Here is a 288,358-nt window from a genome sequence, read left to right on the forward strand (position 1 = left end):
ATGTATCTGTTATACTTCATAAGCCTACACTGCCTCTTGCTGGCTGTTCTAAATAACTCTTCTCATGTCTCTAGTAATAGGTCCACAGGTCATTTTATTTTAACTTATTTTGTATAGGAGTATAGCCAATTAACAAACAATGTTGTGACAGTTTCAGGTGAACAGCAAAGGGACTTACCATACATATACATGGATCACAGGTGATTTTTTTAAAGCCAAGTGTGTTGCCCCCATGTTCTTCTCACTATTTGGATTGTTTTGATTCCCAGTCTTCCCACTGAAGGTCACTTTTTGAAAATAACCAAACGTTAGCAAATAAACCAGTCCATCCAAAAGGAAATCAGTCCTGGATATTCATTGGAAGGACTGATGTTGAAGCTGAAACTCCAATACTGTGGCCACCTGATGCGAAGAGCTGACTCATTGGAAAAGACCCTGATGGTGGGAAAGACTGAGGGCAGGAGGAGAAGGGGATGACAGAGGATCAGATGGTTGGATGGCATCATTGACTCAATGGACATGAGTTTGAGTAAACTCCGGGAGTTGGTGATGGACAGGGAGTCCTGGGGTGCTGCCGTCCATGGGGTTGCAAAGAGCTGGACGTGACTGAGTGACTGAACTGAATTGAACAAATAACATTTCTCCTCTATCCCTACTTCTCTTTCTTCCTCTACACAGACTCTGTTCTTGTGCATCTCTTTATTTCTAAAAAATTTTGTTGAAGTGCAGTTGATTTAGCATATTGTGTTAGTTTCAGGTGTACAGCAAAGTGAATCAATCAAATATATATACATATATCCACACGCTTTAAAATATTCTTTTCCCACACAGCTCATTACAGGGTATTGAGTGGAATTTTCTGTGTTACACAGTAGGTCTTTTTTAGTTATTCCTTTTATATATGGGAGTGTGTATATGTCAATCCCAATCTCCCACTTTATCCTTTCCTACTGCTCCTACTTAACCCCTGGTAACCAGGGGTTTTCTTCATATGTAACTCTATTTCCGTTTTGCAGATAAGTTCACTTGTACCCCTTTTTTAGATTCCATATATAAGCAATATCATACAATATTTATCTTTCTGACTTACTTCACTCAGTATGACCATCTCTAAGTCCATCCATGTGACTGCATTATTTTATTATTTTTATGGCCTAGTAATATTCCATGGTATATATGTACCATATCTTCTTTATCCATGCTTCTGTTGATGGTCATTTAGGTTGATTCCATGTCATGGCTATTGTAATAGTGCTGCAGTGAACACTGAGGTGCATGCATCTCTTTGAATTATGATTTTCTCTGGATATATGCCCAGGAGTGGGATTGCTAAATCACATGGTAGCTCTATTTTTAGTATTTGTTGAGGAACCTCCATACTGTTTGGCATAGTAGCAGCACCAATTTACATTCTCAGTAACAGTGTAGGAGGGTTCCCTTTTCTCTACATCCTCTCTAGTATTTGTTATTTGTAGACTTTTTAATGATGCCCGCTCTGACTGGTGTGAGGTATACCTCTTATAGTTTTGATTTGCATTTCTCTAATAATTAGTGATGTTGAGCATCTTTTCATGTCCTATTGGTCATCTGTATGTCTTCTTTGGAGAAAAGTCAATTTAGGTCTTCTGCCCATTTTTTGAGTTTTTTATTTTATAAATTGAGTTGCAAGAGCTGCTTCCCACGTGGTGCTAGTGGTAAAGAACCTGCCTGCCAATGCAGGAGACGTAAGAGACATGCGAATGATCCTTGGGTCAGGAAGATCCCCTGGAGAAGGGCATGGCAACCCACTCCAGTATGCCTGACTGGAGAATCCCATGGACAGAGGAGCCTGGCAGGCTACAATCCATAGAGTCACAAAGAGCTGGACATGACTGAAGTGACTTAACACTCCTGAATGCAGAGCTGTTTGTATATTTTGGAGATTAATCCCTTGTTGGTTGCTTTGTTTGGAAATACTTTCTCCAATTCTGTGGGTTATCTTTTTGTTTTTTTTATGGTTTCCTTTGCTGTGCAAAAGCTTTTAAGTTTAATTAGGCCTCATTTGTTTACTTTTGTTTTTACTTTCATTACTCTAAGAGGTGGGTTGAAAAAGATCTTGCTGTGATTTATGTCAAAGAGTGTTTTCCTCCAAGAGTTTTTATAGAATTTAGCCTTACATTTAAGTCTTTAATCCATTTGGAGTTTATTTTTGTGTATGGTGTTAGGGAGTATTCTAATTTCATTCGTTTATGTTTAACTGTCCAGTTTTCCCAGTGCTAATTATAGAAAAGACTCCATTGTATATTCTTGCCTCCTTTGTTATAGATTAGGTGACCAAAGGTACATGGATTTATCTCAGGGGCTATTCCTGACATACTTATACCTCTGCACGTGCAGCACTTTCCTTGGCGCTCTAGTTTGACTCTTGCCATAGCAACATAGCTCTGAAAATAGCCGCAGAAAGGAAATATGATCCATATATGCTGTATAAATATGTTTACTCCAGTATTCTTGACTGGAAAAATCCCATGGAAAGAGGAGCCTGTGGGCTACTGTCCATGGGGTTGCTAAGAGTCGGACACAAATGAGCAACTAATTCTATATGAGTTTATATTAATATAAATACACACACACACACACACACGTATCTGTCCAAATATCAGTGCTGGAAGCCAATTGTCTCACTTGGACTATTTCAATAACCAACTTATTTTCCTGCTTCCATAGTTGGCCTCCTACAATCCGTTATCCACAAAGCAGCCTTGATGAGCCTTTGAATATGTAAGCCAAATCATGTTCTCCTCTCCTTAAAACTTTCTAATGCTTTCTATGTCATTCAGAAAAAATTCACTGCCTTCATCATAGCTTATAGGAGATTTGGTTCCTTCTCTGCATCTTCAATCTCATCCTTGTATTCATCCTTTTCTCAAGGTATCTCAATCTAAGGGGCTTTCATGCTGGTCTTCAAACACACCACGAACATCCCTGCCTCATGGCTCTTGTACATGCTGCAACCCACTGCCTGGAACTCTGTTTCCTCAAGTATTCACATGGTCTACATTTCTTCTTTGAATACTCTTGCTTAAATGTCAGCTTAATAAGGAATGTCTTTTCTGACTACTTATCAAACTCTTCCTTGCCTCCTTCTTTTTCTGCTTATGGCCTCTGCTTGTCACTGTCTGTTTTCCTCCATCACATCAGAGAATTTGCCTAAATGGCTTAATTATCCACTCCTCCAGGGCATAGAGGGATCTTCCCAGGTGGTGGTAGTGGTAAAGACCCTGCCTGCCAATGCAGGAGACGTAAAAGTCTCAGGTTCGAGTCCCACGTTGGGAAGATCCCCTGGAGAAGGAAAAGGCAAGCTTACTCTACTATTGTTGCCTGGAGAATTCTATGGACAGAGGAGCCTGGTGGGTTACAGTCTATGGGGCTGCGACGAGTCAGACAAGACCGAAGCAACTTAACATACATATTGCATAGAACAATACCTGTCATGTGGTAAGTCATTAATAAGTATTTAACACATTAAAATAATTAAATACTTTGCTAGTTAAAAGTATTTCCTGAAAGAAATGTTCTCAGTCCATAAACCAGTGTTAGACATTGATTAAAGGCTTAAATAACTATTAAAATAGAATTTGCCTTTGCCTTAATTATTAACATTTATTTAGTATCCATTGTGGTATTGGTGATTTAGAGAAGAATAGAGTGCATTTCTATCCTCTAGTAAGGGCAGCACATAAAATTTGTACATTATTATGTTACTCAACTTGGTTGTATAAACAGAGATGCTATTATTGTACCCATTTTACAAATGGGAAACTTAAGGTTAGAGTGCTTAAATGACTTGCCCAAATAATGCAACAAGTTAGTGAGAAGTCCAAGCTTTGCTGCTGATTAGTTTGCATTGCTTTGGACAACATGCAGATCCCCAAGCATTGTCCTCTTTCCATACCACTATTCTGCACATTCATTGTAGAAGGAAGGTAGCTCACAGGAGAGTGCAGAGGCTTGTTCTTCTAGACATGGGTAGTTAAAGGTACACTACTTTTGAAAATAGAGTACTTATAATTTCATCCCCTGAACCAGTTAGAATTGACTAGGTTAGACATTTAATCTCCAAATCTCAGTAGTTAATAAAATAGTTATTTTTCATTTTGGCTATAAGCTCAATGTAGGTTATAGGAGGATTTTGTCCACCAGAGTCATTTGGGGCCCTGGGTTGATGGAAACTGGACACTTGCTTCCACGACCACCAAGGCAGCCAGAAAGTAGGGATGTAGAGCCAATTACCAGCAAGTAAATGTTTCAAACTCCTTTACTTCTCTGTGCCAAAGTTAGTTCCATGGCAATGCCTAACTTCAAGTGTCTGAACTATAAGAGACTGGAATATGAATGAAAATGGTGAGCATTGGTAATGATTCCCACACTCATCCATTGCCAAATACACACACAGACATAGATACACATATGTATGTAAGTTACTTTTTTGTCTGGGAAGATTACTTGCTTTACAAATCTTTGAAGCAAGTTCAGTGTTTCCAACTTGGACTTATTTGTTGACCTTTTTGGATGAAAATTTCTAAAATCCAGAGGAACAAAGCCAGATAATGATGACAAAGGAATAGTTTATCTTTTCCTAGGAGACTTCACGTAATGGTGGCAATATTATCCTCTTATTACACATTGAAATTTGTGCTTACTTCTCAGTTTTTATATTAATCACTTCTAACTTTTATTTGTATGTAGAGCATTTGTTGGTAAAATATTTGATAGAGGGGGAAAAGGAACTGGGTTGTTTTTTGCTATTGCAAATTATTCAAATCATGATCAGTTAAATATTACTCATTCTCTTCAAAATTATAGTCAGAAATATGAGAAATGAATGTAATGCCAAAAAGAGGAACTAAATCATGGTTTATATAGCTTGACCTCCCATAGAAGTAGAACAAGTAGAGAAGTAAGAGTGAACAGAAAGACAATGCTTATAGTACATAGAAAGCAGATGGAGAGATTGACTCTCACAGACTATGTTCCTGAGACATTACAAAGGTAATTTTTTCCTCTAAATAATTTAATTAGAACTATAAAATATAGAATTACATATATCTAGGGATTTAAAAGCACATAACTATAAATTTCAACTTAATTTTAAAGTCATGTGTTAAAAACATTTAAATTACATTTTGCTCTATAAGTTAGAAATAGATAAAATTTTAGTGCTATTTTAAAAATTATTGGTAACATTTGATTATAATGTTTCAGTGATGAATTTGATAAAAGCAAAAGGAAACTATGAATTGAAGAAATGATATTTGAGATTTCTAAATAGTTTTCTCTTTCGGCTGTACAAAAGTGGCTTCAAAGTTTGTCAAAGTTTATGGAGAATTGACATGAGTTTGTTTATCTCATTTTATGCAATACATGTGTTTAGAAAAAGGTGGTTGAACATACAAGTATTATTTGTAATGTAAGGAATATAATCTATCATCTATCAATCATTTATCTAATTTAAAGAAAGAGCATCAGATAAAAAAGTTATTTTACAGAGTACATTTTTGATAAAGATGTATATACATTATAAGTTTGAAATTTTGAAAATTTTATTTCCTTCAAATGAGGCTAAATAGATTTGAATTTCATAATTTAAATGTATGAAATTTATTTCTCATTATTTATTGCAGTCAATACACCTGTAACTTAAGTGCTCATTCATTTATCACACTGAATCTTAGTTCAGATAGCCCTTAAATGGAGAGAAATGAGTTATTTAAATGTAAAAACTACTAAAATAAAATAAATAAATTATTTGAATTATATATGTATGCTCTGAAACACGATTGTTCATATTCATATTTATAATGATAAATTGTATAATAAATTAGCACATTTTATAATCTTTTAAGGTCAAACATTTAATAACATTTGATTATACCTTTTTGTTACTTCATATATTTAATATGAGCAAATATCAAAAATAATAAAAGCAAGTACAATTAAGCAAAGGCCCTCTTCAATTCATAATATTAATCATGATTTGTGGAATATTATAAGATAGAATTTGCATTGTTATAGTATGGCATTAGTACTATATATTTATAGCTGTATATAATCATAAAAGAAAGGAGAAATAGCTGTTTATCCATTATGGTTTAAGCAAAGCCAACACAGGTCTTTATAAAATACTTTATAGCTCGGACTTACTTTTTTTCTCCTTTGGATGTCATTTAAATTTCCCTTAGTGTTTCTTTCACCTTAGGAGGGAATTTTTTAGAAATAGAAAATAAATTTCTTTGAGAACATAATTAAGATGTGAAATTGTTAAATTTGTCTAGAAATATATTCAGTTGCTTAAATTACATAAGGCCAACAGGAAAAGGGAATACACACTTCAGAGGTTCGCATACTTTTTCACATAGCTAAATAGTTTGACTTAGTTTAGATATGGCTTCTCTTGTCCATAATGCTCATTTAAAGCTAAGATCTTTAGTTGATATTTCTTGTTGAAAATGAAGGAGAACATAAAGAAATAATCACTAAAAAATACTCAAAAGGCTGTGAAACAAGCCAGAAATATCTTTTAATAGCATTCTATTGGAGAAGCTTATGTGACAGATATAGGATTGAATTTCAGAAATAGTTTCTGTTTGCTTACTACCTTTACCCATTCATAGACTTTGTAAAACATTTAAAAAATATTTGTACTTAAATCTGTGAAATTTGAATGGTACTGTTGTTATTTCTTAAAAGACTCTTGTGAGACAAGAAAAATTATTGAGGGAAAATAGTGATGGGTGTGAACCACATTCATTAATAGAAAAAAAAATGAATGTGTAAAACAGAGAAAGGATTTTAAATGTATATGGAAAAGCATCAGTTATGGAAAGGTGAAATAATTTAAGTATTTGAGTAGTAAGGATTTTCTGAGATCTTCTATGGGTGGCCTAACACAGAGATTGCGACTTTCAGAGAATATGCTTCAAAAATCTTCGGAAATAATTTCTAAAATGTCAGCTGTTGACTAAAATCCTCCCCAGACTTTCTGCTGGTGAGATTAGTGTAATCTTCTCTGGCTCAGAGTAAAAATCACAAAGCTTCTATTAATAGCTAGGAAAAAGCCCCTCCCATTCAGCTTCCTCCAAACAATTAACGGTTCTCTGTACTGTAGTGCCCAAGCTTACACTGACCAGAAACCTCAGGTTTATCATAGGAACTGCTTGAAAATGATGAAGAGACAAAAGTCGTCATATTTCTTCATAGTGCAAAATAAAATAAAATTTCAGTTCCCCAGTCACCAAATCTAGTTATTTTGTGGTTCGTTCTTCATCCTTTGGGTTCTTATTGGATTTACATGGTTCAGGGAAGACACTCTGAGACTTTGTGAGTCTACAGTGGTCCATTCGAAGGTCCTTGCTGTCAGTGCTCTGCTGTTTCCACGCGCTGTGGGAGACCTGTCATGTCAGGGAGCCAGGTCTACTGCACTGTAGAACTTGCCACCAAACCTCAGGAATCCAGCTACCAGGCATTAGACAATTTGCTTTTTTCATCAACCTTCAGAGGCATTACCTTCTCACAGAATCCAGTTTAATGTCATTAAAAGTTTGAGGCTTTTAAAAATAAAAGTTTGATAATTCCCCCGTGCTTAAGGAAAGCTCAACCCTAGCTGTTTAATTTTAATCCTGAGGTAGTAGATTCCTGGGCTCCCCTGATAGCTCAGTTGGTAAAGAATCCACCTGCAATACAGGAAACCCCAGTTTGATTCCTAGGTTGGGAAGATCTGCTGGAGAAGGGATAGGCTACCCACTCCAGTATTCTTGGGCGTCCCTTGTGGCTCAGCTGGTAAAAGAATCTGCCTGCGTGGGAGACCTGGGTTCGATCTCCTGGAAAAGGGAAAGGTTACCCACTCTAGTATTCTGGCCTGGAGAATTCCATGGACTGTATAGTTCATGGGGTCACAAAGAGTGGGACACGACTGAGTGACTTTGGGACTTCCCTGTAGCTCGGATGGTAAAGAATCTGCCTGCAATTCAGGAGTCCTGGGTTCAATCCCTGGGTCAGGAAGATCCTCTGGAGAAGGAAATGGCAACCCACTCCAGTATTCTCGCCTGGAGAATCCAGTGGACAGAGGAGCCTGGTGGGCTACAGTCCATGGGGTCGCTAAGAGTCAGACACGACTGAGCGACTAACACACACACACACACACAGTAGTTTCCTAATGTTCTAAAAGAGGAGGTTGTGGCTCAGAAAAATCTTAAAAACTAGTGTATGTTTACATGAATAGTAAATAGGGGACATAGAATTTGAAACAAGCTACCTCATATGTGTCAGATGAAGAATTTAAAGTTGAAAACTATACAGTGAGTCCTCAAGGAAACTCATGTTTAGTGGAAAGCAGGACAATGGATAGGCACATAAATAAATGCCTTTCTGTGTGATAGAATTTAAAGTGTGTAATAATATTAGAATACAAGTGAGAAAAAGCAGAGAATAGATAATTCAATATGGGGTGCTCAGGTAAGGCTTCTGAGAAGAAGCAAGAGTTTTGAAAGTTGAGAGGAGACAAAGCTTCCAAAAGAGGGGAGAAGTATTTTCAGTATTTTTGCAGCTGTCATCTATCCCCACCTCCACACTTATCTTTATTTTCCCCCATCTGTTTCCTGGTTTCTCTCCCCCTAAACCCTGTTCATTCCTTACTAAATGTATTTTGTCATCACATATTATTTATAATAACTAACCCAGTTGAGTTATGGCTTATATTTTCATTACTATGTTATTCCAAATGCACTGAATATAGTATGCATTGTATCTATACCATCAAATTAAAATTTGATTTGTAATGCTGTTTTACTTGCTTTTATGTTCTGAACTGAACATTTAGGATCTTCCCAACTGTCATAAGGGAAGTTAATGGGAGATATGGGGAGAAAATTAGGAAAAGCAAGTGAAGGCAGAAAAAAGAAGAGAATGGAGAGAGAGAAGACAGAGGAGGGAGGGAAAGAGTGAGATGGAGAGAAAGGAAAAAGAAAAGTTTCTTAAGAAATATAAACAGTGCTAACCTAGTTCTTTTCATGTGCTTGTGAATCTTCTGCATGTGAAAGGAAGGTGTTCTGAGACAGGACATTTTAGGGAATATGATCCAAGGACACAATTTAACGGTAGAACATGAGAAAGTGTAGGAAAGATCATCTGAGACATGATGGAGGCCTAAGGTATGATATCAAAACTCTTGCTACTATTGGAAATCCCCAAACTACTTTCTAATTGACAAATTTTAATTGAAGATACTCCAAAATTGGGCTCCCCAGGTGGCTCAATGGTAAAGAATCTGCCTGCAGGGGCCACAGGAGATGTGGGTTTGATCCTTGGGTTGGGAAGATTCCCCTGGAGAAATGGCAACACACTCCAGTATTCTTGCTGCGAAAATCCCATGGACAGAGGAGCTTAAAGAGTTGGACATGACTGAGCACTGTGAAGTATAAATAAGTATTGAATAGCCTAGTGGTTTTCCCTACTGCTACTCCAAAATAAAGGTTAGTATTTACATACAAAACCAGAGATGAAGATAGAGTGCCAGTAAGTCCAACTTACACTAAGTCTCCCATATGGTCTACAATGCATGTATATAACGGAATTACCTGGTCATAGGCTATGAATATAACAAAGTATGTTAATAATTTTTTCGTCCAAATCCTTTTTTAGGTACGAATAAGGAGCATTAGGAGTCCTGCCTAGATTTCATAGCCTGGGTTCTCTTCCTTTTAAATTGAGGCTTAATTAACATTAACATGGAAAATGTCAGATTTGTGAGCTACACTCAGGAAACATAAAAAGTAAACCCTTGAGAAACCAAGCAGAAATTCTAGAGAATCACAAGAAAGAGAGGGCTACAATTACATGTGACCCATTTCTACACGGCCAAACTGTTTTAGAGATTCATGGCTGAGGATGGGTAGAGTTATGGGGAAGCCCACATGAAAAGAAGTATTTCTCTGGTTTTTAATATCTTGTTTTCCTATGTTTGAAATGTATTTTGCTAATTGTAATCTTAGAAGTAGTACTGAACAAAGCAAAACAACTCTTTGTTTTAGCCCTCTAAGTAGACCCTGGCAGGCTTGCTGTAGGTTTCAGTAACACAGTAAGAAGTCCACCATGGAACTATGTCAACTGTATAGCAGGGAAGTGCCTTTTGCAGAATAGTCCTTTGATATCTTAAATAATGTGATATTTGATCATCTGACTTCCCTTTACCTGGCTAACTTCTATTCATACTCTATTTCTTAGTTTAAACATTAATTCTTCAAGGAAACTCTCTCTGACTCCCCAGTAGAGATTAGATCTCCCATTATATATGTTCTTTGGCCCGTGTACTTAACATTAATCAAAATGATAAATGTATCAGTCAGGGAAACAGAAATCACACTAGATCGTTCAAGGAAGGTGAATTTGATAGGACAAATTAGTTATACAAGTGATAAAAGCATTGGTTCCATACTCTGGGTTCTTTTTGAACTAGACTGGGGCCAGTTGACAGTGATACGGAAAAAGGGGGATTTGCGGGCTATACTTAGGAACTGTAGAAGTAAAGTGAGGTAACCTGGATTGGGAGTGTGTTTTTGACTTCTTTGGTGCCTACCAGAGTGCTAGAACTGCCAGAGGGGACATTTTAGCATGGACTACTATAGCTGAGTTAGGGAAATCAAGAGCCAATTATGGGACCTCAGAAGTGTCACAGCCACCTTCAGAGACACCACCACAAAGAAAGCAAAGAGGAATAAATGCCCAATAGGGAGGAAGACCCAAGACTTTCCCTTTCCTGTCACCTTCCAATATTATATCAATTCCTCTTATCAGCCAAATCTAACTGGAAGTCAGTTAGCAAGGAATTCTGGGAAATATATTTTCTGGGGGTCTCTGGTCCCCTGTAGATACAGCACAGAGCATGGAAGAAAGTGATTGACCTCAGACAAATAATTAATGCTGGTATATGCCTGGAGCCGGTGTGAGGAGCTCCACCCATGGCAAAGGTCATGAGGAAGGAGGCTCGGCATACGCAAAGGTGGGATCGAGCCTCAGGAGTCCCCCTGGATATCCTCGAGCATCTGTCCCCCAAAACCAGAGTCTACCTACTTTACTGCTTTGTGCTCTCACCTCTGACTTTACTGGGGGCTATCCCCCACCACCATCTCTCTCTCTCTGATAAAGAGTTAATTTACAGCTCCAGTTAATAAGTTCCTGGGCATTAGGAGTGTTTAAATCCAAACCCCTTAGATAGCTCTCTAACTCGCCTGACAAGTTTACCCAGACTCCTACAGCTATGCATACGATTGTTTACAGTCTCCCAGCCTTGAGAGGCAGGGGAAGCTTAAGATATTCAAATAGCTTAGAGCCTCTCAAAGAGTTAGAAACTGTCAGAATAAAACCAGTAAAAGATTTCATTGATGAGCCAATGCTTGCTGCCAAGTTTCCACATCCCCTGTTTTGTATCCTTGAATGTGTATTAATTAATATAGTTGGTATGTAGAAAAAATAAGTAGTGGCCTTGGTGTTAGCAGCTTTAGACCCTTAAGGTAATAAATTCTTTCCTTTGTTGTAAACCCACTGCACTTCTGCCCTATAGGAATGCAACTTTATCTAACACCTTCGGAGGATGGCGCCAAACCTTAAGATAATTACTCTTAGAGAAAATAAGTTTTACGGATTCACAAACCTTTGTCAAGAGTCATAAAATGTTAATAGGCCTTCTGGCCAGAAGATGATGTAAATCACCTAAACCATTTGTATAAGATAAATTTGCAGGAAAGAAACCCTGGTTTCGATAAGGATCAAAGACTGCTGACTTTGCATGATTTCACATCCCCTATTATCCTGTATGTGCAACTTAGGGTATAAAAGTCCCTGTTGAAAATAAAGCTACGGGCCTTGCTCACCGAAGCTTGGTCTCCACGTGTCATTCTTTCTTGTTTCCTTTTCCTCCTTTTCTCTTCTGTTCTTCCTTCATGCCAAAATAATTTGGAACGTGGGGGTCCTCTGCGACCACTTATTTGCCTGGGCTTCTAAGACCCACTTGAGAAGGTGCCTAAGGTGGGGCACCTTCCGCTATTCGAGAGGGCGCCTGTGGCCTCCGTGGTCAGAGCAAGTTTGGTGTCACGAACTTTATTGATTTCCCACGTAAACCTGTTATTATTGAGCATCTAATAAATCTCTCAGCCTTTGCTATCCCTTAATCGCCGACGCCGTCATCCTGAGGGAATCCCTGGATCCAACCGGGGCTGGACCCTGGCAAGTATACTAAACAAGTATATATTAATTAATGCTATTATCAGGGTAATGTTAATCTCTCCAGGTATTGTCATTTCCATGGGTTAAGAATGTATCTGCCTTATTCACTAATATATTACCAACACATTTCATAGTGCTTGGCCCATAAAAGATTTTGAATAAATAAAAAAATACATGGATGAATATTGTTATTGCCTCCATACGTTCAAGAGTCATGATCTCCACTGAGAGTTATGTGCTCCTTCCAATGCCACTGTGAATAAGAGCTCTGTGATGTACCAAGAGATAATAAGGCCTCCATCTGAACAAAGCAGGGTCATAGAGGTGTGAGAGAGGAAGGAAAGGAAGGATATTAGTAAGTGACAGACTTTCAGGTTATAAATTTCAGTTTATAAAATTTTCTTCAGCCTGTCTTAACTGCTTTATCCGTCTCACCCTCGCACCTTGTAGGCCATTCAAGGACATGTATCTACTTGGGAAGATTTTTGTCAGAAATGGGAAGATAGGCACCATATAAAGAATGGTCACTGTAGATCAAAACTATTAACTAGAATTAAATGATGATCTTCCTAATGTCAACTGTTGGACAGTGTTTAGTGAACACTGTGTTGTTTAATATTATGCTAGGGCAGAATCACTCTTCTCTCCTTATGGTTTCATCTAATCCTCTGCTTCAAGGGATGGGCCACAGATGAAAGCTTTTAAAACCTAGAAAACTTTTTTATTTCCCTTTTCCTTCTGTGACTCTAATTACATGTATATTAGTCCACTTGAAGTTGTCTCATAGCTCACTGGTAATCCCTTAATTTTTTCAGACTTGTTCTGTTAGTTTAATTTTGAATAGTTTCTGCTATTACATTTTAAATTCACTGATCTTTCCTTATGTAGTGTCAAATCTGCTTTTAATCCTGTTTTTTTTTTTTTAAACTTCAATATATATTTTGTTTGGTTTGCTAAAACAGTAAAGGAACAGAGAGCATTTTTTCCCTTTTTCTAAATATTGCTAATCACTATGGGTAAGGCAAATGATCATAGGTAGAATGAAAAACACAAAACAAGCAACTACAACTATAAAAACTATAACACCACAGGAATAGAATATAGCCAGTTTATCATTGTTACTTAATTTGCTCAAAGGATAGGAATATGAGGGCTATTTGTCCAACCTGTTTGTGTTTTCTGGTTGCAAGCTTCTCCACTTGTCAGGCTTGGATTTTTATTATCCAGAGTAAATTTTATTTTAGACATTATATTTTCCTTTTCTAGAATTTAGAGTTAGATCTTTGGTGTTAATAATATCTCTCAGGCCTCTCTCTCCTTAATAGGCTCATTCGTTCTTCCACCTTCTTAAACTTACAGAGTATGGTTATAGCAGTTGCTTTAACACGCTTTTTTACTGTTGCTGTCATTTGCATCATTCATTGGTCTGCTTCTATTAAATTAGTTTTCCCACACTGTTGTTCATATTTAACTACTTGTTTGTAATTTTTGATTGGATACCAAGCATTGTGAGTATTGGCATTTTTAGTAATTTTTAGAAACATTCTTGAGGTTTTCTCTAGGATGAACTTAAGCTGCTTGGGAATATATTGATTCTTTCACAACTAGCTTTAATTTTTGCCAGATGGAATCAAAGCTGTCTTTAGTCTAGGGCTGTGTATGTGTGTGTGAGTCGTTCAGTTGTGTATAGCTCTTTGCGACCACATGGACTGTAGCCCTCCAGACTCCTCTGTCCATGGAATTCTCCAGGCAAAAAGACTGGAGTGGGTTGCCATTCTCTTCTCTAGGGAATCTTCCCAATCCAGAAATCCAACCTGGGTCTTCTATATTGCAGGCAGATTCTTTACCAACCGAGCCAAGTCTAGGGCTAATTTGTCCCAAATTACTAAGGCAATACCCTTCTAGTACCCTTCCTGATGCTCTTGTGCATTTTCTACCCTGGCTTTTGGGATCATGAACCATTCCTAGCTTTGTGTGATCTCTGGACATTATTCCTACTGCTTCTTTACAACAGTGTGTTGCCCCGCCAAAAGGTAGTTTGCTTATACTCTGATCAGTACTCAGCAGGTCTCTAGGGCAACTCTGTACCTCAGGAGCTCTCTCTATTTGTAGCTCTTTTTGCTGTGGTGGCTCTTCTCTGCCATGCAAATTCTAACTGCCTTGGCCTCTCCAGATTCTTGTCTCTGTCTCTTCAATTCAGAAAGAACTCTGGGCTCTGTTTGGATTCTCTCTCCTTGTGTTGTGGTTTGGAAACTCTCTCCAGGAAGTAAGCTGAAACAACCATAGAACTTAAATAATTTATATCCCTTCTCTCAGGGATCACTGCTTTCTTCTGCCCTTTGTTCAGTGTCTGAAAATCATTGTTTGGTATATTTTGTTTTACTTTTTAGTTATTTAAGATACATGTGTAAATCTGGTCCTTGTTCTTCTATATTAGCTGGCAGTGAAAGTCCTTGACATTTTTTCCAAACTAAAGCTCATGAATACATTGTTCATAAATGCTATATTTTAAATTCAAAGTTTAACCTAGGTACACTTGGAGAGATTGGAGTATTACTTTGCACCATCACTTGAAAAGGTTTTAATACATATTTTTGACAAAATTACCAGAAAGGCCTATATTTATGTTTGAATTATTCTATTTCTTATATTGGGAACTAATAAAAACATTTTCTAGGAATTTAATCCTTGCTGAAGTCTAGTGCTTACTGAATTATCATGGATGTCTTGGTGAAAAAAATACTAAAATTCAGTGAAACAAATCAATTCAGATTTTGTTATGAACTAACTAAATTGGTGACTGTATAGTATCTTGCACTACAGGTGTTCATACACTATTTCATCCATCAAAAATGCAAATCTTCCAATTATGAAAATTTGTATAATGATATAAAGAGACAAGAACATTTGTCCTGCTGAATAAAAGAAAATTTCATTGTAACAAGTTTTCATTCTTGTTGAAAAAAACAAACCGTGCTAAGGAGAAAAATTCAATTAGAGAGTAAAAATTTCAAAAGCTAATAACAAATGAAAATATTTTATGTTCAGATAAATGTTAGAAAAAATCTATTTTGAATTTAAATAAGATTCATCAGCCACTCTTTCAAAAGAAATTCAGACTTTGTCACACATTTATTCATTTTCATGTGCTAATAATGGTGTATTTGGAATGCTGCACAAAACTTGCATTATTTTCAAAGGAAATAAATGAAAATATTGTAGTTTGAATAAAATAGTGTTTAGAAGTTGTAATTTTAAAACCTCAAATGTTGATTTTATATTATTAATTATACTCACTTTTAAAAGAGATGCATATCAAAATTAATGTTTAGCAAATTAAGCTTTGAGCCAAGAAATCATATATCATAGGGGCTTTATTTCTATATGAAAAAATATAATTTGAGTTTGAGTCAAACCCACATGTTTTCCAATCATCCTTACTCTACCTCTGAATGCTAATATGAGAACACAAAAACTCTTCTCATGAATTTTTAATGTTAGTTTCACTTCCAGTTAACATAGTATTAAAATAGTATTCCCCTAAATATACACTCTACAAGAAAGTAAGGTGACAGCAATAAAAATGCAAACATATAGACATATAGACATATAGACACCAAGGTAGTTGTTGTTGTTTTTATTGTTGTTGTTTTAATATTATCTTTAACCATTTGTATATCACCATGTGACTGCAGTGGTGTAGCTTTTGAGCAGAAAGGTGAGCTGTGAATTTTTTTTCTCTTTAAGACCATTGAATCATAGTTCTAATGACTCTAAAATAAAATTTAAAGACAAGGAAGTTCATTGTATTCAGTATTGTAATGGAGGCCTCAGAAGATATAATTTATCCCTTGACTTCAAATTTAAAACCAGATTTAATTATTTTTATTATAAAACTGATTCATGTGTATCATTGAAAAATTTAAAACCAAAAAGAAGTTGGGAGTTGGAAAGTCATAGTTTCACTACCCACAGAAGAGGAGCTTTAACAGAAGCAATTTTAAGTAAGAGACAGAGATTAGTAGTAAACTATAAAAATTAAACAAGGTATAACAAAAAAGAAACTTTAGACTAAGTGTGACAAATGTTTTGGTCTGTTGGAATGTGTAATTATTTGGATTTTAAAAGTCAACTTAATGTCTAAAGTCTGGAATTAATTTACTTGGTGGGGAATCAAGACAGGGAGGAGGAAGTTTTTTGAGTTAGTCTGATTTCCATCTGGTTGCACATTGGCTGTTGTAAAGGAATTACAGTGTGAATGCGCCATTACTTAGAGGCAAGACATAATATTTGAGGAGTTAATGGTGAATTCCTGAGTTCAGTACCTCTTAATGTCTTTTTTCCAGTTCTTTATTGTCCCAAGACTGAAAAAGTTATATAAATTTTTGTTGAGTGTAGAATGTGGGAATTGGGAGAATGAGAGAAAAGCATGAATTTTTCTGTTGAAATTTGAAGATATCCCCAAATATAACATCAAATGTATTATTATTTGGAAATAACTCTGAAAGACTCTATTGATCCTTGCAACTTGAGAAATGATGATGCTTGAATTTGTACATACATACATACACCAGTCATATACTCTTTTACTTGTGTGCTATTCTTTACACAGTATAATAGTTGGTATTAATTATTTATAATCCTCAAAATTGGATATTATTATTGATTTATTTCCATAATTTCTTCTTTGATTGTAGTTGATCATAGTCTCTTTTATTTATTTAATGGTAACAAGTAAACTCATTTTGTAGGCTTCTGATCATTATGAGATTAACCATCTTTGAGAGTCTGAGTTGGCAGTTTCTTGATTTATATCTTAGTTCTCATTTATAGTTGCTTGATTCTTTAGTGTTTGATGGCTTTTCACTGTGAGCCAACCTTGAAGCATTAACTGTGAGACTTTTTGAGATATGTTAAGGTGAGTTTACCTATATATATGCTTTTGCTAGGAACTTGTGTTTCCTACCAAACCTGGATCACTTTAATTGACATTTCCAGATATGGGTATTTTGGACCGTAGAGATAGCCTGATTTTTCTGAGACAGGCTTGCGGTTAGGAAGGGAAGACCATTACATTTCTCTAACCTCTCTCTGCTCTCCACTCAGAGATAAAGCTGTGGCATACAAGTGTCTCTACAGGCTCTATAAACAGGGCAGCTTCTTTCAGGGACTGACCACAGTGTCCTTTCTTCAGGGGTTCTGACTTTGGTGGACGTTTTTTGATTGAATTAGGTCCTAGACCTTTGTCTCTCTCCCCCAACTGTGAGCCTTTCAAATTTTGATCGTTAGTTTGTCAGGGATTGGCAAATAGTCCTGGACAGACTCCTACTCTGGAGTTTATTTCCTCCGAGTATGCAGTTTTTTTGTGTTTCTGGTGGTTGAGGAATTTCTTAATTGTCTCCTCTTGCTCAGATAGACATTAAAGTGATTTCTAAAAATGCTATTCACTTGTATTAGGTATATTACACTGAAAGATTTTTCACTTGATTTCTTGTCCTTCATAGTGCCAGAAACAATTCAAACTTCAGTGTTTTATCTTGTTTATAATTTTAAATTTGTTTTTCTCCATTTTATTTTGAATTTGAATATGTAAAAAAATGGATAATGATTGATTTTTATCATGTATTATACTTGAATCTTGAAATATTGCTTTTTGAAATGTCACAGAAATTAAGGTACTTCAATTTGTAAGCAACTTGAGAAGTTTTGCCTACTCTAGAATTATTAATACCTTGTTTTAGTGGGTGTTATGGGTATTTCTAAGACAAAGTTACTGAGGAATACTGTGTGTGGACCTAAATTAATCCAAAATAACTTTATTTCCTGTAAGTATTTATGAAACTGAAACTACTTGAGACCTGATTATAGCTCCTGCCTCTAATAAATAAAAACTTCATTTTTGGCTTTGGAGTCTTAGTACTTAGTTGGAAATTCCCTATTTCTAAGAATTGCCTGTAATCATTGAGTCCAGAGCATTTACAGGATGTGAGTCTAGCAATTATGATATTCTATATACATGTAGAAAAGGAAGTGGGCTCTGTGGTGTTATTTTTTGGGTGATGCCTGCTGACCAAATGATTCCCTCCTCTTTTTAACTGTGGTTCAGCAATGACAGTTTTAGCCACTTTACATATACAGCAAAAGCAGGAGTGACTATCTTCAGATAGTTCAGGGAAAGGGCAGGATTTATAGATATCAGCCTGCTCTCTCCTTAGCATGGATTTGATTGTAAGATAAAGTAAATGTCATTTCCCAAGGTTGAGAGCCTAGGGGGAAGAGATTTCAGACAGATATATTTCTAGGGAAAGAAGAGGAACCAATTTTACCTTGTTTGGACAATTTACTGTTGTGAAAGAATAAGCAGCCAGAATTTTCTAAGATCGGAGGAAAATGGGTAATTAGTAGTAGTTTGTATTTTTTTGGTAGTTATTTTTACTTTTTTTGCCAAAGTAAACCAGGATTGCAGTTTTTCCTAGCAATACAATTTTTTAATTAAACTTTTTATTTTGTTTTAGGGAATAGTCAGTTAACAATGTTATGATAGTTTTAGGTGAACAGGGAAGGGACTCAGCCATATATATACATGTATCCATTCTCCCCTAAACTCCCCTCCCATCCAGGCTGCCATGTAACAGTAAGCAGAGTTCCACGTGCAAAACAGTAGTAGCTCCTTACTGGTTATCCATTTTAAATATAGTCACGTAAACATGTCCAACTCCCTAACCATCACTTCCCTCCAACTTTCCTCCCAGCAACCGTGAGTTCATCCTCCAAATTGTTTTGTATCATTTCTTTTTGGATTCCACAGAGATGTCATACGATATTTCTCTTTCTCTGTCTGACTTACTTCACTCAGTATGACAATCTCTAGGCCCATCCCCGTTGCTGCAAATGGCATTATTTCATTCTTTTCAATGGCTGAGGAAATTCCATTGGGTATATCTTCTTTACGCATTCATTCCTCTGTTGATGGACATTTAGGTTGCTTCCGTGTCTTGGCTATTGTGAATAGTACTGCAGTGAGCATTGGGGTGCATGCCTAGCAATACAATTTTTATTAGGCAAAAAGTCCTCCACAAAATCAGTTAGGCAGGTTAGGCAAAAAAATTGGTTAGGCAGGTGGAGACAGTAGCAGAATCTTTTTCCTAAAGGTCAACCAGGTACATTGGTTGATGAGTCGGCTCTGTCATCTCAAATGTGTTTCTGTTTCTGGTCCAAGACAGTTGTTCCAGTGGTCACCATTTTCCAGTCAATGAGAAAAGAGGAAAATTCAGGATAGGCTGCTTGTCTGAAGGAGATAATGCTAAAGTTGCATGCATCCATTTCATGTACATCATATTAGTCTGAACTCAGTCATATAGTCACGCATAGCTGCAAAAGAAGCTAAGAAGTGAAAGCTTGAGCTTGACAACCATGTACTTATCCAAAACCCAGACGCTACTGTAAAAGAAGGGAGAAGAAAGAATACTGGGTTACAATCAGTGGTCTGTGCTACATTTACGCTTGGCATTAAAGTGTTTATTACTGTTAGATAAGAGACGTTTTTAAAAAATTAAAATAATAGAAACATGCTTGGCTGGCCAAAACAAAAATGGAGAATGTATTATAAAGACACAGAGAGCTCAAGTGTAAGAATGCAGCTGGACCTCAGGAAGAGACTAGAAACAGGAACTGGAAATTGTCACAATCCTCCCATATCTGCATCTCTGCTTCTTTCTGCAGTTTTGATTTGTTCTGTTGCCATAGCTTGCCTTTTTGTGATTGTCAGGCCACATAAAGAAAAGAGCATACAGAGTCCCAGAGGTAACCTGCGAAAATTCCAGCAGCATGCAGAACTCATTTGGCTTCTCTGAATCCCAATTCCAGGTTTGGATTCTAGGTGGGGGAATTTGGTCTAACTAGGGTCAAGTCTCTACCTCTGTCCACTTAACTGTGGCAAAGAGGTATTGAATGATGCAATTGCAGCTGGTAGAGCCCCACGATGTGTGGGGATGCATTCTGAAAAATAAGATGGTGCTCCTTAGAATGTGTCCACAATGCCAGCCTTATTAGTCTTCATAAAAATCCAGCACTTCAAAGAGAGCCCTTATCTTTTGTGCCTAGCTCTTCCAGTTTACTGATAAAGTGAGTGCTCCTAGGGACAAGCAGAATTCATAGCAAATTCTCATCAGTTGGGAGTTGTGAAGAAAAGGAAGAATTACTTCTGAAGATGTACATTTTCTTACTGTATGGTCAATCTTTGCATCACAGAAAATTGTGCTTCAGGAAAAAGAGCAGCTCTGCAGCTGTCAGTTGGTAGCTGACCTGATTCTAACCTGCTTCTAACAGCTAAGGCATGGTGTTCTGTTTATCCTAAACAGCACCAGCACGTGCTGAGGTCACTCTGGGATCAAATAGAACGAAACAAAAACCAAACCCACAACAATGGCCAAACAACTCCCTCTAATGGCTAACAGGAATGACTACATTTGTTAACCAATTTAAGGTTTAGATAATCCGTGTTTTCCCTGATTCCTATACTGGTATCCAACCACTGAATTATCCTGATAACATTCAATCTAAAACTAAGAATGCGTCTTTGAACTGTTCTTAAAAATCACCTAACACAAGGCCAACCCCTGTAACCAGCTCCCTGTAGCACCCTTGAACTGAGGTGTTTCCTAGTTCCCCAGGGAACATGGTCTCTCTGGATGCAGCAAGTAATTAATCTAACTTTGTTTGACTGTAGCATAGTCCTTGGTTGGTGATGCATCTCTAAGGCATCTGACTGAAAGAAAACCAACAAAACGAAACAAAACACTATAAAAGCACAAGTGCATACAGAGACTCTTTGTCCCTTTGAACTTCTGTACAGATGCACTGCGCATGTTTTTAGGCTGGTGAGTTGGTTTGTTTGGAAGATGATTGCTTGTGTCCGTGCTCATTCGCTTCAGTCCTGTCCAACTTTTTGCCACTCTGTGGACTGTAGCCTGCCAGACTCCTCTGTCCAGGCAAGAGTACTGGAGTGGGTTGCCATTTCCTTCTCCAGGGAATCTTCCCGACCCAGGGATCGAACTCGGGTCTCCTGCATTGCAGACAGACGCTTTACCCTCTAAGCCACCAGGGAAGCCAAATACCACTTTTTTCACAGTTCCAGATATTTAAAATTACTCAAGTACTTTAAGTTTGGAAATGACAATTAGTCTTTAAATTTTTACTTTTATTCACTGCATCATGACTAACTGATATACCCCTCCTGTGAATTCCTGGAACAACTGCAGCACTTGCTTATCCTGCAGTATTAATTAGCATCTAACAGGTATGATTCTGTTTATGTACTTGTGTAATTTGTTGACTGTAAATTTCAGAGAGTATTGACCACATAAGAGGGTTTCTCCTAAGTGTCTCACAGGGCTTGATACTTTACGCAGAGTAATTTTTTGAATAAATATGTTGCTGATATCTGGATGCTGGGAAAATTCAGTGCCAGGCTGGAAAGGACACTAGATTACAAGTGCCTTGAAGGCATTAGTTCAGTTCAGTTCAGTTCAGTCTCTCAGTTGTGTCCCACTCTTTGCGACCCCATGGACTCCAGCACGCCAGGCCTCCCTGTCCATCACCAACTTCCGGAGCCTACTCAAACTCATGTTCATTGCATCGGTGATGCCATCCAATCATCTCATCCTCTGTCGTCCCCTTCCCCTTCTGCCTTCGATCTTTCCCAGCATCAGGGTCTTTTCCAGTGAGTCAGTTCTTTGCATCAGGTGGCCAAACTATTGGAGTTTCAGCTTCAGCATCAGTCCTTCCAATGAATATTCAGGAGTGATTTCCTTTAGGATGGACTGGTTGGATCTCCTTGCAGTCCAAGGGACTCTCAAGAGTCTTCTCCAGCACCACAGTTCAAAAGCATCAGTTCTTCAGCACTCAGCTTTCTTTATAGTCCAATTCTCACATCCATACCTGACTACTGGAAAAACCAAAACTTTGACTAGATGGACCTTTGTTGGCAAAGTAATGTCTCTGCTATTTAATATGCTGTCTAGGTTGGTCATAACTTTTCTTCCAAGGAGCAAGTGCCTTTTAATTTCATGGCTGCAGTCACCATCTGCATTGATTCTGGAGCCCCCCAAAATAAAGTCTGTCACTGTTTCCATTGTTTCCACATCTATTTGCCATGAAGTGATGGGACTGGATGCCATGATCTTAGTTTTTTGAATGATGAGTTTTAAGCCAGCTTTTTCACTATCCTCTTCTGCTTTCATCAAGAGGCTCTTTAGTTCTTCTTCGCTTTCTTCCATAAATGTGGTGTCATCTCCATATCTGAGGTTATATATAGGTCTACCAGCAATCTTGATTCCAGCTTGTGCCTCATCCAGTCCAGCACTTCTCATGACATATTCTGCACATAAGTTAAATAAGCAGAGTGACAATATGCAGCCTTGACGTACTCCTTTCCCGATTTGGAACCAGTCTGTTGTTCCATGTCCAGTTCTAACTGTTACTTCTTGACCTGCGTACGGATTTCTCAGGAGGTAGGTCAGGTGGTCTGGTATTCATATCTCTTTAAGAATTTTCCACAGTTTGTTGTGATCCACACAGTCAAAGGCTTTGGCATAGTCAATAAAGCAGAGGGCATAGATTGTGTCGTATTCAACATTATGAGACTGCTTTCTAAATATTGGCTAAATGATGGAAAGACTGCAATGGTATTATCTCTAGAGTGTATATAGTCTGGTGAGGGGCACAAATGGGAAGCGGAAATTGAAAACAGTTTTCACCTGATATATCATTTGCCTCTAAGTCTAGGTATGTGGACTACCATATCCGTTTAAGTAATACATTTAAAATAGTCATTGCTATTCATGTCCTGTAAGACACTGCCAATATGTCACTGCTTTAGTTTATATTGCATATAGCTTCTTTCATTATTGTTTGTTTTAATGATATAATACCTGCTGTGACTATATTTTCAGAACATTCCTTCTATTGCCTCATGTCCCCAGCATAAATATTGTACTGGCTCTCCTTTGCTTTTTAAACCAGTGGACCTTTTCCTCTTAAACCCCCACAATCCAGTCTACTGGAGGCTATGTCCATTCTGTCCAAGTGCTTCTGAATTCCTGGTCCAGCTGGCTTCTTTCTGTCTTTGGCTTATTCAATGGTCATTTTTGTATCTGTGCCCTTTCACTTGATGATTTCTCATCTGGTCTCTCCCTTTGCCTCCTATTTTCCCTCCCAGTTTGATGAATGCTTTAAGATTTAGTTCAAGCCTCCACTTCTTTCTAATCCCTTCTTTTCTAGGACACAAATATAGTCTCCTGTGAAATTACCATAGTAATTCTTCCCAGGATCCCATAGGTTATTACTAAATTGTTTTCTAGTTGTTTCTTATGATTGAATTGACATTCCTAACCCTGATAATTAACTAAATAAATTCAGGGCTCAACGGTTTAAACTCTTCTTTATGACATTACCTCTATTCTTGGCATGCTTCTAAATAATAACAAAATGCTATAGTGATGAAAAGTGAGCTTTAATCAAAGAAAGCATGATCAAGAAGTGGCTCTTGAATGGAGAAGGTTTGTTGAAAGGCTGGCGACACGTTGGGAAGCGGTGAGAATGGTCCATTGTTCCAACACCATGCGGGAAGAAGTGCTGGGCAGTGAATGGAGCTGTCAACTCTGGTTAGACTTGGTCATTGTTCCTGAGAAGCTGGTGTTAGCTCCGAGTAAGAGATAATTCATCAGAATGCTCTTGTACTTTTTCTCTCTCTTGCTCTGGGGCAGAAACTATTCTACTTCACAAGCTGAACTTTTTACCTCTTGCCCTGCGAGGCAGAAACACGCTGCCTGAGTGCTTCCATTTGGAGACACCTTGTAGGAATCCTTATTGAATTGCTTTAGAAGAGTAGATTCTCAGTCCTCTAGAGCAGCCATCTGCCACAGCAACCCCAGAGGGTGTTATTTTTCAGTCAGAGGCAGAAGCCTCCTGTAATATGGGCTCACTGGGCTTTGGGGGAGAAAAAGACTGCATTTTGCAAGCCTAGTTCTAATTGAACATCCCCACATTGCAATTATTACTGTATTTCAGTCTTGTAGCCTTTGTTATCGAGGTTTTTGTGTGAGTTAGGAGGGAACGCTTTGGGTGACTGTTCAGGCTTTTACATTTTTTCTTTAATTTATTAAAGTTCAAATTAAACAAGGCTCCTGCTGTTACCACAGTTTTCTGAACTATTTTGTGTAAATGTTATTCACCCTTTGAAACCAATACAATTAAAAGTTGTGTTAAGAGTTGTTCTCTTCAAGGCTATGAACTTTTTCTCTAAGGATTTTGAATTTGTTTCAAGTCTTTGATTTCTTCAATGCGTTTCAGAAAAGAAGATATACATGTTCTTTAATTGCTTCTCAAATTGGCAAAGTTATATTCTGTCTCTTAGACAAAGATCTTTAAATGATTGCATTTCTCTGTAGATTAGCAGCTTGTTAATTTTCAGGATGAAATGCACTCAGGAATAAAAATCACTTGACAAAGTATCTCAGGAACTCACTTCAAAAGGAAACAGTAGATGCAGATTCTAACAAGGCCCCATCTGAGATCAGAGCTTCTGTATGACGCACTGGGGACATCTAGTGGACAAAAAGTCAGAATTAAACATGAAATTACATCCAAGGATGAGCCTCACTTTCAAATAGCATACTTAAAAAAAAAAAATCAGGAAAAATGTCCCTCCTATACCAAAATCAGTAACTTGCTCTGAAGATAAGATGTTAGGTTAATTTGAAGTGTTTTAAACTTTGTATATTATTTTGACCTATTTATGAATATAATGGCTTATCTTGTTTGATTAATCTGCTATAGTGTATTGTGGCACTGTTAGATGCTAATTTAATACAGTTTACATGTAGAAGGAGATATCTTACAATCAACCTGAGAAAAGAAGATTTACATAGAACAGATGAACCATTGATTAACTATTTGGCTAGTTATGTAATTTTTGGAAAGCCTGTCTGGATCTCTTTTCTTTCAAGATAGGGGCTTAAAAAAATGTTTTCTTCTGGTTTGGAATCTGGGATCTTATTTTTATAATATTACTTTTGTTTTCTATTCTAATGAATACGTTCCAATGGTTTTTCACAACTATTATATAAATTTATAAAATAATAGTATTATTTATATATAATACTTAGTAAAGATGTCCTGTTATTTAATTCAAATCTTATTCATTGATGCTCAGGAAGGTGAGGGGACTTGTGAACTGAAGAAAGAATCCAGGTTTCATGGCACTTAATCTGACACCCTTCTAGGAGATGTCACTCTTGGTGCAATGCCAGTAAATTTCTTAATGTTTGGGGGGCCCAGCTAAACAGGCAATTAGAAACTATCAGCTAGCATCTACCATTATCATATCCTTTAAAAATCATTGCATCCATCTTAATAACCTTGCAGAAAAGGATTGTTTAAACCCTGTTTAAAGTTAAGAAAGTTAAGACTCAAAATGAAATAACTTGCTCAAGCTCATCTGAAGGTCTGTGACTGGTCCTGTGTTCACATCCAGGTCTCTGACTTTGTTATACTAAACTGAAAAGCATCCCTTAACCAAGCCAGGGAACCCCAGAAAGCTGGTGCCTCATGTGTTTTATTTCATCTGACATTTTAGAATCATGTGGGTAGATATTCCTGAAGTTCAAACTAGACCTCTGGAAACATAAAAACATAGGCACATAAATACAACTTAGAGCTGAATATCTCAGAAGATCTTTTAAAAAATTATTTTTAAAAGATAAATTAAAACAACCTGGTGAGTCTTCTACTGAGGGAAAAGACCAAGAAAATTTATGACAATTGCTGGTCCCTGTAAACTCTATATTAATAAAAAATGATATTTAAGATATGATAGAAACACAATAGGACATGTAAGTATATTTCAAGATTAAAATAATCAAGGACAAATTTATGGAAGAAGCAATTCTAAATAGCAAAATTGATTAAATTTGAAGGAATAGTACATTGATTAGCAACTTTTACACATTCTCATTTGCTTTCAAAATGTATAAGGCAACAAAAATTATTCATTAAGAAGCAATATGGAACAGAGAAAAGGATCACTTAAGTAGATGGGGTGACTTAAAAAGTCACATAATTTATTTTGATAACATTGATTTGACTAATTTTACTTGGATAAAAATATTTTTAAAATATCACCAGCATTAATATTGGTCATATCATTAGAAACAACACCTTTTTGGTATTTCATTTATTTTCATACAAATGCTTAATTTTACAAATAAATTGAGAAACTATTTGGATGAATTGCATATTTATATAAAACAGTGCTTAAGAATCAACTGTCTTTCGAGAACTTGAAAGTCAATGAGTTAATATTTTAAATAATATTAGCATTTAAATTTCTATTGTTTTTGAAGACATACTGTGATTTACATTAATGGTGAAATATTTACATTATTATCTTTGATTATGTTAAGAGAAATTTATTGTTTTCAGTAATTACATTTTGAAAGAGTAAATCTTTCAAACTGGAGAAAGAATCCACTTGCTGCTGCTGCTGCTGCTGATGCTGCTAAGTCGCTTCAGTCCTGTCCGACTCTGTGCGACCCCATAGACGGCAGCCCACCAGGCCCCGCCGTCCCTGGGATTCTCCAGGCAAGAACACTGGAGTGGGTTGCCATTTCCTCCTCCAATGCATGAAAGTGCAAAGTGAAAGTGAAGTCGCTCAGTCGTGTCCGACTCTTAGCGACCCCATGGACTGCAGCCTACCAGGCTCCTCGGTCCATGGGATTTTCCAGGCAAGAGTACTAGAGTGGGGTGCCATTGCCTTCTCCCAAGAATCCACTTATTAGTGTGTAATTATAGATTTCACCTTAACTAGATCTATAATCCTTGAAGTATGTCTTATTTACAACTTATAATTGGCTTGATAAAATTTACCAAAAATTAATAAGTTGTTAGCATTTAGCCATATGTGAGTTTTTATGCAACTCCAATTAATATAAATTAATATACATTTTAAAGCAATACTTTTAAATCATTAAGTGTTTTGGAGTTATTTTCATTAATATAGTTCAAAATATTACTACTTACAAATCATATCCATTAACAATGTCATATTATGGTTTCCCCCAGCCCTTCTGTTTTCTTGAGTAAATTAAATGCATGGCTTAAAACCAATTTCCTGTGTAATGCACACAATAATCTCAACATCTTCTCTGTAATATAGAAAAATACATAGAAAAGATTTATGTCACTGAATCAAAGAAACAGTAAGGGTAATCAAAATAAACAAATGAATCACATACATACTAATAAGCTTCAAGTAAAGCTTTCTTTTTTCACAGTGAGGAACCAATCTGTCTTTGCAGAGAACTCTAAAAGCTAATTTTCTAAAGCTATATTTTTTCCACATAGTTTTAGTGATCATGCACATTATAGGAAGGTAGTAACTAAATACATATCATTTTAGTTTAATTGGATTAGAAATTAGAAATGCAAATTCTCCTTGTACTGTATCTACAAGCCCTCATCTCTGTTTTTATGGTAATACCCTTTTAATGGTTTAAGCCTATGAAGAAAAAACACTGAAGATTTTTAACTAGCCGCTTTGCAGGGGGCAGAAAGGAGCAAAGAAGATTTAGTGGTGAAAAGAGCAAATAAATAGGTGCTCCAAGATTAAAAAGAGGGTAGAAGTGCATGCTGAGCTGTTGAAAGACCTCTCTGTGTTTAAAGAAAAATATTGTTTGGTGCTTTCACCAGTGCATGATCAAAATAAGAGGTACAAATTAGTTCATGGCTGCTGAAGCTACAAAACATCATGCAGAGCGCTGTCTTTGGGAACGTTTTAATGAGGAGAAGAGGTCATCAGACTGTGACATTGCTTTTCAGAATTCTTCAAGAACAACACAGACTTCCTGTTCCAAATGTGGTAGAGAATAAAACAACCTTAGTAGTAATCGTACAACTTTTGAACCATGTTCCTTGGAAATGCCGTACAGTGCTCATTTTGTAGCTTTAGTTAGCCATCTCAAAGGAAACGCTTCCATATTTTCCATGTGCCCTTAATTCAAAAGTACAGTGAAACGGTGGAGCTTTAACATGGATTATATTTATAAAATAAAGTTTTATTCAGGCTTCTGAAGAGATTTTAATGTTTTCATTGCTCCAGGTGAAATGGTACACGGTGGCTCTGTTCATTAACATTTAGCATCAGTGTAAAAAATCAAGGATTACCACATACAGTGTAAAAGCAGGGAGAGTATGACTTTGAAATTAAATTCAGTACAATCTTAGTTTTGCTGCATTTCAAAACGTGATTTTAAAATGTATAAGTTGTTAATGACATTCTAGGTCAAATATTCATAGTCTAATATCAGTCCTACAGAGACTGGCATTATTCAAATGTTGCAACATATTTGAACAGAAGCTGAAGAGGCTTTCCTGACTCTTAATAAATAAGGCATTTATTTTGGTTTCAAAGACGAGTATTATAAAATTGTCTGATACTTCAAATATAGGTTAGTACATTTTTGCCACTCTGCTTTGTAGCTAAAACATACCTTTTGTTTTCCATTAGTATGACCACATTTGTAAGATTTCTATAGATAGAGAAGTATTTGTGCCCTATGTTTAATTCAGATATCCAAATAAAAGACACAAAAGCAGGACTTCTAATTTTTCATATAGTAATGCTTATAATCTTATTAATCTCAAAGTTTTCTAACAAAATTTTTCTTCCTCCCAAAATAAGAGATTCACAAATAATCACATTTCCTCTTGATGTGTAAAATTAATTGTCAAAAGCATGAAAATAATGTCAGAGACCTACAGAGAAGAATTTGAACTGAAGTTGAGAGGGAAGACAGGTCATTGCTGTACGCGGTAACATTTCTGATAAACTTCTAAGAAGTAATGCAGTTTGTGTACAATTCACTGATTGAAAGGGTGCATCTTTTTGTTCCCTCTTCTTTTTTTTAATGTCATTTTCTGTTTTATTTTTAGCATAGAATGGAAGTCAAGCATAGACTCCCTGTTTAACGTGTGATAAAGGATAAAAGCTGTAACAGCTTTTATCTAGTTTAACAGCTTTACAACTATTTAATTGAAAAGTTTCTGAACTTACATAGATCACTTACCTGACTCAGTCTTTTATATTAATTTTATTTGTTTTAACGTATGCAGTCTTTGTTCTTAAATAGTCTTATTCATAAACCAGACACATTTACGTTGACATGTTTAGTATGCAGACTTTTTCTACAAAGACTAGTGAGGTAGTTATTTTTAGCCTCAGCTTTCAGATTGGTTTGCCTGGACTGCTGTCTTTTGCCTTGATTTGCAGGCTTTTCCTGTCAGTGATTACATGTTAGAAGCTTGTGTCAATCTTGAGTTTTTTGGTTTGCTTTTTGCGTTATTATCTTTCATGACCCATTCTCTTTTATCTGCTCGATGAATTCAAATGTTCTACTTCATCAGCATTGTTTTAAATCTTTAAAAAGTCTTAGGCATCTAATAAGCTGCTACACATTAGGCTTCAATTAGCACTTACTACAATAGCATAGGTTAAACCTTGGAAAATAACGTGAGGAAATGAAAAATAGAGGTAGAAATTTAAAATTTTCTTATAACTTTTTCAAAGTACACTTCAGTCAGGATAGTAAAGGCTGAATTTTTTGGAAAACAACAAGGTTAGCATGAAAAACCTTTAAATGATTAAGTTATGTTATAGTTTCCAAAACACATTTATCAGTAAAGAAACTTTTCTAATAAAGAAAGGAATTACTTTTTGGTTGCTAAAAAAGGAATTTTTGCACTTTTTTTTATCACCAGAAATCTTAACATAAGGCATTGTTATTTAAACAAATATTAAAGTACTATTTATCACTATATAAATAACTATATAACTTTTGAAAATCAACAGAAACCTAAAATATTATAAGCACTAAAATTTATAAGCATAAAGATTTATGACAGCTTGTATTGCATATATTTATTTCACTTTTAGTTACTGTAATAATGGCTTTCTTCATCTCCTAGTCTAGAAAAAAACTATTTTGAAGAAAAAATTAAACAGTAACTGGCACAGCTTTAAAATTGACGTTGTTATCAAAAAAGGACAAATAAATGGGATAAAGCAAGAATAAAAGTGATTTCAAAGTATTACCTATTATATTGCTTAAATTTTATATGTTTATCACATAAACATTCACAATAAAATTACTTTTTTCAGCTACTAATATTCTATAGTTTGTTAAAATTTTGATTAAATGCTGTAGTTCTCAAAGAGTGTTCCATAATTCCCAGTGAATCTCCAAGACCCTTTTAGGAGGATGACATTGTCAAAAGTACTTTCATATTAATTGTAAGATGTTCTTTGCCATTTTCACTCTTGATACGTTCACTGATGATGGTTCAAGAGCAATAGTGAGTGAAATGTCTGATACATGTTCATGAATCAAGGCAGTGGCACCAAACTGCTAGTAATTACTAGGTTATTTACTGCCATTTACTCACAGTTAAAGAAAAATATTGCCAGTTTTACTTAAGAATGTCCTTGATGAGGCAGTAAATATTAACTTTATTAAATTTTGATCCTTGAGCATATTCATTTTTTGAATTGTAATTCGTTGATAATACTCCAAGTGACTCCTGGATAATAACTTTGATCTCTTTTGCACTTGTAGTTTTCATTCAATGTAGACTTAGATGGCCAAATATTTCATCTGATGTCCAAAGAAGTAGAAATTCTCTCAAATCCTTGAGAAAACATTGAGAAATAGTATTTTTGAACAATGTTGTATGGACAACACTAAAGTATACAGATTATGGTTGATTGAAGGGATTTCCATGAGTAATTTTTTGGATTTATGGGTCAACTGTACATTTTTTTTTGTTTTTGGATTTATGGGTCAACTTTAGGCACTAACTCCAAAAAATGATGCTACTGGCTGCTCCACAGTATTTCCCATCACCTGCTGTTCATGTGGTGATGGAACATCATCTAGAACTAGTTTATTATTTAAAAAAAGCAATTATTCCTACCTCTCCATCAAATGCTCTACAGATTTTTGGAGCATAAAGTGAAGTATAATGATCTAATAAGATTACAGGCAAGAGTAAAACTTAAAAGGAACGTTTTTAGGAGTGCTGAAACTGGCAACCATAATTGACTACCTGTTTCCTACCATCTTATTGTGCCATGTAGAGAAAAGCTCCTCTCAGGCAATTTTATATTTAATATGTGTTAACTTCTCAAGGGCACGAAATACTGCATCATCACTGGCAGTGAGTGCTTCTAAGGCAAAGACGCATCCTAATTGTTATTATTGCTTAGAGATCTCCTTCTTTATGATAATGGAAATTATATAAAAGCCAGAGGAAACAAAATATTTGAGGAAACAATTTTTTTCAAGAACTGTCATGTTTTCTAGAAAAATATGTTTAAATATAAACAATCAGTTCAGTCGCTCAGTCGTGTCCAACTCTTTGTGACCCCATGAATCGCAGCACGCCAGGCCTCCCTGTCCATCACCAACTCCCGAAATTCACTCAAACTCACGTCCATCGAGTCAGCGATGCCATCCAGCCATCTCATCCTCTGTCGTCCCCTTCTCTTCTTGCCCCCAATCCCTCCCAGCATCAGAGTCTTTTCCAATGAGTCAGCTCTTCTCATGAAGTGGCCAAAGTACTGGAGTTTCAGCTTTAGCATCATTCCTTCCAAAGCAATCCCAGGGCTGATCTCCTTCAGAATGGACTGGTTGGATCTCCTTGCAGTCCAAGGGACTCTCAAGAGTCTTCTCCAACACCACAGTTCAAAAGCATCAGTTCTTCGGTGCTCAGCTTTCTTCACAGTCCAACTCTCACATCCATACACGACCACTGGAAAAACCATAGCCTTGACTAGACGCACCTTTGTTGGCAAAGTAATGTCTCTGCTTTTGAATATGCTATCTAGGTTGGTCATAACTTTCCTTCCAAGGAGTAAGCGTCTTTTAATTTCATGGCTGCAGTCACCATCTGCAGTGATTTTGGAGCCCAGAAAAATAAAGTCTGACACTGTTTCCATTGTTTCCCCATCTATTTCCCATGAAGTGATGGGACCAGATGCCACGATCTTCGTTTTCTGAATGTTGAGCTTTAAGCCAGCTTTTTCACTCTCCACTTTCACTTTCATCAAGAGGCTTTTTAGTTCTTCACTTTCTGCCATAAGGGTGGTGTCATTTGTATATCTGAGGTTATTGATATTTCTCCTGGCAATCTTGATTCCAGCTTGTGCTTCTTCAGTCCAGCGTTTCTCATGATGTACTCTGCATATAAGGTAAATAAGCAGGGAGACAATATGCAGCCTTGAAGTACTCCTTTTCCTATTTGGAACCAGCCTGTTGTTCCATGTCCAGTTCTAACTGTTGCTTCCTGACCTGCATATAGGTTTCTCAAGAGGTAGGTCAGGTGGTCTGGTATTCCCATCTCTTTCAGAACTTTCCACAATTTATTTTGATCCATACAGTCAAAGGCTTTGACATAGTCAATAAAGCAGAAATAGATGTTTTTCTGGAACTCTCTTGCTTTTTTGATGATCCAGCAGATGTTGGCAATTTGATCTCTGGTTCCTTTGCATTTTCTAAAACCAGCTTGAAAACCTGGAAGTTCATGGTTCACGTATTGCTGAAGCCTGGCTAGGAGAATTTTGAGCATTACTTTACTAGCGTGTGAGATGAGTGCAATTGTGTAGTAGTTTGAGCATTGTTTGGCTTTGCCTTTCTTTGGGATTAAAATCATTCTTTTCACCTTTATTTATTTTAGATTATTCTTTCTATGAGGTAATATTTTATCTGGATTTAGTAAAAATAATATGAAATAATTTGATTACACTTGTTTTTACAATAAGTATAATGTTGTTAGACTGACAAATAAGAATCTTTTCTCTATATGTATTTTCATGGTATCTTTGTGGCCAAAGTTGAAAATATATGTTCTGAATGATGGTATTGTTAATTCATTTTAGCTAGTAACAGATTAATCTTGATTAGTGGATCCATAGTACCCAAGAAAAAAGTCTGTGGTGGCTGATTTGCCAAGCCCAAGTGTGTGTGTATGTTCTTGCATTTGTGGTAGCAGGAATGTGGTGCCATAAAGAAGAATGGAGAAAAAATGTACTGAATCCTTAACATCATGTTGGGAGGACAAGGAGAGCACTGGGAGTTGAAGGTGGTAGGGAACCACCATCTGGGGAAAAAGTACCTCAGGAAAAGACATCTGAGGGAATGACAATACCTTTCCCCTTCTCAATTTGGCTAAGAATTGGCCTCAGAAATTATAAAAATGTAAAAATACAAGGAACCACAAAGGTAACTCCAAAGCATCATACAAAGAGGATTGTGTTCTAGACCTTGTTCTTTCACCACCATGTTATCTTTTAAAAGCAGGCAAGAATACACATTGGAGAAAAGATAGTCTCTTCAATAAGAGGTGCTGGGAAAACTGAACAGCTACATGTAAAAGAATGAAACTAGAACACCTCCTAACACCATGCACAAAAAAATAAACTCAAAATGGTTTAAAGACTTAAATATAAGGCCAGAAACTATAAAGCTCTTAGAAGAAAACATAGGCAGTGCACTCTAACATAAATGACAATAAGATCTATTACTCACCTCCTAGAGTAATGGAAATAAAAACAAAAATAAACAAATGGGACTTAATTAAACTTAAAAACTTTTGCATAGCAAAGGAAACTATAAACAAGGTAAAAAGACAACCCTCCAAATGGGAGAAAATAATAGCAAATGAAACAATGTGACAAAGGATTAATCTCCAAAATACACAAGCAACTCATGCAGCTCAATATTAGAAAAACAAACAACCTGATCAAAATGTGGACAGAAGACCTAAACAGACATTTCTCCAAAGAAGATATAAGATGGCTAATAAACACATGAAAAGATGCTCAACATTGCTCATAATTAGACAAATGCAAATCAAAACTATGATGGGATCACCTCATACCAGTCAGAATGGCCATCATCAAAAATCTACAAACAATAAATGCTGGAGAGAGTATGGGGGAAAAGGAACACTCTTGCATTGTTGGTGGGAATATAAATTGACAGAACCACTATGGAGAATGTTATGGATATTCCTTAAAAAACTAGGAATAAAACTATCATTAGTTCAGTTTAGTCGCTCATTTGTGTCCGACTCTTTGTGACCCCATGAATCGCAGCACGCCAGGCCTCCCTATCCATCACCAACTCCCGGAGTTCGTTCAAATTCATGTCCATCGAGTCAGTGATGCCATCCAGCCATCTCATAAAACTACCATATAACCCAACAATCGCACTACTGGGCATATACCCTGAGGAAACTATAATTTAAAAAGACACATGTACCTAAATGTTCACTGAAGCACTATTTACAATAGCCAGGACATGGGAGCAGCCTAGATGTTCATTGACAGATGAATAGATAAAGAACATGTGGTACATATAAACAATGGAATATTAGTCATAAAACGGGACTCATGTAAGCCAGTTCTAATGAGGTGGATGAACCTAGAGCCTATTATACAGAGTAAAGTAAGCCAGAAAGAGAAAAACAAATATCATATATTAGCGCACATATATGGGATCTAGAAAGATGGTACTGCCAAACCTTTTGCAGGGTGGCAATGGAGACAAAAATAGAAAACAGTCTTGTGCATACAGTGGGTGAAACAAATTGAAAGAGTAGCATGAAAACATATATATTACCATATGTAAAATAGATAGCCAGTGCGAATTTGCTGTATTACCCAGGGAGCTCAAAACCAGTGCTCTGTGACAACCTAGAGGGGCGGGAGGTGGGATGGAGGTTCAAGAGGGAGGGGACGTATGTATGTGTGTGGCTGATTCATGTTGATGCATGGCAGAAACCAACACAATATTATAATGCAATTATCCTCCAATTAAAAATAAATTTAAAACAGACCACACACACACAAAAGGAAGTTATAGAAATGTAAAAATACTAGGAAGCGCAATAGTGTGAAAGTGTTGGTTGCTCAGTCGTGTCTGACTCTCTGCATCGACCCTGTGGACTTTAGCCCACCAGGCTCCTCTGTCCCTGGAATTTTCTGGGCAAGAATACTGGAGTGGGTTGCATTGTCCTTGAACCACAAAGTAACTAACAAGTGGTTACATACAAAACACCATACAAAGAGGGTTGTGTTCTAACCTTGTTCTTTCACCACTTTATTGGTTAGTCTTAGTAATCAATTATATTACCTTCAATACACAGATTACATTTGATAGTCTCTGTATGCTTAGTGAAATATGGTGTGCCAGTCTAAAGGCAACATATGCAAAAGAAAATGTAAATTTGTGTTTGTTTCCCTTACATCTCTCAGTTAACGACTCTTACTCCACATTATACAGGTTGCCTTCTCAAGCCCAGTCATCCACATACCACTTTTATATTAATCTTTACTCACTTGCATTTTTTTTTTTTTTTTGGTCAAAATAGACTTTTTTTTTTTTTTTTACCGTATTCTTTGGGTTTATAAGGCCTTTCTAAATAAACAACCAAAGCTAGAAACCACAGAAAAGATAAGAAGGTAAACTATTAAAAAAGAGGTAACTCAAAAGGGATTATATATATAGCTTTTTGAAAACAAAATAAACATACTCTGAAGCAACATTCAAAATGGCCAATAAAACTGAGGCTGTGAGCATACTAGTTTGGAGCCATATAACCCATATTCAGGAAGTTAAACCAATCTAAATGGATACCCAGCAGAACATCATATATGAAGCAGAAATATTTAAAACTAGTAGAGAGAAAAGAATAATTACCTTTTTAAAAGAGTGAGAATTAGAATAATTCTAATTATTGAAGATTTCTTATCAGAATAATTGAAGATTTCTTATCAGCAACAATAGAGACCAGAAGACAATAGAGTAGTGGATGGAAAATAACTATAATGTAAAATTTATATACCTACCTAAATTATGACTCTAGGGTTGGAGCCCCAGCTTTTGTTTATTTTTTTCAACTTTTAGTTTTGAATCCCACTTTCCTCTTTTTCTTGATTTACTTCCACAATTGACTAAAGTGGCTTATTCAGTAGTAGTCAGAAGAGTATACAAGGGAAATGAAATTTCATGATCTCACATGTTTGTAAGATTTTTTTTTTTTTTTGAGCCTAAAACCTAGGCCTAGTAACTAACCTGGTAAAGATTTCTAGACCAAAAGTCATTTTCCCTCACATTTTAAGGAATCATACTTCCATTATGTTCTAGCTTCTTAGGTTACTGATACCAATTCCATCTGGCCTTCTGGAGTTCTAACTCTTTTTCACTGAAATTTCTCAATAGTGTGGTTTTGTCATTCCATTTGATAGGTTCATGAGAGCCTTTTTAATCTGGAAATTAATGAGCTTAAGTTCTGTGGAATTTTATTTATTAATTTACTAATTCTTTGATTATTTTAACAGCTCCCTCTTTTTTCATTCCAGAATTCCTTGTTGTTTATCTAATGTAGTTCTTATTTTTCCCTCTCCTATTTTGATCACTTTTTTATTTTTGCATTTTGGGTGGCCTCATATTTATTTGTTTAGTTAGTTGAAATGGATTTTTTCCATTCTAGTGCATTCTGATTATCATTTCATAAAATATATTCTTTTATCACTCTGAGGCTAATTTCAAGTCTTTTTTTTTTTTTTTTTACCTTTTACCCGCATGTACATTATCTCATTTACTTTAAGTCTTTTTTTGTTTGTTTGTTTTCCTGTGATGTTCTTACTAGGAAGTACTTTTGTACTGCTTGGTTTAATTTCTCTAGAGTGAATTTCGCACCTCCTACCATGTTGGAAGAGTACTAAAAGTAGAACAAGGACATGGGGAGCTAACTGATAACTGATTCTATTTACCCTTTCTCATGATCTCCCTATTTTTACTACTAGGCTTCTTGGGTATCAAATTGCCTTTTCTTGCTGTCCTTTGTATAAGGTCTGAGATTCCAGTTTGTTCAGTTCTTTTATACTCATTGTGGATGTTTTCCAAATCAACAACTTTAATCTCTGATCTCAATTGTCCTACATTGTAATTCCTATCTGGATATTTCATTCTGAAAGGCACTTTAAGCTGAAAATATGTCTGAATAAAGTCATCGACTCCTCATAGATACCAAGCTGACCCTTCTTCTGTTCTTAGTTCCTAAGTGGCATCATCTTTGAGATGATTCTCTTGGTTCATATTTCATATAATCAGTCATGTTTGACTCTTTGTGACTCTATGGACTATAGCCCACCAGGCCCCTCTGTCCATGTGATTCTCCAAGCAAGAATACTGGAATGGGTTGCCATGCCCTCCTCCAGAGGAGTTTCCTGAGCCTGGGATCAACTTGCATCTCTTATGTACCGCTAGTGCCATCTGGGACGCCCTCTATAAGCCATAACTGGGCTTCCCAGGTCACACTGGTGGTAAAGAACCTAACTACCAATATAGAAGACATAAGAGAAATGGGCTTGATTCCTGGGTTGGGAAGATCGCCTGGAGGAGGGGTTGGCAACCCCCTCCAGTATTCTTGCCTGGAGAATCCCATGGACAGAGGAGCCTGGCGGACTACTGTCTATAGGGTCGCATAGAGTTGACAGGATTGAAGCGACTTAGCATGCACATGAGTACATGAAGGTGAATCACAAATTTTTCTTCTTCTATCAAGTCCTCTCTTGTCTTAGTTAACATATCTGCCATGTGTTTTGTGTTAGGAATACTGCTTTTGAGGGTCAGTTGTGTAATTGATTTACTTCTTATTCCCAAATACCTAATATAGCATCTTGCTAATTGTGACCTTCTAATATTCGTCCCTTGGACTGCAAGGAGATCCAACCAGTCCATTCTAAAGGAGATCAGCCCTGGGTGTTCTTTGGAAGGAATGATGCTAAAGCTGAAACTCCAGTATTTTGGCTACCTCATGCGAAGAGTTGACTCACTGGAAAAGACTCTGATGCTGGGAGGGATTGGGGGCAGGAGGAAAAGGGGACGACAGAGAATGAGATGGCTGGATAGCATCACCAACTTGATGGACATGAGTTTGAGTGAACTCCGGGAGTTGGTGATGGACAGGGAGGCCTGGCATGCTGCGATTCATGGGGTCGCAAAGAGTCAGACATGACTGAGAGATTGAACTGAACTGAACTGAATATTTGTTGAGGTGTAAAAATATAGATTACCTGTGTAAGATGCAGTATATTTAAAAGTTGCCATGGGATTTTTTACTATCTGTTAAATTTTAAATTGCATAGGCCTTCTTGCCCCAGTAAGATACTTGAGGACAGGGTCTCTGTCCTTTATATTCTTTGTTTCCCTCTGCAGTATTGTGCAAAGCCTTGTATATATATCACTCTTTTGTGGTGAAATAGCAATATATATACAGATATAAGTAGTTGTTCTTTTTTAATCCCTTTGAAAATGTCAGTTTGAAGAATTGGCGGGGGGGTGGTGGTGGTGGTGGTGATTTACATTGGAGAAGCATTTTTTTTTTCTCTCTCTCTCCTCAAAATAGAATCAGCTCCTACTCCTTAAAATAGTCTAATTATTTTCCTGGAGGCCTAGTTATAAAACTACTTGCAGTTGCACTAGAAATAGAATTCTGGTGTCACTTAATGAGATTATTCAAGTTCACATTACTTATTCTGCAGGCTTCTTCATTTGAGTAGATTATTTAATATTTTATTTGTTTTATTATTCACATTTTGGGGGTAAAATATTTCTGTTCACATTTGAAGTTGGTTGAATTGTATGTCAGAGTTTGAGTGCAGAAGACTTTCTCTTGGTCCTGTTACTTCCAACTGTGCAGCTGCCTAATCTGTCTGTAATTCACATCCCTGGAGCAGACTTTCTCCTGCTGCCCAAGAATTAAAACTTTGTCTTACCTTAGAATGCAAGTTAACATTCCATTACCTTTGAAATAACAATTTGTTTTTCCTGTTTTTCCTCCTCTTTTTATCTGTAAAGTGAGCTTCTCTCACTGTTTGTACCCAAAGCAACTATATTAACCATATTCTTCTGAAATGTTCATGAATAAATTGTACTACATATTTTGAAATATTAGTTTAAATGTATCCTGGAATTTTGAGGGATACTTTTCTGTTTAATTTGTCACTGCTCTTTTATATGATAAAGGAGGATAGAATTAACATTTTTCAGTTCATAAGGTATAATTACAGCAATCTTTCCCCGTCCCACTTTTCCCCTCCTTTTCTCTTGTCCCTCTCCATCAGACCACTAAAAGCACTTTAACTACAGAAATTCTTTTCTATCCCTTTCTAAATAAATAACTTATTTATTGCATTCTGTTATGTTCAATACCACGCTGAGATTTGTGGGAGATACAGGTATACTTAAGCTACGGAACATTTTTTGCAGACATAATATACATAAAGCAATTAGAAAATAGTTAAATAGTGAACTCAGTGGTAGTAACCATGTAAGTAGGAAGTTAGAGAAGAAAGAAGTAGCCCTAGCAGGGGTGGCAGGTGAAAAACTGATGTAAAAAGTGTAGTTTGAATTGGATCTGAGTACTCAGAGATAGGTAAAAGGGTGGTTGTATCTGAGATTGAAGACTGAAGCAACAGTGGGGAAAGTAGCTTATAGGGCAGGCAACATTTGAGTTCTGTGGGTTAGATCAGGCTTGTTAAAGATCACAACAGGACCTACTTAAGAATTTAAGCTTTTAATAGGGGAGTGGTATGACAAAATGATGCTTCAAGAAGCCGACTTCAGTTAAGACTCATAGGGGCTTATGGCATATAATAAAAGAAGAGGACTCAAAATGTGACAAAGTAGACAGCTAATTGTAAAGATTAAATAAAGATAATTGTAAATAGAAGGCTTTAGAGACTATTTAGGATAGTCTAACTAGGAAAGACCATGACAGAAAGGAAAATAAGAAGTTGGAATCTGAGGGACAAAAGGAGAAGCTTCAATGTTACGTTACATTCTTGGAGGAAAGCCCAATACTTCGAATTTCAATGCGCTTTGTTTAAGTGCAGTTACCCTGCTGGGGCCGCTAGGTGGTGATCTCTGTTAGTTCCTAACTCTTGATTCCTTAATGATACGAGATCAACAGTTGCAGGAAAACTCAATTTTTTGCTTCACACCATTTCTAATGTACATTGAAACCTATGGATATACTTCTAGAAATGTTTTTCCTTCTCCTTTATTCTTTTATGTCTGTGCTCTCAGGTAAGGGAAATAGGAAGGAAATAAATATTTAGATCTCAGTCCTTATACCTATTTGGCTTTCAACATTATTCCTGGCATTTCTGTCTCCTGGTCACTTCTCTATGGGAGAGTGAATCAGGAAAAGGCATCTTTTGTCTTACTGGCCTTTATTGTATTACCTTTATTGGTATCACCTCCTAGGGCTTTCCTCTTGTAAAGCCAGTGTGGCCATAGTATGATGAGTGGGGAGAGGGGAACAGGCAGCTTGGCAGATGGATGGTTCCTATGCCATCACCTTGTTTTACTTGTTCCCAACCCTTATTATGTCTCCTTGCTCTAGAGCCTCATCTTTGCCCCTAGAGGAACCCTACCTGATGGAGTTTATAAGCTAGGGCACAGGGTACTTATTCCAAGCTGAAGAAAGTTTCCGACATGTCAAATGGAAAGGGAGACAACGTGTCAAATGGGCCTGGCCCATAGCAGGTGTTACCAGTACTTGTTAAATGAGTGACGGAATGATGAATGAATGAATGAGCATCAGTAATGCAGTGGAGGGAAAAGGTGGTCTTGGTCTCAGAACGCTGAATGAACGTTTCCATGGAAATTATTTTACACATGTGTTGTGCTCTTTAGTACTGTTGAGTATCGATTACCTGGTCCTTAGTACCCCATGGACACAACCACCATGCTAACACTGATCTGTGGGAAAATGTTTTCTGAGCTCCAAACATTTAACTTACTAGTGAACTTTGGTTAACTTGTGACTTTATTCAAAGTTATTATTAAATTAAATAATAGCACAGTTAATAAAAGTCATTTTGAAGTGCTTAGTCACAGCAATATGTAATTAAGAGTAAAGCTTTAAAGTGCAAACAGGGGTCTTATCTATCCAAATACTTTTTTAATGCTAAGCTTCCTGATGATCTTTAATAAACCCTAGCAATTGTAACAACAATTACAACTTCAGTGACTTCAGTAGGTCTGAAGGCTCCTCCTAAATTTATTTCCAACATTTCTCAGTAGAGAAGAAATTCTGGGCACCTTGCTATAGCCATAGTACATCTGTTACCTGTTCTGAAAATTAGGTTGTCAATTTTCTCTTTAGCAGAAGAAAGGAAGGTTATTTCCTTTTCCCCCAATAGCTAAATTTTAATGAATTTTTTATTTTACTGATTTATTCTTGACTGCTTTTTTCCTTCCATTTGACCTTTTGGGCCAATCAGAGCTTTTAGCCAAGAATCAAAGAAATCTGAGTCCTGGCTTAGGCAAATCCCAGACTCATTTCTTTTACCTCATTTCCCTGCTTTATCTCTGTCTAGTAGAGATAATCATCACATATTATTCATCATCTGGAACTTTGACCCCTGAAATAAGTGAGTCTGTAGCACAAAGTTTCTTTCTAGCAAGTCAGTACATTTATGCTACTATATATTAAATTAGTAATTTACTTTTATTTATAAAATTCCCACAACATAAAATTCACCATTTTAAACTGTAGAATTCAGTGACTTACAGTAAATTCACAGGAATATGCAACCATCATCAATATCTAATTCTAAAAGAAACCCCATACCCATTAAGCTGGCTCATCTTTACTCCTTCCCTCTAGCCCCTGACAACTACTAATCTGCTTTTTCTCTCTATGGATTTGCCTATTCTGGACATTTCATATAAATGGAATTAAGCAGTATGTATCTTTTTAATTTTTGTATCTTCTTTCACTTAACATAGTAATTTCAAAGTTCATCCATGTTGTAACATGTATCAGTACTTCATTTCCTTTTATGGCTGCATAATATTCCTTCATATGTATAAAGTACATTTTGCTTATCCATTCATCCATTGATGGCCTTTTGAATTGTTTCCACTTTTTGGCTATTATGAACAATGATGTTAACATTCACGTCCAAATTTTTGTCTGAACAGCCGTTTTCCAATTCTCTTGAGTACTTACCTAGGAGTGGAATTACTAGGTCATATGGTAATTCTAGTTGTAACTTTTAGAAACCTTTTTTTTATTTTATACATGCTAATATTGGTTATTCTTCAGAAAGTTATTAGAAAAGATTTATTACACACCATGAAATATTATTTTCACATGATGTCTTTTGGGTTAGAATATTTATCCATTAGCTTTTGTCTCTATAAACAATAGGAAAGCTTGAAAGACAGAGTAATTTAGATAGTTAAGGAAACATGCAATAGTATTTCTTCAGTCAAAATCACTGAGGTTTTGCTCTCTCTATCCTGTGCTTTCACTCAACATTCACTGGATTCCATTTGTGTATCGAGAATGATTTTGAGAACTAAGGACACAGGCAAAAAGACAAAAAGATTTTTGCCTTAATGGAACTACATGCCAGAATGGAGAAAGAATTTTAGAGATGAATAAGAACTATGAAGAAAATGATGAAAGAGATTGGTGTGGGTTATCTATTATAGACTATAAAGTCAGTGGTTCTCAAATGTTAGTGTGCATGAGAATCACCTGGGGATGATGTTAAACTAGATTTGAATTCAGTAGGTCTTTGGTGGACCATGAGATTCTGTCTTTCCAACAAATTCCCAGGTGATGACCAGGATGCTTTGGGTGGGCAGAAAAGACCCTGCAGTTTAAAGTGATTTTCTTCAGTGGAATATATGGAATGTGCATCAGGAGCCAGTCAGGTTAAAAACTAGAAGAAGAAATTTCTAGGAAGAGAAAATAGCCCTTGCAAAAGCTCCATGGGGAAAGGAGGCTTGGTACCTGAGGGAAAGTGATGTAGAGTAGCAATCCATTTTTTCCCCTACCATATAGGAGGGAAAAATACACTACACTGAATAAGCGGGAATTCCTTGTCCCCTCTTACACTGGTGTCTCCACCAACCTATTTCCCACCAACAAATGAACTAATTCTTTCTTAGACCCTAGTGTGCCTTTGTATCAGCTTCTTTTATCTTGTCCAAAATATTTTTGCAAAAATATCCTCTTCTCTTATACTGTTTATTACAGCTCTAATTCTTTTTAACCTTTAGTTTATTTGTATCTTTCCATTTTCACTTAACATTGAGAGCATTTCCAATGTAATTAACTACTCTGAAGCATGATTGTTTTTTTTTTATGGATATGTTGAAGTGTATTTTAGAGTTCCTGGATTTGTGTGGCTTCCATTGTTTTAATTCTTTTGGGAGGGGACCTATTACAAACAATACTATGAATATTATTGGGTTTAAATCTAATGGCTTATCTCCAATTAGTTTCCAAGAATACATTTTTAGACATTTGTTGATAAGAACTAGACTTTTGACAAACAAAGTTTAATTATGCTCTAGAAAAAATGTTCTAATTTACATTTATACCATCAGTAAATATTAACTGGTAGTATAATCATTTACTTTTTAACTTTTTATTGACATGCAATTTATATGCTATAAAATTCATTCTCTGAAAGTAAACAATTCAGTAGTTTTTAAGTACTTTGATAAGTTTGTGCATATAGTTAACATTTTTCTAATTTATTATATTAAACTGGTTATTTAAATTTTTGATTGTTGATTTTTCTTAGGTTTTCTATATAGCTATTTGTATCATTTACAAAAATAATCATGTATCCTTTTAGCAGTCTTAATTCATTTCTCTTTCCTGATCTATTGCAGTAGCTGGATTCAAGTTTTACTCAATTATTGCTAAGACTATTTTGCTATATAATACAGGAGTTTGGAACATATGTTTTGAAGTCAAACTGATATGAATTTAATATTCAGTTTACTAAATATGTAGCATGGGGCAAATTACTTGTGATTATTGTGTTTCAGTTTTTCCATTTGATAACAATAAAGAACATTTATAAATAGGCTTATTGAAAATGTTGAAGGAGATGGTAGATACAAAGTGCTTAACAAATTTTCTGTATAAGATGATACTGATATCTTTTTAAAATGAATTTCTAAAGATTCATTCTGCCCAGGAAAAAAAGAAAACTATGTGAAGATGATATTACAGCAGACTTGTGCTACTATTAAATTATGTTCATATAAGCTCCAGTGTTCTTGCCTGGAGAATCCCAGGGACGGGGAAGCCTGGTGGGCTGCCGTCTATGGGGTCACACAGAGTTGGACACGACTGAAGCGGCTTAGCAGCAACAGCAGCAGCAAGCATACACAGTTGTTGAACAGTTTCTTCTAGACATCCTTGAGCTAGATTATATCTACCTTTTCTACACAGTTATTTTATTTTATTATGCTGCTTGCCTGTAACTAGGATAGTATTTATGCCAGCTCAGAAATATAACTGTTTATATCATTAAAAACTTCCAAAGAATCTGCATTCTCCCCTAGATAACTCACAGAGGTGCCTCACAGTCCTTATTGATATAAATTTTTAATCCCTAAATTAGATATTTCCTACTGTACTTTTGGACTTTTTTCTTTGGTATCTCAATCTTTTATGATATGCAACTATTGAGTTTGTTTTTGTTAGAGAAGGACTGTTAGACTATACTAATCATGTCTAAATCCTTTAAATATACCTCATTTATTACTTTCAAAATAATAGGATAGATCTGAACAATTGTGTATAGGTACAGGACTTAACTAGGGAGTAAAAGAGGCACTAGAATGCCTTGAAATTAATTTCTCCATTAGGAAGAGATGCCAGTAGGCAGCCACTTGATCAAAAGAAACTGTTACAACTTTTAAAAAATGCAGACACAATCAGTTGGTTATTTTTAATATATAATTGAGCACAAACATTTTAGTGACGAGCTTAATAATAACTGAATAATGTAGATTATTTTGGAATTTAAAAATAGTTTACAGTTTTGAATGTATTTGAAATGGAGGAAATACATAATTGAGTAGAAAATTTTAGTGTTCTTTAAATGATGAGAAATGTTTTTTCTTTGTTAGACTGACCATCAGCACTGGTATGAAACAATGATTCAGAGGCAGGAATGTCTATTCTTGTCCCAAGTCAAGGCATTCACTGAAAAAATTGCTTCAGGCCATAACTTTGGCATGCCATGGGTTAAATAAAGGTCAACTCCAAGTGAAAAATAAAAATCAGTTGATCTTTTGGTGTTAAAGGGGCAAAATAGTTATCATTTTAGATTCTTTTAGTCCTCTTATAATTCAAGGATTTTGGATTTCTTTTTCCCTCAACTGAGAATTTTCAGGCCAGTGGTGTCCATAATGTATATGAGTGCCTTGGGGCATTTTGAAGGGGAAGAGAAGAAAATTTACCATATTTTAAAAAAGTTCTTACCTATACAGGCTCTTGCATGATATTTAATAACTCGCTAGCCCACAGGGGCTGACAGTGCTTTTTATATTTAAATTAGTCAATAGTCATTTGGAACACTGTTATCTGGAGAATTAGGTCCTAACCCCATCTTTGGCACACTGTTTATTTTTATAAAGGACATCTAAATACACACTTGTAATTACGTTTCAATATTTCTTCTAACTTATTGGTCTTTGTTAGGGAGGTGGTTAAAGACTGGTTTATCAGTCAATGGGAGCTCAAGAGCATGTCACTTTGCATTTTAATCTTGATTTCATCGCATTCATTAGACAAGAATAAGGGTAACATTTGCTCAACAGGGTGTTGAAAAGATTGCCTATGACGGTTCACATGACGTGACCATCACATAGTAAGACCTCATTAAAGGTCAACTTGTATCAGGGTTATTACTATCTCTGCTTTGTGTCTTCTACAAAGAAAATATCGTGAGCAGAAAAAAATCAAATAGAGGGCTATCCTATTATCTGGTTAATTCTGACACATACTGGCAGTTGTATAATAAATGTCAATGGGTGCCGTGTGATTAAATGTCATATGGGTGGTACACACACTGGGCACATTTTGCACAGTGGTTGGAGACTTTCTTAGATTACCTGTGTAATTTTGGGTCATTCTCCAAAACAGTCTTCCTTGGCCAGAGAGATTAGGTGAGAGGTAGGTAGACAGCTTCTTAATAATTCCCAGGACAAATTGGACTTAGTAGAGTCTTACCATAATTAATTTGTTTGTGAATCCACAAGAGTGAGTAAAGCCTTTGCATAGCTTTGCCAAAGACAATGGCAAAGCACACTCTTCAGAAATGGCATGTGCTTCAGATCAAATGAGAAGGATTCCATTTTTCCCCTTCTTGCCTTAAAAGGTGTTATCATTATACTTGTTTGCCTAGGCTGAAAGGAATATAAACTAACTATTGAGGAATAAAATTCTCTTCTCTCCTTTAAAGAAAAGCCCCTGCTATCAGAATGCAAAATGAGTGATTTTTACCTATAAAAAACTGACTCTTTATTGTAGAAAAAGTCTCCCTGTGATTAGTGATTGTGAAAATAAAAGCTTCTGTAGATTACACCAGACCAGAGAGCCTGGAAGCTGAAGAATCAGTAAACTCGTTGAGAGTCAGCCTGAAATTGTGCCCATTTTTGTAACATGTGTTATTTGTTTATTGATTGAATAGTAGTTTCCATTATTTTCAGAGTTTTAAGGGGCCTTACAGGCATGGAACACAGAAGATATTCAGTAAATATTTGCTGAATAAATGCATGAATGTATTTTAATATTCCTTTCATGGTTGAAATCCTTTCCATATTTTATATACTACAGAAAGTCACTTAGCCTGTGCTTGAACATTCCAATGGACTAAAAGCTTACAAAATTCTCAAGCAGCCTTTTCCATTGGTAGATCACTCTAATTATTAGATCTTTCTGTTTTTTTGAGGCAGATTTTATCACCATATAATTTCTACCCTTAGGTTTTAGTTTGGTTTTATGGAGAGACATTAAAATAAATCTACTTCCTATTTCACATGAAAGTTCGTCACATATTTCAAGACAGCTATCATGTCCCCATAATTCTTCTCCAAGCTAAACTATCATTTTCCAGATGATAGCATTTCCAATCCTTAACTATGCTTATTCTTCTTTTCTTATTTTGGGTTAGTCTTTATTTTGGTCAATGCCTCTGATATATTTATTTATTTTACCATTTACAGTGTAATGAGTACATTTTGAATGAACAACACTGATAACTATTTTATATACATTATTTTATTTAACCCTTTTCAACAATCATATAAAATAGAATTTTAGCAGTGAAAACACTGTATGAAGGCCACCACGTTAAGAGGCATGATTTGGATTTATACTGCCTCTAAAAACCCACAAAACTGTCTGCAAGTAATTTATCCTTTCTGTGACTCAGTTTGCTCATAAGTGAAGTAGGGATTATAATAATTCCTACCTCCCAGGACTCTCATAACTCTCATGTGTGCTCAGTCATGCCTGTCTCTTTGTGACCCCATGGACTGCAGCCCTATGGTTCCTCTTTCCATGGGAATTTCCAGGCAAGAATACTAGAGAATGTTGCCATTCCCTTCTCCAGGGGATCTTCCTGACCCAGGGATTGAACCCACATCTGTGTCTCCTATGTTGGCAGGTGGATTCCTTGTAACTGAGCCACCTGGGAAGCCCATCTCCTAGGGACTAATATAAAGATTAAACATGTTAATATTTGTAAAGCATTTAGGAAAGCATCTGGGCAATTAAAAAGCATTAGAAGTGTTTGTGAAGCAAGCAAAACTAAATAGTTTATGCTTTCATGAACCTTGCAGATGTGATTAAGGATCTTGAGATGGGAATATCATTCTGGATTATCAGGATGAGCCCAATGTAGTCACCATAGTACTTATAAGAGGGATGCAGAAGTCGGAGTCAGGGAGAAGGACATATGACCACAGAAGGAGATTGGAGTGCCCAATGTGAAGATGGAGGAAGGGGCCACAAGGCAAGGAATGTGGGCAACCTCAGAATCTGAAAAAGCAAGAAAATGGATTCTCTAGTGACTCTAAAAGGAGGCTCTGATGACCAACATTTGACTTAAGCCCAGGGAAACCAATTTCAGATGTCCTATAAGAGAAAAATAAATTAAAATTATGTTCTTTAAGCCACCAAAGTTTTGGTAATTATTTTATAGCATCCATAGAAACTAGTTCAGTGAATAACTAAAACCATTTGAAACCTGTTATTGAAAAGAACTCAAGTATAAAGAACCCGAGTCACTTTTTGTGATCATTATCACAGGCATTGTGTCCCAGTCAGCATCTAGGAAGGTTGAATACATTCAGCATACATTCAGAAGGTTCCCCATTGCATGTGATATTCCTAACAGCCTTGAAATAGAGGTTTAATTGACAAAAAGCCACACTAACAGCACTAGATCTGCCCTGCTTTGTCCCATTTTCTTGGCCATCACCAAAGTTCATAACAGTGTGAGCTTCTCTTTGCCTGCCTTTGTCTTTATCCTCTGGCAAATGTCCTGCCTTCCTCTTTACTTTTGGGATTTCCTTTGGATATTGGAGAGTGATGTGCTCCAAAGTCTCTTCCTAGCTGGTGTTTTTCTATTAACCCGTCATATGCCTGTGGCCATGTTTTGCATACTTCTATCTTAGTTGAAGGAGACTCTGATGTTTCTTAAAACTGCTGTATTTCTTGGGTGCTGCTATTATGAGCTTCAATTGCTTCCATTGCTTCAAGTGAAGCAATCTAGCCTTCACCCAAATCTTCCTGTGACATTGATTTGCATGGCTTGAGAGCCTACCTTTTTTATTTTCCTGAAGTTTGGATGGGAATGTACAGAAAACCCCCATCTCCTTTGAAAGTCTCTCTTCTTTTTCCGTCACGTAGACTATTGTCAAATGTAAAGAGGAGAATTGCTGCTTTTAGGAAAAAAAGACCTCTTAGCCTCCCTTTCATTGGATTATCACAGGCTTACTTACACCTATTAATTCATACCAAATTCTCGCTTTTGTTGTTTGTTCTGTTTTTGTTTTAGAGGCTACAAAAACTGGACACTGAGACTTTGCTCAACTGCAATCTCCAGATATACTATATATGCATTTATGGTGAACTTAGATATTTTCCACTTTACATACTTTAATAATTTTGAACCCAAATGAAATACTATGTATTTTCCACTTAAGTGAGTTTGACCCATTATTTAGGCTATTATACTATTAATAATAATAATAATTTACTATCTATTATGTATCAAGTACTAGTAGGTGTACTGTTAGGGGTTTAAATTTTTAATTGTTTACAATAGTGATTACTAAATTATACTATAATATAAAATAATAATAAATAGTTATTAAGATAATAATAGGAATTTTATTTTCAAATGTTAAGTTTGTGTTCAATTTTTTTTTCTCCCAACTTATTTTTTCCTTATATTTGAGTAGCATTCATTCTGTGTATTTCTTTAAGTCTTTTTAAATGTGTTAAAAGCAACAGGTGAATGAAAGTCCTGTGTCCACCATTACAAGTGTTTCTCAAGATCAGTTTCCCAACTTCTGTCCATTTGTCTGCAAGGGCCCTAGAATACAGCTATCCAAGGCCTGAAAGCTATTTTCAACATATCGATAGGTAGATTTTTGGAAAATTTAACATTTATGTTGAATTATTAATCACCTGCCTTGGGAATGACAGTTTGAACAACTTTGAACCTAACTCATAATTGAGCTCACATAGATTTATTTTATTAGTGAGTGCATTACAAGAAACTTTGTGAAATGCTTTGCTGAAATTAAGAATTGCTAATGAACCAGTCTATTCTAAAGGAGATCAGTCCTGGGTGTTCATTGGAAGAACTGATGTTGAAGCTGAAACTCCAATACTTTGGCCACCTCATGCGAAGAGTTGACTCATTGGAAAAGACCCTGATTCTGGGAGGGATTGGGGGCAGGAGGAGAAGGGGACGACAGAGAATGAGATGGTTGGATGGCATCACCGACTCAATGGACATGGATTTGGGTAAACTCCGAGAGTTGGTGATGGACAGGGAAGCCTGGCGAGCTGCAGTTCATGAGGTCGCAGAGTCGGACATGACTGAGCTACTGAACTCAACTGAACTGAACTGATGTCGGTCTGACAATCACCTCAGAAAGATATATCACTAATCTCATTTTATATACTAGTGGGTTAGTTTTGTAGATGTGTCATAACAAAATACCAAAAACTTGGTCACTTAAAACAATAGAAATGTATTTTCTCCCAGTTCTGGAGGCTAGATGTCCAAAATCAAGGTGTTGTCAGGAGTGTTTCCTTTTTGAGAATGGAGAGGGAGATTTTCATGCTCCTCTCCTGGCACGATTTCAGTGTCTGCCTCTGTCATCAGAAAGTATTCTTCCATCTGTGTCTGTCTTTTCTGTGTCTTTTCTCCTCTTCGTTTCAGGGCACTAGACACAGACTAAGGGCCCACTTGCCTCCAGTATATGCTGTGCTGTGCTAAGTCTCTTCAGTCGTGTCCAGCTCTTTGTGATACTATGGACTGGACCGTGCCGGTTTCCATGGTCCATGGAATTCTCCAGGCAAGAATACTGGAGCAGGTTGCCATTCCCTTTTCCAGGGGATCTTCCTGACCCAGAGATTGAACTTGTGTCTTGTACGTCTCCTGCACTGGCAGGTGGGCTCTTTACCACTAGCACCACCTAGGAAGCCTCCAGTATGACCTCGTCTTAATTTGCAACTTAATTACATCTGAAAAGAATGTGTTTCCAAATAAGGTCATATTTACAGGTACCAGGGCTTAGGACTTCAACAGATTCTTGAGGGGAACACAGTTCATCCCACAACAAATAGGGGGAAAGAGAAATCATTAAAGTAACTGGGGTACACATATATAACAGGAATCCAAGACTTCTGTCTTCATGCAATGTTCTTTTGACTTCATGCAATACTACTTCCTAATGATTTCTGCTTTATTTTTCATGGCTTCCTAGAGTATATGTTTAATAAATCTGCTTTGAATTTCATGGGGGCTAAAAATCAAGATCACTAGTTCTTGGTATCCAAATATATGATTTCCCATTTTTAATAAGTTATTCTTATCACTAACTTTGGTTCCTCATATAATTTCCTTGTTCTAAGCTTACACAGTTATTCTGGGCCTGGACAGGAATTTAATTTTTTTAGATTGGTTTGCTGATCCCTTATTATCTTTCCCCCTATACTAGTCTTCAATTTCATTTTAATCATGGTTCTGTACATTTGAGTTCAAAGCATTGTTCAGAGTTGAGTCGTTCTGCTCTTCTGTGTGTATATCCATTGTTTCTGTGTGTATATCCATTGGGCTGTAATTTTTCACAGAAGTTGTTGATGTCTTCCTAGATCCACCTCCCCTTTATAATTCTTCTGTCTTCCAGGAAAAGATTGGTAGTTCAAAGGGGAATATGAAGTCTCTTTCAATTCCTATTATGATCCAGATGCGGGTTCCAACTACATTAAAAAATAACAAGAAATCTTGCTCTCGAGCAACTTGCATCCTAGTATGGGGGACACAATAGAGCAAATAGGCAATTATAATAATGCCCAGTAATTGCTACAAAAATAGTTGAGGAAAGATGTCCCTGTACACAAGAAGAGGACCGTACCTAGCTTTGAAAAAATAATACCATGTTGTAATTAGCTATACTTTCTGCAATATTATTCCCTTATTTTTCCAGATTATTATCTAATTTTTAAAGGCATATGCTTTTAAAAATATATCGTGCTATGCTGAGGACTGGAGCTATCACACTGAGCATCTAATTTTTATTTTTGCCTTACAGTAATATGGACATAGTAAGCAAATAAAAACAGTATTTTTAGAGCTGAACATTAACCTCTCTCTCTTTTTTTTTTTTTTTTTTGCAGATTCGTATCAATGATATAGTCCTCTAGAGAAAAATCAGAAAAGCAAAGGTTGGTATGATATCTTATAAATGCTTAAGCCAGAGTTTATCTAAAAGGGGTTATTTAAAGATATGTTAGAGCATTAATTCTGAATTCACGGCGGGTGCATTTGTTTAATCCAGTCACTTCTCATTATTACAGTGTCTTATGTGATGAGAGATTTTAAAGAGACTAGAGAGTAAAAGATGTTTTTTCCCAGAAATACATTGAACAGAAATAATAGTTTTTTCCCAGAAATGATATGAATAGGTATTAGCTACACATTCAGTTCCTCTAGCAGCTTCCTTGTTTTATTTTCATGGCTTTTTAAGAAGTGACTTCTAGGACAGTGTTGCTCTTCAGTCTGTGATAGCTCAAGTCAGAAATGGCCAGCGGAAAACATAGCATCTATTGTGGTCTGTTTTTCTATGTGACAATTGTTCCTGTTTTGTGTTTGTTTCTCCTTTAATGAGGATACAACTTTCATCCAGGGAGATGTATGGGTCACTTGTTAGTGCACTTAAATGCACTTAAGGCACTCCAGCAGCTGGAAATTGGGACTTGTAGTTGAATTATTTTTGTACAGCGAATGGTTTTCCTTTTGACATATTTTAATATACTTGCACACTGAGAGCAAGAGTGGGTGAACAGAAAACAGACTGTTTTATTAACCCAGCAGTCACCTTTGAGGTTTGTACATGTCCACTTTTTTTCTTGCCTTTGTACATAATCCCAAGAGACTGGTACCTGGCTTTGCTCAGAATAACAAAGTCAGGCGCAAATCTCCAAACACAATTGTTAGCTGAATGCCAACTGTTTCTTCTCTTCTTTTTTTTTTAACTTGAGCATTAAGAATTGCGTCTTTGTGGGTGAACCATAGCCATTAAAGAATGTGTTTGTTTTTCTATTTCAGATGCTTCCCCTATCATTTACTAGATTAAGGATATGTAATCTCAGGTGATAAAAGAAAATATTTTTGTGCATGTTTCTGGCAGAGCTTCTTTTTTTTTCTTTTTGGTTGCAAATCATTAATAGTGAAAAGAAGAGAAAAATATGTTACAAACTTTGAGCAGACTCCAATTTTAAGTGTAAGAGCAGTTAGGAGAAAAGGAGAGGAGACTTCAGTTCAGCCAGGAAGCTAGGGCCGAACACAAAATCCCACATACCATTTTCATACAAACCAATGCTTCCAAGACTTTTCCCAATAAGACCAGAAATTTCTTCAAGTCAGTTACCATCCTTTTTCAAGCTATATATCTTAATACATATATAGCCATGATTTCTAAGTAAATGTAGTAGGTAATCACCTACTTTTAAATTCCTACATTTAAATTGTACTCAAAAATTGAAGAGAAAATAAGGATAAAAATCCAGAGCCTCCTCTCAATTCCCAGTAATGGTTCATTTAACAGCATGTAAATAGTATGGCAAAAAACATTACAAGTACATAATTTTCTATTTCCTATCATCATCATTATAATCAACATTATCATTAAGATAATGCTCAGTTCAGTTCAGTTGCTCAGTCGTGTCCACTTCTTTGCAACCCGCTGGACTACAGGAGCCAGGCCTCCCTGTCCATTACCAACTCTCGGAGTTTACTCAAACTCATGTCTATTGAGTCAGTGATGCCATCCAACCATCTCAATCTCTGTCTTCTTGTCCCCTTCTCCTCCCACCTTCAATTTTTCCCAGCATCAGGGTCTTTTTGAATGAGTCAGTTCTTTGCATCACATGGCCAAAGAATTGGAGTTTCAGCTTCAGCATCAGTCCTTCCAATGAATATTCAGGGCTGATTTCCTTTAGGATGGACTGGTTGGATCTCCTTTCTGTCCAAGGTACTCTCAAATCTTCTTCAACACCACAGTTCAAAAGCATCAATTCTTTGGTGTTCAGCTTTCTTTATAGTCCAACTCTTACATACATACATGACTACTGGAAAACCATAGCTTTGACTAGATGGACCTTTGTTGGAAAAGTGATGTCTCTGCTTTTTAATATGCTGTCTAGGTTGGTCATAGCTTTTCTTCCAAGAAGCAAGTGTCTTTTAATTTCATGCTGCAGTCACCATCTGCAGTGATTTTGGAGACCCCCAAAATAAAGCCTGTCACTGTTTCCACTCTTTTCCCATCTATTTGCCATGAAGTGATGGGACAAGATACCATGATATTAGTTTTCTGAATGTTGAGTTTTAAGCCAACTTTTTCACTCTCCTCTTTCACCTTCATCAAGAGGCTCTTTAGTTCTTCTTTGCTTTCTTCCATAAGTGTGGTGTCATCTGCATATCTGAGGTTATTGTTATTTCTCCTGGCAATCTTAATTCCAGCTTGTGCTTCATCCAGTCCAGCATTTCTCATGATGTACTCTGCATATAAGTTAAATAAGCAGAGTGACAAGATACAGCCTTGAGGTACTCCTTTCCCGATTTGGAACCAGTCTGTTGTTCCATGTCCAGTTCTAACTGTTGCTTCTTGGCCTGCATACAGATTTCTCAGAAGGCAGGTCAGGTGGTCTGGTATTAATATTTCTAAGAATTTTCCAGTTTGTTGTGATTCACACAGTCAAAGGCTTTGGCATAGTCAGTAAAGCAGAAATAGAGGTTTTTCTGGATAATGTTACTACTTCATATTTTGGAGCATTTTATACTATACAAAGAAGTTGTGATATCATCTTATTTGACAATGTAAACCAATTGGTGAGCTGTGCCGTGTGAATAGGAAGTTTATTAAGAAGTGATAAGCTTTCTCAAGTCATTTGAAGACTTTATAACACAAGTAAGTGCTAAAGTGTAAAGAAAGGATGCCATCTTTGAGTTGAAATTCTGGGTCTCTATTGCTGACTATGATATTGGGTCTTTTAGAGTATTGCTTTGTTGAATTGTTCAATTTGAAATAATAATTATGTGAAAAAGTGGTTATGAATTTTGAAAATTACTTTTTGTAGAGGGTCTATCTTAGTGTGCAAACCTAGCAAATGCATTTTAGATGGAATTTTTGCACTGAAGTAAGAGGTTAGAGTACCTAACTTTGAAGTACCTAACTTTGAGTGTATGACTGTAAGGCTAGTGACTTTTAAAAAAGGAAACCACTGAATCAATGGCAGAGGCAAAATAGAAAACCATTTCTTCTGACTCCCAGTAAATTTCTAGAGTTCAGTTTAATATGTGAGCAGCTACTTTTGACCAAGTTCTTGAGCTATAGTTATAGTGTACAAATATGAAAAAGAGAGACCTTGCTGCTATGTAGATTTTATACATGTAGAAGGTAAATAAATAAATACAATGCAAAGCTAAAGAACCATAGGTGTGGTGTCTTATAATTGTACAAAGATTTGGTGACATCATGAAAGGCTTTATTATTGTGGAGGCATTTGCGTTGGGTCTAAAAGGATTGCTCCATTCTCAGGGAATAACTATATCAATCACATTTGCTTGTTTTTATGTTAAATCTATTAAAAGTAAGACTATTTCATTAACTTCTAGGGAAAGTTTGACCATAAATGCTTATTTGTTTCAAATTAAGCTTTTAAAAATCATTGCTTCTTAATGTAATGGAGATGTTTTGCTTATAATTATTGCTGGCTATATTATGCTTTTCTTTTTAGTCCGTGTAACTTTCTTTTCTGAAATATGTGTAATTGGGCATCTTTTAATATAAAAATTACACAAGATTCTGAGTTCTATAATCTTTTTTTTTTTTGAGTCCTATTATCTTTATCTTTTCAGGTAATCGTCATCATTATCCTCAAATCCTCTTTCATAAATCTAAAATTTTAGCACTTTTTAAGAAGCACCTGCTAATACTTTCCAACATTATTCTTAATTTTTTAATAATCCAGTCGAGTAGCTATGAGCCTTATTTTTCAGGTAATAAACTGAGGCTCGAGATTTTAAGAAATTAGCTCAAGATTGTACATTTAGAAAAAATGTTATTGTTCTATGACCATTAGAGTGTTGGCAGTTATTATTTGTCCATCTGGTTGAGGTTTACCACTTTCTCACTAGCTTTATTTGGAGAAGGCAATGGCACCCCACTCCAGTACTCTTGCCTGGAAAATCCCATGGACAGAGGAGCTCCCATCTTGAGTTTAGATGTCAGGCCTCCAGAACTGTGGGAGAGTACATTTCTGTCATTCTAGGCCGGCTTGTCTGTGGTAATTTGTCACAGCAGCCACAGGATAAGGATAAGCCACAGGATAAAGAGATGTACTCCATGCAGGCACATCCACACACACAGGTAGGCTGCAGTCCATGGGGTCACTGAGGGTCGGACACGACTGAGCGACTTCACTTTCACTTTTCACTTTCATGCATTGGAGAAGGAAATGGCAACCCACTCCAGTGTTCTTGCCTGGAGAATCCCAGGGATGGGGGAGCCTGGTGGGCTGCCGTCTATGGGGTCGCACAGAGTTGGACACGACTGAGTGACTTAGCAGCTGCACTAGCTTTATTAGTGAGGACTCAGGTGATGTCCAGTAGGAACAACCCAGTTGGAAGTAGATTAAGTCACAAAGAGAATAATGTTGACCCCTATTACTAGGAAGGATAGCTGATATCAGAGGTGACTGTAACAGAATACTATTGAAAGAAAAAGTGAAAGTATTTGTTGCTCAGTCATGTCCGACCCTTTGCGACCCCATGGACTGTAGCTCTCCAGGCTCCTCTGTCCATGAAATTCTCTTAAGAAACTTCAAATACTGGTAAGGAGTGCTGATTTCTCATCTGTATTTTTCTCTGCATGTTGCCAACTCCTCCTTGCAGCACACTGTGTGGGTTTCATTCTGTTTAGGCCCACATCCTCACAACTTGTCACATAGGAAAAGAGAGGCTTATATGAATTACTCAGCTCCAGTGTGAAAAATTTCAGATAAAAATTTGCTGGGATCTCATTTCCAGCACTTGACCTGGTTATTAAGGTGATGGTGATGATATGATCAGTTTTCATTAGTCAGGTATTCACTTTTGTGGCTATAGGGAGAGATGGAAGGAACAATATGTTATTAGAATAAGGAAGACAGCACTTTGCAAACATGGGTCCAGAAATTACTACGAGTCAGGCAGTCATTCCAGTTTGTGGCTATTAACACAGGCCATTATGATACTCATTCTTGTTACCAAAGTTAATTTTCTACCCGTAAAAACATTCAGTTCTGTTCAGTTCAGTTCAGTCGCTCAGTCATGTCTGACTCTTTGCGACCCCATGAATCACAGCCCACCAGGCCTCCCTGTCCATCACCATCTCCTGGAGTTCACTCAGACTAACGTCCATCGAGTCGGTGATGCCATCCAGCCATCTCATTCTCTGTCGTCCCCTTCTCCTCCTGTCCCCAATCCCTCCCAGCATCAGAGTCTTTTCCAATGAGTCAACTCTTTGCATGAGGTGGCCAAAGTACTGGAGTTTCAGCTTTAGCATCATTCCTTCCAAAGAACACCCAGGGCTGATCTCCTTTAGAATGGACTGGTTGGATCTCCTTGCAGTCCAAGGGACTCTCAAGAGTCTTCTCCAACACCACAGTTCAAAAGCATCAATAACTGATTATATTTGTTAAATCACATCTTCAGCGTAGGGGGCTTTGTCTAATTTGTCTATTAAGCTGAGGTCTGTCAAATTTGTTTTGAATATATGAGGCTGGTTTGAGCCAGATATATTTTATATTTCTTAAACATTTGTTATTTATCTAAGGTAGAAAATTCTGTTTCTGACTTAAAATAGGACCAACTTCTAAAATAAAAAGAGCTAAAGATAAAAATGTAATGGATAGTTTTTAGATTTTGTATAAATAATATAGGGACAGGCACACCCTATACAATGAGCCCATTTTGTCAACTCCGGCTTTTGTTAGCATGTGCTAGTGTCTCAGAAACTGATCAGTGCTCCGTGATGTGATAAAAATTTAATTTCTGGGTTTAAATAGCTGAGGATCAGATCTTTGTCTGACTATGAAGTCCTTCCCACTTTGAAGCTCTGTTTGACGTCATCAGTCAGAGCACACTTTTGACTTTTTAAATGTTGAAGCACACTACTCTAAAAGAGGCTAAACTTTAGTGACTCACACTATGCTAAATGCATTTTAAATACTGTGAAGCTTCTTAATATATTTAATATAAGTTTCAAGAAATATTTATAATTTATTTTAAAGAATGAAATTTAGCTCTTTTAAAGTACGTGAAACAGAGTCCTCTTTAGAGTAGAACAATTATTTCTTTCTAAGCACTGTCATGAGCCAATCCTGTGCTGAATGTGAGTGTAGAGAGTCTAAGTGAAAAGCTCTATCCTCTTTGTCATTGTTTTTCAGTTGCTAAATCATGTCCAACTCTTCAACTCCATGGACTACAGCATGCCAGGCTTCCCTATCCTATACTGTCTACCGGAGTTTGCTCAAATTTATGTCCAATGAGTCAGTGATGCTATCAAACTGTCTCATCCTCTGTTGCCCTCTTCACCTTTTGCCTTCAATCTTTCTCAGCATCTGTCCTCTTAGATTGTCTAATTTTACTTTGTTGATAACTTGTAGAGAGAATAAAAACTACGAGAAAACCATACTCTTTTGTTTTCTATAATGATTTAACATTTTCCTTGAATTTCTTACTCCCAATATTGTATTTTACTGGGTAGTTGTGAATGTTAATAGATGGAGAGGATGAAATGGCTAATTACTGAGAAAAAATTTAACTCTTTGACCTGGGTAACTTCCTCCCTGAAGCTCTTTGCTTGGCATGGCTAGTAGGCTTCCTGTTAGCTCCCACTACCAAGTTGACTGGGGGCTTCCCTGGTGGCTCAGACGCTAAAGCGTCTGCCTGCAATGTGGGAGACCTGGGTTCAATTCCTGGGTCGGGAAGGTCCCCTGGAGAAGGAAATAGCAATCCACGCCAGCACTCTTGCCTGGAAAATCCCATGGACGGAGGAGCCTGATAGGCTACAGTCCATGGGGTTGCAGAGTCGGACACGACTGAGCGACTTCACTTTCACTTTCACCAAGTTGGAGCTAATTAGATTCATGATCTGCCTCCATCAGAGGTAGCATCAATGGTCAATGCCAGTGGACCTTGGACATCAGTTACAGAGCCTAGGGATCTGCTGGAATATTTGTCAAGTCATCATTTCTGATCGGCTGTGGTGACTTAACACTATCATAAATGGAAAATGGAGCTAAATCCCTCTTGTTTATGTCTCTTCTCTCTAACGTTTCACTGCATGCACAAAAATGGTTTTGTCCCAGAATAGGGAATTATTACCCTCATATCTGTCATCTTGTCTCCTTTTGTCCTCTTACTATATATATTTTTTTCTTTTGGTGAAAACATATTACTTCTAGCTTGATCTGCCAAGAACTTCCTATGTCTTCATTTTTCTGGTGTTGGCATTTGTCTTTACTTTTCTCTGGAGTCATAGGGCAGGAGGGCTGCAGGGAAAGAAGCTGGGATACAAACAATGAAAAATCCACAAGAGGTGTGTATCAAGGATATTAATTCTGTTGGCTGCGCTGTGCTGTATTCAGTCGTGTCCAACTCTGAGACCCCATAGACTGTAGCCTGCCAGGCTCTTCTGTCCATGAGATTTCCCAGGCAAGAATATTGGAATGGGTTGCCATGCCCTCCTCCGGGGGTCTTCCTGACCCAGGGATTGAACACACATCTTTTGTATCTCCTGAATTGACAGGAAGATTCTTTACCACTAGTGCCACTTGGGAAGCTCTATATTAACTCTGATGCAGAGGTAAAACTTAAAGAAAAAAAGAAAAGGCTAAAAAACCAAAAATCCAATCACAGAATCAGTTGCTAAATCTTTCATGCTTAGATCATTTTCTCCAGTTTTACTTTGGATGTTCTAAATTTGTTAAATAATCAATAGGATTTAGCCATTTCCTCCAGACATAGATTTCATTTACATTTATGCTGAAGAAATTATTGAAGTTATCTATTTCAGAAACTTCTTAAAACCCTTCTCTTTTTTCCTAATAAAACTCAGACTTAAAAAAGAAATGATATCAAGTGGCCTGTGTATTATACCTAACATACTCTAAAGGCCCCTCCGCCTCTAGTGTTGATGAAAGGGATAGAAATTACAGAAGCTGAAGAGCTGCAAACATAAAGGGAGAACTATACACTGTTTACTTGGACAGTGAGTTTGAGCAGGCTCTGGGAGTTGGTGATAGACACAGAAGCCTGGAGTGCTGCAGTCCATGGGCTCGCAAAGAGTCAGACACAACTGATCGACTAAACTGAACTGATGCACTGTTTATAAAAATATGTTTTTGACCAGAGTGGGGAGATGTTTTCCACAAAGTTCCCTTTTGTTTAAAAGTGAGGAATGAATGGTTGGATCTGAGCAATAGGAGCTACTACTATCTGATTATGAGTAATGGATGAACTGAAATGGTAGCTGTGGCTTCACTAAGTTCATCCAAGTTATGATCAACTTCATAAGTCTCAAGAAGACACCCAATCCCCATGGTATTTTCTGAATAACACTTAGTATATACCTGAGACTAGTAGCATCTAATACCCTGTGAAATATCTTCATAGCTCGAAAGCTTACCAACGGAGTAGAATGGCTCACTGAAGCCAAAGGGCACAAGAATGGGAGACATTTGTTCTCTTGGAGACCTCAGGTATAAGATAGTCTGGCACTATGATCCTTACTAATCCTCCTTTTCAGGGCCTCTCTTGATTTAGGTAATGAAACAGAGAATTTTGGGTAATAATTGTGGCATCTACAGAAATTATAATATTAATGTTTTTATTCACTTTGATTGGCCTGTAGGTTTAGCCTAATTTCCTTTTACCTATCTTGAAACATAGAAGATAGGTCACCTTTAACTTTACAGTCTTCCTCCATAAAGGTGAATACTGTTGTCCATTTTCAACTTTTCCTTGTATGTCTCCTTTTGAAGCTTTTAATAAATTATTATGATTTCAAATTCCAAGGAATCTTCAAATTTCTCATAGCTACTTGAGATTGCATCATGGGGATTAACCAAAAACTTTTGTTAGAGTTTTAAAATAATATGTGTTCAACCTATAAATTTGTTTTGCTAATTCTAATGGCAACACAGCTATCATCATTAAAAATTACTTCTTAAATATGTAAGTCCAGATATACAGAGGCTAATTATTTCAGTAGCTTCCAATAGATAAATCATGGTGTCTAGATGTGGTAACTAATCCTGTGAGCGAAATATCAAACATGAATAATTGAGAAAAGCAGGAATAGTGTGCATTTCCATTCCAAATTACACTTTTAATATTAATATATAACTATATTAAGGAAAGGTCTCACCTTGGTGTTTTGTTAATTGTTTTAGCTCACTAGATTCAACAGTTCCCAATTCCTCTTTAGCTTCCTTTTAACTTTCTAGAGTTTAGATTTAAGGCACTTTTTTTCTACAACTTTATTGAGACATGTCCAGCTTGACTGCACGCTGTGTAAGCAGCAGTATGGGCAGAGAAACGTTTTTACTTTCTGGTGGTTTTATTGGAGAGAAACCTATCTGTTTTCTGCATCTTGTTTGGCTTGTGAATTGCAGCAGCTTCTCTCTGTCCATAAAGAAGCTATTCCTATTCCTGCTGCATTTCCCTGGAGTCCCAGCCCTTCTCTCCTGCTTTCCTTTGTGTGCTGCATTTTCTCACCTCTCCTTTAAAGTGTTCCACTATCTTTCGGGCACTTGTTATCATCATGTGCTATTGTATTTTCTATACAAATCCTCAGAGTATCTATCATGTTGGAGATTTTTGCTCTTATTTATTTACTGTTTAACTGGCTCAATCCCTGAAAATGTATGTTACATGAGTGAATGGACCTTATTTGTGTTATAGATGGGGATTAGAACAGAGTAAGTGCTTACAAAATATTTGTTTAATAAATTGTTTCCCTTGAAAATGTTTTTGAGATTCATTGCTTCTGTCTTTTCACATCGTCCTGAGGCAAATGTAACTGCTACCATGGTTTCAATAAAGTAAATGCTGCTTACCTAAAAATATTTGTCTTCAATTTACAGCCCTCCTCTGAGCTACCCATCCAAATATCCAACTGCTTTTATCTAGATACCTCTTCAAATTTAATCCAACTGGATTAGTAGTCTATCCCAATGCGTTCACAAAAAACCAAAACAAAGACCCTGCTCCATCTTCAGAATTTTGTATTTCATAACTGGAATACTTTTTCATGCCCTTGCTCAAGCCTTAAACAGAGATCATCCTTACATCCTCTCTCTCTTTCATCTCTGTTATTGCAAATTACTGCCTGAGTCTTCCTTATACTGTTGAGTCTCCCTCATAAATAGTTTTCAAACCGCTCCACTCCTCTGTTGCTATAGCCACAGTCCTAGTAAGGTCATCATCATTTCTCATCTATGTTACTCCAGTGCTCCACATTTGTGTCCTTGCTTCCTGTCATGTCACTCCCCAGTCTTTCCCTAGCATGTATTCCCAGGGATTTATCATGTTGTAAGGGTGACTGTGATACCCTTCTCCCAAGCACACGCCCAATGAAAGCTTTTCAGTGACTTCTCATTCTTTTTAAGTTAAACTCTAAACTCTTTAAGTGGCCTGGAGATGATGGCCTATCTTTATTCCTCTTACCTTTCTGGCTTTGAGTCCTCAGAAGAGTGTATGATTGATCCTTAGGCAATTTCCCCTACATTCCCCTACATTATTGTCAACTGGACTATAGCTAAAATAAAATTTTGAGATTATAGTCTCAAATAAGGACTTTGTATCCTGTTTTTCCATATAGACAATTATGGATGGATGATTAAACTTTGAAAACAGATGAACATGGTAGGATTAATATCTTATGATAAAATTATATTTCTAAAGGTTAAATTACATACAAAGGGATACCAGCAAGCAAACCTTAGAATTTTCTTTAAGAATCATCTTTGGATCTGCTCTAACACATGAACAAATGTTGACTCAGAGTTTTCAGACAATATTGAATGGCCAATTACTTTTGTCCCAAAATTTTCTAAGTACTTATTACTTGTGTCTAATTATACTCATAGAAATATATCTGTAACATCCTGAAGCATTTTGTAATTCTGAAATTTCACTTGATTCCTGTTAATAATTTATACTATATTTATTATGGTTCCCCACTCCAGCCCCAAGTTCAAACTAGGGTCTCCTGTATATCAGGCAGATTCTTTATCTCTGAGCCATCAGGGAAGCCCCTTTTTTCTGCAGTCAATGCTATTTTAAAAGTAAAAATTCCTTTTCTGGTTCTTGTGAACAAAAACATTTCTCCTCTTTCTCCAACCAATTATTTAGATAGTCAATTAGGTCTGCTATTGAGGCAAATAGTTTAAATAATTTTAAAACTTTAATCCTTGAAATGTGAAAGCTACATATATGTTAAATTTATTTAAAATGGTTACTTTCTGATTCTACCTTCATCTTCTTTTCTTCCATTACAGTTGGAGCATACTGCAATTGCCTTCTTTCTTCACTGTTATTAACTTTTCCCCTTTTATCAGAAAAAGGATCTTGATTTCTTTGATTCTCTTATTGATATTTTAAAAGAACTTTTTTCCCTCTCTTGCTGTCTCTCTCAGGCAAGTCTCATCTCAATTGTACTTTGTCATTCATTGTTAGTCTTTGTGTCCCTCCTCTTATCCCAGCGTAGTTTTTTCCTCTTTTTTTTTGGGAGGAGGGCGGAAAGGAGGGGGCACTGGTGTTGGCACATCAGTTTCAGGCCTACAGCAAAATGCATTCATTTCAAATGGAAATTTCAGTTTATATAAAAAAGGCAAAGTTTCTTGATTTCAATAAATTGAAGTCTTATGTAATACATTTTCATCTAAAGAAATTTTAGAATAGAACTTCTAAATAACTAATAGCTGGAAAATTTGGATCTTGGGCTTTAGTTGCTGCAGATAAGGAAAGACATCTGCTTCAGTACCCCCATCTGGCTTTTACACATGCATTTCAGACTCAGTATGCTCTTGTTCTTCCTTTTATATTTGCCCATCTGCTTGTATGGTGTGTTCCCACCCTAACATATTTTCAGACCCTTGCCATAGGGCAGAAGTGCCAAGCAATTATTTGTTGAGATAGATAGTCCACATAATACTGTAAGTGACATCTGTTCTGTAGGAAATCCCTCCCTTGTGGCAGCAATGTCATATTGGCAGCTCATAGGAATATCGGAATTGACATACACAGGAACAATTGAATGTTTCATCTTGTCCTGAATTCTCACTCAGAAAGCATCCAATACCAGATGCTTTAGAGGGTCATGTAACCCCCTGACTCTTTCTCTTGTTCTCTCTACACCTATGATAATTGGCAATACTATACTATGGGGAAAATTTCTTCCTGACCCCAGCTGGTAACCAAATTATGCCCTAAAGCATGAAGATTGGCATATTTTAATGTTTATTGTAGCAAAGATGGTGAAAAGGAGATTTTTTTCACATTAATGTTCTTATTAGATTGACCTAAATAATAGCTTGAATAATAAATTCCACAAATTACTCTTAATAACATTATTTGGCACAATTACAATGACAGATGAACATTTTAATCTTTTTAGTGTTGACCTCCATGTCTGGCAGTTAGTTCTTGTTCTTTAAACTATTTCAGAAGATGATAAGAAAGACAGTCGAAGTCCACAGTGCTTTGAGACTTGAATGTTCGTATTAAGGTATAGTTGGTTAAACTTATATTAATTGGTTCTGAGTAAACTCTGCCAATTTATTGATCTTTAGCCATTTGATATACAGAAAGCAGGCAGAATTTGAAGCCAAAATCAGTAGTGGCAAATTAAAAATATGTTATATAAGGTGGGTCCCGAATAAATTCACACTTAATTCAATTTCCCAAATCATCTACATTGATATTGTTACTCTCTTTGGTGATCCTCATAACACTATGAACAACTTCAAATTTAAAAAGGTTAGACTGTATAACTATGAAGTGCTTTCAAAATTAAAGTCAAAAGTACTCAAGTACATAATTAAATCAACTCATTTACTTAAATTTAAATAAGATTTAATTATTTAGTAATAATAAGCTATATCAATTTTGTGTGTTGCAACACCTACTGCTGTGAAAATTAGTGGCCAAACCAACTATTTTACTTCTTTATGATTCTCTGGGTCAACAATATGGGCAGTTCATTTAGTGATTCCTTTGCTGCTAATTACTAATCCTGGGGATTGATGTCTAAGACAGCCTCACTCAAAAGTCTGGTTGTTGGTATTGGTTGTCTTTAGTAGGATAACTTGGCTTCTTCGTACCTAGCAGGGTTCTTAAAGTAGGAAGAGACGGGGCCAGCCTTAACGTAAAAATTATTTTAAACTTCTGTTCTGCATGATGTCTCATTGGCCAATCCAACATGGCTAAGCCCAGGATCTCTCCTTCCTTCCTTCTTTCCTTCCTTCGTTTCCCTCTCTCTTTCTTTCTCTATTGTTTTTGTCTGACTTCGATATCAGGATAATACCGACTTTGTAATAAGAATTTGAAAATATTACTTTCTCATCTGTTATCCAGAAGAGATTATGTAGCTGGTTGTTGTATGGTGATAAATGCTCAGTCATGTTTGACTCTTTGCAACCCCGTGGACTATATAGCCCACCAGTCTCCTCTGCCCATGGGATTTCCCAGTCAAGGCTACTGGAGTGGGTTGCCATTTTCTACTCCAAGGGATCCTCCTGACCTGGAGATCGAACCTGCATCTTCTGCATCTTTTGCATTGGCAGGTGGAATCTTTACCACTATGCCACAATTCTTACTTATTGTTTGGGGATTTCTCCATTGAAGCATCCGGGTTTAGAGATTATTTTTTGTTAAGTTTTTAATTCACAAATTCAATTTTATAACAGATATGGAGTGTTGAAATCACTAGTTAAATTGATTTGCCTTCTCTTCTTTTTGGTTCTGTTACTTTTTGTTTCATGTATTTTGATCCTCGTGTAAGACTACTATGTCTCGTTGGTATGTGACCCTTGCATTTTCTAGGACATCTGGGAAGATGCTGTAAAGCATTTGTAAAAAGGAAAATCCTTGGCTTATTTATGATCTTAGTGAGAAAGCTTTGAGTTTCTCACCATTAAGTATGATATTAGCTGCAGATTTTGTGTAGATTTTTTTTTTTAATCAAGTTAAGGCAATTTCTCTTTATTCTTAGTTTGCTAAAACTTTTGTCATGCAAGGGTGTTGTATCAAATGCCTTTTGCACCCATTGATATGCTTATCTGATTTTTCTTCTTCAATTTTAAAATGGTGGGCTACATTAATTGATTTTCAAATGTTGAACCAGCTTTGTGTAAGTGGGTTAAATTGCACTTGGTCACAAAGTATAATTATTTGTATGCACTGTTGGATTTAATTTGCTAATATTTTGTTGAAAAATTTTTCATTTATGTTCATAAGAGATATTTGTCTATAGTTTTCTTTTCTTGAATTGTCTTCTCTGGGTAATGCCATCCTTATACAATGAGTTAGGAAATAGTCCTCTGCTTTTGTCTTCTGGATGAAATTGTAGAGAATTGGTATAATTTCTTTCTTAAATATTTGGTAGAATTTACCAGTGAGCACATCTAGGCCTCATGCTTTCTATTTTGGAAGGTTATTAATTATCAATTCAATTCATTTAATAGATATGGGTCTATCAGATTGTCTATTTCTTCTTATGCAAGTTTTTGCAAATTATGTCTTTCAAGAAATCAGTCCATTTAATCTAGGTTATCAAATTTGCTTATAGAGTTTTTATAGTATTCATTGTCTTTTTATGTCTATCAGCCCTCTAGTAATGTCTCTCTTTTTCTTACAGAAGCTTATTGCTTTTATTCATATCTTCAAAGAATCAGCTGTTGTTTTTATTGATTTTTTTTCCTCTGTTGAGTTCCTATTCTCAATTTCACTGATTTTAGCTCTAACTTATTACTTATTTTCTTTTCGTTACTTTGGATTTAATTTGCTCTTCTTTTTCAAATTTCCCTTAGCTTATTGATTTTAGATTTTTTTTTAGTCTCCTCATTCAATGCTATGTATTTCCCTCTAAGCACTGCTTGGAGAAGGAAATGGCAACCCACTCCAGTATACTTGCCTGGAGAATCCCACAGACAGAAAAGCCTGGTGGGCTGCAGTCCGAGGGGTAGCAAAGATTCGGACACAACTCAAGAAACTTGCTGCTAAGTCACTTTAGTTGTGTCCAACTCTGTGTGACCCCATAGACGGCAGCCCACCAGGCTTCCCGTCCCTGGGATTCTCCAGACAAGAACACTGGAGTGGGTTTCCATTTCCTTCTCCAATGCATGAAAGTGAAAAGTGAAAGTGAAGTCGCTCAGTCGTGTCTGACTCTTAGCGATCCCATGGACTGCAGCCTACTAGGCTCCTCCATCCATGGGATTTTCCAGGCAAGAGTACTGGAGTGGGGTGCCATTGCCTTCTCCATAAAGCAACTTAGTATAGCATAATCACTGCTTTCATGGCATCCCATAAATTTTGATAAACTGTATGCTTATTTTCATTTAGCTTAAAATATTTTTTACTTGCTCTTGAATTTTCCTCTCTGATTCATGTATTATTTAGAAGTATGTTGCTTTATCTCCAAGTTTTTTGGGATTTCACACTATCTTTCTTTTGTTGATTTCTAGTTTAAATTCACTGTGATCTGAGGAAATACAGTGTATGATTTCTATTCTGTTAAACTTGTTAAGATGTGTTTTATGGTCCAGATATTGGTAAATGTCCCATGTGAGCCTGAGAAAAATGAACATTCTGCTATTGTTGATGGGGTACCCTACAGATGTCCATTATATCCAGGCAATGGGTAGTATTATTGAGTTCAACTATGTCCTTAGTGATTTTCTGCTTGCCTGGATCTTTCCACTCTGATTGTGGGATGTTAAAATCTGCAACTATAATAGTGGATTCATCTGTTACTCCTTGAAACATCAGTTTTTGCCTCATGTATTCTATTTTAAGGATTGCTATGTCTTCTTGGAAAATTGACTCCTTTCTCATTGTGTAACACCTCTCTTCTTCACTGTTAACTTTCCTTGACTGAAGTTTACTCTGATGAAAATTAGTATCAGTTCAGTTCAGTTCAGTCGCTCAGTCGTGTCCGACTCTTTGTGACCCCATGAATCGCAGCACGCCAGGCCTCCCTGTCCATCACCAACTCCCATTTTCTATTGATTACTGTTAGTATGGTATATCTTTCTTCCTTGATTTACTTTTGATATATGTTAAGTGAAGTGAAAGTGTTAGCCACTCAGTTGTGTCTGACCCTTTGCGATCCCATGGACTGTAGCCCACCAGACTCCTCTATCCATGGAATTCTCCAGGCAAGAATATTGAAGTGGGTTGCCATTCCCTTCTCCAGAGGATCTTCCCAACCTGGGGATTGAACCTGGGTCTGCTGCATTGCAGGCAGATTCTTTACCATCTGAGCCACTGGAGAAGCTCAGGTGGTAATAAATATATATGTTTATTTATTTGTATGTTTATTATAAAAATATAAATTTATTTATTATATATTATATTTATATAATATTTATATTTAAAGTGAGTTTCTTATAGACAGCCTAGAGTTGGGTCTTCTTTTTGATCCACTTTGGCAATCTTTTAATTGATGCATATAAACAATTGTTGGGCAAAGTAATTATTGATATAGTTGGATTAATATCTACCATATTTGCTACTGTTTTCTCTTTGTCATCCAGTTCTTTGTTTCTGTTTTTCCCTTTCACACTTTTCCTACCATTTGTGGTTTTCACTGAGCATTTTATATGATTATAATTCATCTCCTTTTTAAACATATTCATTATACTTAAATTTTTTTTAATATTTGACCTAGAGTTTGCAATATATATTTGCAAATAATCCAAGTCCATTTTCAAATAACACTGTATCACTTCAAGAGCAAGTACCTTATAATAACAAAATAGTTCTAATTCTTCTTGCTCTTTATATCTTTGCTATCATCCATTTCACTTACACATAAACATACACACAAATATACAAAATTTATAAAACATTGTTGTTGTTATTATTTTGAATAAACTCTTTTCTGTTAGATCAATTAAGAATCAGAAAAGCAAAAGATTTATTTTACCTTCACTTAGTTCTTCTCTGATGCTTTTTCTTTATATAGATCTGAGTTTTTTTCTTTATATAGATCTGAGTTTTTGACCTATATAATTTTTCTTCTCTCTTAAGAACTTCTTTTAGCATTTCTTGCAAGGTAGGTCAACTGGCCACAAACTTTCTCAATATTTGCTTGTCTGAGAAAATCTTTATTTTGTCTTCACTTTAAAGGATAATTTCACAGGATATAGGATTCTGGGTTGGTGGGTTTTTTTTTTTTTTTGCCTCTCAACACTTTGAATGTTTCACTATTGTTTGTTTGCATGTTTTCTAAAGAGAAGTTGATGTTAATCTTATTTTGCTCCTTTGTAGGTAAGGTTTTTCTATCCTATGACTTCTTTCAAGATTTTTTCTTTGTCTTTGATTTTCTAAAGTTTAAACATGATATGCCTAGGTATAGTCTTTTAAGCATTTATCCTGCTTGATATTCTGTAAGCTTCCTGGATACATATTTTGGTGTCTAACTTTGGGAACGTCTCAGTCATTATTGCTGCAAATATTTCTTCTGTTCCTCTTTCTCTTCATTCTCCTGGTATTCCCATTACCATGTACATTATACCTTTTGTAGTTGTCCCATAATTCTTGAATAGTCTTTTCTGGCTTTTCAGCCTTTGTCTGCTTTCCTTTTCAACTTTGGAAGTTTACATGGTCGTATCCTTAAATGCAGAGATTCTTTTCTAAGTTATGTCCAGTATGGTAATGATTCTGTCAGTGGCCTTCTTTATTTTTGATACAGTTTTTGATTTCAAACATTTCCTTTTTTTTTTTTTTTTACTATTTCTACCTCTCTGTTTATATTATCTACCTGTTCTTACATGTTGCTTACTTTTTCTACTAAAGCCCTTTTTCTACTAAAGCATGTTAATCACAGTTTAAAAAAAAAGTTTTGGCTTTATATAACAAATCCCTGCCATATTTTATTGTGGATCTGACACATTTAATCTCCTCAAACTGTTTTTTTTTTTCACCTTTTAGTATTCCTTATAATTTTTTGTTTTTGTTTTAAAGTGGACATTATGTATTGCATGAAAGAATCTTCTATAAAAATGTCTTCAGCAATATAGTGGTAAGCTGTAGGAGTAAGGGAAACATTTTAAAGTCTGTGATTCAATCCCAGTCTTTTGGTGAACCTAAGTTTCTGTACTGCACTTCACACATTCTTAATCTCCACTTCTACATACCCTGGTGGGACAGGATGGGTTGGTGAGGCTGAAGTTGTATGTTTCCTTCTCTTCAGTAGGTTAGGATCTGGTAAAGCAGTGTCTTGTGAGGGAAGGTCTTGTTAAGAATGATAGAATGCTCTAGTTTATTTTAAAATTGCTGCTGTCCCCTTCCTTTTGCCAGAAGCAGGAGGGAATTTGTCTCTGGTTATTCACTATGAGAACCTGGTAGGACTCCTGGGGGTAAAATTCATGAAAGTGGGAAACCCCTTTATGTCTAGGTTCCCTCAGAGCTTGTAACCACAGTCCCGTACTCCCTGAGCTTCCAGTGATTCACCAGTTACAGTTCAGGTGTTTCTACCACGCTTCTGGTGCCCAAGGAGGTTTCTGCTTGTGGATATCCGCTTGAGTAAGTTGTGATTCTTTGTATTCTGCTTATCTATCCCTCCACTTTGGGTGGCGGGCAAGAGTTTCCCTGTGACTTCATGTTTTAAACATATCTAAGAAGAATTGTTGATTTTTTAAAATTTGTTCAGCTTTTTACTTATTTTTAGGAAGTACGTCTAAGCTTCTTATATTTGGACTAAAACCCAGAAGTTGGGCACTTGTTTTGTTTTGTTTTTGCAGTTGGTATAGTGGCATTAGTGAAATATTTTTTTCATTTCAATGAAACAGAAATACTTCACAGAAATAAATAGATTTTGAGGTGAGCTAAGGCAACAGAGTTTTGAAAATTCAGTGGTTTTATGGTTAAATATTAAACTGCATTTTGAAAAGGTCAACCTTTAAAAGGAATATTAAGTAACCAACTTTGTATAATAAATTCTATAAATCTTGGATACAATTTAATGATATCTTTGCAAGTGGGTATTACACCTGTTAATTAAAGTTGAAAAAAAATAACCAACAGCCTCATTATTAGTAACTATAAGTAGCAATTCATCTGCTAGATATCCCAGGCATATATATTTAAAGCACAATGTGCTACACAAAGTCAGTGATAGTCAGTTTAATTAGCATCTGATGGGAGTTAGCAATTTAACTTCAATTTACAGCATAAAGGTTAGGTATGGTGAGCTCATTCTATAATACTGGTGTTATTATAATAATGAACAGTAAATTGACCACTGAATAAAAAATAAGAGTAGAGAAAAACCATACATAAGTTTGGTAATCTGTAAAGCTACTACATTCCAATAAAAAAGCATTCTGATTTTTAATTTTAAAATACGTTTGTCATTACATGGTAGTGCTTATGGGAAGCTAAAACCTGAAAGCTAGGCTGCTGCTGCTGCTGCTAAGTTGCTTCAGTCGTGTCCGACTCTTCGTGACCCCATAGACTGCAGCCTACCAGGCTCCTCCGCCCATGGGATTTTCCAGGCAAGAGTACTGGAGTGGGTTGTCTTTGCCTTCTCTGGAAAGCTAGGCTAGTCCTAGACAAAAAAAAAGTAATCTCATTAATGGAAGTTGGTCTTAGCCATCTGACTTCAAACTAATTCTGATTTTTATAAAATTGTCCAGGTTACCAGATGTTGAGGCAAATTCTCTGTAGTATTTATAATCTCATATTCAGAAATCAAGATAATTTGTTCCTTTTTACCTCCTTAATGTAAAACTACTTCATATATTATTTTGTTGATCTCCAAACTATCTCAGCAGTTTTAAAATGTGTTCTTTATCCTTTTAAATACCTCTTGTGATATTTGTTTTTGTAAACTTACCTCACTTTTATAATAAATTCTGTCAACTTGTACAGTTTGGGGAAAAAAAGGAAAATGAAACAAAATAACAACAAAACCCTATGTTTTCCAACTATCTTAAAAATTCCGGTATCTCATGTTAAGTGAACGTAGCTCAATTTCTGATATTGACCTTTTTCTGGGTGGGGCTATGTCTATAACAAACTTAGAGCTAATTTATATCTACCTATGCATGTATTTCTTCAATTTAAGTCTGAATTTGGCAATAAGGAGTTCATGATCTGAGCCACAGTCAGCTCCCGATCTTGTTTTTGTTGATTGTATAGAGCTTCTCCATCGTTGGCTGCAAAGAATATAATCAATCTGATTTCAGTGTTGACCATCTGGTGATGTCCATGTGGAGAGTCTTCTCTTGTGTTGTTGGAAGAGGGTGTTTGCTCTGACCAGTGCGTTCTTTTGGCAAAACTCTATTAGCCTTTGCCCTGCTTCATTCTGTATTCCAAGGCCAAATTTGCCTGTTACACCAGGTGTTTCTTGACTTCCTACTTTTGCATGGCAGTCCCCTATAATGAAAAGGACATCTTTTTTGGGTGTTAGTTCTAAAAGGTCTTGTAGGCCTTCATAGAACCATTCAACTTCAGCTTCTTCAGCATTACTGGTCAGGACATAGACTTGGATTACTGTGATATTTAATGGTTTGCCTCGGAAACGAACAGAGATCATTCTGTCATTTTTGAGATTGCATCCAAGTACTGCATTTCGGACTCTTTCGTTGACCATGATGGCTACTCCATTTCTTCTGAGGGATTTCTTCCTGCAGTAGTAGATATGGTCATCTGAGTTAAATTCACCCATTCCAGTCCATTTTAGTTCGCTGATTCCTAGAATGTCAACGTTCACTCTTACCATCTCCTGTTTGACTACTTCCAATTTGCCTTGATTCGTGGACCTAACATACCAAGTTTCTATGCAATATTGTTCTTTACAGCATTGGACATTGCTTCTATCACCAGTCACATCCACAACTGGGTATTGTTTTTGTTTTGGCTCCATCCCTTCATTCTCTCTGGAGTTATTTCTCCACTGATCTCCAGTAGCATATTGGGCACCTACCAACCTGGGGAGTTCCTCTTTCAGTGTCCTATCATTTTGCCTTTTCATACTGTTCATGGGGTTCTCAAGGCAAAAATACTGAAGTGGTTTACTAGTCCCTTCTTCAGTGGACCACATTCTGTCAGACCTCTCCACCATGACCTGCCTGTCTTGGGTGGCCCCACACGGCATGGCTTAATTTCATTGTTAGACAAGGCTGTGGTCAGTGTGATTAGATTGACTAGTTTTCTGTGACTATGGTTCATGTGTCTGCCCTCTGATGCCTCTCCCAACATCTACTGTCTTACTTGGGTTTCTCTTACCTTGGACATAGGGTATCTCTTCACAGCTGCTCCAGCAAAGCACAGCTGCTCCTCCTTACCTTGGACAAGGGGCATCTCCTCACAGCAGCCCCTCCTGACCTTGAAGGTGGAGTAGCTTCTCTTGGCCCCACTTCATGGGAAATAGACGGGGAAACAGTGAAAACAGTGAGACTTTATTTTTGGGGGCTCTAAAATCACTGCAGATGGTGATTGCAGCCACGAAATTAAAAGACGCTTACTCCTTGGAAGGAAAGTTATGACCAACCTAGATAGCATATTCAAAAGCAGAGACATTACTTTGCCAACAAGGGTCCATCTAGTCAAGGCTATGGTTTTTCCAGTGGTCATGTATGGATGTGAAAGTTGGACTGTGAAGAAAGCTGAGCGCTGAAGAATTGATGCTTTTGAACTGTGGTGTTGGAGAAGACTCTTGAGAGTCCCTTGGACTGCAAGGAGATCCAAACAGTCCATTCTAAAGGAGAACAGCCCTGGGTGTTCTTTGGAAGGACTGATGCTAAAGCTGAAACTCCAATACTTTGGCCACCTCATGTGAAGAGTTGACTCACTGGAAAAGACTCTGATGCTGGGAGGGATTGAGGGCAGGAGGAGAAGGGGACGACAGATGATGAGATGGTTGGATGACATCACCGACTCGATGGACATGTTTGGGTGAACTCCGGGAGTTGGTGATGGACAGGGAGGCCTGGCGTGCTGTGATTCATGGGGTCGCAAAGAGTCGGACACAACTGAGCAACTGAACTGAACTGAACTGAACTGATGCATGTATTTTCCTAACAACTGCTTAGATATTGTTTCACTATTAAAGCTTCATAAATCAATGAAGTTTTAATAGTTAGAAAAAAGGTAGAATCTCTTTTTTAAATAGGTGTCAGGAAGATCCCCTGGAGAAGGGAATGGCAACTCTATATTCTTGCCTGGAGAATTCCATGAGCAGAGGAGCCTAGCAGGCTGAGCAACAGGACAAAGTGATAAAATTAAACAGAAACAAAAAACAAAAGCAAAACGGCTCTAAAACCATGTAGCAGGATAAGTCATGTATTTAATTGTAGATTAGGTAAATTTAATCTTTGGAATTCAAAATATCCGATTCCACATTCTTTATTTTTCTTGCTAGTGCCCATTTTTGCTTGTTTTATTGCCTTGTGACTTTAGGATCTCTCTTGCTCACATGTGTGTCCTTGAGAAATTTTGCTTTAAAAAAACAAAAATGAGGTCTCTTGTATAAACTGTAACTGTAGATTTTTCTTTTACTTTCCATTTTTTAAAGCATGTGTTTTCTGAAGACCACACTACAGAGTTCATGTGCCCTCTTAACCGTGGTTTCATGGCTGTCATATATTGGCTCTTAATAGGAAAGTTTCCTTTGAGGACAAGATCCAAATCTACTGCTTTCTTGAAACTTCACAGTATTCATTTTCTGATATATTAACTCAATAGGTACTCAGTAAATGTTAATTGGTTGAATAAATGAACCAATGAAAGGGATGCAAATTCTTTCACCTTTGTTAAGACTGGTTAATCTGTTCTTGCTCAGGACTGGCTTAAATTGCTGAAAGGGCTTTTGGTGGAACTGTTTCTTAATTTAACTTGCTTTCTACTTGTAGAACCTGTGGGAAGTTGGCTAGTTATCTAATGTTGATCATATTCACTTTGCATATATTTTTGGACAAGGATTAGAGATCCAATTTGGCAATTATTCAGTGACTATTCAAGTAACCTATATTTTTTACATCAAAAAAATATGGGTAAAGAAAGCAGTAGTGACCATCAGGAAAATATGTCTTGTTTACTTGGTGGAGACTGCCCAATTCAAATTAATTAAAATTATTAATGTGGTGAGTATCTCCTTTAGCCATGTCTCTGATTTTAAGTCAAAAGAAAACTACCAAGCAAGAGTGCATATTGAGTAAAACTTACACAGAGACACATCAAGCTTTCCTTTTAAACTTTGTTTTAAAATTTTAATAATAGGAAAAAATACTTTTAGCTAAAAAGCAAAATGCTGAAATATCTGATTATGCTTATTTTGCCTCAGGTAGCATATTTATTTTAGAATTCATGGGATACATGAAAGATGTATTTGCCAAGATTCTTGTCTATTAAAATTTGCAGTTCCAAGGCAGTGTTTTAATCCTATTAAAGCTAATTGAATGGATTCTACAGGCTTTGTCAGTTAGGTGAAGTTCAAATTGTAACTAGTATTAAAGGAAGAAAAATATTGTGTAAGAACCAAATAGTAACGTCTAACTTCTGCCATTTATTCTTTCCACTTGAACCTAGGGCAATGTGAAAGAGTGCTTTCTGAGTTCACAGGGCAATTCATTGGAGACATTGGGATGAGATCTGGTTTCCAAAAGGACAATTAGTACGTAAAAAAGGCCTCGGTGTTTGGAAGTTAAATTATGTCTTTATGGGTCCAGTAGCTCTACTGGAGACAAAGGTCTGACAGTGTTTCCATTAAAACACCACTTTCCAGAGCAAACACTGTCAGTGTAAAAATTTGCTCCAGGCTAAAGTTGGCATCAAGATTCTAGCCTAGAAGCTATTTTGTTTCAGAAATTCATTTGGGCCAGTTTAGCTTAATGGTTAAAGGGGATGGATATATATGTGTCCTGTTACTTTTTTTTTTTTTTTAGTGAAGTTATGAAATTCTTTTTTCAATGGAATGTGCACTGGATAGTTTTTTTCCATACAGCAAAATAGACGTGTTTATAAAAAGAGCAGTTTGGAACAAAACACATTTTCAGTCTTGGATAATTTTGTATATTGGGCTAAAGGATTAGTGTTCTTGTTTATTTTTATTTTCATTAAAAAAAATTCACATTGAAGGTGTTTCTTCATTTAAATGCAACTCAGCCAAAGTTGGCATCAATTTGAAAGCCAAATATTTGTTTATATATGGAAAGATTTTATATGTAAATAGTACTGATTTTCTAAAGGAAGAAATTACAAATATTTATAAACTGTTTTATATTAAAAGTCTCCTGTTAGTGATGACTTAACTGAGAGAAAAATTAGCTGGGAAGAAACGCAATTCCAAACTTTTATGTAACAGGCAGGACTGATAATTTATTTCACCATTTGCACAGTGTTTTTATTTAGGATCTTACATCATTTAATAGGGTTTATAACAACTGGAAGCTCTGTATAGTCTAAACTATAAGATTTTATAAAGACCATTTTTCATGATAAGACTATCTCCCACTGTATTATTCAATATTCTTCACATAATTCTGATCTGTATAATGAATTTTCCTAGAGGATTTTTTATGCATGAAGTCTTGGAAAAAAGAGTATTTTCTGTGTATTCTCTTTTAAGTCCACAGTTCAAATCTCTAGAATAACCTCTGATCTTTTAACATTGCATGACTATTGGTAAAACACTTTTGAGCATCTATAAGTTATGTATTATTACATTTAAAAATATATACTGATAATATCATACTAATATAGTTTCAAATAAAAATAGTTTTATATTTTTGTCTTTGAGAACAACAAAAAAAAATAGGAGTAAGAATTCTAGTGCTCTCTGCTACCACCCCGGTTGTTAAGACCTTATGTTGAAGACCCACATCCTTGATATCTGGGAGAAGTTGTGCTGATTCTCTGAGGTTAGGGACTTCGTCCCAGAGGACTGGATTTATGTGATCCAAAATATATGAAATATCCAGAGATACTAATTAGTAGAACAGAGAGAAGGACTTACCTTCTTTGTTTTAAAATCAGCTTCTTATTTGTGTGCATCCTTCTACCATAGCTAGTGGTTGACATCCACCTACCTCAAGACCCAGCTTTAATAATCCTTCTTCAGAGATATTTTCCTTAGTCTTTTTCACCCTCAGTGGGAATTAATATCTCTTCTCCTAAATCATCATTTGAATTTCTATTTTAAGAGTAGCCATAGCTGCCTTCCATTAGAATTTTGAAAATGTATATATATATATATATATATATATATATATATAATCTATATTCCTCAGTTTACTTGATTAGTTTTTTTAACCTATAAGGCTAATGTATATTTAAACATTATATGTCAATGTTTGTGATTTGTACCTGATGGAGTTTCAAGAAACACTTTTGGCTAATCTCTTGCTCAGACCACTACAAAAACTTTTAAATGGCCTCCTTGCTTAAGAGTCCACCCTCTCCCATCATCTTGCGTATTGTGACACATTACATTCCGGAAGTAGAGATCCAGTTGTGTCAATCTTCCACTAAAAATTTTCACTGGCTACTCTTCCAAATATTATTCATCCTTGTATTGTAGGCCTTAAATAATCTGTCCCTTTCTCATCTTTCCAATGTTACTGCTTTACTACTTTTTATATACCATATTTTCAGGACCAAGTATGACACTAACTGTTCATCAAATATACTTCAGGTTTCTCTGTGATAAATTCTATAGAGTAACTGTAGGTTCAGAGGATAGAGATTGTTTCTAGTTACTATAGATTTAAGCAAATGCATGCCAAAATCATAATGAAATATTGATCTGGTGATAATTCACTGCCCTGTGGTAAATTTATAGTTGGTTAAACATCTACAGCAAAGAGATTAATAATGGAAGCAAGCAAGCAACTTTTTCAACTTTGTACAATCATTGGGTGCAAGAACTGAGACTTAGACCTGTGGTTGATTATGTCCAAAATCCTTGTACTTAACTAATAAATTTCCCTCTCTACCTGTCCCATTTTCTCTTTCTCTTCTCACTTCCTTCTCTCTGTCTTTGCTTCTATGTGTATGTGTATATATATATACACACACACATATATATATATATATATAAAACATACAAATAGTATATAGTATGTATGGACTTCCCGGGTGGCGCTAGTGGGAAAGAACCACCTGCCAGTGCCTGAGATATATAAGAGACATGGGTTCAATCCCTGGGTCTGAAAGATCTCCTGGAGGAAGGCATGACAATCTACTGCAGTATTCTTGCCTGGAGAATCCCATGGAGCCTGGCAGGCTACCGTCCTCAGAGTTGCAGAGTTGGACGTGACTGAAGTGATTTAGCATGCATGTACTCATATATATATATATATATATATATATATATATTTCTTTATTAGTATTTTAAGTGAAAATACTTAACAAATACATATTTCAATTACCTCGAGCAATTGGGTAAGATGACAAGTAACTAATATAAATGTTAAGCTTTTCACTTATTTTTAAAAAGTCAACACTAAAAGTACAAAATTGTTTAGTCATGGTTTGATATTATGTGAAAAAGAAAGGGGTTTTAGTTGACCACACACACACAAAATAACCATTTATCAAAACTTTCCTATGTATTAGGGACTTTTCTAAGATTTTTTATATAGTGACCCACTTGATCTTTTCAACAATCTCAGTGAATGGATACTGGTCTGATTTCACTTTATGTATAAAGAAACCGAGGAACACCATGTTCACTATTCCACCTCATTCATTAGTTTTCCAGTTATTTCACAAATGTTTAGCTGATTTCTACCATGTGCTCAGTTTTGGAGATGTGTCAGTGATTAAGGCAATTGCTTTCATCAGAGAGCTGGCTGTCTATTTGGAAAATAGAGGAAAACAGAAGAATTATAGGACAGTATGAAAAGTTCCATAATGGGTCAGCACACAGTTCTATAGTAATATTATGGGTGAGGGTGTGAGTGGTTATCCAATCCAGTTTTTGAGACTAGGAGAGACAGCATCCCAAAGAAATTTATCCCTAGGTTAAAATCTGGTGAATGAGAGAGAGGTGGCCTGGAACAATAGGGGGTGAGGAAATAGTGCTCCTGGCAGAGGGAACAGCAGGTACAAAAGTTCTGAGGTGAGAAAAATCATGAAGAACTTGACAATAAAGTCATACAAAGAATCATGAAAGAATAAGTGCAGTATCTCAGAGATCAAATTTAAGATTGGATTGATGTGATAGCAAGTATTTTTTGAAATATTTGTGTATGGGGAAAATAATCTTTCACATTCATCTGAATGAAGAATGAGAAACAGAAATTAACATGTTTATCACTATGTTAACTTGTTAGAATGTGGTGATTTACAGTTTAAACATAAACATTTAAACTATTAGATTGATCCAACAGCAGAATGGGTTTGGTGTCTTTGTTACTGGAGGCACTTAATTGCAGTTTGGAAAATTTTCCAAATTTTTCTTGTTACACGAATAATTGAAAAACATGTTTTTCTTTCTCTCATTAGGAAGTAACTTAAAATGTTCTCAAAGGTACTTTCTACCTCATTCACCCCTGAAAACATTACTAGATTGGAGATAGTGTTGTTAAGAAAAATGACAGTGGTGTGTAGCAGTCTAGAGTTGCTGACTATAGAATCCATGGAAAAGGACATATAATAATTGAAGTTCAGTTTGTAAGCAGTCTTACAGCTCATGGACCCCTATTTTGAAAAAATAGTGAATGAATATAAAATTATGGTCTTCTATTGTATACAATTTCAGTTTAGATATGAAGAGTAGGATATTCTCACAGGCAATAGTGAAAGTGAAGTTGGTCAGTCTGTCTGGCTCTTTGCGACCCTGTGGACTGTAGCCTGCTTGGTTCATCCCTCCATGGGATTTTCCAGGCAAGAATACTGGAGTGGGTTGCCATTTCCTTCTCCAGTGCTAGTCAGTATATTTTAGTATTCTAGACATTCTATCTTGAGAGGGCATTTGTTTTGGAAGGACCTAACATTAACATTCCTAAAGGAGATCAGTCCTGGGTGTTCACTGGAAGGACTGGTGCTAAAGCTGAAACTCCAATACTTTGGCCACCTCATGTGAAGAGTTGACTCATTGGAAAAGACCCTGATGCTGGGAGAGATTGGGGGCAGGAGGAGAAGGGGACAACAGAGGATGAGATGGCTGGATGGCATCACGGACTTGATGCACATGAGTTTGAGTGAACTCCAGGAGTTGGTGATGGACAGGGATGCCTGGCATGCTGCAATTCATGGGGTTGCAAAGAATCGGACGCAACTGAGTGACTGAACTGAACTGAACATTAACATGCAGTGATTTTTATTTTTTAATTTATATCTGAAATTGTCCCTTAAAAGAGAAATAGTTTAATATATTTTAATAATTTAAAATTACCGTACGGAATGATTTGGTACAATGTTTAAATACCCTTTTAAATATAGCTTATGCTGAAAAAATGTATTTTAAAGATAATTTTATTGGTATAAAATTCAGGACCCAAAGGTTTGAGTTGGAGGTATGGAAGTTTTTAACATTAACTGAAATGCCTTCTCTTCTTTGACCTTTGACTGATTGCAGATCATGTACCAAAGAGTTTTGCCATAAAATTCCCAGTAATGGTTCAAACAGTGGCAGATTAAGTCAGATAGATAATAAAATTACCAATGGAAAATAACTCAAATATTATTGCTGCTGCAGTAAGGATGTCATTTCACTTCTTTTTATGCATTTGGCAGATTCAGAACTATCTCACTCATACATCCAGGAGGGAATATGTCAGAACGATATCTTGTGAGATATTAGGAAGCAAATGTGGAGGCAGAAGTTACCTAATTATATAGTTTCCAATCTATTTTAGTACAAGCAGTTTACTAGTAGCTTATAAATAGAGGAGGGAAGTTTAGAATCATGAGTTGGCAGAACATTCTGCTTTCTCTTTTTCCTGTGGATTGCTGAATTATTCTTCTGGAATCTTATACTTAACGATAAAATCCACCTTTCTTGAAGTATTGGTATTGTTACCCTGCATTTGCTAGCAATTCATTGAAGGACAGTGAATTTATTGTGTGTTATAAGATTACAACTTGGGAAACAGTGGAGAGGGTAATCATAAAAGAAACAGTCAAGATCTTAAAAAATGAGGACAACAATTGAATGGTCCTTTGGAGTTGGTCTTTTTTCAATTTCCCTGGTCCTAAATGTAGCCTCACTATTTTAGAATAGCACCTATAACATAACTAGCCAGAAATAGAGAAAGAGAAATATTTAGTGTGACAAACTGGGCCAGGGGAGATGAAGGGGTTTGGAATGAAGCAAATAAGTTCTTTGAATTCTGCAGGGGGCAAGAGGGAGTTGGGGAGGGGAGTGCTAACATCAATCTAGAGCACATCTCTTTACTTCAAGTATGGAACTTTGAGTTAAGAGATGAAATCATTAGAATGAAACCACATTTTAAAACTATCATTTACCTTTCACTAATATTAAGAAAAATGGCTTAATATCTTAATCACGAGTGAAAGAAGTTAAATTTAAAAGAGAATACTGCATTCTAAAGATGAGAAATAGGCAAGCCACAAGTCCTGAAAAATGTATTTTTACAGATGTTATGTAAGATTCAATTAATTCATGGAACTATTTTTGCCATCCTAGTGTTAATGTTAGAGCATCTTATGAAAGAGAGGTTAAAAGGATACATTTAATAACTTTGGAATCATGGTTGGTTATTTTTGTGTTAGCTTTATCAAAAGGTCAATCTGAAAAGTTCTGTCATGGATAGCACTGTGAATGAACTAACCAAACACATTTAATACAGGGTTGCAGTCAAAGGTGACATCTATGTAACTTTGAATGAATGATTGGTATAACTTCACTGGCACTAATCATTTCATTTTGGCTTCATCTTGGGCTTATTTTATTCTTCTGACATTTAATAAAATCTATAAACCAACTTAAAAAACAAATTCAACAATTATGTACTTTGGGCTTTTAAACATATTTTATTTAAGCCAAGAAGTTATTGGCCTGTTCTTTTGACACAGTTGCTTTGTGGACTGTAGGATTCTATTTATCATCTGTTTAATGGAGATTAACAAATAAAATCTATGCGGTCAAATTGGTTTTGTAAAGTAGAATCAAGTAAGTTTTATGTGTATGTGCAAAGAATGCTGTCTACCACAACAGTAATTAGAAGATTTATGAAACTTCTGTTTAAATACTGATCTCTGGCTTTGCTTCTCTTTTAGTTTAAAAAATGTTTTGATGTATTATTCTTCTCAACAATGTAAAAATAATCATAAAAATAAATAATGTAAAAATAATAGGCATGTTCCTTAAATAAAACAAATTTGTATCATAGTCTAAAACACCCTGCATGATCTGGTTCCTATTTTCCTCATCTAGTCTCCAGTCATTCTTCTTTCCCTCACTATACTGCAAACTGGCTTAACAGTTTTTCAAAGTCAGCTTGCTTGCCTCTAATGGGGAGCTTTTTCATATGTTGTTCCATCTGTCCTGCTCTTGCATGCCTGCCTCCTTTTCATTCCCGAGGTTAGTGGTTCTGTTTGCTAATGGGCCTCCTTCTTCAAGGGAGCTTGTTTGTTAGTATTTATGTTAGCATTTGTTTATCTGCTGAAATTTTGACAGCTCCATTAACCTAAAGTTCTGTGAGAGTAAAGACTCTTTTAAACTCTTTCACCCTTTGTCCATAGACACCAACAAATGCTGGATATGTAGTAGCTCCTATTCAATGAAAACGATTGCATTAACTGAAAATAGAGTACTGAATTAATGAGCTTCCCTGATGTCTCAGATGGTAAATAATTCACTTGCAATACAGGAGACCTGGGTTTGGTTCCTGGATCAGGTAGATGCCCTGGAGAAGGGAAGGGCAACCCACTCCAGTATTCTTGCCTGGAGAATTCCATGGACAGAGGAGTATGGCAGGCTACAGTTCATGGGGTTGCAAAGAGTCAGACGTGGCTGAGCAACTAACACTTTCTTAACTTTCTTTCAATTAATGCATAACTCTGAAACAGATGCCTTCAAACAGTTGCCAGATACTTACTGAAACTGATAACATGAAATGCAATGAATTCTTGAAGATTTTGAAAAAATATAAAGACATATAAGGCAAACTCAGGAAGTGTTACAAGATAGGATTATTTACTTTTGGAATTCTTTAAATATCCTGATAATATTGGGATTAGTTCATATATTATGTTGCTGTTGTTTAGTTGCTAAGTCATGTCTGACTCTTTTGCAATTCTATGGACTATAGCCTGCCAGGTTCCTCTGTCTATGTGACTTCCCAGGCAAGAAAACTGGAATGAGTTGCCATTTCCTTCTCCAGGGGATATTCCTGATCCAGGGATTGAATGCACATCTCCTGTGTCTCCTGCATTTCAGGCAATATTTTACCTGCTGAGCCATATAGAAACCTCAATATGATGTATAAAAACTAAATCTCATTCAGATCTTGGTTGACAAATGTGCAAAAAGTCATTTATATTAGAATGGGCTGTGACTCAGTGTAAGAAGATAGAATGAATAATTTAAAATTGCTAAATGTTTAGCAATTTGTGAAAGTATTTTTGTTACAAATAATGTGTTTATGACAATGAGTACAGAAGAAAATGTAATTGTATCATTGGAAGTTTATGAAAGATGATATCATAAAGTAAGTTTTAATCAAATTTTAAAGTTGCTTGATGTATTTTGTAGGTAACCCAGCGAAAATATTTTAGGCAAAGCTCGAAAAGATGCTGGAAGTCCAAGCAAAAATGCCAAGAATTGGGTTAATTGGCATAATACAAGGTGGCTGGGCACAGTTGGGGAAAGTGTCAGAGTAGGGAGAATCCCTACCAAGAAAGACGGTTTGTGCAATTAGCTCTCTGAACTTTAACCCTTCAAGAATAATTAATGAGTAACAGAGGGGATCAAGACAAAGACACAAAGTGATATGGTGGGTGCTAGCAAGTAATACATCAAAGAATGCTCATAATTGGCCCTGTGGCTTTCATTCTTTGCCCTATTTCTTTCAATTCATTGACTCAAAATAATGGGTTCAGGTTCATTATCAACAGGTTTTTAGCTGTAAGAGTACAACATTACAACAAAGCTTGGATTGTGGCAGTGTTGATGTCTAAGAAGTTGTAGTTGGTAACCACACTTTGAGGAGGGAAAATAACAGATTCCTTCTAAATGAATCAACAGCTTTTACAGACATATTCAGGATCTTGGGAACCTTATATTCTCCAACTCTACAATGCTGGAATTTGGTTGGTGTGGGCAGGTATGTGTATTTCTATTTGAATGATTGATGTTTGAGACTGTGGGGAAAGGTTTATCCTCCCTATATTATTTTAAATGAAATGGAATTATTGACATATGATGCACAAAGATACCAAGTGTTTTGTCAATCTATGCATGTAACTATAGATTATTTCTTATATTTTTGCATTATAAGTTTGTAGAAGTTTTGGTTTCCTTTGATTATTTACTTTAGGTCATTATGGGAGAAAAAGTAGAAAGTTTTCTGAGAAATTGCTCAGTGTTCTGAATTCTTTTAATTTAGTAAGCTAAATTTAATAAGAACTTATATTGTTATGTACAGATATATATACATTTTCAAGATTTATGCTTTTCATTTTATTTAATTTTGTGTGGTCATTATGTAAGACAGTAAATCTTATTTTTGTACTTGAATATTAAAAAATATCTTTCTTGATTAATAACTCCAGAGCTTTTGGAAGTTATCATTGCAGCTATTAATTTATATTACCATATTAGTACAGCTAATTTCAATTTTAAAAATTATTATTATTATGTAATTGTAAATATCAGAGCCTATTAATGCATCTAATGTTTATCATTTAAAATTTCAAATATTTTCATAGTGCTTAATATTAGCATTTTATTCAACTAAAAGCTTAGCTATGTCTTTTGAAATAGAATTTTATTAAAAGCTTCTATATTTTCAGTTACTTGTTATATTGTCTTTCTCAAAATGGTACCGTTTACTGGTAAATAAGCCATTTATTTATCATTAATGTTTCAATCAATTTCTCTCAAACTTGAAATACGAACTGGAGCCAAATACTGAATATGTGATTGATTGAGTTAGACATTTAGCTCTGGGATTCCCATTAATTAAACATCCATTAAAATGTATTGAAAATGCTTGATGGAGATAAAATTGACCAGAAACATATATATACATGTGTGTGCATATATATATATATATGTATTTCATTATTGTATGCATTATATATATTATATATGTATTATATACATATATGTATTGTATACATTATATGTATTTCATATATATATGTTTTTGGTCAATTTTGTCTCCATCAATCATTTATATATATATATATATATATATATATCATTATCTCATAGTAATGAAATCAGTACTAATTACCTAGCATGTATCTACTGAGAATATAATTTGTGCCAATAAAAACTGTATGACATTATCACTAATTCATATGAACATACTGTTGGAAATCATAGTGCCTATGATCATTATGATTCACTCTAATAAATCCATGAATTTACAAATTTAGCTTGCATATTTTCTGGTGGACAGTGTTTAACAATGTATTTTCTTTTGTTTTCAGTCATAATGGTACATTCGGTTTTAAATGAGGAATGTAACAGAAGTTTTGTATCAGTTAACAGAAAGCATCTGTCATTTTGGTTAGTAAATAGTTCACTAATATATAATATTGGCCAAATATTTCCTGTAGTGAATTAAAATTTTCTTGGACTTAAAATTTAAGAGTTTTAAAGATTCTAGAGAGTGTCTTTTGACTTTAGGTTATCAAGCTAATCTAGCAAAGATCCTCCTAGCTCTGATGTACTGTGCTAAATCTGGGTGAAGTAGTAAATTTAGGACTGAGGCTTTTGGAGGATTTATCTCCCAGTTTTAAATTCTCCACTTACCCTGAAGCAAATGTGTATGCATACACATTCATTACTTCTGTATACATTTCATAGTTAAGTATTAACTAAGCATTTCCTGATATAACAAGCATTCTAGTTGATGGATTGGAAAATCAAAGATGAATAAAAGTGTCATCATTAAGCTCACAGTCTACTGGGGGAGACAGATATATAAACAAATAATAACAATACACCAGTATTCAGTACTATAATGAAGATATGAAAAGATTCTTTCCAATCAGAAGAAAGGAGCCACTAAATATGACTGAGGAGTCTCCTGTAAGACTTCATTAAGAAGGTGGCCTTTAAACTTGCATCTTGATTGATAAATAACCCTTAGTCTAATCAGACAGAAAAGGTGAGAGTGGAGACAATGTATTATACAAAGTTATTAAGTCATAAAGAGCACTGCTGGCTCAGATGGTAAAGAATCTGCCTACAATGTGGGAGACCTATGTTTGATCCCTGGGTTGAGAATATATCCTGGAGAAGGGAATGGCTACCCACTCCACTATTCTTGCCTGGAGAATTCCATGGACAGAGGAGCCTGGCAGGCTACAGTCCATAGGATTTCAAAGAGTTGGACATGGGTGAAGTGACTTAGCACAGCACAAATTCAAATAGTAGCGAATTGTTTGAAAGATTACTTTGAGTACTGAGTACTGGTTGGAAAGTTGTAGGGACATTAGGCTAGTTTGTTGTATGGGGTCAGGTTGAAAAGTACCTTGAATCTATGCTAAAAATTTTGGACTTAATTCTGGGAGCTATAGGGTAACTCTGGAATATTTCTAAGAACACGTTTAGAAAGACAAGTGTATAGGCAGTGAATAGCTGGTCTAGAGAGAGCAGAGACTGGTGGCTGACAGCAAGGACTTCTGGGAGTCTACTGTGATTGTTCAGATAGTAAACTATGACCTGCTTAACTGAGGCAAGGGCAATGAGTCTGGAAAAGAGTAGGGCAGATTTAAAGACTATTGAATGAGTTGCACAGGATTTAGATACTGCAATGTAAAGAAGCTGGTATAGCTGAGAGAAAGCTCCAAGATTTTTTTGTGTGTGTGTGTGTGTGTTTGAGATATTGTAGGTATAGTGTTTCTTGTGGGAAAATAATGAGATAGACATTATGTTTTAATAAAAAGCATCTTTGAGATATAATTCATAAAATATACCATTCAGTTCACCCACTTAAAATGTGCCATTTAATATTTTTTTCTAGAGCATAGTCACAGAGTTATATAAACATCACCACAATCTAATTTTAGAATATTTTCATCATCTTCCCCACAAAACACCATAGCCATTAACAGTCACTCATTACCCCTGTTTTCCCAACTCTGGGGAACTACTACTATGCTTTCTGTTTTTGATCTATTCTCATCATTTCATATACATGAACACACAGTATGTAGTCTCTTGTCCCTGGCTTCTTTGACTTACCATAATGTTTTCAGGGTTCAGCCATATTGTAGCATGCATGAGAACTTTGTTCTTCATTCTCTTTTATTGGAAAATAATATTTTATTGTATAAACATATTTCACTTTATTCATCCCTTAATTGGTTTATGAACATTTGGGTTGCTTCTACTTTTTGGCTATTTTGAGTAATGCTGCTGCTATAATGTATAAGTTTTTATGTGGAGGTATTCCTTCATTTTCAATTCACCAAGGTGTTAACTATGTCTTATAGTAACTCTATATTTAACATTTAAAGAACTGCCAAATTGTTTTCCAAAATGACTGCACAAATTTGCATTCCTACTAGAAATGCATGAAGGTTCCAATTTCTCCATATCCTTATCAACATTTTTTATTATCTTTTTGCTGTAATCATCCTAGTGTATGTGATATCATGATTTGGTTTTACATTTCCCTAAGAGTCTTGCCAAGAAAATGTACTGGTCATAGCAAACATCCTCTTCCAAAACACAAGAGAAGACTCTACACATGGACATCACCAGATGATCAACACCAAAATCAGATTGATTATGTTCTTTGCAGCCAAAGATGGAGAAGCTCCATACAGTCAACAAAAACAAGACCGGTAGCTGACTGTGGCTCAGATCACGAACACCTTATTACCAAATTCAGATTAAATTGAAGAAAGTAGGGAAAACCACCAGACCATTCAGGTATGACCTAAATCAAATCCCTTATGATTATACAGTGGAAGTGAGAATTAGATTTAAGGGCCTAGATCTGATAGATAGAGTGCCTGATGAACTATGGAATGAAGTCCGTGACATTGTACAGGAGACAGGGATCAAGACTATCCCCAAGAAAAAGAAATGCAAAAAAGCAAAATGGCTGTCTGGGGAGGCCTTACAAATAGCTGTGAAAAGAAGAGAAGCAAAAAGCAAAGGAGAAAAGGAAAGATATAAGCATCTGAATGCAGAGTTCCAAAGAAGAGCGAGAAGAGATAAGAAAGCCTTCCTCAGCGATCAATGCAAAGAAATAGAGGAAAACAACAGAATGGGAAAGACTAGAGATCTCTTCAAGAAAATTAGAGATACCAAGGGAACACTTCATGTAAAGATGGGTTCGATAAAGGACAGAAATGGTATGGACCTAACAGAAGCAGAGATATTAAGAAGAGGTGGCAAGAATACACAGATCAGATCAGATCAGTGGCTCAGTCGTGTCCGACTTTTGCGACCCCATGAATCGCAGCACGCCAGGCCTCCCTGTCCATCACCAACTCCCAGAGTTCACTCAGACTCACGTCCATCGAGTCAGTGATGCCATCCAGCCATCTCATCCTCTGGCGTCCCCTTCTCCTCCTGCCCCCAATCCCTCCCAGCATCAGAGTCTTTTCCAATGAGTCAACTCTTCGCATGAGGTGGCCAAAGTACTGGAGTTTCAGCTTTAGCATCATTCCTTCCAAAGAAATCCCAGGGCTGATCTCCTTCACAATGGACTGGTTGGATCTCCTTGCAGTCCAAGGGACTCTCAAGAGTCTTCTCCAACACCACAGTTCAAAAGCATCAATCCTTCGGCGTTCAGCCTTCTTCACAGTCCAACTCTCATATCCATACATGACCACAGGAATAACCATAGCCTTGACTAGACGAACCGCTGTTGGCAAAGTAATGTCTCTGCTTTTGAATATGCTATCTAGGTTGGTCATAACTTTCCTTCCAAGGAGTAAGCGTCTTTTAATTTCATGGCTGCAGTCACCATCTGTAGTAATTTTAGAGCCCAGAAAAATAAAGTCTGACACTGTTTCCACTGTTTCCCCATCTATTTCCCATGAAGTGATGGGACCAGATGCCATGATCTGGTTTTATGATCATGATTTTATGAATGTTGAGCTTTAAGCCAACTTTTTCACTCTCCACAGAAGAACTGTACAAAAAAGATCTTCACGACCCAGATAATCATGATGATGTGATCACTGACCTAGAGCCAGACATCCTGGAATGAGAAGTCAAGTGGGCCTTAGAAAGCATCACTACGAACAAAGCTAGCGGAGGTGATGGAATTCCAGTTGAGCTACTTCAAATCCTGAAAGATGAAGCTGTGAAAGTGCTGCATTCAATATGCCAGCAAATTTGGAAAACTCAGCAGTGGCCACAGGACTGGAAAAGGTCAGTTTCCATTCCAATCCCAAAGAAAGGCAATGCCAAAGAATGTTCAAACTACCGCACAATTGCACTCATCTCACATGCTAGTAAAGTAATGCTCAAGATTCTCCAAGTCAGGCTTCAGCAATATATGAACCATGAACTTCCTGATGTTCAATCTGGTTTTAGAAAAGGCAGAGGAACCAGAGATCAAATTGCCAACATCTGCTGGATCATGGAAAAAACAAGAGAGTTCCAGAAAAACATCTATTTCTGCTTTATTGACTATGCCAAAACCTTTAACTGTGTGGATCACAATAAACTGTGGAAAATTCTGAAAGAGATGGGAATACCAGACCACCTGACCAGCCTCTTGAGAAATCCGTATACAGGTCAGGAAGCAACAGTTAGAACTGGACATGGAACAACAGACTGGTTCCAAATAGGAAAAGGAGTATGTCAAGGCTGTATATTATCACCCTGCTTATTTAACCTACTGTGTGGATCACAATAAACTGTGGAAAATTCTGAAAGAGATGGTAATACCAGACCACCTGATCTGCCTCTTGAGAAATTTGTATGCAGGTCAGGAAGCAACAGTTAGAACTGGACATGGAACAACAGACTGGTTCCAAATAGGAAAAGGAGTTCATCACGGTTGTATATTGTCACCCTGTTTATTTAACTTATATGCAGAGTACATCATGAGATATGCTGGACTGGAAGAAACACAAACTGGAATCAAGATTGCCGGGAGAAATATCAATAACCTCAGATATGCAGATGACACCACCCTTATGGCAGAAAGTGAAGAGGAACTCAAAACTTCTTGATGAAAGTGAAAATGGAGAGTGAAAAAGTTGGCTTAAAGCTCAACATTCAGAAAACGAAGATAATGGCATCTGGTCTCATCACTTCATGGGAAATAGATGGGGAAACAGTGGAAACAGTGTCAGACTTTTATTTTTCTGGGCTCTAAAATTACTACAGATGGTGACTGCAGCCATGAAATTAAAAGACGCTTACTCCTTGGAAGGAAAGTTATGACCAACCTAGATAGCATATTCAAAAGCAGAGACATTACTTTGCCAACAATGGTTTGTCTAGTCAAGGCTATGGTTTTTCCTGTGGTCATGTATGGATGTGAGAGTTGGATTGTGAAGAAGGCTGAGCGCTGAGAATTGATGCTTTTGAACTGTGGTGTTGGAGAAGACTCTTGAGAGTCCCTTGGACTGCAAGGAGATCCAAGCAGTCCATTCTAAAGGAGATCAGCCCTGGGATTTCTTTGGAAGGAATGATGCTAAAGCTGAAACTCCAGTACTTTGGCCACCTCATGTGAAGAGTTGACCCATTGGAAAAGACTCTCTGATGCTGGGAGGGATTGGGGGCAGGAGGAGAAGGGGACAACAGAGGATGAGATGGCTGGATGGCATCACTGACTTGATGGACATGAGTCTGAGTGAACTCTGGGAGTTGATGATGGACAGGGAGGCCTTGCGTGCTGCGATTCATGGGGTCGCAAAGAGTTGGACATGACTGAGCGACTGAACTGAACTGAATGAATAATTATATTTATCATCTTTCCTTGTGCTAATTGGCTATTTTTTGGAAAAATGCCTAATCAGATTCTTTGCCCATTTTTAATTGGGTTCTTATACTTTTAATTTTTTGAGTTGTAAGAATTCTTTACATATTTTAGGTAAAAGCCCCTTGTGAGCTATATGATTTGCAAATATTTTCTCATATTATGTAGGTGGACTTTTCACTTTCTTGATACCATCTTTTGAAGGACAAGTATTTTTAACTTTGGAATTCCAGTTTATATATTTTTTATTTCATCACTTGTGCTTTGAATGTCACTTCTAAGAAAGCATTGCCTAACCCAAGGACACAAGTGAAAGTGAAAATCGTGCAGCTGTGTCCAGCTCTTTTTGACCCCATGGCTTATACAGTCCCTGGAATTCTCCGGGCCAGAAGAGTGGGTAGCCATTCCCTCCTCTCCTCCAGGGGATCTTCCCAACCCAGGGATCAAACCCAGGTCTCCCGCATTACAGGCGGATTCTTTACCAGCTCAGCCACCAGGGGATCCCAAAAATACTGGAGTGGGTAGCCTATCCCTTCTCCAGCGGATCTTAACCCAGGAATTGAACCAGGATCTCCTGCATTGCAAGCAGATTCTTTATCAGCTGAGCTACCAGGGAAGCCTGTGCTTTTTTTTTCAAAGATACCCTTTATCAAGTTGAGGAAGTGCCCCTCTATTCTTAATTTGTTGGGGTTTTGTTATTGTCATGAAAATATGTTGAATGTTTTCAGATTCTTTCTCTGCATATACTGAGATGTTTGTGTGGTTTTGATGGGATGGAATGAAAATTTTTAAAAAAAATTAGCAGTTCATGGAGACACATAAACACAACATTTTAAAGTTACTTAAACATTTTTATAACAAACTTTTTATTTTTAATAATATGTATTTAAAAAAAATTTGGGCCCAACTACAAAAGCATAATCTGTGTATCCCATAATTCTGGATCTCGTACTGAATATATCTTTGTATAAAATTTAAAATACATTCTTTTTGTATATAAAATAAAAATTAACCAATTTTACAGATACAAGTATGAAGCTGCAGCTATATTTCTTGCATTTATGCATTTTTAATAGAGACAAAATAATGGCTAATCTTTGGGAAAGTAATGAACAAGGAATAAATTTACTTCATAGAGTCTTATTTGTATTTCAATTATGACAAATAGGCATTTTCTTGTTTAGGTAATACTATGTATTTTGCTAAAATTGGTGTCATACATTACTAAAAATGAGTTTCTGCTTTGATACATGGTATTTAAACTTGAGAAAATCAAGCACATTATCATAGACAGTGAGACATTATAAACAGATGTTTAGGTCAGAATATGAAGTTATTAGCATTTATAGGAGAATTATTTAAAATGAGATTTGTGTATTATGCGGCATTTGCAGAATTTCTCTCACCATATCCTTTACATATATAATTATGTAAAGGACATGGTGAGAGAAATATAAATAGACTAAAGAAATCACTTTATATCTTTTAAACTACATTTTTTTAAGAAAAGGAAGAAGGAATATTTTTGAAATTTAGTAGTTATTCTTAAAATACTAAGTCATTTCTTAAAAGTACCTTTGATTATATAGTCTATTAAAATCTTAAAGATAAATATTTCTGTATTGCTACATACCTGAGTTTCCCTTTAAATGTCTAATACTTTGATTCATATTCAGGATTTTTTTTTTAACTTTAGTCTGCCTGCTGGGATGAAAGAGTCATCTCATCTTGTATTAATTTCATTTGATATATAGAATATCATTATGTCATAGCTGTTGGGGTAAGCTTAAATTCCAGAGACTCTCTAAACTTTAATATTTTAAACTTGTTTGTGTTTGGCATACTTTCTCTTTTCATTAAAGTGTGTATTTTAGCATCACCTAATATAGTAAAAATATTAACTTGTTGGAGCATCAGGATATTTTAGGAATTCCCCTTCTTACACAATAACCAAATAAACTAGCTTAAAGTTTATATGTACATATACTTTATTGTTTGAATTTTTTCCCCTTTCCCTTTAATCATTATGTTTGGAGAATACAGATCATGTTCAGATTTATAATTTAGAGGAATATTTTAAGTCGATTTCATTGTATATTACTTGAGTGAGTGTGTGTGTGTCTCTGTGTTACTTCTGAGTTTATGCCCTTACATTTTGTTCTGTCTTGCTCTTCTTAGGGGATTATTTCTTCAAATATATTGTTGAAGAAGTATTTTTTTCATGCTTCACTGATAATAGTAACATGGATAGTCACATTGTTAGGTTTTATTTTAACTACATGATAGAAATATTTAACAATGTACCATAATTTGATCATAAAAGAACAGTATTACTTTAAAACAAAATTTTGTCATTGAATGTTTATATTAAAAGATGATGTTTCTAACCAACTGCCAAATAGAACATATATGTTGAATGTGTTTCTTTTTATTTCCAATGTGTTCATATTTATGTTTTCTTCAGATTTATCTCATAACCTAATGATACTCATTTCTGAGTATAATACTAGATTATTAAGTACCAAAACACTAAGCTACCTATCACTACAACTTTGTTATAGGTGATCTGAAGGAATTATTTGTTTAATATTTGTTCATAAATATTTCACTCATAAATAATAATTTTCCAAATAAATACATGTTAGGAGATTTTTGTATAACTCAACAAAAATGATCCATTTGTTTGCTTTATGGATCTTGTTTTGTCTGGCGACAAAGAATTAATAAATGAATATATTTGACATTTTAATACAAGAAAGCATATTGAATTTTATACATTTTACTAAGAATTAACAAGGTTGAATTTCTTTCGAAATTTGGAAAATGACTGTGTACTTACATGCAAACATTTATATTGCTTTGTACATGTATATACTAATGTATATATAAGAAAAATATGTATATGTATTTATCATATATATGTTTACATATATTTATACTGTTAAAGAAGTATATCTGAAAGAAGGAGAGTATACATCATCACTGGAGCTAAAAATGGTTAAATATCTTGATAGATTAAAATTGCCCCAGATCGGTAATTTGAGGTAAATTTCTAAAAATTAAATTTGTTTAGTAGAAAAAGACCATTTAGCTAGCTTTTATAATTTTTCAGACAAAAAACCATGAATCCATCATCTAAAGAAGGAACTGTAAAAGGAGAAAAGTGGGAAGATTTTTAAACTACTGATTAACACATAATGGTATAGGATTAAACATTAATTATGATGTCCCTGAAAAAAGAAGCAGTGCTCACTAAAAACCTACATTAATAAATCATACCAATCTAAAATTATACTTAAGAATCATGACAGCAGGCTATTACATTGTTGATTAATAGTGTTTTACCAACCTGGCAGTAAGGCTCTGGCAGCATCTTATAGAATATAGTCTTTGAACTTTTCCTCTTCAACATTTTTTATCATCAACATAAAGAGGAAATGTGTATCAAATATGTGCATAGGATTACTCGACCTCTTCATTTCTTATTGAGTCAATTCTGATGAGAAATATTTTTCGGAATTTATAAATTTTGTTTTCAAAATGAGAGTCATATAATATTCTATAACATTCTCTCATTACTTTTCTAGTCTCTTCTTTATCTGTTGTTATGTCACTCTTTCAATGTACTATACAGTTTACTTCTACTCTATTCTTTTGATCAGTTTTGCTAGAGATTTGTATGGGTGGTTAGGCTTTTAATTTATTGAAACAACAAACTTCAGCTTTATTGATCTTCTCTAGAGTACACCAAAGTACTATTTCATAGAATTTTTAAAATTACCACTCTTTCTGAGAGTTCAACATGGTACAAGAATCAAGTATAAAAAAATGTATTTGCAAGTCCCCAATTTAACAAATATTAATGAATTATTTGTATCTATCTTTCCTATTGTCTATAAGCTGAGCTCTTATTTCTGTTATTTCTTCATGCTGTGTTTGTATTCATATATTATTTTACTATGTTCAAATGTAGTATATCCTATTCTTAGAAACATCCTTAGAAAATATAAATGTCTTTAAAAATGAGAAAGTGGAGTTTTGTTAAATAGTCTGAATATAGATTAGAGAACAAGATATATCGAATAGATTTTCTGCAGTTGTTTTATGACTTTAGGATGTATTTTTTGCCTTTGCCTTTTAGATTTATTATTTATTTTTAAGTCTTGTGAAAGTAAAGTATTCTTTTCTGGTAGTGTTAAAATAATCATTAAAATTTCATTTCAGATCTGTTCATATATGTCAACTTTCTTCTCACTGTTAGTTATTCCAAAAATTTCCAGTCAAATTATTCAAAAAACTGTAACTATATATTGTACATATTATTTGGAATATTAGGACTTTTCTTTGTCATTTTGTTGTTGGTGTTTTTTTGCTGTCCAACTCTTTGTGACCCTATGGACTATAACCCATCAGGCACCTCTGTCCATGGGATTTCCCAGGCAAGAATACTGGAGTGGGTTGCCGTTTCCTTTTCTAGGGGATCTTCCTGACCCAGGGATCGAACCTACATCTCTTGCATTGGCATACAGATTCTTTACCGCTGAGCCACTAAGGAAGCCCTGTGGACTCAGTTTAATTATTTTTTTGACATAAATGGTATGTTTTCCAGCTTTTTGCCTTCCCATTTATTTATACATCCACATTATACACCCATAAATTACTTTCCTACCCTTTTATATTGTTAGAGTCAGATTATCTGAATCCTAGTTTTTAGGTTGCACTTGGTAATAAAGTATTTCCAGGCTTAGCAACATTGAAATAGTTATTTACCTTGATTTAGGGATATCAGGGCTGGGCTTATAGGGAAAAGAGTTAATCATCCTGGTATGGAATGTAAGGGAAGCAGAGAACTCCGTTTCCCCACCTCCTTCAAAAATACAAAAAAGTACTTGCTTCTGTCTTGCTTGATATCTTCATTTCATTTGGCAACACTCCTTGAAATTCTGCCAACTAAACATTCATTTGAGATACTAAGTACTTCCTTTCAAAACAAAGAGGAAAAAAATTCTCAAATAGTGGACATTTATGTGGATTGATTCTTTTTTTTAAAGAATCTTAGATAAATTGGAAAGAATTTTTGAGAGGAGAAAATCCTAGGTCAAGATTTTCAGTGAAGGAAGGGCTTAGGTGATGTTAGTAATGCATTCTAGTTTACACATAAGAGGAGAGCTCCTCCCTTTCCTCCTCTCTCAGGGAGTTTAATTTACCAAAGAGCTGCTTGACAGCACTGAATGTTGCAGGTTAATGACCAAACACATTATTAGGTGGAGGAGGGAAGTGGTATTAATGGAAGAAGGATTTTAGTCAAGGACACGGTCCATTTTCACTAAAGATAGGTTATCTAAGAGTGAGTTTGGGAACAATAGCTACAATTAGTACATAGTAAATCTTAATAAATATTTGCTTAGTTAACAAATTCATAATCAAAAAAGTAGAAGCAAATATCAACATTCAAAGCAATTGAGATAGAACAATGCATCATTAATTGCCTTGTGCACCCACTTTAAGAAATACAATGTGAAAATCAGTCAAGGGGAATGCTTGTAGTCATGGGGATCTGACGTTTTTGGTGGACTGACTGCAGGTTTCTACATATTTCTCTTGTTGTCCTCATTTCTTGTTTTACCTTCTCTTCCATAATCCATAGCTAAGAATGTTCAACATCTCACTCAATGTGCCATTGTGTTTTTGCTGAAATTAGAGACTTTATGGACATTCTCCAATTAGTACTTGAAAATCATTGGCTCATCTCTTCATTATACATAGAAACATCCATGAAAAATAGGACTTGCCTAATCATCTAAAACAAGTAAATCAAAGTTTGTAGACAATCAGGGAATCCTGAGTAGTAAAAGCGATGAAAGATAAAGAGCTTTCCCAGGTCCTGCCTCTTGTTTTACAACTTTATCTTTCTGCACTAGAGGGACTGTACCAAAAATCCTTCTAACTCTTCCCTTTATGAAACTCTGTATTAGAATAATATTAGAATCTAAGAAGTGTTTATAGAGAAATCAATATTTTGCATTTTATTTACATAAACTGATTACAAAGTTCAGTTATAATTATAAATATATAATTATATCATTAATTATAATTATTTATATAAAAATAATTATATCAGTTATTTTTTTCCCCATAAGTACAAACGATTCTTAGATGAGGGCAAGGTAAACTCTCAATATTTCACTTGAAATCACCTCTTAGTGAAGATAAATTGTGGTCTTTACATAAATCGTACGTTGACTTTAATGGATCATATATACCTACTGTTTAAACTATGCCTAAGGAACAATTTAGTAAATTGTAAATTGCATTACTGTCTCATTACTACTAGGCTACCACTCAGCTTCCTGAAGAGGCTTACACAGTAGACATAACCAATGTTATATATTCAGTTTCATATGTTTAAAAAAATGTAAGTGCATTTTAAAATTTTTTTATTTATTTATTTTTTTTTAATTTAATATATTCCTTACAAATTTAAGAACCCATCCTGAACCCTCCTCCCTCCTCCCTCCCCATACCATCCCTCTGGGTCGTCCCAGTGCACCAGCCCCAAGCATCCAGCATCGTGCATTGAACCTGGACTGGCATCTCGTTTCATACATGACATTTCACATGTTTCAATGCCATTCTCCAAATCTTCCCACCCTCTCCCTCTCCCACAGAGTCCATAAGCCTGTTCTATACATCAGTGTCTCTTTTGCTGTCTCGTATACAGGGTTATCGTTACCATCTTTCTAAATTCCATATATATGCGTTAGTATACTGTATTGGTGTTTTTCCTTCTGGCTTACTTCACTCTGTATAATAGGCTCCAGTTTTTTTAAACACCACACAAAATAATTACAACTTGGTTAAATTGCTTTATCTGAACTATTTAACACTTCCCTAGCTAAGTTCAAAGCTCTCAAGCATTTTAGACTTTTCCCAGAATCATTACAATTCAGAGAAAAAAATTATTCTCAAATGTAATTCAATATTTTAAAAGTAGACTATGTGTAGCTTTTAAGATTTATCTCATATACATACTCCCTGACACTTGTAAAAACATGATCTATTTCATTCCCTCTAAACCAGAATTACAAACTAAAAAAAAAGTCTTATTTTCTAGCATATTAAATATTGACTTATTGGAAAAGACTCTGATGCTGGGAGGGATTGGGGGCAGGAGGAGAGGGGACAACAGAGGATTAGATGGCTGGATGGCATCACCAACTCGATGGACATGGGTTTGGATGAATTCTGGGAGTTGGTGATGAACAGGGAGGCCTGGCGTGCTGTGATTCATGGGGTCGCAAAGAGTCGGACGTGACTGAGCGACTGAACTGAACTGAACTGAAATACTGACTAATCTCTTAGGGAGGAATATACTTTAACTTAGATCTAAAGAAACATTGTAGTTATTTTCAATAAGAAATGCAACTACCAAGGGTATAAAATATATTTGTGTCCTCTAATGAGTTGCCTATGATTTTTATAGCTTTTGTGATAGGCCTATCAGAATAAAGGGGGATTGGTTAAATGATTCAAATGTCTAACGGCAGCAGGTAATGAAAGATGGGTAAATTAATTTCCTCAAAAGGGACAGAAGAGCCACCAGGGCCCTCAGGCTGTGCTGTGTAAATGGGACATCTTCCTTGGATAGTCCTTGAATAGATGTTGCCAACAGTCACCAGGAAGATTCTAATTTTACTTGGCTTCCTTTGCTGAGAGGGCTCCTTCAGCTTGAAATGTACGCTTTCTTTAGGTAAGATAATAGCCTCAATAAGGTCGCATTGAATTTTCTCTAGCTAGCTGGGAAGACACTTTCTCTCTTTAAGATGACACTATAACTTGGTGTGGTCTGTCATGTCTCACTTATCCTACAGATGATAATCTTATGATCCTAGTGGAACATCAACCACATCAAAATCATGTGTAAGTGTGCACATATGTACAGACACTTTTGTATTAGCCACTATCATACAGTAGGTGAAGAAGGCTGTGGCGATTTCAAATGGTGACATATCCTATGGTTTAAGAATCAATTTATAATTCATGCTGTAGTGAGTGAATGTGTTATAATAAAGTCTGTAATGGATAATGCATATAAAGTCTTCCCAGCCTCCCATTGCTCATTTCCCTAAATGATTATGTTATTATTTAGGTTAGGTCAATATTATGTGTTTGCATTCTTATGACCATGGTAAATGCTATTCAGAATTGAACAGTATGGTAAATCATGATTAATTTCTTTTCCTGGTCAATGTTCTGTTCTTCCTAGACTTATCACTTTCATTCCTCCTTAAATGATTTTATGCATTTGTAACTAATTTAGTGCCCAAACTCCTCAGTGTTGTATCTTCCTTCAAGATGTTCACGTACATAAAGTGAAAGTGAAGTCGCTCAGTTGTGCCCAACTCTTTGCGACCCCATGGACTGTACCTGCCAGACTCCTCCAACCATGGGATTTTCCAGGCAAGATTACTGGAGTGGGTTGCCATTTCAATTTCATCTTTTTTTGGAGAAGCCTGATATTCTCCGGTACAGTCTAGTAGTATTTTATACCTGATGCATAACAGTCATGTGGAATCTCCTTCACCATTGTCCTGTGTTCAGTTCAGTTCAGTCGCTCAGTTGGGTCTGACTCTTTGCAGTTCCATGGACTGCAGCACGCCAGGCCTCCCTGTCCATCACCAACTCCCAGAGTTTACTCAAATTCATGTTCATTGAGTCAGTGATGCCATCCAACCATCTCATCCTTTGTCATTCCCTTCTCGTCCCTCCTTCAATCTTTCCCAGCATCAGGGTCATTTTCAATGAGTCAGTTCTTCGTATCATGTGGCCAAAGGAGTTTCAGCTTGAGCATCAGTCCTTCCAATGAATATTCAGGACTGATTTCCTTTAGGATTGACTAGTTTGATCTCCCTGCAGTCCAAGGGACTCTCAAGAGTCTTCTCCAACACCACAGTTCAAAAGCATCAATTCTTCACCATTCAGCTTTCTTTATAGTCCAACTCTCACATCCATACATACTGGAAAAACGATAGCTTTGACTAGAAGGACCTTTGTTGGCAAAGTAACATCTCTGCTTTTTAATATGCTGTCTACATTGGTCATAGCTTTTCTTCCAAGGAGCAAACATCCTTTAACTTCATGGCTGCAGTCACCATCTGCAGTGACTTTGGAGACCAAGATAATAAAGTCTATCACTGTTTCCATTCTTTTGCCATCTATTTGCCGTGAAGTGATGGGACCAGATGTCATGATCTTTGTTTTTTGAATGTTGAGCTTTAAGCCAACTTTTTCACTCTCCTCTTTCACTTTCATCAAGAGAGTTTTTAGTTCTTCTTCACTTTCTGCCATAAGGGTGGTGTCATCTGCATATCTGAGGTTATTGATATTTCTCCCGGCCCTGTGTATGTCCATCTTTTTCACCATGTTGTATCTACTATGTCCTACCCCGTGCCTTCCTTGTAGGTTTAATCTTTTCTCATGTACATAAACCAGCATATCAATTTTTGTATGCTACAAATATCTTTTGCTTGGAAATAATTTTCTTCAGAATTTTTATGAACCAATTCTCAATGATGGTTTATTGAGCAGAACACTTAATCTGATACTTAATCTTTTGTATATGTTCTTTCTGCCCTTCTCGCTGGACACTTATAAGGTCTTTTTTGGTACCACAGTTCTTAGTTGGGGTGGGCATATTTTCATGAATTATCTCTGTGGGCTGCTTTCTCCCACTGCCATTTCCAGGCAACCTCTGATCTGCCTTCTCTTACTATGCATTAGTTTGTATTTTCTAGAATACTATATAAATAGAATCAAACAGTATGTACTATAATTTTTTTCTGGCTTCTTTCACTCAGTATAATAATTCTGAGATCCATGCATGTTGTAGTACATTCCTGTTTTACTGCTGAGTAGTGCTTTTTTGCACAGATACATCTTGATGGATATTTGCATTGTCCCAGCTTTTGGATTTTATGAATAAAGCCATGATGAATATTTTTGTACGAGTCTTTGCATGGACATATGGTTTCATATCTCTTGAATAAATACCCAAGAATGAAATAGCTAGGTCATAGAGTAAGTGTTTATCTTTTTTATGAGTAAGTCAAACTTTCTCTACAGGTTATACTATTTTACATACATACCAGCAGGGTTCCCATTCCGTCACAACCTGACACTCAGTATGGCCAGTCTTTTACATTTTAGCCATCCTAATTGCTGGGTAAGTGCACTGAATGTTAACTTCATATTCTATTTTTTTAAAAATAGACATAGGTTATTGAGATTATCCATTTCTTCTTGAGACTTTGTTTATGCTTTTTAAGAAATCTATCCATTTAATTTTTTAAAAGTTGTGAGGGTTCTTTGGCATGGAGTTATTTGCAATATACATTGATCTTCTTTTCTAATAGCTTTAGTATCTGTAGTGATATTATCTCTTTCATTCCTTATTGAGTGATTCGTGTTCTCTGTTATTCTCTTTTTTCATCAATATGGCTAGAGTTTTATCAATTTTATTGATTTTCTCAAAGAATAGCTTCTGGTTTCATTGATTTCTTAATTTTTTATTTTATTAACTTTCATCCTGATCTCTATAATTTCCTTTTTAAAAAGGAATTTATAACTTGTTTCCTTTATCTAGTTTTTTAAGGTAGAAGCTGAGGTTTGGATATGAGAACTTTCTTCTTTAAATATAGTGATTTAGTGCTAAAAATGCATCCTTAAGTACTACTTCACCAGTATCCCATTTAGTTAGCTTACATATTTCTGTTTTTATTTTCATTCAGTTCAAAATACTTTCTAATTTCCCTTGTGATTTCTTTTTGATCATTTGTTAGTTAGAAGCATATTATTTTGTTCCAAATATTTGGTGATTTTCCAGAAATCTTCCTGTTTTGATTTCCAATTTAACTATATTATGTAGAGAACCATACTTTGTATGACATGATTTCTGTTATACATATTAATATTTGTTTATTGCCCCTAGGGCTTCCCTAGTGGCTCATATGGTAAATGGAGTGTTCTATAAATATCAATTAGGATAAGTTGGTTGATAATGTTGTTCACATCTTTTATATTTTTACTGATTATCTGTCTTCTGTTATTAAAACAAGGTTCTTAAAATTTCTGACTAAAATTGTAAAATATTTATTTCTCATTGTAGTTCCATCAGTTTTTGCTTCACATATTTTGAAGCTTTGTTGTTAAGTGTGTCACTGTTTAAAATCATTATATTGGTTTAAATGAATTGACAGTTTCATTATTATGAAATGACCTCTTTTTCCATGTGGGCATTTCTTGCAGGAATCATACAGTTGGGTCTTGCTTTAGAAAAAATTCAATCTTACAATCTTTGACTTTTAATTAGGGTGTTGAGACCATTTAAGTTCAATGTGATTAGTAATTTGAGTGGTTTAAAACTATTATTATTTGTTTCCTATTTTTTCCATTAGTCAATTTCCACTTGACTAATTTTTTTAGATTAGTCAAATTAAACAAATATTGCTTATGATTGTACCTTATCTCCTTTGTTAGCTTATTCTCTATAAATCTTTGTTATTTCACTGACTACTTTAGGGTTTATAGTTTTGTCTTTGATCTCACACAGTTTTCCCTCAACTGATATAATACCTCTTTATGTATAGTGAAGAACTTCACCATAGTATAATTCCATCTCTTTTCTCCCAACTTTTGTGGTATTTTTTGTTAATTTTATTTTTATATTATAAACCTAGCCCTGCATTATTATTAATTTTGCTTAGTCAATTATCTTTTAAAGAGATTTAAATAATAAGGAAAAATATTAAATATGTACTCATAAATTATGACTTCTAGCCATTTAACATTTCTGTTAGCATGGGTCTATTAGTGTGGAATGCTTTCAGATTTTGTGTGTCTAGAAAAGTGTTTCACCTTTAGTTCAAAAAAGGATGTTTTTATTGAATTTGGAAATCTAGGTTTGCCATTTTTATCTTTCATCATCTTAATGACACTGTTTCACTGTCTTTAGTGACAGGAATCTGCTGTCATCCTTATCTTTGTTCCTCTGTATATAGTATGTTTTTCTTCTCTGGCTATTTTTAAGATTTTGTCTTTATCACTGGCTTTGAGCAATTTAGCAATCATATGCCACAATGTTTAGGGCTTGGAGTTAATTGATCTTCTTGGATATATGGGTTTATAGTTTTTGCCATATTCATAGAGTTTTTAACTATTATTTCATTTTTTTTCTCTTATCTCTCTCTTTCCTAACTCTAGGAACTGCAATTTCATGTATTTTAGGCTACATAACATTGTCCACAGCTAGCTGGTACTCTACTCATTTTTGTTCTTATTATTCTTATTTTATTCAGTTTCATTTTAGATTGTTATTTTATTATGACTTTTAAGTGTACTATTTTTTTTCTCCTATTTTTGTAGCAGTATCTTATCTGCTGTCATTCCCATCTGGTACACTTTGTATCTCACACATTGTAGTTTTTATCCCTGGAAGTTCAAGTTTTATCCCTAGAGTCCTTTTTATATCTTATCTGTCTTTACATAATTTTTCAAACACACAATACAGTTAAAATGTTTTAATGCCATTTTGTTCTAATTTTAACATCTTTGTCAGTTTGTATTGTTTGATTGATTTTTATCTCAATATGGGTTGTGTTTCCTTGTTTCTTTGCATATTTGACAGATTTGTATTGGATGTCAGATGTTGTGAATTTTACTAGATGCTTGATATTTTTGTATTATTATAAGTATTTTCAACTTTGTTTTGGAACACAATTTAGTTACTTGGAAAGAGTTTGACTTTTGACAGTTTTATTTTTAAGATTTCTTTTAAATGGGAGCAGAGCAGTGCTAGATCTAAGCCTGTAATTATTCTCATAATTGAAGCAAGATCCTTCTGTGTTCTCTTACCCCATACCTATGAGTCATATGCTTTTCACTATGCTTCTCATCATTTACTGTTAATCATTTCAAGTGGTTCTTTTTCTGGTGTGGGGTATTTTCCTACATGAATGCACTAATCAGTACTTAGCTGACTGCCTTGAGAGAGCTGCCTACAGATATCTGAAGTTCTCTCTCTGAGCAGCTATTTCTTCTCCAGTATATTGGGAACTCTGGCCACCTTCAGTTCAGTTCAGTTGCTCAGTTGTGTCTGACTCTTTGTGACCCCATGGACTGCAGCATGCCAGGCCTCCCTGTCGATCACCAACTCCTGGAACTTGTGCAGACTCATGTCCATTGAGTCGGTGATGCCATCCAAAGGTTTCATCCTCTGTCGTCCCCTTCTCCTCCGGCCTTCAATCTTTCCCAGCATCAGGGTCTTTTCCAATGAGTCAGTTCTTCGCATCAGGTGGCCAAAGTATTGGAGCTTCAGCTTCAGCATCAGTCCTTCCAATGAATATTCAGGACTGATTTCCTTTAGTATGGACTGATTGGATCTCCTTGCAGTCCAAGGGACTCTCAAGAGTCTTCTCCAACACCACCATTCACTTGATCTTGCTATATTTTCACTCATAGAGTCTGCCAGCTTCTACTTGGGTTAACTTACTGTGTACCACAGCCTCAAACTCTCTCATGGCAGTAAGTAAGGAAAATCATTGAGCTCACTTTTTGTCTGGAGTGTTTCCTGTCTCACAGGGATCATTTTCTTTTATTGACTGGTACCCAGTCTCTTGAAATTTGGTATGTTTCAAGTATTCTGTTTTTGGTTGTTTTCATTAGGAGGTTAAATTTGGTCCCAGTTACTCTTTTTTGGTTAGATGTAGTAATATCAAGAATATGCTTTCTTAATATTTTCATTAAGATTTTGCTGAGATTTCACTAGTGTGCTTGAATAATTATAAATTGATCTTTAACAGCTGCTAATTATAATATCAATAAAACAGAAACAATGTGGCAAAGTATGCATCAAATAGGAACATCTAAGGATGTAGGTTATTGGAATAGAAAGATCACAGAAGCAATAAAAGTATCTATCCTTGAATGAAACTTCCTATTGATTGGTGTGTCACATTTTAAAGCTTTATGTTTATTCTTGATTGTCTTATTTGCAACAAAGAGATTATTACATCTATAGTATCTTCTTCCAAGACTTGTGAAATCATTGGGATGTTTCATGTAAATTTTCTTTGAAAAATAAAATTTTATTTACACAAACCTCTTTAAATATTGTCAATATTAATTTTATAAAAATTTGTTAGAAATATTTTTGCAGTATATAATCCATGTGTAATTCCTATATTACTTACATATTTTTCAGGAAAAACACATAGTATGAAAACACTTAAACTCCTAATAGAGTATAAAATCATTATGTAAGTAATATCAGAACATATTTGTATATTGAATTTATTTTGAATTTAGATTTCTATTCTTCTTTTGTACACATGTTTTACTTTCCTGATTTTGTCTACATCATTCAAAAATAATTTAAATTAAATATGAGATAGCATGAAATAGCACGGAAAAAGGAAAAAAATCCACAAAAACCACATTTAAATGACAGATAATACTATAGCACTGATTGATTCCAAACTGTGGTACCTACTGCTTTTAAAAGCATGACTTCAAACACAATGCAAAATTGTTTTAAATATAACTATGGAATTACCGAGAGAACTCTTTTTCCATTTATGTCAAAGATGAAAGATAATTTGTGATAATGCATAGCTATTTTCCTGTCATCATAATTGAACTTATTCTCTAAACTGTATTAACAACAGGGATCATCAGGGGGCCTACCCACTGATATCTTACTACACACATAACTAGTGATAAAACTTTTAGATCACAGTTCGTGTTTTCAAAATGCATTTACTTTCATAAAATGCCACGTTCACTTATATATTAATATATGAGTATCATACTTAAGATCATGAAATACATTTGCTCTAATTTAGCAACTAGGAGTATAAATTTAATTTGATAAGATTTTTTCATTACTTTATTTGATTGAATTAATACTAACAATAAAATATATTATTGGGTTTAGGAACTAAATTTGTGGTTGCAAAAATCTGAATTCAGATGCTGACTCTGTTAGTAGGATTGCCAGATAAAATACAGGATGGTCAGCTATACATATGAGTTTCAGGTAAATGACACGTTATTTTTTGGTATATGTATGTCCATACAATATTTGTACATACATAAAGAAAATTTAAAAATATAAAGAAAGCTGAGTGCAGAAAAATTGATGCTTTTGAACTGTGGTGTTGGAGAAGACTCTTGAGAGTCCCTTGGACTGCAAGGAGATCCAACCAGTCCATCCTAAAGGAAATCAGTCTTGGGTGTTCATTGGAAGGACTGATGTTGAAGCTGAAACTCCAATATTTTGGCCACCTGATGCGAAGAGCTGACTCATTTGAAAAGACCCTGATGTTGGGAAAGATTGAAGGCAGGAGGAAAAGGGGACGACAGAGGATGAGATGGTTAGATGGCATCACCAACTCAATGGACTTGAGTTTGAGTAAACTCCGGGAGTTGGTGATGGACAGGGACACCTGGCGTGCTGCCGTTCATGGCGTCGCAAAGTGTTGGACATGACTGAGCGACTGAACTGAACTGAAAGAAAAATTACTTTTCTTATCTGAAATTAGATTGTATCTGTGCATATTATATTTTCATTTGCTAAATCTGGCAACCCGATCAATCAGTCACCATTAGAATGTCAGCCCCCTTTATTCTTGAACATTTGAGCCCCTGAATCTGTGTTAGTTTCCCTTCAAATTGCTCTGTCTTCATTATTTCAATTTTTCTGTAAATAATATCTCCAATACTTTGGTCTCTTGTGTCCTTAATCTCTTGTCCTCCAGTGATGTGATTCTATTATGTTAACAACCCTTCTGGATAATTATATTTTAGACTTCATCATTTCAAATATATGCACTTCCTTCATAATTTTTAATTCCAAGAATTCCACTCTCAAACTAAAGAATTCCAATTTTTTTTATTAAACATTATTGAAGACTCACAGCTCTAGCATTTGTTCTTTTTCACTCCACTGGAAACTACAATCCACTGATCCTTCCACAATCCTTTTTCATGTTCTTAACTCTCTCCTTATTTCATCGATTCCACAGTTGTTCATGGCAGTATGGAAGTATTAGTATATCGAGCCAGACTACCTGGAGTTAAAGGACTAAATCTTGCCTTTGCCATTTACTATCTATAACTTACTTATCTGCTTAATCTTTTCACCTCAGTTTCAGATCAGATCAGATCAGATCAGTCGCTCAGTCGTGTCTGACTCTCTGTGACCCCATGAATCGCAGCACGCCGGCCTCACTGTCCATCACCAACTCCCAGAGTTCACTCAGACTCACGTCCATCGAGTCAGTGGTGCCATCCAGCCATCTCATCCTCTGTCGTCCCCTTCTCCTCCTGCCCCCAATCCCTCTCAGCATCAGGGTCTTTTCCAAAGAATCAACTCTTCGCATGAGGTGGCCAAAGTACTGGAGTTTCAGCTTTAGCATCATTCCTTCCAAAACAATCCCAGGGCTGATCTCCTTCAGAATGGACTGCTTGGATCTTCTTGCAGTCCAAGGGACTCTCAAGAGTCTTCTCCAACACCACAGTTCAAAAGCAACAATTCTTCGGCACTCAGCCTTCTTCATAGTCCAACTCTCACATCCATACATGACCACAGGAAAAACCATAGCCTTGACTAGACAAACCTTTATTGGCAAAGTAATGTCTCAGCTTTTGAATATGCTATCTAGGTTGGTCATAGTTTACTCATCTATAAAATCACAATACTAGTAGTTAAGCATTCTACATAAGGCTATTGTGAAGAATAAATAATTTATATAATGTGTGTTTAGAACAGTTCCCTCCTAGAACAAAGTTTGCATTATGTTATCATTATCATCATTAACATTATACCTATGAGTTCAGTCGCTCAGTCGTGTCTGACTCTTTGTGACCCCTTGGTTTGCAGCATGCCAGGCTTCCCTGTCCAACTCCTGGAGCTTGCTCAAACTCATGTCCAACGAGTTGGTGATGCCATCTAACCATCTCATCCTCTGTCGTCCCCTTCTTCTGCTGCCTTCAATCTTTTCCAGCATCAGAGTATTTTCAAATGAGTCAGTTTTTGCATCAGGTGGCAAAAGTATTGTAGCTTTAGCATCAGCCTCAGTCCTTCCAATGAATATTCAGGACTGATTTCCTTTAGGATGGACTGGTTTGGTCTCCTTGCAGTCCAAGGGACTCTTGAGAGTTTTCTCCAACACCACAGTTCAAAAGTATCAATTCTTTGGCTCTCAGTTCTCTTTATGGTACAACTCTCACATCCATATATGACTACTGGAAAACCATAGCTTTGACTAGATGGACTTTTGTGGCAAAGTAATATCTCTGCTTTTTAATATGCTGTCTAAGTTGGCCATAGCTTTTCTTCCAAGGAGCAAGTGTCTTTTAATTTTATGGCTGCAGTCACCATCTGCAGAGTGACAATATACAGCCTTGACATACTCCTTTCCCAATTTTGAACCAGTCCGTTGTTCCATGTCTGATTTTAACTGTTGCTTCTTGACTTGCATACAGATTTCTCAGGAGGCAGGTAAGGTGGTCTGATACACTCATCTCTTTAAGAATTTTCCACAGTTTGTTGTGATCCACATAGTCAAAGGCTTTTGCATAGTCAATAAAGCAGAACTAGATGTTTTTCTGGAACTCTCTTGCTTTTTCTATGATCCAATGGTTTGGCAATTTTGGCAACATGAAAATGCCCTTATTTACACTCTGAAATCCTTTGTCCATCTATCTGTTCCTTCACTTTTCTTGCCTGGCGAAACCTCAATCTTTTTCAAATCCAACTGTACTTTGTGCATGAACATAGAAAGTCAAGGGAAAAATCCCAAAACAGGCTGTCTGATTGCACTTTGAATTAGTAATTGTGAACTTCAAATTGTCCCTTACTACTGCCCAGAAATCCAATTATATGTCCAAGATTCATTCCATCTCCATTTCACACCTCTCATTTTCACCAACCTTGAATCGCTCTCGTCACTCTTCACTGAGGAAATGTGAGCCACTAGTCAAGAACTTCCAAAAACTCTCACTACATGTTCCCATCCTCTTTGAGTCTGTCCTCTGACTTCCCTCCTTTCACTCTAAAGGGATTCTCTGTGCCCCTGCCTTGACCAGTCCCCCGATTTGTGCACTGCATCTCTTCCTCTCTTGGATGTGTGCATTTAGATACGTAATAAGCACCTCAAAGTTAATACATCCACAACCACACTTCTAATTTCTCAGAAGATTATCCCATCTCAGGAAATGGCAACCCCAGCCTTACAGTTCCTTAAGACAAAGTACTTGGCTCATCCCTTCCTCTCACACTTCACATCCTTTGCATGAGGCTCCAAAGAGCACCTGATGTACTAAAAAGTTATTTTATTCAATCTTTAGTTTTATAATTTGGGAAAAGTAGATGAAACAAAAATTGACATCTATTAAAATGTTGGAAGATAATTAAACCAATAATCTCTGAAAATTTCTGACCACTGTGTCTGGTGTCAGTTCAGTTCAGTTCAATTCAGTCGCTCAGTCGTGTCTGACTCTTTGAGACCCCATGAATCACAGCACGCCAGGCCTCCCTGTCCATCACCAACTCCCGGAGTTCACTCAGACTCACGTCCATCGAGTCAGTGATGCCGTCCAGCCATCTCATCCTCTGTCATCCCCTTCTCCTCCTGCCCCCAATCCCTCCCAGCATCAGAGTCTTTTCCAATGAGTCAACTCTTCACATGAGGTGGCCAAAGTACTGGAGTTTCAGCTTCAACATCATTCCTTCCAAAGAAATCCCAGGGCTGATATCCTTCAAAATGGACTGGTTGGATCTCCTTGCAGTCCAAGGGACTCTCAAGAGTCTTCTCCAACACCACAGTTCAAAAGCATCAATTCTTCAGCTCTCAGCTTTCTTCACAGTCCAACTCTCACATCCATACATGACCACAGGAAAAACCATAGCCTTGACTAGACGGACATTTTTTGACAAAGTAATGTCTCTGCTTTTGAATATGCTATCTACATTGGACATAACTTTGCTTCCAAGGAGTAAGCACCTTTTAATTTCATGGCTGCAATCACCATCTGCAGTGATTTTGGAACCCAAAAATAAAGTCTGACACTGTTTCCACTGTTTCCCCATCTATTTCCCATGAAATGATGGGACCGGATGCCATGATCTTCATTTTCTGAATGCTGAGCTTTAAGCCAACTTTTTCACTCTCCACTTCCAGTTTCATCAAGAGGCTTTTTAGTTCCTCTTTACTTTCTGCCATAAGGGTAGTATCATCTGCATATCTGAGGTTATTGATATTTCTCCCGGCAATCTTGATTCCAGTTTGTGGTTCCTCCAGTCCAGCATTTCTCATGATGTACTCTGCATACAAGTTAAATAAGCAGGGTGACAATATACAGCCTTGACGTACTCCTTTTCCTATTTGGAAAAGGAGTCTGTTGTTCCATGTCCAGTTCTAACCGTTGCTTCCTGACCTGCATACAGATTTCTCAAGAAGCAGGTCAGGTGGTCTGGTATTCCCATTTCTTTCAGAAATCCAACAGTTTATTGTGTCTGGTGTAGTAAATATTTAATAAAGGTTTGCCTCCGTTTTTGGTATTATTAATACTGCTTCTTTTGCTTGTTTCTCCTTCTCCAGTCTATGCTAATGTAAATAAATATACAAACACATGCCATGAGCTTAAATGTCATTAGATATGTATTAATACAAAATAGGCTGTTTGTTCCAGTTTTGTAGAAAAGTATTTCCTTTCAGACTGCTTATATGAATATAGTTTGAGATATGCAAAAAATCTCATCACTTGGTAATAATGTTATGTAATACAAAAATTCAACTTTAGCTAGACTTCCTGATCTTGAATTTTGCCTCTAGTATGACTTTGGTCACTTTCTTGGACTCTATACCTCAGTTTTTCTCATCTGTAGTATGGGGATTATAATAGACCTCCTAATAGGATTGTTCCAAGTTTTTCATATTTGTGCAGTTTTAGTATGGTTACTGAGACCGTATAAGTGCTTTGTAAGTGGTCACTACTTTTGTTTCTATTATAATAAAGGATCTTCTTCATAAGAGTCCGAGGCATAAATTCAAAGGATTGTATTATAGATGTTATGGTCTATGTCTATGAGCATTGTTTTTTACAACTTCAGCAATGTAAAATTACAGTGTGATTTTGCCCCAGATGCTTTGCCATTTTTTGACATACCTGTTTCTGAAACAAAAATGTATGACTTAGGCTGCATTTACAATATGGGGGGTATGAAATATTTGTCAATTCCATTCATTCCACAGAGAGCTATTAAGTGATAGTATATATATTTTAGACAAAGATTTGTAAGTGGGTACAATGGTAAAATTAAACTGAAAAAGCTTTTTCCCTCTTTTAACTTATGGTATGAAACAAAGAAAAATATTTTTCATATAAATAACTATAAGACAGTTTCTTCTCTTTTTAATAGTTGTGTTGGACTGAGTATCTGGTCGATTTAAGTAGCATCACACTGTGCCAATTTTTAGGCAGCATTGTAACAACACTGGGGTATTTTGGATTCAGGGTGCTAGTTTGCTCATATTTTGCCCATGTAATTCCTTATGTCACTGGCAAAATAGAATTTGGTCTCCCTTCCACTGAAGTGGACAGTACTGCTCAGTGGAAACAAATTTGGAAAAGAGAAACCTCTCCATGGGTGCTTCTTGTCCCTGCTGAGTATTTTGCATCTTACACAGGCAGGTTCCAAGTAGAACTATAGATCATACCTCCAAGCCTGAGACTGGGAAGCTGTCAGTTGCCTGAAGTCAGCAGATGTAGGTAGTTAAAATATTGAAGAAAATAACACTCAGCATCCGGCTATTTACCAGGAACTAGCAGATGACACCACCCTTATGGCAGAAAGTGAAGAGGAACTAAAAAGCCTCTTGATGAAACTGAAAGAGGAGAGTGAAAAAGTTGGCTTAAAGCTCAACATTCAGAAAACTATGATCATGGCATCTGGTCCCATCACTTCATGGGAAATAGATGGGGAAACAGTGGAAACAGTGTCAGACTTTATTTTTTTGGGCTCCAAAATCACTGCAGATGGTGACTGCAGCCATGAAATTAAAAGACGCTTACTCCTTGGAAGGAAAGTTATGACCAACCTAGATAGCATATTCAAAAGCAGAGACATTACTTTGCCAACAAAGGTCCGTCTAGTCAAGCCTATGGTTTTTCCTGTGGTCATGTATGGATGTGAGAGTTGGACTGTGAAGAAAGCTGAGAGCTGAAGAATTGATGCTTTTGAACTGTGGCATTGGATAAGACTCTTGAGAGTCCCTTGGACTGCAAGGAGATCCAACCAGTCCATCCTAAAGGAGATCAGTCCTGGGTGTTTTTTGGAAGGACTGATGCTGAAACTGAAACTCCAATACTTTGGCCACCTCATGTGAAGAGTTGACTCATTGGAAAAGACCCTGATGCTGGGAGGGATTGGGGGCAGAAGGAGAAGGGGACAACAGAGGATGAGATGGCTGGATGGCATAACCAACTCGATGGACATGAGTTTGGGTAAACTCCGGGAGTTGGTGATGGACAGGGATGCCTGGCGTGCCGCGATTCATGGGGTCGCAAAGAGTGGGACACAACTGAGTGACTGAACTGAACTGAACTGAGTGATTCATTTTATTACCTAACTTCTAGACCCTTAAATATGCTTCCCAGTGGTTGTTGCTCAGAATTAAAAAAAAAAGCATAACTGAAAAACTAACACTAAAAGATTTGGATGATATTCAACTGATATATATCCAGATGAAAATAAACTTGCATTCTAATAAGATTTTATTAAAAAAAAAGTGTAGGTCAGTTTATCTATTCCAGCTGATAATCATAACACTGTAAAAGGGAAAGAATATTCCAAATATTTAAATTTTATGTACAGAGCATGTAATAAATCTCCTATTTTGAATTTAAGGAGCTGTATACTTACACTGTACATTAAATTGTGTCCAATACAATTGGTTAAATTGATTAAAGAATCAGTTAGAAGGCAGTAACATTATTATACTGTATGATAGCACATAAGCCTTGTTCTAATCATGATGGAGAATATGCATAGAAGGAGTTTAGAATATTTAATGAATCTCACTCCTCTCTTCGTTGGGGCAAGTCACTTCTTTGTTTAATGTTCAGAGGCCCAAGTTTTATAACTTCTGAGTAAAGTTTAACATCATTCACATTGGAAGACATATATTCTAATTCTGCCATAAATTTAGACTATATACTTTTAGAAATTGTAGATTACAGTTTTATTTTTGAGAAAAGAATCAAGCATTATGTGGCACCTGAGGGTCCTGAAATTGGATGCTAGTGGTTTTATAGTTCATGTTCATAAGAAGGCCCCAAATAGCACTCAAAAGAGTTTTCTTTCATTGTGTCATGATTCCCACCTATATATTATAATTCAAAGAACTCAGTAATGTTTAGTTTGTTTTATGAGCCTCAGTAGACTGAATATGCATTAGAAGTTGACCTTTGCTTTGTCAGGGCACGAGTAAACCCACTGGTGACCTCTCATGACATTTTTAAAGTACAACATCTCAAATAGTCATACTCTGTTAAATCATTTTCATATGGGTTTCTTTTCCTTTGTGTTCTTAACTATTACTTGTAAGTAAAACTATCCTGTTTTTAATACTTTTTCTTTGAAAAATAAATTGTTTATATTTAACACATTTTGATAAATGTAAAAATAAACCTCAAATTTAATCATAGCTTGTTTAGTAAGATTTTCTAGGTGAGAGACCCTTATTTTTATTTAAACCCATATGTACTATGACTCAGTTTTAACAATTTATGTTTTTTAGGCTGCCATCTTCTCGTAAGAATTTAATGAAGAATTTTTAAGTGATTTTTTTCCATTCATAAGCTTATTCCCCTTTGTATAACCTTCACTTATAGTGCATATAGTTTTTCAAAAACTTTGGTCCTCTGTTTGTAGAGTGTGAGGCATCTATTATTAATGAAATATTGGTAGATTTTTTTTTTCTGAATTGTCTTGAGAGATGATGTTCTCTTACTCAGAAAAAAGTCCTTCAGAATGAGGTATTCTTACAAAAAAATCATTATATCCACATATGTTCATAAGACACACTATTAAATTTAGTAGTCCCATCACATGTAAGCTTCAGATATTGTTGCTTTAATGCATTCCCTCACTACTTTGATAAAAGCCTTAAGATGTTGCCACTAGTTCTTTGATGATTTCCTCTGATGTTACAGTACCTTTCTTTTTTTCCTCCAAAAAATCTGTTTTGCATAAACATGAGAAGTCAAGGCAGTTTGAGTTAACGAGTAAAAAATTCAAGTTTTTGCAACAAAAGTACATATATTTGTACTTAGAGCCCTCTTTCTCAACATAAGAGAAGTTTATTTTCTATTTCTAGAAAATATGAACCTTTAGGTCTAAGAGAAACCCCAATATGTTATTCAAGTTTATAACTTTGAGCTTTATTCAACTATTTCCCCATTGAATTAATGAGATTTATTAATGGAATTAGAGGGGGAAGAGGTATATTGACCTAGATATTGACACAGTTATTTTCCCCATCACGCCTGCCTCACTCCTGGAGTCCTGCATTCTGTTGGATTCAGAGATGGATGAATTTGTTTTTAATGTTTAGTTCTAGCTTCCAAATCATTTTGTAACAATTACATTTAATAAAATGCCATTTTTGTTAGATTACTTATTATATCCATAATTAGGTTTAATACTCCTGTATGGATTAAATATTAACAAATTAATAATCAACTTGTTTGTCCATTTGAACAACAAAGTTCTGCTTTCAACTGCTGCTGCTAAGTCGCTTCAGTCGTGTCCAACTCTGTGCGACCCCATAGATGGCAGCCCACCAGGCTGCCCTGTCCCTGGGATTGTCCAGGCAAGAACACTGGAGTGAGTTGCGATTTCCTTCTCCAATGCATGAAAGTGAAAAGTCAAAGTGAAGTCGCTCAATCGTGTCTGACTTTAGTGACCCCGTGGACTGCACCCTACCAGGCTCCTCCGTCCATGGGATTTTCCAGGCAAAAGTACTGGAGTGGGGTGCGGTTGCCTTCTCTGCTGCTTTCAACTAGACTATAGTTAATAACAAGGTATTGTATACTTGAAATTTGCTGAGAGTGGGTAAGTGTTCTCTGCATTTAAAAAAAGAGTTAACTATCAGAAGCAATTGGATATGTTAATTGTTTTGATCATGGTGATCATTCCATAATGTATATGTATATCATATGCATTTTTAAAAGCCAAGTGTCATCTTGTGTGACTCTCTTCTATAAAAAAATGCCATTCTACCAGCTCTCAGTGGTACCTGTGAATTTTTATTCATCTCATTGTGCTAAGATGCCATTTTTTTCATTTTGCCCCCTATATTCTGTGACTTGATAGTATAAACATCTAAAATCTAACTTTTGCATCTGATACGTTTACTTGTATTTTCTTTTCTTTAAAGTGACATTTACTAGGCACCACTTTAACTATTGTGTTTTCCTTGTCACACCTGTTATATTTCTCTAATACCTGATCTGTTGCTTTATATGCACTTGTCAACAAAAGATGAAGTTGTAGAGTCTGCATATGGTTTGAGAGATACATCTCTTGCCCTTTGCTTAAGGAACTGACTGATTATGAAGCTTTGTCTGAGTAAGAGTCACCAACAGCCATGTTATTGTGTGTTCTTTGTTTCAGAACTGCCATCCAACACAGGGAGTATATGCGTGAAAGTGCTACTTGCTCAGTTGTATCTGACTCTTTGCAACCCCTTGGACTGTAGCTTGCCAGGCTCCTTTGTCCATGGAATTTTCTAGGAAAGAATATTGAACTGTGTTGCCATTCCTTCTCCAGGGGATCTGCCTGAACCAGGGATCAAACCCAGGTCCCAGCATTGCAGGGGTATATTTTATGACTGAGCCATCAGGGAAGCCTAGAACCTGTGAAATCCCTGGGTTTTACTAAACTTGGCCCTTCCTGCTTTGAGTTGAAACCAGAAAATGAAGTACAGTTTTATACATGATTAGCAAGATCCATACACAGGAGGTGGAGAAGGAAATGGCAACCCACTCCACTATTCTTGCCTAGAGAATCCCTTGGACACAGGAGCCTGGTGGGCTGCTATCCATGGGGTTGCACAGAGTCGGACACGACTGAAATGATGTAGCATGCATGCATGCATTGGAGAAGGAAATGGCAACCCACTCCAGTATTCTTGCCTGGAGAATCCCAGGGACAGAGGAGCCTGCTGGGCTGCTGTCTACGGGGTCGCACAGAGTCAGGCATGACTGAAGTGACGTAGCAGCAGCAGCATACACAGGAGGAAAAAAAACACTTCTCAGCATACTATTAGTTGTCATAGATTTTCAGAAATATTGATACAAGCATGGTTACTGCCACTTATTAGCTATCTTTTTCTCTTATTTAATGTAGGAGGTTTTCAAGGGGGTGAATGTTCCAATCTTCTAACTGTAAAATTTCTGAAGTATGTGACCTTTTAAAAAATTTTTAAGTCACTGTATTCCATATTCAAGTAAAAGAACCTAGCACATAACACATGTGACCCAAATTACTTGAATCTAGAATGAATATCTGAATAGAGTTGTTTTTATATGTTGTAATACTTGGCCAATCTTCTGTAGCATTTCAGTTGGATTTGTTGTTCTGTCGCTCAGTCATGTTTGACTCTTTGCAAACCAGTGGACTGCAGCACACCAGGCTTCCCTGTCCTTCACTATCTCCCAGAGTGTTCTCAAACTCATGTCCATTGAGTCAATGATGCCATCCAACCATCTCATTCTCTGTTTCCCCTTTCTCTTCCTGCCCTAAATCTTTCCCAGCATCAGGATTTTTCTGATGAGTCAGCTCTTCACATCAGGTGGCCAAAGTATTGGAGCTTCAGTTTTAGCATCAGTCCTTCAATGGATATTCAGGGTTGATTTCCTTTAGAATTAACTGGTTTGATCTCCTTGCTGTCCAAGACTCTTGAGAGTCTTCTCCAGCACCACAATTTGAAAGCATCAGTTCCTCAGTGCCCAACTTTCTTTATGGTCCCACTTTCACATCCACACATGACTACTGGAAAAACCACATGTATGTATGTGTGTGTGTATATGTATATATATATATATATATATATATAATTTTCTACTTTTTCCTTATTAGTTGATAGCAAAATTACAGGAAGCATTACCATATGGGAAATGTAATAAATACGAATGTTATATTGAAAGAGAAGGCAGCTCATATAGCTTACACCTAGTGTAATTAGTATGCTTTCATGCTAGTCTAGATACACCCAGTTATTTATGTTTCAGCAAATGTTTCATTATATTTAACAGATCCTTCTCATTTCAGTGTTACAACAGAAGAGAGATACTCAAGGATCCTGGGAAATTAAGTATTAACATTCTCTTGAGGGAAACCTCTACTTAAAAAAATATATTCCATTTTAAATTTCCTAAGCATGGTAGTATATTTAATTTATCCTAACATTTGAACTCTGACAAAATAAAAAGTGAACAGTTCAATGTTAATTCTTTAACATTTGGCATAAAAATCACATGCTCAGTCATGTCCGACTCTTTGCAATCCCATGGACTTAGCCCAGCAGACTCCTCTGTCCACGGGATTGTCCCAACAAGAATACTGGAGTGGATTGCCATTTCCTCCTCCAGGAGATCTTCCCAACCCAGGGATCAAACCCATGTCTCCTGTGGTTCCTGCATTGGCAGGCACATTCTTTACCACTGAGCCACCTGGCAAGTGTAAAAACCACAATTCCTACAAGTGCAGAAGCCACGCATGGATTCTAGCAAATCTGGGTTAGTTTAGATATGTCCCTGATGGCAAAGGTGGGGATGGGAATGTGGCATGGAAAGTGTATGCTGGTTTTCACTGGTCATGATGTTAGTGGTTCTGTGTTATGAACGTATGACTGCACATTTGTGCTTGCCAGGTTCAATGTCATCAGCTGAGGAACTCAGAGCTGACCACCACAATACTGTGCAATTTAAGCATAACCTGGGAAGAGAAAATAAATAAAATTGAAGTACTTAAAATGCATTTCTAAGACAAAAATAGTATTAAAATATCAGGTCTTTCTATTTATAATTTCTATTTTATGTGCTCTGTAAAATTTGAAAGGAAAGGATATTTCCAATGCTGACTTGTGAATTTAATTTGCTGTTTCTCTTCTGAGCCCAAATGAGATTAAAAAATCTTGTTAATAAAGAATATTAATCCTCTTTCTCTTTCTTCAAATGTGCATGTCTTTCTCAACTTATGATGGGGTTATGTCCCAGTAAACCCATTGTATGTTGAAAGAATTATAAATCAAAAATTCATTTAATAACCTAACTTACTGAACATCATAGCCTTGCCTAGCCTACCTTAAACATGTTCAGAACAATTACATTAGCCTACTTTCGGGCAAGATCACCTAACTCAAAGCCTATTTCATAATAAAGTGTCAGATATCTCATGTTTTCTATTGAATGCTGAACTAAAAGTGAAAACCAGAATGGTTTCAAGTGTATCAGTGTTTATCCTTGTGATCATGTGGCTGACTGAACTCTCTGACTAACTGATGCTGCAAGCATTTGGAGAGAGCAGCTTACCACACATAGCTAGCCCTGGCAAAGACCTGATCTCAAAATTTGAAGCACAGTTTCTACTGAATTTGTGTTACTTTTGCACCATGGTAAAGTTGAAAAATCATAAGTTTAACCATTGTAAGTTCGGAACCATCTGTATACATTTTTTAAAAAAGCTTTAAATAAAAACAAATTATATGGCTAATTCCTAAAACGTTATCCATTAAACAAGACTATTGCTTAATATCCATTCAAAAAGCCTATTCCTGCCAGTGTCATCATTTTCTTGGCATTTTTTGACACCTTTATGGAAGTCCCATGAGTCTCATTTTCTTTTGTCCTATTCCCACATCATGATGCACCTACTGACCAAAGTTAAATACCACTGACCACTGGCACTTCTTGTCCCCATGAGTATGAATTAACCCCAAGAGAACATTTATACCTGGCTTCAATCTATTCTCTTTGTCTAGGTCACATCTAGATTTTGTAGATTATTTGACAATTCCTGTCTTACTTGAGGAACAAGACAATCTTACTTCCCCTTTCCCACTTCTATTTCTTTTTCTTTTACTTTGACAGGGTGTAGTTTTATCATAGTTAAAAATGTCAACCAAAAATTATAAATTAAAATAAGAAGTATGCTTTGATGATTTTTTTTTTGGTATGCATGGGTATTTTTTTCAAATCTCTAAAGGAATTTTAAAAACCTTCCAAATGAAAATAAGAAAAACATTTATATATATATACTTTATTTCTGAGCTTATTATGTTTCCAGATTCTATTCTTTTAAAATTTATAATGTTGTTATAAGTATTATAGTTTCCTCAGGAAAACTTTATGTTTTTTTATAGCAAAATATGAAGTTGCAGTGTCTCATATTTTTACACTCCTTTGAAAGATGACAGTTCTTTCCTTGAGGGTAGATTCTGGAAGGTGTTTTTGACATAGATCTTAAAAAATATAATAATAATACTGATAAACACACATATATTCATTCAGAGAGTTTTATTTTAGTTTTTATCTCCCCAAATCATGATAATCAAAATTATCATCTCCATCTTTCTGCCGATCCACTTCCTCCTTATTCCTTATTCCTGTAACTGCTCTCTTTTCTTATTTGTATTTATAATGAGTTTCAGAATATAGCTCATAGCTTTTGTTTGAAGGACTGGATTTAGTTCTTAGTGATATTATAGAAGGACTAAATTTTACTAAAGAGTGATTTCCTGGGGAAAAAAAAATGTTGATAAGTTAGTCTATTAGAAGAGTTTTATAGTCACTGGTCCTAATGACAAATATTCCAGTTCTCTCAATATATGGAAGGATTGCAAGTTAATTTCCTTTGAAATAGATATGATCATTGACAGCTTTGGTCAATGAATGATAAACAGAAGTGATGGGTCTCACTTCCTGTAGAAGCTTGAAGAACATGCATATGGTTCACTACAGTTTGCCTGCCTCAGTGGTTTTGAAGGCACATATGGAGATGGAACCTCAATTATTCTTTTACCCCTATTACCCAGGGATTGAACCCAGGTCTCCCACATTGCAGGCGGATTCTTTACCAGCTGAGCTATAAGGGAAGCCCAAGAATAGTGAAGTGGGTAGTCTATCTCTTCTCCAGTGGATCTTCCCCACCCAGGAATCGAACCTCGGTCTCCTGCATAGCAGGCGGACTCTTTACCAACTGAGCTACCAGGGAAGCCCCTTCTATTACCCTGGGTTCCTAAGTAACTGTATGTAACAGAGTCCTCCTTCTTCACCCCTCCTCTTTCCTAAGTCCATGTGCCTGCTAAGTTGCTTCAGTTGTGTCCTAGTCTTTGCGACCCCATGGACTGTAGCCTATCAGGCTTCTCTGTCCATGGGATTCTTCAGGCAAGATTACCAGAGTGGGTTGCCATACCCACTACAGCCTCAATCCACAGAGTATAAAATAATGTTTTGTTTTTAACACTCTGGAGTTATTTGTTACCACAGCATATCTTTCCTCCTTGTCTGCTGCTGCTGCTGCTAAGTCACTTCAGTCGTGTCCAACTCTGTGCGACCCCATAGACGGCAGCCCACCAGGCTCCCCCCGTCCCTGGGATTCTCCAGGCAAGAACACTGGAATGGGTTGCCATTTCCTTCTCCAATGCATGAAAGTGAAAAGTGAAAGTGAAGTCGCTCAGTCGTGTCCGACTCTTAGTGACCCCATGGACTGCATGCAGCCTACCAGGCTCCTCCGTCCATGGGATTTTCCAGGCAAGAGTACTGGAGTGGGTTGCTGTTGCCTTCTCCACCTCCCTTGTCTAGCAGAGAGCAACTGTACAGTTTTTGCAGACTGTCCAGTACTCTTCTGATCCCATGGATGGAGGAGCCTGGTAGGCTGCAGTCCATGGGGTCGCAAGGACGGAGACTGAGCGACTTTCCACTTTCACTTTTCCTTTGCAGGAAAGGGAGAGAAGCAACCCACTCACTCATGTTCTGCCGGAGAATCCCAGGGAGGGAGCCTGGTGGGCTCCTCCGTCCATGGGGTTTTCCAGGCAAGAGTACTGGAGTGGGTTGCTGTTGCCTTCTCCACCTCCCTTGTCTAGCAGAGAGCAACTGTACAGTTTTTGCAGACTGTAAAAGAATTGTCGTTTCTCTTGTCTCTAGGGAGCTGCAATGTCAATCATGGGAAATACCATCTCATTTGGAACTCCCCGCAATGGCTCCCCACTCCAGTACTCTTGCCTGGAAAATCCCATGGATGGAGGAGCCTGGTGGGCTGCCGTCCACGGGGTCGCTAAGAGTCGGACACGACTGAGCGATTTTTCTTTCACTTTTTCACTTTCATGCATTGGAGAAGGAAATGGCAACCCATTCCAGTGTTCTTGCCTGGAGAATCCCAGGGGCAGGAGAGCCTGGTGGGCTGCGGTCTATGGGGTCACACAGAGTCGGACACGACTAAAGTGACTTAGCAGCAGCAGCAGCAACATTACAAAGGAAGAAGCTTTATACTTTTACTTATTTCATGGATAATAAATACATTGTCTTGTCTGAGTATAGATTAGATGGTAGCCTCCATGGAATATTTTTGATTTCTGGAATTTTATATATATTCTTCCCTTCCCAATTTTGAATTTATCTTCCCTCTTCACCTTAAGGATTTATTACCTTCTAAATGCAAATCTTTGGAGAAAGAGAATATTTTAAGTCTTATTAGTCATTTACACCTTGGTGGATAAAGTACATAATGAAATAAGAAGAGAGTTTCCTAAAAATAGTTTTAGATGGTGGCAAAGTAGGGAGATGATAAGGGATCATGGCACCTATCTGGCAAAAGGGAGAAAAGAGATTGCATGTTTAAGACAAATTTTGCCTATTTCATAATTTTTAGAAGAACTGGCTCTTGTTTAATGCTCTAGTGTATGCCAAGATTAAATATAAGCTCTAGAGAAATCTTAAAGCCCTTGGCATCATAGAAGAATTAAATTATATTACTGCCTTAAAAGTTTGTAGAGACTCCTTGTTCTTGAAAACTGATTTGTTGGGGACAGAAAAACTTGTGAAAGGCATTTGATTCTCCATTTCTCATGGAGCAATGTTAATCATGCACTTCTGCTGACACTGTGGAATGATGAGTTAATGTTTCTAAAGTTCATTGAAGTAGATGAAGAGCATTTTAGAACTGAAACAGCACTACTATTACAGTTGTATATTTATACTGATTTTACAATGTTTCACAACCCATGTGTCTGGTGTGTTTCTTATTAAGGACATCATAACTTTCATCGAATAAAACTTAAATGCAGTTTTAAAAGATATATTAAAAATTTACATATACTACACTTGCTAGTGTGCTAGTGAAGCAATAGAAATCTAGATACATTTCAATGTTATATTTTAGTGGGATAAATGCCTATTTGTTAGGTAGTCTGTAAATCTTATATGATATTGGAATTTAAGATCAGATTTGATATTTAGTGTTTATCTTAAAGTGCTATAAAGGCAAAGTTTGGAGTAATTACATAAAACCAGGGACAGTTCACTTTCTAATTTATGTACTTCTCCAAACTGGTAATGAAATCTGACTTTCAAATAATCAATATTATTTGGCAAAGGGCTTAATGATAATATTAGTCTCTGTAAAAGGAAATTTTCTATTCATGCTGCTGTGGCTGCTGCTGCTAAGTCAAAGGGCTTAATGATAATATTAGTCTCTGTAAAAGGAAATTTTCTATTCATGCTGGTGTGGCTGCTGCTGCTAAGTCACTTCGGTTGTGTCTGATGCTGTGTGACCCCATAAATGGCAGCCCACCAGGCTCCCCGTCCCTGGGATTCTCCAGGCAAGAACACTGGAGTGGGTTGCCATTTGACATATAAATCCCAGGTTTATATACTCATATCTGATTTTGTTCATTTATTTTCTATGGTAATATTGATTCTGAAAATTTTCTCCAAACTTCTTAGAAGAGTTATATCTTTTCTTTGAATTTAGCTTTTTAAAGGAGAAGTTAGATATCTTCAGGGTTTATCAGGCTGAAGTTTTTCAAAAATTAATAGTTGTCTTAAACTAGGGTACTTGTTGGTAAGAAAAAAGACACTTGTGGGCATAATGGTGTATATGAATAAAATCAGTTGCCATTGAAAATAGTTTTTTACCAATAATCTTTTACCTTTGAGACTTCTATGAAAGCAAGCTGAAGTTACAATGAATGCATTTTTCTTTTTCCTTTTCCTGTTTGAAGAGCTAGTATGCTAACTTCTTGTCTGCTTTCTGCTTACTTGTAGAACTATTTTCTGAGTCCATTTCCAAAAAGTACATTAGCTGCCATGTGGCAAACAGCACTTTTTCCCTCTATGGTCTATTTATATGTTTTTAACTTAAATATTATTTATTTTAGATATTACCTATTACTTATTGTTACCCTAGTGCCCCCAAATATGTTTGATTTTAGAAACCAAGTATTCTCTACTTTTGTGGCATTTCTCATTTCGATATCCTGTTCCTTCACAAAATCAGGTATAAGAAAACAACCCATTTATTCTTTACATCATTTTTGTTTGCTATTTCATATATTGCTGTTTTTCTGCCTTTAACTAATTTAAATAGTGGAAAATTTATCTTCCAAATTCTATTTGATTTTTAGTTTCCTTGAGGATAAGGATCACAGCAGCTTGTCTGGATAGTATACTGCCTGATACATGGTAGACAGTCTGCTGCTGCTGCTGCTGCTAAGTTGCTTCAGTCATGTCTGACTTTGTGTGACCCCATAGATGGCAGACCACCAGGATCCTCTGTCCCTGGGATTCTCCAGGCAAGAATACTGGAGTGGGTTGCCATTTCCTTCTCCAATGCATGAACGCATGCTACATCGCTTCAGTCGTGTCTGACTCTGTGTGACCCAATGGACAGCAGCCCAACAGGTTCCTCTGTCCACGGGATTCTCCAGGCAAGAATACTGGAGTGGGTTGTCATTTCCTTCTGCAGGTAGACAGCCAGTAGAAGCTTATTAGTGACTAATAAATAAATATATAAAGTACTGATTTTGATGGAGAAGCTATTGTGAAGAACACAATATTCTTAGTACCTAACATATACTGTCTATAGGACTGTGTGACAGGCCTAATTCTAAGTACTTAGAGCATATGCTGTCCATGTTCTGTCTATACTCTCATATACTACTTATCATCTCAGTCTTCCAACCATCTGCAAGGGAAGTTTGTCAGAAGGCTGCCCTCAGCATGACAGATTCCACTTTGCTAAGGTGTAACTTGGGCAGGGTATGCTTGGGATTTAATGTTCCCATGAAGGCAGCCTAAAACCAATGACTAATGGCTTTAGGGGTCTAAATATCCCAGGTCTTTTTCTCCCTGCCTGGAATAAGTCTAAGCGTTTTACATAATTTTCAGTGTCATGAAACTAAGAATTACTAATACAAAGAAGAGAATGTTATGATCCAGTTCAGCAATATATTTTCAGGTAAGAAGATAAATAATCAAATCTTGATAATACAGTGTAACAATTACCTACATATTATATGATTTCATTTCCTCAGGTTTTTTTGTTAGTCATTAAAAATATTTCTTTATTAAAAGAGGTTTTAATCTCTATGTGCTCAAATATGTTAGAATTTCTTGATATTTTTCTCTACTTTATGGATTACAAAATAGTCACATTTTGGAGGGTGATTTTTAAAATTTTATATTTGTATCTTTAAGATTTTGAAATTAAATTTTTGGTGTAGTAGAAGTATGGGTCTCTGTCTACCCATTTTAGCTGTTTACCCTTAAAATATTTATTGAGAAATATGTTTCCTACTGATGTGAAATGCAATCTTCAATATATACTAAATTTCTAAAAATTTAGGTTTGAGTTTTCTATCTACTGTATGTTAGCAGCAAACTGTTTTAATTAGTGTAGTTTTACAGTATGTTCAGTATCTCATTGGTCAAGTCCTTCTTCACATTATTTTTTATTTTCAAAATATTTTGGCTATGTTTTTCATTTTTTTTAGTAAATAATAATAGAAATACCAATAGAATATAACTAGAATTTTGATTGATATTATATTGAATTTATAAATTTATTTGGAATTAAAATATACTGACTTTAATACTTATTATATTTAGATGTGTTAAGTTCCATCTTTTCACCCACTCAAGAGCATTTAACTCTTATGTTTCAAAGGAAGCTTATAGACAGGAGGTCAGATACAATTTACAGTTTGAAAAAAAAGAGAGTCTTGCATTAGGACATTCTAAGTAGAATAAATTCATAGAATTCTTAGTAGTAGGGCTTCCCTGGTAGCTCAGTTGGTAAAGAATGGCCTGCAATGCAGGAGACCCTGGTTCCATTCCTGGATTGGGAAGAGACACTGGAGAAGGGCTAGGCTACCCATTCTAGTATTCTTGGGTTTTCCTTTTGGCTCAGCTGGTAAAGAATCTGCCTGCAATGCAGGAGACCTGGGTTTGATCCTGGGGTTTGGAAAATCCCCTGGAGAAGGAAAAGGCTACCCACTCCAGTATTCTGGCCTGAAACATTCCATGGACTGTATAGTCCATGGGGTTGCAAAGAGTCCAACAGAGTGACTTTCACTTTTACTTTCAAGTAGAAGGAAGGAAGGAAGTTTATGATGAAGCTTGAAATCCAGATTTAGATTTGGTTGTGAGGACTTTTATATGCTATTCTAGAGGAATGGGAATCGTTTAAGCAGTAGGAAGTTTCTGATGTTTATCACTAAGGAGAATAAACTGATCAAATCTGTGATTTAGAAAGACTAATCATGTGGTTGGGCTCCCCCGATGGCTCAGAGGGTAAAGAATCCACTTGCAATGCAGGAGACCTGGATTCAACCCCTGGGTTGGAAAGATCCCCTGGAGGAGGGCATGGCAACCCATTCCAGTATTCTGGAGAATCTCCACTGACAGAGGCATCTGGCTACAGTTCATGGGATCACAAAGAGTTGGACATGACAGAGCAACTAAGCACAATCATGTGGTTGGTTCCACTGAAAACCAGTCCTCATGCAGAAGCTATTTTGGGGACCATGAAATCACTTCTTCAACATAAATTCATGTATGGTTGAAAGGGGCTTTTATGATTAACATGGAGAAGGCAATGGCACCCCACTCCAGTACTCTTGCCTGGAAAATCCCATGGATGGAGGAGCCTGGTAGGCTGCAGTCCATGGGGTCGCAAGGAGTCGGACATGACTGAGCGACTTCACTTTCACTTTTCACTTTTCATGCATTGGAGAAGGAAATGGCAACCCACTCCAATGTTCTTGCCTGGAGAATCCCAGGGACGGGGGAGCCTGGTGGGCTGCCGTCTATGGGGTCGCACAGAGTCGGACATGACTGAAGTGACTTAGCAGATTAGCAGCATGATTAACAAAAGGTGCTTCTCTCATCCCTGTTAGGAACCGTGAACCAGGAACCATGAATGAAGTCCAAATATTTATTTCTTATTTTATCACAGTATCATACACAGTAGCAAACTATCCCTAAACATTTTGGTGCACAAATTATTTTTAAAACTAAAACTATATTTTAATATAAGTAACAAATATATTTATTATTGGAGAAGGCAATGGCACCCCACTCCAGTACTCTTGCCTGGAAAATCCCATGGATGGAGGAGCCTGGAAGGCTGCAGTCCATGGGGTCGCTGAGGGTCAGACATGACTGAGCGACTTCACTTTCACTTTTCACTTTCATGCATTGGAGAAGGAAATGGCAACCCACTCCAGTGTTCTTGCCTGGAGAATCCCAGGGACAGGGGAGCCTGGTGGGCTGCCGTCTATGGGGTCGCACAGAGTTGGACACGACTGAAGTGACTTAGTAGTAGAAGCTATAGGTAAACAAAAATTTTTTAAATATCTTAAGTGTTCCACTGGAACACCATTAGCATATAAGCACCATTAACACATTGGTGGCTTTTGCTTCAGGAGTGTGTATCCATTCATTTCTAACTTTTCAGAAACCAAAATGTATGCCTTTATAGTAATAGAGCTTCAGCACTTATGAATCCCACAAATGTGTTTTAAACTATATTTCAATCTAAAGTCAAAATCTCAGTGTTTCTCTTTCTTAAAAGTGTTTCTTAATTTCCAAAATTAATTTTACTCTGAAATAAGTATTTACTCCTTCCCATCACCTTAAAAGATTTAAATGTATCAGAACACCATCAGAAATTGTAAAATGGCTCAAAAATTATTGATGATGAGAGAACTTTAAAAATTTTTGCTCAATAGTTTTGCATTTCTTCATGGAAGACACAGTGTTGAGACATTGTTATATAGCCTTCACTGTTTGACAAACATAAATGTCAATTTAATTGCATGATTTTTATAAAACACAAGGGTAGGAAGAATTTGAATGTAATCTTTGCATGAAACTTCAGTAATTATACTATATGTAATGATGTAACTATTATAAAATAAATGCAAAGTTTCATAGCACAAATTGTAGTGTAGGAACAAAGATGTATCTTTAGATTTTTACTTTCATGTAGGTAACTGATAAAGGAAATGAGACTTCTTTAGATGTTTCTTTTATAAAAGGCAGTGAGTGAGTAACCGGTACTCATGTCTCTTAAAAATATAGATCACATTGGGATGTTAATAATAATAAATTAGAAATCTTGTAAGCTGAATTAAATATCTTCCATCCACACAGGGAGATAAAATATTGCTGTACAAGATTAAAGTTATCCTAGAATTTGAGGGCAAAATCATATGTAAGGAAAATGTGATTATATGAAATATGGGAAAATTGATGGCCTAAAGCAGAAACTCAAAATCTATTAATACTCTCAACAAAAGTGCAATTCTTAAAAACTGGAAATCAGTGCAGGTCAGTTTGTTGAAGAAATATTAAATGTGAGACTTAATATGATGCAATAAAGATGGGATCTTAGTCTACTTTGATAACAACCATTTACTGCTTGTGCATATTCTGGGAAGAAATGTTGATTATGGGCAATGGGATCAATGAGAGCTTTTATTCTGACCACATTACTGGGGAGACTTTTGTTGGAGTGCTCTTTCTCAAGTTGGTAGCATATTTCAGATAAAGAAAGGAAGTCCCCAGTGTGAAACTGCTGTGTCATTTCTTCTTCCTTAACTGAAATTCCAACCAAGGTTCAGGAAATGCCCTAATGAGCCACTTCTCTTTTCTCTTTCCTCAACTAAGTGGATTCCAACCAGCCCAAACTATTCATTATTCATGATTGTGTCGTTTACTTTGGTTGTCTCTTTTAGCATGGTGCTTATATTATGGGAAGAGTGATTATAATTTGTTGCTGTTTGTAAAGGTAATAACACTGATAGAATCCAATCATTGCTGGTAGGTAACCAAACTGACAAGTTAATTTTCTGTACTTTAAACTGTGAAAGCGGAGTCTAATCAATATCTGCTTTACTTTGATATTTGTGGCTTACTGATAATTATAGTTTTATCTTGCATGATCACTGGGTATCAGGATGTTATAGTAGTTGAGCTGTGATTTTCTGTAATTTGGGTAAAATATATCTAAAACTCTATTAATGCCTTATTTTAATCAAGATGTAGAAATCACTGTTTTATTTCATAACCAAAGCAATTTCTTCTTTCAGTTTAATATTCTAGAGTATTTACTAAATTGGAACATGATTTGACATTTTATTGCATCTTATATGTTATTTTATGAGTAAATGTTAATTTCTGTTTACATTTTAGCAATATATATTTTATTGGCTTTTAAATGTAAGAAAATATGAGTACTCTTCAGAGCAGAAATAATATCAGATAGTACTTTAGCATATGCTATTTTTCAAGCATCAAAGTTATTCTGTTTTTTATGAAAATTTGAATCTGAAAAATTTGTATAGGGGATGTCAAATATCCCAAAGCAATAACTTTTTATTATAATAGTTTTCAATTACTTTATTAGTCATAGTTTTTAATTGTAATAATTAGCAGAGTTGTAGTAGGGACTGAAAGATTATATATATATTTGTATATATATGCACATAAATACACATATATTTTGTATATATTTGTTTATATGAATTATAACCCATGCTTTTAGTAACATCTTAAAATGTTTAATTGGGAATAGACATTTTGAGAAGAAAATAAACCTGAGATAATCTTTAATTCATTTTCGATAACTTTTTAGTAACTTATTTACTAGAAATTCATTTAAAGTTAAGAGACTTTAAAATAACCTTCACAGTTCTTCCCTATTCAGGCTGTGTCAACAAAACAAAGTGAAGCAGAATATGGAGTTCATTATCAAGATTATTTAGACAATTCCGCTTCACTTCTATTTTAGGTGAATCTGAGTCTAGCTTTACACTTTGAAGTAAATTTTGAATTAATACTAAATCTTTTACTTTTTTGGTAGAAGCTACCTTAAAATAGGCCAAACTTTGTAATCTCCAGCTTGAGAATAAAAACTTTTTTTTAGCTATAAACCAGATGGAATAGAGATAATTTTCATGTTGTATATGTCTTTGGTTTGATTACCATTACTTTTCTTAAAAGATTTCTGTTTCATTACAAAGGAGTAGAGTATTTCAATGTATGTGTAATTTTGTTGAACTGGAAGTTGCAGCTGATGTCAAAAATGAGACAAACTGAAAAAAGTTCATTCAAAATCAGCTTAATTTTAAAGACTGTGACACAAGGATTTATTATGTTTTAGACAACCAAAATAATATGAGATATTTAAATCTGATGGAAATTTCTCTTCAGTCCATGGAATATTCCAGACAAGAATATCCTAGCATTAGTGACATTTTCAGAAATTGTAGTAATTTTGAAAGTGGAAATAATTTTTAAAACAACGGTTTGAATAGTTAGAAAGGAGAAATAAGAAAAGGAGAAACTGAAAGAAATAAAATATTCTTATACAATAGTTGCAAATAAACTAATGAAATATGATTCTAAAGAATAACTATGGATACTAATAAAGTATTAAACATACATGTGGAAATATAATGGATTCTTTATTAATCAATGTATAAATAAAATTCAATTTTATTTTTCTAAAAATAAGTGTACAAAATGAAATTCATTCAACATGCCAGATTCTTCACAGAGGCAAATCTGATTAATTCTTTATAGTAAAAAATGTTAGATTAAGCAATGGAGTGATAGCAGATCCACAGAAGTCATGTCTACAAATAGCAGATTGCAAAATTTACACTGTTCGCTAAAACAAAACAAGTGAATAGTGAAATGAATAATGCAAAATAGTTGCTCAGGTTTTATTGATTATATTTACCAAGATCAGGAAGAAGAGTCAGTGAAGCATAGATAGCCGAAGATGTATGAGGAAGTGTAAGAATCACAAGTGTTTTTGAAAACATAACTTGTGAAGGGAGACTTTAACAATAGTTTTGTAGAAAAATGAATATTAATAATGTACAAAAATATTCTTAATTTTGGTTAGATATGAATTTCCAGCCTGTTAAGGAATCTGTAAATCAGTGTGTAGGTGTCTGGCGATATACCAAAATTGGCAGACATTTTGCTTGTGAGAACTTAGCTGATGATAGATAATTTAAATCTTGTCCCATTGCTTATCAGCAAATAAGAACGGTATGCGAATGTATTGTAGGTGGAGCTAGAACATGCCAGCCAATGCAGGAGACATGAGAGACGTGGGTTCGATCCCTGGGTCGGGAAGATCCCCTGAAGGAGGATATAACAATATGCTCCAGTATTCTTGCCTGGAAAATCCCATGGACAGAGGAGCCTGGCAGGCTACAGTCCATAGGGTCACAAAGAGTCATACAAGACTGAAGCAACTTAGTACATCTGCTAAACATTAGGAAAATTGAGGGATCTGTGTTATTGAAAAGTGAGATAGTACAATAGATTGTAGAATTTCTTTAGATGACCAGTTTTAAGAACAGATTGGTTAAAAAAAGTAAGTCCTAGGTTCTAATTTTGTTATTGTTCTTAGGATACAGCTAGAGGTTGAGCTAAATGACCTTAAAGCCTATTAGGATGCTGTTTTTCTTTTTATCACCTTAAGTTTGAAAGAACATGTGGGTTTCAAAAAAGAGCTAAAAAAGACAGTTGAAGGGAATGAATCTGGGAAAGAGATTGAGTTTTAATTTGAATTCCCATGTCTCCTTACTTCATTCCCAAGAGTTACCATGGAAGACTATTTCCAAATCATTTCTTGTCGTTCCTGAAACATTCCTCCTTAGCCAATGTACTGGAACAGATTGTAATTCACTTTCTAGCTTCTTCCACTGAGCCACGAATCCTTCTGTTCCTCCCTTTCTTTATTCTTTCTTTTGCAAACATGTTTCTAATACAGAAGTTTGTAAATTCATGAGCAACTAATTTCTGAAAGATATTTAGCTTCCTTAGATGTATTTCCAAGTAAGAATTTGAGCTAGGGTTATCTGTTCAATCAGGCATTTGACTGTATCTCTTTTTACCTCCACTGGTGAAAACTGGTTCTATCAAACATCTTTCCATACGCTTAAAAAATCTACAGCACTACCTATTTGTCTTGAAAATCTGTCTATAGGCAGGTAATGCTCTCAGCTAGTGCTTGCAGGGAATTCCTCAACAGTTAGGATTTTGACATTCTCTGCTACCTTTGATCTTGTGTAAATTCAAATAGATTTGAACTGAACTACTGAGGTCTGCAACAGAAGTTTTGTTAGTAGAATTTTTACCATTAGATTTTAAGGTCTGATAAACTTTTAGCCTTCTCCTTAGTTAGTCTTAGGCTAAGAAACATCTGATCCTCTAGTCATTCTCTCAAATGTTTTGCTCCATTTTGTCAATCACTTGTCCTCTTCTAAAGCTTCTGATTGTCCTGCACGTATGTAAGGTACTTTTCACATGATGGATGATTTGCTCTTTCCATCAGAGCAGACGTGTGAAAAGCATGGCATATTCAGGGGTCTTTGATTAGAGCTTGGAATCATTGTGGGGAATAACATAAAGAAGAGCTGGAGAATTAAGGTAGGGGCAGATCATAAGAGCTATGCTTTTAAAGGTTATATGATTTTAACAAGAGTAACTTGATCTGATTGTGTTTTAATCAAGGTTATCCCTGGCCATTTGGAACATGGATTGGTGGGACGAAAGACCAAAGTCATGTTTTAGATTTTGTTTATAGAGTCCTCCTGTATATTAAGCCAGCAAGGACAAGTATGTAGGTAATACTTTGTAAAGTGATTGTTTGTACCTCTGGCAAGAACAGAAGATAAGATCTTTGCTAAAAATATGATAGAACATCATAAGAAAATCAAAGGTGATGAACTGTCCTTTTTCACTGTAGAAGTAACCACTTAAACTGAACACAAATTAGCTCCCAAACAGTGGGCCAAGCAAATATTTGCAAATGATTCAGTGATTTCTTTGTGGTTGCTTGGTTTAGAGCTGATAGAACACACTGTAAAATAGGAAGTCAGAAGTTCAGCATTTTTAGCTTGCTACTAACTTGCCATGTGACTTTGAATAAGTCTGTGTGTTTGGGAGGGGGGAGTGTTTACTGAATGTTTTAAATTGAATTAATACATAGCTTGGAGAGTGAATGAAGGGCTGAGGCTGAGCTTGAGTGTGAAGGAAGAGGGGTCTGGTGGTGTTAAGGTTTAAATCTCCCATGCTTGAGGGGTAGTTCTAAATTTATTCCAGGGATATCAAACTTAGATTGGTCATGAGAGCTCTAAGATTGGAAATCTAGGTCACAACCCAAAGGGAGGACTTGTCTGCTTCTCCCTATGTGATCCGTAATCTCACATTTATGACAGATTTATAGAGCACAAAACATAATCAGGGGTTACTATCTCATATATCCTCTCCTACGAAAATAGCCTTGGAGGACTCTGCTTTAGGACAGAGCTCTCAGAGCAAAACAAAGTAGAGAAAAAAGCAACTCTGCATAACTTGGCTTTTCGTCATAGGTCATATCTACTTTTCCGTATTTTCCAAAAATATATTGTCAGTTCATTCTCATTTCTATTTGTTTCAGAAGGAGACCTTTCACTAGGTAGTATCTAAATTCATTTAGATTCAGCCCCACTGAACATACCCAGTGAAATATATAACACAACCTCTAACCAATTACTTAAGATATATTTGTCCAAAGACAAAACAAACAGTAAGGACAAAATAACAAGTAAAATATCCCATAATATGCTAGAAGAAGGAAAGAATTTATAAAGTAAATGCATAAGCTCAAACATTAAGACCTCTTCTGAGGGATAAAAGAAAGACAGTAGAATATTAACTATAATACTTCTGCTTGAGTTCAGTCATTGTAGGAGTTTCAGTGAGTATCAAAATCAGATATTGTACATGAAATCATCTCTTCTCTTCCCTAGAGTTATCATCCACTGAGCTTTCATCATATACTAAAGACTTTATCACCTTATTTGAGCCTGACATGGTCTTAAGGCAAGTCCCACTCTTTACATTGCTGAGAAAAGTGAGGCTTCTGAAGGATAGGTGACTTTCCCAAGGTGACCAGTGGGTAAGTGATGGGGCAGCGACCTGAATCTAATTCTATATAGGCTTTGTGTGTGTTAGTTGCTCAGTGATGTCTGACTCTTTGCAGCCCCATGGACTGTAGTCCACCAGGCTCCTTTGTCCATGGGATTCTCCAGGCAAGACTACTGGAGTGGGTAGCCATTCTCTTCTCCAGGGGATCTTCCCTAAGTAAATTCTATAGTGTTTTCTGAGGAACTTTTAAATTTAAACTTTATATTTGTTGTTCTACTTTACTCATTTTGAACAAGATCCGATCTTTAAAGCAGAGAAGGGGAAACAGTTCAAAGGACAAGGATGGGGGGAAATCAGAAATCACAGCTATTTAAGAAGTGGTTTCTAGGCTTAAACATGGATAATGAGGTCTTGGACTGCATTAAATTTGCAAAAATACCAGTTGTAGAGGTAACAAGGGACCAGAATAGATGGCTCTATTTCATAAAAGAAAGGGGCGAAGTGAAGAGACTCATTAATGTTGAAGCAGTAGATGGATAACCAGTGACAAATATCACGTAGATATGCTTCAGTTTGGTCAGAGAAAGGTCATTGATTATTTTTGGTTAAACTGGTTCACAGAGGCCAGGTTTCCACTAAAAAAGGGAATTAATTGCTTCCATTTCCCACTAATTGCCTCAACATTTCCCTTTGCTTTGTCATTGGAGATTTGGTCAGAGAGGCAAAAAGTCAAAAGTCAGAGTTTGATGGAATCTACATAAAAAGGGAATCTGAGGAGACCAAATTATGGCATTTGGTGTAGTAACTATAATGATATTTAGCATTTTTCCCTGGGAGTGCTGTGGATTTTTAGAGACCTTTTCAATCTTTAATCAGACCATAGGGCACATTTAAGAGAGTTCACTGTTTTTATTTCCATCTAGAGAATAAGGCATCACAGAGAGTTGAAATGACCCAGGGCAAGTCTCCTGAGATGTTAATCCTGTATGTTGGATTACAATCTGTATGTTGAGTTTTAGCTGAAAGGCTGGGCTTTCCCCAGACATATCATTCATTCATGCTCCTTCAGAGTTTAGATTTTTTGTACATTATTCTCTGAGGTTACTACTTCTATCAATGACAGAAAAATTACCCAAGAATATGCCATGAAATAGTTTTGATTGCATAGACTTGCTTAGTTTTCAGGCAATTAATTGATTCTTGAGCCATCTTCAATTAATGAGATCTTCTACCTCTTATTTTCTTACTTAATCTTTAAAATCCTTTCTAGCTCTAACTCTTTTGGAATCTGGGTTTTGTCTTCCAGACAGCTTTAAATTTTTTTTTTTTTAATTTTTGGAACTCAAAGTAACAGTGTAAAAAGTTGGAGGAACATGGGATCTGGACATGCCAGGTCAGTGTTCAATCATCCTGATTCCTCTATTGTTGTTCAGCGCAAAGTTGTGTCCAACTCTTCGCAACCTCATGGACTGTAGCATACCAGGCTTCCCTGTCCTCCACCATTCCCCAGAGTTTACTCAAATTCATGTCCACTTAGTCAGTGATGCTGTCTAACCATCTCATCTTCTGCTGCCCTCTTCTCCTTTTGCCTTCAATCTTACCCAAGATCAGTGTCTTTTCCAATGAGTCAGCTCTTCACATCAGGTGGCCAAAGTACTGGAGCTTTGGCTTCAGTATCAGTACTTCCAATGAACATTCAGGGTTGACTTCATTCAGGATTGACTGGTTTGATTTCTGGTTTACTTCAGAGGTTCAAGAGACAAATGTTTCTCTCTAGGAAGTCCCAATCCCACAGTATCAGCTACTCTTCTTTTCTGGAAGAACCAGAAATATATAATTACTAATGAGATATTTATTATACTGTAGGTTCTTAGAAACATGGTCTATTAGAATGAGCATAGGTTTTAAAGCAAAATGACTAGGTTTGAAAGCCAGCTTTGTCATAACTAGCTGTGTGATCTCAGAGAGGTCATGTAATTTGACTGAAATTCAATTTCTTCATGTGTAAACCTGATACACCACATTGTGTTTCAGGATTATTAAGTGAGAAAGTAAAGGTAAATCACCCAGCTCAATGCCCACATAGAATGCGGACCTAGAGACTTTAGCCATATACTTATTAACATTGTTATTAGAAATTATAATTATTTTAAATGATAAAACTATTAATTGGGAAATGACTTTTAAAAAAGTAAAGCCCTAGAATAGAAGAAGTCTGCTGTGTACTTAGTCACTCAGTCATGTCTGACTCTTTACGACCCCATGGACTATAGGTCTCCAGGCTCTTCTATCCATGGGGATTCTCTAGATAAGAATACTGGAGTAGGTTGCTATGTCCTCCTCCAGGGGATCTTCCCAACCCAGGGATTGAACCCAGGTCTCTCACGTTGCAGACGGATTCTTTGCCAGCTGAGCCACCAGGGAAGCCCAAGAATACTGAAGTGGGTAGCCTATCCCTTCTCCAGGGTATCTTCCTGACCCAGGAATCGAACCAGGGTCTCCTGAACTGCAGATAGATTCTTTACCAGCTGAACTAACTGGGAAGCCCATTAAAGTACTAAAAGAAGTCTAGACTTTATAAAAATCTTTTATTTGAATAAGATGCTTTCACAGTTATGGTGAACTTGAGCTGGCCATCTTCTGATCAGATGCTTCTCTACAACAAATTCTCCTTACCTTCTCCCATTGAAAGGGCTTTACTCACATTAAGTCATTTAGTAATCAGAATGATTCTGGAAATTAATTGAACTTCCCTGGTGACTCAGAAGGTAAAGAATCTGCCTGCAATGCAGGAGACCTGGGTTCGATCCCTGGGTTGGGAAGATCCCCCGGAGGAGGACATGGCAACCCACTCCAGTATTCTTGCCTGGAAAATCCCCATGGACAGAGAAGCCTGGTGGGCTACAGTCCATGGGGTTGCAAAGAGTTGGACACAACTGAGTGACTAAGCACAGCACACACACTGTGCCCAGTGTTCAGATAAGAGTAGATCCTCTAAGGCATACAACTTATCAGCACAGTTTTGAAATTAGGTAGGCTGATTCTAAAACTTATAATTCTAACAGCTCCTCTAACACTGCTTTGGAGACATCAGACTGTAGTTCAAGGTTGTCATTTGTGCAAGATGAAAAAGTAAATAACCCTCATTTTTAAATTAAGGAGATTCTTGTGTGTGTATGTTAGTCGCTCAGTCATGTCCGACCCTTTGCAACCCCATGGACTATAGCTCTCTAGGCTCCTCTGCCCATGGAATTCTCCAGGAAAGAATACTGAAGTGGGTTGCCATTCCCTTCTCCAGGAGATCTTCCCAGCCCAGGGAATGAACCCGAATCTCCTGCATTGTAGGCAGATTCTTTAGGAGATTCTTAAAGCCTATCTTTCATCTGACAGAAATGACTACTTACACCAAGAATCAAAAACTGCTGTCAATAGTGATACCTATGTCACCAAACCCTGCCTTGGATTCTTTCTAAGTGTTTTTATTTAATTTCAAAAGGCACAACCAGCCCATTCCCCTGTCAGAATACATCTCAGTCCTCTAATCAAGAAATGTCAGGAGCTGGGCGTATGGCTTCTTCCTGCTCCCATGGTGCTTTCCCTTTGTCTGCCCCTGCCCTTGACGCCCTCTGGAGCCCTCAGCAGGCCCCGTGAGCCTGCTTCCCCAGTGCTGATGTTGGGGTCCAACTCTGAGGAGAGCCCTAATTGTCAAACTGGTTACTCACAACTTTTTTGACTTGTTTCTCTTAAACAATGTAGCTTAATAAAACTCTTCAAATATACACACAGGGCACACCTACTAACACAGGAAGAGCTAAGACCGTGTTCACAGGGGAAAGCTGGTTTGACTGTTTTGATTAACTTGACTGCTCAAGTCAGTCAAAAAGTAATCACCAGTTAAGCAAACCATTTTGACAGATTTTTGGCCCACTATGACTGCTTATTTGACTGGCTTGCCTGTCATTTTGAAGTGGTCAGATTGACTGGAGACAGTCTAACTGGAAAATTTAACTTTGGAGTACGTGGGTGTCTGTATACCAGAATCTACTTTAAATAACTTTATTTGAAATCTGTACATATTTTCCTGGGACCAGTGAGAGAAGTTTGAAAGTGACACATTGCAGCATTTGACTTTCTAGAGTGAGATGTCTTACTGCTTGCACAGCCTGGCAATATATTTATAGGCTAAAAAACAATCACATTTCCCCTATGCAATATAGAATTCAATAAGATTGAAACTCTCCCCTAACTTGGCCAAGTCCTAGTAAGGCATCATATTCTCTTACTCCTCTGAAGAGTTGGTGATATATGTATGACAGCAAAAGACTTCTCAGGTATCAAGTTACCAATTCAGTCATTAGTGACTTGTGGTAAGGCAAAGTTGACCTTGCCACTAATAGTAGCCCTTCTAAGAATTTATGAGAGACAGAAAAAAACAAAACACCAAACAAACCTTTGATGAGAGGCAAGAGAATCTGATTAACATTATCTGAGCTGCTTTTTAAAAGCAAGCCCCCTTTTATCTATCTTATGTTCCTTTAGGAAATTTACTTGGAAATTAGCTCCCAGGTTTGGGCAAGACAAAAACCTGGATGGAAATAATGATTGATTTTCACATTATCATGTGGGATTTTATGGGAGAACATAATGAGGTTATTGTCTACTGTAAGCAAAATTTTTTGAAGTCCGGTTTACATTGGTTGAACACCCTAATACATTTTTTTTGAGAATTTGAAATATCCTGTTATTGTTTGAAATACATTCACGTGCTTCTCTTCAGCACTCCTAAAAAAGATCTACTTTTTCTCATGGAAATGTTTTGTGAATGTTCTGGACTTAGGTGCGATCTCACATGCCTTTATTAAATAAGATCAGTGGTAAAATAGCAATGTCTCCTGCTCTTTCTGTTCGCTCATCCCTGTAGCATTTGACTCTGTTAACCACTTATTTTCCTTGAAATTCTATCCTACTTTGGCTTTGTTATATCATTCTACCCTAATTTTCATTATACTTTCTTGAGATTTCTCTAGTCTTCCTTGCCCATTACACGTTCCTCAGGGTCCTTTACCTGGCTTCTGTCTTTTTAACTCTAACTCTTTGTTTGGTGTGATTTTAAGTAAAACCCTGATTCAGCGATTTATTCTGAGATGGCCACCAAGTCTGTTTCTGTAAGCGCACACATACAGCTATTAACTAGGCCTTCCTCTTGGACACTTTACAGTCACTCTGATTTCATTATGTCTAACACTGAAGTTATCATCTTTCCTTCTAATTGTTTACCTCCATTTTTATTCTTTATTTAGATTAAGTGCCATCTTCTCCACAATTTCTCATTTCAGATGGAAGCATTATAGGTGAAGCATCAAGGTGAATCTTCCTTCTCCTTCACCACATGTATAAATCAATAAGAAATCCTGTACATATTTTTCAAAATTTATCCTCTGTATTATGGATAGTATTTGACCTACCTTTAAAATATCAAATTCTATTGCCATAACTTGGGCCCTCTAGTCTCCTCTCCTGGAATATTACTAAAAACTCCCAATTGTTCTCCTGTGTCCTGATCTTTCAATAATCCAGTCTCCGTATTTTTGCCTAAGGGATTTTTATGAAATACTAATTGATCATCTTACTAGCCTGCTAAAAGTCCAGTATGGCACACCGGGGCTGTCAGTACAAAGCTCAGGGTGGTGTTTGTTCATTTTTATGAAGTGACTTCTGCCCAGTTTTCTATTTTCATCTGTTCTCACCTATACTAAAGCGACTTATCATGCACACATACTATATTCAGATCACATTGAGGAATAAAGAAAGGAAGGGAGGAAGGGGGTAGGAAAGCAACATTTTGCTTTTATAACTTCTGCTATTGGAGCATTTTAATGACATTGATAGGTTAATTAAACATATTAGATTTGGGGAGTTCATGATCTGAGCCACAGTCAGCTCCCGGTCTTGTTTATGCTGACTGTATAGAGTTTCTCCATCTTTGGCTACAAAGAATATAATCAATCTGATTTTGGTGTTGTCCATCTGGTGATGTCCATGTGTGGAGTCTTCTCTTGTGTTGTTGGAAGAGGGTGTTTGCTATGACCAGTGCATTTTCTTGGCAAAACTCTATTAGCTTTTGCCCTGCTTCATTCTGTACTCCAAGGCCAAATTTGCCTGTTACTCCAGGTGTTTCTTGACTTCCTACTTTTGCATTCCAGTCCCCTGTAATGAAAAGGACATCTTTTTTGGGTGTTAGTCCTAAAAGGTCTTGTAGGTCTTCATAGAATCCTTCAACTTCAGCTTCTTCAGCATTATTGGTTGGGGCATAGACTTGGATTAACTTGATATTGAATGATTTGCCTTGGAAATGAAGAGAGATCATTTTGTCGTTTTTGAGATTGCATCCAAGTACTGCATTTCGAACTCTTTTGTTGACTCTGAGGGCAACTCCATTTCTTCTAAGGGATTCTTGCCTACAGTAGTAGATATAATGGTCATCTGAGTTAAATTCACCCATTCCAGTCCATTTTAGTTCACTGATTCCTAAAATGTCGACGTTCACTCTTGCCATCTCCTGTTTGACCACTTCCAATTTGCCTTGATTCATGGACCTAACATTCCAGGTTCGTTTGCAATATTGCTCTTTACAGCATTGGACCTTGCTTCCATCACCAGTCACATCCATAAGTGGGTGTTGTTTTTGCCTTGGCTCCATCTCTTCATTCTTTCTGGAGTTATTTCTCCACTGATCGCCAGCAGCATATTGGGCACCTACCGACCTGGGAAGTTCATCTTTCAGCGTCCTATCATTTTGCCTTTTCATACTGTTCATGGGGTTCTCAGGGCAAGAATACTGAAGTGGTTTGCCATTCCCTTCTCCAGTGGGCCATATTTTGTCAGAACTCTCCACCATGACCCGTCCGTCTTGGGTGGCCCTACACAGCATGGCTTATAGTTTCATTGAGTTAGACAAGGTTGTGGTCCATGTGATTAGATTGGTTAGTTTCCTGTGATTGTGGTTTTCAACCTGCTGCCCTCTGATCAGTTTATTTCAGTTCAGTTGCTCAGTCATGTCCCACTCTTTGTGATCCCATGAACTGCAGCAGGCCAGGCCTTGCTGTTCATCACCAACTCCCGGGATTCACTCAAACTCATATTGGTGATGCCATCTAACCGTCTCGTCCTCTGTCGTCCCCTTCTCCTCCTGCCTTCAATCTTGCCCAACATCAGGGTCTTTTCAAATGAGTCAGCTCTTCACATTAGGTGGCCAAAATATTGCAGCTTCAGCTTCAACATCAGTCCTTCCAGTGAACACCCAGGACTAATTTCCTTTAGGATGGATTGATTGGATCTCCTTGCAGTCCAAGGGACTGTCAAGAGTCTTCTCCAACACCATGGTTCAAGAGCATCAGTTCTTCGGTGCTCAGCTTTCTTTATAGTCCAACTCTCACATCCATACATGACTACTGGAAAAACCATAGCCTTGACTAGACAGACCTTTGTTGGCAAAGAAATGTCTCTGCTTTTTAATATTCTGTCTAGGTTGGTCATAACTTTCCTTCCAAGGAGTAAGAGTCTTTTTAATTTCATGGCTGCAATCACCATTTTGGAGCTCAAAAAAATAGTCAGCCACTGTTTCCACTGTTTTCCCAACTATTTGCCATGAAGTGATGGGATTGGATGCCGTGATCTTAGTTTTCTGAATGTTGAGGTTTAAGTGAACTTTTTCACTCTCCTATTTCATTTTCATCAAGAGGTTCTTTAGTTCTTCACTTTCTGCCATAAGGGTAAATAGATTTAAGGGACTAGATCTGATAGACAGAGTGCCTGAGGAACTATGGACGGAAGTTTGTGACATTGTACAGGAGACAGGGATCAAGACCATCTGCAAGAAAAAGAAATGCAAAAAGCAAAATGGATGTCTGAGGAGGCCTTACAAATAGCTGTGTAAAGAAGAGAAGTGAAAAGCAAAGGAGAAAAGGAAAGATATACCCATTTGAATGCAGAGTTCCAAAAAATAGCAAGGAGAGATAAGAAAGCTTTCCTCAGCAATCAGTGCAAAGAAATAGAGGAAAACAATAGAATAGGAAGGACTAGAGATATCTTCAAGAAAATTAGAGATACTAAGGGAACATTTCACGCAAAGATGGACACAATAAAGGACAGAAATGGTATGGACCTAACAGCAGAAGATATTAAGAAGAGGTGGAAAGAATACACAGAAGAACTATACAGAAGAGCTCTTAATGACCTAGATAACCATAATGATCACTCACCTAGAGCCAGACATCTTACAGTACAAGGTCAAGTGGGCCTTAGAAAGCATCACTATGAACAAAGCTAGTGGAGGTAATGGAATTCCAGTTGAGCTATTTCAAATCCTGAAAGATGATGCTGTGAAAATGCTGCACTCAATATGCCAGCAAGTTTGGAAAACTCAGCAGTGGCCACAGGACTGGAAAAGGTCAGTTTTCATTCTAATCTCAAAGAAAGGCAATGCCAAAAAATGCTCACTACTGCACAATTGCACTCATCTCACACACTAGCAAAGTAATGCTCAAAATTCTCCAAGCCAGGCTTCAGCAATACATGAACCATGAATTTCCAGATGTTCAATCTGGTTTTTAAAAAGGCAGAGGAACCAAAGATCAAATTGCCAACATCTGCTGGATCATCGAAAAATCAAGAGAGTTCCAGAAAAACATCTATTTCTGCTTTATTGACTATGCCAAAGCCTTTGTGTGGATCACAATAAACTGTGGAAAATTCTTAAAGAGATGGGAATACCAGACCACCTGACCTGCCTCTTGAGAAACCTATATGCAGGTCAGGAAGCAACAGTTAGAAGTGGATATGGAACAACAGACTGGTTTCAAATAGGAAAAGGAGTTCGTCAAGGCTGTATATTGTCACCCTGCTTATTTAACTTCTATGCAGAGTACATCATGAGAAATGCTGGGCTGGAAGAAGCACAAGCTGGAATCAAGATTGCCAGGAGAAATATCAATAACCTCAGATATGCAGATGACTCCACCCTTATGGCAGAAAGTGAGGAGGAACTAAAAAGCCTCTTGATGTAAGAGAAAGAGGAGAGTGAAAAAGTTGGCTTAAAGCTCAACATTCAGAAGATGAAGATCATGGCATCTGGTCCCATTACTTCAAGGGAAATAGATGGGGAAACAGTGAAAACAGTGAGAGACTTTATTTTGGGGGCTCCAAAATCACTGCAGATGGTGATTGCAGCCATGAAATTAAAAGACGCTTACTCCTTGGAAGGAAAGTTATGACCAACCTAGATAACATATTCAAAAGCAGAGACATTACTTTGCCAACAAAGATCCGTCTAGTCAAGGCTATGGTTTTTCTAGTGGTGATGTATGGATGTGAGTTAGACTGTGAAGAAAGCTGAGTACCGAAGAATTGATGCTTTTGAACTGTGGTGTTGAAGAAGACTCTTGAGAGTCCCTTGGACTGCAAGGAGATCCAACCAGTCCATTCTAAAGGAGATCAGTCCTGGGTGTTCTTTGGAAGGAATGATGCTGAAGCTGAAACTCCAGGACTTTGGCCACCTCATGCGAAGAGTTGACTCATTGGAAAAGACTCTGATGCTGGGAGGGATTGGGGGCAGGAGGAGAAGGGGACGACAGAGGACGAGATGGCTGGATGGCATCATTGACTCAATGGACGTGAGTCTGAGTGAACTCCGGGAGTTGGTGATGGACAGGGAGGCCTGGCGTGTTGCAATTCATGAGGTCTCAAAGAGTCGGACACGATTGAGTGACTGAACTGAACTGAAAAGTGAATCAAGCTAAGTCAACTAATAGTGGGGAAGCAACTCCAACAGTTCTTTCATTAGAGAGTAGAATCAACTGATTCATATACAAATGTGGGAAACATTTTTTCTAATGCTGGGGGTGGAGTTTTACTATCTTTGTATGCTGATAATAAAAAAAACATGTAATTGAGAAAATATTCTCCTTGTAATCAAAAGATGTGAAATCAAATTCACTTTTCTGCCTTGTGATTGTGAGTGAGTCTGATAACCTGCTTGAGCTTCAGTTTCTTTATCCATAAAATGAGGATCAGTTCAGTTGCTCAGTTGTGTCCAACTCTTTGTAACCCCAAGGACTGCAGCATGCCAGGCTTCCCTGTCCATCACCAACTCCCAGAGATTACTCAAACTTTTGTCCGTTGAGTCTGTGATGCCATCCAACCATCTTATCCTCTGTCGTCCCTTTCTCCTCCCACCTTCAATCTTTCTCAGCATTAGGGTCTTTTCCAGTGAGTCAGTTCTTTGCATCAGGTGGCCAAAGTATTGGAATTTCAGCTTCAGCATCAGTCCTTCCAATGAATATTCAGGACTGATCTCCTTTAGGATGGACTGGTTGGATCTTCTTGCAGTCCAAAGAACTCTCAAGAGTCTTCTCCAGCACCACATTTTGAAAGCATCAATTCTTCCCTGCTTAGCTTTCTTTATAGTACAACTCTCACATATGTACATTACTACTGGAAAAACTATAGCTAGAGGGACCTTTGTAGGCACAGTAATGTCTCTGCTTTTTAATATGCTGTCTAGGTTTGTTATAGCTTTTCTTCCAAGGAGCAAGCGTCTTTTAATTTGATGGCTACAGTCACCATCTGCAGTGGTTTTGGAGCCCAAGAAAATACAGTTTCTCACTGTTTCCATTGTTTCCCCATCTATGTGCCATGAAGTGATGGGACCAGATGCCATGATCTTAGTTTTCTCAATGTTGAGTTTTAAGCCAACTTTTTCACTCTACTCTTGCACTTTCATCAAGATAAAGGTGTTTAATCAAATTATTGGTTTGATTCAACTTGTGACTGTGGCTACTATTATTTTGCATTCTGGGGCTTTCAACTAGTCCATGAGGTCCTGTGATCAGTCTTCTCAACAAATTAGTATTTCGTGGCTATATACTTACTATAACATAAACAATTTAAGTTGGAATTATATTTTTTTGATTCTAAACAAGAACCGTTCTTCAGTGATAAAGAGAAAGTAAAATTACAACTTTGTTTGAAGGTCTTTCATACATGAGAACATATTTACTTGGGGAATTTGTTTTATGTAAATAATGTAGTAACAGGTGCCTTTAGACCAGAGAGCCAAAAATAATTCTATGTACTAGTTATGTAAAACAAAGACAAGATAAATTTTACTTTTTTTTCCCCTCCAGAAATACTAGTAGTATCTACAAAAGTTGAATGATGAAATGTACTTATGAAACAGAGCTATTTTCTGCCATTTGTCAATCATAATGAATAATTTTAAAGTCTCATTTTCAATTAGATTATTTTAATATTTAACAACCTAAAATGCCCCAATCATATTCTTTAGAAAATGGTTAGGCTGGAATACTGCAGTTCTAATGATGACATTTTATTATGATAAAAATGACTTTATTAATTGATGACCATATATCAACTCATAAAGTAGATAAGGGATATAAAAAGTTTTCAAGCCTAAGACAATATAAACCAGTCTGAATTATTTAGAATTTCTTTTTAGAAATAAGCATTTATGGTCCTTTTATTCTTACAAAAATACATGTTTATTTATTGTAAATTAATCTTAAAAACTAAGTGGCCTATGAATTTCTTTTGTAAGGTCTGCATAAGTTGGCAATATATTGATGTTATCCCAAATTGTACCATTAACATATACTAAAAAATAAAAAAATATAATGCATTTGTAGCAGAATGATACAAGAGATAACAAGTATTATAGGAAAGTTTGGATTTTTGTTCCAGATATTCCTATTTATGACTTTGGCTCTATTTTAGAACATGTAAAAAGTTTTTTAAATAGGCATTGACATACAGATGGCTATGACTCAAGAGAAATGCATTATGAGGTACCATTTCACGTCACCTCTACAAATAATAAATGCTGGATCTTACACTGTTTTGTTAGTCTATGCCTTATTAGAACTGCCTCTGCATTTGAAAGAACATGTTCATCAGCACTGTTCATAATAGAATCAGCATGAATATCAAACATGTCACATTTGAATCAGTTCTAATGAGGTTGAAACTGAATTATACATAGTACATTTACAGTATACTATATACAATGAGAGCTTTGTTTATGGAAGTTGAAAGTAAAACTTGAAGGTATGCATGAATGCTTCATCTTACAATGTATAATTGATATTTGGCTGAAAAAAAATGCATTGATGACTTTCCAAGATATTTGAAATACGACCTTTTAAAGAAATCAGTTTTGTTTCTGCTTTATTTTCTGCATCCTTGAAAGAACATTCACAATTTCATAATAAAAATGATATCAAAATGTCACTATACAGAGGAAGAAAAATAGTACATTTAAGCATTACATGAGAGCTTTGTTTTAAGTTGAAAGTAACTGAAGTATAAAGCTTCATCTAAATACAACGGTTGATTTCTGAAGAAAAATGTCTTTTGTTTTATAATAGTTTCATTAATATATGTGTAGGCCTTAATGAATTTAGATAAACGTGTCTTTTTTTTAGAATTTAAAACTTATTTTACTGAATCTAGCTTAAATAATTAACTTGTATATTTTCACATTTACATGAAAAAAATTTAATCGCATGATAAACTTCTAAAAAGAATATAAACTGGAGTACTGACTTACTTAAATATAGCCATAAACACTAAACTTAAATGTCACAGTTCAGTTCAGTTCAGTTCAGTCGCTCAGTCGTGTCCGACTCTTTGCGACCCCAAGAATCGCAGCACGCCAGGCCTCCCTGTCCATCACCAAATCCCAGAGTTCACTCAGACTCATGTTCATCGAGTCAGTGATGCCATCCAGCCATCTCATCCTCTGTCGTCCCCTTCTCCTCCTGCCCCCAATCCCACCCAGCATCAGAGTCTTTTCCAATGAGTCAACTCTTCGCATGAGGTGGCCAAAGTCCTGGAGTTTCAGCTTTAGCATCATTCCTTCCAAAGAACACCCAGGACTGATGATCTCCTTCAGAATGTACTGGTTGGATCTCCTTGCAGTCCAAGGGACTCTCAAGAGTCTTCTCCAACACCACAATTCAAAAGCATCAATTCTTCGGCGCTCAGCTTTCTTCACAGTCCAACTCTCACATCCATACATGACCACTAGAAAAACTGCCTTGACTAGACGGATCTTTGTTGGCAAAGTAATGTCTCTGCTTTTCAATATGCTATCTAGGTTGGTTTCCTTCCAAGGAGTAAGTGTCTTTTAATTTCATGGCTGCAATCACCATCTGCAGTGATTTTGGAGTCCAAAAAAATAAAGTCAGCCACTGTTTCCACTGTTTCCCCATCTATTTCCCTTGAAGTAATGGGACCAGATGCCATGATCTTCATCTTCTGAATGTTGAGTTTTAAGCCAACTTTTCACTCTCCACTTTTGCTTTCATCAAGAGGCTTTTTAGTTCCTCTTCACTTTCTGCCATAAGGGTGGTGTCATCTGCATATCTGAGGTTACTGATCTTTCTCCGGGCAATCTTGATTCCAGCCTGTGCTTCTTCCAGCCCAGCATTTCTCATGATGTACTCTGCATAGAAGTTAAATAAGCAGGGTGACAACATAAAGCCTTGACGAACTCCTTTTCCTGTTTGGAACCAGTCTGTTGTTCCATGTCCAGTTCTAACTGTTGCTTCCTGACCTGCATATAGGTTTCTCAAGAGGCAGGTCAGGTGGTCTGGTATTCCCATCTCTTTCAGAATTTTCCACAGTTTATTGTGATCCACACAGTCAAAGGCTTTGGCATAGTCAATAAAGCATAAATAGATGTTTTTCTGGAACTCTCTTGATTTTTCGATGATCCAGCGAATGTTGGCAATTTGATCTCTGTTTCCTCTGCCTTTCCTAAAACTAGCTTGAACATCTGGAAGTTCACGGTTCACATATTGCTAACAGTATCAAAATAAAATTTTATAACTGCCCAATTCTTTCCTATTAAGGGAAGAATACATCTTTCATGTATTCAGTTGGTTTATTGAATTGGAAAGAACATTTGCTCATCTATTATTTCTCCAAGAGAGAAAATGCTTAATTTTAATTTATGATATGCTGTAATTTCTGAAAATAAAATAGTTAAATATTGTACTGAAGTTTTAGAAAATAATTGCAGAGGACCAACTGAGTATTTATGATACTATATTCCACCACAGCCTCCAGTATCCAAAACAGCATCCCATAATCAAACACTATTGTACCTTCAGCTGTGCATATGAATATCTACTGTTAGAGGGCTAAAGAAGGGTTATAGGGTTGTCTCATTTCAGGTTTGATTTTACCACCAAATGAGTTTGTGCCAAAGTTAAAAAAAACTCCTACTTTTAAAACTTTTTGGATTTTGGAATTGTAGCTAAGAGGTGGGAAACTGAGAATATTAGAATTGTAGTGTTATTGGACTAGGAAAATAGCTCTGTATTTACATAAGAGATTGAATGCATAATTTTGGAAATAGGGCAAACTAATAACTATTTTGTTAAAGAGGATTTACCTGACAATGTAACACACACAAACTTCAAATAAGCATTTTGCAAAATGTGAGGGAGAAATTACTGGAACCCAGGGGAAAAATAAAAGTTTAGAATCAGAATAGATTTCCCTATGTGTAATTAGAACTTGTGAGTTCACCATCTTTGACACTAGGCTGTCTTTTATCTTCTCTTCTGTACATCCTCCAAAGATCATCTTGGTTATCACTTAAACATAAATGTTTTGTAAACTTTATTCACAACTCATACCTTACCTCTGAATTCCAGACCCGTGTATGCAGCCGTGTACTTCACATACCTTCTTGGGTACCTTCAAAACATCACAAACTCAGTGTGTTCAAAACTAAACTTATGATTCTTTGTTGCCCTAAAAAAACCCAGGCTTCTCTGTGAAGAGCATCACTATCTGTTCAGTCACTTAAGCCAGAACCTCAGATGTCATTTCTTAATCCATTTCTAAACATCTCTTGACTCCATATATTTGTTTCCATGTGACTGAGAACCCTTATCACATGACCCTAATTCAAGCAGCCCTTTTTTCTCTCCTAGATTCTCATATTTTGCCCCTCTAAAATTCATCCACTTAACTGTTACTGCCATCATTCTTGTGATAAAGAAAATAAGATATCTTTATATACTGAAAATATTGCATGAATTCATGAATTGGCCCTGCTGATCTTCTCAGCCTTATATCACACTCTGGTCTAGTCATGTCATCTCCTTTCAGTGCATTTTTCTCATCTCATTTCTTCCCACCAGGGTCTTCCCACATGCTTCTTTATCTCCATGGAATGTTTTTTTCCCCTATACTCTGCCTCTCCTTCCTTCTTACTCACCCTCCGATCTAACCATACCATTCCTTCTTTAGGGAAATTGTCCCTAACTTCTGTCCAGATGATCTTTTTCTACAAGATCATAGGCATGTGCATCTCACTTGTCCCTCACTTGTAATACTTGAAAGTATAGATTAAAGTCTGTCTCTTCCACCTGTTCGTAAACTTCATGAGGAGTGGGACCATGTTTCAATTTGCTCACCATTTTTCCCACACAACTGGCTCTCTATATAGGCATATACATATTTATTAAGTGAATGAATCAGTGAAATTAATAGCAGAAACTATCATTTGAATGATTTATTCCCATTTTATTGAGGCCTTTCTGCTTGATTTTGTGACACCTTTTACTTTCATAGGGTTTATCATATTGTGTTATAATTATATTTTAATTATCTATCTCTTCTAGTAGACTGTGAACTCTGAATACTGGGTTGTACCTGTTTTGTTCATAATTACATCCCCAGAGCTTATCACAGTAGTGTAAAACCCGATGTGTAGTAGGCACTCAAATATTTGTAGAATTAATGAATGCTAAGCCTATAAATGCAATGTCATATATATTTTAAAACATTATCACTTAAGTTATCTGCATTTTTCATATTAACTTATTTCAGTTAGTGGTGATATTGCAACGTGACTTTAATGTGTGTGTGTGTGGCTATTGTGTCATTTTGAAGTCAGTAGGAAGTGGTTAGTGTCTGATGTGATTCTTAGTTGATACTTATTGGTCTCAATTTCTAAATACACATATTCTTAAAAAGCAGATAAACTTCAGTCATTTCTGGCATTTGTTCTAATTCTTTTAAAGAGGTAGAGGTATGCATGTGTGCTTGCTAAGTCACTTCAGTCGTTTCCAGCTCATTGCAACCCTATGCACTTAACTCGCCAGGCTTCTCTGTCCATTTGTATTCTCCAGGCAAGAATACTGAAGTGGGTTGCCATTCCCTCCTCCAGGGGATCTTCTGTACTCAAGGGTCGAATCTGAGTCTCTTATGTCTCTTGCATTGGCAGAAGGATTCTTTACCACTAGTGCCAGCTGGGATACAAAATGTAATTTTCCTGAGATGTTGCTGCTGCTAAGTCACTTCAGTCGTGTCGGACTCTAAGTAAATCAAAGCAAGTATAGGTGGAGCTAGATGGAGTTGTTAGGGAAACTAACACTTTACAGTAAAAATATGAGGGCTTGTGGAGTGCAAGCATTTTTCCTGCTAGAATACTATTGAATTAGGAACACTCTGCTTAATAATATTCATGCTTCTTTAAAGTCTCTTAAGTGTGGGCCTCTTCTAAAGACACACCATTGGAATTATCCAAATTCAAATGATTGGGAGTGAAAGAATATGTTACAATCACATTTTATATTATTATCCATTAAATAGCTTTGGATTATATAATGTTCAGCTGAAATATGCTGACAGCTATTTAGAAATCTAAGTAAAACTTTTGATGAACCCAGCCTACTTTGTTCAGTAGTTATATCTCAATCAGACAAGCTCGACTGTATAATTTTAGGTTTAGTCAAGATGAGATTTATGGGTATATCATATCCAAAGACTGCTGTGAAGAAAGTATGATTTGAAGAAATGAGTTATTAATCTTTGCTACAGAATATTAACAATGTCATGTGGCTTTTATGAGTAGGTATCTAGGAGGTAGTAGATTCATAAGCTCCCCAAAATAGATTTCTTCTTATATACCTCTGCTACTGGGAACATAATTAATAGTTACCTATTACTCATGAAATCCAAGCTTTTACTTCATTTATTAAATTCAACCTTAGTACAAAATTAGCAAAATTAAATAAGTACTGTCATGTTGTAGTGAATGAGATTGTCTGTCTTGCTTTTTTATGTGTATATACATGCTTGTCGGAGAAGGCGATGGCTCCCCACTCCAGTACTCTTGCCTGGAAAATCCCATGGGCAGGGGAGCCTGGTGGGCTGCAGTGCATGGGGTCACGAATAATCAGACATGACTGAGCGACTTCACTTTCACTTTTCACTTTCCTGCACTGGAGAAGGAAATGGCAACCCACTCCAGTGTTCTTGCCTGGAGAATCCCAGGGACGGGGAGCCTGGTGGGCTGCAGTCTCTGGGGTCGCACAGAGTCGGACACGACTGAAGCGACTCAGCAGCAGTAGCAGCAAACATGCTTGTGTGGTGGTAGTACATGTGTTTTTGTTTACTATGACCAAATAGTAAATGTGTATAAAATAAATGTATTTCTTGCTGAGTATGTTTCTGTTTCTGTTTTTGCAAGTAGTCATGCCTGACTGTTTTTTTTTTTTTTTTGCGAGTCAAATTAATGATGATAAAATGTTATTGAGACAATTGCTTGTGTGATGTTTGCCACCACTTTTTAGTTTTGAATTTCAAAAGGCCAGTACCCAGAAGGTGTTTCATCTCCTCCCAGGTTCTGTGCCCTCAGTTAAGATAAGCGGCCTCCAGGTGGATGGTGACACATGGGTCACAGACCTGCTTTCTGGAAAGGAATGATTTTCCCTTGGGACTAGCTTTAACAAAGAGCACATTCTCACTGCTGAGTGAATGTTGAAAGAATTAGCTGATGGCTTTTATAATTATCTTATGATTTCTCTGTAAAAAGATAACTTTTTAAAGAGGCTATCTTATATGTATTTGCATAAATATGAATTATGTTTAAAAGTTTTTATATGATTTGTACCAATACTTAAGAATATATGATAACAGTAGACAATATCATAGACAGAGAATCACAGGGTTGATGAAGTCCTTTGCAGTTTTTGTTTTTTTGTACAGCCACCCATCGAATTGTTTCTAAAATTTCCTCCCACAAAATACCCTTCCTGTTGCTATCCACTAGATAGGATCTGAAACTCATCTGAGGACTAAGTCAAAAGGCTATAGTGTGGAACAATGAAATGTAAATTGGGATAATTCATGTGGCAACCCACTCCAGTACTCTTGCCTGGAAAATTCCATGGACAGAGGAGCCTTGTAGGCTACAATCCATGGGGTCACAAAGAGTCGGACACGACTGAGCGGCTTCACTTCACTTCACGTGAGAATAAGAATGCCTCCACATGTGAACATAGAGAGCTCTTCTAGCCAGAACTGCTTGCCTGGCCTGTATTACTCCACAGCTCTACTACCTACCAGGAGATTTTAAATACAAACACAAATAGGACCACATAACACTTTGTTAGTTTTAATTTCTAACAATATTTACTGATTTATATAGGTGAAACCATCCAAGATTGATCTAAACTCTGGAATTTAAAATAAACCTCAGATATCAGATATTCTTAATCATCTTCTGCTGTGTCAGAGAATATCTGACTTTTTGTCTGTAGTATTGGCCGGCTTGCTCATGGATTTCCATCATTCTCTCAATAATCAGAATTTTCCTGCATCTATTCTAGTCTAAAAATAGGAATAGAAATTAAAAAAAACATAAACACATATATTTTGCATTTGTGATTCTCCAGTGATTATATTTTCTACAACCAGAATAATGCTTTTTTCCTCTTCTTGACCAACTTCTTTAGCCTCTTGTACTTGTAGGAATTTGTGTATTTCTAATTAAAAAAAATTCTTCAATTGACCCATTAAGTACATTCCCTCGGTTATCTTATTAATGAATGTAAGCATTTTTATAGCATATCAACACATGCATTTCTAGTTTTTAAAAAGATCCACAGCTCTCTATTAGATTATGAGAGCTTAACTACATTTGAAACACATTAAAAAAATAATTGGATGTTTTAAGCTGTTTCATTTTTGTAACTCCAAATAATGGAACTTCTGAAAAAAACATAATTTCTATCAAAAGCCTAGCTTGAGAAAACTGATATTGGGTTTATGATCTAACCAGCTGATCATCTAGGTTAGTGTGCTTAAATATGGAGTCTGCTGTATAAATTGGTTTGGAAAACATTGTTCCACCTGCTCTAAGTGTGATCTCTGGTATCTAAGGGTCAAGTCACATTAGTATAAAGTTTTATGTTTGGGCTTTCACTTGAGATGATTCATATTATGCTTTGGGCTTTTGATCAAGAATAAATGTGGTGGAAGTTATGGTGCTTGGCCAACATTATCCCCTTCATGACTGAATTACACTTGCTTCCATCTGATCCTGCTTCCCTCATTCTGTTGTCGAACTGGTTTTGAGAGCAGCCCCCAATAAACCTCCCATAGTCAAGTTTCAGATTGTTCCTGGATGACTCTTTTTTAGATAATAAATAAATATATATATATATTTAAATCTGAGCATGTAAAGAATTTCACTGCACATATTACAAATCTGCTACTAGAATTTTATCAATTATGTCTTTTATGAAAAAATCTAGTTTATAAATTCTTGGATATTTTTCTGAAAAATATATGTCTTCCCTAAGAGCTGGCATGATTTAATTACTTTTAAGAAATATACATTAGGTTGAATTATAACTGTGGAAAATTCTTTAAGAGATAGGAATACCACACCACCTTACCTGCCTCCTCAGAAACCTGTACACAGGTCAAGAAGCCACAGTTAGAACCAGACATGGAACAACGGACTGGTTCAAAATTGGGAAAGGAGTATGTCAAGGCTGTATATTGTCACCCTGCTTATTTAACTTATATGAAGAGTACATCATGTGAAATTCCCAGCTGGATGAAGCACAAGCTAGAATCAAGAATGATGGGAGAAATATCAATAACCTCAGATATGCAAATTACACCACCTTTATGGCAGAAAGCAAGAGGAACTAAGGAGCCTCTTGATGAAAGTGAAAGATGAGAGTGAAAAAGTTGGCTTAAAACTCAACACTCAGAAAACAAAAATCATGGCATCTGGTCCCATCACTTCATGGCAAATAGATGGGGAAACGATGGAGACAGTGTCAGACTTTATTTTCTTGGGCTCCAAAATCACTGCAGGTGGTGACTGCAGCCATGAAATTAAGATGCTTGTTCCTTGGTAGAAAAGCTATGACAAAGCTAGACAACATATTAAAAAGCAGAGACATTACTTTGCCTACAAAAGTCTGTGTAATCAAAGCTATGGTTTTTCCAGTAGTCATGTATGGATGTGAGAGCTGGACAATAAAAAAGGCTGAGTGCTGAAGAATTGATGCTTTTGAACTGTGGTGTTGGAGAAGACTCTTGAGAGTCCCTTGGACTGCAAGGAGATCAAACCAGTCAATCCTAAAGGAAATCAATCCTGAATATCATTACAGGGACTAGTGCTAAAACTGAAACTCCAATACTTTGGCCACCTGAGGCAAAGAACTGACTCCTTGGAAGAGGTCCTGATGCCTGAAAGATTGAAGGCAGGAGGAGAAGGGGATGACAGAGGATAAGATGGTTGGATGGCATCACCAACTCAATGGACATGAGTTTGATCAAGCTCTGGGAGATGGTGAAGGACAGGGAAGCCTGGTGTGCTGCAGCCCGTGGGATTGCAAAGAGTTGGAAACAACTGAGTGACTGAATAACAATATGGAACAGACATTTTGTAGATCAAAATGGTCAAGTATCTGTGATTCCAGAAGGTTCCACCTAATATGTTTTAATAATTTTCCCTTTTCCTTTGTTGTCAGGATGCTCATGGGTAAATCTGGTACTCAGCTGCAATATTAATCTTCAGCCTACATCTAATTGTGTAAATACCTTTCACCACATTTACATGTGTGTGTGCTCAGTTGCTCAGTCATGTCCAACTCTTTGTGACCCCATGGACTGTAGTCCACCAGGCTCCCCTGGCCATAGAATTTTCCAGACAAGACTACTGGAGTGGGTTGCCTTTCCCTACTCCACACTACATTTACAGCTCATGGTTATTTATAATGTTTTGGAAAATAGGGAGAATAAAGTAAATAAATCCTTTTAAATGAAATAAAACGATTTCTGCACATAGACAGTCTTGAACTTAAGCTGATCATTATTTTTAGTTTGCAGTAACAGCATTCCAGAGAGATACTGTTGAGACATAATTCAGAGATTATGAAAACAATAATAATAATAATTATTATTTGAGTAATTCAGAGTTCAAGAGATGTGTTTTACTTATTATTTTTAATAGCAAAACTTCCTTACATCTTAGTGGTCTTAATCTCTTTGATAATCTAAAGAACCAATTCACAATCTGCAACTGCTCTGGCCTTACAGGTGAAGGCTTTGAAACTCTGATTATGGTTTACCTCCCAGGTGGCTCAGTGGTAAAGAATCCACCTGTCAAGTGGGAGGCATGGGTTCAACTTTGGGCCTGGAAGATCCCCTGAAGAAGAAAATGGCAACCTACTTCAGTATTTTTGCCTGGGAAATCCCATGGACTGAGGAACCCGGGAGGCTACAGTCCATGGGGTCACAAAAGAGTCAGGCTTACTGACTTTACATTACTGAGCTTTTTGCTTTGTGTTCCAGTAATTTCAATCAGGAACCAATATCCTGTAGTGCTTAGGGAGCCAGGCCCTGTATTCCGACTCCCCCTTGCCAGTGGAATGATGACAGCCACGCCATTTAACCTTTCTAAGTCCTAGTGTCTTCAATTATAATGTAGATATTATTGATATCTATATCCTAAGACTGTAACAAAAAGTAAATGAAATAATATGTATAAAATGCTTAGCAGAGTGCTTGATACTTGTTGCATATTTCTACATTTATCATTATTGTCATTTTTGCTGTAGTTGATGTTAATATTGCCCAAGTATATTGTAAATTTCTAGAGCCCTAGGGTCACAGCTATGACTTCCCATGGACACTTGATGTAACACAAACTGAAATAAGTACTCTAATGATGCTTTTAGCATCAATGAATGGTGAAAAATTAGTTAATGAAAGTTGTGTATTCTGATTCAACATACTTTTCTTAGAAAAATATACAGTGTTCTTTAGCATTCATTTGCATTGTGTGAAAATCAATCAGATTTGTGAATCTGAAAATGTTATTTATAATGTATATTTTGTAGATGTATGTGGATTAAGAAGGATTAATTTAAAACTGTAGAATAATCTAAATAGCTACCCTAAAAAATTACCACTGGCATTTTAATGAAATGTTATTTTACAACTTAAAGCTCATAGCAATATAATTAGTAATATGTGTAATCTTTATTACCAATCTTAATCTTTTTTATATGACTGAAAAATTATTTTATGGTAGTACAATTAAAATAATGCTAAAAATGTCAGCATAACAGAATTAAACTGAAGTAACTACTACAATATTGTAACCCAAACCAGCTAATTTAAATGCAAAATCCTTTGTAAAGGCTATTTATCTGAGCTAATGCATGTTAAGGGATTTAAGGAGTAGATTGTGAAACTGAAATAAAAGGAAAAATAAGCACTGTACAGCAATCTTTGCTATTGTTTAACATGAGGGAAATATTAAATAGGGTTATATATAGGCCACTTGAGGAAAATGTATTAGAAGCCATATTGCAGCATAGTAAATATAACGGGGACTGGTGGGCAATCCTATTTTCAGAGGCTTTTAAAGGGAAAGCTTAGAATACTTAAAGTTGTCCTTATACAAATAATGGTATATCATTAAGTATGATAATTAAACTGAAGATGCCCAGAATTTTAAGTCTATGTTTTGAAAGAGGAATTTCAAAATACTGGATAGTTGCTTAGTTGGCACATGACACTAGTTAGATTTTTCTCTGAATGCTTTTCTTTCTGTCAATTCATAATGACTTTAATAAAGTATTGTTATTATAAAGTGAGAATACAGAAGGGTTTAAAATTAAGATTTTTTAAAGCTGAAAATGAACTCAGTATCAAACATTGAAAATATAGAAAATTGAAAAAAAATCACCTAGGTTTTCATCACCCATAAAGTATCAGACAACATTTAGTATATTTATTTCTAGTCTCTGTTCCTTCATGGATAATTTTTTAAACTTTTAACTAAAAATAATTATAATTATATTCAATATAATATTTATATGTAATACAAAGGAATCTAGGAGATATATAAAAATCCCTAATAATAGTGAATTAGCTGTATATTCCTTATATTATTGTAGTCATTCTTATCAGATCCTCAAAAAGTTTTGATGCCTATATATTTATTCCAGGTTTGGTACCAGTTGCATGTTATTTTAATGGCTGTTCTTAAACAGTTAGTTAACATTTAAAATATTTTCAGTTCAGCTCAGTCGCTTAGTCATGTCCGACTCTTTGTGACCCCATGGACTGCATCATGCCAGGCCTCCCTGTCCATCAACTCCCAGAGTTTACTCAAACTCATGTCCATCAAGTTGGTGATGCCATCCAATGATCTCATCCTCTGTTGTCCTCTTCTCCCACCTTCAATCTTTCCCATCATCAGGGTCTTTTCCAGTGAGTCAGTTCTTCGCATCAGGTGGCCAAAGTATTGGAGTTTCAGTGTCAGCATCAGTCCTTCCTATGAATAGTCAGGACTGATTTCTTTTAGGATTGACTGGCTTGATCTTGAGGTCCAAGGGACTCTCAAGAGTCTTTTCCAACACGACAGTTCAAAAGCATCAATTCTTCAGTGTACAGCTTTATTTATAGTCCAACTCTCACATCCATACATAACTACTGGAAAAACCAAAGCTTTGACTAGGCGAACATTTGTTGGCAAAGTAATGTCTCTGCTTTTTAATATGCTGTCTAGGTTGGTCACAGTTTTTCTTCCAAGGAGCAAGTGTCTTTGAAATTCATGGCTGCAGTCACCATCTGCAGTGATTTTGGAGCCCCCCAAAATAGTCTCTCACTGTTTCCATTGTTTCCCCATCTGTTTGCCATGAAGTGATGGGACCGGATACCATGACCTTTGTTTTTGAATGTTGAATTTTAAGCCAACTTTTTCACTCTCCTCTTTCACCTTCATCAAGAGGCTCTTTAGTTCTTCTTCGCTTTCTGCCATAAGGTGGTGTCATCTGCATATCTGAGGTTGTTGATATTTCTCCTGGAAATCTCAATTCCAGCTTGTGCTTCATGCAGTCCAGCATTTCTCATGATGTACTTTGCATATAAGTTAAATAAGCAGGGTGACAATATGTAGCCTTGACATACTCCTTTCCCAATTTGAAACCAGGATGTTGTTCCATGTCTGGTTCTAACTGTTGCTTCTTGACTTGCATGCAGATTTCTCAGGAGGCAGGTCAGATGGTCTGGTATTCCCATCTCTTGAAGAAAATTCCACATTTTGTGGTGATCCACACAGTCAAAGGCTTCTGCATAGTCAATGAAGCAGAAGTAGATGTTTTTTTTTTGGAACTCTCTCACTTTTTCAATGATCCAACAGATGTTGCCAATTTGATCTCTGGTTCCTCTGGCTTTTCTAAATCCAGCTTGAACATCTGGAAGTTCACGGTTCACGTACTGCTGAAGCCTGGCTTGGAGAATTTTGAGCATTACTTTGCTAGTGTGTGAGATGAGTGCAACTGTGTGGTAGTTTGAACATTCTTTGGCATTGCCTTTCTTTGGGATTGGAATGAAAACTGACCTTTTCCAGTCCTGTGGCCACTGCTGAGTTTTCCAGATTTGCTGGCATATTGAGTGCAGCACTTTCACAGCATCATCTTTTAGGATTTGAAATAACTGGAATTCCATCACCTCCCTAGCTTTATTTGTAGTGATGCTTCCTAAGGCCCACTTGACTTCGCATTCAAGGATGTCTGATCACACCATCATGATTTTCTGGGTTGTGAAGATCAAAAATGATCTTCTGTGTATTATTGCCACATCTTCTTAATATCTTCTGTTTCTGTTAGGTCCATACCATTTCTGTCCTTTATTGAGCCCATCTTTGCATGAAATGTTCCCTTGGTATCTCTAATTTTCTTGAAGAGATCTTTAGACTTTTCCATTCTATTGTTTTCCTATATTTCTTTGCATTGATTGCTGAGAAAGTCTTTCTTATCTCTCCTTGCTATTCTTTGGAACTCTACATTCAAATGAGTATATCTTTCCTTTTCTCCTTTGCTTTTCACTTCTCTTCTATTTCTCTTCTCTTCTATCTTTTCACTTCTCTTCACTTCACAGCTATTTGTAAGGCCTCTTCAGACAACCATTTTGCCTTTTTGCATTTCTTTTCCTTGGGGATGGTCTTGATCCCTGCCTCCTGTACAGTGTCACAAACCTCCATCCATAGTTCATCAGGCACTCGTCTATCAGATCTAATCCCTTGAATCTAATCCCTGTCTATCAGATCTAATCCCTTGAATATTTACTAAAATATTTTAGTAAACTGTAAATTATTCCTTAAAACTATAGTCCATTAATATGTAAATTATGACAGATGTATAGATAATAAATAAGAAAGAAACTGGACATTATAGTGTTTGCTGTCATGATTCAGTTGTCAAAAGTGGAACTCCTTTACCAGATGATGCTACACATTGCATATGTTTGTTTTCTATTTGGTAGGTCCCAGCACACTTTGAAAGTCCTGCAAGGACTCAGCTACAGAAGGTTCAGCGACAGCAAGTAAAACCCTTCATGACCCTTGACCACCAGATTCTCAACCAAAGTTTTAAAAGGTCACATCCTCCCACACCAAGCAGTGAACTTCTGGTGCAGCATGGACACCCGTCTCCCGAGAGTGACACTGGTCTCACTGGAAATCCACTCACCAAGTTGCTAACTCTTGGCAAAGAAGATGACAATACGGAATGGCATGTATGTCTAATGACTAACTTATGAAAATATATAGTTTTTTGAAAAAAAAAAAAAACACTTCAAGAAATTGAAGTCAATATTTTTGTAGTAAACATTCTATATGCAAATTCCTTTAACAAAAAGGATATCTTATTAATTTTTAATAATTAATTATTCCCATAAGAATTGTTATGCATAAAATATAACAATTCATTTTAAAATTTTTATTTCAGTTTATATCAATGTGAGTCAAAATAGGTTCTATCAGTAATTTATGTTAAGAAAATTTAGCTTGAATTGTACTGGTTTTCTGATAGCTTTAGTTAAAACATTTATCAACAGTTACATTTTCTGAAGTACCCATTAAGACAAAATAAGTGGAATTTAAATAATAGTAAAAATTTACTCTAGAAATGTTTATCAGAATGAGACTAATAGTCTTCTTGCACTTAATATTTTATAGTATTGTATCTGAGTTTTTAATTACTGATTATTCATTCCTTTCTATTTTCAACAAATACTTGCTTTCCATTTACTAAGTAAGAGAAAATTTGAGGTGCTGAAGATATAAAATGAATGAGTGTTTAGCTTTGTGGCGTTCAGAATTACTGTGACTTGCTTGTAAATGGACCTTAAAAAAATCCTGAAAAATCAGTAGAAGTGGGAAAGAACTTGAACTGGGAAAAAGACTTCCTTTAATATTTCAATGTAGAAAACCTATATCAATAACTGAGTTTTCTATTCTTTTCTTTTTTTCCATTTGATTAGTTAGATGAAGCCGTGGTCCTATTTGCTCCTAGATTTAATCTACCAATCTACATTCCTGGTGATTTTTACTGAATTCAGGTCACTGCTTTTTTTTTTTTTTTTCACATTTTTCAAAGGAATTTATTAAGAAACAGGGGGGAAAAATTTAAAGTACACAATCAAAGGAATCAAAGCGTTTACAACATAGCTTCTTCAGGCCAAGGGAAGTCTATAGTCTCCAGGTACAAAAGAATAATACTCAATATCTAAGTATTTAAATTCCAAATGATAGAGGAAAATTTTCTTTTGCAAATTTTATGTTAATCTAGAAAAGAGAAAAGAGGAAGGATCTAGTAGATTGTTTAATAAAATATAAAGCAATCACAAAACTAGTTAAAATCCAAAACTGAATATAAATCTCTACATGTATATTTACTTAAACTTTTCAGTAACAAATATATAAAGAATTTTCCAAAAAAAATGTAGACCTAGATTCTCTGTTCACTCTATGAAGGTCATAAAAATATATGTAAGATGAGAATCATCTGTTCATCTGTACAGTAAATATTAGAACTCACCCAATACAATTGTCTTATAATTTTCTTCTTTCAAAGTTTTCAAAGTTTTTCCCTTGTGTGGAAGGTTGATTTACAAAGGAAAAAACAAATTCCAAAAGATATGCATATGCCTGTCAATTCTAGGCAAAACCCAGAAAATGATCAGAGTATGTATCTTATGAAATATGATGCTGTGATCATACAGTGGTTAGTACTCTGTGTTGTGAAATATGTTTTCTAAAAAATGAGAAAGGATGAGTAACATATGTTAATTTTCTTAGTAAGCAGTTTTATTCCTTAGGAACACAGCTTTCCTTTTATTTTATAATAAGGTTGTACATTATAAGAGAAATTTACCTGATCTTAGAGGTCCTTTAGGTGGTGTCAGTCAAAAGGGGTTGCATGGCTGGGAAGGGTAGAAAGCTTCAATATGTGCCGTGGTCTAGGGACAACATGCACGCTGGCTGCAGATAAACATTTTTTAAATTTTTAACCATTTTTCTTTAAACTGTGTATTAAAAGGCTCTACTGTCATTAATGTCCAGTTAATCATAATTTTATTTCATCTGTTATAGTTTTAATGTGTTTTTGAATTTAATTTATCATAGACACATTTTCACATACTGCCATCAATTCCAGTTTTGCTGCCTTTAGTAGCTAAGATACATCCTACTTTTTTTGCCATTTCCTGATATTCTTTGATTAGTTCTAGGAGTCCTTGTCACAAAGCAGAAAGTGTGCAATCTTTAGAGTCAGACAGCATGAGGTTAAAACCACCACTTACTAGTTGTGGGGTCTCAATCCTTAACCTCTCTTACTAACATTTCTACAGCTTGAAGAGTTCTTTTGATACTTACATTTTCTGGGTGGGTTGTAGGGAACTTCTGTGATCTTTTACTTTTATGATTAAATTATTTTTTATTAAGGAATATTTGACATAATAACTGTATACGTTTGAGGCATATAGCATGATGATTTAATTTGTGTATATTGTGAAATGATTACCACAATAAATTCAGTTAACATCCATCTTGTCATGTAGACACAATAAAAGAAAAAGAGGAGAAAAGAAGAAAAAAAAAGTCCTCGTGAAAACTTTCCTGTATATCATATAACATTGTCAAATACAATTGTCGCATTATAGTACATTATACCCTAGTAATTATTTATCCTATAATTTTAGTTTGTATCTTGTGACCACCTTTCTCCAATTCCATACCACATTCCCCCACCCCACTTCTGGTAGCTACAAGTCTGATCTCTTTTTCTATGAGGTTTTTTTGTTTTTGTTTTATAATCCATATATAAGTGAGATCACACATTATTTGTCTTTCTCTGTCTGACTTATTTCACTTGGCATAATGCCCTCAAGGCCTATTTATGCTGTTGCCAATGATAGGATTTCCTTGTTTTTTCATGCCTAAATAGCATTCTTATTTATTTCACAGTTTCTTTAGCCATTCACTGATGGATGGACACAGATTGCTTTCATATCTTGGTTTTGTAAATACTATGAATATGAGGCTGCAGATATCTTTTCAAGGTATTGTTTTTATTAGCTTTGGGTATATTCCCAGGAGTGGTATTTCGGTATCATATGGTAGTTCTATTTTTAATTTTTTTGAGGATCCTGAATACTGTTTTCTATAGTAGCTGTATCAATTTACAATCTCACTAATATCATAAAAGGGTAACCTTTTCCCCACATTCTTGCCAGCATTATTATCTTATCTTTTTGTGATTGGTATTCTCACAGGTATAAGGTGATATCTCATTGTGGTCTGAATTTGCATTCCCCTAATAACTAATGACGTTAAGCATCTTTTCATGTACCTGTTGCCCTTTTGTTTATTTTTCTTTGGAGAAATATGTATTCAGCTCCTTCTCTCATTTTTTAAATTGCATTTTTACTGTTGTTTTAGGAGCTTTTCTATAGGTCTTGGTTATTAATTCCTTATCAGATGTATGGTTTGCAAACATTTTTTTCCCCTTTCCATAGGTTGATCACTGGTGAATTATGCTTTTAACATGTGCTGAGTTTAGTTTGCTAGTATCTTACTGAAAACTTTTGCATCTATATTCATCAGGTATATTGGCCTGTAGCTTTCTTTTTTAGTAATCTCATTTTCTGATTTTAGTATTAGGATAATGCTGGCCTCATAAAATCAGTTAGAGAATGTTCCCTCCTCTTTGATTTTTTGGGAAGACTTTGAGAAGGATTGGTGTTTATTCTTCTTGAAATGTTTGGTAAAATTCACCAGTGAAGCCATCTGGTCCTGGGTTTTTCTCATTGGGGGATTTTTTATTACTAATTTAATTCAATCTCCACTAGTAATTGGTATATTCAGATTTTCTACTTCTTCTTGATTCAGTCTTAATAAGTTTTATGCTTCTAAGAACTTTTCCATTTCTTCTAGGTTTCACAGTTTTTTGAAAAATATAGTTGTTCTGTGTTGCCCTTTATGATCCTTTGAATTTTTTCAAATCTACTGTTTCTTTATTGATTCTCTGTGTGGATAATCTGTCCATTGTTGAGAGTGGTAAAAAGTCTTCAAATATTATTGTTTATAATGATTATACTGTTTATTTTTCTCATTAGCTCTGTTAGTTGTTGCTTTATATATTTATATGCTCTGATGTTGGGCTCATAAATTGTTATATCAGTTTGTTGTATTGACCGCTTTACCTTTATATAATGACTTTCCTTGTTTCTCTCTCTTTTTTTTTTTTTTTTTTTGCCATTTTTAGTTTTGTCTGTTTTGTCTGATGTAATCAATGAAAACGATTCCTACTTTCTTTTAGTTACCATTGTTTGAAATGTCTTTTTCCATCCCTTCACTTTCAATCCCTGTTTGTCCTTACAGTGAAAGTGAGTCTCCTAGAGACAGTGGTTGTTAAATCTTTTTTTTTTTTAATCCACTCATTCACACTATGTCTTTGAATTGGATAATTTAATCTGTTTATATTTAAAACAATTACTAATAGGTAAGGGCTTGTGTGTGTTTGCACTCAGTCATGTCTGACAACCTCCTGGACTGTAGCCCACCAGGTTCCTCTGTTCATGGAATTTTCCAGGAAAGAATACTGGAGTGAATTGCCATTTTCTACTCTGAGGGATCTTTCTGACCCAGGGATCAAACCTGTGTCTCTTGCATCTACTGCCTTGGCAGGCACCACCTAGGAAGCTGTAAGGGTTTACTACAACAAAATGTTATTAGTTGCTTTCTGGTTGTTTGGTAGCTTCAACAGTCTCTGTTTCTTATCCCGCTATCTTTTTGTTTTGTCTTTTGGAATCAACATACTTTGACTTCTTTATCAAGTTCTTTTGTGTAATTAGTATAAGATTTTCCCTGTGTTTTCCACGTGCTCAGTTGCTTCAGTCTCATGCAACAATCAACTGTAGTGATCCAGGTACGGGATTCTTCAGGCAGGATGCTGGAGTGAGGATGCTATGCCCTTCTCCAGGGGATCTTCCCAATTCACAGACTGAACCCCTGTCTCTTATGTCTTCTGCGTTGGCAGATGGGTTCTTTACCTCTAGCACCACTAGAGGTATCTATCTAGCTTTGTCATAACTTTTCTTCCAAGGAGCAAGGGTCTTTTGATTTCATGGCTGAAATCACCACCTGCAGTGATTTTGGACCCCAAGAAAATAAAGTCTGTCACTGTTTCCATTGTTTCCCCATCTATTTGCCATGAAGTGATGGAACTGGATGCCATGATCTTCATTTTCTGAATGTTGAGTTTTAAGCCAACTTTTCCACTCTCCTGTTTTATTTCCATCAAGAGGCTTTTTAGTTCCTCTTCACTTTCTGCCATAATGGTTGTGTCATCTGCATATCTGAAGTTATTGATATTTCTCCCTGCAATCTTGATTCCTGTTTGTGCTTCATCCAGCTGGGCATTTTGTGTGATGTACTCTGCATAGAAGTTAAATAAACAGGATGATAATATACAGCCTTGACATATTCCTTTTCAAATTTTGAACCAGTCCATCATTCCATGTCAGATTTTAATGGTTGCTTCTTGACCTGCATACAGGTTTCTCAGGAGGCAGGTTAAGGTGGTCTGGTATTCCCATCTGTTTAAGAATTTTCCAGTTTGTTTGATCCACACAGTCAAAGGCTTTAGCGTAGTCAGTGAATCAGAAGTAGATGTTCTTCTGCAATTCTCTTTCTTTTTCTATTATCCAACAGATGTTGGCATTTTGATCTCTGGGTCCTCTGTCTTTTCTAAATCCAGCTAGTAACACCTTATTTTAAATTGATAGCAAGTAACTTCAGTAGAATTTGTATTCTTTGTACTTCTCCTCGATTATTGCTGTTAAAATTTATATGTTTTGTATTGAATTATTAATAATAGATTATTATATTTCTTAATTTTGTTTCAGTGTTGACCATCTGGTGATGTCCATGTGTAGAGTCTTCTCTGGTGTTGTTGGAAGAGGGTGTTTGCTGTGATCAGTGCATTTTCTTGGCAAAACTCTGTTAGCCTTTGACCTGCTTGTTTTGTACTCCAAGGCCAAATTTGCCTGTTACTCCACGTATCTCGACTTCCTACTTTTGGATCCCAGTGCTCTATAATAAAAAGGACATCATTTTTTTTTCATGTAGGTTACTAAACTTCCTTAAAAGGATTATTTTGAATTCTTTATTGATTTATCAGACAGTTCACAGATCTCCATTTATTTAGAGTTAGTTATCTGAGTTTTATTAGTTTACTTTGGTGGTACCATATTTACCTGACTTTTTGTGATCCTTAATGCCTTGTGTTGGTTTCTGTGCATCTGATTAATAGGGCTGCCCTTGCAGACTTTACAGGCTTGCTTTGTCAATGACAGTTCTTCACAAGGCTGCTCAGTTTTGGTTTCTGGGTGAGTCTGCCACTAAAGTCTTTGTGCAGGTAATTCCTGTTATTATGATCTATTTGTGCCAGACATGGATTGGGGGTTGTGCCACCAGCTGAGAGCAGCTGGATAGGACTGCTGACTTTGTTCCTTACACAAGTGAGGCTGTTGAATGGACTTTGTAGTTGCTTGAATTCTCTGATAAGGCTTACAACAAAAGTCTGTCTAGTCAAGGCTATGGTTTTTCAGTGGTCATGTATGGATGTGAGAGTTGGACTATAAAGAAAGCTGAGCACCAAAGAATTGATGCTTTTGAACTGTGGTGTTGGAGAAGACTCTTGAGAGTCCCTTGGACTGCAAGGAGATCCAACCAGTCCATTCTAAAGGAGATCAGTCCTGGGTGTTCATTGGAAGGACTGATGTTGAAGCTGAAACTCCAATACTTTGGTGACCTGATGTGAAGAACTGACTCATTTGAAAAGACCCTGATGCTGGGAAAGATTGAGGGCAGGAGGAGAAGGGGACGACAGAGGATAAGAAGGTTGGGTGGCATCACCGACTCAATGGACATGGGTTTGGGTGGACTCCAGGAGTTGGTGATGGACAGAGAGGCCTGGCGTGCTGGGGTTCATGGGGTCACAAAGAGTCGGAAATGACTGAGCAACTGAACTGAACTGAACTGAACTAGATAGTTGGGATTGAATGTAGCAGATATAGCAGATGGAGCTATGAATTAGCTTCCCTCTCCTGGCAGAGAGGCAGGCCAGGGCCCTGGGCCTATGCAGTTCATTGTCTGGGGGCCTGACTAAGGCCTGAATATGCACTGAATCCCTTGGTAGGGTGAGGCCACTGATTTTGCCCTAGAGAGGAAATCATGGGTTGTGTTTTCTGTTCAAGTGCCACTGTATGTGGGGCTATTGAATGGGCCATGTATCTTCCCTTGTGCTCTGGTTAAGCTCCCTGGAAGGATAGATTGAAGGCTGTATTCAATGATGAGCAAGACTATTAATTAGATTCCCTGCCCAGACAGTAAGAGAAGCTGCTCTAAAACCAGTAAAGCTCTTTGTGATCTTAACTCAATCTGATCCACACCCAAGTTCCTTGGCTGAACAGCGCCACTGGCTTTGCTCTCCAGTTCTGTTTGCTTTTTGCTCAGCTTGAGTGTGGCTCTGCTGTACAGCTTTCAGGTAATTTTGCTAACCTTTCTGATCAGTTGGAGTCAGAGGACACTATTCACAGTGGGTGAAGCTATTTTCAGCCCCTATGCCTGGGAGGGAAGGGATTGGGCCTCTCCAGGCTATTTTCAATTTTCCAAAGATGTTTTCAGGTTAGAGAGAGGCCAGGAGCTACCCTCAGCCTTGGCTATGAATTAATCTTTTTGTCTGTGCCTGCATGGGAAGATCCATGACTGGTATTGGCTTTGCTCTGGGGGTGATCTGCTCTGCTTATCCACCTGCCTCTTGGCTTGAGCACCACCGTACCACACAGCTTTCAGGAGTTGTCCCTAGCTCTTCTGGTCAGATGAGGCTGCCAGGGGCCTCTGACTCATCATCTTGCCTGAGTATGGGCAAATGGGCTCTACAACTGATAAAACTCCTTTGAGGATCTGAATCAGTCAGATCTGAACCCCCCTAACCAATTATCTGGTCAGAGCGTACCCCTGATTTGGTTCTGCTGACAAGTGAAGCTGCTGGTTGGGGTTGCTCCTCAGGCATTAAAGGACTATCTGCCAAGATCTGTGTGTTGGTGTTACAAGCCCTCCCTGCTTCTCTATCATAGATTCTCAGCGACTGGATCCCATAGATTCCTCTCAATTCCCATGGTAAGAAATCAAAGTAGGGGCTCCCACAAAGCAACTTCACAATGTTGAAGGTGACTGATTGTCCCCGCTGGGTTCTCTTTTCCCACTGGAGCAACCAGGGGTCAGAGACCTCTCTGCATAGCGTTGTACTGTCTTAGTGAAACCAATAGGTGTCGTTTCCAGGGCTCCAAGGAGTTCTGGAACCACAGTACTTCATGTCTCAATGCAAAGAGTCCAGCAAAAGCAAAGTGGTAGGTGAGAAGAGATTTACTAGAATAGGATGCTTTTGAGACTTACAAGTTGGTGAGCAAGAAATGCTGCACCCTGAGAACTTAGTGGGCTATAGTTATAACCAAAGGAAAAGTGGGGAGTGGGAGAAGACCTTCTCTGTCTTTCTTGAGTAGACACCTTGTTTCCATCATTAGTTCTTCCCTCACACAGGACAGTGGACTTTACTTGTCCCTTCCTGTATGGTTAGGGCGGGACTGTCATAGCACTTTGGAAAAATATTTTCAAGTCTCAGTACAATGAGGGTCTTTCATTTTGAAAAGTCACCTTCCCATAAATAATTGTTTGTTGTGTTCACAGAGCCTGTTTGGGAGGGTCATTAACTTATTGAGCTTATTGGGAAGGATGCGGGTCTCATGCCACCATTGCTTTATTGTTTGGGGGCATGTCTCGTGTTTCTGTTGTATGGTTTTGTTGCTAAGCAAACCTGCTTGGTTTTTGGTTTAGCAAACCTGCTTTCTTTAGTAATGCTTAATTTACAGGAGCTTTCCATCTTTTTCTATCTATATTCCCCTAGTGGGATTAAGTATTTAATCACCTATTTTGTCCCTTCGTTCTGTCCCTATCACTAGAGGAGGGTCAATGAGATCAACGTGCAGCTGCTTCTCTCACCTTCTGATGCAGTCTGCCTTGATCTCTGAGGTTCAGGGGGTATTTCAGCCTCACCCCCATGCTCTAGGATTCTCTTAGTGGTGTTTCGTTTTTGAATAGACATTAATTGTTCTTCTCAGGAGGTGGATTGAATTCAGGAACTACCTGTGTTTCCATCTTAGTGATGTCACTTAGTGATGTCACTTACATTTTAAAAGTTTCTAACACAAGGGCAGTGTGAATGCTCAGGAGATGGTGGTTGCCAATTTTTGGGTATTTCTTTCTTCTGTGCTTATCCTCCTGTGACATCAGAGATCAGATCAGATCAGATCAGATCAGTTGCTCAGTGGTGTCCGACTCTTTGCGACCCCATGAATCGCAGCACGCCAACACATCATTAATTCAAATAAGACCCCAGAAATCAAAGCTACCACAGAATAAATCTGTGACAGCATCCATAGATTCAGGATTTAGGAGTTGGAATTAAGAGTAACTTGGTGATTAAAGGTAAGACAATCAAGTATAAAGTCAAATAAGCATTTTATAGCCTGGGTCTTTCCAGGATAAAATTCAAATTTGAACTCATGGGTACACAGGACTCTTTCCCACTTAATCCTTGCCACCTGACCCAAACTTATCATTTCACATTTGCATGGAGCTCTGTTCTTCAACTATATGGTCCATGTGTGACTTTCAGAGTGGCCAGGTTCTTCTTCCTTATAACCTTTCTTTACCAACTACTCATTCAGTCTCCACTTATAATTCCAACTGACTCTTTGGAACTCATTTCAGGTTTCTTCTTTCCCTGGGGATACTCTATGTGGATTAGGTGCCTAATTCTCTGAGTTTTCATAGTAACAGCTATGTCATATGAATAAAAATTGCTCTTATCATAGCATCTTTATAGTAACAGCTATGTCATATGAATAAAAATTGCTTTTATCATAGCATCTTTCTAGCATCTTTATGCTGAAAGTGAAAAGTGAAAGTGAAGTCACTCAGTCCTGTCCTACTCTTTGTGACCCCATGGACTGTAGCCCACCAGGCTCCTCCATCCATGGAATTTTCTAAGCAAGAGTATTGCAGTGGGTTGCCATTTATTATTCCTTGTCTTGTTTTTCTTATCCTCTATACTTTCTAAAAGTTCTAAGTTGAAGGGAAGAGAAAAAAAAATGAAACAAATATACTATTATGTAGAAAGGACAATGGTATACGTAGGAGTGTGGAAGTACCGTGCTGATTTGGAGGTCTGTCAAGTAGACTTAGACAAAGATGACTAGTGGGGCAATTTATCTAAGTAAGATTGCATGAGCAAAGAAACATGAAGTGAGGAGAAAATGAGAGGCAAAATTGACAGAAGGTGACACCAGAGAACTGGGCAATAGACAAATCACAGAAAGGCTGGTACTCCATGTTAAGTAATTCCAAATACTTGAAACGCTCAAATGTGGGGACTATGGTGACATAATCGGATTTGACTTTAATATCACTCTATCAGCTAGTAGGAGAAGAAGCCTGGAGTGAGAGAGGGATCAGTGGGGAGGTTATTTCCATAGCACAGTGAGAAATGAGGCCTTATATTCAGTTCAGTTCATTTCAGTAGCTCAGTCTTGTCTGACTCTTTGTGACCCCATGGACTGCAGCACACCAAGCTTCCCTATCATCACCAACTCTGGGAGTTTTCTCAAACTCTTGTCCATCAAGTCGGTGATATCATCTAACTATCTCATCCTCTGTCGTCCCCTTCTCCTTCTGCCCTCAATCTTTCCCAGCATCAAGGTCTTTTCAAATGAGTCAATTCTTCGCATCAGGTGGCCAAAGTATTGGAGTTTCAGCTTCAACATCAGTCATTCCAATAAATAGTCAGAACTGACTTCCTTTAGGATGGACTGGTTGGATCTCCTTGCAGTCCAATGGACTCTCAAGAGTCTTCTACAACAACACAGTTCAAAAGCATCAATTCTTTGGTGCTCAGCTTTCTTTATAGTCCAACTCTCACTTCGATACATGACTATTGGAAAAACTGTAGCTTTGACTAGATGGACCTTTGTTGGCAAAGTGATGTCTCTGCTTTTTAATATGCTGTCATGGTTGGTCATAACTTTTCTTCCAAGGAGTAAGTGTCTTTTAATTTGATGGCTGCAGTCACCATCTGCAGTGATTTTGGAGTCTGCCAATTTGGAGTCTGGCAAAGTAAAGTCTGCCACTGTTTCCACTGTTTCCCCATCTATTTATCATAAACTATGGGACTAGATGCCATGATCTTAGTTTTCTGAATGTGGAGTTTTAAGCTAACTTTTTCACTCTCCTCTTTCACTTTCATCAAGAGGCTCTTTAGTTCTTCTTCACTTTCTGCCATAAGTATGGTATATCTCCATATCTGAGGTTATTGATATTTCTCCCAGCAGTCTTGATTCCAGCTCGTGCTTCATCCAGCCCAGCATTTCTCATGATGTACTCTGCATATAAGTAAAATAAGCAGGGTAACAATATATAGCCTTGACGTACTCCTTTCCTGATTTGGAACCAGTCTGTTTGTTGTTCCACATATGGTTCTAACTGTTGCTTTTTGACCTGCATACAGATTTCTCAGGAGGCCTTATATTAGAACATGTTAGAACTGTGTATCTATGAGACCATCAAGCAGAAATGATAGTGAGTGCTAGATATACAAGTTTGCCTTGAGGAGGAATAATCAAGAAGGAGAAAGAGATTTAAGAGTCTTCAGCCTCTAGCTAGTACTTGAAAATTTGGATGAGAAAGAAAGCTCCTGGAGAACATGAATACAATAAGAGTAGTAAACCAAGGTTGGGAATGAGGGAATCGCCAACATTTAAGGAGTGGTGAGAGGAAAAGGTCTGTAAAGATAAACTAAAAGGATAGCTAGTGCGGTGCCACTGAAGGAGCTGATTTAAAGAAGGAGGAAATGACCCCCACACAAATGTGGTAGAAAAAATAGGACTGATAAATGTCTACTGAATTGATCAGCCAAGTAGTCAAAGAAAATAGCAACAAAAGACATTTCAGTAAGATGGTGGGCAAGAGCCATTCTACTTTGAATTCAGAGTTAACCGAAGTGGAAAGATTGAACTCCTGGGATATTCATGATGATTGGGCAAAAAGTTAATAGGGTAAAGGCATAGAGAGTCATAAAATAAAAAATTTCAGCTGATCAGTCATAGAGAGTCTAGACTGGACTAACTGGAATACTGCATTTGATGAGTAAGATAATGGAATTTAAGATTTCAGAAGTGATGTGATATAGAGCATGACAGGAACCAGATATGGCCTATAGAATAGGTGAAGAGAAAGTTTAATTCAGGTTTATGATTTGAAGAGGGGTGAACTAAAGTATTCAACTACAATTACTGATTTTTTTCATAGATTTCTAACAGATGTTGCTATAGATTTTTTATTTTAGGTACATATGTATTCATGGTCACTTGGTATTATTTTTCCTTCAATGTATCTTGAATTTCATATAGTCTAATATTAACATTCCTACTGTTGCTTCCCTTTGGTCATCGTTGTAGTACACCTTTGCACTTTAATTTCAGCTTTCCCCATTGTTTTATGTTAAATGTGTCCCTTATAGACAAAACATTAAAATACCTTTGAAAAAATCCAGTTTGAATAATAATTTCTCCAGCAGTATGTTAACTTCTTTGTTGTTTTTGTTGTTCAGTCCTTAAGTGGTCTCCAACTCTTTTTGACCCCATGAACTGCAGCATGCCAGGCTCCTCTGTCCTCCACCATCTCCCGGAGTTCACTCAAATCCATGTCCATTGAATCAGTGATGCTATCTAACTGTCTCATCCTCTGCTGCTCCCTTTTCCTTTTGCCTTCAGTCTTTCTCATCATCAGGGTCTTTCCCAATGACTGGCTCTTCACATCAGATGACCAAAGTATTGGATCTTCAGCTCAGCATCAGTCCTTCCAATGAATGTTCAGGGTTGATTACCTTTAATTTTGACTGGTTTGATCTCTTTGCAGTCCAAGGGACTCTTGAGTCTTCTCCAGCACTTACAATTTGAAAGCATCAATTCTTCAGTGTTTTGGCTTCTTTATCGTCTAACTCTTACATTTGTACATGACTACTAGAAAAACCATAGCTTTGACTATCACTTTATCAGCAATGTGATGTCTTTGCTTTTTAATATGCTGTCTAGGTTTGTCATAGCTTTCCTTCCAAGGAACAAGTGTCTTTTAATTTCATAGTTGCAGTCACCATCCGCAGTGGTTTTGGAACCCCGCCCCCCAAAATAGAATCTGTCACTGTTTCCACTTTTCCCCCATCAATTTGCCATGAAGTGATGAGTCCTGATGCAATGATCTTAGCTTTTTTGAATGTTGAGTTGTAAGCCAGCTTTTTCAGTCTCCTCTTTCACCCTCATCAAGAGGCTCTTTAGTTCCTCTTCACTTCTTGCCATTAAGTGGTACAATCTACATATCTGAGATTGTTGATAATTCTCCCAGCAATCTTGATTCCAGCTTATGATTCATCCAATCTGGCATTTTTCATATAAGTTAAATAAGCAGAGTGACAATATACAGCCTTGTTGTACTCCTTTTTCAATTTTGAACCAGTCTTCCATGTCTGGTTCTAACTGCTGCTTCTTGACCCGTTTATAGATGTCTCAGTTTCTCAGGAGACAGGTAAGGTGGTCTGGTACTTCCATCTCTTTAAGAATTTCCCACAATTTGTTATGATCCACACAGTCAAAAGCTTTAGTGTAGCCAATAAAGGAAAAGCAGATGTTTCTCAGAAACTCCCTTGCTTTCTCCGTGATCCAATGAATGGTGGCCATTTGATCTCTGGCTCCTCTCCCTCTTCAAAACCCAACTTGTACATCTGGAAGTTATTGGTTCATGTACTGCTGAAGCCTAGCTTGAAGAATTTTGAGCATAACTTTGCTAGCATGTGAAATGAGTGCAATTGTATGGTAGTTTGAGCATTTTTTAACATTGGCCTTCTTTGTAACTGGAATGAAAACTGACATTTTCCAGTCTTATGACCATTGCTGAGTTTTCCAAATTTGCTGACACATTGAGTGCAGCACTTTAACAGCATCATCTTTTAAGATTTGAAATAGTTCAACTAGCATTCTGTCACCTCCACTAGCTTTGTTCATAATAATGCTTCCTAAGGCCCACTTGACTTACACTCCAGTATGTGTGGCTCTAGGTGAATGACGACAGCATCATGGTTATCTGGGTAATTAAGGCTTTTTTGTGTGTAGTTCTTGTGTGTATTCTTGCCACCTCTTCTTAATATCTTCAGCTTCTGTTAGGTCCTTACCGTTTGTGTTCTTTATTGAATGAAATGTTTATCCTTGAAATATCCTTGAAAGAAATGTTTCCTTGATATCTCCACGTTTCTTGAAGAATTTCTAGTCTTTCCCCTTCTATTGTTTTCCTCTATTTCTTTGCATTGTTCATTAAGAAAGCCTTATCGCTCCTTGTTATTTTCTGGAATTAATTCACTTGAGCATATCTTTCCCTTTCTCCCTTGCTTTTCAATTCTTTTCTTTCCTCAGTTATTTGTAATCTTCCTAAGACAACCATTTTCCTTCTTGCATTTCTTTTTCTTTTGGTTACTTTTGGTCTCTGCTTTTGTACAATGTTACAAGCTTCCGTCCATAGTTCTTCAGGCACTCTTTCTACCATATCTAATCCCTTGAATCTGTTTGTCACCTCCATTGTATAATCATAAAGGAAATGATTTAGGTCATACCTGAATGGCCTAGTGGTTTTCCCTACTTTCTTCAATTTAAGACTGAAGTTTGCATTAAGAAGTTCATTATCTGAACCACAGTCAGCTCTATGTCTTTCTTTTGCTGACTTTCTTATAGATCTTCTGCATGTTTGGCTGCAAATTTCATAATCAATCTAATTTTGGTATTGACTATCTGTGATGTTGGAAAAGGGTGTTTGCTATGACAAGCATGTTCTCTTGACAAAACTCTGTTATCTTTTGCCCTGCTGCATTTTGTACTCCAAGTCCAAATTTGCCTGTTATTCCTGGTATCTCTCAACTTCCAACTGTTGCATTCCAATCCCCTATGATTAAAATGACATCTTTTTTTGGTCTTAGTTCTAGAAGATGTTGTCGGGCTTTATAGAACCGGTCAACTTCAGCTTCTTTGGCATCAATGATTGAGGCATAGACTTGGATTACTGTGATACTGAATGGTTTGCCTTGGAAAGAAACCAAGATCACTCTGTTGTTTTTGAGGTTGCCCAAAGTACGACATTTTGGGCTTTTTTGTTGTCTATGAGGACTACTCCATTTCTTCTAAGGGATTCTTGCCCGTGATAGTAGATGTAACGGTCATCTGAATCAAATTTGCCCATTCCCATCCATTTTAGTTCACCAGTTCCTGGATGTTGATGTTCACTCTTGCCATCTTCTACTTAACTATGTCCAATTTACCTTGATTCATGGACCTAGCATGCCAAGTTCTTGGGCAATATTGTTCTTTACTGCATCAGACTTTACTTTCATCAACAGACACATCCACAACTAAGCATTGTTTCTGCTTAATAGAGGTCTTATTGTCCTCTGCTCTTCCCCAGTACTTTACTGGACACATTCCTACCTGGGGGACTCATCTTCTGGTGTCATATCTTTTTGCCTTTTCATGCTGTCATTTACATTCTTATAGTTATTTTACCATTAGTATTTAATTGTTATCTTTTTCACATTTTTATTTACTATGCTTTCTGTTTCCTTATTTGCAATCTTTTTTTCTATCCTCCATTGGCTAAGGTTTTCTTTTTTTGTTACTCCTAACTTAAGACACATAGTTATATTTTTTTCTTTATCTGTATCACTGTTTAGCAATATCTGTGTTATATCTATAGGTAAACAGCTCCCTGAGTTTGATCTTATCTCCTTCTTCTCACCTATCTTTCTGAATTGATATTTTTAGAATAAATTTATATATTCAAATATTAATATGTATACACATACACACATTTTTCTTATTTAGATCAAAAATGTTTTACTGTTACTTGGGCTTCCCAGGTGGCTCAGTCATAAAGGATCTGTCTGCCAATGCAGGAGACACAAGAGATGTGGGATCCTGGCTTGGGAAAATCCCTGGAGGAGGAAATGGCCACCCACTCCAATATTCTTGTCTGGATAATCCCATGGACAGGAGCCGGGTGGACTACAGTCCATGGGGTAACAAAGAGTTGGACATGATGAGCACTCATTCTTATATTTTGTAGTCATTTCATAGTTTATTATATGACTAGTTTATTTTCTAAAAGTGTTTTCCAAAGGTTTTTTTGCTCTAAAAGTTCTGAGTTTTCATGTCTAAGAAAAATTTTATCTTATGCACGTATTTGAAGAATATTTTATTGGTTATAAATGTCTAGGTTCAAAAGTCTTTATCTTTGACACTTCATATGTTATCCTGCTGTCTTCTTGCTCCCAGAATTGTTGAAAAGCTTAATTCTTGGTTTTTTGTAGACCTTTACTTTTAATCTTTCAAATCTTATAAATCTCTTCCTTTGTCCTTGAGTCTCATTTTTCCATGCCTATTATCACCATTTTTACTTTAGTCAAAATATTTTGTGGTTCCTTTGTATTTTATCATCTTCATTTATTACTTTTATGATGCTTATTTTGCTGATTTCTTATATCTAATCTGTTAACTCTGTTTCATCTGGTAAAAAAAAAATGTTATGTTTGTTGCCTTTCTTAAAATAACAATTGGATTCCAAGGTGACTAGTTATGAAGATTCCTGGAAGCTGTGAAACAATGCTTTGGATTAGACTTTAAAGTCAATTTAGGATAATAGAAGAGCCAGCATCTCCAATAAGCCAGCATCTCCAATAAGCCAGCATCATTAGGTGAAATAATAGTCATGTTGGTGGATGACAGAAATGAGTAATAGAGGTGTTATTAAAGGCAAAAGCAGAGTCTCCAAGAAAGATGAAATTTGACATGTACAAAAGCAGGGTTTCTATCTAGAATAGAATAAATGATCATGTTTATAGACAAGAGGGAAAAATTATAGATGTAAGCATGCATGTGTGCTAAGTCACTTCAGTTGTATCCAACTCTTTGTGACCCTATGGACTGTAGCCCACCAGGCTCCTCTGTCCATGGGATTCTCCAGGCAGGAATTGCCATGGAGGCAAGGTTGCCATGCCCTCCTCCAGGGGACCTTCCTGATCCAGGGATTGAACCCACATCTCTTATGTCTCCTGCATTGATAGCAGGGTTCTTTTTTTTTTTTAACCACGAGAGCCACCTGGGAAACCCCCACTAATGTAAGAGACTGGATCATTTATATTGTAATCTTCCAGAAAGAAAGGGATAAATTATTTGAGAAATTTTTAGGGAAACTATAAGTACTCCAAAGTTAAACCATATACCATGAATTGTGTTTAGCATCCTTCTTTCCTCAGGTCTTTTCCACATCTATTCAATACAAATTTGTTGTCCATTCAATGGTGGAATATTAATAAGAAAAATATCATAAAACTGAAACTTGAGGTAGGTAACAATCAATAATATACTTGAAAACTTTCAGAGACTAAACAGACCAAAGGAAACAAAGTATGCATATTTATTTTCCTAGATGCTTTAAAGATCACTCAGTGCACACGAACATCTAAAGTTCCAAATAGGGCCTAGAGCTGCACTCTGGTATGGTACCCAACGACACATGTTTTTGTTTGTTTGTTTGTTTTTAAAGTTAATCCAAATTCAATGTAATCTTTAAAAATTGAATAAAATTAAAACTTCAGTTCCTTAGTAACATTGGCCACATTTCGAGTGCTCATAGCCATATGTATTTGCTATTGTATTGGACAGTGCAGATATAGGACTTTCCCACTGTTGTGGAAATTTGTGCTGGACTCTACTGGTCCATAGGATTCTACAATGTAAATTCCTTACCTACGTTTCATCTTTATCTCAACTCTTTCTTCCTCTTGCTCACTCTTTTCTATTCCCCTTGGCCCCTCACTCTTCCTCAAAGACATGAGCTTGTTTCTACCTTTAGGTCTTCTTTTATGCTTTCTTTCAAAGCACAACCATTTCCTCATGTTATTCTTGTCTTTGTTCAAATATCAGTAAATCCTTGGCTCATTCATATAATAACATTCACTCTTATCAAGCTCTATTCCTAACCTGCTTTAATATCTTCATACCACTGTTTGTTATTAAGCTGTTTCTTGTCTGTTTCTTCAGTAGTTTGAGCTCTATGAAGGCAGATACTTTGTGCTCTTTGCTTTTATAGCATGTACTAAACCAAGGTCTTGAAATAAATATTGTTTAATAAATATTTATTAAATAAATATATAAATAATAGTCCAATTTTTTGGCATATCACCTTTGGGAGTATCTTAGTAGATGTTTGTAAACATTTGATTCTCTAAGGTCCTCAGAAATCTTGCTTAGAGGATAACATTAACAAAATCATAAAATATTTTTTATATCTCCCAGAGTTGTTTATTCCTAGTTGTTTCTGCACATGTCATGGGAAATTTAGAGTATTACAGTTACATAAATTCCACATTCTTACTATCTCTGCACCTACATTATATTTTAAAATTTCACTAAAGATAATAAATATAATGGCCAAGAGGAGAACTAGAGCTGTAGGGGGATAGAGACAGTGAGAGAGAAAGTGATGGTATTTTTAAAAATATAAGCTTTAATATTCCCTCCAGCTGAAGTACAGAAGAAAAGGAAGGTTGTTTTAGAAAGGAATTGAGAAAGGAAGTGAAAAACTGATTTAAGTTAGGACTGTAGAATCAGATTTCTAGATTTCAATTCTGCCTTTGTCACTCTTTAGCTATATAATCTGAAACAGGTTACTGAATTTCTTTCCTCATGTATACAGTGAAGACAATGATGTTGTCATTGTGAAGATAAATGAGCTGATGTGTGCAAAGCATTTAGAACAGCTCCTGCTGCATCATATGTGTTAGTTACTATTTATGGTGTCTACAATTAGTATTGTTGTTGATAGTATTATAGTTATTATTATTAGTGATCATTGAAGAAAGTTGGATAATACATTTCCATGTAGTTTCTATTCATGTGGACTAATTGGATGAAGTTTGAATATCCACCTATAAGATGCTATCAAAATATTTTAAAAGAAAAATAAAATTTGTAGGCAGTCATCTGTCTGCAAATGAAGTATATAAGCTCTGGCTCAAGGTATTCATGATAACTACTCTGTTTATGCAGATACTGGAGTAACCAAGGGTGATTTGTTTAGCCATCACCAGCCGGTAGGCAGAAGCGAATGTAAGGAAAAGCAACACAGATCACAGTGTTAGGATTACTTCAAATTCTAAAATATTCTGCATTTTGATACACATATAACCTTAATTGAAATATTCTAAAATTTACTTTTAAAGATTGCTAAAATCTTTCTCTCTGAATTCAGACTGAAGAGCAACTTTTATCATTATGCACAATATTCTAAATGCATTATATTTTGCTAGATGGAGGACATTATTGAGGATATAATCGGTGTGGACCCAAGTTTTAAAGAGGAAGGAACAGATTCTCCTCTGCTAATGCAAAGAACAGTAAGTGTTTCCAGACCTGAGGAGGTCAGTGAGATTAAAATCAATAATAGCACCTGATGACAAAAAAAGAAATTTCATTTGACTAGTAAATGGTGTTTTCTTCTGCCCTTTTGAAGCTGGTACAGAATAGATAAACATTTAAAAACTATTTATTGGTGCAGGAAAAAATGCATAATTTTATAGGGCTTATACTATTCTATCTATCTACGTACCTACTTATCTACCTAATCTCTATAAACATCCATCTAATTACATATCTTATCTGCTATAGCATTTTCTGTGAAATCTTCAGATTTCCCATTTGAAGCACAACATATCATAATACTCTCATGAGTTCATGGCTAAATTTTAACTATTTTAGCATTACTAACAGCTACCAGATTCAGAGGCTCTATACCTTATAGAAAAAGGAAAAAATTATAACACAATATAACTTTACTTTTGAGCCAAAAATCAAAGGTTAAAGATGAAGTGAAGAAAGACAGAAGAGGCCTCACACTACTCTAAGGCATTTAGACAGACTTCTGTGTTGAAATCACAAATTCCTGGAATAATAAGCAGGGAAGAGATAAGATAATATCTCTTTGATTGCTATTGCCTTCTCATTGTTCATTTATTAATCTCTAGAATCTGTAAAGCGTGTACAAGCCCTTTCTACACATTTTGAAGGGGCTGTTGTTGGTTTGTTTATGGTTTTAGAGCTTTTAGAAAATGAGAAAAATTATGAAAGATTTTGATTGTTACTTTAAACATTTCATCTAAAGAAAGTGAATTCTGACTATCGTGTAGTGTAGATACTGTTCATCAGTAAATCAGTGGGCTGAGTTGTGTTAATGTTAATAACGGACATTTTAAACCTAAAACTTTAAGAAAAGTTTGGAGAAAGCATCTCTTTTCTATTTATTAATTCCCAAATAGACTACAAAAAAGGAGAATTATATCTTTCCTCCTTTTCTCTGGTACAAAGGACTTCCACTTTATAACAAGTCACTAACACCAGTATTATCAGACAAAGATCACATGAGGTTAAAAATCTAGCTTTTTAATTGAAAGTTTATTTTTTTGTGAGTTTTTTGTTTGTTGTTTGAATGATGTGACAATTCTTTTTACCTCGTCTGTTTTCAGATTTCAAGAAGTATATTTACAACAAATTTGACTAATTCTCTACATAAATATGTTATTTATACTAATTTTCTCTGTCTAATCCCACAGCATAAGGTTACTATTTTCTTAATCATTATTCAACTTTTGGGTTTGAGGAAATGATACTAATTTCTTTTTTTTTCTTTTTTTCACATTTCTGTTTTGTCATTTTATTTATTTTTTTAAATTTTATTTTATTTTTAAACTTTACATAATTGTATTAGTTTTGCCAAATATCAAAATGAATCCGCCACAGGTATACATGTGTTCCCCATCCTAAACCCTCCTCCCTCCTCCCTTCATACTAATTTCTTTCAATCTTCTCTCCCTTGTATGTGGTATTTATTTCATTGAAATTGTATGCTGAAACATTCTCTTTATCAAATTAGCTTACTTGTTTTGTAGTGGTTGCATAGATTGCTTATTCAGTGCAAACTGGTGACAATGATGATTGGGAATTTGTTTTTTGTAAACAGAATGTGGGTTTCCCAGGTGGCATAGTGGTAAAGAATCCACCTACTAATTCAGGAGACATGTGTTTGATCCCTGGGTTGGAAAGACCCCCTGGGGGAGGGCACAAGAACCCACTCCAGTACTCTGGCCTGGAGAATTCCATAGGCAGAAGGAGCCTGGTGGGCTATAGTCCATAACGTTGCAAAGAGTTGGACATGACTGAGGTGACTTAGCACAGCACAGCACAGCGTACAGAATGTACTTCTAAAAAGGTAGACACTACTGGCCCATGTGTATTCATATAAAGAAGTATCTTCTGTTGGCCAACCAACAATTATTGATAAATCAAGAAACAAGATATAAAACCAAGCAGTTCAATTAACCAAAAAATTATTCGATACTTGTTGTATGCAAAGAATCATACATGTGCCATAGGAAACTAAAAGTCAAGTGAGACACTATTTAAGAGACCACATGATGGTGAGTCAGTGAGGTGAGGCACATCCGAGAGACAGTGAGGGAAAGGATATGGATCTCAATATTAACCCAAGTTGTCATCTAGATATTGTATAAGTCACTTAACTTTTGTTTACTTTCTTCTGTGTTATGAGAATAATTAAAAATATTTATTGCCAATACTGTTTTTATAGTAAATCTTAGTAGATACACACACACACACACACACACACACACATATATATATGTATATTTAATGCTAGTCAGAGAGTCTCCCTGGAGTTTGAGTAAAGCAGAAACCTTGCTAAATTGAGACATTTCTGAAATACTTTAGGAAAAGATGACATTTGAAATACAGTTATGAAGGAAAGTTAAGATTTTAAGAGGTAGACATGAAGGCAGCAAAGTAGCAAGAAGAGGACAGCATAAGAAAAGGCAAGAAGTGAGAAAAAAGAGAATGTATAAGAATAGCTGGTAGAACAGAGATAGGAAATGCTGAAGGATTTTTATAGTTCATGTGGGTAAAAATAAAGACCTGTTAGATTCAGAGGAATGCTTTGAGTAAGCATTTTAGCCAGTGAACTTTTGGTTTTAGATGATAGAGCCTAGCTTATAATGGGGTGTAAGTATGAAAGGAATTTGTTGGCTCATCTCATCCATAAATTCCTAAGTAATATTGCATGTGAACATCCCTCCATAAGTTTGCCTTTGTTCTCTGCTGGCTTTATTCTCAGCTATTGAACAGACAGTCTCACAGCTTATTCCTAGCCATGCACACAGCTTGTCCTTGCTCACCCAGCAGTTTTTTTTAGACATCCACTCTTTGACAAGGAAGAGGAAGTTTCTGATTCATTTAAGCCAACCCTGGTGGCCCCGTTTCCTTAGCCAGAGATTGTTTTAAGAACGAGCTTGTGTTGCAGTTCTGGAGGTTTAGCAGGTTACTGGAGTCTTCTAGGAATTTACTCAGTCTTTAAAGGAGACCCACCAAAGAGAAGGTTTTGTCTCTCTATGATGTTGTAAGACAATGCGACTTATGTGGTCATTTGATTGCCCAGAAGATAAATAAACTGAGGAAAAACAAAAGGTACAGAGAGGAAAATCCAAGAGGAATGCAAATAAATCCTGCTTATATGCCCCTGGAGAATTCTTTACCTATGGATTGCACACATCATGTAAGATTTTTTTCCTTTATTTTGTAAGCTAATTGTATCAGGATTTTATGATTGTCATAACCAAATGTACACTGATAGATACATTCAGTCAGACTTAAAAACTTAAGAGGAGAGCTCCTTTTTTCTTTAGTTCTAGTTAAATCTCTGAGATAATTCTTTTTGGAGCAATTTTTGTCACAGTTCTATCTCTCAGACAATTTTTCTGGGTCTTGGGCCCACCCTAGAGTGACTTAGCAGCAGCAGCAGCAGCCAAAATAGATTATCTAGATTAATACTGAAAACTAGGAGTATAGGAATTGTTAGCACAATTCAATAATAATTATTATTATTTTAAAATAATTATTCTTAATGTCTCACCTACTATACCACAGGCACATTGCCAATTATTTTACATATAATCTCTAGTTGTCATAGAGACTGCAAAGTCCAAGGGCCAATCAAGGATTCCCTGGTAGCTCAGATGGTAAAGAATCCGCTTGCAAGGCAGGAGACTGGGGTTCAATCCCTGGATCAGTCAGATCCCCTAGAGAAGGAAATGGCAACTCCCTCCAGTATTCTTGCATGAGAAATTCCAAGGACAGAGGAACCTGGTGGGCTGCAGTCCACGGGGTCTCGAAACCCCGTGGTTTAGTCTTAGTGACTAAACAGCAACTGGGGCTCTCTATTGACTGTGCTATTAGTCACTTTGGAGTTCTTTTCTGTGACTTAAACAGAAAATCTTGAGTGTCACTTAGCCAAGATTTATCCCAGGACCACCGCATAGAGTAAGAGTAACTAAAATGAGTTAACATGAGTTAACTCATATTCTAATTTCTGTTGGTGGAAAGCTTGGAAGCTGCTCTGGGCTAGCTTGGGCCACTTGTGGGGTCCTTCAGATTCCCCCAGATTGAAGGGAATAGTTCAGGGTTTTCATAGTTCAACTTAGTGCAAGTATTTCTGACACAGAAATGAATAGTGTGCGATTAGTGACTAGACTCAGAATAGTTAAGGAGAAGTTACCTCTTAATTTCTATTTAAACAAGAGATCTAGCTACTTGCCAATTAGTTCTTACTACAACAATTGTGTAAATTGGACTGAAAAGACCCAAAGTGCAAGAAACATTCAGCCAAATCAGCTGTGCTTTCATCAACAACAAACCTCTCAGTTTCTCAGTCTTCTTGGGGTCAATGGTATTTCTCTCCTCACTATCCAGCCATCCTTCACATGATGATGTCCCAGATCTCATTATGTATATTTCTATTCTATAGCATTTTTCTTTCATATTTTTTAACCATTATGTTCCTTTTTTTTTTTCAGTGCACCTAGTCTAATTTCTTACTTCAACAATTGCTCAAGCTTGTGGAGACTCCAAGTTAATTGACTCTATCACTCTTTTCAATAGCTATTATTTCCCACTCATGACATTTTGAAAATTTCTTCCTTAACCTATTCTTGGTTAAGCACTATAACCATTTCTTTTGCAAACACTCTTAACATATCCCCATTTTTCTTCATTTTCTTTTCCTGACAAAAGCCCAACCCTGACTAAACTTATTTTTCATCTTATTCCACATCTTTCCTGAGCAGCTGAATGGATAAAATTTCACTACATTGCGCATAGTACTCACCTCCAATACATCACCAAAATTTCACAGGGGCTTTCATTACTACCAGACAATACTACAGCTATTCCTTGGTTAAAATTCTTATTAAATGAGACAACATTAATCTACTTTCTCTTCTCAAATCTCCACCATTCTCCATGTTCTAGCTGATTTCTCTATCACAACATATTTCAGAGAGAAAATATATGCAATCAGATCAGGACTCCCTTGTTAGCTTTGTATCACAAATTCTACAAAACCACCAGTATCTGTTTTGATTTTCTCTGCCATCACTTCTATTTGAATCTAATTGGCCCAGCTCATAATCTAAAACTAGTCCAACTACTTGTGTCCTAAGATCCCACTAATTCTTACCTTCGCAAATACTTCCCTCTTTGAATAGCAGCTCCTCCTATATCATTAGTCTATTACGATGTATTGGATTACAAATATCAGCATTACACTTGCCTTTATTAAGATTCCTCAAAAATAAACCAAATCAAAGGATTGCCTTTGGATACAGTTCCTCTCTGGCTACCATACCATTTCATGACTCTGCTACCTCCCTCCCAAATGTCTCTGCTTCCATTTTCACCCTGGTTCCATTTCCTCACCTCCCCTTCTCTACTGTCCAGTACAGCTATGTCCCTTATGATTCCAAAAGAGCTCTTAAAACCAACCAATACTGAAGCCAATAGTAAATTCTCCACCCTCACCACACTTGATTTCTTTGTGGCCTTTGCCATGGTCGACCACTCTCTCCTTCTTGAAGTATTAATTGGGATTCTGTGGCACCGTATTTTTTGCCTTTTCATCCACCTTGCTGGTTCTTTCTCTTCTAATAGACTTCTAGATGCTAAAGTGCTCTTAGGCTCAGAATTTAATTTTCTTTTCTCATGTACCTGTATGTTCCGTCAGTAATCTCAACATTTCTCTGGCCTAGCTCTCTCCCCTAATGCTAGATTCACGTCTTACTACTACTCTAACATCTTTCGTTTTTCCAACAGAGATCTCAGACTTAATATTACTGAAAAGAAGTTTTTGTTCCCCTCCCTACCTATCTAGAACTACCCTCCCTCAAAAAAGTCATTCTTCTTCATTCTCTTACTCCAACATCCCCACATTTATCAGTATGCTGTTCTAATCAGGATCCAAGATTTCCTGATTTCCACAACTTAGCAGCTGCTCTACTGAAACCCTTTTCCAGGCCATCATCGTCTCTTACTTGAATGTCAGAAACTGACTCCAGCCTAATTTCTCTGCTACTTCTGTCCCCTGTACAGCTGTGGATCACACAGCAGCCAGAATGATCTTCACACAGCAAAAATCAGATCCTATTTCTCCTTGCCTAACATTCTGCTAACTTCCTGAAATCCTCAGAGTATAACCAAGACACTTCATAGTCAGCACTTCCCTTTAACTTTAGGCTCTGGTCTTGATAGCCTTCTTCCTGCTCACTGAATGTGACATGCATGTTATCATTTTAAGACTACTGAACTTCCTTTTTTAGGCTTGGAATAGTTTTGTCCCAGATCTTTGCATGACTGTCTTTTTACGCTTCAGATCTTTAGTCAATATCAACTTGTCAGAGAGGCCTTCCGCAATAACCCTAGCAGAAAGACCCCATCCCACACATCCTACATCTGTATCTTATTTAATTCTCTCTGATGGTTAGGATTAGAGTTGCAAAAAGTATTTGGTTTATTGTATTATTTACCCATTTATTGTCTGTTCCCACCCCTAGAATGTGAACTCCTTGAAGTTGGTGATTTTGTCTGCCTTTTCATTGCTGTGTCCCTAAAGCTGAGTGAGTGACCTGTTCATCAGTTTATTCTCAGCACCCAGTACAATGCCTAACAAATGATAGGTGCTCAGCAAATACACACGAAATAAATATTTTAAAATTCACACATAATATTTTTAAAAGTTGTTTCCATTATGCATTACCATTTAGAAATTTTTTAAATGGCCATAAGCAGCAATAAGGATAACAGTAGTGATAGCTACTATGTCTTGGGTACTTGCTGTGGGACAAGAATTGTGTAAAACACTTTTCATGAAAATTTGATTACTACAACAATCATGTGAGATAGAAACTATTACCTATTAGCATTTTACTAATAAGAAAAGAGGCTTAGAGAAGTTCAGTAACTCACTCAAGCTCATACAGTTAGTGAATGTCAGGGTAGGGGTTTGAATCCAATCCTGTATGATACCAGATGCAATAATCTTACCCACTCTGCGGCACTAGCAGCTTCAGAAGGAAGTCATTTCATAGAACTGTAAAAATCTTAGGATCTGAAGGGACCTTAGCCTGATCTGACCCTCTGCCACATTCCAGCCAAAGAATTGTTAGCTTCTGAGTTTAAACCTGTCTCTCTATAACTTCTACCCTTTGGTCTTCATTTTACCTCTTCCTTTCAAAGATGGTTGTGCATAGTAACTTATTTATTTTATCATAGATGGGTATTTTTCAATCATAGCTTTGTAAATGCTGGTGGCACTTGGAAAGCTCAGTAAACTATTATAGTTCAAGACTATTTCAGAGACAGAGATTGAGTAAATATTAACAACCCCCTGTGCTTGGTTGGAACTTGAAAGGACTGCGTAACACCAGCAAGCAAGCTTTTGTCAATCACAGTCTAGACCAGATTAGACTTAAAGTCCAAGGAAGAACCAAAGTTCACCTTAGAAGTTTCTGCACAGCTCTCCCAGTTATTGTTTGCAAGTGTAAGGAAAAGAAAATGATGAAGGAGAAAGAGAAAAACATTGCTATTGTGAAGGTTATAGACACTTCAAAGTTAAAACTGGTGAGCAAGTGCATTTTGGAATTCTTTCAATGTTTGGAGATGAAACCACCTTAAATACTGAATTTAAAGTTTATAAACTAATAGTCAATAAAATAAGGTATGTAGAAGTTGAGCTTTGAAAGTGTAATTTATAATCTGCTGTATTGACAAGCTTGTTTTCTTACAAGATAGTTTTTTAATGCTCTGGCTATAGTAAAAATATTTTTGTAGTCTAGTTAAAAATTGTTTAAAATGCTCTTTTATTTGAACTTGTTTTCAAAAAGTGAGGGTTCCATTAATTATTTGTTGTAGTGTTTACGTTAAATTACTATTCTCATTAATTTAGTACTAAGTAGATTATGTATATATACAAAAAATAGATTTCTTATACATAAGAAATATATGATGCAAAAGCAGTTTCTATGTTACTATTCTCTGTTTTGTATTTTATCTTTTCTATTTGTGTTTTGAGCCAGCTGGTCAAGGAAAGGAATCTCCCACTCCCGCCCAACAGATTATTTTTATTCACTTATAATAGAACAAAAAAATAATAACTCAGTGGGACTTCTCTTTTCAATGTTTATCATTCAAACCTCATAGCCCTGCTTCAACAAAGAAAATAAAGTCAGAGAAAGATCAATTGTGAGTGTCCTAAAACTGGAAAAATCTAGTTTACCATGTTTAAATGAATAAACACACAAAAGGAAATAAAATAATCTTTTAAGTGCCAGTTTTTGTGTGTGCTTACATTGTGTGATATATGCAGTCCTACAGTGCTCACTCTTTATTCCTGAAGTTTATCTTCTTTCTATGCCGCCAGTTATTCTATCGAATAGTTTAATGTTCAGTTTTGCCATTTTGCATTCACAATAAATGTCTTCAGAGAAAAGCAAAATAGGGAATCCAAACAACTTAAAATTTCCCCTCATTTTCCCATGAGACTCCCACTAAATATCTGGTATAGATATAGAAATATAGATATCACATATGCACATCTAGGTATGGATTTATAAGTTTTTTTCTTTTTGTATTTATTCTGAAAAATTATCTGGAAATATAATATGTAAGTATATAGATGATTTTATTTCTTTTTCCGTATTTATAATGAGATTATCTGGGAGACAGATACATCATACACACGACATGCACACACATATGTAATATATATGCATATTGTGTATGTGTGTATATATATGTATCTATACACATACAAATGAGCACAGATATATCTCCAGAAAATTATCGGTTTTAGATAATCAATTTTCAGAAACATGATGAGTATATACTATGGTACCCTCTCCCTTGATGAGTGATTATAAATGAAGAGGGGTGCAACAATAAAAACAAATTAAATTATTAAATTTGTGGTCGGTTTTCCAGTACTATAGTGTTTTGGTGAAGAAAAATATTAAACCAGGATGCCATTAGGGAGAGTGTTGGAGATGGTTTGAATCTTAAGTTGAGCCTGTAGATTGTATTTTGATATTTAAAGAAGGTATGAGGACATTTGAGGTGCAGAAAATAGCAGTGGCAAAGAATAACACTGAGATAAATATTCTCCAATGGCTTCCAACATTTTGAGTTTTCAAAATACTTTTTACAATTAAAAATGTTAAGGCAGGATCCCTTCCACGATAAGATAGGTAGTAAAGAATCTAGCTTCTGTGTTAGACCTAAATTTTAACCCTAAGTCTTCTATTTATTACAAGTGTATGATCTTGAGATAATTACTTATTTTTTCAGACTTTTAATTATTTATATTTAACATGGGAACTATGAAACTTCACTCATAAAGTTGTTATAAAGATTACTTGAAATTCTGCTATTTGTTATTACTATGAGACATGCTTAGCTGAATATCGGGCATATAATAAAAACACAACTGTCTATGACTTTGCATATATATGTTATGATAATGCTTGTATTTTATTATGTTTAAAAAATTCTTCATATGTGGATTCATAGGTTCCATTTGACAACATTCTATCCTCTTTCTTCCTCCCTCCCACTGGAGTGGAAAATCTATTTTTGGACATGGTCTACATATTTGTATGTGGTGATGAGAAATCTTTCAGAACTTGTTAGTAGTAGTAAATAATATTGACTAGATAATGTGGGACCACTGAATGAAGCTTTTGAAAACTAGACATGAGCGTTTGAGCTTAATGTATGAGAGTAATATATGAGCTATATGAGCGGAAAGACTTAGATTTCATGTTTTTGAGCTAGGAGAGATCAGAAGAAAGTTGTATTTCAAAACATGTTTGTGTGAGAGGAGCATTTGGGAACTAATTGAGAGGGATGGAGGGATGCTGGAAGGAAGGACATAATTTAGGCTGAAGGCCTTGAGGATCTTGAGATGTGAGAGTATGGAAGAAAATTTAAACTGACCAATGTTTTAATCAGTCAGTACTAAAGAAAATCAAATTTGAATATTCGTTGGAAGGACTGATGCTGAATCTCCAATACTTTGACAGGCCTGATGTGAAGAGCCAACTCATTGGAAAAGACCCTAATGATGGGAAAGATTGAAGGCAAAAGGAGCAGGGGGTGGCAGAGGATGAGATGATTAGGTAGCATCACCCACTCAATAAATTTGAGCAAACTCCAGGAGTTAGTGTCTCTCAAAGCTCGGTTGGTAAAGAATCCACCTAGAATGCAGAAGACCCCGGTTCAATTCCTGGGTCAGGAGGATCCACAGAAGAAGGGAGCTACCCACTCCAGTGTTCTTGGGCTTCCCTTGTGGCTCATCTGGTAAAGAATCCACCTGCAATGCAGGAGACCTGGGTTTGATCCCTGGGTTGGGAAGATCCCTTGAAGGGAAAGGCAACCCACTCCAGTATTCTGGCCTGAAGAATTCCATGGACTGTAGTCCATGGGGTTGCAGATTGGGACACAACTGAGCAACTTTCACTTTCACTTTTCAGGAGTTAGTGTAGGACAGAGAAGCCTGGTGTGCTGCAGTCCATGGGGTCGCAAAGAGTCAGACACAACTTAGTGACTGAACAACAATGAACAAAATAACTTAAAAGAAAAAAATATCATAACTGGGTAATAGATTGGATCTAATATATGGAGAGGGAAGAAGCCAAACAGAAAAAAACACGTGTGGAATTTAGGTCAGATCATTTATGATGTCCTTTATTATATTTGGCCTGATGAGAGTAAATGGATATATGAACAATTAATTCTCATAGGGAAGTACTGATTTTAAACAGGCAAAGAAATATTTTTCTATTATTGAAAATTGTTGCCTTCTCACAAACTAATATTTTTTAATAAATGGGGTTGAATTTTATCAGATAGTTTTTTAAATCTACTGAGATGATCATATGGTTTCTTTTTCTTTCTTAACATCATAAAATATATTTATGGGAAACCCAATTTGATTATGACAAGTTACCTTGTTTATATTCTCTTGAATTTAAATACATAATAATATTTTGCTTAAGATTTATAGTCATGATTAAAATGGGTCTGTAATATTTTTTCTTATAATGTTTTTATATGGTTTCAGTCTCAATGAATTGGAACATATTCTGTCTTGTCTCTATTGTCTGGAAATGTTTGTACAAAATTGAGATGGCATGTTTCCTGAAAATGTGGCAGTCTTGCCCATAAAACTGTCTAATCCAGATATTTTCTTGTGTAATATGTTTAAAGTATTTTTTATTTCTTCAGTAATCATAAGACTATTCAAGCTGTTAATTATTTGTAGTCAGTTCTACTAAATAATGTTTTTCTAGAAATTTATGTATTTCACCTAAGCATTCAGTTATTAGAAAATTATTATAGGTAATCTCTCTTCTCTTTTTTATTATGGTAAAATATGTTTAGCATAAAATTTGCCATCCTAAACATTTTAAAGTGTACAGTTCAGTGCCATAACATAGATTCACAGTGTTGTGCAACCATTATCACTATACACTCACAGAGATTTTTCATTCTTCCAAACAGAAAACAGTGTCACCAATTAAATAATAACTCCCTATTTTCCTTATCTCCAGACTTTAATAGCCTTTATTCTCCTTTCTATCTGTATAAATTTGACTTGATAGTGTCCTTTAATGTACAAAAGTTTTAAATTTTATGAAATCCAGTTTATCTGTTTTGGTTGTTGCTGTTGCCTGTGATTTTGATATTATACCTATAAAATCATCACCAAACCAAATTTTTTATGAAGATTCTCCCTTATCTTTTCTAGGAAAGTTATACCCTTAACTCATATAAAGTTGTTGATCCATTTTGAGTAAATTTTGTTTATGGTCTAAGAGTCCAACTTCCTTCTGCATATGGCTCTCTAGTTTTTTCAAGATTATTTGTTGAAGAATTTGTCCTTTCCCTATTGAATAGCCTTGGTACCTTACCAAAAATCATTTGACCATATATTTGAGTAATAATTTATGGACTCTACCCCACTCTCTACATGTCTGTCTTTATGTCAGTGCCACACTCTTGATAACAATTGTTTTGTAATAAACATTTTGTTTATAACAAAATGTTTTTTGGTTTATAACAAAATGTTTGTAATAAACAAACATTTTGTTTTGAAATATGGAAATTTAAGCCCTCCAACTTAGTTCTTTTCAAGGTAATTTTTACTATTCAGGGTCCCATGAGACTTCATATGAATTTTAGTGTGGGTTTTTATATTTTTGCAAAAACCACTGTTAGGATTTTAATATGGATTGGAGGCATTTGTTGATTGCTCTGGATAGTACTGCCCTCTTACTGATACTAAGTCTTCTCATCAAAAAACATGAGATATCTTTCCATTTATTTATGTCTTCTTTAATTTCTTTAAGCAATGTATTTTTTAGTTTTTGGTATCTAAGTCTTTTCCTCCTTGGTTAAATTTATTCCCAAGTATTTTATTCTTTTTGATGTTATTGTACATGAAATTGATTTCTTAATATCCTTTCCAGATTGTTCATTGTTAGTGTATAAAGATGCAACATATTTTTGCATGTTGATTTTTTATTCTGCCACTTTGCTGAATTCATGTATTAGCTTTCATACTGTTGTGTGTGTGTATGTGTATGTATGAATCTCATGATTTTCTAAATGTAAGATCATGTCATCTGTGAACAAAGATATTTTTACTCATGCCTTTTCAGTTTGGATGACTTTCTTTTCCTTGACTAATTGTTGTGGCTAGGACTTCCAATACTGTGTTAAAAAGAAGTGGTGAAAGCAGGTATCCTGGTCTTGTTTGTTCCTGATCCTTGAGGAAAAAACATAAATCTAAGTTGTACTATGGTTATATCCCTCTTTGATTTAAAATATCATTTGTTTAGTCTTTATTCCTTTAGTCTTACAAGAGGCCTGTCAAGTTTGCTAACTGAAAAAACAAAACAAAATTTTGTCTTTTGCATTGTTTTGTTTTTCACTGATTTATGATCTTATATTACTATCTGTTTTACTTGCTTTGGGTTTTTTTGGTGATTTTTCTGACTTCTTGAGAAATACACTCAGTCTATCAAATATCAAAATTTTATCTATTTTTTCTCATATTTAAGGGTATAAATTTCCTTCAAAATATTAGTTTGCCAAATTCCAAAAGTTTCCTTACATGTGTTTTCTGTATCTTTCATTTATTTTTGAATTCCAGTGTGATTTGTCTTTACTCTTGAATCATTAAAATTTTTCTAATTAGGTAATCAAGGACTCAATGAAATTTTTGAAGTTTTTCATTTTTTTTGTTTTTGTTTTTGGTGATGTTTTTGGTGATCAATATTTATATATGTTCTGTATGTACTTGGAAAAGATGTGTTTTCTGTACTTTTTAGATACAGAACTATATACATGTCTACTAGGACAAGATTTCACTTTTATTGTTCACAACTAGAACATTACTGATTATTTTTGTCTACTTGACCTTTCAAAAATAGGAAGAAATATCTTGAAATCTCTCACTACTTTAATGGCTTTATTCATTTTTCCTTGTAATTTAAACATTCTGCTTCATATTTGCTTCCGATACTATGTTTCCCTATTGTCTCTACTGTCTGGAAATATTTGTACAAAATGCAGATGGTATGTTTCCTGAAAATGTTATAGTCTTCTCTATTTTATTAGGTACACATCTGCTTATAATTGCTGTGCCTTTTTGGAGAATTGAATTCTTTATTTTTAGATAGTGACTATCTCTAGCCCTAATAATTTTTCTAATTTTAGTCTATTTTTTCTGATAATATAGCTGCATCAGCTTCCTATGTTTATAATTTGCTGGGCATATATTTTCCCATCTTTTAATTTTCAATCTTGTGTGTCCTTTTGTAATGCAGCTGTGTCTCTTGTAAGCTACATAGATCTAAACACTATCTTTTTAACTGAACTATCAAACTTTTAGCTGAGGAATTTGATCTATTTACATTTATTATCACTATTGATATTTTTCACCTGTATTTCTCATTTTTTTATTATGTGTGACACATATTTTAATATTTTTTTAGTACTTTTTTCCTTTTTACCACTTTTACATTCATTCACTTCCTTACTACTCCAACCCTATCATACTGATACTATCTAGATTTAATATGGAGTTATATGGTTATATCAGTTCAGTTCAGGTGCTCAGTCGTGTCTGACTCTTTGCGACATCATGGACTGCAGAACGCCAGGCCTCACTGTCCATCGCCAGATCCCTGAGTTTACTCAAACTCATGTGCATTGAGTCCATGATGCCATCCAACCATCTCGTTCTCTATTATCCCCTTCTCCTCCTGCCTTCAATCTTTCCCAGCATCAGGGTCTTTTCTAATGAGTCAGTTCTTTGCATCAGGTGGCCAAAGTATTGGAGTTTCAGCTTCAGCGTCAGTCCTTCCAATGAATATTCAGGACTGATTTCCTTTAGGATGGACTGGTTGGATCTCCTTCCAGTCCAAGGGACTCTCAAGAGTTCTACAAACAATATAGTTCAAAAGCATCAATTCTTTGGTGCTCTGCTCTCTTTATAGTCCAACTCTCACATCCATATATAACTACTGGAAAAACCATAGCTTTGACTAGATGGACCTTTGTTGGTAATGTCTCTGCTTTTTAATATGCTGTCTAGATTGGTCCTAACTTTTCTTCCAAGGAGCAAAGGTCTTTTAATTTGATGGCTGCAGTCACCATCTGCAGTGATTTTGGAGCCCCCAAAAGTAACGTCTGTCACTTTTTCCATTGTTTCCCCATCTATTTGTCATGAAGTGATAGGACTAGATGCCATGATCTTACTTTTCTGAATGTTGAGCTTTAAGCCAACTTTTTTACTCTCCTCTTTCACTTTCATCAAGAAGCTCTTTAGTTCTTCTTCGCTTTCTGCCATAAGGGTGGTGTCAGCTGCATATCTGAGGTTATTGATATGTCTCCCGGCAATCTTGATTCCAGCTTGTGCTTCATCTAGCCCAGCGTTTCTCATGATGTACTCTGCATATAAGTTAAATAAGCAGGGTGACAATATACAGCCTTGACGTACTCCTTTCCCTATTTGGAACCCGTCTGTTGTTCCATGTCCAGTTCTAACTATTGCTTCCTGACCTACATATAGATTTCTCAAGAGGCAGTTCAGGTGGTTATATAGTTTATTTTATTATCTTGATTCTCCTATTTTCTTTTAGACTGCAGCCACTTTACCAAGATGTTTAATATTCTATTTATAACATGTTTTATTTATTTATATCATATTTACTTCTTCCCAAACTGTCTTCAGTGTTTGTATTTGTGGGTAAGCATTCTTAAGCATTTTATATTTCTCAGCATATTTTTAATCATGACCTCAGATGTAGATGATATTGGGCTGGATATAAAACTGTGCTTTAAGATCTTTTCATTTACTTTCTTGTTTCATTCATTTTGCTATTTAAAATGTTTATGTTAATAAGATTCTTATTCCTTTGAACATAATCTCTTCTTACTATTATGCTCATACATTTTCTGTCATTGTACATTCCTAAGTTTAAACCTACAGGATGTAGGTTTTTCTTCTTTGATATTCTATAGGCCCTTTGATTTTTAAGTCAAAATGAAACAACAAAATAAGATGAGATTAAAGACAATAGTTTCATCTTTGACTTAGTGTTAATTCTGGAATGCATATCTATTCTTTCTTAAAGTATTTTCTTCCTTCCAATTTTTATTTTTTTTTTCCCTGACTCTCTTAATACCTATCTATATTTTAGTTCTAATAATTCTGTCCTTCATACTAATTAGATTTTATTTTATATGTTTGGTTTCTTGGTCCTTCATCCTTCTGAGAGATTAATTTGGTTTTTATAATTTACTAATTCCTTTATTTCTTTCTCAGCTTATGTATTATGCTATTTTTCCATTTTATGGTTTTCTTCTTTTTTCAGGTATTATATTTTCATGTCTCCTATTTCTTCATGATCACTTTGGCCATTTTTATATTGATTTGTTCTTATTTTTGATTATTACTGTTGTTATTTAGTCACTCAGCAGTGTTTGACACTTTTGTGACCCCATGGACTGTGGCCCACGAGGTTTATCTGTCCATGGGATTTCCTAGGCAAGAGTACTGGAGTGGGTTGCCATTTCCTTCTCCAGGGAATCTTCCCAATTCGGGGATCAAACCCACATCTCTTGAATTAGGAGGCAGATGCTTTACCACAAAGCCACCAGGGAAGCTCCATTTTAGATTATAAATTATTGCAAACATCATCCTTTATTTCATTAAAGTATGTATTAGATCAATTTTTAAAACTTGGTTTCATGTAATCTTTTTTTATTTCTAAAATTTTTGTTTTTGATGTTATTTCTAACATTACATGTTGCTTAACTTTTAAAATAATCATTTTTCTTGAATGTTTTGATATTTTGACCTGTAAGCTCATTTTCTTTAGGGAATTTTGGCTACTGTGAAAGGTAGTGTTTGTACAGGAAGACCAATTCTCAGTCCATTTCAGTCTCTATGAACTTAGTAGGGAGATGTGAAAAATCTAGGGTAGAGAATTTTCGACACCAGGAATCACTTTTGGTCACTTATCACTTCAAAACAATTTCTTAGATCAAGCATTCACTTTTGTCTACAAGAAAGAATTGTCTTAAGAAAAGACAAGATATGTTCTACCTTGCTGAAAATATTTTATAATAAATTATTTACTAGGTGTTTTTAAAATTTGTGAGTTTGTTTCTAATACTTATATTTCCCTATTGCTATGTCAATGATTTTGCTTTACTGAAAAAAGTAATAATTTTTAACCAGAATAATAAATATTTCTTTATAAAATATCTATCCGGTTGCCTACTAGTCTGTAAGATAAAGCCAAGACTTAGACTTTAATACCTAAGTAGATTATAACTTTGGTTTGTAAGCCTTTTCTGATATGCATGTAATCTTTAAATTTTCACTAACATTTTACTCATATCTTTGAATGGAGAAAAGGCTCTTTAGATTATGTGAAATATATTACATATTTTGAAATTGAAACCAATTGTCTAATGATATTTAAAAAGTAATTAGCCATTCACATGAAATAGAGTAGTACCTACAACATAAAATTAAATAGGATATTAATCATTATGCTTCAGGGCATAAATTAGACAACAACCAAGGTCATAGCAAACACCCTTTTTCAACAACACATGAGATGACTCTAACGTGGACATCACCAGATGGTCAGTACCGAAATTAGATTGATTATATTCTTTGCAGTGGAAGATAGAGAAGCTCTATACAGTTAGTAAAAACAAACTGGGAGCTGACTGTGGCTCAAATCATGAATATTGCAAAATTCAGCCTGAAATTGAAGAAAGTAGGGAAAACCACTAAGCCATTCAGGTATGACCTAAATCAAATCCCTTACAATTATACAGTGGAAGTGACCAATAATTTCAAGGGATTACATCTGATAGAACAGAGTGCCTGAAGGACTATGGACAGAGGTTTGTAACATTGTATAGGAGACAGTGATCAAAACCATCCCCAAGATAAAGAAATGCAAAATGGCAAAATGGTTGTCTGATAAGGCCTTACAAATAGCTGGGTTAAGAAGACAAGTGAAAGGCAAAGGAGAAAAAGAAAGATATACCCATCTGAATGCAGAGTTTCAAAGAATAGCAAGGAGAGACAAGAAAGCCTTCCTCAGTGATCAATGAAAAGAAATAGAGGAAAACAACAGAATGGGAAAGACTAGAGATCTCTTCAAGAAAATTAGAGATATCAAGGGAATATTTCATGCCAAGATGGGCACAATAAAGGTATAATAAAGATATGGTAATAAAGAAATAAAGAATAAAGAAATGATATGGACCTAACATAAGCAGAAGATATTAAGAAGAGGTATCAAGAATACACAGAACTATACAAAAGAGATGTTAATGATCTAGATAACCATGATGGTGTGATCACTCACCTAGAGCCAGACATCCTGGAGTGGGAAGTCAAGTGGGCCTTAGGAAGCATCACTATGAACAAAGCTAGTGAGGTGATGGAATTCCAGCTGAGCTATTTCAAATCCTGAAAGATGATGCTATGAAAGTGCTACACTCAATATGCCAACAAATTGGGAAAACTCAGCAGTGGCCATAGGGCTGGAAAAGGTCAGTTTTCATTTCAATCCCAAAGAAGGACAATGTCAAAGAATGCTCAAACTACTGCACAATTGTACTTATTTCATACACTAGCAAAGTAATGCTCAAACTTCTCCAAGCTAGCCTTTCAACACTAAGTGAACTGAGAACTTACAGATGTTCAAGCTGAATTTCAAAAAGGTAGAGGAACCAGCGATCAAATTGCCAACATTGGATCATAGAAAAAGCAAGAGAATTCCAGAAAACATCTACTTCTGCTTCATTGACTACGCTAAAGCCTTTGACCATGTGGATCACAACAAATTGTGGAAAATTAAAGAGATGGGAATATCAGACCACCTTATCTGCCTCCTAAGAAACCTGTATGCAGGTTCAGAAGTAGCAGTTAGAACTGGACACAGAACAATGGACTGGCTCAAAATTGGGAAAGGAATATATCATGGCTGTATACTGTCACTTGGCTTATTGAACTTATATGCAGAATACATCATGCAAAATGCCAGGCTGGATGAAACACAAGCTGGAATCAAGATTGCAGGGAGAAATATCAATAACCTCATATATGCAGATGACACCACCTTTATGGTAGGAAGTGAAGAGGAACTAAGTGCCTCTTGATGAAAGTGAAAGAGGAGAATGAAAAAGTTGGCTTAAAACTCAACATTCAAAAAACTAAGATCATGGCATCCAGTCTCATCTTTTCATGGCAAATGGAGAATAAATGGAAACAGTGAGAGACTTTATTTTCTTGGGTTGTAAAATCACTGCAGATGGTGACTGAAGCCATGAAATTAGAAGACACTTGCTTCTTGGAAGGAAAGTTATGACCAACCTGGACAGTGTATTAAAAAGCAGAGACATTACTTTGCTGACTAAGGTCCATCTAGTCAAAGCTATGGTTTTTCCAGTAGTCGTGTGTTGATGTGAGAGTCGGACCGTGAAGAAGGCTGAGCACCAAAGAATTATGCTTTTGAACTGTGGTGTTCGAGAAGACTCTTGAGAGTTCCTTGGACTGCAAGAAACTAAACCAGTCACTCCTAAAGGAAATCAATCCTGAATGTTTATCAGAAGGACTGATGGTGAACCTGAAGCTCCAATGCTTTGGTCACCTGATTCAAAGAGGTGACTCACTGAAAAATATCCTGATGCTGGGAAAGATAGAAGGCATGAGGAGAAGAGGATGACAGAGGATGAGATGTTTGGATGGCATCACTGACTCAATGGACATGAGTCTGATCAACTTTGAGACATGGTGAAGGGCAGAGAAGCCTGGCATGCTGCAGTCTACAGGGTTGCAGAGTCAGACACTACTGGAGCAACTGAAGAACAACCGAAGATCAGGAGAAGGTGTAATAGACCCACAGTTAAGCAGGATTGAATTCATTATCAGAACTCCAGCCCCATTTCTACAGAAAAATACATTGGGTACACTCTGACCAAGTAATAATAACCCAGTGTAATGTTTTAGCTAGGAACCTATCACTTTATTGTTGCAGTGCAAATGTAATATGGCTCCTCTTAAACATTTCTACTGTTTGCTACCGCTGCATTGAATCTATCTGATTTCAAGCTCTTTAGAGAAAAATGCCCTTTTCCTAGTTCTTTCCCCCTTCTTTCTCCCTCCCTGTCTTTTTGTTCAGCATGTCATTATGTTTCTCAAAGGCACAGTGCAAATGTACAATTCAGGTTGGTGATGCCTCCACTTATAACCAACAGGGTTTTCAAAAAAGACCTGGAAGCTTTAAAATTTTACATATATAGCTAAATGACTCACATGTTAGGGAAATGTGTGCTTCTAGAATTTCTTTCTAATTGTATTATTTTGATACTTACACTCATCATTTATCCAATTTGATAGGTTTTCTTGTCCCTACTTTTCAGATAAGAAAATTGAGAGGGAATAAATATCTCAGTAGCTCACTTCTAATATCCAAGATGCAAAAACACATTTTAAAACAATGTTGTTGTTGTTCAGTCACTTAGTCATATCCAACTGTTTGCGACTCTATGGAATGCAGCATACCAGATTTCCCTGTCCTTCATTGTTATATAATCAATGAATTTATATAAAATAAAGATGAGGAGTCCTCACAGAGTAAATAATGAAGAGAACCAATATATGAAAACATGCATCATAATACCATATGCAATCTATAATGTTCTTGTTGATATGCATATACACTTGTATATTAGCCTGATTTCCACTGTATTTTCCAAGTATTTTTCCCTCGGAAATATACAATATTAATCACATAATTTAATAGGTTATTATTTCAGAAACTAATTTTTGTCTTCATGTGTCCTTTCTTCGATTATTTTCAGTCTGATTTTATAAGTATTAAAAAAATTTCCTTCGGCTTGGAGTTATACAAAAAATGGGAATAAAGAGTTCAAGTTTCCATAATAATCTGAATATAGCTTTGTTTGATAATTTCTTAAAGGAAAGAAAACAGGTACTGCTTATTCGGCTCTTGATTGACTTCCCAGAAATGAAATAAAGATAACTAGAATGGGAATATTTTAAATGTTCAAATCTTGTATTTTAAATATAGGTTGTTCTGGAATAATAAATATTAACTTGAGTTGTGAATATTATTTAAATTTAATTTTCTTAGGAGATCAATCAATAAGCACATTTTCAATAAAATTTTGAATTGTGTATAAAGCATCTTAGCTTTCTGAAAAATTGCTCCCAAGGAGCACTTTAAGAATTGCAGTGTTGCTATAATTAGATATACCCTATATCCACTTGAGGCAAAGCAGTTTTAGACTACTTTTGGTTACCAGCTGGATATTTATAATAATCTAGAACATTAAGTGTACAATGAGAAAAAGTATGCCTTCCAGGAAGGAAAGTTTCTCACTTAATTAACAGTATAAAACACCTCTTGACTATGAATTGCTGGTAGCACTGATAGTATTAAGGTTTCCAAAATATTCAACTATTATGCCTAATTCATGATATGTAATGAATTTTCAAGCTTTACTAATATGTATATTGATTTTTGTCTAAAGTGATATTTTTAATCTTATTCATTTATAACCAGGTACTGTGCTGGATCAAATGCCCATAACTTTGTAAATATTAATAAAAATTTTTCTTCATGAGTGAACTAAATTTTCCTTTTTCTTAAGTACAAATAGCTTTTTTTCAACATATCTTATCCACAAGCATTCCCCAAAGATTTTACAAAGTTAATGCATATTCATTTTTGTTTAAAATTAAAAATGCTATATATTGCAATTTTCTATTAACAATTGGTCAATTTAAGGTAATACAACTAAATATATCAATATTCACCAAAGACTTAATTGCTCTTTTCTACATTTTTTCCTTTAAAGGTATCTGGAAGTATTTTGGATGTGTATAGTGGTGAGCAAGAAATTTCGCCAGTTAATATGGGCCTTACAAGTGCTTCTTGTCCAAGTAGTCTACCAATGAAAAGAGAAATTACAGGTAATGCTGCTTTTATAGTTTTCTTTAAAAAAAAAAAACAACACTTTTGTAAGACATGAGTGACATATAATTCCAATCTAAAGACAATTTTTGAAACATTATCAAAATAGTTATAGTAAGTCTTCTACATATGAACCTTCAAATTGCAAACTATCAAAGATGTGAACTTGCGTTTGCATGTTCAATCACGTAAGTTAGTTCACTTGTCTGGCATACATTGTCACAGTGTGCATCCTCTTCAAGTGGCTGTGCTTTTGTGTACTTTACTGTACAGTACTGTATAGAGGACAGTAGTACAGTATTTTTATTTCAAGTCCAGGATGTCTGAAAGCAAGTGTAGAAGCAATGTGATTTAGCTGGTACTGCTAAGAATTGCCAGTTATTGTACTGTACTACTTTATTTTCCAAGGTGCTGTACTCTGAGATTAAAAATGTTTTTTTTATTTTTGTGTTTTTTGTGTATTATTTGTGTGAAAAGTATTATTAAACTATTACAGTACAGTACTCTATGGGCTGATTGTGTTAGTTGGGTACCTAAGCTAAAAAAACAAATTGGACTTTTACTTGGAAAGGAACTCATTCATAGGTAGGAGACTTACTGTAGTTAAAATGGGAAACATTTCAAGAGTAAATCCACCTTCTTTTCCTTTATAACAACCAAGCAACAAGTTAGTATAACTTACAGTTCAACTCAGTGATTTTAGGAATTGGACAAATACGAATATACACACATAACCTCTAGTCATATGTATACGACAGTTTGACTAAGTTCCGCTTTCACTTTGGGCTTCCCTGGTGAATCAGATGGTAAAGAGTCTACCTGCAGTGTGGGAAACTCAGGTTCGATTGCTGGGTCAGGAAGATCCCCTGGAGAATGAAATGGCAACCCACTTCAGTATTCTTGCCTGGAAAATCCCACGGATGGATGAGCCTGGCGACTACAGTCCATGGGGTTGCAAAGAGTTGGATATGACTGAACGACTTAACTTAGCTAACTTTCACTTAATATAGGTTAATTTTGATATTGCAAATATTCAATTTATTAACATGTTTGCAAAATAACAGATTAATAGATTAGGAAAAAATAGATTTTCCTCTTTTCAACTTGTTTCACAGATACCATGATTCACATTTAACTTTCTCAAGTGTGTAAAAACCCCTCTGTTTTCAATAATAAATTTCAAAATTGTTACAACTTAAAGGAATTACAGGGGCACTTTCAAGTTCCTTCAATAGGTAGATGAGGAAGTAGTCAGAGGAGTTATTTCCCAATGGTATTCTGATTAGAAGCAGAAGTTGATCAAAATAAGGATCTCCTGACTTACAAGTCTAGTGTTAGTTTCTCCATAAAATAAAATAAAATTTAATAGAAATTTCTGTAACATGTTTTTAGTTCGGCATTCAAACATTGATCTTTTAGTATTTTTCTTTTTTTTTTTAATTTTTTTTTAAATACCTTTTTTCTTTAGTTAATATCAGCATTTTTAATAAATACAATATTTCTATTCTTGGAATCTAACAAATGACTCAAAAATATCTATGCATTCAAATTATTTAGAGTAAAATTAATTAATTTAATCTTAAATAATCAAAATTTAATAAATATATTTATATATTTCTATTTTAAAACTAGAATAATTCAAAGAACATTGTATTAATTATCCATTGCTATATAACAAAGTACCCCAAACTTAACAGATTGAAATAATAAATGTTAATTATCTCATACAATCCCTATATTTCAGAAATCCAGGGGTGATTTATAAAATTGCTTCTAGCTCAGAGCCTTGTGTAAGGTTGCAGTCAAGATGTTGGCCAGAGATACAGATATTTGCCTGGAGGATGCACTCCCAGGATGGTTCACTCACACATCTTCCTAGTCAGTGCTGCTTGGTTCTTTACCATGTAGAACTCTCCACAGGGCTGCTCAACTGTCCTCATGATCTGACAAGTAGTGATTCAAGGAACACCCAAAGGGGAAGCTGAAAATGTCTTTTATGACCTAGTCTTGAAAGCCACACTAATCATTTCCATAATATTATATCAGTTTCACAGATTGATCCTATTCAGTATGGAAGGGAACCATCAAAAGTATGACTGTCATGAATGAGAATCATGGTGGGCCATTTTGGAGTCTGACTATCACAAGTGCTAACAACCACATAGCACATAAAGTGTCTGTTACTTAAAGTATGGATTTGTTTGATAGGTATATGAGAAATGTCATTAGTTCCAATTCTTTGAATTTAGAAATCATAATATTTATAAAAAATGTAGGTTGTGAAAATTTAGATTGAAATAATTTTGAATAATCTTAAAGTTCTGAGAAAATTCTAATAAAAATGATTAAGCAGGTTAATATTTACTGTATGCTCTAATTCTTTTAATCACAATAATGGTATTTAGTAGGTATCATACCAACTTCACAGATGAGAACTTAGGTAACCTGAGACCCCAAGGCTACTAAATGGAGGGTCAGAATACAAATTCAGATTTTACTGTTTAAATCCCATAGGTTTTGCCACTGCCTTTTTACTAATATGTTGTTTCAAATTTCTAAATATTTGCAAAAATTTTTGTTACACCACTTGGAGTAAGTAATATTATATTTTCACTTGTATTTCTGAATTTTGTTGACTGGAAGGATTGTAAGGTAGAAATAAGTACTGTTTCAATTATTTTCCTTTTGATCAGAAACAGATACTCGAGCTTTGGCCAAGGAGAGACAAAAAAAGGACAACCACAACCTCAGTGAGTATATTTTCCTTTTTTCTAAGCAAAATGAATCAATGCAAGAGGAAATGGAAGGAGGTTAAAATATGTGGTGTTTTATTGTCACCTGTATATATTTTGAAGTCAGATGACCAAAATTAAGTGTACACGCTCACTAGTAGAGCTATTTTGGGGCAATTTAGACAATGCAAACTCTCAGAAAAGCTAGACATTTTTATGAAGTGAAACATCTCAAGTTCTCTCCTTGATCATTTTCTCTCTCTGAAGAAGAATACTAATAAGGGAGATGAGTGCACTGAGTTACATTTGAACTCAATTGACTCCAAAATTTAAAGAGATAAAAGTGACTTTAGAAAAAGGACGCCATTCAGCCAAAAGTCACACCAAACCCATAGACACCTCAAAACTCACTACTGGACACTTCATTGCACTCCAGAGAGAAGAGATCCAGCTCCACCCCCCAGAACAGCGACACAAGCTTCCCTAACTGGGAAACCTTGACAAGTCACTAGTCCAACCCCACCCACAGGGAGCAACCTCCACAACAAAGAGGAACCACAAACTTCCAGCATAAAATAAGGCTACCCCAAACACAGCAATCTAAACAAAATGAAAAGGCAGAGAAATATTCAGCAGGTAAAGAAGCATGATAAATGCCCACCAAACCAAACAAAAGAGGAGGAGATATGGAGTCTACCTGAAAAAGAATTCAGAATAGTGATAGTAAAGATGATTCAAAATCTTGAAAACAAAACGGAGTTACAGATAAATAGACTGGAGATAAGGATTAAGAAGATTCAAGAAAGGTTTAACAAGGACCTTTCCTTTTAACAAGAAAATAAAAGTCAGTCAATAGTGAATAATGCAATAATTGAGATCAAAAGCACTTTGGAGAGAACCAACAGTAGAATAACTGAGGTAGCTGATAAGTGAGGTGGAAGATAGAATGGTGGAAATAAATGAAGCAGAGAGGATAAAAGAAAAAAGAATTAAAAGAAATGAGGATAACCTCAGAGACCTCTGGGACAATATAAAGTGCCCCAACATTTGAATCATAGGAGTCCCAGAAGAATAAGACAAAAAGAAAGGCCATGAGAAAATACTTGAGGAGAAAATAGTTGAAAACTTCTCTAAAATGGGGGAGGAAATAGCCACCCAAGTCCAAGAAACCCAGAGAGTCCCAAACATGATAAACCCAAGGCAAAACACCCCAAGACACATATTAATCAAATTAATGAAGATCAAACACAAAGAGCAAATATTAAAAGCAGCAAGGGAAAAGCAACAAATAACACACAAGGGGATTCCCATAAGGAGAACAACTGATCTTTCAACAGAAACTCTTCAGGCCAGAAGGGAATGGCAAGATATACTTGAAGTGATGAAAGAGAAAAACCTACAACCCAGATTACTATACCCAGCAGGCATCTCATTCAAATATGAAGGAGAAATCAAAAGTTTTACAGAAAAGCAAAAGCTGAGAGAATTCAGCATGACCAAACCAGCTCTTCAACAAATGCTAAAGGATCTTCTTTAGACAAGAAACACAGAAAAGTTTTATAAACTTGAACCCAAAACAACAAAGTAAATGGCAATGGGATCATACTTATCAATAATTACCTTAAATGTAAATGGGTTGAATTCCCAACCAAAAGACAAAGACTGGCTGAATGGATACAAAAACAATACCCCTATATATGCTGTTTACAAGAGACCCGCCTCAAAACAAGGTACACATACAGACTGAAAGTGAAGGGCTAGAAAAAGATATTTCACGCAAATGGAGACCAAAAGAAAGCAGGACTAGCAATACTTATATCAGATAAAATAGACTTTTAAATAAAGGCCATGAAAAGAGACAAAGAAGGACACTACCTAATGATCAAAGGATCACTCCAAGAAGAAGATATAACAATTATAAATATATATGTACCCAACATAGAGCACCACAGTATGTAAGGCAAAAGCTAGCAAGTATGAAAGGGGAAATTAACAGTAACACAATAATAGTGGGAGACTTTAATACTCCATTCACACCTATGGATAGATCAACTAAACAGAAAATTAGCAAGGAAGGACAAGCTCTAAATGATACAATGGACCAATTAGACCTAATTGATATCTATAGGACATTTCACCCCAAAACAATGAATTTCACCTTTTTCTCAAGTGCACACAGAACTTTCTCCAGGATAGATCACATCCTGGGCCATAAATCTAGGTTTGGTAAATTCAAAAAAATTGAAATAATTTCAATGCAGTAAGATTAGATGCTGGGAGGGATTGGGGGCAGGAGGAGAAGGGGATGACAGAGGATGAGATGGCTGGATGGCATCACTGACTCGATGGACATGAGTCTCAGTGAACTCCAGGAGTTGGTGATGGACAGGGAGGCCTGGCGTGCTGCGATTCATGGGGTCGCAAACAGTCGGACACGACTGAGCAACTGATCTGATCTGATCTGAAAGTAAAAGTGGAGAATGAAAAAGTTGGCTTAAAGCTCAACATTCAGAAAACGAAGATCATGGCATCCGGTCCCATCACTTCATGGGAAATAGATGAGGAAACAGTGGAAAGAGTGTCAGACTTTATTTTTTGGGGCTCCAAAATCACTGTGGATGGTGACTGCAGCCGTGAAATTAAAAGACGCTTACTCCTTGGAAGGAAAGTTATGACCAACCTAGATAGCATATTCAAAAGCAGGGACATTACTTTGCCAACAAAGATCCGTCTAGTCAAGGCTATGGTTTTTCCTGTGGTCATGTATGGATGTGAGAGTTGGACTGTGAAGAAAGCTGAGCGCCGAAGAATTGATGCTTTTGGACTGTGGTGTTAGAGAAGACTCTTGAGAGTCCCTTGGACTGCAAGGAGATCCAAGCAGTCCATTCTGAAGGAGATCAGCCCTGGGATTTCTTTGGAAGGAATGATGCTAAAGCTGAAACTCCAGTACTTTGGCCACCTCATGCGAAGAGTTGACTCATTGGAAAAGACTCTGATGCTGGGAGGGATTGGGAGCAGGAAGAGAAGGGGATGACAGAGGATGAGATGGCTGGATGGCATCACTGACTCGATGGACGTGAGTCTGAGTGAACTCCGGGAGTTGGTGATGGACAGGGAGGCCTGGCATGCTGCAATTTACGGGGTCGCAGAGTTGGACACGACTGAGCGACTGAACTGAACTGAACTAATGGGGAAAAAACTATTAAAAACACAAACATATGGAGGCTAAACAACACGCTTCTGAACCGACAAATCACAGAAGAAATCAAAAAAGAAATCAAAATAGGCATAGAAATGAAAGAAAATGAAAACACAACAACCCAAAACCTAGGAGATTCAGTAAAAGCAGTGCTAAGGGAAAGGTTCATAGCAATACAAACTTATGTCAAGAAACAAGAGAAAAATCAAATAACCTAACTTTACACCTAAAGCAACTAGAAAAAGAAGAAATGAAGAACCCCAGGGTTAATAGAAGGAAAGAAATAATAAAAATTAGGGCAGAAATAAGTGAAAAAGAAACAAAGGAGACTATAGCAAAAATCAACAAAACTAAAAGCTGATTCTTTGAGAAGATAAATAAAATAGACAAACCATTAGCCAGACTTATCAAGAAAACAAAAAAAGGAGAAGAATCAAATTAACAAAATTAGAAATGAAAATGGAGAAATCACAACAGACAACACAGAAATACAAAGGATCATAAGAGACTACTACCAGTAACTATATGCTAATAAAATGGACAATCTGGAAGAAATGTACAAATTCTTAGAAAAATATAACCTTCCAAAACTGCACCAGAAAGAAATAGAAAATCTTAACAGACCCATCACAAGCATGGAAATTGAAAATGTAGTGAAAATTCTTCCAACAAACAGAAGCCCAGGACCAGATGGCTTCACAGCTGAATTCTACCAAAAATTTAGAGAAGAGCTAACATCTATCCTACTCAAACTCTTCCAGAAAATTGCAGAGGAAGATAAACTTCCAAACTCATTCTATGACACTACCATCACCCTAATACCAAAACCAGACAAAGATGCCACAAAGAAAGAAAACTACAAGCCAATATCACTGATGAACATAGATCCAAAAATCCTTAACAAAATCCTAGCAAACAGAATCCAACAACATATTAAAAAGATCATACATCATGACCAAGTGGGTTTTATCCCAGGGATGCAAGGATTCTTCAATATTCACAAATCAATCAATATGATACACCACATTAATAAATTAAAAAATACAAACCATATGATTATCTCAATAGATGCAAAGAAAGCCTTTGACAAAATTCAACATCCATTTATGATAAAAACCCTCCAGAAAGTAGGCATAGAAGGAACATACCTCAACATAATAAAGCCATATATGATAAACCATAGCAAACGTTATTCTCAATAGTGAAAAATTGAAAGCATTTCCCCTAAAATCAGGAACAAGACAAGGGTACCCACTCTCACCACTACTATTCAACATAGTTTTGGAAGTTTTAGCCACAGAAATCAGAGAAGAAAAAGAAATAAAATTAATCCAGATTGGAAAAAAAGAAGTAAAACTCTCACTGTTTGCAGATGACATGATCCTCTACGTAGAAAACCCTAAAGACACCACCAGAAAATTACTAGAGCTAATCAATGAATATAGTAAAGCTGCAGGATATAAAATTAACACACAGAAATCCCTTGCATTCCTATATACCAACAATCAGAAAACAGAAAAGGAAATTAAGGAAACAATTCCATTCACCATTGCAGTGAAAATAATAAAATACTTAGGAATAAATCTACCTAGGCAATGGCACCCTACTCCAGTACTCTTGCCTGGAAAATCCCATGGACGGAGGAGCCTGGTGGGCTGCAGTCCATGGGGTCGCTAAGAGTCAGACACAACTGAGTGACTTCACTTTCACTTTTCACTTTCATGCATTGAAGAAGGAAATAGCAACCCACTCCAGTGTTCTTACCTGGAGAATCCCAGGGACGGGAGCCTGGTGGGTTGCGGTCTATGGGGTCACACAGTCACACGACTGAAGTGACTTAGCAATAGCAGTAGCAGTAAAGAAACAAAAGACCTATATATAGAAAATTATAAAACACTGATGAAAGAAATCAAATAGATGGATAAATATACCATGTTCATGGATCAGAAGAATCAGTATAGTGAAAATGAGTATATTACCCAAAGCAATCTATAGATCCAATGCAATTCCTATCAAGCTACCAACAGTATTTTTCAGAGAACCAGAACAAATAATTTCACAATTTGTATGGAAATACAAAAAACCTCGAATAGCCAAAGCAATCTTGAGAAAGAAGAATGGAACTGGAGGAATCAACCTTCTTGACTTCAGGCTATCCTACAAAGCTACAGTCATCAAGACAGTATGGTACTGGCACAAAGACAGAAATACAGAGCAATAGAACAAAATAGAAAGCCCAGAGATAAATCCACACACCTTTGGACACCTTATTTTTGACAAAGTAGTCAAGAAAATACAGTGGAGAAAAGATAATCTCCTTAACAAGTGGTGCTGGGTAAACTGGTCAACCGCTTGTAAAAGAATGAAACTAGAACACTTTCTAACACCATACACAAAAATAAACTCAAAATGGGTTAAAGATCTAAATGTAACACCAGAAACTATAAAAATCCTAGAGGAAAACACAGGCAAAACACTCTCTGACATAAATCACAGCAGGATCCTCTATGACCCACCTCCCAGAGTAATGGAAATAAAAGCAAAAATAAACAAATGAGACCTAATTAAACTTAAAAGCTTTTGCACAAGGTGAAAAGCAAGATGAAAAAAGACACCCTTCAGAATGGGAGAAAGTAATAGCAAGTGAAGCAACTGATAAAGAATTAATCTCAAAAATATACAAGCAGCTCATGCAGCTCAATTCCAGAAAAATAAATGACACAATCAAAAAAAATGAGCCAAACAACTAAACAGACATTTCTCCAAAGAAGACATACAGATGGCTAACAAACACATGAAAAGATGCTCAACATCACTCATTATCAGAGAAATGCAAATCAAAACCACAGTGAGGTACCATCTCATGTCAGTCAGAATGGCTGCTATCAAAAAATATACAAACAATAAATGCTGAAGACGGTGCAGATAAAGGAAACATTTTTACACCGTAGGTGGGAATGCAAACTAGTACAGCCACTATGGAGAACAGTGTGGAGATTCCTTAAAAAACTGGAAATAGAACTGCCATACGACCCAGCAATCCAACTGCAGGGCATATACACCGAGGAAACCAGAATTGAAAGAGACACGTGTACCCCAATATTCATTGCAGCACTATTTACAATAGCTAGTACATGGAAGCAACTTAGAGGCCCATTGGCAGAGTAATGGATAAGAAAGCAGTGGTACATATAGACAATGGAATATTACTCAGCTATTGCATTTGAATCAATTCTAATTAGGTGGATGAAACTGGAGCCTATTATACAGAGTGAAGTAAGTCAGAAAAAACCACCAATACAGTTTATTAATGCACATATATAGAATTTATAAAGATGGTAACGACCCTATATGTGAGACAGCAAAAGAGACACAGATGTAAAGAACAGACTTTTGTACTCTGTGGGAGAAGGCAAGGGTGGGATGATTTGAGAGAATAGCAATGAAACATGTATATTACTATATGTGAAATAGATCGCCAGTCCAGGTTCAATGCGTGAGACAGGGTGCTCAGGGCTGGTGCACTGGGATGACCCTGAGGGATGGGATGGGGAGGGATGTGGGAGGGGAGTTCAGGATGAGGAACACATGTACACCCATGGCTGATTCATGTCAATGTACGGCAAAAACCACTACAATATTTTAAAGTAATTAGCCTCCGATTAAAATAAATAAATTAATTTAAAAAAAGAAAATGTACACTATTTAAATAGCTAGAAATGTAACACCAGGTTCTTATCTTTCTGTGTCAATCTACTCTTCCTTTCCTAATGATAAGTTATTTTAAAATACTGCTTATGTTGTACTGCTGAATTCTACGACTGTCGCAAAAAAAGTTTGGGGGGAGGCGCTCTGATGCCTTCCTGGGGGTCCATTCGCCTTCAATAATGATTACATGAGGTGAGTAAATGCATTCAAGGGAAGTTGTTTAGGGGCAAGGTGAGCTTTAAAGTGCTTTTTCATGTCTCTTAAGATAGTGCTTAACTATTTTAAGTCAGCTTGACTAGTTGAGTATGAAGCATTTTTGTTCTGAGAACCAAATAAAAAATGAGAAAAGAATGCAATGAAAATAAAATCTTTAAAGCTCTAAAACCAGGAATTTCCTTACATGTGGTTAGCTTAAATTGATGCTAGATGTACCAACAAATTTGGAAAACTCACAGCACTGGAAAAGATCAGTTTTCATTTCAATCCCAAAGAAAGGCAATGCCAAAGAATTCTCAAACTATCACACAATAGCACTCATCTCACACACTAGCAAAGTAATGCTCAAAATTCTCTGAGCCAGGCTTCAACAGTATGTGAACCATGAACTTCCAGATGTTCAAGCTGGATTTAGAAAAGGCAGAGGAACCAGAGATCAAATTGTCAACATCCGTTGGATCATCGAAAAAGCAAGAGAGTTCCAGAAAACATCTACTTCTGCTTTATTGACTATGCCGAAGCCTTTGACTGTGTGGACCACAACAAACTGTGGAAAATTCTTAAAGAGATGGGAATACCAGACCACCTGACCTGTCTCCTGAGACATCTGTATGCAGGTCAGGAAGCAACAGTTAGAACTGGACATTAAACAGACTGGTTCCAAATAGGGAAAAGAGTACATCAAGGCTGTATATTGTCACCCAGCTTATTTAACTTATATGTAGAGTACAATATGAGAAACTCTGGGCTAAATGAAGCATAAACTGGAATCAAGATTGCCGGGAGACATATCAATAACTTCAGATATGCAGATGACACCACCCTTAGAGCCAAAAGCGAAGAAGAACTAAAGAGCCTCTTGAAGAAAGTGAAAGAGGAGAGTGAAAAATTTGGCTTAAAGCTCAACATTCAGAAAACTAAGATCATGGCATCTGGTCCCATCACTTCATGGCAAATAGATGGGGAAACAATGGAAATAGTGGCAGACTTTAGTTTGGGGGGCTCCAAAATTACTGCAGATGGTGACTGCAGCCATGAAATTAAAAGATGCTTATTGCTTGTAGTAAAAGTTTTGACCAACCTAGACAGCATATTAAAAAGCAGAGACATTACTTTACCAACAAAGTTTCGTCTAGTCAAAGCTATGGTTTTCCAGTAGTCATGCATGGATGTGAGAGTTGGACTATAAAGAAAGCTGAGCGCCAAAGAATTGATGCTTTTGAACTCTTGAGAGTCTTTTGGATTGCAAGGAGATCCAGCCAGTCCAGGACTGGTGCTGAAGTGGAAACTCCAATACTTTGGCCACCTGATGTGAAGAACTGACTCATTAGAAAAGACCTTGATACTGGGAAAGATTGAAGGCAGGAGAAGAAGGGGACGACAGAATGAGATGGTTGGATGGCATCACAGACTCAGTGGACATGAGTTTGAGTAAACTCAGGGATTTGGCGATGGACAGGGATGCCTGGCATGCTGCAGTCCATGGGGTTGCAAACAGTTGGACATGACTGAGCCACTGAACTGAACTGAACTGTACCTGTGAAACCTGCATCTATCTTTTCATAAAGCACCCGTCTTATTCAGAGGGTAGGCTGACTATATGAAGGAGGAGAAGGCTAACCCCTGGTTATAACAGTCCTTAGAGTAGTTGTGGAAAGGGAAATGATTTGCTTTTGATCACATAGTGGTAGAGCAGACTAGCATTGGTGCATTTTGTGAGATAAGAACCTGAAAGACAGGACTAATTATTAACAGAAAGAAGTTACACATCAAGGAACTAAAGCCTTCTCTCTTAGTTTTAAGGCCGCTATTACCTTCCTTTCTCCTTTCTTCTCTCCCCTATGTTTGCACTTTAAATAACAGGTCGTTTAATGTTAAGTATGATAGGTGCTTGGTATGATCATTATAGATGGCTCAGTGGTAAAGAACCCACCCTCATTACAGGAGGCACAGAAGACATGGGTTCAATCCCTGGGTTGGGAATTTCCCCTGGAAGAGGAGATGGCACCCCACTCCAGTATTCTTGCCTGGAAAATATCATGGGCAGAGGAGTCTGGTAGACTGCAGTCTATAGGGTTGCAAAGAGTCAGACACAGAGTGACTGAGTGCACACATGCACATTATACAAGTATAAAAGTATTTTCTACTAATAATCTGGATTACTTGGTGATATTACTTTTTGAAGCTATCAATGTTACCAAAAATTAATATTACATTTTAAGTATGAATCTAAATATCCTCTAACATTTGAGAGGATCATGGCCACTTAACAGATGTCTAAATACTTAAAAGCTATAACTCAAGCTAGAAATACTAAATTATGTTCTATCCTTCCTAAAGATAGGAAGGCCAGGTTTGAAATATGAGTTCTCAGATCCTCAGAATTTTGTAAAAGTACTGTGCCACTAAGAGATTGGGCCATTAATGGATCTCCACTTGATGGAATTTTGAGTGGGAAGTCATGGTGGGGCAATGTCAGCCCTGACTCAATGGCCCCTTTTCACTTCTCTTTCTATACCCTATTACATTCTATGGTGCACATGACCTCAAACATGAGTGTGAACCCCTCATCTTGTATATTCAAGTTCCATACATATCTGCAAACAGTTGACCCTTGTCTGCATCTTGGGCCTGGGGAGAGCACCTTGGTGTCATAATCTTCCTTCAGGAGGATGAACCTCAGACACAGCCGGCACAGGATCAGGGCATTTGGGAGAATATTCCTGGTGTAAATTACCTGGAGTGTAGTTTAGAAGGGAGATCCCTTTGCCCTGTGGCTGCCTTGCTCAGTGAGGATGGATGTGGTAAGAGAAGGCAAAGGGGGTCCTCAAGTATGGAGTCTGGGAAAGAGGCACCTGTTGCCTGTTTCTAAGGACAGGAATGAATGAACATATCAAAAACTTTGTAAAAAGTGAAATCACATATAACATGAAGTGATTTAGTAATTAATTTCTTAAAGCTTGACTCCTTTACAAATAGCTAGTACTGGATATGAAAACAGTGGGAAAACAAACTTCTCATTATAATTAACCATTAAAATTTTATGAGCGCAATCTCATAAGGTTAGAGTAGGAATTTCTGATATTTTACATAAGGTACATTTAAATAATAGATTTTGAAAAAACATTATAGGACTACACGAGTCTCCTATTTTGAGATAGAAATGTGAACATCCTTCATAGCTGATCTTCATCTTATATTTGAGTCTGTTTTATAATATGAGAGTATGTGTGAACATAGAATTATTAATAAATTCTCAGTATAAAATATAAATGTATTTCTATCAGCTTTGCCTTTATTTTCTTTTCAGTTTTTTATATGGTGTCAGTTTTTTCAATTACTTGCACAGAGAAAACAAAACTGGCAAAGAAGGAAAATAATCTCTCCCAAGAATCAATTATATCCTAATTTCAGAGGAATCCCAATGTATTATTCCAGAAGGTCAAGTTCATTCATGGTAAACTGCTTCATAGAGTAGATTCACCATGACAATTGATATTTTTTAGGACTTTCTTTGTTTCCAGTAGCAGTTTGTATTTTTCAAACATGTATTGCTTAATGTTTCAACATACAGTTTTTTCTTCTTCATGACTTTTTACTTCCTTCATTTCCCTAAAAAGCTTTAAAAATGTTACCTACTGAAAAAGGATTATATGTAAGTCGTGGTTCCTGATCCTGCAAGTATAGAGTAGATTATACAACTATTCTGTGCTCTGTAAGACTGGTTTTAGGTAAGGGTCAATATAGGAAGCTCTGCTTTTTTGTATATTTGATGTTTATTGAACATTTATTAGATGCATATCCATTGTCATAGGCAATGGATGCATGGGAATATAAACAGAGAAATAATAATTTCTGAATTATTTCTGAATAATAATTTCTGAATAAAAACCTTTATCAGTCATTCTCAAAGTGTGGGCCCTCAACAAGCAGCATCAGCAACACCTGGGAATTTGTTTGAAGTGCAGATTCTTGGGTCCCAACTTAGTCCTAATAAAATCAGAATTTCTAGGTGCAGAGTACAAATTTATTTTTATTTATTTGACAGTCCTTCCAGATGTATCTGATGCATGCCAAAGCTTAAGAATCACTGTTCTGTGTATTACTGAAAGTTGTTAAATTATAAAAGTATATTTATGGTCTAATAAACATACATTTATTTAACATCTCTTGCATGCCAAGCCCTCTGGGTATACAGAATGAAGTAAGAAATGGTCCCTGCCCTCAAAGAGGTCATAGTCTATTTGGGCACACATACCTACCATGAGCCAAGCTTTGTGTTAGCTTTTCAGTGGAGTATATGAGAAGAAAAAGTGTATATGTACACACATATATGTATGTGTGTATATATATATATATATATATATACACACCCACCCTGATATATATATATATATATATATATATATGTATGTATGTATGTATATCAGTATGAGTAAATATAGCATTTTAAAGAATGATAAAAATGTTATTTTTGAGAGAAAATGTTTCAAAATGATTTAAAATCATTGTGAATAATAGAATCACAATTCTAATATTGTTATTTTTTACTTTTAGAATAAAATGTATTTGAATTTTTATGTTATTGTTGAGAAGTACACTTGTAACTAAATGGAAATTTTTTGCTCATTGTTTTTCAAAGGTTATTAAGGATGTTAAGTTGACCAAAAGTTAATTGTGCTTTAATGAGAATAATCAATATTTCTTTTTTAATAGTTGAAAGAAGAAGAAGATATAATATTAACTACCGAATCAAGGAGCTTGGCACTCTTATTCCAAAGTCTAATGATCCGTGAGTTCAATAATCATTTCTTAATTATGTTATGGTTTCAATACTACACAAAACAGGTGGGAGGGAAGAGGTGGAGGGGTGAACCAATGCTGAGTAAAGTAAGCAGCTTATGGTAAAGACAAGGCTACTACTGGTGTCATTTTAAAATATCTACTCAAGGCTGATAATTATTAAACATCAGACATCAAAATTGTTACTAACACTTATTCTATTGAGCTTTAGGAAATAAGTAAATTATTTCTTCTTAGTACATAACAAATCTTTCTGTATGGCACCAATATTTTCAAATGTAGTGATAGTAACATACTCTCATGATATCAACTGGAATCCTCAATTTATAGTTATAGCAATTCTTCCAATTTAAGATTTATATGTACATGAAAATTGGAATGTTGAATTCTCAGAGGTTCCAAAATTCAAGCAAAAAATATACAAGCAAAAAATAAGAATTGTAAAAACATGCTTATTGATATTAGTCAATAATTTGTTGTTGTAATTAAATTTTCAGCTAGGTTTTGATGCCATATAGTTACAAAGTCAGTTGAACTAGATGTTTGAGGTTGTAAATTTCAAGAAATAGTTGATTAATCAAAATGTCAATTTACCATGTTTCTCTAAAACCATGAAAACATTGTAGCATTAATAAGGACTTGAAAAAAAAATGTTTTGTTCGGACAGAATTGGACTCTCCAAACACTGGCATTATCCGTTATTCAGAAATGATGAGGTTTGATACAGTGGTTTTTGTGAAAAGTGAAAGTCCTCTTTCCCTAAATGCAAATGTGCTATTCACTCAGATGATTCAGTCATTTATAATGGAGGAAATGCCATATATTTATTCTTATGGGCATAGTAGATAATGAAGGCTTCTTGAGTAGAATGGCAGAAAGAACACTGGATGGGGAATCTGAAGAGCTTAATCTTGGCTAGGATCCACCACTAACTTTTCAAATCTTTTGAAGTCTCTCAGCATGCAACTCTTTCTATTAGCAGAACAGAACACCCATTTTCCAGATAAAATATTAACACTTAAAACATAAATGCACATTTATTTGCCAAACATTTGATATAAGGTCAAGACTTTGTTGTTCGAATATATGTTTCAATTTTCTGACTTACATAAACTGCACAAAAATGTATAGTCTATTTTAATTTCTTGTAGATAAAACAAAAACCTAAGTGCCAACACCTAAGTGTAGATGGATTTTTTAAATGATGCATCCTAATTTGTAACAGCATATTTTTAGCAAACTATCTTACTGACATTTTACTTTATTTTTTCTGAGGCTTTTAATATATTTTTCCTAAAAAACAAGAGCTGTTTTTATAAATGCTTTTTTCTTATTTTGTATTCATATTTCATTAGTTAACATATATCATTTAGTTATACTATCACAATAACAAGTACAACGGGCATTCATTTAACACCCTGTCAGTAAGCACTATCACCAGAAGGATAACAGAAGTACCTGGGTGTCTCAGAAGGTAGCCTAGTGGCCTCTATTATCTACTTTGTCTGACAACAGTCAGTGAGCATCACAAAGGGAATGGAGAACATTAATTAATCCTGAAAGTGATCAGATAAAAGTCAGTTAAGAGAGCTTCTCTTGTAACTGATAGAGCTAACTCACAGTGCCAGGGCCAGGTTATATGAAGAAAACAAACGATAAGACTGTAAGATTAAGACTATGAACCCTGACTGAACATCTTTCGATATCACCATGCCTATAAAGCACCACTTATGGATGGAGTTTTATAAAAATAAAATAAAATAATATGTATAACCTCAAAAATGATAAAGCTTATGTGAGGGGTAATTATTACTCTATACTTTTATAGAGTAGCTATGGCTATAAAATGGCTCCTCTCTGGTTCTAATTCATTGTCAAGAAAAAGGGATGGCAAAATTTTCATTGTTAAGACCAAAGGATGGCAAATTTTTTCTTTAAAGGGTCAGATAGTAATTATTTCAAGCTTTGTGAGCATAAAGTCTGACAATTACTCAACTCTGCCATTGTAGCATGAAAGCTGCTGCTGCTGCTAAGTAGCTTCAGTCATGTCCGACTCTATGCGACCCCATAGACGGCAGCCCACCAGGCTCTGCCGTCCCTAGGATTCTCCAGGCAAGAACACTGGAGTGGGTTGCCATTTCCTTCCCCAATGCATGAAAGCGAAAAGTGAAAGTGAAGTCGCTCATTCGTGTCCGGCTTTTCGCGACCGCATAGACTGCAGCCTACCAGGCTCCTCCATCCATGGAATTTTCCAGGCAAGAGTACTGGAGTGGGTTGCCATTGCCTTCAGACATAGACAATATGTATATGAAAGAGGATGACTGCATCTGATGAAACTTTATTGACAAAAGCAGGCTGTGGACTGATCTAGAATAAGGAAAATCAGTTTATCCATAATCACATGTGAAAGGGACCATAGTTGGGGAAGCTTCATTGTAAGCTTTCTTAAGTGGTTTTCTCATCTTTGTATATTTCAGAAAGGAGAATTAGTAATTGTTTTAATTCTATCGTATCATATGTAGACACTGGAAATATAAAAGTATTATATATTATACATATTAGGAGGATAGTAATACCTCATGAAAACTTTGTTGCAGTTTTATGTACAATGTATGCACTAGGTCACAATAGAAAACACATTTCTTATGGCAGATGCATTTGAAAGAGTGGGAAAACCACAAATTTGCAAAAACAGTGCTAAATAGAGACAGGAGACCTAGATCCCAACTTCTAAACACATGCGTTTGGGCAAGCAGAAAGAACTCTGAAGCTTTGGTTCTATTGGATCAGTTCTTCTTCAGTTCTTGTCTTGTACACTCTCCAGACGTGAGAGTGGACCAACCCCTGTAGGAGTGGTCTAGACCTGCTCAGTTTCCCTCTTTATATCTTTTGTTACTTCCTCTTTGGTAGTTCTGGGGGCTTGATTGGTTGTGCTTCATGCCAATGAGGCATGAACCAGATACCAGTCAGGGAAGAGGGTAAGAAGAGGACATTATGCAAGTGAAGCATGACCTCAGTGTTGAATCAGGGAAAGGAGTGTCAGTATGTTCTCCCATAACTGTTTTTGACCACTATTTCGGACTGCCGTTTGGGGCCCTGTTTCCCTCTTCTAACTAGCCAGCAGTTCTAAAAAGGCTCTGAATGCCTTTCCAGCTCATGACTGGAATAAACTTAAGATTTGGTCTAGGAAGGGCTTCCCTTGTGGCTCAGCTGGTAAAGAATCTGCCTGCAATGGGGGAGACCTCGGTTCGATCCCTGGGTTGGGAAGATCTCCTGGAGAAGGGAAAGGCTACCCACTCCAGTATTCTGGCCTGGAGAATTCCATGGACTCTGTAGTCCATGGAGTCACAAAGAGTTGGACATGACTGAGTGACTTTCACTTTCACTTGTTTTAGGAAATGAAAGCTAATACCTGAAGGCGTTTTGAATTCTATGAAGTTGCCATTTTTGTGTATCAAAAACTTTCAGAAATTTTTACTTCTTTCGTCTTTGCTGGATCAAAATAGTATGGTCAGAAGGAAAACAAATAGTAAACAGTTATAGTTGAGATAAATATGTTGAGAAAATGAAATGAAAAACACACTACCAGGGAATGATAATATCTTAACCATTAGTGAAAAATCAAACCAAACAGAACTAACAAATAAGAAGGTGAAACATTTCTACAGATGTGTGATAGTATCTACTTCATATGTGCTTTTTATTAATCATATTTATAAAAATCATATTTATAAATATAAACATGCTAGCAGAGCATGCATTGTGCTATCAAATTATTATTTTTTCTACTTTTTTTTAAACTAGTTTGTCTACTTTTTAAATGACTTTTTCTACTTTTTTAGATATAAACCTAAAGGTTTTTTTTTTTTTCTACTAAACTGATTTTTTTATCTTCTACAGTCAAAACTTTCTTCTGCTTTTGTGTAAGAATGGCAGTTGAACTAGTAAATGAGACCTAATAAGACTTTCTAAATCAGAAGTTATAAAATACTGATCAAAGGAAGAAGAATCAGACCTCTCATGATGTTTGCTTTCTTTTCTTTTTTGTAATACTTTTAAGTGGATGTGTACTCCTAAAATGACAACAGATCATACATTTGCATAGTTTTGCCTGGCAGCATTCCTACTCTAACTTACATATTTCTAATACCTGCCTTAGCCCTACAGACATTCAAAGTTTTAACTTCCCCAAAGATTTAAGTTCTTCAAAATAAATTATTTTGTAGAAAATGATAAGCCACTATGAATATTCACTCCTTAGGCAAGTCTTTGTATGTGTTAATGTTTACAGTATACTGTCATATATAATGTTTTTAAGGCCTAACTGCTTGAAATTATCTTGGGAGATATAATTAATATATCTCCTTAACAACAGACTGGTTCCAAATAGGAAAAGGAGTATGTCAAGGCTGTACACTGTCAGCCTGCTTATTTAACTTATATGCAGAGTACATCATGAGAAACGCTGGACTGGAAGAAGCACAAGCTGGAATCAAGATTGCCGGGAGAAATATCAATCACCTCAGATATGCAGATGACACCACCCTTATGGCAGAAAGTGAAGAGGAACTCAAAAGCCTCTTGATGAAAGTGAAAGTGGAGAGTGAAAAAGTTGGCTTAAAGCTCAACATTCAGAAAACGAAGATCATGGCATCTGGTCCCATCACTTCATGGGAAATAGATGGGGAAACAGTGAAAACAGTGTCAGACTTTATTTTTCTGGGCTCCAAAATCACTGCAGATGGTGACTGCAGCCATGAAATTAAAAGACACTTACTCCTTGGAGGAAAGTTATGACCAACCTAGATAGCATATTCAAAAGCAGAGACATTACTTTGCCAACAAAGGTCCATCTAGTCAAGGCTATGGTTTTTCCAATAGTCATGTATGGATGTGAGAGTTGGACTGTGAAGAAGGCTGAGCACCGAAGAATTGATGCTTTTGAACTGTAGTGTTGGAGAAGACTCTTGAGAGTCCCATGGACTGCAAGGAGATCCAACCAGTTCATTCTAAAGGAGATCAGTCCTGGCTGTTCTTTGGAAGGACTGATGCTAAAGCTGAAACTCCAGTACTTTGGCCACCTCATGTGAAGAGTTGACTCACTGGAAAAGACTGATACTGGGAGGGACTGGGGGCAGGAGGAAGAGGGGACAACAGAGGATGAGATGGCTGGATGGCATCACTGAGTCAATGGATGTGAGTGTGAATGAACTCCGGGAGATAGTGATGGACAGGGAGGCCTGGCGTGCTGCAATTCATGGGGTCACAGAGTCAGACACGACTGAGCGACTGAACTGAACTGAACTCAATATATTTGGAAAACAAAATATTTTAGGATGAAATCTCATACATTAAAATGGCTTTAAAATAGAGTAAACTTTTAAAAATTTAGTGAAATGACAACAAATAGATATTGTAGGAAAACCTTTGTGTGTTTCCCTTTTTTAAAAAATATTGATTGATTGATTTGGGCTTCCAAAATGGCTCAGTGGTAAAGAATCCACCTGCAAAGAAGGAGACACAAAAGATGTGGGTTTGATATCTGGGTTGGAAAAACCCCTGGAGGAGTGCATGGCAACCCACTCCAGTATTCTTGCCTGGAGAATCCCAGGGACAGAGGAGCCTGGCGGGCTACAGTTCGTGGGGTTGCAAAGATTCGAACACGACTGAAGCAACTGATCGCATTTATTGATTTGGCTGCATCAGGTCTCAGTTGTGGTGTGTGGAACTTAGTTGCCCCACAGAATGTGGGATCTTAGTTTCTTGACCAGAGATTGAACCCGTATCATTGGAAGGTGACTGCTTGTCCACTGCACTACCAAGAAGTCCCCATTGTGTGTTTTCTACCAAAACTTCGAATATTTATTTTAGACCTAAATAAACAGTACCTTAAATTTCAAAGCTGACTAGAATATTGTTTTCATCATATTCCTTCTGTCCTTCTAATTTTTTCTTTCCATGAGAAGAAATGAAACAAAATTATGAGGCATATACCAGTCAGATTTTTCAAACTATATTTTTCTACTTCTGAGTACTTAGTAAATACATATTAAGTTGCATGTATTTCAAGTAGATCACATAAACTAAAATCACATGCAGTGAAATGTCTTTTAAAAATTTTCCTACAAGCTTGCTTTCTGTTATATCAAAACAAATCTCATTATTCTAAGTTGAAAATTCACCCAGATTTTTCAGCTGTTCTGATTAACTTTTAGCAATTAGCTTGGCCTTATTCTCCATATATATTACCAATTGTCAGATAGTATTAAATTGATTGATATATGTTTTTAGACATTAAAATAAGTAGCCAGTTCTATAATTCTGGATTTATCATTTTTCTCATTTAAAAAGAAGTTTTAATAAAATATTTTTCTATGCTACAGCCTGAAGATATCAGCAATATTTAATTGTATTTACTTATCATAAACTTATTTAAAAATAGATATATAGCTTTTTATAAAAAATGTGTTGATGCTTTTGTGTGGGAAAATTTGCCTTATGAATCTAGAAAGTTTTGCTCTATTGCATAAAGTTGCCAAAATGATTTGTTTCACAATTACTCAGGATCACCATTCAGGACAGACGTGGGACCTTATTTTTTTTCCCTAGAAGCATAAAAGCAACCTTATAGAAAGTATGTTAAAAGATTGGTACATATGAAATGATCTTAAAAAATTTAGGCTTAAGTCTTCAGTAATGTACATTTCCTAGTTCATTAATGCAGAAATACTGCACATAGATTTTAATCTCAGAGTTAATAATAAAAGCAATTTTCACTAAAAATATAAAAACTGTAATGGTAGAATCATGATATTGCATTTAGCTCTCCCACAAAAAGTCACTTTATTACTTTCTTTTGACACTTATTTTCATTCTGGGATTAATTTTACTATATAAGGGCTTCTTAACTATTCTATTAAAATTTCTATTCAGAAGCAATAATATCTAAGAGTGAATAATAGTCATGTAAATCATTATTTCATATTAATGTAAAAGATTTTGTAAGTTCTTATGAATTCTGCTGACATGCACAATTGTGAAAAGGTTATCTCTCCGTTCTACAGTGATATGCGCTGGAACAAAGGAACCATTCTAAAAGCATCAGTGGAGTACATCAAGTGGCTACAAAAAGAACAACAGAGAGCTCAAGAATTAGAACACAGACAGAAGAAATTAGAGCAGGCTAACAGGCGCCTTCTACTCCGCATTCAGGTTTTCATAAGAATGTTGCCATGAACCATGTACCTTACATATGACTTACCCATCATCGGTTCTATTCATTGGTCTTGTTTCTTTTTTTCTTACTAACAATTGTTTTTTTCCTTCTCAAGGATAATTTTTATTGCCTTTTAGAAGTTCACAAATTAGACTGATTCAATTAGGTTTTGATTAGAAATCTAGGATCAAGCTGGCTTTAAAAATATATAAGGAATGACAATTACTAATTGCAAAATGCATAAAATAGAACCAATTTTATAAACACACAAATATTATCCCAGTCAAAAAATAATAGTAAATAGGATCTTTGTTTCTTTCGATAATATTGGACATTAAATTTTCCTCTCCCTCTTTTATTTGTTTAGTAACACTGCTATGGATTTTGTAGCCTTAAGGCATATTGTGCTAATTTATATTAAGTCACTCCTCATCTTCTTATGTGACACAAAATCTCAAAATATAGGTTTTCATAACTCTCAATAATTTTTTCTTTATATATGTGAACAAGCTTATTGCCAGGTAAAACACTTGTTTCCATAAAATGGTCTTATATTGAGAAATTAATCAGGAAGAATAACTGAAAGATTTCTACTATCTCCAAATAGTTGTCTTGTAGTCTGAGCCACTGTGAGACCATTATATGTCATGTATTCTTTTAACGAACAAATGGGGGAGGAATTTTTTAAGAAATCTGAGTATTTTCCTCAGGATTATTTTTCAGGCATTAGAAACATACCACACTCTGTTATTTGCAAAGAGTATTTCTAATTTATACTACTCTTCATGTTGAGTGCTTGTTAGATCTATTTCTGACTTACTGTCTAGAGTTGAGTTTACTATCAAAGTCATTATTTAACTATTCTTGTTTGATATTGCAGGAACTAGAAATACAGGCTCGTGCTCATGGTCTGCCAACCCTGGCTTCACTTGTCACAGTTGATTTAGGTGCTCACATCACCAAACAGACCCATCTAGAGCAGAATTCAGGAGACTATTGCCAACAATTGGTTCTGTCTCAGGGGACAAGCCCTGAACTCTGTGATCAAGCTATGGCCTTCTCCGATCCTTTGTCACACTTCACAGATTTATCATTTAGTGCAGCTTTGAAAGAGGAACAAAGATTGGATAACATGCTACTGGATGACACAGTATCTCCGTTTGGAACAGATCCTCTGCTATCTGCCATTTCTCCTGCAGTTTCTAAAGAGAGCAGTAGAAGAAGTAGCTTTAGCTCAGAAGATGGTGATGAGTTATAAAAAAATAAACAGGCTCAATTGATCAACTAGGAAGAAATTTTGTGCTGGTGCTATGCAATTACATTCTTGTTTCATATATTTCTCTCGCTTAATTTTTCTGAAGGGAATATATTGGTCACGAAACACTGGTTAGAAACAGCAGAATTTACAGGAAGGACAAACACGGTGTTGAAGAATTATGGACAGAAAAAAAGTTGTTTTTTTTTTTCTCTTTGACCACTAAGTCCAGATCTACTTAAATTTTGTTTTTCTGGAAAGAGGTACAACATAAGAAATAGCTCTCTACTGATGTTTTAAAAGTAGTCACTTAATAATATGCTATTGGAACTAACAGACTGCAAGAATAAACCTTCTGAAACATACAAACGTTTTTTTCCTTTTGAAACATGCAAACGTTTTCTTACTTACTTCCGTCTCTTTCCTATTCAAGCTCTGACTACATTAGTTTTCAAGAATCAAGATCAACAATCTGGTGGTCCATTGCCTTTCTCCATTGTCTGGTGGATATGTTGTCTAAAGTTCAAGTCTTGTAAAGGAACTAAATAAAAGATAGATTATCTACCACTTATAATTGAAGAGTAAATCTATAATAAACTCTAGAATTTTCCACAATAAAACACAGAAAATTTATAAAAAACTTTGGATTCTAAAGACTCAAATTCCCTTTGTCAGTTCAATTACACAAATTCTAAAAGCTTCTTTGCATATTTATAGAGAAGACACACATGGTCCAGAAAAGGAACACATTGAATCTTTTCCTCAAGAATATTGTCTGGAATTGTATCAATCACTTCACACAAATATACTCCCCCAAACAGGTACAAAGTGGAGAAAATATATGTTCTTTATTCCCCTTCATTCTTCTGATTTTCTAATCAGCATCTGAAATTACATATTAAATTGTTTTTGCTTCATCAAGAAGAGATATTGGATAATAAGTCTCAGCAAATAAAATATTGAAAGTCCACCTAAAGGAAAGTTTGTTAATTTGTTAAATAACACTTATCACTGTTTCAAAAACTGGATTTAAATTAATTAGTTGATACAGTGTTCCTTTGAATTCATGAAATATTGAAAATTGGATTGCCAACTGACAAAATAATTAGTAAAACAGGAAAGCTTTCTTATTACATTCAGCTCTGAGTAGAAGATATCTGCTATTCCTATAAGTACTTAAAGTACCTTATGATCTTTGTTAGCATTTAAGAACATTTATACCTATGGTGATTTACTCAATTTTTTTCTCTTCAGCTTCTTCAAAGCTTTGGGAATTGACTTACCAGGAATATTGCTCTGTTATTAGACCTGCATGAACAATCATCTGATCAATGAGCATTTAGGGAGAGATATTGAAAACTGCAATAAGTTTTATGAAAATATAGAACAGAAGAGCAAGATATGGTCTTACTCCTCAGGGAGTTAACGAGACTACATAAGAAACACAACAAAAGATGGAAGACTTTTAAAATTAAAGTCTACACGGTGCGGTATAAACTGCAAATACTGAAGTTCAGAAAAAATAAAATTGAAGGCTGGAGAATCCCAAAAGTGTGTGGGAAGAGCAGAATTTAAAACTTCTTTTAAAAAGCATACGTTTGGTGGAGGGGGGGCTATACAGGAGAATAATATCAACTAAATGATAAAATGAGAATAAGTTGGGAAAGCATCTTCATGAGACATTCATTAGAGAGATCTAGAAGACATCTGTTGGGAATCCTGAAAACTATTGACAACAACTTATGAAAGTCTCTTTGAAAACCAAGATGAAATAATGTAGTAGAAATATACATATATATTTAACCAGGAGGGATAAGTCTAAAAATTAAAATCCTGCTGTGTATTACTATGATTGAGATGTAGTCATTCATGAATATTAACTTTGGGATACACTTTTGAAAGGGTGCTTCAGGTTTTACTCACATGAAAAATACGTCATCACAAAATTTGAGACTTATTGCTAATTAAAGTGGACAAATACTAAATCCTTATGGTGTATTAATTATCTCAGGCTTGGTTTATAGCACCAATTCAGAGTTTGGAGATTTGAAATAATTTTCACTTTTTGACATGAAAAAACTCTTAATTATAGGAATAGTCATCAAAGCCAGATAGATAAATTCATCTGAAATAGGTCATGTGAAAGAAAGAATAAGATACATTTCCTCAAGAATTTGAGAACATTATATTGTTCAATTGCTAAGTCATGTCCAACTTTTTGTCACCTCATGGACTGCAGCAAGCCAGGCTCCCCTGTCCTTCACTATCTCCCGGAGTTTGTTCAAACTTATGTCCATTAAATTGGTAATGCCATTATATACTTTATTGCAAAATTCTACTTTATTATCTGAGTTGATAATTTAACATTGCAAATCATAGAGAAGGAATATATCTTAGAGTCAATGAAAAACACATCATTCTAGACAGAGGCTAATTTCTGTATAATTTTGCACATTATTCTAATTTCTTCATATTCTAGAAAAATCACACTATTGATGTCATTAATTTGTCATCATTTTCCATTCTGCTAAAATACTACTACTCAGCCCTGAAAGCCATTTCTCATAATCTCAGCTGGTGAATGGCTTGACACAAGATGGTAGAGTCTGGATGAGAGAGATCTGGTAGAGGAAATATTTGCTGGAAAAGGTAATATTTGCTGCTACTTGCAGATTATAATAGCTATTAGGGGATTGTGAAATAGGTAATGGAATTTTAAAGACAGAGTAAAAGATAGTGTTTTATAACAGTCAACTGAAGTAGATTAAAAAAATTAATTTTAGTTCTTACTTTTGAAGGCCTTGAGAATTTATGGAAAGTTATAGACCTTCTCTCCAGAAAAATGCAGAGTTTATATGCTGCTGCTGCTGCTAAGTCACTTCAGTCGTGTTCGACTCTTTGCAACCCTATAGACGGCAGCCCACCAGGCTCCCCCGTCCCTGGGATTCTCCAGACAAGAACACGGGAGTGAGTTGCCATTTCCTTCTCCAATGCAGGAAAGTGAAAAGTGAAAGTGAAGTCGCTCAGTTGTGTCCAACTCTTAGCAACCCCATGGACTGCAGCCTACCAGGCTCCTATATGCAGCCCTAAATTTATATGCATTAAGGGTTTTGTAGGACTTCCTGTATATCTCCTTGGATCCCAGATGAAAAATTCTCACATCAAGAGCAAAGCATACAGTTAATGTCATATGTAATGAGGGAAGACGGAGCCCTAGTTATCTGAATATCATTATTCAAGCTCCAGAAATGATAAAGTTGCATTGGTAAGTGAAAGTGTACCAAACACTAGCTGCTTTCACTAAAAAAGTTGTGAATTCACTTATAAAATAGACCCTTTCCAACAACCCCTGTTATATATATGGCTCTGTCATATATTTACAGATTTATGGCTCAGTTTCTCTGTGATAATTAGATGTTGCAAGTATCTGACAATGATATTTTAAACTTATATATATGTATATATTTATCAAAGTAGAGATAAGATAAATTCATGGCAAATTATTTGGCTATCTAAGAATCAAGAATTATCCTTGGGAAAATCGATGCCTATAATATTTTTGCAGAAATGAGATGTACAACAGTACATGTGATTTAGGAGAAGTGAAGTTTCTCCGTTGTGTGCCACCTCTTTGCAATCCCATGGACTGTAGTCTACCAGGCTTCTCCATCCATGGAATTTTCTAGGCAAGATTACTGGAGTGGTTTGCCATTTCTTTCTCCAGGGCAACTTCCCTACCTGGGGATTGAACCCAGGTCTCCCGCACTGCAGGCAGACCCTTTACCCTCTGAGCCAACCAGGGAAGCCCATGTACAACAGTAAAATAGATATATTGTCTAAAATAATTTTATCACAATAAACATCAGCTATCACTGGACTATTAATACACAATTTAACCAAGTCTTGTTCATGCAAATAATTATATAATTGCTATCATAATAAAAAAGCTTTGCTAAAATGAAATAAAGCAATTTAAAAATTACTTTTATTTATTTTTCAAGATAAGGTCCCATGCAATCTTTTTTCTCTGAAGTATTGGCTTCCTTTCCCTGGATTCACATTAAACAACCCTTCCAACTCCTAATTATCTTAAAATAACAAGGACCACTTACAAGTAGATGTAGCTTTTTGTATGTTTTTTCTTTTTAGTGTTCTTTCTTCTTGAATTTTCCCCAGAACTGGAGAATATATATACAGATAATATTTCCTCAGTTTACAGATGTGAAGTCAGTGGATATGGCTTTCTATGTGTGAGTGCAAAAGTTCTAAGTAATAATCAGCCAGATGGACTGGGAACATTGAGAAGCAGCCTTCCTCTACTTTTTAAACTCATTCTTTGCCACTCACATCACTGTAAATAAAATATTTAGTAGCTCTTTCTTTAAAAAATAAACACAATGAGTTTTTTAATTTGGTATGCTCATTTACCTTCATGTCAAGGGAGAAGTTAGATTTCACAAGGTAAAATATAATTTATTTTTTCTTTGTTTTGATAGATTGAGTCATACTGGAATTTTCTTATACTTCACTATCATGAAAATATTTTTTACTCTTATGATATTATGAAATTTTGATATTTTATAATGTCTCTAGGCTGATATTTACCTACCTTATAAGGTCTAAGATGTAGATGAAAACTGGAATTAGTTAATCATTTTGCTATGTTATCAACACTAGATCAGCCATCTGGGTCTCTTGAAAATACCTGAAGAACTGAATTTTGCTACAGTATTGATTATGGTATATCATATATCTGTTACATGGAATTACATCATTCGCCTTTCTGATGCCCTGCTTATTGATAAGTCCAAGATGTCAATTTGATTTAGTGTAAATTACATATACAGTGATTTCATTACATTTACTTAATAAATACTTAACACAAAATTTAGAGTGTTGCATATCTAATGCATCTTACAACCTTCCTGTAATAATTATTCATTGTATACATCAATATTTTATCATTTGTATGATTTCTAATTTGTATATGAAGTATTTAAAACCTGATAAAAATAATTTTCTTAAAAGTTCTCTGTGCTACACTTGTTTTCTGTGAGAGTCAGACTATTTTAGTATATAAGAGATTATCCCAAAATAATTATTTTCATTAAAAAACTTCCCACTGGATTCAACCAATTTAATGATGAAATACTTTATCTGCTGTTTTATACATAAAAGGGAACTTTTTATCTTTTTGTTGTAAAGGGATTTGTGTAGGTATTTCTACATATTCAAATTTCTTTTGTGTTTTCTACTGATGAAATCTTCAGTTACATGTCTTTTTTCCCTACATTTATCTAACATGCTTCAAGAATAAAGTTAAAGACTTTTGTGTTTCCAATTCTACCTCTCCTATTCCTGCACTACCATTTCATTTCAAAAAATTCTGTATTCTCAATGCTGCTTTTTCCACAGAAATAAATTTTATTTGTATGACATTTAAAGCTGGTGATTATATATAACAGATAAAATAGAAAATATGCAAAATGTGCTGAAAGAATTATATGCAACCAGTTATATTATTCTTTATTACAGGAATACTGAAGTTTAAAAGCTAACTAAATTCAAGGATCTTACCTAAGAGCATTGAAGTTGCTTATGGCATAAAATGCTAAAATTAATTCAGCTATTTAATCTTAATAATAACAATGTAGTTAAAAATCTTTGACTTTAATAGGATTTTGTATATTTGAATAACTGAAATAATATTCCTATAATTTTGATCTAACATTGGTTGTATCAAGAAAAAATTGTTATTATAATAAGACTGTAGCATTTATAACTATTGCTATTTTTCATTTTTAATAGCAAAGTAATATGTCTTATTTTCTAAGAAAATAGCACTGGTGTTCTCTGATAAGTACATGAATCTTTGTACACATACTGTAAAAAATGAACCAATATTTTCTTTGCATATATATATGTATAAAATGAAAGCATAGAATTGTTAAATGCTTTAATATACTTTTTTTTTCTGACTTTGTACATAAACTGCACTGGAAAATACAGAATGTAGGGTAATCATCTAAAAGGATACTTGGCAGCCATGAGACTTCACAACTGGCAACTGCTTACTTGATAGTCCTTGCTGAAAACAGTAAGCCAATATTTCCTTATTAATGAAAGTAATTGTTACATTTTTCAATATAGTTTCCTACCATCTGCTTCTTCATGCTATTATGGTTTTGATTTACAGAAAATATTTATCAAAATGTTGCAAAATTGCTAGCAGGCATAATTGTAGCAATGAAATTACTAAGAAACTCTGCAAAATTTTTTAATATACTAGATAGTCCCCAGACAATCTAGGATAAATAGAATACTGTACTTTAATATGTAAAACATTTAAAAACTGCTAATTGGTATTGACTAGACCTATCCCTTGATAATGAAATTAATAAGAATTTCAGTTAAATGTTAAGACTTCTAATATTTAATACCATGCTTATGAATTGTTTTCTACATACCTGCCTAAAAAATAATAAAACAGAATGGCTCTGAGTTGACTATAAAAATGCTATTCTATGTTCAAATATAGATTCTTTGATTTTTAAAGAAATGTTCTATCAGAAAAATTTTTTTCATAATGAATTATCAATGCTAAAAATACTGATCAAAAATATAATAATTTCTGTGTAGAAATTAATAACCAACCTAATGAGGTAAAGGTAATTTAGGATGATCTTTTGACACTGTATAGACTGAAAAAAGGATAACTGAATGGGTTCTATACTTGATTGTTTATTGTATGTATATGTACATATGCAGTGTATTTGAGTATAAGTGCATCTCTGCCTATGCAGGAGCTTATAAAAAATTTTCTAATCTCTTGATATTAGGAATGACTCCACATATAAGAACATTTTATGTTCTTATATGAACATTTGTGTGTGTGTGTGTGTGTGTGTGTGTGTGTGTGTGTGCTCGGTTGTGACTGACTCTTTGTGGCCCTACCAGACTCCTCTGTCCATGGAATTTTCCAGGTAAGAATACTGGAATGGCTTGTCATTACTCCAGGCTGCTGCCGCTGCTGTCTCTTCAGTTGTGTCCGACTCTGTGCAACCCCATAGACGGCAGCCCACCAGGCCCCGCCGTCCCTGGGATTCTCCAGGCAAGAACACTGGAGTGGGTTGCCATTTCCTTCTCCAATGCATGAAAGTGAAAAGTGAAAGTGAAGTCACTCAGTCGTGTCCGACTCTTAGCGACCCCAGGGACTGCAGCCTACCAGGCTCCTCCATCCATGGGATTTTCCAGGCAAGAGTACTGGAGTGGGATGCCATTGCCTTCTCCGTAAGTCGCTTCATTCATGTCCAACTCTGTGCAACCCTATGGACAGCAGCCCTCCAGGCTCCTCTGTCCACAGGATTCTCTAGGCAAGAATACTGGAGTGGGTTGCCATTTCCTACTCCAGGGAATCTTCCCAATCTGGGATTGAACCCTCTTAAGTCTCCTGCCTTGGCAGATGGGTTATTTATCACTAGCCCCTTGTTACTTTTTATTGGAGCCTACAGCTAGGCAACAGATGAGAGAGAGAAGAGAAGTAGTGCAACTCAGTTATGTCTGACTCTTTTGCAACCACATGGACTGCAGCCCACCAAGATCCTCGGTCCATGGAATTTTTCAGACAAGAATTCTGGAGTGGGTTGCTATTTCCTTCTCCAGGAGATCATTCTGACCCAGGGATTGAACCTATGTCTCCTGTATCTCCTGCATTGGTAGGCAAATTCTTTACCACTGCCCCCCAAATTTCTTCTTCTTGAAAGGGATGCACACACACACACACACACACACACACTCTCATTATTCAGAGTTGAGTCAAAAAGATAGAAAAGATGAAGAAAGTTGTAACATGTTTTAACATTTTTGTTAAGTGAGATATGCAGCTGCAAACAACTTAGATATAATACAAGCATTGATTTTGTTGACCACCAAAAGGAATATTGAAACCCATCTAAAAAATTATTATTATCACCTGCGGAGTTCTAGCTGTGGGGTGGTTAAGTGGTAAAATAGAATAAGGTTTATTGGTTAAGCACTGGATACACATCATGTTAAATATATATCGGTTTCATTAATTGGCAAGACCATTAAGACAAGAGTACAACATTCTAGATGGTGATGATTTTGATAGGATCGACCTCAATGTGGTTAATTATATAATTCATGTAATAATAAAAAGGTGCCTGCAGGCTATTGTTCCTAGCATGGATTAAAATTTACATATTGCTTCTCCTTATGTCAAAACATCTGGTGCCTGCAAATGCTAACATTTCGTTAAAAAGTTTCACAAGCCAATAAAACTGGATTGGAAACATTGCATGTGAATCATTCAAGCGTTATAATAGAATAAGAGCTATATTCAGAAGAAATTAAATTGCTGCAAACAATACCATAGTCAAGATTATAATTTATTTGCTTACACAAGTGAAAGGTGGTGCTGTGTGTTTCTGTGGAGAAAAATAGTATTTGAGTTATACGATTGTCTCTTCAAAAATACTTAGTTCATATAATTACATAGAACAAGTAGGTTTCTAAGTCCTTTAAGACTTTATAATCACTCTATGTTAGAAGTAGTATGTAGTTGTATAAAACCCATTCTAATATTCCTAAGGACAGGAAGAGGGGACCCCTGAGACTTTATTCATTCTGGCATTAAATTCTACTTATTCATTGGTAGATATAAAAAGCAGATACATATGAATTAACTTTTCTTTAATTTTTTTTTTTGAGTACATAAATTACCTTTTCTACCTAGGCCCTCAAATCAATAAAGTTAGTTCTTCCAACTTCTATAGCATCACCTTTCTCTTGTGTCAGCAAATAAATTATAATCTTGACTATGGTATTGTTTGCAGCAAGGTTTTCCTACTTCAAGAGTTTTTCTCATCACCCCAATCAACCGTTACCCTTGTCATGGTCCTTGCTGGCTATAGCAGCTAGCTGCTACTTAAAATCTATCTTTGTATTGCTGCTTTTCTTAGCCATGCATATATTACTTTTTTCAGTAGATGAATGGGCATTGAAAGCAAAGATTATACCTTAGCTTTCTCTCTGTCTCACATTATTTAAAACAGTGTCTTGTTTATTGTGCTGTTTTATTAATAAATGATTAAGTGATGGTTAACTGTAGGTAAAGAAAGTGTGCAAGTGTCAGATTCTTCAGATAATGATATGGTGCTCACTCAAAGCTGTGACCATTCACTGAAATGCATCTCTTCTGATCTCTCTCTTCCGATCTCTCTTTGTCAGTTCTTTCAATTGCAGTGAGGGAAGTATGTGTCTTCTTTCAGTTTATTTAAAAAATGAGTTCCAGAAGTGAAAATAATATCAAAAGCTACAACAATGGATATAGAGAAATGTTCTACTCTAGAATCCATCCACTTACTCATTCATTCTTTCTTTAATAAATATCCCCCCAAAGAACAGTGGTTGTTGATAAGGGGGCTATAAAAGATGATCTTTCAATAAGGTGTAGTATGTGCTGTGCTGGCAAGATTAAGTGTGCTGTGGAAGCAAAGTTCAGTTCAGTTCAGTCGCTCAGTCGTGTCTGACTATTTGCAACCCCATCCGGTCAGGGTATCTGGACCAGCCTCAGGAAACCTGAGATCTAAAGGCAATGTGGGGGCTGGCCTTGTTCAAGAAGGGGAAGTGAGAAAGAGAAGGGGGAGGATTCTTTAAGTAGAGGCAATCAGTCAGACTCCTATGATTAGTTAGAGAACTCATGAATGCTTTTGGTGTAACTCTTTGAGGTTAGAAAATTTAGATTTATTTGGAGTAATTAGCCTTAAAATCTTACTTCTTTATCAAGCAGGACACAAGTTATTCAGGCACTTGGTCAGAGGACTTTTCCTCTGCCCAAAGTAAGAAAACACTTCCTGTGTGTCTATGTGAAGAGGAGGTGTAGGAGGAAGAAGTATACTGAGATGGTAAACTGAGGCATACTGTTCTCTAATAGCTTCCAGAGGGATCTTTTTCTTATTAGTATTAAACATATAGTAGCCCCTATGTTTACCTTTTTAATACTTTTTCCATACTGTCTATGAATGCCCAACAATCCACAATAACACCATGCCTCTTTCTATTAATTTATGTGTGTGTGTGTGTGTGTGTGTGTGTGTGCGTGCTCAGTCGCTTCAGTTGTGTCTGATTCTTTGCAACCCCAGGGACCGTAGCCCACATGGGTCCTCTGTCCATGGAATTCTCCAGGCAAGAATACTAGAGTGGATTGCCATTTCCTTCTCCAGGGGATCTTCCCAACCCAGGGATCACACCCATGTCTCCTGCATTTCAGATGGACTCTTTACCACTGAGCCACTGCGGAAGCCCTTAATACCCTCAATACTCTATACATTTTATTTAAGAAAGCTAGTGCAAAAACTATTGACACATAAGTAGAAAGGTATACTATATCCTTGAATAGGAAGACTCAATTTAATAATGTTTTCAATTCTCCCTAAACAAATTTATAAATTTCATCAAATCAAATAAGTTTTTGTTAACCAAGCAAGTTGATATTAAACTTTATAAGATAAACAAATAAGAAAAAAGGGAAAGATCTGAAAAAAAGAGCAATGAGGGAAGACAATGGCTGCTGCTGCTACTGCTGCTAAGTCGCCTCAGTCGTGTCTGACTCTGTGCGACCCCATAGACAGCAGCCCACCAGGCTCCCCCGTCCCTGGGATTCTCCAGGCAAGAACACTGGAGTGGGTTGCCATTTCCTTCACCAATGCATGAAAGTGAAAAGTGAAAGTGAAGTCGCTCAGTCGTGTCCGACTCTTAGCGACCCCATGGACTGCAGCCTACCAGGTTCCTCCATCCATGGGATTTTCCAGGCAAGAGTACTGGAGTGGGGTGCCATTGGCTACCAGATATTAAAACATAGCTTTCAGTCTGATTATTTAAAGTTCTGTGGTCTGGGACATGAGTAAACAGACAATCCAAAGCATAGACATAAGCCTAAGTACATATTGGAATTAAATATAAAGGAAACAGTTTTTACTTAGTAATATATATGTGTGTGTGTATTATATACATATTGCATGCATATGATATATGCATGCATGCATGCATATCATATATGCATATGATATACATATATCATATCACTTAAGATATACATATCACTTAAAGGAGAACATTTCTATTGCAAGCATAGAAATGTTCTCCTTTAGGTGATAAAGCGAAAGATAGGAATATGTATTTATATTTGCTATATATGTGAAAATAAGCTGTTAAAGGACATACAAGAACCTAATGCCTGTGTTAAAGGTGGAGCAGCTCTGGGGGTGCTTTCACTACATATCTTTTTATTATTTTTTCCTAAATTTTGAAGCATATAAATGCATTTAGTCAATAATTTAAGACATGTGGTATGTTTATATTAAAAGTTTATTGGCCCAGCTGTCTCTATTTTCATTCTCTTCATTCACCCATAGTACTGTCGGCAGTCTTGGTTTTCAAATCCCTTTGGCCAGTGACAGTCCTTACTTTCCTGTTTGAAGACAAGAAAGGCCAAATTAAGCAAAACAGAAGTAGATATGTATACTTATTTGGAGGGATATTCTCAGAAGTAATTAGATCGCCAGCCTGATACAAACATCAGCTAAGACCTCTGCAGTAGGCAGAATAATGGCTCACTCCTGCCAAAGAGTCCACATTCCAATTCCTGGAACCTGTGAGTATCTTAATGACAAAGAGGACTGTGCAGATGTGATTAAATTAAGGATTTTATTTTTAAACTTTACAATATTGTATTAGTTTTGCCAAATATCGAAATGAATCTGCCACAGGTATACCCGCGTTCCCCATCCTGAACCCTCCTCCCTACTCCCTCCCCTACCCTAAATTAAGGATCTTAAAATGGTAGATTACTTTCTAAGTGGACCCAGATTAGTTATCAGTTCAGTTCAGTTCAGTCGCTCAGTCGTGTCCAACTCTTTGCGACCCATGAATCACAGCGCACCAGGCCTCCCTGTCCATCACCAACTCCTGGAGGTCACTTAAACCAGAGAACCTTTCCAAGCTATGGTCAGAAGGAGATGAAACTTCATCATTTTCTTGACAAACAGTACTTAACTGAGATAGAAGTTGTGTTAGCAGTCACCATCACAGAACTAAATGTAGGGTTAGAATCCCAGGTCAGTTGATTTCAGACCAATGTGCTATTACTTATATTGTAGAATCTCAGTCTAGCTACAGGAGCAACTGATACAATGCTTGCAATACAATTATTTCCTCAATAAAGGTTTACTGGATGAATATGACTTGGAATTTGTCAATACATGAAGGCATACACAGTAAAGAATTAGTTCCAGCTTTTACATTTTAAAAATGAGGAAAATAATAATAGGTATGTAAACTGGGATTTTAAAGATGTCCAACTTAGAGTAGTGTGAGTGGTATGGATAGATCATTAGTGAGTATGGTGGAATAGGTATAGTTTTTGTAGATCACTGAAGACAGCATCAAGGAGATGAAGACTGCTTGTAGTAGACTTGATATTCAAAGTTATGAGTATGAGTGTGGTCTCAGAAAAAGGAAAAAGAGAAAAGAAGGATGGAAGAGCTAAAGTAAAAGGAAGTAAAAGGATAGGAAAAGAAGAGGGAAGGCCAAGGAGAAGGGGAAAGAGGGAGAGGAAGAAGACAAGGGTAAAGAAGAGATGAAGGTGTATCATTTCAATAAAAAACAAAGACTATCTATTTTCATTTAAATTACTCAGAAGAGGAAAGAAAGAAGGTTGAGGGTTTTATTTTTTTTTAATTTAAGGATAATTGCTTTCAAAATTTTATTGTTTTCTGTCAAACCTCGGCATGAATCAGCCATAGGTGTGTATGTGTATATATATATATATGTATATGTATATATCCCCTTCCTTTTCAACCTCCTTCCCAGCTCCTTCCCCATCCCACCCTCTAGATTGATACAGAGCCCCTGTTTAACTTTCCTGAGCCACACAGCAAATTCCAGTTGGCTATCTATTTTACACATGGTAATATGTCTCCATGTTACTCTTTCCATACATCACCCCCGCTCCTCCCCTCTCCCCATGTCTATAAGTCTATTCTCTACATCTGTTTCTCCATTGCTGCCCTGTAAATAAATTCTTCAGTGCCATTTTTCTAGATTCTGTATATGTGTTAGAATATGATATTTATCTTTTTCTTTCTGAGTCACTTCACTCTGTATAATAGGTTCTAGGTTCATCCACCTCATCAGAATTGACTCAAATGTGTTCCTTTTTATGGCTGAGTAATATTCCATTGTGTATATGTACCACAGCTTCTTTATCCATTCATCTATTGATGGACATCTAGGTTGCTTCCATGTTCTAGCTATTGTAAATGATGCTGCAATGAACAATGGGATACATACGTCTTTTTCAATTTTGGTTTCCTCAGGGAATATGCCTAGGAGTGGGGTTGCTGGGTCATATGCTGGTTTTATTCCTAGTTTTTGAAGGAATCTCCATACTGTCTTCCATACTGGCTGTATCAATTTACATTTCCACCAACAGTGCAAGAGTGTTCCCTTTTCTCCACACCCTCTCCAGCATTTATTGTTTGTAGACTTTTTGATAATGACCATTTTGACAGGTGTGACGTCATATCTTATTACAGTTTTGATTTGCATTTCCCTAATAATGAGTGAATGCAGAGTTCCAAAGAATAGCAAAGAGAGATAAGAAAGCCTTCTTCAGCGATCAATGCAAAGAAATAGAGGAAAACAACAGAATGGGAAAGACTAGGGATCTCTCCAGAAAATCAGAGATACCAAAGGAACATTTCATGCAAAGATGGGCTCGATAAAGGACAGAAATGGTATGGACCTAACAGAAGCAGAAGATATTAAGGAGAGATGGCAAGAATACACAGAAGAACTGTACAAAAAAGATCGTCACGACCCAGATAATCACGATGGTGTGATCACTGACCTAGAGCCAGACATCCTGGAATGTGAAGTCAAGTGGGCCTTAGAAAGCATCACTATGAACAAAGCTAGTGGAGGTGATGGAATTCTAGTTGAGTTATTCCAAATCCTGAAAGATGATGCTGTGAAAGTGCTGCACTCAATATGCCAGCAAATTTGGAAAACTCAGCAGTGGCCACAGTACTGGAAAATGTCAGTTTTCATTCCAATCCCGAAGAAAGGCAATGCCAAGAATGCTCAAACTACCGCACAATTGCACTCATCTCACACGCTAGTAAAGTAATGCTCAAAATTCTCCAAGCCAGGCTTCAGCAATATGTGAACCGTGAACTTCCTGATGTTCAAGCTGGTTTTAGAAAAGGCAGAGGAACCAGAGATCAAATTGCCAACATCTGCTGGATCGTGGAAAAAGCAAGAGAGTTCCAGAAAAGCATCTATTTCTGCTTTATTGACTATGCCAAAGCCTTTGACTGTGTGGATCACAAGAAACTGTGGAAAATTCTTCAAGAGATGGGGGTACCAGACCACCTGATCTGCCTCTTGAGAAATTTGTATGCAGGTCAGGAAGCAACAGTTAGAATTGAACATGGAACAACAGACTGGTTCCAAATAGGAAAAGGAGTTCGTTAAGGCTGTATATTGTTACCCTGTTTATTTAACTTATATGCAGAGTACATCATGAGAAACGCTGGACTGGAAGAAACACAAGCTGGAATCAAGATTGCCAGGAGAAATATCAATAACCTCAGATATGCAGATGACACCACCCTTATGGCAGAAAGTGAAGAGGAACTCAAAAGCCTCTTGATGAAAATGAAAGTGGAGAATGAAAAAGTTGGCTTAAAGCTCAACATTCAGAAAACGAAGATATGGCATCCAGTCCCACCACTTAATGGGAAATAGATGGGGAAACAGTGGAAACAGTGTCAGACTTTATTTTTGGGGGCTCCAAAATCACTACAGATGGTGACTGCAGCCATGAAATTAAAAGACACTTACTCCTTGGAAGGAAAGTTATGACCAACCTAGATAGCATATTCAAAAGCAGAGACATTACTTTGCCAACAAAGGTTCGTCTAGTCAAGGCTATGGTTTTTCCTGTGGTCATGTATGGATGTGAGAGTTGGACTGTGAAGAAGGCTGAGCGCTGAAGAATTGATGCTTTTGAAGTGTAGTGTTGGAGAAGACTCTTGAGGGTCCCTTGGACTGCAAGGGATCCAACCAGTCCATTCTGAAGGAGATCAGCCTTGGGATTTCTTTGGAAGGAATGATGCTAAAGCTGAAACTCCAGTACTTTGGCCACATCATACGAAGAGCTGACTCACTGGAAAAGACTCTGATGCTGGGAGGGATTGGGGGCAGGAGGAGAAGGGGATGAGAGGATGAGATGGCTGGATGGCACCACTGACTCGATGGACGTGAGTCTGAGTGAACTCCGGGAGTTGGTGATGGACAGGGAGGCCTGGCGTGCTGCGATTTACGGGGTCGCAAAGAGTTGGACACGACTGAGCAACTGATCTGATCTGAATAATGAGTGATGTTGAGCATCTTTTCGTGTGTTTGTTAGTCATCTGTATGTCTTCTTTGGAGAAATGTTTGTTTAAGTCTTTTTCCCACTTTTTGATTGGGTTGTTTGTTTCTCTGGCATTGAGTTGTATGAGCTGCTTGTATATTTTGGAAATTAATCCTTTGTCAGTTGTTTCATTTGCTATTATTATCTCCCATTCTGAGGGTTGTCTTTTCACCTTGCTTATAGTTTCCTCTGCTGTGCACAAACCTTTAAGTTTAATCATGCCCCACTTGTTTACTTTTGTTTTTATTTCCATTACTCTAGGAGGTGGGTCATAGAGGATCTTGCTTTGATTTATGTCATCAAGTGTTCTGCCTATGTTTTCCTCTAAGAGTTTTATAGTTTCTGATCTTACATTTAGGTCTTTAATCCATTTTGAGTTTATCTTTGTGTATGGTGTTAGGAAGTGTTCTAGTTTCATTCTTTTACATGTAGCTGTCCAGTTTTCCCAAAATGATTTATTGAAGAGGCTGTCTTTGCCCATTGTATATTCTTGCCTCCTCTGTCAAAAATAAGGTACCCATAAGTGCATGGATTTATTTCTGGGACTTCTATCTTGTTTCATTGGTCTATATTTCTGTTTTTTTGTGTCAGTACCACTGTCTTGATGACTGTAGCTTTGTAGTATAATCTGAAGTCAGGAAGGTTCATTCCTCCAGCTCCATTCTTCTTTCTCAGGAATGCTTTTGTTATTTGGTGTTTTTGTGTTTCTATATGAATTGTGAAATTTTTGTTCTAGTTCTGTGAAAAATCCCATTGATAATTTTATAGGGATCATGTTGAATCTGTAGACTGCATTTGGTAGATTAGTCATTTTCACAATATTGATTCTTCCTACCCAGGAATATGGAATATCTCTCCATCTGTTTATGTCATCTTTGACTTCTTTCATTAGTGTCTTATAATTTTCTGTGTACAGTTTTTTGTCTCCTTCAGTTCAGTTCAGTTCAGTTGATCAGTCGTGTCTGACTCTTTGCAACCCCATGAAGCGCAGCACGCCAGGCCTCCCTGTCCATCACCAACTCCCGGAGTTCACCCAGACTCACGTCCATCGACTCAGTGATGCCATCCAGCCATCTCATCCTCTGTCGTCCCCTTCTCCTCCTGCCCCCAATCCCTCCCAGCATCAGAGTCTTTTCCAATGAGTCAACTCTTCGCATGAGGTGGCCAAAGTACTGGAGTTTCAGCTTTAGCATCATTCCTTCCAAAGAAATCCCAGGGCTGATCTCCTTCAGAATGGACTGCTTGGATCTCCTTGCAGTCCAAGGGACCCTCAAGAGTCTTCTCTAACACCACAGTTCAAAAGCATCAATCTTTGGCACTCAGCTTTCTTTATAGTCCAACTCTCACATCCATACATGACCACTGGAAAAACCATAGCCTTCACTAGATGGACCTTTGTTGGCAAAGTAATGTCTCTACTTTTGAATATGCTATCTAGGTTGGTCATAACTTTCCTTCCAAGGAGTAAGTGTCTTTTAATTTCATGGCTGCAGTCACCATCTGCAGTGATTTTGGAGCCCAGAAAAATAAAGTCTGACACTGTTTTCACTGTTTCCCCATCTATTTGCCATCAAGTGATGGGACCAGATACCATGATCTCCGTTTTCTGAATGTTGAGCTTTAAGTCAACTTTTTCACTCTCCTCTTTCACTTTCATCAAGAGGCTTTTCAGTTCCTCTTCACTTTCTGCCATAAGGGTAGTGTCATCTGCATACCTGAGGTTATTGATATTTCTCCTGGCAATCTTGATTCCAGCTTGTGCTTCTTCCAGCCCAGCATTTCTCATGATGTACTCTGCATATAAGTTAAATAAGCAGGGTGACAATATACAGCCTTGATGTACTCCTTTTCCTATTTGGAGCCAGTCTGTTGTTCTATGTCCATTTCTAACTGTTGCTTCCTGACGTGCGTATAGGTTTCTCAAGAGGCAGGTCAGGTTTGTCTCCTTAGGTAAGTTTATTCCTAGATATTTAATTCTTTTTGTTGCAATGGTGAATGGGATTGATTCCTTAATTTCTCTTTCTGAGTTTTCATTGTTAGTATATAGAAATGCAAGTGATTTCTGTGTATTGATTTTGTATCCTGAAACTTTGCTAAATTCACTGATTAGCTCTAGTAATTTTCTTATACTCTCTTTAGGGTCTTCTACATATAGTATGAAGTCATCTGCAAACAGTGAGAGCTTTACTACTTTTCTGATCTGGATCCCTTTTATTTCTTTTGCTTTTCTGATTGCTGTAGCTAGGACTTCCAGAACTATGTTGAATAATAGTGGTGAAAGTGGACACCCTTGTCTTGTTCCTGACCTTAGGGGAAATGCTTTCAGTTTTTCACCATTGAGGATAATGTTTGCTATAGGTTTATCATATATGGCCTTTGTTATGTTGAGGTAGCTTCCTTCTATGCCCATTTTTTGAAGAGTTTTAATCATAAATGGGTGCTGAATTTTGTCAAAGGCTTTTTCTGCATCTATTGACATGATCATATGGTTTTTATCTTTCAATTTTGTTAATATGATGTATCACGCTGATTGATTTGTGCATAATTAAGAATCCTTGCATTCCTAGAATAAACCCAACTTGATCATGGTGTATGAGCTTTTTGATGCGTTGCTGAATTCTGTTTGCTAAAATTTTGTTGAGGATTTTTGCATCTATGTTCATTAGTGATATTGGCCTGTAGTTTTCTTTTTTTGTGTTGTCTTTGTCTGGTTTTGGTATCAGGGTGACGGTGGCCTTGTTGAATGAGTTTGGAAGTGTTCCTTCCTCTGCAATTTTTTGAAAGAGTTTTAGAAGGATAGGCATTAGGTCTTCTCTAAAAGTTTGATAGAATTCTCCTGTGAAGCCATCTGGTCCTGGGCTTTTGTTTTTGGGGAGATTTCTGATCGCAGTTTCAATTTCAGTGCTTGTAATTGGGTTGTTCATAATTTCTATGTCTTCCTGGTTCAATCTTGGAAGATTAAACTTTTCTAAGAATCTGTCCATTTCTTCCAGGTTACCCATTTTATTGCCATATAGTTGTTCATAATAGTCTCATAATCCTTTGTATTTCGCATTGTCTGTTGTAACCTCTCCTTTTTCATTTCTAATTTTGTTGATTTGATTCATCTCTTGTTTTCTCTTGATGGGTCTGGCTAAAGTCTTGTCAATTTTGTTTATCTTTTCAAAGAACCAGCTTTTAGTTTTATTAATCTTTACTATTATTTCTTTCATTTCTTTTTCATTTATTTCTGCTCAGATATTTATGATATCTTTCCTTCTACTAATTTTGGGGGGATTTTTGTTCTTCTTTTTCCAGTTGTTTTAGGTGTAAAGTTAGGTTATCTATTCGATGTTTTTCTTGTTTCTTGAGGTAGGATTTTATTGCTATAAACTTCCCTCTTAGAACCACTTTTGCTGCATTCCATAGGTTTTGAATTGTTGTGCTTTCATTGTCATTTGTTTTTAGAAAGTTTTTGATTTCCCTTTTGATTTCTTCAGTAACCTGGTGGTTATTTGGAAACGTGTTGTTTAATCTCCATGTGTTTGTGTTTCTTACAGTTTTTTTCTTGTAATTGATATCTAGTCTCATAGCGTTGTGGTCAGAGAAGATGCTTGATATTTCAATTTTCTTAAATTTACTGAGGTTTGATTTGTGACCCAACATGTGGTCTATCCTGGAGAATGTTCCATGTGCACTTGAAAAGAAGGTGTATTCTTCTGAATTTTGATGGAATGTCCTGAAGATATCAATGAGATCCATCTCATCAAAAGTATCATTTAAGACCCGTGTTTCCTTATTAATTTTCTGTTTTGATGATCTGTCCATTGGTGTTAGTGGGATGTTAAAGTCTCTAACTATTATTGTGTTACTATCAACTTCTCCTTTTATGTCTGTTAGTGTTTGTCTTATGTATTGAGGTGCCCCTATGTTGGGTGCATAGATATTTACAATTGTTATGTCTTCCTCTTGGATTGATCCCTTGATCATTATGTAGTGTCCTTCCTCATCTCTTGTAATCTTCTTTATTTTAAGGTCTGTTTTGTCTGATATGAGGATTGCTACTCCAGCTTTCTTTTGCTTCCAGTTTGCTTGGAGTATATTTTTCCATCCTTTCACTTTCAGTCTATACCTGTCTTGAGGTCTGAAGTGGGTTTCTTGTAGACAGCATATGTATGGGTCTTGTTTTTGTATCCATTCAGCCAGTCTGTGTCTTTTCGTTGGAGCATTTAATCCATTTACATTTAAAGTAATTATTGATATATATGTTCCTACTACCATTTTCTCAATTGTTTGGGGTTGATTTTGTAGATCTTTTTCTACTCTTGTATTTCTTGACTATATAAGTCCCTTTAACATTTGTTGTAAAGCTGGTTTGGTGATACTGAATTCTCTTAACTTTTGCTTGTCTGAAAAGCTTTTTATTTCTCCATCAATTTTGAATGAGATCATTGCTGGGTACTGTAATCTTGGTTGTAGATTTTTCCCTTTCAATACTTTAAATATATCCACCCTCCCTTCTGGTCTGCAGTTTCTGCTGAAAGATCTGCTGTTAAGTGTATGGGGTTTCCCTTGTATGTTACTTGTTTCTTCTCCCTTGCTGCTTGTAATATTCTTCCTTTGTATTTAGTCTTTGTTAGTTTGATTAGTATGTGTCTTGGTGTGTTTCTCCTTGGGTTTATCCTGTATGGGACTCTTTGTGTCTCTTGGACTTGATTGATTTTTTCCTTTTCCATGCTGGGGAAAATTTCAACTATAATCTTTTTAAAAATTTTCTTATACCCTTTCTTTTTCTCTTCTTCTTCTTGGAGCCCTATAATTCGAATGTTGGTGTGTTTGATATTGTCCCTTAGGTCTGAGACACTCCTCAGTTCTTTTCATTCTTTTTACTTTATTCTGCTCTACAGAAGTTATTTCCACCATTTTATCTTCCAGTTTACTGACTCGTTCTTCTGCTTCAGATATTCTGCTATTGATTCCTTCTAGAGTATTTTTAGTTTCCGTAATTGTGTTGTTTGTCTCTGTATGTTTATTCTTCGATTCTTCTAGGTCTTTGTTAATTGATTCTTGCATTTTCTCCTTTTTGGTTTCAAGATTTTTGATCATCTTTACTATCATTATTCTGAATTCTTTTTCAGGTAGTTTGCCTATTTCCTCTTCATTTATTTGGATTTCCATGTTTCTAGTTTGTTTCTTCATTTGTGTAGTATATCTCTATCTTTTCATTATTTTTTTTTTAACTTATTGTGTTTGAGGTGTCCTTTTCCCAAGCTTCAAGTTTGAATTCTTTCTTTCTTTTGGTTTCTGCCCTCCTAAGTTTGGTCCAATGGCTTGTGTAAGCTTCATATATGGTGAGATTTGTGCTGAGTTTTTGTTTCTTTGTTTGTTTTTCCTTTGGTGGGAAAGGCTGAGTGAGGTGGTAATCCTGTCTGGTGATGATTGGGCTTTTATTTCTGTTTTGTTTGTTGTTTAGATGAGGAGTCCTACACAGGGTGCTACTGGTGGTTGGGTGATGCCTGGTCTTGTATTCAAGTGGTTTCCTTTGTGTGAGTTCTCACTATTTGATACTCCCTAGGGTTAGTTCTCTGGTAGTCTAGGGTCTTGGAGTCAGTGCTCCCACTCTAAAGGCTCAGGGTTTGATCTCTGGTCAGGAACAAAGATTCCACAGGTGGTTTGTTATGGCATTAATGGAGATTAAAACAAATATCCAAAAATGAGAAATCAAAGATGAACCCCAGACAAATGGCAGTTATAAAATCTGGCAAATAATAATTAAAATAATGGAATATACACATATACATATACACCAATGAACAAAGTGAAAACAGTCTAACAAAAAATAAAGTATAGTAGATGGACCTGGTGAACAAAGTAAATCTAAAATTATATTTATCAGTTAAGAACAAAACTAAGTAAAGCACAAACTGGAAAACAAAACTGGAGCAAGTGCCAATTGGGGAATATAGCAATGAAAATAAAAGTAGCAAATATGTTGAGAGGGAAGGAAAGAAAGAATAGATATGCAAAGTTAAACAGAGGTAGATAAAGAAGATTTATATATATATATTAAAGATCAACTGCAAGGGGAAAAGAACAGTAGGAAAAAAAACAAAGGAATAAATGTAGAAAAAATAATAATAGGTTTAAAAAATTAAAACTAAAAAAAGAGAGAGAAAAAGAAAAGGAAAACTCCACAGAACTGCAAAAGGCCAACATAGAGATAGAGGTTTATAACAGCAATAAAATGTGACTGAGGAAAAAAAATTGAAAAGCTTAATTAGATTTCATAGTGCCAATAAAATTGACAACTACAACAGAGGAAGGAAAAAAGGAAAAAACAAAAGAAAATCCAAAAGAATCTACAGAGCAAGTGAAAACATAAGAATCATAAATGTTTTCTTGAGTCACGGCTGTTAGAGTCCTTTCCCTTGCTGGGAGTCACAGTCCACCTCACCTCCCTCAGATGCCCTCCAACACTGTGCTGATCTCTGGACCTGCTGTGGGGGCAGCTCAGATTCTAATCTGGTCCTACTCCTCTGTGTTCTTGCCTCCAATGTCCACAGCTATCAGGATTAGTGTGTTTTCTTTTGTGGGAGCTCTCAGTGACCTTTTTATATTCCATAGACACAGAATCTGCCTAGTTGATTGTGTGGATTTAATCTGCAGCTTGTACAGCTGGTGGGAAGGTTTTGGGTCTTCTTCCTCAGCCACACTGCCCCTGAGTTTCAATTATGGTTTTATTTCCACCTCTGAATGTGGATTGTCCACCGGGGTTTACTCCTGAGGCTGCCCTGGAGGCTTTGGTCTGCCCCTGTGAGGGCCAGGTGTGGAGGTGGTGCAGCTGTTTGGGTCGCAGGGGTTCTGGCAGCACCAGGCACTCAGGGGAGTTGGTGGCTAGGGCAGCAGGAAATATAGTGCTCTAGAAGGGTATGGCAGCCAGTATTGGCCAATATGCTCCAGTATTCTTGCCTGGAGAACCCCCCTCTCTTACAGAGAAGCCTGGCAGGCCACAGTCTACAGGGTTGCAAAGAGTTAGACACTACTGAAGCCTGTGTGCATAGATGCGAAACACTTTTTTGCCTGTGGCAGCTCTGCCCCAGTTAGAGTTGAGCGTGAAGGTGGCGCAGCTGCTTAGTTTGCAGAGACCCTGCTGGCACCAAGTGTGCAGGGACACGGACTGCCTCCACCACAGGAATTATGGCCCTATCAGAGTCTTTTCCCAAGCCTCTTGTAGCTAGCGATCAGAAGGGCTCTGGCCAATTTATCTCTGCTGCTCTGCTCGTTCAGACACTTAGAGGGCTCCCTTGCCTGAGGTCCTTCTCTATTGTTCGGCGTGTCATGCACATAGAGCCGCCCCTGCTGGGGTACTACTCTGTAGATCCTCAAGTCAGGCACTTAAAGGAGCACCCTGGGTGGGGTCCTGCCCTGTAGTTCAGTGCCTGGGGTGTTTGATGGGCCAGACTCTTTATTGTTCAAGGGCTGGTGCTGGCATGTGGGGTGAGAGAGGCTATGGTGATGGCTTTACCTCCTACGTGTGACTCAGCAGTATCACCTTGCTTCCATGGCTGCCTGGCTTTCTTCTACAGGCATTTCCCATTAGTCTCCTCCCTCACCTCCCCTCAATCTCTCTCTCTGCAGTCAACAGCAGCACTCGCCCTGGGATCGCTCCACACTCCCCAAACTCCAGCTCCCAGCTGCTGTGGCTTCCTGGGGACCCTGTCGGGGGTATGTATGGCTGCTGCAAGGACTGATTCTGTCTTATTTAGGCTATCACAAATTAGCTGTTTCACTCTCAGCCTTAAATGTTTCTCCTCTGACTCAGACAATTGCCCTGATGTTGGGATTGGACCCCTGCTTCTGTTCCCCCACCCACCAAGGGCGGGTCCAGTCCTACTAACATTCCTGTTTTCCCCCCTAATTCCTTCATCCTACCGAGTTTTTCATGGTTCTATATATTCTTTTCCTCTGGTCAGGTACTTCTGTCCGCTCTCAGCTGGTGTTCTGCAGGCACTTCTGTGTCTGAAGGTGTATTCCTGATGTATCTGTGGAGAGATGTACTCCACATCCACCTACTCCTCCGCCATCTTCAGGTTGAGGTTTTAATGACTTTTTACTTTTCAATTTGTATTCTCCACACTAGATCCTATTGTTTTCAGTAACTCTTTTGAGTAACCCTAGTCACTTTAAGTGGGTGCTTCCCTGTTGGTTCAGTGGTAAAGAATATGCCTGCTAAGCAGGAGACGTGGGCTTGATCCCTTGGTTAGAAAGGATCCCTTGGAGAAGGAAATGGCAACCCACTCCTGTATTCTTGCCTAGGAAATCCAGGGACAGAGAACTGGGCATGCTACAGTCCATGGAGTTGCAAAGAGTTGAACATGACTTGATGACTGAGCACGTGCACAGTCACTTTAGGCATTTTTCCAGACAGGTTACATTTATCGAGTAGAGAAGAAAATGAGAAGGGTCTTAGAGAATCTCCTTCTCCTTCTGCCTCTGTAACTCAGCTTACCCCTTGCAAAGTCTAGATTACATAGGTCGTGTAGTCTCAGAAAGTGGGGACTTGTAATACTAGGAGCTGGAGTTTATCTCGCTCACCCTTGTCCTGCTCTTTGCAATTTCCCAGCCCCTGCAAACTTGCTTAATCATGCCTGTCCAGGCCAGGCATCCCCTCTCCATCTTGAGTGCTGTTCCCGTGCACATGAAACCCCTTAGTTTAAACTAGCCTATTAACAGCTAGTGTTACCCACTACTGTTTGTAAAAACTCTGTAATCCCTTTGTTCGAGGCTCAGAGCTTGGGGTGTTAACTCCTCTAGGCTGCTGATGTAATAAATCTGAGTTCTATAACTCTCCAAGTGTGGTGATTGGTTTCTCCAGTACTGGTTTCTGCAACAGCCCCTGCTTTACAATTTAAGGGTTGTATGATCTTGAGGATTCACTTAATCTCTCTGTGCAAAACATAAATTGGCAACTATTCTAATAACCACCATATTAAGTTGCTGGGTTTCCCTGGTGTCTCAGATGGTAAAGAATCTGCCTGCAATGCAGGAGACATAAGTTCAGTCTCTGGGTGGGGAAGTTCCCCTGGAGAAGGAATGGCTATCCGTGGACAGAGGAGCCTGGCGGGCCACAATCCATGGGGTCACAGAGTCAAACACAACTGAGTGACTGAGCATAATATTAAGCTGTTAGTGAGGACTAAAAGAGAGAAACTGCAAAAGAAATTTAGCACAACCCCACTCATATGTTTAGTTTAGTTCAGTCACTCAGTCCTGTCCAACTCTTTGTGACCCCATGGACTGCAGCGCGCCAGGCTTCCCTGTCCATCAACAATTCCCGGAGTTTACTCAAACTCATGTCCATCGAGTCAGTGATGCCATCCAACTATCTCATCCTCTGTCGTCCCCCTCTCCTCCTGCCTTCAATCTTTCCCAGCATCATGGTCTTTTCAAATGAGTCAGTTCTTCACATCACGTGGGCAAAGTATTGGAGTTTCAGCTTCAGCATCAGTCCTTCCAATGAATATTCAGGATTGATTTCCATTAGGATGGACTGGTTGGATCTCCTTGCAGTCCAAGGGACGCTCAAGAGTCTTCTCCAATACCACAGTTCAAAAGCATCAATTCTTCAGTGCTCAGCTTTCTTAATAGTCCAACTCTCACATCCATACACGACTACTGGAAAAACCGTAGCTTTGACTAGAAGGACCTTTGTCGGCAGACTAATATCTCTGCTTCTTAATATGCTGTCTAGGTTGGTTATAGCTTTGCTTCCAAGGAGCGAGTGTCTTCTAATTTCATGGCTACAGTCACCATCTGCAATGATTTTGGAGCCCCCCAAAATAAAGTCTCTCACTGCTTCCATTATTTCCCCATCTATTTGCCATGAAGTGATGGGACAAGATACCATGATCTTAGTTTTCTGAATGTTGAGTTTTAAGTCAAATTTTTCACTCTCCCCTTTAACTTTCATCAAGAGGTTCTTTAGTTCTTCACTTTCTGCCATAACTGTGTGTCATCTGTATATCTGATGTTATTGATATTTCTCCCGGCAATCTGGGTTCCAGCTTGTGCTTCTTCCAGCCCAGCGTTTCCTATGATGTACTCTGCATATAAGTTAAATAAGCATGATGACAATATATAGCCTTGAGGTACTCCTTTCCCAATTTGGAACCAGTCTGTTGTTCCATGTCTGGTTCTAACTGTTGCTTCTTGACCTGCATCCCGATTTCTCAGGAGGCAGGTCAGGTGGTCTGGTATTCCCAATATCTTTAAGAATTTTCCATAGTTTGTTGTGATCCACACAGTCAAAGGCTTTGGTATAGTCAATAAAGCAGAAATAGATGTTTTTCTGGAACTCATGTGCTTTTTAATGGTCCAGTAGATGCTGGCAATTTGATCTCTAGTTCCTCTGCCTTTTCTAAATCCAGCTTGAACATATGGAATTTCATAGTTCATATACTGTTGAAGCCTGCCTTGGAGAATTTTGAGCATTACTTTGCTAGCATGTGAGATAAGTGCAATTGTGTGATTGAGCATTCTTTGGCATTGCCTTTCTTTGAGATTAGAATGAAAACTGACCTTTTCCAGTTCTGTGGTCTCTGCTGAGTTTTCCAAATTTGCTGGCATTTTGAGTGCAGCACTTGCACACCATCATCTTTTAGGATTGAAATAGCTCAACTGGACTTCCATCGCCTCCACTAGCTTTGTTGGTAGTGATGCTTTCTAAGGCCCACTTGACTTCGCATTCCAGGTTGTCTGGCTCTAGGTGAGTGATTACACCATCATGATTATCTAGTTCATGAAGATCTTTTTTGTATAGTTCTTCTGTGTCTTGCCACCTCTTCTAAATATCTTCTGCTTCTGTTAGGTCCATACCATTTCTGTCCTTCATGGAGCCCATCTTTGCATGAAATGTTCCCTCGTTATCTCTAATTTTCTTGAAGAGATCTCTAGTTTTTCCCATTCTATTGTTTTCCTCTTTTGCATTGATCACTGAGGAAGGCTTTCTTATCTCTCCCTGCTATTCTTTGGAACTCTGCATTTAAATGGGTATATCTTTCCTTTTCTACTTTGCCTTAATCTTCTCTTTTCTTCTCAGCTATTTGTAAGGCCTCCTCAGACAGCCATTTTGCCCTTTTGCATTTCTTCTTCTTGGGGATGGTCTTGGTCCCTGCCTCCTGTACAGTTGTCATAAAACTCAGTCCATAGTTCTTCAGGCGCTCTATCTATCAGATGTAATCCCTTGAATCTATTTGTCACTTCCACTGTATAATCATACGGGATTTGATTTAGGTCATACTTGAATGGTCTAGTGGTTTTCCCAACTTTCTTCAATTTAAGTCTGAATTTGGCAATAACGAATTCATGATCTGAGCCACAGTAAGCTCTCGGTCTTGTTGTTGCTGACTGTATAGAGCTTCTCCATCTTTGGCTGCAAAGAATATAATCAATCTAATTTTGGCATTGACCATCTGGTGATGTCCATGTGTAGAGACTTCTCTTGTATTGATTGAAGAGGGTGTTTACTATGACCAGTGCATTCTCTTGGCAATACTCTGTTAGCCTTATGATCTGCTTCACTTTGTACTCCAAGGTCAAATTTGCCTGTTACTCCAGGTATCTTTTGACTTCCTACTTTTGCGTTCCAGTCCCCTATAATGAAAAGGAGATCTTTTCTGGGTGTTAGTTCTAGAAGGTCTTGTAGGTCTTCATAGAACTGGTCAACTTCAGCTTCTTCAGCATTAGTGGTCAGGGCATAGACTTAGATTACTGTGATATTGAATGATTTGCCTTGGGAACAAACAGAGATCCTTCTATCATTTTTGAGATTGCATCCAAGTACTGCATTTCGGACCCTCTTGTTGACTATGATGGCTACTGCATTTTTTTTCTAAGGGATTCTTGCCCACAGTAGTACATATAATGGTCATCTGAGTTAAATTCACCCATTCCAGTCTGTTTTAGTTCATTGATTCCTAAAATGTTGATGTTCACTCTTGCCATCTCCTGTTTGACCACTTCCAATTTTCCTTGATTCATGGACCTAACATTCCAGGTTCCTATGCATTATTGCTCTTTGCAGCATCAAATCTTGCTTCTATCACCAGTCCCATCCACAACTGGGTGTTGTTTTTGCTTTGGCTCCATCTCTTCATTCTTTCTGGAGTTATTTCTCCACTGATGTCAATAGCATATTGGGCACTTACTGAACTCTGGAATTCATCTTTCAGTGTCCTATCTTTTTGTCTTTTATACTGTTATGGGGTTCTCAAGGCAAGAATACTGAAGTGGTTTGCCATTTCCTTCTCCAGGGGACTACATTTTGTCAGAACTCTCTATCTTGACCCTTCCATCTTGGGTGGCCCTACATGGCATGACTCATAGTTTCATTGAGTTAGATAAGGCTGTGGTCCATGTGATCAGTTTGATTCGTTTTCTGTGATTGTGGTTTTCATTATGTTGGCCCTCTGATGGATAAGGATTAGAAGCTATGGAAGCTTCCTGATGGGATCCACACAGTCAAAGGCTTTGGCATAGTCAATAAAGCAGAAATAGAAGTTTTTCTGGAACTCTCTTGCTTTTTCCATGATGAAGTGGATATTGGCAATTTGATCTCTTGTTCCTCTACCTTTTCTAAAACCAGCTTGAACATCTGAAAGTTCATGGTTCACGTATTGCTGAAGCCTGGCTTGGAGAATTTTGAGCATTACTTTACTAGTGTGTGAGATGAGTGCAATTGTGTGGTAGTTTGAGCATTCTTTGGCATTGCCTTTCTTTGGGATTGGAATGAAAACTGACTTTTTCCAGTCCTGTGGCCACTGCTGAGTTTTCTAAATTTGCTGGCATATTGCGTGCAGCACTTTCACAGCATCATCTTTCAGGATTTGAAATAGCTCAACTGGAATTCCATCACCTCCACTAGCTTTATTCATGGTGATGCTTTCTAAGGCCCACTTGACTTCACATTCCAAGATGTCTGGCTCTAGGTCAGTGATCATACCATCGTGATTATCTTGGTCTTGAAGCTCTTTTTTGTACAGTTCTGTGTATTCTTGCCACCTCTTCTTAATATCTTCTGCTTCTGTTAGGTCCATACCATTTCTGTCTTTTATCGAGCCCATCTTTTTATGAAACGTTCCCTTGGTATTTCTCATTTTCTTGAAGAGATCCCTAGTCTTTCCCATTCTGTTGTTTTCCTCTGTTTCTTTGCATTGATCGCTCAGGAAGGCTTTCTTATCTCTTCTTGCTATTCTTTGGAACTCTGCATTCAGATGCTTATATCTTTCCTTTTCTCCTTTGCTTTTTGCTTCTCTTCTTTTCACAGCTATTTGTAAGGCCTCCCCAGACAGCCATTTTGCTTTTTTGCATTTCTTTTCCATGGGGATGATCTTGATCCCTGTCTCCTGTACAATGTCACGAACATCAGTCCATAGTTCATCAGGCACTCTATCTATCAGATCTAGGCCCTTAAATCTATTTCTCACTTCCACTGTATAATCATAAGGCATTTGATTTAGGTCATACCTGAATGGTCCTGTGGTTTTCCCTAGAAAAACTATGTTTAGAAAAACTAAACTATGTTTAGTTAGCATTCTGTAAATAACTATGGCAACTCTTATCAACTATGTTGCACAGAGTGGGACACGACTGAAGCGACTTAGCAGCAACAGCAATAAATTTTTATTTATATAATATTTTTGTAAACTATTTGGCAGCATGCTATTATCATAATTTTCTATTAATATATTCTAGCATTTCTGTCTATCTAGCCATACATACTCTTGCTTGGAAAATCCCATGGACGGAGGAGCCTGTTAGGCTGCAGTCCATGGGGTCACTAAGAGTCGGACACGACTGAGCAACTTCACTTTCACTTTTCACTTTCATGCATTGGAGAAGGAAATGGCAGCCCACTCCAGTGTCTTGCCTGGAGAATCCCAGGGACGGGGGAGCCTGGTGGGCTTCCGTCTATGGGGTTACACAGTTGGACACGACTGAAATGACTTAGCATAGCATAGCCATACATCAAGCAACTTGATTATTACAGAAATAATTTGAAGTGTATAGAATTTTATAATTTTTAAAGTACTTCACTATACAATAGTATTAGACTTTCTTGGTGGCCCAGATGGTGAAGAATCTTCATGCAATGCGGGAGAACTGGGTTCAATCTCTGGCTTGGGAAGATCTCCTGGAAAAGGAAATGGCAACCCACTCTGGTATTCTTGCCTGCACAATTCTGTGGACAGAGGAGCCTGGCAGGCTACAGTTCATGGGGTCGCAAAGAGTTGGACACAACTGAGCAACTCATATACATATACATAATAGTTCATTTATATGTCATAAATATTCAAAATCTCAGCATTTATGTGATGAATGACAGGTGTTAGATCATATAACCCAGATCACAGCTTGTCACGCTAAGCTATTTGCACTTATCACCACGAAAGTGGTATTTGTGTTTTGTTGGACATTATTACAGATGCAGGGACATTATAGCAAATAAAATCAAGATGCTGCCTTCATTTTACTTAGTTTTAAGTAGGAATTATAGGCAATTAACAAATTTTAAAAAATAGTAAAATGTAGTAAAAAATACATAATACTTTGATGTACTATTAGTCCTGTGATGAAAATAAAGGACGATAATGTTATGGACAGTGATGAGAATCAAGATATATGCTTTGGACACATGATCAGGGAGAATACTATAGAATAGGTGACATTTGAACAGAGATCACAAAGCTATGAGTGTACAAGTTGCACAAAGGACAAGGCCAGGAACAGAGAGAGCAAATGTTAAAAAGGCTGACTGTGGAAACAATTTAGCCTGTCTGAGGTATTGAAAGGCCAATGTGCTCTATTGTGGAGAAAGTGGAAGACTGTATTAGACTTGGGTATAGAGACAGGCATTGCTTCTGGGTTAGAATTATGGCCACATGTGTCTGATAATATTAAGATATTTGTTCCCAATTTTACCATGACTAGATTACTTAGGATATAAGCAAGTTATTACAGCTTCTCCTTCACAATACTAACTGAAGTAGTGTGATTTGTGCACTGATAACTAGGATATTTCTGGAGCCAGTCATTTGTTGTATTGAATGTCTTTTTCTGATACATACTTTGCACAGAGAGATGACTCAGGAGTATAAGAAGGCAAAGCATACTCTAAAACACGTGAATGTTGGCAAAAGCTTTCAGGGCCTTCTTCAACAGTGTGGAAATGACATAGACCATGATTCATTCCAGCCCTTCTCCTTTGGGAAGAAGCTGAGTCACTTTGGTAGAACTGATTCCACCCCAAGTCTCAAGTGTATATTTTTGCAATAGGGACTGGTTCAGGTAACTCAGGCTTATAAATGACTCATGGCTTTTCCTTGGCAACATAATTGGTAGTAAAGTGTAGTAAAGCTCAGGAACCTCAATACCTTCATTTAATGGTGTTGCAAAGTGATTTGCTTGCTATCTGTCCGTGTTTGTGAACAGGGCAGCATGGAGCACTGGTTACTGCTGGAAGCCATATTGTCATCTGGAGGACAGTCAGCCCAAGGACAAAGTTGATGTATGTGGGGAGGAAGAAGCTGTGAGAAATCCAGAGAAACATGGCTGGCACACTAACTGACTCCCACCTAAATCCTACTTTATCACACGTCTTTTTAACTTCTGTTGTTTAAAAGAGTTCTCCTTTAATACTTCACCTAGCTTGGTTGGGAATTTCTGTTACAAACAAAAGATGCTAATAGATACACAAAACAGACTTGGCCATGTGTGTGAGACATGGTCACTGGCAGAGCAGCAGGCATGATTCCCATGTGTTTATGTTTAAGATGGGAGCAGAGGATTGAGAAATTCTCCATCTGAGCTCTTTGCAGGCATCATAAAGTCATTCTCATACTAAAACCCCCATTTCCTTATCTTCAGGACACGTATCCGATGTGATAAGTCCCTGTAAGCCTGAGATATGTGAAAGAGGAAATTTAGATGTCAGACAGACAGCTGTTTTTCCTTTTCAAACCCAGGGAAACCTGGTCACAATTCTTTTTTGCATCCCCTTTACTGTTCCTAGATTATTTCTCTTATTGATGAAAATAATTTAAAATGATTTAAAAAGCTGTTCTCTTGATAGTCACAGAATGCACATAATTCTGAATGCAAAAAGGACAGGATCACGTGAAATGTAGCTTCACACAGTCACTCATTTATCAAACATCTTTTGATTCCCTGTGAGATGTTTTACATTCTATCAGTGGTTAACAGATAATTCTTAAGGAACTCATTGGTGGAGAAGAGGAACCAATATAACCACAGTTAAACACAGGATCTCATAGGAGGACCAACTAACCCAGACTTATGAGAGTCAAGACAGCATTCCTGAAGGAAATGGCTTCTTTCCTGAGTATACGGTGAATGCCACTAATTGAAATCACGGTAAGCAGATTTCTTAAATATTTTACCAAATTATTTATTTTGTTGTTTTTAAAGTAAACTAATACTTATCATTTTTAAAAGAAATAATTAAAAAATAAATAGCCCAAATATATAAAATAATACGAACAATGTAATACATAAATAAAAAGATAAATATAAAATTATATATAATAGTACAAATTTCTAAAAAATGCACCACTATGATTTGTTAGTAAAAATAAATACAACAAAATTTAGTTATGAACATACATATTCTTGTAGAAAGATTTCTACTGATCTTTTCCTATTAATATGCATATATATTTGTGTATATGTGTGACTGTGTGACTCTGTATAACATGTGTAAGATTTCTTTTTGCAAAAATAACATCACATTGAATTTTAGTTTTTTTGCTTATTGTGTTAGGGATATCTCTTTTGTCATGGAATAATCTACATTGTTATAATGGCTTCCTAAGTATATCTCCTGGTACACATATAGAACTTTTTCTCCAGGACACAAATATGGATAATAGCTAGAATATGGGATAATATTCTTCAAAGTAAGAGTATCATTTTGTATCCCTAGTTGAAGCATTTGATCATTCTCTGTGGCCACACTTCGCCAATGCTGTATTTTGTCTTCTGTTTTACCTTTTTCAATTGAATGGGATAAATGTTGCTATTTTGACTTATTTTACATTTCACTGACTACTACTGGGACTAAATTTTTAAAATACCTTTGGCCATTTAAGTTTCTTTAGCAAGTATTCTCTTTCTATTCTTTGCCTCTTAGATGTTTTATTGTTTGTTGTCATGAAACTATTTTTAATTGACTATAAGGATTCTAAATATGGGGGGAAATATTTTGTTGGTTGTACCTTTGTAGGTATGTTTTGCTAGTCTGTGGGTTTTTTTTTTTTTTTTTCAACTTTGTTGATATCATCCATATTTGTGCCTTTTAAAACACAAATTTTAATTTCTGATATAGTGAAAGTTTTCAATTAGTCTTTCTGAGACGTATTTGTTATATCTTATCTAGGAAATTTTTTGCTCTTTTGTTTATTAAAGATAGTTCATCTGATACGTTTTGATAGTTTAAATATTTTATTTTATACATTTATATCAAAATCTTCTGGATCTTATTTTTGTATATAAAGTAAGGTATAATCAAATTTTCTTTTGTTCCAACTTATTTCAATATTATTTATTAAATAATCTAAAATGATTATATTATACTATGCCATGGTACATACTTGGACAATTTTCTGTGCTCTTGTCCTTTAGTTTTTTGTCAAGTATAATTTTGTCAGCCCACACAGATTTTCTGCTATGGTTTTATATTGTCTTAATATATAAGACAAACCACCTCAGTATTCTTGCCTTGAGAACCCCATGAACAGTACAGAATATGTGGATCACAATAAACTGTGGAAAATTCTGAAAGAGATGGGAATACCAGACCACCTGATCTGCCTCTTGAGAAATTTGTATGCAGGTCAGGAAGCAACAGTTAGAACTGGACATGGAACAACAGACTGGTTCCGAATAGGAAAAGGAGTTCGTCAAGGCTGTATATTGTCACCCTGTTTATTTAACTTATATGCAGAGTGCATCATGAGAAACGCTGGACTGGAAGAAACACAAGCTGGAATCAAGATTGCCGGGAGAAATATCAATCACCTCAGATATGCAGATGACACCACCCTTATGGCAGAAAGTGAAGAAGAACTAAAAAGCCTCCTGATGAAAGTGAAAGTGGAGAGTGAAAAAGTTGGCTTAAAGCTCAACATTCAGAAAACGAAGATATGGCATCCGGCCCCATCACTTCATGGGAAATAGATGGGGAAACAGTGGAAACAGTGTCAGACTTTATTTTTCTGGGCTCCAAAATCACTGCAGATGGTGACTGCAGCCATGAAATTAAAAGATGCTTACTCCTTGGAAGGAAAATTATGACCACCTAGATAGCATATTCAAAAGCAGAGACATTACTTTGCCAACAAAGGTTCGTCTAGTCAAGGCTATGGTTTTTCCTGTGGTCATGTATGGATGTGAGAGTTGGACTGTGAAGAAAGCTGAGCACCAAAGAATTGCTGCTTTTGAACTGTGGTGTTGGAGAAGACTCTTGAGAGTCCCTTGGACTGCAAGGAGATCCAAGCAGTCCATTCTGAAGGAGATCAGCCCTGGGATTTCTTTGGAAGGAATGATGCTAAAGCTGAAACTCCAGGACTTTGGCCACCTCATGCGAAGAGTTGACTCATTGGAAAAGACTCTGATGCTGGGAGGGATTGGGGGCAGGTGGAGAAGGGTTCGACAGAGGATGAGATGGCTGGATGGCATCACTGACTCGATGGACGTGAGTCTGAGTGAACTCCGGGAGTTGGTGATGGACAGGGAGGCCTGGTGTGCTGCGATTTATGGGGTCGCAAAGAGTCGGACATGACTGAGTGACTGATCTGATCTGATGAAACTTGCTAAAAGTTTTTAGTAAATTGTTTTTCATTGGTATAGGGAGGTTCAATCTGTTCATATATGTGGCAGCTGTAGGGAGTATTTGTCTCTCTCTCTCTCTCTCTGTCTTTTTTTTTTTTACTTTAGTTTTATTTATTTTTTTCTTCTTTTTTTTTGAATTTTATACATATGGATTTCCAATTTTCCAAGTACCATTTGTTGAAAAGACTATTCTTCTTCCATTGAATTGTCCTTGTACCTTTGCTGAAAATCAATTTTTCATGTATTTGTAGGTATATTTCTGGACTATCCTGTTCTATCGACCTCTTCAACTAATGTATGCCAATACTACACTGTCTGGATTACTGTACCTTTATAACTTGTCTTGAAAGCACATAGTGTAGGTTTAGGAACTTTTTTTCATCTTTCAAGATCCTTTACATTTCCAATGAATTTTAGAACCAGCTTGTCTGGTTTGCACATTGACAGCTGAAATTTTGACTGGGTTTGTTGTGACTATAAACCAGTTTTGGAAGAAATAGATTCATAACAAAATGGAGTCTTTAGACCAACCACTGAATTTTGTAGAGTTCATCAGATTTTCCACATGTTATCTGTTAATAAAGACAGTTTTACTTATCTTTTCTCAATTTGAATTCCTTTTATTTCTTTTTCTTGCCTGACTATTTCATTGGCTAAACCCATAGCAGAAGTTGAACAACAGTGATGAGAGTAGAAATCCTTGTATGTTTCTGACCTTTTGGGTAGAAAATATACAAAATATGTGAAGAATTTTTTTTCAATCCTTTTCTTAAGGCAGAGACTGATATAAAAAAATTAAAGTTCAGACTCAGAATCCTCAGAAAATATACCAAGCTTTTGTTTGAAAAAGTCTATGCCCAGGAGTTGAGATTATACTCTAAGGGTTGGATTTGCCCTTGAAATAAAGCAAAACTGGAATCATATTCATTTTTAGTCAGTTTTAGTCACTAGGTCATGTCCAACTCTTAGCGACCCCATGGACTGCTACATAACAGGCTTTCCTGTCCATCACCAACTCCCGGAGCTTGCTCACACTCGTGTCTATTGAGCTGGTGGCTCCATCCAACCATCTCATCCTCTGTCATCCCCTTCTCCTCCTGCCTTCAATCTTTCCCAGCATTAGGGTGTTTTCTAATGAGTCAGTTCTTTGAATCAGGTGGCCAAAGTATTGGAGTTTCAGCTTCAGCATCAATCCTTCCAATGAATATTCAGGACTGACTTCCTTTAGGGTTGACTGGCTTGATCTTACAGTCCAAGGGACTCTCCAACACCACAGTTCAAAAGCATCAATTCTTAGGCACTCAGCTTTCTTTATGGTCCAGCTGTTACTTCCATACATGACTACTGGAAAAACCATAGCTTTGACTAGACAGAACTTTGTTGGCAAAGTAATGTCTCTGCTTTTTAAGATGCTGTCTGTGTTTGTCATACTTTTCTTCCAAGGAGCAAGCATCTTTAATTTCATGGTTGCAATCACCATCTGCACTGAGTTTGCAGCCCGAGAAGATACAGTCTCTCGCTGTTTCCATTGTTTCCTCATCTATTTGCCATGAAGTGATGGGACCAGTTGCCATGATCTTAGTTTTTTGAATGCTAAGTTTTAAGCCAAGTTTTTCACTCTCCTCTTTCACTTTCATCAAGAGGCTCTTTAGTTCCTCTTCGCTTTCTGCCATATGGGTGGTGTCATCTGCTTATCTGAGGTTATTGATATTTCTCCCAGAAATCTTGATTCTGGTTTGTGCTTCATCAAGTCTGGCATTTCACATGATGTACTCTGCATATAAGTTAAATAAGCAGGGTGACAATATACAGCCTTGACGTACTCCTTTCCCAATTTTGAACCAGTCCATTGTTCCATGTTTGATTCTAACTGTTGCTTCTTGACCTGCATACAGATTTCTCAGGAGGCAGGTAAGATGGTCTGGTTCATTTTAACAAAGCCTAAAACAAAATTTTGATAGCTGCAGTTTACCTCCAATGATTTAACCTTTTGCTGAAAGAAAAGTTTATACTCTACAGAGGAAAATAACATAATCCAGAGTTTTTCCACTACAACTTTTACAATAGTTGTAATATCATTCACTATCACTAGACCCATGAAAAAGTAGAGAAAAATTACTGATAAAAAAGAAATTATTTTAAGTCAAAAGGTACAAATCCAGGTATAATCCTGATATTGGATTTGGCAGAAAATGACTTAAAAACAACAAATTTTCAAAATTTTTTATTTCTGAAAAAATCCTATTTTGGATTTAGAAGCTAATTGAAAGCTTGCTTTCTCTTTCTACTTCTGGTGAAACAATTCTGACATTATCATTAGTAAGTGAATGACCTCATAATAGTAGGAAATAGATCAGTTTCACAAAATTAAAAGAGAAACATGATAAATAGAATTAAAATGCATTATTCTTGCTGAAATTGCAAATTTAAAGATAAATAATATACAATGTTCTGTCTATCAAATTCAGAAAGGTGAAAATAAATATTAAGATGGCATTCTGTTACTACTTGGAGGCTTTAAATTGTATGTACTCAGCAGCATGACATTATATGCCAGAAACCTTAAGGTTGCTAAGATTTTTGATACAAATTTCACTTCCCAAAATATATAATAAGAAAACAATGTTGAGTGCAAGCAAATATTTATATATGTTTGTTTATTCTAACCTTATTGACAATAGCACAATGTGAGGAGCACATACATTTCCTATAAAGTTGGATGATTAATTAATTGCTCATCTTTTTTAAGTATGCAGTCATTTAAAATATTCATTTATTTCAAATAAACAATATATATGTACATGATTGGTGACTCAGATGGTAAGGAATCCACCTGCAATGTGGGAGACCTGGGTTCCCTTCCTGGGTTGGGAAGATCCCTGGAGAAGGGACTGCAACCCATTCAAGTATTCTTACCTGGAGACTCCCCATGGACAGAGGAGCCTGGTGGGCTATAGTCCATGGGGGTCACAAAGATTCAGACATTACTGAGTGACTAAGCACAGCACGTGTATGATACATATATACATATATGCATATAATTATATAATCATAAATCTTATATTTTCAATCATTTAAATAAAATTATATTCATGAAACAACTAGAAAAATGTATGTGTGTGTTTGTGCTCAGTTGTGTCTGACTGTAGCCCACCAGGCTCCTCTGTCCATGGGATTCTGCAGGCAATAACACTGGAAGTGAAGTAGCTCAGTCGTGTCTGACTCTTTGCAACCCGTGGACTGTAGCCTACCAGGCTCCTCACTCCATAGGATTCTCTAGGTCAGAATACTGGAGTGGGTTGCCATTTCCTTCTCCAGGGGATCTTCCCAACCCAGGGATCGAACCCAGGTCTCCTGCATTGCAGGCAGACACTTTAACCTCTGAGCCACCAGGGAAGCCCCTGGAGGAGCCTACCAGGCTCTTCCTTCCATGGGATTCTCCAGGCAATAATACTGGAATGGGTTGCTATTTCCTCCTCCAGAGGATCTTCCCAACCCCGGGACTGAACCAATGTCTCCTGCGTCTCTTGCATTGGCAGGCAGATTCTCTACCACTGAGCCATCTGGGAAGCCTTGGAAATGTGTATAGCAATATTAATATTGATCATTTTTAGCTGCACAAAACTATAATTCAAAATTTCTTATATACATGTTTCTGTATCTCCAACAATGCTGGGCTAGAGTGTCTTATCCTCTTTCACACAGAGTCTCTCACTTTCTTGCCCTTGTGCCCTAATATCCTCCAGAATGAGCATGCTTCTTAACTCTGCATGCTATTTAATCTTCATGAATCACTTAAAATTTCTTCTCCTTAAAGAATCTTTCCATAGACCTTCTGGCTGGAAATAATTTTTACTGTGTCTAAAATATCATAGCACATTGTCTCTACCTTCTTATGGCCTTATTACTTGCCATCTTGGACTATAACTATTTATATCTTAATGATTCAAAGAATAGTAGACTTTAAGTTCACTGAGAATAAGGATCTTTTAAAACTTTTTGTGTATTTTATAGCATCTATCTTACTCTATAGCATGTATGTTTAAAAATTCTGTTGAATTAATAAATTTATGAAACATAGATAACAATCAAAATCAATAATTCAATAATCCAGAATGTACTTTGTAAAAATATGTATATATTTCAGGATATCGTCTAATTAAGCTATATCTTTCTTAGACAACAATTTACTATCTTAATAACAGATATATGCATGATGATTTTCACTTATTAGTCATAGTTGTGAGTACTCTATATAAATACTAAATACACTAAGGACTAAATATATTAAATACTAAAAATATTAAATCTTTTATATTACTCTATGGAGAAATTTAGACATGGAGAGATTAAGTAGTTTGGTCAAATTCACACAGCTATCAAGAATTGGAACCTAAGCAGTCTTATTCATGAAATCTTGCTTTTAGATGTATTACAGTGTCATGAGGTTTTCCTGAGTTTTCTAAAATGTTGTATGCCTTTGAATATTAGTGGTTATGAGAAAATTTTCATGCGAGTATAATTAAGGATGGATTACATATATAAATATTTGAATTTTTTAATGTTTACATGATATATGTGTATATACATGAGGATGTGTGTATAAATATACATACATATTTTTTTCATGATGAATGATGTTCAGTGCCCAAACAATTCAAATTAAGTGCTAATACTGGTTTCCCACAGTATCAACTGCCCATTCTATTTGCCTTCATGTTTAATCTTTGTAGTAATTGACTCTAGAGTTATTCCCAGAAAGTCACTTAAATACTGTTGAAAAGTAATTGATGTCTTTGCAAATAAATGCAGATAGTTTATTAGGCAATGCAGATAGTTTATTAGGATAGTATTAATTACCATCCTTCTTATGCAGGAATAAGACTAGAATAAATTTGTTTCTGTGGAAGGGAAATATGGCAGCAACAAGCCTAAAATGATAAGACATGGCTCTGACAGGTATAACCGGGGGAATAATTTGGAGTGTCCTCTCTGAGTTTTGGGAAATTAGGGAGAAACGTTGGGCTGGAAGAAGCACAAGCTGGAATCAAGATTGCTGGGAGAAATATCAACAACCTCAGATATTCAGATGACACCGCCCTTATGGCAGAAAGTGAAGAGGAACTCAAAAGCCTCTTGATGAAAGTGAAAGTGGAGAGTGAAAAAGTTGGCTTAAAGCTCAACATTCAGAAAACAAAGATCATGGCATCTGGTCCCATCACTTCATGGGAAATAGATGGGGAAACAGTGGAAACAGTGTCAGACTTTATTTTGGGGGGCTCCAAAATCACTGCAGATGGTGATTGCAGCCATGAAATTAAAAGACGCTTACTCCTTGAAAGGAAAGTTATGACCAACCTAGATAGCATATTCAAAAGCAGAGCCATTACTTTGCCAACAAGGGTCCATCTAGTCAAGGCTATGGTTTTTACTGTGGTCATGTATGGATGTGAGAGTTGGACTGTGAAGAAAGCTGAGTGCTGAAGGATTGATGCTTTTGAATTGTGGTGTTGGAGAAGACTCTTGAGAGTCCCTTGGACTGCAAGGAGATCCAACCAGTCCGTTCTGAAGGAGATCAGCCCTGGGAATTCTTTGGAGGGAATGATGCTAAAGCTGAAACTCCAGTACTTTGGCCACCTCATGCGAAGAGTTGACTCATTGGAAAAGACTCTGATGCTGGGAGGGATTGGGGGCAAGAGGAGAAGGGGACGACAGAGGATGAGATGGCTGGATGGCATCACTGACTTGATGGACATGAGTCTGGGTGAACTCCGGGAGTTGGTGATGGACAGGGAGGCCTGGCGTGCTGCAATTCACGGGGTCTTAAAGAGTCGGACACGACTGAACGACTGAACTGAACTGAACTGAACTGAGGGAAAGCTTGGGGATATTGATCATTGCTGGTCAATGCCTGGGAGAGAAAACCAGTAGGTGCTTAAGTCTTAAACGATATTAGAATATTGCTGGGGAGTGACTTCATTTGGGATAATTAATTAGAAGAGCACTCCTAGAATATTCTGAAATTACTTGTGATATCTCACTATATATTATCTTAGTTTCTTGGGAAAAAATTAAAATAACAAATGCAATAGTTGTTTGGCTACAATCCAGGCTATCTGGTTTAGTAACATCCACATCCACTAGAAAAATTTACTCAAAACAGAGGAACACAGCTAAATGAGCTAGAAGACTAGATTTACTCTTCATCATCAAAGATATGTCCAGAATAGTTAACAAATTGCCAATGTCATTTTATCTTTCCAGAAAAAAAAAAACAAAAACAACAAAAACTTGGAAGTACATTACTTTAGAGCTTCATAATGCCTGTATGTCAACAAAAATAAGTCCATTCAGTGGAAAATGCCATCATAGTTATAATTTTCTTATAGAGAACACTAGCAGGTTGGTTGATATTTTACACTCTTCAATTTGTTTTTATAGCATCATATTGTCATGGTCATTGTGGTGGTGTGTCTACAGACCTTATCAAGTTTGCTGGTAGCACATATGGAAATAGTCTTTTGTGCTTCTAACAATTGGGTTATGTATAACCTGTCAGAATATATTCCAACTATTATGGTTTACTCCCAGAGCACACACATGCTTTCTCCAGAATGATGGATATTCTACAAGCCTGAATTTCTTATTTTTATCCAAAAACACATCTTTTCTTTTGAAGTCTGTAAATACCACGAAAAATGACATTCCCATATACGTGTTTTGTAATTCTTTATCCTCAATTACAAATAATAATACTTGCACATGGTACATAATTCTAATGATATAATCCAGTCTTAGTGTTTTACTGCCATTCATAAACTGCTTCAGCAGAACTCCTTGTGATTTACAGCATCAATAGGACCCTTTAAATTACATCCTATATTATATTGTAGGGCATGTATTGCCCTATGGTCTCACATGCAATGTCAGAGACAGAGCGAACAGGAAATGGAGAATTGTGATTTCACTGTAAATCAAAAGCTAAGTGTTGTTTATGAGCACTGGGGTTTTAGCTCATGAGGTCATTTTACTTTTGTTCCCTTATAGCAGTTAACCTGATGTGGGACAAACTTAATCCAATCAATAATTATTTACCCTTTGACGTTTTGGGCATCAATAAGTAAAGGCAAATACTAAACATATAATTTATTTCCCTAAAATTAGTCTGTTATTTAAAAAATTGGCTGGATATTTACTGTAAGAATGAAAGGATGGTGTCAACTTGCTCCAATGTCATGTATACCTGGTAGTCACTCCATAAACATTTGTTAACCTTTCCATTAGATTTAAAAATAAAATTTCCCAGTTAAACCAATGTATTAACTTGTATTTAACTAAGAATATGAAACAATGAAGGTTGCACTTCAGAAGCTATCTATAGTTACTAATGAACTTTTAAAATTTTTACTTTGTACAAAATGTTTTAATAAGTGAAGTCACAGATACCCAAACATTAAAGTTGGATTCATAGGAGACACAGTTTGTTTCATGGCCAAGTATTTGAAGTGATCACATCATCTTCAGTGATTTAAGACTTAAGATGACAACTATGATTTTTTCAAAGCATTTTAGGATAGTTTGACCTTTATTTTTCACAGAATAAAGATGTCTTTTGACCTCAGATTTCCCCACAAAACCTGGGCCCAGTAATCAGTAGTTAGAAATGAGGGCAGTGATAATTTGTAATTCAAATGCAAGCATTTCATCTGAGCATAACCAAATTTACTTACCTGAGGATAAAGTAGTGTAAGACAAAATCAGGGTAAAAAGGGAGGAAGAAAAATGAACCATTTTGGTCTTGTAACCATTCCTTAGCTCTGGCATGCACATAGGGAACTATGCCTGCTTCCTAATGAATACTATCTTGTCTCTTCCAGTTGTCATTTGATGTCTCCAAATACTATTCATACCATAAGCAGCAACTCTGTGAAATTTCCATCAACAAAAAGGTATGTATATAGATGGAAAGAATCATTTAAAAAATAGATTCTCAAGGCCACTTGGATTCAGATAGTCTCTAAAGAGGCTTGTTAAGAAATCAAAAAAGTTCATGGGATTCTTTCTATATTCTAGTGTCTAATATTTACCTGCAGGCATATATGAAATAATTCTTGAATAGCTATGGCTACTTAAAATTTACAGAATTGAACCTGTGCAAAGAGTAGTTGATCTCAAACTGACACAAACCAGATAGTCTCTTAATGTTACTCTAAGGAATTTTAAACTGACTCTGTTAAAGCTGAGGTTATTTGCCTTGGGGATGCCTAATGGAAGAGTTATTATAACACTGTCCACAAATAGGGGCCTTGAGAGAGTCAGGCCATAGCACTCCACTGACAGCTGATACACTGGACCATTGCCATGTCACAGAGAGCTCCAAGGTCAAAGGTCATATCTCTCCCTTAATATTTAAATAAAGATACTTGACAAGAGCAAACACCACCTTATTGCCAGTGATGGCTGTTGCTCAATTTATAAGAACCTTTACAAAGTCATGCTAATTCTTGGCCTTCTTAGAATGCATGGTAACATTTCATAAATCCATCTTTTTCAGATGTCCTTGGAAATGACAGTTATAAAACTACAAATGATTTGTAATGCAAAATGGGACTGGCAGACTTTAAAGATTAGGGATCTATGTACTAAAATGACTGTGGTTTTAGCTAACAAAAGGCATAAAGTGCATCAATAAATAGCTGATGAAGTAACTCAAAATTGTTTTAAATACTCTTAGTAAATGCCAGGACAACAACAATAACAAAAAAAAACTTATGCTTATAATGTTAGCAGTAGCAGTTCACGTCAAGATAATGGAGCAAAATTCCTCTGTGTGGGTCTGCTGGAAGACAGATAGCAAACCAGTTATGCTTTTTTTCCCCCTAGGCAGTAGAGGTGTTTTTTTTCTTTTCCTCTTATGTCATTTTTTAATATGCCAACCTGTGAACTTGATATTTTATATCTTTAAGAAACATTGGACAAGTTGAACTTAATTATATATTTTTTCCTTAACTTTTTAAAAAACAAATCAACAAAATGCCTTATCCTATTAACTTAGCTAAGATGAGTCACACATTAAAACCTGATGAAAATAATCTGCATACTTAATCTTCTCTACCAAGATAACTTACATTAACAGGATAGGTTGAGGCTATTTGTTTAAGCAACACACACCAATGGTGTTTTCAACTGCTTGTTTTCAGGGAAACTGAAAGTCAGGAAATAATTTGAGACAAAACTGGGATGCTGTAACCTGAGTTTTTGAATAATACTTGAAGAAATGACTAAATACTACCTTTTTGTATGATTTTGAAAAACCTAAATGATAATCCTCTTACCCTGCTGCACTTTCAAATATCAAGTATTAATAGAAGGCCTGCCTCTGAAAGCATCAGATGCATTCTAAGAGCTTGAATCCAACATGATCTTCTGCTGGAGAGGAAGCTCAGAGCAAACCTGTTTTCAATGCTTTATTTCTGTTTGCTTCAAACCCCTTTTTTCCCCATGTGTCCTCTACTTGAACTTAATTTCTTCCATTTTATTCTCATTTCTCCCCTGCCTAATGACTGTTCAATAAAAATGAGATCGAACCCATAGCTGTGATACTGCTAGGCGAGGGGGGAAAAAAACAATTTAAAATAAATCAAAACCTTCAGATTTTTTTCCTTTATTTGCATTCTGAGAGCTTAAAAGTGAGCCATAAGCCTTTCAATATTAGTGACCTAGAACTAGAATTATAGTAGACTTTTTCTGTAGAAGAGCTAATATATCTTTGGAAATAGGAATTAATACATTTTCAAGGAATCTCTAAGTTTTGCTGTGAATAGTTGCATTCATTAGATCAACTTTACTCAAAGTAGGAAGTTCATTTCTCAACATTTCTGGAAACCCCATGCGTGCTAAGTTTAGGTAACTATAAAATATATTTGACCAAAGCACGAAGGAAGGATATTTCCTTCCCTTGTTTATTTTTCCAATGCCGTAAAATATGCTATCCTGTTTACAGTATGTCAGAGTGATGTCATATGCAAACACTAAAACAGATTGTTTCCAGTATGTGGGTAAAAAAAATGACTCACTAGGAGCCCTAAAACCAAAATATTATACTGAGACTGTCTGGAGCATACCAAGTAAGAGAGGCCCCTGTAGAAAACAGGGAGTGACTTACCTGTCACATGGCCAACTTATTCTCATTTCTCACTTAGTCCATTTTATTAAATTATTAGAATGAAAACACTGTACAGGTGGAGTCAAGCTACTCATGCAAGAAAACTGGTCATTTCTAGATATTTTGAGTATTATGTCTGCAGTATATGCCCTTGACATTTATTTATTCACAAGAGCCAAGAAAACTGATGTTTTGGGGGCTCTTTTCATGTAATGTTTATTCAATCACTCATTCATTTATTCACTCAACATTTATTGTTTCCCTTGTATCGGAAAAGTCTCTAGGTACTGTGGGGATAAGATGAACCATACAGGGCCTCCTTCTTTAAAGGCCTAATAATTACCTTGGCATTATACCCTCATCACATGACTTGGCTTTCTTCTTTATTTTGACTCTCATCCTCTCTATTAACTGATATACTTTCACTGAAAGAGATAATTGCATTTATCTTACCTCAATAAGCTGGATTTCTGCAGGGAAAGAACTATGCTTCATCATTTTTATAACCCCAAGGTAAATGATCAATAAAAATGTATAGAATGAGTGAATGAATAAACAGGATACATGGCAGCAGAATTATATTTTGTGATCTACAGCTTGCTAGTATTCAATCTGAAATACTCAAATTTCCTGTGACACAGTATTTTCAAAAATCTTAAACATTCTTTTATTCCAAACCTCAGTTTGGGGAAATTTCAAAGAAAAGCAGAAGAGGAAGCTCATGATTTGTTTATGGACAGAGGTGCCACTGCTTACTGTGTTGCTATACTTGAGAATAAAATAGACCCAAAGTCAGGATGAGATCCACAGAACTTTCTGCATTTATTCCAATCAAGATGTATCATATTGATGTTTAGAACATTTAAAGCTGTTTAAATGATTCCTCGGTTGTTGTTTCCTTATGCGGTTGTACCTGGTTTGATCTACTGTTTACTCTAATTAACATGCATATCATATGGTCTGATTGTCTTAAATGATTCTTTGTAATATTTCTGCTGTATGTACAGGATGTCACCATTGCCCCAGCCCCCTGCCCCACCACCCCTCTGGTTGTAACACAGAAGCTTTTTGAGTAACATATTCTTTTTTCTCTTTTTAATACAAATCCAGCCTGGCAGGCACAGTGCTATGTGGAGACTGGACTGAATCAAAGCAACATTCTCCTACTTTCCCCGTGTATAGGAAGTGATACTAACAAGAATCAGATTTGCCTGGACCCGTAACAGAGGAAACAACTTCTGGCACAGTAATTCTTTGAACTGGAACCATGAGGGCAAGTACTAACGTATCCTTCTATTGCATGCAATGCCTTATGCACCAAAGCAGTTTTTTTGACTGTTGAAACGGACTGAATCAGATTTGTGGTACTAAGTTTTTTAGGGTATGTGAATATTTTGATTTATTTTGAAAGATTCTGTGTTCACAATTCATCTGGTCAGAGCAGGAGTTTTGATTTTGATTCTATGTAATTTACTTATGGAATGGATTTAAGACAGATGTTTAGGAAGAGGTTTTATAAATATTTGCACTTGATCAGAAGAAGAAGACAACTAATAATCCAAGAATATTAATAATCCAATAATGCAATCTTGTATTGTTGGATTAGTATTTGTTAAGCACCCACAGGATTTGGAGTAAGAAGCCTAGAGCCCGTGATCTGCCATTGATTAGTTGAGTGACCTGAAGCAACATAATTAACCTCTGAGAAACTCGCTTTCCTCATCTGTAAAAATGGGGCTAATTATACCAACCTCAAACGGTTGTTAAGGTTCAAAGGATATCATGGAAGTAAATGTGTTTTTCAAACTGTACAGTTGCTAAAATCATGTAATATAATATCATTTTATTTCCATTAGACTGTGAGTTCTTTTAGGGCTAGGATCATGTATTCATCTTTATAAAAATTTCTACACTTAACAATATTTCTGTCATATACCAGGTGCTCAATAAATGTAGAATGGATGCACAAATGAATAAATTCAGGATATTAGAGCCACAAAATTTCCTCTGATCCTTACTCTCAGACAACTCACAGTCTAATAAAGGAGGTGAATATATCCAATATATTATAACATAATTTAAAATTAAACCTGCACAACCTCAGCAATTTTATGTTAATTACTCATCTGGTAATTTCTCTATCCTTGTTTTCTGTGAGCAAACATCTGCAGAACAATATGCAAACACAAATTCAAGCTCACACTGATATGTGCTATTTACAAATTACTCTAAATTTTACCATATGTGCAAAGAGCAATAAAAGAAAAAATAAAAATAAGATGAAAAATCATTTAGAGTTGGAAAAACACTTTAGATAACATATCTAGTGAAGAAAGCAAGCCTTTATTATATGCATGCTCTTTCAAAGAAGATAGGTGGACACCTCCACTTCCTAGTTCCCTATATTTGATGTAGGAACAATGGTCTTCCAGAAAATCTATACTGACTGACCTTTGTGATTTCTCATGATAAAGGGAAAGTAAGTGTAACGTTTAACTCTAGTGAAAAATCTTGAATTGATTAAGATGTCGGTTATAATAACTTACATCTCAAGGATATTTCCTAACAGAAATGTTCTTATTCACAAACCTGAGAAAGCTCTGCTTACTTGCTGCTGCTGCTGCTAAGTCGCTTCAGTCGTGTCCGACTCTGTGCGACCCCATAGACAGAAGCCCACCAGGCTCCCCCCTCCCTGGGATTCTCCAGGCAAGAACACTGGAGTGGGTTGCCATTTCCTTCTCCAATGCATGAAAGTGAAAAGTGAAATCCCTTTCGCTCAGTCGTGTCGGACTCTTAGCGACCCCATGGACTGAAGCCTACTAGACTCCTCCGTCCATGGGATTTTCCAGGCAAGAGTACTGGAGTGGGGTGCCATTGCCTTCTCCGTCTGCTTACTTAGTAGGTACTTAAATAATTCTTGCTGTATGAATGAACCAGATAACCTCTTGGGTCCGTTTTTCCTCTGAAATTCCTGGAGGTTGAAAAGCCTAGAACAACCAGGGGTTAGCTACTCCGCGCTTCTTTGATGCAGCTGCATCTGGAACCTGAAATCGCTTCTCGGCTGGAAGATGGTGTTGAACACTAATTGGCCGCAGCTGCTTTATTGGCAAAGGGACGAAAACACACACAGGTGACTTCAAAGTTCGACTTGGTCTCACCCCCAATTCAGCGTCAGTCATTTGTGTGGCTCTTGTAAGGTCCCAAAGCATTGGGCATCGGATTTAAACTGGAGGATTTCAAGTATAGCCACCAAATCTATTAAGCAGAGGAATTCTCCTAACAGGATCCTACAGCTGCTGTCTTCATTTTCAGATGCATAATGTTACCTTGTATTTGTATTTCTTCCAAGCACTTTATATCAACACTCCAATAGGGGAAATAGTGATGTCTTTATGTTGAGGATAGAGAAACCAAAGACTAGTTAAGTACCTACTAAGGTGAACCTGTTTAGTAACAGTGCAGCGACAGTAACCCAATGCTGCATAAATGAGAAATCTGGTCAACTGAGTGCCATTCTACGGGTGTTTGTTTTTTTTTTTGCTAGAATGCTTTTCTAAAACAGGACATCTGGTACCTACTTGGTGGTTCCTGTTGTTGGAACAGGATTAAAGGTAAAGATGACATATAAATTCTGGATCATTTTATTGCAGTCTGAGAAATGTATATGAAAACACAGTCTCAAACTAAAAAAGTAAAATGAAAAATAATGCTCGTGTTTAGGGCAGAAAGAACCCTAACTCTCTTCCTTCCTTCTTTTCCTTATTTATTCCCCGCCTTGTTTGGTTCCAAAAAACGCAATAGCAGGTATGTAAAAATTAATAATTAAGACTAGGTTCTGTTATACACTTAAAATAAGAATGAAATTGTATTTGTAGAGTTCTTTCTTGTTGTCGGTGTGTATGTGATGTGTGTGTGTGTGTTTAAATGTGATCTTCAAGAAAAGCATAATGTGGTAAGTGAAGAATGGTTGGTATCTTCAGCCCCTTGGTCAGACAGACCAAATTGTGTCTTTTCCTTTTCCAATGAAAATTCTGGCAAACTTGGAAGATGTTTATTTCCACCTTCACTCTTTCTCGAGTCTTAAGGTGCTTGTGGAAATTATCTTTTTGTGGAACATGAATGGTGAGCCCTATTACGATCAGGAAGAGTGCAAGGAAAGTGTTCACGAGGTGCACATGCCGATAGAAACAGGGTTCGGCATTGTTAGTGGAAACAGTTATAAACTGAAATGTGAACTTGTATTCAAAGCACACACAGCAACCTAGGAATGTGCATAGCTTTATTTTAAAGAGGGAAGAATCAGAAAGGAAGACAAATATGTTGCTTTATATTCTTCTCTCTTAAGATGCTTTTAGCCATTATAATTATTTTTTAAATTAAAAAAAAAAAACTTATTTAAAGCCTATTTACAATTTGAAGCTACTTTTTTCCTCTGAAAAAAATGACATTCTAAATTGGAAACAAAGTTAGGGAAATAAAATTTGAGCGATGCTCTCGAGCAACCCCCCAACCCCACCCTCTACCACCAATTGTCATTTAACTGGCTGCCAGCCACTAGCCCAAATTTGAAAAGATTCATGAAGCACGCTTCCTCGGAATTATGATGTCCTGTTTTATGGGACGTTCAGATTCTGGTAGGAATGGAAAGATAGATCCTCTTCAGCATTAACTGAGATATATAAGCATGAAGAATACAAGGGCTGTGAATAACCTGCCTTGAAAATAGGCTCTAAAATTTCATTGTCCTGAGGAGAAATTGAAGAGAGTTTTATGAAAGACAATAGAATGAATTAAAAATGGGTAAGAACACTAGGGGCTACACTGAAAGTAAAAAACTAGCCCATGAAAATACTCTTTTCCTAAATTTGGATGAAGATCTAAACAGTAACAAAACCTAAAGCTCTATTGTGGATCAATTTTTAAAAAGGTATATGTAACAGTCATTATAGAAGCAAATTTCAGAAATTGTTACTGTAAGCAACTGGCTCCCACGGCTATAATACTTTTCTTAAAAACTGTGACCATATTTCAGTGCTGAGTTAATACTATACCTTTGGATTATCAACTTTGTTCACTTTCTTCCTTATGCCTGGAGCTCTTTCTTAAATCATGTAGCTCTGGGTCACGTTGTTTCTCTGAACTCAAACTGATGTCCTAGTCTAAATTAGAATAAGTTATATTACTACGTAATTGGTAAACACAGTCAGTATACACAGATTTCTCTGAGATTTACTGTGAGATCTCTAACTAGAAAACATATCCTAATTATCATATTTATCATTACCATTGTTTATTGTAAAAAATCATAATTAGTGATTAAAATTAGCTATATATCAAACAGCAAATTAAATGCAGTTGTATGAAGAGCAGAGGAAAACTAATTTTAAAACTAAGGAGCACTAGTTGAATGAGACACTCTAATTTAGAGACAACTCTTTTCTTAAAGTAACCCGTATTTGGATACTTTATTACACTGCATTTTCCAGTCTTTGCTGTTTCTCTTTAAAAATGACATTGAATTAATGTTTTATTGTTAAAGTTATGATTTGTGAGAAAACGGAAAATCCCCAATCCCTGCTCCACCCATAGAAAAGTGCTTTGATATTTTATACATAAAACAATTATCTACGACTAAGGTATAATTCAAGAAACAAACAGCTTATGCAATGTCTCCAAACTCCGGTTGCTCTCTTTTACAAATCTTGTCTTTCTTCTTAGATACCTGTAACAGTTTTCCAAAACTGAATGTCAAAGAACTTAAGTCTCCCTCAAGCATTTTGTTGGCTCCGTTCTCAAAAGCATTATTTGCTTGAACAAACCACATATACTCAGGATGAAAGAGAAATTTAGTAGTTGTCTCGCGGACGCTGTCTTAAACAGCGTATCCAAGTTCCGTTTCTCAGATGAAGCATAAACAATAAAACCCCTTTCCAAGGCACTTGCATTTTTTTCCACTAGAGGTCTCTCTCGTAACAGCTTTCCTTTTGTTGGGCTCATTAATTATTTTACTCAAAGGAACAATTCTACCTTTCAGATTGGAATGCTGCACTTAACATGTTATGCTAGAGAAAGATATAATACCTCCTCAGCTTGCTCTCTTCCTTGATGAGTAGATATCAGGTTGACTGAATGAATTATCTTGGGTATTTTATTACACCATGGTTACACTTTGGTAAAGAAGTTTGAACTTTAACCCGATGCTTCCAAAAGTCTCAAAATTTGACCAGTTGCTACAGTAAATATGCCTTATCAAACGAGCACTAAGCAGTTACACTTTGAATTCTCCAGAGAACATCCATGATTTTGGTGCCAACTTAGATCATATAATTGCAAGTCTGAATCATCTTACATTCATTTCTTCCACTTTTGCAAGAAAACATTTTCTCATTTGTGTAGGGGTATTTAGTTTTTGCTCTTTCCTTGTATAGCCCTTTTATAGAAAATAAACTATTGAAACATATCCATATTATATTATGAAGGGAACATTTTCTTTTTAATTTATGTTTTCTGGGAAAAATGCTAATTAAGAACTTTGTTTTTAACCCTCCCCCCAATTCTCCTGTTATTAATTCACGCAAAAAGACCAATAAGATTCAACAGCATTAAAACAGAAAAAAATCTAGAATGAAAATGAACCCTGAATACTCTCAAAGAATAATACAAAATCGCATTGAACAGTACTATAGAATGAAACACACTGACATCAGTCACAAAGCCACTTAAATATTCAGAAAACCCAAAGAGTGTTCAGATTTTTGAGGATGGAAGTAGAAAGATAGCACTGTGCTCCTGACACAAAAAATTCAATGGGAAGATGTGAAATGTGAAGAAGCAAAGGAGCGCCTAGCAAATCAATTTTAGTGTTACACTGAAGGTAGAGTGTGTCTGCATGCACGGATACAGTGGCTAAGCACAGAGCAATGCTATATAATGAAAAAGGGTGTGAGGAAATTTGACAAGCTGAAAAACCTACCACCACCTGGCCAGGAGAACACAGACCTCTCAGGCAACTGTTTGGAGAATCAAAAACTGCACTGTAGCAGAAGCAGAAAATAGATAATGCTTTATTTTACGTTATCGAAATTTTATTCTGCTATCCTGAGTTTACCTGATAGCCTTTCCTCCAACTGTAATTTATTAAGCAGCTAAAGTACATGTTTTCTTTTAACATCAGTTCAGACATTGATATGACAACAGCATAATGATATGTTTTATTGATGATATAACAATCAATATTGTTATAGCTGAATTACCAATTAATAAAAAAATTTGGTGAAATTAAATATGAGGTTGACTGGCACACTTCTCAGTTTGAGTGGCTAGATTGAGCAGATATTTTTATAAAGTTTTGGTCTCTTTGTGTCAGTGACAGCCCTCCCCTTCACCTGCCTCCCCCCTCCTCAGAAAAAAAGCACAAGCAGGTGATCTGTTTGAACTATTCAGACGGCTGAAATAATAGCATAGGCATGACAAACAGGAAAGAGTCTTAGAGGCCAGGTTTTTATTTTGCATTTGAAGAGACTGCTCAAAAAGGATAAGTGACTGCTGAGGACCCGGACCCTTATATGACTGGATTATTTTGGTAGTTGAGAAAAAGACCTAATTTGTTGAAAAACAAATACATGGCAGCTTGGTAGCATCATAGACAGAGGGTATATACTACAGAGGTATATAGATTCTAAAAGCTTTGAGAGTTAAGGACATGTTTAATAGCATTTTATTATGGAAACACTTGTTTTTGAATATTTTGGCTTATTTTAGAGGAATGTAAAATAAGTGCTATTTTTAAGAAAGATGGTTATTCAGGATAGGCATTCAATGCAGGAGGGTTTTTATCTATCAGAGGACACTGTGCCTCTACATGTATTATTTCTTTCCTGTTTCTGTTTCTAATTTATGAACTATTATCTCTGGTTTCAGGCAGATTGTCTTTATTTTTTATTTAATTCAGAATATTCTAATTAATAAGAGGATAGATTGACCCAGTAATCCACACCCAATAAAACCAACAACAAAATTATCCAAATTAGAACAATGAAGAGGGGTTCTATATAAGTGATCCTTTTTTATTTCTTTTCTTTTTCTCTTTCCAAACCAGTTTGTCACTGAGTTTAGTCCACAGTCAAACTTGTGCATTTCGAAGAACAATTTGGAAAAAGGATGGCAAAATAAATTGTCATTAAAACGTAGATGCTGAACAATTTCTACAATCGAAATTAGTAGTGAAGGGACAAAGCAGACTGAGTCTTCGAAGAATACGATATTGCATCTTTATGAGATCTATTCCCCATGTATTTACCTAAGCAAGGTAGTTGATAACTATGTTTCTCTGTGTTTGTCAAATCACTTTTATTCAGACAGATTATTGACATTCTGATGTTGAACTTACTATAGAAGAAAAATATTATAAGCAATTTCCAAACTGTAAAAAGTCACATGTCATTTTTTTTTTAGTAGCCCATTAGATAAAAACAATGTTTTTATTCTATTAGTTACCAGGGAATTATGAAAGTGAAAGTGAAGTCGCTCAGTCATGTCCAAGCCTTTGTGACCCCATGGACTATAGCCTACCAGGCTGCTCCGTCCATGGGATTTTCCAAGCAAGAGTACTGGAGTGCGTTGCCACTTCCTTCTCCAGGGGATCTTCCCAACCCAAGGATGGAACCTGGGTCTCCCGTGTCGCAGGCAGATGCTTTACCATCTGAGTCACCAGGGAAACTCAAGGAATACAATTGATTTGAACTAGATTGGTTCAAACTTCAGTGCAATCTTAATAATCTTAATAATTAGAAGACTTTACTTTTAATATGTTTTGAGTGAGGGAAACAGCCTAGAACCACCTCCATGAAATGCTTTTCTCATTTCTTCCTCCTTTTTCATTATTTCTCCCTCTATCTTTTAATCCTTTTTTAATCCCTTTCTGTTTCATTCTCCTCTGACATTTTAGAAAGTTATTTGCTTAACTTTTGTTCCCACTTCCATTTTAAATCCTGGATGAGTTTCATGAGGTCAGTGAAAACCATTTGGAAGGCAACATAATTCATTTTGGTGATTTTTTAAAGAATGTACTTCTTAATTCATATGTATATATGGATTCCCCCCCCCCTTTTTTAGTCTACCATGGGAATAGAACTATTCAGGTACACCCTTACAGTATTAAACAGCTATACATTGTAGTAATCCCTGATCGGAGATAAACATGCTGAGAATATATGGATCAGTAGTGTGTTCCCTCCACTGAGACGACTGACTTTATTGCCTAGGCAGTTAGTTGCGCCTTCTTCCTGTGTGGCCAGGCAGGGTGTGGGTGCAATTTATTAGATAAACCCCGAAATAGGTTTTTGTTTTCCTTTTGGAAATTTGCATGTTTTTTTCTCTGCCCATTAAGCTTTTAACAAGTGTTTCACTTGATGGAGTGATTTATAGCTGCTTGTAAAGGTAAAACAGCACTTTACCCTGCCAGTGGAGTGACTTTTCACTGACTAAATCATGCAGAAGTTTGTGTAGGAAGAGCAAGAGGCAGTTGGATTTAGCTCTGACTTGAGTGAGCTTAAAAGGAGAATTTGTCTTTTCTTTCTTTAAAGGACTCTTTCTTAGTGGAAAAATTATTTTTCTGAAGCAAATGATTCAAGCCATCTTATTGACAGTTCTTTCAGTCTGGCGGATAACTAAAATGGTAGGGGAAACATAATGATGGAATGTCATTGGCTTTATTTTACTTTTAAAAGGAGCTACTTTATTTTCATAGGACTTTGACATATTTATGTAGTTTCTTTTTCTTTTGAAGTATGAGTAGTTTTAAAAAACTCTTTGTCAGTAGCCATCTGATACATCATTTCAATCGCTTTGTTTACAGCAAAGTCTTGACAAGAGTAAATAAGAATATTGAACTAGTGCAAATGCCTTGAGTAGTCAGCACAGCGAATCATGTATCAACTGTCATCATGAGCTGAAACACATCTACATACTGAGTAGCATGTTTGGTGTGCCTAATCAGAACAGTATGTAATCTGTGAGTACATATGAGGACTTGCCAAGTCAGAATTATTTACAAGTTGCAGTTTGTGTTCTGAAAAGTTTCATAAATGAAGAAAACAATACCTTAAAAAAAATAGGAAAAAAACATGTTAGCTTCAGATATACAACTCAAAAAATAAATAACAATTTTTGAGATTTTTATTCAATAGATGCTATCAAACACAGTTTTTTTGTTCAATTCCAATCAAAACAGTTTTCATTAAAATTTCTTTTTGTATTATCTTTTATGCTGATCCTCTACTCCTGGTTCCTTGTGAAAATGACCATGGAAACTCTGCTTGGTTAGTTTTCTGTTTTCCAATTCTCAACTCAAAATGCCAAAGCTGGATTGGTTGACAGCTTAAGTCATATAAAAGAGTATGTCTGTGGTTGTATATTCCATATAGGTGAAAGTAAACCTTGCTTGTTGAAGGTAAAACGACATGTGCAATATTAAGAAGGGCATAGATGAATTCTTGAAGGAGAAGGAAAGAGACAGTAAAGTTTAAGAAAAGCTTGGAATTACCAAAATTTATTTTTAAGGACCTCAGAGTCCTCTTCTATATCCTTCTTTCTGCTTCAAACCCTCGGTGTTTGTATGCTTTTTTTCTTTACATAATTTTTTTCCTGACCTCACTCACTCTTTTCATCCTGCTTTTAAATCATTTTAATGACCATTAAATTGTTAAATAAAATGGGACAAAAATGTGTCTTTGATATTTTAGGAAAATTGTACCTACTTCATGTCCCTAAATTCATATTACAGATTATTTCCCATATATTAGTTTGTGGGAGCTCATTTTGCATGCGTATGTGTGTGCATGCTCAGTTGCTTCAGTCGTGTCTGACTCTGTGCGACCCTGTGGACCACCGGGCTCCTCTGTCCATGGGATTCTCCAGGCAAGAATACTAAAGTTGGTTGCCATGCCCTCCTCCAGGGTCTTCCCAACCCATGGCTCAAACCCGCATCTCCTGTGTCTCCTGTATTGCAGGCAGATTCTTTACCCACTGAGCCACCTGGGAAGCCCTCTTGCATACATATATGTATTTTCACACACAGTATTAAAAGTTAGATCTCTATTTGAGTAGTTTAATTCTATGTTTATTAAATAATAAACAATCATGATAAGTAATATGGTATTTTGGGGGTTTGGGGGGTTTTTGTTGTTTTTATAAGTAGTATGGTATTTTAAAAATACAACTTTGAAAGAAGTAGCTAATAACTGATAAAAGATAATAATTTCATAGAGTTCAAGTCACTTTTTCTTCTATTACATCTGAAGGTAGCTGGAATATTAAATATCAAAATATATTTTGATACAAACTATGTTTATTTTGAGTATCTCTTCTTAGAAAAGATTTTAACTTATGATAGCTTTTCATTGTCTTGTTTTCACCTTATTTTCTCTTATTTTTCACCTCTTGTGATAAATTGTTTCACACATGAGACACAGCTAGATAGAAGAGATAGGGATAAAGGCATTTTGTGGTAAATAGGTTATCAGTTAGTAATTATATGTACAGGAGGTTTTCTTTTTAGTTGAACAATAGCATGTCTAAAACTGTCTTTTTTGAAAAAGGTTTGCAATTTTATGTCTCACACTGCTTAATAGTTATCACCTAGAAATAGTCAGTAAATAGATCATGTAAACTTCTTTAAACTTTGTCTTTTAAGTTTAACCCTTTCTTCTTTCTGTTAACCCTTTCTTACCTTCTGATATTTCAGTTTGTTAAAATCTAGTATCTTTTCTTAAATTCATGCTGCCAGATTACTGTGAGAATCATCATTAAAACAGCTTGAAAACATGGCATTGATCAAACTTGATTAGAAAAGTTAGGGCTTTTTCTGCCCAGGAAAATATAAGATTTTATGTAACTTTGAAATAAAGCTTCAAAATCTGTACTGGTAGAGAAAAAAGCAGAGACCAATCTCTTTCTTGTCTAGTAAGAACTTCACTTTTAGAAGTGCGGGCAACAATATTGGATAGTGATGCTCTTTGTGGAATCTTACTAAGTGATTGCTGTGTCTGTAGGATATTTGAAGATACTGGTAAATCAAATAGTTCTAGGTAATTAGAAATTTCAAGATGCTAATCATTGTGTCGGGAATAATGTGGATTTGGGAACATTTTTGATTTGTTTTTGCTTTGTCTAAATGCTTGCTGCTGCTGCTGCTGTCGCTTCAGTCGTGTCCGACTCTGTGCGACCCCGTAGACGGCAGCCCACTAGGCTCCTCCATCCCTGGGATTCTCCAGGCAAGAACACTGGAGTGGGTTGCCATGTCCTTCTCCAATGCATGAAAGTGAAGAGTGAAAGTGAAGTAGCTCAGTTGTGTCCGACTCTTAGCGACCCCATGGACTGCAGCCCACCAGGCTCCTCCGTCTATGGGATTTTCCAGGCAAGAGTACTGGAGTGGGTCACCATTGCCTTTTCTGGTCTAAATGCTTAGTTTTGTGTGTTTTGTCATTGTTGCTGGGTTTTTTTTTTTTTTTTTTTGTCTTCAGACAGATACATCTTAAGTGACTGGTTGCATGTGTGCGTGCTCAGTCAGGTCCATCTCTTTTCAACAGATGTGTGGTAGCCCGCTAGGCTCCTCTGTCCATGGAATTTTCAGGCAAGAATACTGGAGTGGGTTGCCATTTCCTACGCCAGGGGATCTTCCTGACCCAAGGGTCAAACCTGCATCTCTGTGTCTCCTGGATTGGTAGGCAGCCGCAGTCTTTTATAGTGAAAATGGGCGAATATGCCCCCAAATCTCATTTTCGCCATTAAAAGTGGAAGAAATTTAAAATTTTATAATAAATGTGATGGTTTAGTTACTAAGTTGTGTTTGACTTTTGTGACTCCATGTACTGCAGCCCGCCAGGCTCCTCTGTCCATGGGATTTCCGCAGCAGAAATACTGGAGTGGTTGCTATTTCCTTCTCCAGGGGATCTTCCCAAACCAGGGATTGAACCTCAGTTTGCTTAATTGCAGGTGGTCTCCTACCATTGCAGGTGGATTCTTTGCCAACTGATCCACCAGGGAAGTCCTATAATAAATAGGATCAATATTTAAAGGAATAAATGGAGAGTTATAAATACAAAGTTTTATATTAATAACTCAAGTGTTCACTCAATAGAAAGTTACTCTATCAGTCCTTGTTTTCAAGTATTCTTAATAATCCATAGCTTTGTTTAAAATAGGTTCTGATAGTAGAAAACAGAAGAAATTTTATTTTTTATTGAAAATAAATGTCCATTAAAAAATATGGAATACTTATGAAGCCAGAAATTGTATTACTTAAAGATATGAAGAACTTAAAAGCATAAATTTGCTAATAAATTATCAAATACATACTCTCCATTGAAATAAATAAGAATAAATTAAAAATGAGTATTGTAAGATTAGTTATCCCATTTGGAGATGAGCATGTTTCTTGTAGAGGTCTGTTCCAGAAACATTTTTTTAGTGCCCACTCAGATTGTGAATCAGACCTAATTAGTGCTTTTTCTTTTTTTTCTTCTTTTTTCAAACTTTAAACTTCTTGCTTTATACTGGGGTATAGCCGATTCCTAATTAGTGCTTAACTATGTTAAAATTCTGAGGCTTTTCAAGTACTCAACCACACTCAGTACTAAAGATAGTAAAATAATTATTTTGAATGCTATTTAAGAAAAATATCCCTTATGCAGAAAAAAAAAAAGCAGCTACTATACTAGGATAAACAAAGTGCTGTCTGTGTTTTAACGTGCCTTTAAGTGTGAAAGGGTGACAACATTCCAATGCTCTGTGTGGGGTATGCAGAACGCCATGCCACGGGCCCCCTGACCTGATGCTGGAAAAGACTGAGGACAGGGGGAGAAGGGGATGACAGGACAAGGTAGTTGGAGGGCACCACCGACTCAGTGGACATGAGTTTGAGCAAACTCTGGGAGACAGTGAAGAACAGGGAAGCCTGGCGTGCTGCAGCGCATGGGATCACAAACAGTTGAACACGACTGAGCTACTGAGCAACAACAACGACAGCAGCACTGCTCATTGGTAACTACATAGTCACTAATAATTCTGATGGCTGACAAAATAAATACAGAAAGCAAGAAAGCAGGCATAATTTTCTTCAAAAGTACATCTTGCATGAATTTTCACTTTTGAGCCAGATATTTTGGTGTTGCATAAGCACAGCCTACATGCACTTTATGAGCTATGAGCTTAACTTAGTTTATCATATATGCAAGATTTAGCCCAGGTGCTGTTTATCTGCAATAAAACCCAATTTCACTTGAAATATAATTCACCGGTTTTTTTAAGATTTTTCAAAAAAACAATGATTTTCAAAATAATCCTGATCATGGGTATGTATAATGAGTTCCATTTTGGATATATAGAAATGAGGACTCAGAGAGAGGAGATGGCTTTTCCAAGGACAGATTACTATTAAAGAAATAGAACTAGGTTTAGACATTGAGATCTATTGAACCTGTGCTCTTTTCTGTTAAAAATATTGCCTTTTACATCAGAAGGTATATTTGAATTGCCTACCATAGACTTCATTTAGATATACATATACTTAAAATTAAGTCATTGAAAATAATTGAACTCTGTACTTTTAGGGAAAAAGGGAATATGAAATGTATTAGCTCTTAGCAGGTGGTAGTCCCAACTAAAAGAGCCAGGGGGCACTCTATCAGAAACTCCAAAAATATTTGTAAAATTGTCACAAGAAAATCATCGCTGGATTCAGATACTAATCTTCACTTCTAGTCCAGAATTCATTCATTAAAAAACAAAATTTATATTTCTCATAATAAAGAGAAATATAAAAGGTATCTGTTTAAAATGCCACCAGAGAAGTTGTGTTGCTCTGAAGAAATACACATTTTATTTCTTCAGAGGGATGTTCAAAGTTTGTAAAACACATTAGTTAATAATGCAACCACGTAGACAGTTGCCTCAATGCCTATTTAGGAATATTCATTAAAACACTTGAAATTTCTAAATTGACTTGATGAAAATCCCAAAGTATTCCTCAGAACTTTAAAATAATGCTAAAAACTAAGAAATGATAAAACTTAAGAATACAGAAACATACCTAATGATGATTGGTCTTCAACATTGTTTTTAGAGATCCCTAGTTTCTCTATTACTATTTGCCTTGTCTAAAAAGATATAGTGAGGTTTGGTTTCCATGGTGACACAACTCTTTTCATACATATTTATCTTTGAAATGCCAGAAACCCACCCCTTTCTATCAAAGAATGCTACTTTGGCGCTTGATAATTGAAGTTAAAGCTGACTTATTTTTTATGTCAGAGTGTTTTAAACAGATCCCTCTATCACTGAACACTGAGGAGCATTACAGGCATTTTCTCATAAGCAGTTTATTTCATACATGACTTCTGAAAAATACTTCTGGTTTTTAAAAACTGGAGAAGACTTTGCTTCCTTTTTTCCTTCAGTCAGCACCACAGGGATTCCCAGCTAAGCTTTCAAAATGTTGCAGAACATACATTGCATAAAGCACACAACCTTCAATTTTATTAATACAGTTTTCAAAAGGAGAACATGCACATCTTGCCTTTGCCAATGATCAGAGAGCAATGAAGTCATTACTTAGTATGAAATTAATATTTTGGAAAGCAAAATGCTTAACTTTTACTCCACTTACTGTCTTTTTAAAGTTGTCTAATTTACTTGCGGTCTGATGAGAGATTTCAGTTTTCCTTATACCAAGGTTCTTTTAAAAATAAACCCCATAATTGGGTATATACTTATATCCTCTTAGCAGTTTCCCCCATTGTTTCTGTACCATATGTGACTTCTCATTGACAGTGTTCTCATTTTGAGGTCTATGTTTCAAGGTCAGTTTATTAGTTTGCATGTTAAAACCACTCAAAAAAGATAAAAAATATAATTAAAGCAGTAAATGGTTATTAACCTGTCTTTGTTGAAACACAACTATAGTAATATATTTAAGAAATGAATGAAAATATGATGAGTTTAAAAAAAAGCTCATCCACTAATAAGACCTGTTTAAAAACCCTTTAGAATATATGAAAGCAATACAAAAGGTAAAAGTCTAAGGTGTCACTTAAGAAATTAAATTAGACCTAGGTAATTAAAATACTTCTCTCCCCTATTAGGGTACAGCGTTCAGTTGCACTTATTTATTCCTAGGAGAAGTGAGGGAACCTGAGTGTGGTACAGCTAAATGGTTTTTGTCAGTTTCCTGAGCATCACTTTAGGCATTTACCTCTGAGAATGCCAGCTTAGCTCTATGATTTTTATTTTTATTTTTTGTTTTAATTTTTTATGCTTTGATCTTTGTTTTCCACAAATACATCTTTATAACTAAAATTTCAAGAATAAGAAGGAAATTTTTTCAAAATTTTGTTCATGTGTAATGGGACTTATTCCAATTTAGTTTGTTCTCCCATTTTCACATTTTTCTTAACAAGATGAAGCAATCTTCTTTGAAGAAAGTAAATTCTTTGAATGCTTACAAATGATGAGATTTTTATGGTGTTCTGTGTACATCCTACTATGTCCAGAGACATTGCAGCTTTCACCAATATTCCTAAAGTTAAGTGAGTAGAATGGGCTATTCAGAGAAAACTTGAGACATTAAAAAAGAATCTACCACTTTAGAATCTGGATTTCAAAGCTCACACATTTATTACAAAATAACGTATTCTTTCATAGAAATGAGAAAACATCAAAATATGAAGAAATGTGAATAAGTCTTTGAGTTGATACAAATCATAAGTAACAATGTTTGACACTGTGCTATATTTTAGTTCAAATTATGTTATTCACAAGTACAAACTAGGGTGTCTTCCATGTTGTGGTAACTTGTCACTTATTAAGAAATTATATTTATACACACACACACAAAGTCACCAGTAAAGGTAAATATATAATTAAAAATGATAGTATAAATGTTTATTCTTCTTTTAATTGACTTGAAAATTATGCAAAAATAATGTATATAGTTTTATCAATGAGTGTAATTTACATGGAAGTGCAATGCATTTGACAATAATAGTACAAAAAAGCCTGGTGGGAACAAAGCTATATTGAAATAAGAAAGTGATACTAATTGTAACTAAATCCATAGAAACAAATGAAGAGAACCAGAAAGCTAATATATAAAATTCTGCAAGTATATGCTTGGTTTTCTTTCCTCTCTCCATTTTTAATAAACAAAAAATTTATACACAGTAATAAATACCATGTTTGTTGTGTTTACAATATACATAAAAATAAAATGTATATCAATAATAACATAAAAAGGAGAAGAGGGAATAGAGTTATAAAGGAGTAATGTTTCTATATTATAATGGAATTAGTTTGGTATAAATATAGAGATGCTATTAAGTGTATGTTAAAATGCTACAGGAGTTACTAAAAAATAAATGAAAACATACAGTTAAAAATTACTAGAGGACCATATGTAAAATAGATACCAACAAGAATTTTCTGTATGGCTCAGGAAACTCAAACAGAGGCTCTGCATCATTCTAGAGGAGTGGGATGGGGAAGGAGATGGGAGGGAGGTTCAAAAGGGAGGAGATATATGTATACCCATGGCTGATTCATGTTGCGGTTAGAAAACAACAAAATTCTGTAAAGCAATTATCCTTCAATAAAAAATAAATTAAAAAAAATTTCTAGAGGAATTAATATATTACACAAGAAAATATTCAATTAATGCAAGAGAAGATTGAAAAGGATAAACAGAGGGACAAAATGCATGAAGCATAAAATAACCAAATAGCAAAATGCCAGAAATAAATCCAACCATATCAATAATAACATTAGGTGAATTAAACAATCCAGTCAAGAGGCAGAGATTGTCATACTGAATTAAAAAAAAAGAAGATTCAGCTACTTGCTGTCTATAGGAGACATACTTTAGATTCAACCATACAAGCAAGTAGAGTAAATATAAAATTATGGAAATATATATATATAAATATATATAATGCAAGCAACAACCAGAAAAGAGCTGGAGTGGCTACACCATCAGACAAAATTGACTTTAAAACAACAACAAAATATCCCTAGAGTTAAAGAAAGGCATTTTATAATGAAAAAGTCTCAATCTATCAGGAAGCTCTAACAATTATACACATATATACAGCTTACAGCACAGTTCCAAAATTCACGAAGCATAAATAAACAGATTTGAGAGGAAAAATAAGCAATTCCACAATAATTGTTGGAGAATTCAATATCCCACTTTTAATTACAGATTAGAGCAAAATAAGTAGATCATTGAGAATATAGAGGATATGAAGAATATTGTCAACCAAAGAGACCTCATAGACTTCTACTGGACATTCTACTCCAGCACAGTAAAATATACGTACACTCTTCAAGCACACCTGTGACATTCTCCAGAATGGACTATATTCTAGGTCATACACAAGTCTTAATACATCTAAAAGGGTTAAAATAATAAAAGCCATGTTCTCAGAACATAATGGAATTGAATTAGAAATCAATAACACATGGAAAATTTGGAATTTTACAATATGTGGAAATTAATCAACATATTCCTAAATCATTGATTGATCAAAGAACAAATCAAAAGGAAAATTATAAAACACTTTGAGATTAATGAAACTAAAACACATACAATAACTTATGGGCTACAGCTAAAGTTATGCTTACAAGGAAATTTAAAACTGGAAAAACCTATATTTATAATTTATTGTGAGTTTATGTATTACTTTTAGAGCCAACTTGTAGATGACGGTTCTACTGTTGCATTTGTAAATTTGTAATTTTTGCTTTTGTACTTTTTTTAACTCAATTTTTTTTTTCTAACTTTGGTTTTAGTTCATCTAATCCCTTGGAAAATGTTCAGTTTGCTTATTTTATTTTCTTAGTAATTAATTAAAGCTTTGAAATTGATGGATTAATCTCTATACATATTTTTGGCCACATATGTTTTAGTTTTGCAATGTTTTTGCTTCTTTTTTTGAATATTATATAATAGAATTTTCATTTTCTCTCTTTGTACAAGGAGTTATTATTTAAAAGTTCCCCTCCCCCCTTTCATGTCAGTACTTAGTTTTTACTTATGGCAATGTGGTCTAATAAAGGGTGATTTGGGAACATAAAATTGAACCAAACTTTATATATAAATATATTTTCCACTTAAATCTATGGACACATAAACATCAAATAAACCATGATTTTACATTATTTTCTTTACTTTCAAGTAAAGTTTTGTACAACTTTAATTTCTATTTTGTAATCTTGGTTTTGATGCTCACTACTCCATTTTATCGGAGAAGGCAATGGCACCCCACTCCAGTACTCTTGCCTGGAAAATCCCATGGGTGGAGGAACCTGGTGGGTTACAGTCCATGGGGTCGCTAAGAGTCAGACACGACTGAGCGACTTCACTTTCACCTTTCACTTTCATGCATTGGAGAAGGAAATGGCAACCCACTCCGGTGTTCTTGCCCGGAGAATCCCAGGGATGGCTGAGCCTGGTGGGCTGCCGTCTATGGGGTCGCACAGAGTCGGACACGACTGAAGCGACTTAGCAGCAACTCCATTTTATACCTACCATAGTCTTCATTTTTTAACTTACTTACTTTGGATCCTTTGGGTGGCATACTTCTGAGTTTTTACATATCACAAACTCCTTTTATTGACTTTACACAATTTGACGAGGTTTATAGTTCCGAGTTCATAAAAATGTTTCCATCAAAATTTTGTACACATTATTTTTTCATGTGTTGTTACTGAATATTATAGAGCAAAATAGTTTTTGTCTTCTCATATACACCAGGATTTATTTCTTTGGGGGTATTTGGAAGATGGTTTTTGTTTGAGTTGGAGGTTCGCAGGATATTTATTCATCTTTAAATTCAAATATGTCACCAGGAAATTT

General features: G+C 36.2%; 1 protein-coding gene across 9 annotated transcripts; it reads left to right on the forward strand.

Moving 5' to 3' along the window:
* Positions 1-4,928: 4,928 nt before the first annotated feature.
* On the forward strand, positions 4,929-224,477 carry TFEC (transcription factor EC). 9 transcript variants are annotated; one of them, XM_061414050.1, is made up of 10 exons: positions 4,929-5,031; positions 52,129-52,176; positions 84,441-84,519; positions 159,559-159,810; positions 179,097-179,183; positions 200,659-200,773; positions 203,468-203,524; positions 215,346-215,421; positions 222,497-222,644; positions 223,529-224,477. In XM_061414050.1, exons 3-10 carry the CDS (start codon positions 84,493-84,495, stop codon positions 223,904-223,906), a joined length of 1,140 nt encoding a protein of 379 aa, XP_061270034.1. In that variant the 5' UTR covers positions 4,929-5,031; positions 52,129-52,176; positions 84,441-84,492; the 3' UTR covers positions 223,907-224,477. The 9 variants fall into 9 exon arrangements, with proteins under 9 accessions (XP_061270034.1, XP_061270040.1, XP_061270035.1 ...); XM_061414054.1 differs by lacking the exons at positions 4,929-5,031; positions 52,129-52,176; positions 84,441-84,519 and adding exons at positions 128,604-128,769; positions 132,484-132,588; positions 133,764-133,912; XM_061414056.1 differs by lacking the exon at positions 84,441-84,519.
* The last annotated feature ends 63,881 nt before the right edge of the window (positions 224,478-288,358 follow it).

This window comes from Bos javanicus, chromosome 4, assembly GCF_032452875.1.
Source record: "Bos javanicus breed banteng chromosome 4, ARS-OSU_banteng_1.0, whole genome shotgun sequence".
Lineage (NCBI taxonomy): Eukaryota > Metazoa > Chordata > Mammalia > Artiodactyla > Bovidae > Bos > Bos javanicus.

Coding starts and splice junctions, on each gene's coding strand:
- TFEC (XM_061414050.1), top strand. CDS start 84,493: ATGCTGGAATTTGGTTGGTGTGGGCAG. Junction 84,520..159,558: donor AATTTGGTTGGTGTGGGCAG/GTATGTGTATTT, acceptor TCTATTTGGTAG/GTCCCAGCACACTTTGAAAG. Junction 203,525..215,345: donor AAAGGACAACCACAACCTCA/GTGAGTATATTT, acceptor CTTTTTTAATAG/TTGAAAGAAGAAGAAGATAT.